Consider the following 213994-nt stretch of genomic DNA (forward strand, 5'->3'; position numbering starts at 1 on the left):
CCGGTAACATCTGGCTAGGGTATATGTTCGACTGGTACCCTAGACGGATGACACGACTGAAGACACGTCATTGCCGAATATCTTTCGCATGGTATGTACCTATTAGTCTTCCCTGTAAATCTTCTAGCACGTAGTAGGCGCTTCCTAGCCTTCTGCGAACCCTTGCTTTCACAAAAGAAGGACCAAATTTAGCGTTGTATCCTGTTTGGAAACAGCTTTGCTTAAAATTTCTTCGGAATACTTCTTGCCCTTCCGTATAAGCAACAACTCGAGACCGAAGATTGTACTTCTTTTCATTCTCGGAGTGTTTTTCCATCATCTTCTTACATGCTTTCTCCCGTACAATATCAAACGAGTCTGACCGATTGAACTTCAAAGATCGATCATCCAATAGGTTGAGCTTCCTCAACAAAGAGTACGTAGAAGCAGAGGTAACCATGTGTTGCCCGAAAACCATATAGTAAGGAGAAGTTCCTAGGCTTGAATGTACGGACGATCTCAACGCACAACTAATCTTGTTTAAGTATTCGTCCCAGTCTTTTTGATCGGGTCTCACATAGGCTCTAATTGCAGCAATAACTGATCGGTTCACGCGCTCGGAGGCATTTGCCTGTGGCGAATGTACAGCAGTAAATGTATGAGTAATGCCATACTGCTGCATTAACTTTTGAAAAGCGTGTGAACGGAATTGAGATCCATTATCTGACACTATCGTTTCGGGAGTGCCATACGACATAAATAATTCTCCTTCAAGATATTTTATGACAACACCGGAATCTATCTTCTTTACTGGTTTAAGAAAGACATATTTGGAGAAATGGTCAAGGACGATAAAAACTCCAATGTTCCCACTTCTAGACCTTGGATAAGGACCAAGAAAGTCTATAAATAAGCGTTGGAAAAACCTTTGACTCTCAGGCGCTTTTCCTAACGGTGGTCGCAAAACGTAATTAGGTGCTTTTGTGGTTTTGCACACCTCACACGCATTTATATAGGCCTTAACGTCTGCTACAAGTCCAGGCCAGAAATAATAACGTCTAACTCTCTCAATGGTCTTGTGTATCCCACCATGAGCAGACAACGAATTATCATGAGCACGAGACAGTATTTCAGAGACCAATTCCTTAGGTACCCATAGCTTCCAGGCATATTCGTCGTGCACCTGCTCTCCTGTCAAATGCTCAGCCTTCCGATAAATGTAACCGCTATCGGTCCTAAGATCAGGAAAATTCTTCTGATTTGCGCTCACTTTCTGCACTAACTCGGTGTATTCCGCTGATTTAAAGTGGTCAGAATTTAGATCCACGAGAAGTCCCTCCCGCAAGTCAATTGCAGCTACCGCGTCTTCGTTCACCCGAGACAAGGAGTCGGGAACTATGTTCATCGAACCTTTGCGATGCTCAATCGCGAAATCATACCTTTGCAAGGCCAAAGCCCATCGAGCTAGGCGCGAATTAAGGTCATGGTTAGACATCAACCATTTTAGTGACGCATGATCAGTTATGATCTTGAACCTATGTCCTTCCACGTACGCCCTAAAACTTTTAAGAGCCACGATCGCGGCGAGACATTCTTGCTCTGTGACTGTATAATTTTGTTGCGCCTTATTTAACTTTTTTGAAATGAAGGCAATAGGACGCTCATCTCCTTCTTCCGAAACTTGGACTAATACAGCTCCAACTCCTGTCTTGCTCGCGTCGCAATGTATTGCGAACGGTTTCGAAAAATCAGGACTGCATAAAACAGGAGCCTCGCTAAGACATTGCTTTAGCTTCTCAAAAGATTCTACTGCTGCTTCAGTCAAACTGAATCTTCTTTTCGTGGTCATTAGATCAGTTAAAGGAGCAGCAAGAGACGCAAAATTAGGAACGAACTTGCGATACCAGCCACATAAACCCATGAAACTTCGCAGACTGCGCAACGTTTTAGGCAAACGAAAATTCCTAATTGCGGCTACTTTTTCTGGATCGGTACGGATTCCTCCATCTCCGATTATGTGACCTAGGTAACGCACTCTCAACATGCAGAAGTGACTTTTGCCAATATTGATCGTCAAACCTGCACGTCTTATCTGTAGCGCAACCTCTCTTAGCACTTCGAGGTGCCTCTCAAAACTTGATGAAACCACCAGCAGATCATCTAGGTAAATAAAAACCTCGTTCCTAAGATGAGCTGGCACCACTTTGTCCATCAAACGAGACATTGTACTTGTGGCATTGCATAGCCCGAACGGCATAACTTTAAACTGATAGAGGGGTCTACCAGGAACGGTGAACGCCGTCTTGTCACGCGAAGCTTTTTCCAAAGGCACTTGCCAATAAGCGTCCTTTAGATCAAGGCTAGTTATGTACTCGGCCTTCGGCAACCTACTCAAAATGCCACTAATTTGAGGCAGAGGATATGCATCCTTTTCGGTGAAGCTATTCACCTTACGACTGTCTAGACAAATTCTAACCTTTCCGGGTTTCGTTACCATAACGATTGGAGATGACCAAGAACTGTCAGACTCTTCTATCACTCCTAGTTGTAGCATCCTGTCAATCTCGGAATACATTGCCTTTTCTACGGCTGGTGAAACAGGAAAATGGCGTTGTTTTATTGGCTTTGCCATACCTACATCAATAGAGTGCGATATAAGGTTGGTCTTACCAAGACCATCTTGACTAAATGACGGAAAACAATTGATCACATTTGTTAGCCTCGCCTTATCCATCTCGGATAACTTATGTTGGTCAACTTTAACTTTGAAATCAACTTCAGTTGAATCTAGCTCAGATATGATAAGTCTTTTGGGAAGTAAATCGTAAAGCTTCCAAAAATCTATCCCTAAATATAGGTCTTGTTTAAGCGACGGTACGATGTAAATTTTTAAAACCTTCTTCTGGTCGCCGTATTCTACCTCTGTTTGAATATGTCCTCGTATCTGCTGTGATCGGCCGTCAGCCGTTGTAGCACTACTATTAATGGCCTTATAGTTTCCTGTAGCTTCTACTTCACGGGCTAAGTTACCTCCTACACAACTTGCCGATGCGCCAGAGTCTAACAGACCGTAAACCGTACGATTAAACAATCGAATTGGCAAAAACGGACGAGGATCTTTTGGTCCTTCAGGTAGCGACTTTATATAATTGACTCCAATTCTACAGCTCTTGACATTTTGCCAGAATGCTTTAATTCGCCTAGAATTTCGAGCCTTTCGTTTCCCAATATTTTGTAAATAAGTCTCTTCATGTTTAATTACCTTCAGGGTTTGGATTTTGCTATGTAGCAAAGGACTAGCAGGTAGTTGTTGTTCGTCAGGGATTGGAGGTTGTGCAACATTTGCTGCATCTCTTACTCTTCGGTCATTGTGGATTGGCTCCGGGAGGCAATCGAAGTCTTCTGTTTGAATTGCGACTTCGACGTGCCGGCTTTGGAGTTTTTTGAACACTTATTACAACTTGGCTTGTAAGTGTTTGCAGCTCCACAACCGTAACAGAATATTCTTCTCTCCGATACGCAATCCTGATATCGGTGTCCTTCCTTGCGGCAATTCCAGCATAATAAGGAGAACGCCTCGACATCAGCCTCATTTTCAGGTTCTGATTCTAACTGCGTATCATACTCCTGGCTAAATTCAGCCACTTCCCGTTTAAACGGAGTGCTTCGCACGTAGCCGCTAACCCGCTTAACATCGGCCAAGAAGGTTTCGCGCCTGCGACAAATCTGTCTGAGATCTGAAACCGTCTTAATATCAATGTTTAAGATCTCATGTCTTATCTCTGGACGCAAATTGTTTCTGAGAACTCGAATTAATTTACTCGTAGTCCAAGGATGCTCCAGCTGATCGACTAAACCTGATATTGTATCATAAAAACTATCAAAAGATTCGTTTTGCTTTTGTTTAGAATTCCTGATTAATTCTTCGATATCGCAATCGTCTCTGCTATCGCGAAACTGGAGACGCAAAGCTGTACAGAAAGAATTCCACTGAATATCGCCGTGCGCTTTATGATAACGCCAATAAAACTCATTGGCTTTTCCTTCAAAAAGTACGCTGGCGTGTTTGCAAAGCAGATCGACATTATTGTCTAACGTCTCTCGTGTTAGAGTATTTACTCTATAAATAAAATTATCAACATATACTCCTTTTCCAGAAAATTTTATCTTCCAACCGTTGAGGATATGTACAACCTTATCTGGTCGGTTTACCAAATCGGACGTAGTGCTTCTCTGTGAAGCGGGAGAGCCCGGAGCCGAGAGGACTTGCCTTGAATTGCTACCGGTTTCATTTCTTGTTTCGACCCTATCTCCATTGCTAAGCGATCGATGTGAAAAATGTTCCCTCTGAGAATTGTCATTACCACTACTGGTGCTTGCTAACGCCCTGGTTATAGTATCGGTTATGGAATTCTGAATTAAATCAGTCATCTTCTCCGAAAGCGTAGCTAATAACCTTTGTTCCATAGCTAGTAATATCATAGCATTATCTGTTAAACTATTCGAATTGCTGGCCCCAATGTTATTAGCTTGCGTACTTTGTCCCGAGGTCGAAGCTATATTACCTGAGACTTGCTGACCAACTGTATCTACGGGCTGTCGTTTTCTCGACCCACTTCGAGTTTGTCTCTCAGTTACTTCTTTAGGCTTCGGGATCTCTGGTCTACTAGCTACTTTACACACAGGACATTGTGCGCTCTTCTTCCAATAAGCTTCTATACACCGCTTATGAAACTCGTGTTGACAACTGGTTATCAAAACCTCAGCAGGATTTATATCTGCTGTACATAACGGACAAACAACCTTTGGGTTTGAGTCTGCCCCTCTTTCAGGAGATCGGTCTAACCCCATCATTCCCACAAGATATAAAAATCTGGTTTGAGTGCGAAAAAAAATAAAAATATTCACGTTCCGACAACGGTTAACTAACTATAATCGAAATTGTTCTTTTAAAAATTGATGCTTTGTTTTGTAATTAAAGACAGAAAATGTTTCGATAATTCAACCCAAAAATTCGAAAAGTAAAATATGATAAAGTAATCAAAAATATGTATATGTATTTACCGAACTCAATACTAGATGTCGCACGTATCGCAAGGTATCGTTTTCTTAATGATAATTAATATTCTCAGAAATTGAAAGATTGGAAAGTAATAGGCTTTTGTTAAGGATTGACCTATTAAAGAGGGAAGATATATAGTTTAGGATTTCGAATTCGGACAGCGATTGGTTCAAAAACAGAAACGCATGTATTCCAGAATACCATCAAAAAAAAATATAGAACTTCTAGAAAAATAAAAAATAAAGGAAAATTTGCATTAACTCTCTCTGGCTATGGCACGACTCGGAAGAAATTGCCAGTATTTTCCGTAGCGTTGAGTTTTAGCGTAGACTTAGTTCAATGACTTAGTGCTATAATCTGGGACAGAAGATGAGCCTTCGATGACCACCTCAGTTTTCCTCATTTTAAATAGACACCTTGTAATCTCACCTACATCTTAGGAAGAATCTTTAGCTTCTTTGTAAGACTGGACAGTTGGGAATACTGATATTCACCTCAAATGTTTTCCAAGAATTATTCAGATAAAAGATAAAAGAAAGAAAGAAAGACTTCGTTTATCTGGGATTCCTAATAAAAAATCATTTTTTTTTTTCTAGGCACTACCCGATTTAAGTCTGGACAGCTAGGAATACTAATATTCACTTAACTGTAATCCGAGAATTTTTGATAACTGAAGTTAAAGAAAATAAATTTATTTATTCGCGAGTCTTAATAAAAAATTATTTTTCTACTAAGGCTCCACACGTTTGGGCGCCACTTTTCTTATTAATAATAATGAATTATAACTGTAGTGTGTAACGTAGTGCGCCACTGTCCTCAGTACCAGAAGGAACTCCTTGCGTTAGGCAGGCTTTCGAGGATCTGAGCTGCGGGGCACGCTTTAGATTCCGGCTCTAGCTCTTCGGCTTTGGGGGTGGTGGTCTTGCTCACCCAGATCTCGGACACGGACTACACATTACTATTAATAAAGACAAGAATTGAGCGTGCTTGCGACAAAAAAATAGGAGCTAGTACTAAACCGGAAGAAAAATAAATAAATAAATTCTAGAAAATAAAAGTTAGAAGAAAGGACGAAAGATAGAGGAAAAGACAGAGAGAACACTATCATTTGCGAAGACACGGATGTTGTTGTGCTCGCTTGAGGCCCACCCAACCTATGATCATCTTCCGCAGGAGCATGGCTCCGATGATCCCTTGAAACCTTACGACCGTGGAGTCATCAGTAGAGTCGGTAAAGGAAATGTTTAGTTGATCATAATTCCGTTAAACATTAAATTTAATAAACATAAAGTAATTAAGACTAACATCTTATTTAGATAGTTTGATTATAAGCTTAGATAGTTGTAAGAATATTTATGTATCGCATGATTTAAAAATATATAGTAAAAATAAATGAGGGATTTAGATATAAATGTTAATTGTGATAAGGATTAAATTTAGTAAGAAATAGTTTCGATAATCTAATTTATTTCATGGGTAGACAATTTCTCGTTTAACTTCATTGTGAAATTTCTTTTAATTAAATTCAATTAAACTTCAATTTTAATTCACGACAAATTATAAAAAAAATATTCAATTTATTACAGCGATAGCCAAATTTCAGTTGTTGCGGCATTTAATTCGTTTTCAACTTCTTTTATCATTGCCATTTAATAAATATCTCTTGAGTTTTGGTTAGCGCTTAAAACAAGGTTATATCAACTCACGCATCTTATCCATCGGCGAAAGATCGATCTCCCTCGAAGGTGTGCTGAAAATTATATGGCTTTGGCAGGCCACTTTGGGGTTTTAAGGCATTAGTTTAAACAAAAGAGTCAAAAGGCATTCTTCTACACAATTCATTTAACTTCGCAACAGGAGAAATTTTCGTAGATTTTTACTAACTTAACTTAAATTATAAAAATAAATGTATTCTAATTTTTCAGGGTTTTCATCAACCATTCATGGCTTCTATTGCCAGAATCAAATTCACAAAAAAAAACATTTCATATGAGTGTCGAAAATTGTGGCGAAAATTACAAGAAATCTTAATCCAGCAGAACTGGGTTAAAACCCATTTAATGGTTTGGCTTTAATGTACAAGACAATTTAAAGTCGGACATAGGATGCTCGGATCTACACTTAGGTTCACTTTCAGAATCTTTTCAGGTTAATCCCACATGGGTGCTGGGGTCAACAGGGGTCAACTAGGGGTCAAAATTTGGGGTCACTTTTGGCCCTGCCAATTTGCATTATATGTTTCATGAAACGCCCAAAACTGGCCACTGTAGGTTATTGCGCATGCGCGCTGTTGGCCAATTAAACACTTGAGGTTATTTTCCGATCATTTTCCTACTGCTTCTGCTGCTGCTCCCTAGTAGTCCATCCTGCCCCTCCCAGGGTGCTCCTCGGGACAAGACGCAAACTCTGCTCGCTGGGCTAGATCCGCTTGTTGAGTCCCGATGAAATAAATGGGTTTTCCAGTCGGGCCTAGGGCACTGGCTGTCAGTCCGCCGCCTGGTTGCCTCCGTGGACACTCTTTCCGTGACCTGGACAACAAAAGGTTATGCATCTGTATGCAAATGGAAACGGCTTTACTCACTTGAGTTTGGTTAAGCTTTCGCCGAACAAATTTTTCCGCTACCAGATTTTCACAATCCGCGTGGACACTGGCACTATGTGATTTATATATATATTTTATCGGCCACTGCAACGATTTGCACTCTACCGGATCTCAAAAGGAATAGACTTTAGCACGGAAACGGATGGAGTTGCTTAGCACTTTTTCTCTGCCACAGCATAAAAATTTCCTAATCCGACTAAAGCTTTCCAGATCTTCCCTGGCGCATCCATGAGCTATCTGGTATTTGTGTCCAAAACTCTGTTCTGGCAGAAATGCAGCTAGCTAATTAAAATGCAAGTGCATTAAAGCTCAGCTTAAACAACGTAAAGCTTTTACTAAAATGCATCGACGTTATTCCCGTTGCGTAAAGCCAGGCTCAGAGTATCACATAATTTAGTGCATACTTCTAGGCAGAAAATGTTTATATCTTTTAAGGTTGATCTAAAATTTATTTAGCGGCTCTTCAGTCGCCACTACAGAATCTCCATATTCAGACCAACAGAAAATGGAGAACTGGGAAATGCAAAACGTAGAAAGTAGCAAAAATCATAATTCTTCACCCAGTTCCTCGGCCCCATTTCCGTGGAAAATCCACGACGGGGCCTCGGCTGCCACATGACTAGAAACAAAGTTTGCGGCTGACTTTAAATTTAAAGCGCCCACCCCGGGAAAGCGAATGGAAACTGTGGGAAAAGGGGGCGGAGTCGGCACCGCCCCCTGGCCCGAAATGGCTGTCATATGCTAATTTCCATATGGTCAACCCTTTTGGAAGGCAACGACCCAACGAAAATTTTAATAATTTTCACCGAAGTTTTCGCCGGGCTTCAACTTTCCCAGTGCGTTTTCCTCGCCCCACCACCCGTCCATCCCACCCCCTTTTTCCGCTGCCTTTTGCAGGCTAATTGTATGCTAAACGGTTCAGGGCGATGGTGAGGGGGGAAGGAGGGGAGGGGAGTCGCCGTGGAAGTGGCGCTGAGAATCGGGGGCTTTCTGGGGATTTGGGGGCGCGGCTGGATGGTTTTAGCCAAAGTTTTTGTGGCACTTTTCGCAACTCGGCCAGACGAAAAACCCATCCACCGAGGGACACATGAGACATTATTGCTCGGCGGCGGTGGGGAAGGGGAAATGGAGAATGGTGGGGAGTGGTGGGGAAAAGGGGATTGGGGCGCACAACTTTGATGGCCCGAACTGCCCCTATCAACATGATAGGCGGGTAATGACTTTAATTGTTGTAGTCAACTTAGCAGTGCTCATATCCCAAATATATAATATACAAGGCAAATTTAAATGGCTTAAACAGTATTCAAGTTGGGTTCTGATGGAGTTCCAAAGTTGCAGAAGTACAAACAACAGCATAGAAAGTGCTAAACTCAATTACGAAGACGTTTGGAAATGCTGAAATATGAAATATGTGTACATTAAATCATAACCGCAGCATTGAATAAAATATAAATCACTTATGTTTGCCACTGCAAACTAAAAAAGCGTTTTAAAAGTACAGCAAAAAGGGTTGAGTAAAAGGAAGCGCTGCACATTCGTGCCTGCAATTTCGAATGCACCACCAAACGACAAGGATATTTTTCACTTTACTTTGCCCGCTGCCAACGAAATGCAGGAGCAAGGCGAAGAGGACGAAAAGGACGAAAAGGAAAGCCACGTCTCTCACATGACAGCACTGGGCGGAAATTATATATGGAATTCAGGGCCATGGCCGAAGCCACTTGTTGGCCCCGGCCCAGGACTCCTGCCCTCGTCCTGCCATCGTCCTGCCATCCTGCCGTCTGAGTCCTGGATTTCCGCCTGCGTTGTTGCCAATGTTAATCGAAGTTGTGTGCAGGCGAAAAAATGTGTTCGGTTCGTGGCGTTATCTCACGTATTGGGGCAGACATAAAAACAAATTACATGTAACTGGGATGGGGAAGCGCTGCTTAAGCGGCTTTTATTTGCAAAAATTGTAAATGGCATTTGTCTCTGTCTCTCTGTCTCTGTCTCTCTCTTCCTCCCTGTCTCTCTCCATCGCGCTGTCGCAGCGACTCTGCGTTGAGCCATTTCCGGTGTTATGCATTCCGCTTCCGGCCGGGCGAGCCAAAGTGCAGAAAAAGTTTATCAATATTGAAAAGTTTTCGCTTGTATTTACGGCTGTCTGCCCCAATGGTTTTCGTGGCATATATGGCTGGAGACATGCCCCCGCAGCCGAATAGTAGTCATAACAATAAACCCGGTTCATAAATAAGTTATTAGTCAGTGTTCAGAGTCTCTTGAATGCGGGATGGGTCTATAAAAAACGCTTATAGACTAGGAAACTGCTTTGAACTCCATATGATTGGTCTGCAGATATGATTTAAAGGCTGACAAATCTGTTGTCTACTTGACTTAATGTTGATCCAATTTAAATGGGGCTATTAGGCTGTCATCTCAACTACTTGTATTTAAAATGTGCGCCCTAAACAGCCGGTAAAACCCAATTAAATATTAATCTGTAATTAAGTAAGTTTTCAATAATTTGCCGTTTCGCTTGTGTCACCAGCTTAAAATTCGCTTCATCATTTATTCATTATCTATGGGTCGTCCTGCCGATGAACTTTCCTCCACAATATATTCATTTATCTGAAGGGTTGTCTGTGTCTCTTGTTCCGCTCTTGTTTTGATGGAAACTTTAAACCCGACCCAAAACAAGAAGTTTCCCCGCCAAGAACAGATTTGTAACTCAACTCTTGGAGCCCGGATGAAAGCACCTTCCACTCGCCCAACATCCGCCACTTTGGTAAATGGGAATTCGTTTTATTTGATTTGATGGTCACATTGCGTGACAGTAATTACAAAATAAATGCAAACATCTGCAGCAGATCACAGGGAAAGTCACGGAAGAAAGTGTTTCTCTTTTCCTAAGGGATGAGTGCTGCATATGTGGCCCAGCTTTGGGAGTGGAAGTGGGAGTGGGTGGTTTGGTTTCGTGTTGAGGGTGGTTGGTTTGTGCCCCATTGTTATTGTTGGTAATTTGAGTGGCGATGCACACACTAGCACTTTCTTTTGATGGATTGGCCTGCCCAGATGCAGTTGGATAAACAGCGGAGGAAATGTATTCGATTACATGTGTAAGTTGCGCTTAAGTTTTTTTTCCATTCCATTTTCCCACTGTGTGACAAATTTTCGACAACAGCTGAGACCAATTGCCGGGGTGGCCGGGCTACCCTTGTAGTTTTCCACCTTTTCAACTTGCTCGCTCTATCAATCAACGGGAAGAGGAGCAATCATAAAACTGCCATTAAGCTAAAGACAAGCTCTATCATAAATCTCAATCGGTAATCTTTGGGTAAACACTCCAAAACTTGCATCATGCAACCCCAACCCCTGACCCCCAACCCATAACCCCTCACCCCAACCTGTCTTGGGCGAGTGTCCTCCCCCGATGCGTCGGATATTTGTGGTATTAACATATTGTTTACTCTCCTTTTTTATCTATGAGTGCAGCAGTAGCTGCCAGTGTGCCGGCCCTTATTGATTTTGCAATTTATCACACGAACTTTTTGTTCTTCGGCGGAAACGGAAATGGCGTAAAAAAGTGGTCACGGCTAATGGCATCATAACCGTACATCAAATATTAATGGTTAGAAAACCCTCCCTTTTTATTTCCATACTATAAATGTATATTTTTTTATTACAACCTTTAGACATTTTTGTATTTCACTAACTGAAGCTTTGCTAATCTGGAAGCGCTGAAAACGTGTTAATCGCAGCCAAGTTCACTTCAACTTATGCTGATTGTCGAGCAATAAAAATGGGAGGTAAATTGAATATAAAAAGTGAATGAAATATGAATACCTTGGCTCGTTTATTTTAAGCATTTGTATGTACACTTAATGAATAAAGCTACGCAAAGGCGGACGAGGTGAGTAAAGCCAATCGGTATCCTTTCGGCAAGGGCCACTCATTGAAGTGTTTTTCGAGGCGCCCAATAAAGGACTCTCCAGCAAGCCAAGCCGGCTCCCCAGCCCTGAATGGCACTCCAAAGCCCCAAGAAAAACCAACACGAACAACAACACTGCGAGATTCAAAGTTTGCACTCGAAGTGCGTGTGAGGGAAATCGTGCGAGTGTTTGAGTGAGTGAAGTGCATGTATTGGACATTTTGATTAGCTTTGTGACTGAACTGGACGTCTGCCGGAAATGGAAATACAACAAAAGGGGAGCCCCATCCCATCCCAGCCCTGACCTGACCTGAACTGGCGAGTAGGTATATTAGTATTAGTACCCGAAAATCATTACTTGCCAAATGAATAATCTGAAATTATTACCCTATACAATATGCTCTGATTTAGGTGGAAAATTGCACGAGCTAATAGGAATCACAAGCTTCATAACTGGAAAATCCATCACCCAAAATAAATTCAACTTAGTTTCAGGTAGGTAGTGGAAGTAGGCCGGAAGCGGACCGGAAATGGTTACGCCTCATCCATCGCAGCTACGGCTGTTCGAGAGCCTACATACCAAAATCGAAATCACACTGTTCGACTCATGAAGGGTCCTCGACAGCAGGTGGATGGATTAGGAGGGGATGGCGGTGTTCGGGGGCTGATACGACAGGTGCCAGGTGCCCATGCAACTCATGGCTCCTTCGTCCGCCCAGCCAGCCAACCAGCCTGCCAGCCAGCTGATTCTGACTCCGGCTCAAGTTTGGCATGAAACAACAATAAATATCGCACCACACACTGAGACCCACCTCCCTCCACACACACACACACCTAACCCTACACCCACACCCACACTCACAGCCACATGAATACCACACACACACACGACGCAAATTGCTTAGCATACTTTACGGCTTCAATTGGCAATTGGCAGCCTTTGAATTTTGTTTTTCCCCCACCCACCCCATCGCACCCCGCACCTTTTCCTTTTCCGCTCACATGCCGCAGGCAGGGGGCTTTTGACACGAGCTGGTTGACGGCTTAAGGGGGGGCGGAGTATTGGCGGTTGGGGGCTGGGGCTGGAGCCCTAAGAACGCCGCCTGCCTGTCAGCTGACAAGTTGGCAACTTCTGTTGTTGTTGTCGGTTCTGTGGAATTCCCCGTTTTTTTCTTTGCTCGGCGCACTCAGAAAAATTGCAAGCAACAAATTTGGTATCAAAAGTGGCAAACGAACGCCGAGCAAATGGTTTCAGTGCTAACAGTAACTAGTTAAGCTGCGAACATCGAACATGGAATAGAAGGAATCACAAGGACTTTAAAGCGGGCATAAGAAGATAGAAGTCTTGAAATTGAAATTCAATTCCTTGAAATAGAGGTGCAAGTTATAGACGCCATTATAAGTTATTTTCATATCTTAGCACATAGTATAGGAACTTCCCTGTCAAAAAATGGTGAGTAGCGTTTCTATTGAATTTTCTTAACTTTGCACAATAATTCCAGTCACTAGCCCATTGTGCGACTGAATGCAGCGCCGAGAAATATTTTGGTAGTGGAGTTGGCTGGTCCGCTCCGTTTTCCTTCGACCTTTTCAATCGACTTTCAACAGCTTATGACACCCTGCCTTATTATGACCGTCATGGCTGTCAAAATGGGAACCCTTTCCCCAGACACTGTCTAATATCTTCATTAAGCCGCAGCGCTTGGCTTGTACCTTCCGCTCCGCTCCATTCTCTTCCGTGGCGATCCGCCTTTCCCAGCTCGCAGTTTCTATTTGTTTTTCCCGAAACCTCTCACCCCGAGCTCACCTCGCACCTGAGCTCTTTTCTGACAGGCCAGACAGTTCAGGTGTAAAATAGTTTGCCACGTCAGGCGGCTGCGTTTTTGGCCGTCTATCTCTTTCTCCTCTTAGCCGCTTATTGATTTTCCACCTTCACCTTCACAGATGTCAGGACAATCACTCTGACGTCTTGACTTCAAACTTGGACCTCAAACACCCGCAAACGGTCAGATACATTGGAAAACAAAGGGCATGCCTCTTTTCAGTTTTTCCCGCTTTTCCAGTGTCTCGTCCCACGCGAGTTTTGCGCCAAGTCATTGATTTTTGAGATAAGGTGGGTGGATGCGTCATTGGATTTGAAATCCTTTCTCATTTTACAAATCATTTTGCCTAATTGCTTTGGCCTTCTTAGTAATCCCCGATGGCCAGAAGTGACCTATCATTGAACAGCCAAGGTCGGTCGTCTGCATATCGATTTATGGTATTTATATGATATGATCCTAAAGATATGGTATAGAAGCATAGGTTTCTGCCGATTTCGTGGAAAGAGCCAACTGTATGCGTAGTTTTCCTCAATCCTTGTGTTATATTTATACCAATAAGCACTAAAGCACATGAGTTTAATATTCAGCTTATCTCATTTCAAGTAAACTTCTTCCTCAAAAAAGGCAATCGCTTAAGAAGCGACAGATTATTCCCAATTGGCCAAGTCGGGGAGACAAAAGTTAAGTGCTCATTTTCCAATGCGCCGCTATCAGAGGAGTTTGATAACTTTGCAGACATTAAATCGTTCACGGTTTGCAAAGCGTGAAAAGTAAAAGCAAACAGCTGAATGGAAAAACTTGTGATAAGAACTCTTGGCTCATGCTCGACATCAATCTGTTTTCCCCTTCTGCATTAAGTCAACAATTTGATATGCATTTTGTTTTGTTGCCGCAAACACATTGCTCTGCTGTCTCAGTGTCTTAGTGGGTTTTTCGAATTTTCAAAGTTGCGTTAAGCCCCGGTGGTGCTGCAACTTCTGACAGCCGGTGATTGAATGTTTGGCAACGACATCGGGGATTAACTCGGCAGTTATCCTTATCAGCAGTCCGCTGCCACTGGGGCCATCCAGACGCTCGTTGGCCAGACTTGGCCCTAATTGAAGTGGCAACTTACTTTTAAACTAATTCCCCGGGAAACACGCTTCGGCCATATGTTTATTCCGAAAGTGTGCCCATGCAGATGGAAGGTAGTAAGTGTTTATGTTATTGATTAATGTCTAAATCCAATTTCTTGTGCATAATCTCTAAACGCAATTTATGCACATTACTTAGGGCTTTTAGTTAGATTGACTAGGGAGGGAAAGTAGAGTTTAAACTTGACATTTTGGTGGCACATAAAATGTAGTAAGCACAAGCAAATTTACCTGCATTTGAAATAGCAAAATAAATCCAATGTAAATTTCCTTTTTAAGTTTTTCCTTGAGCTCTTGTGCATTTTTGTGATACATTTACCTTTGAATAAACGTAGCTATTGACTTTCCCGATTAAGTGAAATATAAATGAACAACTGGCTTCCATGCGAATAAAGAAATTGAAAATCCAATCGAACAATATTTAATGATACGAATGCACATTTGCCTATAGGGCTTTATATCTAAATGTGATTAAAAAATGTCATAATCACAAGCCGACTTAATTTCATAAAGGTTATTGAAGTCTTTCATTGACGATTTATATTTATTTTTTACTCTCAATTGTAACCATTTAAACACTTTGTTTGGATCATTGCCATTTTTTTAAATGCAATCCCAAAAAACTATGCATCATAGATTTAAACGTATAGCTTTTAATAAAATGGTATTTCCCTATGTTTTTTAATGATATCACTTTTTATTACGCATCTTTTCTTCGAGTTATGAATATTGTAAAGGTAGAAATGCTTCATTATTACGTTGGTTGATAAAAGCTGAATGCATTTCGCGGTGACATGTTGCTTTACTTTGTTAAAACTTGCAAAAAAGTTACATTCGCTTCCGTTCAGGATAATTAATTTTTTCGATAGCCCATTGCAATTTTTTCCATAATAACTCTTTTGCGGACCGAAAACTTTTGTAGTTGTTTACATGACCCCCGCCCGACCCCCCGCGGAGTTGTGCTGTTAGGTTCCACAGCCCGGTATTTACCTTATGTAAATGGAAATGTAAATGGAAATGTAAATGTAAATGCTTATCAACAGGCAGTCGCGCTCTTATACGCCGCTTCGTGCCGAAATAACGGGAGCCGAAGAGAGCGCAAGCTCGCTCTTAAGCCACCGAACTCTCTGCCACAGTTCAAGTTAATACAAAGTAACGTTGAGTTTGTTTTGTTTGTGTGGGCGGGCTGGGCGGCGAAAGGTGAAGCAGGTCCAGAAATGTAATCAATAATTTTAAATATTTAATGCGCCGCTGGGAGAGTTTTTTCAGCGAACTTGTGAAAATGCTTATGCTGTTTTCTAAAACTATCTCGCCTAATGTTACCTTATGCTGTATTACATTTTTCCTCTGAAACTATTTACCTTTTACTTGTATTTACAGGCCAGAATTATGGACTCACCTGTGCCAGCAACAACTCGTCTCCCCCCACCCACTCACATTCTGCTGCCACAACAAATGCGATCCACATGCGAGCGAGTTTGCGCCAACGACGAAAGAGAGTGGCGCTCTCTTCCCCTACTCTTAGTCGCGCTCTTTGCGGCGGCAGGAAACGTCGCGCAAGGAAATCGCAAATGTTTCCTCTTTCGTGTGCGTGTGTGTGTGGAGTCCTCTGTGCAGGTGTGTGTGTGTGTGTGCGTGCGTGTGGATAACATTGTGGCACTCGTTGGGGCAGCTCCAGTTGACGGGCCAGTAGTCGTTGCGAAACTTTTGCTGGAGCAACGCGTCGGACAAGTGGCGGCGTTACACCAATCGTCATCGGCTATCGTTCATCGCCTATCGGTAATCGGCAATCGGCAGTCGATTGTAGACTATCGTTATCGGCTATCGCGTGTGTCGACCTTGGCGGTGATTAGTGCTAACGGTAACCCACCATGTGCAACGTCATCATGCGAGCATTGGATCATCCGCAGGACTCGGACTCCAAAGGCCTCCGAATGTCCAGGTGAGCCCCAATGCTTTCCCACCCACTTTTGCCACGCGGCTGAGCCGCTGGCCACCCCGAAAGTTAACCTCGTTTGGCTTAAATGCAGTTAGCCAGAGTTAACTAAAGTTAACTTAAGTTAAACGACGTCCACTGTCGATTTAATGTGAAAATGAAAGTTATGTTTCGTTTTTCGGCGTTTAGCTCATCTTAACGGGATGATTAACGGTAATTCGTGTGGCCGGAATGAATCCAATAAAAAGTTTAAGAAGTAATTGAAACTAATTAAAACTATGTGCAGCGAAATATGCACCTAATATTTGCTAACAGCTTTATGAGGCCATTAAAGAGCAGCCAAAATTCGAGGGGCAAAAGTTGGCGGCCAATCAAATTCGAGAGCTCCAACTTATAATTAAATTATTATTTGCTCCTCTTCCACTTGCATAACTCAAACCACTAATTGCTCGTGTTCTTAACCGAAAAAGAATTTCAAATGGAGAGCTCATACATTAAGTCTTTAGCATATTGCCATTTTGGCCATGTGGCCAGCAAACTTGTTACATGCCAAAAGGCCATAATTATTGTGATTGTTAAAACGGACTAATGGACGGATTATAGCTACTCAGCTACAAAGGTTGACCCTGAAGTTATGATAATCAACAGCCTGATTAGGTGACAGATACAAAGCCCATAGTGCGGGCAACAAAAGGTATGCAAACCGTTTTAGCGCCTGGCATTAAGATAGCAGTGCAGATAGGCGATCGTGGGAACGACCTTTGACCCCTGGCAGTGCATTCGCTTTTAATTAAACGAGAGAGCAGTGCGGACAAAAGTGACTTTTGAAATGGTCAGGCAGATAAAAGTGCAATAACTATAAAGCGGGGGTGGCGCAACGCCATCGGTAGTCGAATTTCGAATGTCGAATGGTTACTGGGGGTCGTGGACTGGGCGAACCCAAACACGCACAAATTTGTTAAGCGGGTCACGTAGACCGGGAAATCCCATGCCATCCCAGACCACCCCCTACCCCCTTGGGTGTTGTCATCAACACGAAAATAAAAATAGAAAATTAAACTTGAATCGCGCCAAATGGCTACAAATGCTCTTGCTCGGCGCTGTGAAAATCGATTTCAATAAACTTTAATTCGTTTTCGTTTCGTTTTCCCGCTGAAGTCATCGGAAGTGGAAACCTTGAAAATGACGCAACAAATTAAATGTCAATAATTTAAAACAATTGCCAACTCGAAATACCAAGTAAGAGCAACCTTAAAAACCAGAGCGCACAGAGCGAGATAGCGTTTTGTTTATGGCTTTTAAATCTAATTAAATTCCCATAAAGACCGCGAACGATATAAAAAAAAACAGAGCAGGCACGTAAAGTAAATAAATAAAAAATTTATTTGAAACTTCAAACGGGTTCTACGACTGCCAAGCCCTGCAAATAATTGGAAAAAGGAAAACTAGGGGGCGGTGAATGCAAAACGGCGATCGGCAACAAAGGGTTAATGTGGTGCAGTAAGTGCGTGTGGCAGTCCGCGAGGGCAAACTCAGAAGGGGTTGATGTAAATTGCATTAATGACCTGCATTCGGAGTCTGACAGGCGATTCATAATTAAGCCCAATGATTCGCCGAACAGAAGGTGGGAACTCAACCAGCGACTTGTGTCGCATTGAAGCACGCAAAACGCAAATACAACGCATTCCCTGCCTTAAACCTGTTCAATTTTATTCACGAACCACTCACTCATCATTTGGCGAATTATTCACCATTTGACAGCGAATTCGCCATCTTCAGACCTCTAGTTATTATCTACCCATAGTTAACTTTCGGCTATGCATATCCACTTTGTTAGAAGCTGTCTATCCAAATGAACAAATCATGAAACAACATACATACATGATTTAACTATGATCTTATATCTTAGGAACATCTCTTAAGTCGCATTCATAAGATTATTTGAGAAAGCAAAACTTCTGGTATTAAGTAAGCGCTATTCTTTGCGAATTGCCGACCACAGAAACGGGTATCTTATAGTCGAATTCCAGCTAGTTATCTGAGCTTGAATCGAAATTGTATTTAAATGCCGTCCAAAAGTTTATTACCTACCAAATAATACCTGTCTTGAACTACCCGTTATACGCTCCATATAGAAAGAACAAATTGAGTCTAAAGCTACGCAATCTGCACTAGAGATCTTAATAGTATCTACCTGCAAGTATATAACTACATGTAACGTTTCGAGGAAATTAGCCACGCGATAAGATCAGTACTACGCGACTTATGAGGGGGACTCATATCAGCCAAATAATGACTCGTCTTAATCAGGCGGCGTCAATCAGACCGCTAAATGGCTTGAGATCATTATTCACACGCTCAGAACAAGAAAAGCAAAACTGGTGTCATTCAACCTCGGGGTCGCTGGTTTGGCGAACATCACTTGCGCAAAAGCTTTGATAAGAGCGGTGCGTCGGGTCAGTGGGTGGTTGGGTGGTGAGAGGCACTGGGAGGAGTGCCCCATATTCGTGAAAAGCTCAGAACGCGACGATGGCAAGCTCACTGCTCACCGCTGACTGCTCACTGCATATATATAACAAGTAAATTGCGCTAAATTTCTCTCAGTCTCAGTCCGCGAGCGGGGCACTTGCGAAGATGTCAGCGATCAGCATACGCGCCATGCGAATGGAGGACTTCGACGAGGTCGAGGCCTTTCTCGCGGAGCACTTCTTCAAGCAGGAGCCACTGATGCTGATCCCCCAGGAGGATGCCAAGCAGCGCGAGGTGATTCCCGCCGAGGCCGAGCTGCACCGCTCGCTCATTCCCCAGGATCTCTCCCTGGTGGCCGTCGACGGGGAGCGCATTGTGGGCGTCGTGCTGGCCGGCGAACTGCTGCCCGAGGATCTGGAGCGGGAGTACCAGGAGGCTGAGCACAAGGAGGTGGCGTGCCTGCTGGACAAGATACACAAGTTTCTGGCCCGGATCGAGCGGCAGGCCAACATCTTCGAGCACTACGGCGTGGAGCGGGCCCTCTATCTCTACATGCTCGGCGTGGACACCTCCGTGCGGCGCCAGCGAGTGGGCACCCGCCTGGTGGAGGCCACCATTGAGCTGGGTCGCCAGCGGGGATACCCCGTTGTGACGTCGACCTGCACCAACATGAACTCGCGGCGCCTCATGACCGCCCTGCACATGGAGTGCGTGCTCTCCAAGGATTACGCGGACTACAAGGACGAGCACGGCGAGATCGTCCTGCGGGCATCCGAGCCCCACACCTCCGCCAGTGTCGTGGCCATACGACTGTAGGAGTGGGAAAGTTACCAAAGAACATAGAACCACATCTAAGTTATAACCTCATGTGGCAAAAGGCATATGTAGATAGGTAATAGATCATAAAGGGAGGGGGAACTGGTAAGAAACTGAACCAAATTTGCTAGATAAGAAAGCTCTGTTTATCTCTAGAAATTGTAAACAACATCATATTGCTATCAGTTCCAGTTTCGGGGGTAATCAAACCATAATCATAAGTATTTGTTATTTGTTGTGTTGTTCTAGGGTGTTAAAAATAAATAAGTAAGCTTGCAATTAACCAAGTATTTCCCATCGTAACTATGCCACATAAATCACTTTGCAAAATCTGTCCGATTTGTCAGTGCGATTTAAAGTGTGGGATAAGAAACCCTGCGATTTGCTTTGGCCCAACATGAGCAGTTGAAGTCGTAAACAACGAGGACAGCCACTTCTGCCCCGTCGAGTGGCACATCCCACGAACTTTGCCCCCCCATTAGCTCGGCCTTGCTGCGGACCCACTCCCTGTCCCACTCCCACTGCCACTTCATCGTATTTCATCTTCTGCGTCCATTAAAGGGACGCAGCACTGTTGTCGGCACTGCGGTTGCCCTGCTCTCATTTTTCTGCGTTCGCACTAAAAACTAATTGTTGTTTTATTGTGTTTGTAATCCAATCCACTGGCGAAAACCTACATCTATATCTATGTATATATGAGATACACATGGGCGAGGGATTACTTCCCATCTTCGTCTTATCTGCGATTATACACATCAAACATATGATGATATAACATGTGCGTTGTTTTGCTTTCGATTGGCTGTGAAGGCTGAGCAGAACTATGGAGCACATTCGGCTACCTTGAGCAGAAAGCTTTCTTTTCGCGCTAATCGAGAAGCTTTCCTGATATTCGGTTCTAAAAAAAATCATACAAGCTGTGACAATTCTGCCAGATACTTTATATTGGCCACCGAGTTCTCTCGTTGAAGGTAGTTACCAACTCGAAGGATTAGCATTCGGTACATAAAATTTGTCGAAAACATAAAAATTCATTTTTGAGTAAGCTTGTGGGGCTGGAACTGCAACAGAATATTTTGGAATGTAAATGGAGTCGGCGAGGGACGAAGGACGAGGGACCCCATTGGAATGGGTCCTTTGGGTGGCCAGACAAAGTCCTGTCTGGTTGAAAATTCAGCAAACAGACCAAAAACCAACGTAATTTACATGTCTGCAGGATAAGTTCGACATGAAGCGAGCGGGTGGGGAAAATCTGAGGAAAGTCAGAGGGATTTTTAGAACCGCTTGCACTGCAACGTCTGTTTGCCATGTTTCGCCAGACTAGTAACAGTTGTTGCTGCTGACCCCTGACCCCCAATCGAAAAATCTCCGAAAGCAGATAAAAGCGCATAGTCTCAAATGTGCTTAATCAACATGGAAGGTTATAATGTAGAGCAATCGATTCACAGCAACCAACATCTCAGCAACCCTTTAGGCAGATTCTCGCAGGCTCAAGTTTTAATTAAAAATGGTTGAAAAAATGTTTGCAACAAAGTCGCCAGCATAATGCAGCAAAATTGGCTTAAAAGAAAGCCGCTGGCATGGAAAAATATCCACATCCCCACAGTGGAGGGCACTGAAGCCATTTTTGCCATTTTAGTCATGTTAGCCATGAAGCCGGCATATTTGCAAACCGCCACAGTTTTAGGTGCACTGAAATTTCTCCAAATATTTGCGCAAGTGAATTTTTGATTTATGCCAGCAAAGCGTGACCTAAAAATTTTTTCATACTCTGCCAAACTAATTAAAAGTGAAAAGTTGACATTTTCTAGTTGAATTTTTGATTTATGGCGCGAACTTTCCAACCGCAGCGAAAAATTTAATGAAAATTCAATCAAAGTTTGCGGCACTCTCCGTGAGCTCTGATTATTTTGCGGCACGGCAAACTTGCAACATATGGCTGTCCAGTTTCCCACTTGCCCAGTTTCCCAGCTGCCCTGGATGACCCGACCTCGGTCGGTTTTGTTACTGTTTAAGTGACCCTAATGAAGATTAATTTAGAACAAGTGCTACACTCTCTGCGTTTTGCGTGTGAGCGTTTGTGCAGCCGATCGTCTATTAAATGACTAAAAAAAGCAGAAAAATGAAATCTCGCTCATATGACACATCAAACAAGATATTCTATGCATCAACCTGATATACATAGATACTATATATGTTTTTACCAACAAAAGATTCTTAAATTGGTGGCTATCTCATCCTTTTAATCAGAGTCTCTTGATTTTATCTGGAGAAAATTAATTGATTAAGCAATTTCCATAGGCAACTCCGTGGGGAGCACATATGTTATTTATTTATTCGAGGGGCCTATCCCAATTCATGCTTTCTTAATTAATGAAAAATATACTCAGCAAACGGTTATGCCCGTGCTTAATTTAAATATTCTGAAATACTTTAGTGAGCAGCGGATGCTGATTTCGATTTCGATATTGAATAGACTTGGCTGCCTACACAATGTGTAACAAGTTTAACGAATTCCAACTAAGTAGTTTCAATTCGGCTCGTTTATCTGATTTTCTTGAAGTGGTCAGTCTGCTTCCACGTAATGTTTACCGAAACTATGAATATTTATTTAGAAATTGGGCCTTCTGGGGGGTCAAACATTTTCATTAAAAAGTAAAAACGAATTACATGAATATTCAATGTTGATATTTATAAATTTAGATATGGGCAGCTGCTCGAAAAAAATGTTTGTGCCTCGTTGCATTTTTCAAATAGAATAGAAATAAGGGGAAAAGTAAGAGAAGAAAAATGGTAATCTTTAAAACAAGGTACGCTGAAATTAAACACCCACATACATTTTAGACTAAACTATTAGGAACCAAACATGTTGAGCTGCTTGTAAGCTTTAAAATCGATTTTCAAATTTAAGAAAAAGCAAGAGAGAAGCGAAAGGGAAACCGCAGTAAAAAATATTAATAAACCGATGTGATTTATGTGTCTGCTGCAGTGCGGTTCGACTCGACCACTTGAAAAACGACTCAACCAACCCATGGCCAATACGACTCACGGTCTAACCACGATAGTCCACTATCTGTAGCGGTTTTTGTGTTATCCTGGGCCGTTCATCTATGTCCATGTGGGTCCTAGGTCCTGGCCACGATTATCGCTCCTGCGATCGGCGCCTGCGCAACAGGTATGGCCAACAGAAAGTGGCAAGACGACTGGATCTGCAACTTTGTGGCATCCTTTGTAGTATCGATCTTGGGCAGCGGGCGTGTGCATGACAAATGCCCTCTGATTTATTGACGTACTCAGTGAGTACCACTGCCTGTGTGTCGGCCTTGGTCACGTTCTTTGTCGTCGTCGTCGGGCGACTTCAAAGGGCCGCACCGCCACCTGCTGGTTAATAATAGAGGTACCATATTGTGCGCTTGGCAGTGGAGGGGGGTGATGGGTGTTGTGGCATCCACCGTAGCGTTGGAAAAACGAGAATAAACGATATAAATAGCCGGGGGCACTTCAATGACTATCGCTTTCTTCACTGGCCCGCTTTAAAGTTAAATAGTTAAGGCTAATTCGTTGCAGACACATTGCAATTTGCGTGGATTACCAAAAAATCCTTGATTGAAAGCAGACTTTAAAAAACTTGAATTGCCCACATTGATTATTCCCACATTTTTTGCAACTTTGCAATTTTAGTACCCAATCATTGTGCATTAAGCATTTTTAAGTATTTTGTACTATTTTTTGTGTGAATATTGTGTCTTTATTTGTGCCCCAACTTATTTGTCGTATCTTCTATCTTAAGTTGTTACACTTAACACTCAATCAAGCGCTTATCGATCACACAAATCATATTGGAATGTTCGAAGTGAAATTGCCACACAGAAATCAAAGAAAGAGGAACACGAAAGCGAGCAACGAAATTTTTGAAACGATAAATTATGAAATATAGAGAACTGGGATGAAAAATTAAGTTGGCGTGAATGCAAGTCATTTGTTATATTTAGTAGATGGCATTAGAGATTCCAGTGAGTGGTTCACGACTGTTTAGTGGCTAGTCGCTGACCTCAAACTTTTCGCGTGTTTCGTCACTACGTGGGTTGCACTCACACTGCTTTCTTATTTTTACAGAAGCTACTGCTAAATAAATAGCTATGTTTGTTAAAATAATTACTTTGGAGCGGATTAGTGTGTTTTAATGTTGTTTAAAATTTTGATGGGCGATTTAAGAATAATTTTTAGAACTTGATGGAAACCGAAGGAAAGCGTAGCTTTAATATTTTCAAATATTTTTTCAAATGCGCTCACATTAGCTGAGGTAATATTCGCAGCTCTTCGAAATGCTAATCATTCTGCAAATTAACATCCCGCCTACGGGAGCACACAGTTCTTCGCTCCGCCATAATATATGAAAACTTTCTAACCTCAGACAGACACACCCGCATGTGCAGAAATGGAGGCACAAACACAGTCACACACACAGACACCCGATTACCGCGCCGAAAACGAGGAAACAAAATGGAAAGGACTCTGCTCCTCGCTCCTCGCTCCGTATCCTGGCCATATCCTTTTTCCCTTGCTTTGTGCACGAAATGGCAGAAACGGGATTTTCAAACATATCGCATATACAAAATGCAAACATGTCTGGCAAACACAAATCCCATAAATGTTTTGTGCCCCCCCACCCCCCTGGAAGGGGAGTTAGAGGGTGTACTACGGTAGTGATAAAAACTTGCAAAAAAATATTTTCATATGTGAAAATGTGTAAAGTATAAAAGTTGTGCTCTACCGTTTGTGGCTGCTGCTGCTGCTGGCTTTCAGGGCTGATTCTTTGGCGTTGTTTTGCCTCCTATTTTCCAGTTTGGTTTTTTGCTTAGTGTGTTTTGCCACAGTCCTGGCCGCTTTTTTGCACTCCTCTGTTTGCACTATGTGAGCATCAGGTGCTGTGGCAAAAGAAATTACAACAAATCCATTTGTAAAATTGCAAACCGAGACCGAGGCACCTCCTCCGCTTATCCCGTTGGCTTTGATGGCCTTTTCGGGTTTCCTTTTCGGCCAGCGGATGGCAATGACTACTGCTTTTCCTGCAGGATGAATGCTGTTCTGGGAGTGCTGGCGGCTAAAAAACTCGCTGCTAAATATAATTTTATTACGGCTCTGCCATTATACGAAAGTATTACTATTAATTGCACAAACTACTGGCCAGAGTGTTATATAAATTTAGTTGTTACAGTCAGTCAAAGATTTTGAGAATATTTTCGGTTAAGTCCAGCTACTGACAGCAGAAGATTTATTTCGATCTTGCCCCTGCCCTTCAGCCCCAAAGTAACCAATTAGAGGAGCAGGTACTCCGCTCCACAACTTCCCGGCCAGCTTGCCCCTGTCATTATGGACTCAAAAATCAAGACGGGAGCTACTCACTCGCCGCCTGTCATTTGCCTGTGCCAACATTCATCTTACTAAAGTTTGCACAGGCTCCTCCAAATCGCACTGCCCACAAAGCTTTTCTGCCGGAGCATTCCCCAGACTCAATCCCAGTGCCGGGACATTCGTCAATTTGTTGGCAAAAACCAGCCAAAGTAAAAGCAGAGGTAGCAGCCTCGCATCATCAGTGCAGCGACTCGAAGAGGTGATACTCTTTACTCAGCTCAACAGTTTGTAGTTCAAGTTCCAACAACTATGAGCTCCTCTTTATTTTTGTATTCATAAAATCTGCTTACATTCACTTAAATCCACTGAAGTCAAGAAATGAAGTTCGAATTTTGATATGCATGTTGCTCAGCATACCATTAGAGGGTAACAACTTTTTCGTACATTCCGAATCTAATATACTGCGAGTACCTAGTAAAAAGGAGGGGAAAAAATTGAAATGAACATTTTTCGAGCTACTCTGGATGCAGCGGCAGCTTGGATATAAATTTTCAGCAGCGCCCCAGCCTTGCAGTCCAGGTCCCGAGTACGGAGTCCGAAGTCCGTAGTCCAGAGTCCACCCCATCTCGGGTTGCTGCACCCCATTTTGCTCCTGGTCAGCAAACTACACACGTCAAATTTCAAACAAGTTCGCCTGCCGCAGGACATGCAACAAACGGCCAACTTGCAGACACAGGTAGATGTAGCCGGAAAAAATGCTGCCAACAAAATGTAGGAGCCATGTTGCCAGACTCCGGCGGAATTTGTGCCGTAGAGGGGAGCTGCAGCTGGAGCTGGAGCCGGAGCAGAAGGAGAGCTGGAGAGCTGATGAGGAGCAGCTCCTGCAGGTACAACACCTGGCATCTTTTTTCCCCCGCTTCCCGCCCCCCATCGCCTTCTATCTTATTTCACGGCAACAATGGAAGCGGGCAAACTGGAAACTGCCGAGGCCGGGGCAAAGGAATTCCAGAGCTCAGGTTTATGCATAGCTCCGGCACAAGCAGCCCGAAATGCGAAATGCTTGTGATTTAAGTTTAAAGAGCCGTAGGAGAGGTTTAAGGTCAACAGAGTTTATTGCTTAAAACTGGCAGAGTTGGAACTGGTAGACTAGGTAGGGTTCGCCCATGGCAGATGAATATAATTAAGGGTTCGGTCGGTCTGTCGGTCTGAACGACTTGGAAAAAGCTTAAAAAGCCAGCTGGGCCTGCTAATTAAACGAAAACATTATTACCGTTTGAGAATTTAATCTTGCAGACAAAATATTTGGAGTCAAGTATTAATTATGCCCTATTACTAATCCCAGCGATCATAAGATAGATGTGGTCTCTGGGTCGCCTAACTGCCACATTTTCGCCGCTCCAATTGAAACTCAACTTTGCAGCGAATAATTTCAAGTTGTCTACCCCGGAGTTTGGCCATTGAGAAAGTTTTCCGGGTGAAACAATAACTGCAGCTGCTCATCACGCCCAACTTCTGCCCCAGAATCCAGACCCCAAATCCCAGACTCTAGAACCCAGACTCCAGACTCCAGAACCCAGACTCCATACCCCAATCTCCGCCCATCACCGGTGCCACCTGTCGTTGGAGGCAGGCAGCTGCTCCTGGTTTTTGGCAGATCCTGGCTCACGCCGGGTTGGGGAATTGCAAATAAATATTTCAACTGCAGTTGCAGATTATTTTAGTGCTACGGCAACTGAACTGGGCAAGTCGTAACAATGCAGAATGGCAGCAACTAAGGCAAACAGCCAGCCATGGCCATGGAGCAGCTCCTCCTGGGGGCCAGCAACTTGGCTTAGATTTCTCCGGGGACCTATGATAAAGTGCTCCCCATAATGAAGACAAAATGCTGTGCTGCACAGTGGAGTCAACTTTATGGGGTGTTTTTCTTTTTTTTGGGCAAGGTGCCCGCTATTTATTCAGCCTCGCACAATTTCAATTTGTATCTGCTCGCGTCCGTTCGATTACTTTCGGTTGAGATTGTAGTTCCTCAGATAGATGCCAGCCAGCACCTCCTGGATGCGGCGACGTCGCTTGTCCTGCATCAGTATGGAGACCAGGTGCTTGGGACTCAATCCCCTGTTGTTCTGGCGATCCAAGGCATCAATCTCATCCTCGCTGATCACGTCCTCGTCGCGATCGTCGTCAGCCTGGGTGATCGGTCCGTCGGGCAGGGGCACCTCCGCATTGCCATCCTCTGCAGCGTTGACCACCTCGGAATCGTCCTCGAACAGACTGCCATCGGCCAGGTCGTCCAGGTTGAGGCCGTGCAGCAGATCGGAAATGGTGGGCACGAAGGCGCTGCGCCGCGAGCTGGTGGAGTTGGAGCTGTTGGAACTGGACGATGGCAGGTAGATGCCCTGCATGTTGTTGGGATTGATGATCAGGTAGGTGGGTCCTCCGCCCACGGTGTTCCAGTCCATGCCGGGAAATGGCGGCGGAGGACGGCTCTGCGGTGGTGGTGGTGGCGGGTAGTAGGGGTAGTAGGGATAGTTGGGGTTGTGGTGGTGGTGTCTATCCGAGTCCTGATTCGAGCTGGGCTGCTGCACTATGATGATGGGCTGCTGCGAGTTGCGGTGGCTCTCCTGCTCGCCGCGCTTAATGTTCCACAGCAGGCGGGGCACGATCTTGGAGAAGGCTGTCCAGAAACGAGTATCGCATTAGAATCTTCTGGGTTATGGTGAACAAGATGACTTACCATTCTCCTTTCTGTTCTTGCCACTGGCGGTCTGCTGGGCGGCACAAAAGGCCACAAGGGCTGCGAGGAGAATCAAGACGCTAAGGGTTCTCATGGTATGTCAATCAATAGCCTCTGGAGGTGACTGTGCTCTTCCTCTGAGCATCTATTGCTATTTATACAAAAGAATTACATCTGCTGAAAGTTCACTGCTAATTTCACCGCCTAACTAGGTGACTGCTAACTGGGCACACTCGCAATTTATTCATATCAGCTCGTAAATCAGCCTTTGGCCCAACGCACTGCTGCCCCACGTTTATTACACTCGTAAAGTGAGTCTCTTGAATGGATTCATGATCGATTTAGCACTAAGTAGTCTTCTAGAGTTTACTTCAGATGTGTGTACTTTGCGTCCCCCTGGGCGCTAATGTGTTTAGTTTATAGTCGTCGTCGACGTAGATATTTATGATCTGTGTACAAAGGCCGGCAGATTGCCGATCGCATCTTGGCGAACCGAATTAGAGGACATTAGCCCCAGCATTAGATTCATTGAACTTGGGAATGGGTTAGAAAGCCGCTGGTCACGTTTCCAAGAAAATAAATAGGTGAGTAATATTGAGCTATAGGTATATACAACAAATTTGAAGTTACTCCATGCGGATCCCATTTGATTCGCCATAATAAATCCATTTCCTGTTTTCGGACTGCGCAAACAAGGCCAATGTTAAAAGAGCAAATACTATCTGAACGAATATCCGTTACCAGAGGCGGTGAAAGTAAAAGTTGAGACCATTTCATCCTGTGCAATCAAAGGCCAAAGACAACAATAAGTCCTGTGTAGCCCGTGTAGCACACGAGGTAAATATTATTTAGGAAATCAAAACACGTAGCCAGCACAAAGTACAAATCGCACTCAATCAAAATCACCTCAAGACCGCACACAGTTCCAAAGCTTCCCAGATGGAATCCCGCCTCTCAGACGGAGCCGTTCGAGAAGCAGTCGTAAGTAAAAATAAATAAGAGGCCACAGGACTCGAGGACTTCAGAAGTAGAGGGGCATCGGCAAACAGCAACAGGAGCCAAAACAGAAGAGGACCCAAAACCCAGCACAGAAAACTGTCATGTACGAGGATTTAGCAGATTTAAATTCTATTAGGCCCGGCCAAAATGCAGGGGGGAGGGGCGAGGGGTGAAAGTGGGAAAATAACTGAAGAAAAACTGTGCGCAATCATTCTGCTCTCCACAGAACCCATGGAAATCGCTCTGAGAAACTGACATTTAATATTGACCACAGGCGAGAGATTCTCTTGGTCCTGCCGTCTGGTGTTCGGCTTTTCTATGAAATGAATAGAAATTTATTTAGAGCTTTCAATACGGGCTAATAGAGAGCCAACAAAATGAAGAGCCTGGGCAGCCTTAAATTAAATTACTTCTCTGTCAATGATCCTGCAGCCTGCAGTCTTATCGGACAAGGTCTACAGTATTAATTGCACAACATTTATTGAGTATCTAGGCCATGTACATATGTACTTAGATTTTGTTATGACAAATGGAAATGTAATATGTTTTAAATTTTAAATTCTAGTTACCATTACCTAATCAGTAATCAGTAGAAAAGAGGTCGGCATCCTTATTATATACTTGAACAAGATTTACATCACTTTAAACTCATCAGCTCATGATGGCCGAGCATTACGCAGCCCCTATTAAAAATGATTTGGGCCAAAAGCAGCGTCATTAAATGGACGTTGTGAGATAATTCCGGCCATCAAAGCCTGAAACCCAGCGGTGTCCAAGTGAGTGGGTGGGTGGTGGTTATCCTTGAGGTCCTCGCAGCTCCGGCCACTTAGCCTACATTTGGAACGGCCTGTGTGCAAACATTTATCGATTGCCGTGACAATCCAATTCGTTATGCTGAAATCTACGGGCTCCCACAGGCGGTCCACCACCAGTTTTAGAGCCACTGGAGGAGGAGGGCTTTGTGGGGGGAGAGAGCTCTGTGTGTTGGGGCAAATACCAGCTACAAACGGCAGAGGGACTGCACCTGGCTAAGCAGCATCCACCTCACTGGCACAAATTTGCATCTGCTGTAGCATTTTTAGGCAAATTGACAGTTAAGACGGAACTGGACCATCCCCAGTTCAGCAAAGCTTTCTGCCGCAGAAGGACGAGTGTTTTTGTGGTGACTTTGCAGAGGCGGAGAGCGAGGAACTCTCTGCTGCGTTTTGAGCTTAATTAAAGTTGTTGTGGTCTTGGCCAGCATCCAGTCGTGTTAATCTCCCACATGCTCCAATGGCTGTAGATTGGGATAAGCGAAGGATTCCCTGAAATTGCCAGGCAATCTGTTGAGTCCTTCGCCAGCACACGAGTCCTTTCATCGACAGGCAGTAATACTAACGCAAATCGAACGCATTTAATGGGAGTATTCTAGACCATCGAACTAAAACTTAAAGTTATTTAGGAAGTGAAAGCGTGTCTGCCTATTTGTGCAGATTGTCACTTATTTTGATGGACGACATGGGGTTAGTTCTAAAAAATGTTACGTATCCAGTTTGGCAAAACATCCAGGATGTCACATCCTCCCACCGTCGAAATGGCTTATCACAATCCAATTGCGAATCCCTGTTAGCTGCAAATACATTTGGGCCTCAGCTGAAGCTGAGCTGGCATTTGCACTACATGCCGCAGCTGCGACTGCTGATCCCAGATCGAAAAAGGCATTTCCCTCCATTTCCTGCGCGCTTCCTCTGTGTGTTTGTCTGTGTGTGTGTGTGTTGGTGTATTTGTGTGTGTGTGTGCACACAGAGCGCTTCTGTCGCACTGCCAATTCACTTCCGGCGCTGGACAGCCTTGCTTAGCTGCGCGCCACACACTGCGAGAAAATGTGTGCGAGCTGTGGGACAGGGGATAGGGGGAGATCATCCGAGCTGAGGGCGGAAAATGAGCTACTGATTTTCCCAGTGTGCCGAGTGGAGCCACTCAGCAGCGCACAGTTTTCGGCAGCACGCTTTTCCGCTTTGCCAACGCTGCAAGAACGGAGCTGGGCCACGCCCCCTACCGAAAAACCACCCACCACCCACTCGACCTTCCTTGGAGACGGTGGCTCGGCTCACTCAAGTTCAATAAGGATTTCCGTTTCAATTCGTGCGCAGCGCCTGCTTTCTGCTTTCTGCTGCTGTCCATTTTCATTTATCGAATTTTTTACTTTGACGACCTTTAGGCCCCAGGCCCCAACTTTTTATACTTTTTACACTTTTAGCGCCATCTTAAGGCCACCAACAACAAAAAACCAAAAACCACCCACCCCACCCCGCTGGCATTATTTATTTATTTTTACTTTGTGCTGATTTCATGCGTTTGCCCAGCGACTTTCTGGCGTGGCTCTTTGTGCTTGATTTGCTTTCCAATTTTCAATGTGTCACTTTATGAACACGACCATTAATCAAAAACAAAAAAAAAAACCGAAAGGCTGAGGCGGTGGCGTTGGCTTTGGCTTTGGTGTTGGCCAAGAAGGAAAAGTGAGCCAAGAAATTATTGCTTAAATAAGCGTGTTTTACCCCGGTAATGGACAGGACCTGTGAAATGAAGCGACCACAGAAAGGGTCTGAGTTGGCATTTTCCCGCTGCTCTTATTGATTTTGCTTTCATGCGTCATTTGCGCGGACTCTGCTTTGCATGCCACGCCCCCATTGCCCCAATGCTCCAATGCCCCAACGCCCCTTTGGAGGCGATGCAAAAGATTTTCGCGAGCTCATAATTTATTGTCCTCAGCCAGATCCGCAGCACGTTAAATAACTACAAATCAAGTTATGGCGCGCTTAAGTCCGAAGTCAAAAAGAAGAAGTGATCAGGAGAAAGGAAAAATGTGTCTTTTTGATTCATTATTAATATGAAAACCTCTTATCAGGTATTATCATATATTTTCAGAAATTACTAAATGTAAACTTTGTCACGACCCAGTTAAGAAGGCTGTTTGCTTGATTATTACCTACAAGCTTCAGTATTGCCTGAATACTAACTGGGAATTTTTGTGAAAGTACTACACCTGCTCAGATTAGTAGTATCTACTCAGTTTGTTCATACAAGCCACTAATCGCTGCAAACGATCGCGAGGTGAAGAACCTTTTCATGAGTGTGCCTTAAATTTGAGATTCTGATATGGTTTATTGCTTTCAATAGAAGAACTTTAGAACCTTAGAACTTTAGACCTATAGTTGTTTTATGCATTACCACCATTACACTTTAAATTTCATATACAGACAGTAGAACTATTTATTTCATTTCTTCATCGAACTTTAGAACTATAGAAGTTTCGTGCATTACCACCATTACATTTTAAAATTCATATACAGAAAGTAGAATTGTAGCATTGCACTTTAAAATTCATATACAGGAAGTAAAACTATTTATTTTCATAGATGCATCACCATTCTGATTCTTAGTTTGCTACTTTGATACATCTTTATTCCAAATGAATTACTCAGAAATTAAAATATATACACATTATTGAACCAACTACATGTCAGTTCTTTAAGACCCAATTCAAAATCCAGATAGGCAAGTGCTATAACATTTAAATCAAACCCATCCAAGATGCTGTGAGCTGGGAAAAACTCAGCCAGCGAGACGAAGACATTGCAATTTCAGCATTTTATTTCAAGTGTCAAGTGTCAACACGAAAATGATTAGATAGGCGTTGCCAACCAATAGGATTTATTCCCTCCACCCGCCCCCTCGGCCGTCAAGGGGGCGTGCCCCAAAAAAAGGAAATAAGAAATCCCATTACTCGGTCGGACATTCAGACATGGAGGAAAATGAGGAAAAACAGAAAGACAATCGAGGTAGTGTCAACGCCAGCTGCGACCGGCAAGTAACCCACCTCTCACCTCCAGTCTCCAATCTCCAGTCGAGTTTATGGTGCAGCTTTGATTTCAAAATATTATGATGACTCTTTAAGTTGCAAGCGCGTGGAAGGGCATTCGTGTTGATATTGAAATCATTTCTGGCTGCAGTCAGCTCCCCACTCCATCCACACCCCCTTTTCCACGTCTTCATCATTCTTATTTATGCATTTTTATTTCAAATTCGCCTGGCTCCACTCGCTTCCCTAACTAGACTGGCAACCCGGCTCCACCCACTCCGACGTCGGGTTTCCAGGGATTCGGTGTGGGGATGTGGACAGGTGTTTCTTGTAAAGTTGTGTCTCCTCCACCTCCACCTCCGTCTCTGCCGCGGGATGCGTGTGTCTGAGTGGGCGGAATGGCAGAGTTCCGAGTCCCGAGTCTCTGAGTCCCACCTTCTGTGGGCCATTTCGCAAGCTCCTCGAAGTCTTCCGGCGAATCTCTTTCATTTCTGATGGCTCGGGGCAAAGGTTGTTGCCTTTATGACTTCTTCTCGGCTGCGAGGCAATTTGGCATTTGTCTGGGGCCTTCGCATGGTTTATGTTTCTGCCATTGAGTGAAAATTTTAGTGTAAGTAAAAGTAAAGATTCGTGTTTAGTCGTTTCTAGGTAATTCCCTAATTTGTAATGGGCAAAGATAAAACGGTTTTATTTCATTTGTTTATAGGAATTTTAGTCTATTGCAATGTGTTCTCTGATTTCAAAAAACTTTACCGGGGCAGACAACAACTTTCTGTAGAATGAATAAATGTCTACTAGCTAAATAAGAAACGTATAAATTGCAAGCCTTCGTCGCGTGATTTTTCCCTTTTTCCCTCCTTGACCAGCTGCATTTCCGGTTTTCGTTCTTTTTGCGCTGTAGCTCAACTTTCGGGAAGGTTAAGGTCGCCAGACATTGAAATTAAATACGGGGAAATTGCGCTGCAATTATGCGGTGTCGGAGACATTGAAAAATTATGGCTCTGGGAATTTCTCGTTTTGCTAAGCGAAAGTTTCGCCGCCACCGCCCTCCGATGATTTATGTTTATGACTCCGTAAATGGAAAAGCCCTGTGGATATGGCTATAATAGCACTATTCGGCCAACTGAAGGCTTTTGTTTGTCAGAACACTAAGTGTTGGGCGGATCTAAAAGGAATTTTACTAGTGCGATTTAATTTGCGACCAAGAAGTTGCATTGTTATGCAGCAATTTGCTATTAAAGATTTTATCATGTTTTCTGTATGCTGAGAAATGTTAAGTTGTGAATTCATTAAATCCAAGCAGACGCGTATAATGCATTCTGCAATCTGTTGCGGACAAAAGATGGCCAGACTTCCATTCATATGGTTTTCTATGCCGAGGCTCCACCGTACCGCCGATTTCCCCAAAAACTCCCCCAGAGTTGCAAATTGCAAGTACCTAGTTGCTCGTATTATTTTCGCACTCCGCCGAGCTGCGAAAATTTCCAAACGCCGCCAAGTGAGTCACTAAAAAGTTGAGTTTTATTTGCCTTTCCAGGCGCAACGCGTAAATTATTACACTTTCCCTCCGTTCCCAGCCCCTCAGCAGTGCATTTGGGTTTTTTTCCCCCCCATTTTCCTTGCATTTGGCCCGTGGATGTTGCTGTGTCTCCACCATTTAATTGCCACATGCAACACATGTTGCCGACGTCGCCGACGGCGGCAACGCCAAAAACCGGCGAAAAAGGAAAGCTTGGAAAAATTAATAGACACAAACCATTTAAACCATTTTTTAATTTGCCCTTTGTGGGCGTCGGGCAACGGCATCCGCAACAATAACATTATGAAGGCCCAAAAAACGGGGGAGTGGTGTGGTGGTGTGGACAATTTTTTAACTTTCTGCGGTCCTAAAATTGCATGGCAATTGTGGGTAATGTTATGGATATTTTATGTGGGAAATAAGTAGATCCAGACGATTTGGGAGGGTGAATGGGGGCGGGAGGAGTGGGAAAACGCTGGATGATTGCAGTGAGGCAAAAATAGAAGAAAAACCATGAAATGAATATATGTATACCCACGCAAATATCACGCTGAAAAGGAAAATGTAGGGGAAAATGTACTACTTTAAAGTAAAATATCTGCTGAACTCTTTGTAACTTAGAGGAAATATTTCCCATTAATGATAATAGTTAATATTGCTTAGCAATGTTTAAACTGCAAGAGACTTCTAATACAAAACAGCAGTGAATATGATTATTATGACTATTAGCCTTACGTCAAAACTAACATCGCTTTGCTAGTAGAGCTGGTAGAGATGGATGGCACTAGCAAAAGTTATAATAGACGGAAATGAATCACGATGCGCAGTAGCTCTCGTCCAACATCTGACCCCTTGGCAGGTCACCAGCGGCAGGTCAGCAGCAATTTGGAGCACTCAAAACGAGGCGCCTCGCAAGCAAGTTGTTCGCCTTCGCTTTCGTCACATGCAAATTGGCATTCGCTGTGGCAAGCAGCTACCGGGCGCAAAAAACAGAAATTTCCAGACCGCGGGCCAGACCATTTGCAACTCCAACTGGAGTCCACATCTCCGACCAGCTGCCACGCTTGCCCCACTGCCACTGGGTGGGGGAAAGCGGGAGTTGTGGAGAGCTGCGGAGCTGTGGAGCTGCAAAGTTGGCGTTAAAAGGCCGCCCTGTGGCCATAAAAACTATGCACGACCACGACTGCGACTGCGACTGCGACTAGGAGCAGTGCACTACTGCAGCTCCACTCGCTGTGTGCTCAAGTGGTATTGTTGGTACAAAAAGTGTATGCCTTTTATTTTTGGCGACTTTGGCGACGAAAACCAGAAAGCAGCGATACCAACAGCCAAACCAGCGAAGCAGCCAAACAGCCAAACAGCACAACAGCAGCTGAATTGCGGCACATTTGCAACTTTGCTGCCACTTCCACTGTCAAGTTGGCGTAAAATTTTTCATTTCGCATATGAAAGGAAGTGTGGGCGCCAGTTTTTCCATCCCATTCCATGCCGCCCTACCTCCCCACCTCCCGCCCTCATTGTCATCATCTGGCACAGAAACTCCCCCAACTTTTCATCTGCCGTTTTCATTTCACATTTTATTAATTGCTCGAGTGCATTTTTGCGTCGGCGAAATGCCTGTGAAAAATGTTATTTCTGTTTGATGGAGCCTTTTGATCTTTTCCCCTTGGGACTGTTTAAGAAAATTAAAACTGCCAGACCTAGAAGTTTGCCCACAGCGTTGCGTTGCTCCCCACTTAAGTGCAAATTCGGCAGTTTAGTTTGGGGACAAGGACAAGTAGTGGCTAAAACTAATTTTTGGTAGTTAAACCCATAAAATAGATTAAGTGAAGTTGCTGATAAGCAAAGGGTGTATAAAATATTGGAATGGGGAGTCAATAAAAGCAGTTTAAAGTCGTTGAATGTTAAACAAAAAGGGGTATCTCATACTTGAGACAACCTTCTTGTACTGAACTCCTTTGCAACTTTAAAGTTGAAGTTACTCGCGATGCGGGGCAAGAACCGAGGAGGCACAGACGCCTAAGAAACTCCTGCTCCTTCGGCGGCTGTGTACGCCACTTTTGCTCAGTTTTTCGCGCTGTTTGTGTTTTTTGTTTTTTTTATTTTGACACGTTTTGGCATCTCGCCGAGGGACGCGTATCCGCTGGGGGAGTTTGGGAGTTTGGGAGTAGGGAGCAGGGAGTAGGGAGTTTCGGTCCCTTGAGTGCGTCTGACGTTTTACATAAATTTGTGCTGGCTCAGCCCCGGGAAATCCTGCCGCCTCCTTTTGCTGTCATGTGACAAAAACGCGACAGTTTGCAAGGTCACGTCACATTAATTTGCTGACAATGATGTATTTAGGGAGGCCGGGGCCTCGCATGGCTGGCATACTTAAAGTGCCGCCGATTAAGCTGCGCAATTCCAGCCATTCTGCTCTAGAATTTACCTTAATTTCTATACCAGCCGCTGTCCATCTTCTCTTCCAGAGCCTGAACATAAAAAATGCGGAGGGCACCCGTCGTCACTTCGGAATGGCCAACGTGTGAGAAACGCGCGAGGAAAGAACAGAAGCAGAAAATACGAGGAATACGAATCAAAATGCCTGCAATAAAGTTACAAGAATTGAATTCAATTCATTCACGGAGCGCCAGGCTGAATCACATCCCAAACGAATGGTCGCCCACAATTGGAGCGCCAGAGGAGCTCGAGGAGAAGGAGCAGGGTCGACGGGTCGAGGGGCACGACTCGAGGCGCCCTGCAACAAATTATTTAAAAAGTTATTGCCGCATTAAGCGTCATGGTGTTAATAACAGTAAAACTTTATGTTGGCTGACACTGACTTTGATTTTATTGGCCAACCGATTTGGAATTGCAATGGGAACGGCAACGGGAACGGGCACAGCAGTCGGAACGCCGGAAACTCCAGCTGCCGCAGGATCCAGTGGATTGCCGACGGAACTGCAAATCGGTGAGTATAGTCAACACCTACAGGTTCTAACTAATTATACCAAATATGTGTTTTTATTCTTAAAACCCTTATTAAGAGCAAACTGGTGGATGAATATCTATAAATGAGGTCCTAGAAAATAGCAAATTTTACAGGGAAAAATGCACATGCAAAACTCATATTTGTAGTTCACCTGTTACTATCAATGAGAAATGTTTGCATTTCCCATGAAATACAATTTGCGCATTTCAACAAAAATAAGTCACATAAGTGTGTTGAAATATATTAAAGCGTATTTTCAGCACGTAACGAAGACAGCTACGAAAGTGAAAGAAATTCGTGACCAAATTTCACATGGCACATGCATGGGCAGCGCTGCATGGACATTTGAGCAGATCTCGATCCAAATGCATTGTATATTCAGGGAATTCCGAGTTGAGAGTTGTGCAGGATTCCAAGTGCAGCAGCAACGATACATCTGCATTTGCATTTAGCAATCAGCATGGAAATCAATCAACCGCAAAACGGAAAGGGTCATGATCCCGCAGCCAAAAGCTGCCGCCCCACGTTCTTGGCCAGCGCCGGCTGCTCAAGTATTTACCAATAACACAAAACCGTAACTAATAATTGTTGGGCCAAGGAAGTGGTCCGGCCAGAAACCGGAGACCAGAGACCGGAGACCAGGGACCCAGCACCCACCCACTTGCCCACAACCAATTACGGAAAATTTACGCAAAGCGCCATTGATCCGTAGACTCCCAGCCCGGCGACGTCATTAATAAACATGAGTTTGGTCATCAGCCGGAGAGGAGGGGCTTTGGTCAGGGATGAATGGGAGTGGGATGGAGCTGGAACTGAAGATGGAGATGGATGCCAAATCGAAGCTCCACGGCGGCTCTTTTGATAGATGACTGCATCTTCGGTCGCTCGGACACAACTGCTCCTCGGCGGCGGCTGTTGCTGCTTATTACCATTGCTGATTGGCCGAGTTGTGGACCCCACTATATACTATATATACAAGATACAAGATACACTGCTCACCTGTGCGTGTGTGGTCCCTTCCTCTGAGGAAGGGGCTTTGTTTTTTTCTTTTGCTGCTCGTCTGGCGAGCATAACAAATTATCTGGTTGCTGTGAGCCGTCAACTTGTTTTCAGCATTTGGAAGGCGGCAACAATATATATGGCCCAGCATTCAGATGGCAGCAGCACACACTCAAAAATATTCATACCTGAAATCAGTTAACTTTTTACTTAAATTTAGCTTGTAATTATGGCAAAATTGGATTTGGATTTTATGTTTGTCGTTTAAACTTGCAGTTCGCCCCGCTACCAATTTATCTATCTGTATCCGTATCTGCATCTGTATAAATGTATCCACAGATATGTCTGTTGTTGAATACACATACTTTGCGATACGTAAATACCGACAAGTGACTGCCATATTTCATTTGACCGTGGGCACGTTGAAACGTTTTTCGAATCGCTCGGCGGCGAGCGAATAAAAAATTACTCCGAACCACTTTGGTCCCCTTTGGTCGACCAACTTGGCAGAGCCGGCTTTACTCTGTATTTAAATTGATAATGCTAAGGCCCAGACCGTTTAAATGGTCGTATAAATCGTTTTGAAATGCGCGTTGAAAACTGGCCCATGGATCGGGATGCCCAAGCCCTCCATCCACCGATGGATGCCCATGGGTGTATCGCACATGATAAATGTGCGACAGTTAGCATTTTGGAGGTCAAGTGGTGTCTGCCCAGTTAAATGATATGCACACCGATTCGATTGGGAAATGTTTACAGTTCGGAATGTTCTACGAAGTGCAATACTATACTATACTACTGCAGTTTGAATTTAAAATGTAAAGTGTGTAGTTAACTTTTAGTGATTCAAGTTAAACATGATTTGGATCAAGTTGTAGCATTGACAAAAATCGAATTATATTTCTTTATGAGCTCAGCAATTTCATTTCATTTCTCCACAGCACTAATCCATGCTTTTAGTCATAAAATTTGGAATACAATTTCCAAACGATTTGCAAAATGTGAAGCGTGGCCCACTTTTACCTTCTACTACTTCGCTCGTAACAGCGAAGTGTCTTGCGTTTGAACAAGTTAATACCTCGTCCCAACTCCCTTCCCCGTCTCCTCTGGTGCGGAAAAACTCGGGCAGAAAACCTGATATGAATGGGTATTAGATGTTGTGTTGCCAGAAACAGTGGCCAGCACAATAAATTGAACGCGAAACTACGGCAATGCATGTAATTTGGCCCGAGCTCGGAGGCGATTCCACAGCACCATAAAATCACCATTTTAAGTGCCGGTAGCAGAGACTTTCGATGGTAATCAAAAGTAAATACGACACTTAACCACAGCTGCTGGCTGGAAATTAAAGTGCAGCTGTAGGAAAGGAGTGCGCAAAAAAAAAGATACTCGCGGCGCTTGGAAAAACTATATTAAATGATGATCGATCCGAATTTAATTAGCTCCAAATGAATTAATTTACAAATGGAAAAACAGGCACATATTCTGCACATAAAATCGGAAGGATATGTTATGTAACCATAGGAACAGTCAGATAATTAGTGAAAAATTGTGGAGAAGATATCACAGTTTCGTTGTTTTAAATCATAATGTGTTCATACTTTCTTTTTGAATTAAATAAAAGTAGAGCTCATATAGAAACTGACTGAAAATGAATTTGAAAATAGTAGAAAAGAATGCATAGCTTCGTTGTTTTTGGGCATAAAGTGTTTTGTATTGGATATACATCCTTTTTATTGGATATAAATATTTCCAAGGGTATAGAAGTTTCAAGCTTTCTTTCTTGTTTTGTTTAATTTGGCGAATAATAGCGTTGTCACTTGGTCTGCCATTTTTCACAGCTCATTCGGCAGCGAGTTGTGTGGTCAGCTACTTTTTAATTGCATCCATAAGATACTCCCGCGCGTCGTCCCCAATTGAAAGCCAATTAAAATACGTGCGTAATTTGTTTACACAGTTCTTGAATCCCCCTTTCAGCTTCAGCTTACTTTCAGCTTCAACAGGCCGTGGCCAAAAGTTCTGTTTGCCCACTTGGATTGGATGAGGGGGCGGTAAGAACTGGGGGGGCGGTGGTAGAAACCTGGTCATAAAGCACGCCCTGTTGCTTTTGTTGTTTATGAGCGCCAGCAGATACGCGTCATTAAGCGCGTTTCTGGCGCGTTTTGCTCGCTATTTCCTCGCTGTTTCGGCCGCCCAGAAAAACTTTTCCCACTGCCTTTGTGTGCATGTTACTCAAACATTCGCAATTCCAATTCCACTGGAGTGGCGGCAGCCGAATACCCTGCAATGCGATTGCAGAATGCCACTTTGCCAAAATCAACATTGCATATAGTTGAGTTACTCAAAACCAGTGAAGTGGTTAAGGCTCAACAGACAGGTTTGATCCCACGGAAAATGCTTTCATAACTCAGTTTGCAGCTAGATTTTCCATTTTCGCATTTTCCAACGGCTGCAGCTGAAAGTGTATCCCTTGTGTTTGTCAGCAATTTTCAGGGCTTAGTCCCGCACATATAGCACATATCAGGACCTTTGGCTCCTCCCCCAACCCCCCCGGAGGATCCTTTCGCCCTGCATTGAACTGTAAAATTGTGTAATTTTCAATTTCATAAAGTTTCGCGGTGTTTCCCTTTGTTTGTGTTGTTTTGCCCGCCCAGCCAAAGAGGGAACTTTGAATTATGATTATCGCACACACGCGTAACTGCAGCCGACAGAGGGAAGAAGCAGAAGCAGCGCGGAGCGGCCGGGCAGCGCACTCAAGTGCAGTTAATTAAATTTTGTGCAATTTATTCTGCTCAAAACTTTTCCAGCAGCAACAATTGGAGTTCCTCCGCCGCACAGTGACCACATACCTGTTCTTGATGGACCTAGGCAATATATTTTCAGGCTTTTTCACATTTAACCAATTGGTTATCTATAAATTTGCAACTAAAAAAAGTCTTTACTAAAGTGATTTTTGTGTAGATCTGAGTTTCTCAGAAGGATATTTATTATTTGTAATATTTTTACGTTTTTAGTTAATACAAATTCCATATTTTTGGTTACTAATTTTAATTTTTGTCGCTTATAGCTTGAGTGCCGAGACTTGGTTTCTCTTATCACAAAACCGATACCCCGTATCTAAGTTTTCTAAAACACTTACTCATAGAATAGTACTCAGTTGACTGATTTGATCAGTTGCCACCAAATTGAAAACTTTGAACAATAGTTTGCGGACTGCGGACCACTGTGCGTGGGGCTTTGTTTACTTTTCACTTTGCAGTTCTGCATTTCGCCGTCAAAGTTTCGCAAAATAGTTTCCTCCCAGGGAGATGTTTTCCCGGGTCTCGCCACCTTTGTTTATTCGGCCAAATATAACATGCTCAAAGCCACCAAGCATTTGCCAGGCCGTCGCCTTTGAGTTGGCATACTTTTTCCACTTCCCTGGCCATCATCCGTCCTCCGGAGACTCCAAAAAGACTCCAAAAAAAACTGGCGAGTTGTCCATTGTTATAATGGATATGCTGGAATCCAAATCGGTATCATCCATCAATTAGGCAAAGCACTTAGTGCCACAGTTTTCACTCGCTTTTGCTGCATTTCTCCAGTTGTGTACAAGTCTGTATGTTTTTCAATAATTGAAAATAATTCATTTATGTTAATATTGAGTGATGTTCAAAGTAGTGGAAGTTGAATGATTGCCGCATCTCCTGCCAAGTTTAGCCGTCTGTGCATAATTAAGCTATTGCGTTTTCACTAAATGAGTTTTCGGAACTGCAGAATGAAAGGGGTAAACAGCTAAACAGAAAAACGATGCTCTGGAAGCTTTGAACGCATAAATATTGTTTATGCAAGTAAACATTACGAGGGCAATGCGAGCGAAACGGATGAATATTTGTTGACTTCACTCGCTGCGATACTGAAATAATTTTGTTTATCCACAAGTGTGGCGCAAAATCGTTTTGCTATTTGTAAAACCCATCATGTTGCCGAATAATTGAGTTTTTCAGTCAAAAGTGCTGTGCATAAAGTTTATTTGCGTATCAATCATTCTAAGCAGTTGCTAATTTAGATTGCTTTTATTTGGAATGAAGAAAAAACTTAGACTTTTGCTAAATAATCAGAAAAATATTTAATCAGCTACCAAGTGTCGGTATATTATTCTAATTCTAATGGAATTTTTAACGCACAAGCAGTTGGGAAACTATCTGAACAGCCCTCGTTGTCTTGAGGTCTTCCATGGCCCTCGAGAAGAAACTACGAAAAGGGTCACTGCGAGCATGGGTATCCATATCCATATCCATATCTGCAGATGGCGCGTTTGACCGCCTCCAAAGCAGCTTCTCGGTGGGAGTGGATGAGTGGCAGTGGGAATGGAACTGGGAATGGGAATGGGTATGGGAATGGGCCTAACCCTTGTCTGGTGCGCCGGGGCGGTGCTCAGCTTTGACTTATGGTGCTTAAGCACTGACTGATTGCGTCTAATTATTCACAGAATGATAATATTCTCGATATTTTGTGGAAGCAGCAACAACTTGCAGCAACAACGAGCCGAGGGGATGATGATGTTGTCTGCGATGTCTCAACGACCTATTCATGACCCCATCGCGGTCCCTTGGGGGCCGGAGCCCCATCATTCTTGGAGCGGTGATGATAATTGCGCTTTTCATTCCCACTCACAGATTGATGGCGAGTGAAAATTGAGTTGCTGAAATGATAGGAGCGCACAGTATCGCTTCCAATTTCCCGAGCTTTGTCCGCGGCATTCGGCCAATTAATTTACGCATGGGGAAAGGTCTCTTGATTTGTTTTCCAATTACGAAATTCCACTGCATTGTCTTTCTTGATTGAATATCTCGTTCTTTAATTTCTCTTTGATTTCCCATCTCATCTTTTCGTTACCTCACTTGACCAGCTCTCGTTTCTCCTCCACAGGAACCTGCAAACAGGCCCTGGGCATGGAGTCTGGCGCCATCGCCGACTTTCAAATAACGGCCAGCTCGGCTCATGATATGGGAAATGTGGGTCCCCAGCATGCCAGGTAAGCTCCTCCATCTATCGAACAAACTCTCCATTCCGTACTTAAAACACTGGCCCCTATATCATGGCACACACGTGTCTCTGATGCTGACTGAAAATGATAAACATGCATTAAATTTGACTCATAATATGACGAATATGAGTGTGCCTGTGGGTTTGTAAAATACGTATATGTACATATATGTATGTACATACACATAAGACATTCTCTCGTTTCCTGCGTGTACATGAACATTATTATTATGAATTATTTAATGGCGTGTTTAAATGCCTTTATGTCGTTTGTGACACACACAAAACAAAAAAAAAACACAACAGAAACACCAAACACACAATGACATAAATTAAAATACAACAGCAGCAGCAAGAACAACAACAACTACAACAACAAGTCGAACAGAAACATGTGCAGAAAATTTACATCCACATCGAGAATAATGATACAACTTATGGCCACATTATATTTCGCTGACATTTATTTGCCCGCCATAAAGAGTGGGAAAGTGCGCTCCTGATTTATCTTTATCCGCTGATGCTTGACAGAGGTAAAAATATCCTGGTAATTATTTAGAAAGTCAAGGGCTGACCACGTACACAGCAGAGATCCCAGCCATCAAATTCATAATGCCGTGCTGTGCAATAAACTCTTCCAGCATCTCTGTAAACATTTTTACGAGCACTAAAATCATCTTCAGAATGAGAACACAAGACAAAGAACCACGGAATATTGACAAAGTCGAACTCAGCAAGGCAAACGAATCTCGAAAACAAAACAGGCCATTAACGATAACTTTTGGATAAATAATTGGGGAAAGAAGTGCCTTAAAGAGATCTTTTAGTTTTCGGTTTGTCTTTCCGTAAAAGAGTTCTATTTCTAATAGAAATCGGTTGTTGATTGCGTATAAATTTAATATTATACAGTTAAAGATCTGCTTTTAGTCTCAACTTTCTAGCGCTTAAAGTTTCAAAGTTTATACGGACGGACAAACGGACATGGATAGCAAGTATACAAATTCATATGTACATAAAAGTACTTATGAGACGCTTGGATGAAGCGCTTGGTTCTACATTTATTCAATAAATATAGTATTCATCATTATATCGCTTAGTTCCCGAGACTTTAAGGCTCATACGGACGGACAGGAGGTATGGGCATACGTACTTCGTAGCACTGAATCTACTTGTTACATACAATTAAACGAATCTAGTATACCCCATTGCGAATGGTCCTGATTAAGACAATACCATCTGTATTCCTACACTTTGAAGCAGGGCTGTCAGATCTTTTTGTAATAGTAGTATGAATAAAAATTTTAATAAAGCATAGCTGATACTCCGAATAGAATATGTATATGAAATCAAAAATGGGAACGGCAGAGGATGAGGATGCGGCATCTCCCCAACGACAGTTACAGACAGCGCAGCCATAAAATTTAAGCAAACGCTACAACTGATCCATGGGCAAACAAACAGTGTATGAGTGTATAAGTGTATGAGTGGAGTAACAGAAATATTGATTATAATGTCAATGTCGCCTGCGGGCACGGCTTATGGGTGGTGGGAGGGGTGTGGTGTGGAGGGGGAGCTGAGTGGGAAAAAGGAGACCTCGCATAAAAATAAAAGAAAAGCAATAAAATTATGCAAAGTCAACAGAAAAGCGGCCAGCGACAGGCAAACGACAGGCAGGCGACCACGGTGCCCTGGTACGTGTTGACTGCCCCAACCGCTCCCCCTTTATTTTCATTTTCCCAAACCCCAACCCCCGACCCCCAACCCATATTTCCCATATGCCCGCCCCTTACAACCCTGTGCACATATGTATATGGAGGTATGTACTTTGTACGGGCAATGGGGGCAGCAGCTCCGGTGCGCAAAACAAATGTTTGGTAGTAAAAATGTCACACATGGCGTTTTGCATGTGGCGCCCTCTGCTGGGAAGAAATTGCCGTGCGATTGGAGTAACTACACCGCGAGAAAAGCTTATCATTGGCCAATGCTTCAAAATAAATTACATACTCAAGTGCAATTAATATATGAATGGTCCTTACAAGTCTTGTAAGTTATAAACCAACAGAAATTTACAATTAATTTTGTAGTTTTGAGACCCCGTTTTTCGCGGTGCATAAGTGTGTGCGTGCCCGAGCCTAATGATGCCCACGACCGTCTTGGAGTTGGGTTTTTGGTTAACATGCGCCAAAGTCATATGAATTTTATTACAAATGGAAAAGGTGGCTCCACATGAGACACAAAACCAGCGAGAAAGGGTGATGGGTGATGGGGGAAGGGGGAAGGGAGGGACAGAAATGCAGGGAAATTCACTTTCCTGTATAAATGTGATAAATGAAAAACTTTGTTTTCCACATTCAAGCGGCCAAAGTTGGTCTTTAAGTTCCGTTTCGACAAGATTTATATCGTGCATTTCGGCCACTTGGGAGAACCACAGGAGTCGATGAAACTTATTACCTTGGTAGCCTACATTTGAGCTCCAATTCGAGAAACAAAGGCGAAACTAAGGCAAAACTAAGGCAGTGTGCAAATTATGCCATCGCCGTTCTTTATGAGCCTCTCGTGACCGAAAACTCTTTGCCTAATTTAGTTTTACTTTCCCTCGCCAGCGGTTGTGTATGTGTGTATGTGCCTATACTCGCCAATATCTGGCACTATTTTTTCACTTTCACGGCTGGGAAATGACAATGTGCGGCACTCGCCGTATTTGGGTATGCATGGAAAGGCCATGCGTGAATTTTGATGAATGTCTTTCCATGAAAATATGCGACGCCCCTCCACTGGACTCCTCCCCCCCATCCCCCTCACATTATCACGCATCAGCCACTTGCGTGCGTATGCACATGCATATGTATGTGTATGTGCTCGGCATAAATTTTGGACATATATTTTTGACAGGCGATTCGAAGTTCGAATTTCGAGGCACCATTTCCATCGCCTGAATGTGGGCTACACTTTAATACATTCTATCGCTTGAATATCCGTAGAACATGGAGAGCTCCTGCGCCGAGGTCGGCAGAGGATAATTGAAGCAATTGAAGGAAAGTGGACGGAGGGGGTTGGGGTGGGGAGGGTCAAGCCCCCAATTACAAGGAAAACGGGCCATTATAATACTTAAAAAATTAAAGCATTTAATGTTACCTATACACGTTGTATGTAATAACATTTAAAATGCTTAGGGAGAAGGAATTGAAATCGCCCCTTAAGAGTATCAATTTAAGTATCCTCATCAAATGCCACGGTTGCTTTGACATTATGTGCGGCGGTGGGGAAATTGAATAAAATGATATAAATAATTCAATAAGCAATTTATTTCTAATGAAATATGTAGGGCAGAGAAACTTTCTGCTACTCGAGGCAGTGATTGAGAACGATGCTCAACGATGTACAGAAATGCCAAACCGTTATCAAAACTCGAATTCGATGAGGCAAAAGGAGCAAGCACAGGCCTTAAATCATAAAAATTGACTCATTTGTAACATAAAAAGCACATTAACACATTAAGGGATTCCGGGCATCGGTGGGACTTGGGACTGCCAGTGGAATTGGGGGCTACGGGGGATGATGATTGGATCTGCCGACAGCCGAAGCAAAACAATGTGGCAAAACATTCCGGCATTCGATAAACTAATGGCGAGGAACGGAATACCATCGCAGCACATCACACTCGCCCAAAATGTTTGTTAATGTAATGTTCTTATTCTGTTAAAGAAATAAATACTTTAACTTCGGGATATTCCATTTTAGGACTTCCTTGTAACTGTCAATTTGTAGAATAGTTTGGCAATGGGCGATGTTAGGTGCCAACTAGCACTTCTAAGCCTTGAGTTTGTTCACTAAATTATTTAGTTCCTATTTATTTTGGTGTAGAAACTAGGCTGCTTTAAAATGCTATAGATTCCAGTGGTTTAATGGCAAAGAAAAGGAAGATCCAGATCTGAGTTATGGTATTTCGACTGTAACGAACGAAGGCTGCCACCCCAAATGGGATACACCTTTCAGCTCCCATCCTTTGTGCCGCTGCCACAAACGCCCCCCCCGAAACCACCGCCCTAATTGTCGCATTAGACGCTGCTGCTGGCCGTGTGCGAAAGTCAGTTATGTAGCTGGGTCGCAACAAATGGGTGTACCCACACACCCACACACCCCGCAAACACGCATACGCCCCGTGGGCCAGCCACCCACTTATCAAATTCACCTTCCATTGTTGCTCACTCGACGGCGGTCGTCCTGTCGCTCACTTAGGCGCTTTTGTGGGGTTTTGCCTGTCAGTGGCATTGATTTTCGCTTTCGGCTCTCGGCGCAGCTTGCTTTCAGGCCCCATTTCCACTGCCATTCCCATTGCCAGCCCCAATCCCAGTTCCCAATCCAATCCCCCAACGTTCAGCTCCTGCGTGGACTAGGCACTGATTGCGATGTGCTGGCAGCCGGCTGCCGGCTGCCAGAGTTGGCCACTGAAGCAATTGCTGTTAACGCGTTTTCCATTTTATTGCATTAATGTTTGATTTGGTTTTTCGCCTCATTCCATTGCCATTCCATGGGCAACACTGGCTGCTTAATGTCCGCCCGATTGAATTGATTGCTGGTGTGCGTGCATCTGGGCGGAGTACACTAGGCTGTGTGCTAGAGAAGACAGCGTGCCAGTCACGAGTCCAATTAACCGATTCTCCATTGTGGATTCTCGCCATTCAAAGTGTCCTTCCTATGGAATTTATCGGGAATTGACGCCGCTTTTTTTATAAAAACGTTTGCTTTTGACACGCACATTTAAAGTGAAACAGTATATAATAAGTGAAATAATCTTCATCAGAAATAGGTTTGGAAATCAGTTCACATTACTATTAGGAAAGTTACTATTTAGCGTCTAGTTGCATTTTATTTCTTATTTTGAGAGAACTACAATTGAATTGTTCTTACTTACCGCACCTTGGAGAACCACTCACATTTCTTACAATAGCAATTTTCCACACTTTTCCGGCTTTGTCCATTAAAGCCGCTTTCCAATAAAAATGTGTGCTCCGATGAACGAGCAAACGAAAGTTGGTCGGAACGGTTCCGCGTCTGCAGCTGTTTAAATAGGTATTTGTAAAGTAACCATTCGGTTGCGGCACCCGAGACTCAAACAATTCTGTTGACCAAACAAAAATAGACAAGAAGCTGTAGCTGTGTGGGAGAGCCACGCCCTCTGCCCCTTTTAACTGACTGCGACGGACCTGACTGCGACGGATCACTTAGTTTCGCTGCAGTGATGTTGCAGTACATATTGGTGGAGTGAAATCTTCTGCCAACACATCGCAGGTCGAAGAGCTAAGAGCGCCTAGGCAGGGTAAACAACCAAGTCCAGAGGACTGGAAGACTGGTATTGAGTTGTCCAACGGATCGCCCGGAAGACTGGGAGTCGTGCTTACGCAGTCTGCAGCTTCTGTTTGCCTTTCAATTACCGGGGGCAAATACTGCATGGCTATTTGGCCTGGCTATTTGCCTCTAACCAGCCTCCTTTGCTGGTTACGCATGCGCAGCACTCAATTTGCTGCCTCAGAGATCACAGGTTTCGCTGGTCGCCAATTAAGTTTGTACATGGAGGTGGACGAGGAACACATCTGCGGTGGAGTAACAATAATGTGATTAGATCTATATGTATGTACTTCTGAGGGAGAAGAAAGATGCTAAAGATCAGACAGATTATGTATCTAGTTAGTGATACAGAACATTACGATTTCATTGACACGACTTCAGAGAGGCAATTGAGTTCAGTAACATCGAGTTATTCGGAACTTCTAGCAGCAACTGGCAGTTCTAACACTTCAAGCGCACTTATTGATGCTTCTGCAGCACCGAGTTCGCTTTACAGGCAGAAGCACAAAGCATGCTTTTGAAGCAGTGCAGTTACGTGTGAGTAATTGAATTATCTATGGGCAAACTATGCCATCAGCAGAGAAGTGATTGTGCTGCGACAACAATTCGTTTGCGAAAATACCCTTAGTGCTGCACTATGTGCATAGACAATTAAACGCAGTCAGGCGCATTTTAGGCAAATGTCATAACCGCACAGGCGACAATGACCAAAGGATGGCACATTGTGGGCTGTGTAATGAGCCACTTTGGTAGTTGTTGGCCGGTTGCAGCCTCGAACAGAAGAAAGCTGAAGAAAGTGGGTGGCGGCTTTGTGGCAACAATTGCGAGCGACCGACAATAATGGCTTAGGAAAGCGGCAGGAAAACAAGGCAGAGCGGCAAGGGATTCGGCCAAAGCTGACTTGCAATGCTGGAAAACAGCTGCCAAAAAGCCGGCCAAGTAAATGGGCGGAAAATGGAAAATGACGTGCAGAGGACAACTCTTCTTCGCCGCCGAAGGAGGAAAATGCAATGGGAAAGGCAAAAGAAAATGCGAGAAAAAGCACACAATAACAAATGCAAGTCGGGAACGCTTTAGGAGTCGGCAGACAACACTTCAAAAGTGGTGAGGTGGTCGTGGAAAATGGTTGGGTGGGGGGAGGGGGGAGTTTTGCATTTTGTGTGCCATTGTGTCAAGTGGAAATTGCAGGGCGAAGGCTTAGGAAAAGCGGAGGAAAAAATGGCAAACACGCAGAGCGGCTACCACGGAAAAGATGACAATATAGCCTCAGGCTCCGAGGCAACAACAAGCAGCACAAAAGAAGATGTCGGCTTAAAGTTCAATGGAAAATATGAAAAGTAAAATGGCGACAGTGGCTTCCGTGGAAACGGGAAAAGCGGCCGGGAAAGCCAGGGGGCCCCAGCCGGGGGATGCTTGGATCGACGAGGAGTCGGCCATTAGCGTTTTATGGCCAAAAAGAAAATCGATACACATACAGCGACACACACAGCCACACACAGATACACAGGCAAACGACAATATGTTTGCTGCTCTTGTAGTTGGCCTCCATTACGTTTGCAATTTGTGACGTGCAAGGGTTGAGGACACCTTCCACACGCCCCCCCGCAGTCCCCTTTGTTTTCACTTCCATCATAAAAGCATAACACAAAAGCCATTATTCTCTGCAAGAGGGAGATGTACACCTACATACATACATGTATGCGATGCCTTCCATCCTTCTAATGTGGGTTACGGCTGTGGAGAGCGGAGGGAGCGGGGAGGTTGACCGAGAATATGGTGGAAAAGTACGACACTTCGGCCATAACATGCATTGAATCACTAAAAGGCTATGGTGTATGCAAGTACATTTAATTAACTAACTAAATATAAACAGAGCAAAATCCATCAAAAATGCTAAGCACAAAATCAGGCCAAGACACATTTTGAAATGTTTGCCTTCTCTTTTGCAGCTGCGGAATCCTTGGGAGCAGGACTTACCACAAGACTTAAGCTCTGCAAATGATTATCTTTCTGGCAGGTCAAGGATAAATTCCTTTTGCACTAAGATATCACAAAGACTTTACTTTTTATGTAGAAGGGTATAACCATAATTGTATTACCAGTAAGATTGGCTGTGCCACTTATGAAATTAATCCAAGTTCCCAGTTCTTAAAGAAAGCCATTTCATATTACTGAATGTTGAGCATAAATGGGGAAAGTATATTTTTATTAAGCAGTACTTATCTGCGTCAAACCATTCTGGGGTTTCATCTCCAGACTTTGCATCGAATTCATTTCTTTCGGCTGCTCGGGTTCATTTGCTTTCGTTGTTGTTCCGCCTAAGGACTTCTAATAAGTCTGAGATTTGTGGAATTTATGCAGGAGAGGACTTAAAGTTTGCGCCTAGAAGCGGGCTAGGGTTTCCAACGGAAGGCAGCTGGGGCACTCGAAAGTTCTCCTGGTATCCCCTTGGCAACATAACTTTTGCTTTGAGGACCAAACATAAGCTGCTTAAATTTTGTTTTTCCACCGGAAAAACCTATCCAACATATGCGCCCCATCAAAGCCCATTTAATAGTCGCCAACCAGGGAAGGGTTGCTCAACAGCATTTCGGGGTTGGGGAGTTCAGTGGCACCCACATATGTGTGTATGTATGTACATATCTGTATCTCTGCCGCATTGTGTCCTTCACTTCACCTGCAGAACTGAAATGAACCGGGCTTGTAAAATATTTGCGTTTTCAATATGCCTCAACAAGTGTGTGAGATGCTTACGGGGTGTCGGTTGTCGGTTGTCTCCCTATTTATTTTTCATTTAATTTCCAATTCCTTCGCTCGGCGCTTTTAATGGCACTTCATGCAATTAAAATGCCAAGTCAACAATTCTTTCAGCGAACAGCTCGTAAGCTACTAAAAATTATTTTTTACGATTGTCATAAAGACGACTCTTCCCCCTTTCTCTCTCCCCCAACTTTCTCCTTTCTCCACCAACCAAAACCCCAAAAAACCCTTGCCAAAACAATGACGCCTCGTCTAGCGACTGGCAGCGGAAACAAGCGAGCATCGTCGAGTTTTTAATTAAAATTTTTTCTCCTTTCTTCTCTGCTCAGTTGGTAAAATATTTTGGTAAGCTCGAAGTGTTGAGGCAGTCAAAGAACTGAGGGGCAATCCTTTAACAAATTAATTTTTAGCCTCAAATGAGCGCCGGCTGCCTTTAATAGCTTGTTTCCACCTACTTAAGTGGGGAAAGAGAAGCCTAGTCGATAGATTGACATTGAACCGAGCTAGAAAATGCTCAGGAAAATGCTCCAAGTTCGGTTGTAATGACTGCCTTTGAGATTGCTTAATGGAAATAGAATTCAAATGCATGCGGCTTTCAGTCATTCAAATTAAACGTATCCTAAATAGTTCCCAAGTTGTTTTGTTTGGTTTTTACAATCCCATATACAAGTATTATAACTAGGAATAATATGACCAGAAACACTGACCAGGCTCAGAATTTGCTACATCTAGTTATTAAAGAATTTCACTTGAAATTCCTACTGTTTTGCGGCTGAAACCCGTAGTTTGCACATATGTCTGCCTTACGACGAGCAGAAATCTGTTTTATTTTGAACTTACATTTGTGCAATATTTTCAGGAAACATAACTTTGTAGGTAAGGAGCTTAAATATTTTGCCGGGAGAATTAAAAAAATTGTTTATTTCATTTCCATTACTTGTTCTCAGAAAGAGGAATCGTTATTACTTAATTTGGTATTTGGTAAATACTTAAGTGAACATGGGAAATTCCATGCAGCATAACCAAGCAGTTCTGGATACCCAATTTGACCCACTTAACATATAGTATTTAACTCCCCGAGGATTAGGAATAACGAGCAGAACTCTTCCACAACCCGACTAGTTTCCACCGAGGCGGATCCAGTTACTCGTAATTGTATCTGTGTATCTTCATCTCCGGATGTGTTGCGAATACATGGCTCGGTTCAGTTTGCTGGTTGTTGCTGCTCGGCACATAAGCACATAAGGTGGTGGCAGGGTAGCAGACCCAGTTAGTGACCGTGTGTAAATGCAACTTCTGCCACTTAGTCGTTTGGCGGGGAAAAGGTGGGGAAAGAGTGAGGAAACAGTGGGGAAAAAGCCAGGTATGCCGGGGGGCACTAACGTCGTGTGCTGCAGTTATGCGATAGCCGCCGACCTTTTATGGCATTTTTTAGTGGCTCTTGCCTAAATAAAACTTGCTCCAGATGTTGCTGGTTTTGCCGCTCGGGTTCAGGGTTTCCCTCAACGGGCGCTTTTCCTCTGTTGACTTGACCATAACGCGCCGTGTATCCTGGGCTCCGCTTGCAAAGTATGCAACAATTTTCCGTAAAGCGAAACCACAGCACCGGCATTTTCAAGAAAAACCCATTTTCGCACGGCATTTTCCGGACTCGTTTCTCCGCTGCTCCGTTTCTCCGTTTCTCCGTCCGCTCGGGAATAGTTTTCGGGTATTAAATAATGTGACGCAATAAATGAGTGGAGCTGTCGGCCTCGTTAGTGTTCCTCCTCCGACGAAACGAAACTAATAGAAGGATCTCCTTACCCCAAATGCAATGTAAGCCGGCCGAAATAAACCGAAATATAGCTGGCATTTTCAGCTGCATAACAAGCAATAGATACACTGAGGGAAAGAGCCTTACCATACCCAAGTTCAATTCCCTCTTTGACCCACGCGCTTACTATTAATTATGAAAGAGCTTTACAGGCGAGCCTAAAGTTTAAAACTTTTTTTTATTCAGAAACTTTTTAAAATTCTACGAACTTTCCTAACTCTGCTCAATTTTTTTGCTGTTTTTGTTATACTTGTTTATTTTTGGCTGTGCAAACTTCAGTTCTGGGTCACGAATTTGAGCCTTGCATTATATTAGCGCGACTTTCAGCAGCTCAGAACTTCAAGACATCATTTGGCCAATTTATAAATGCGCATTGAGAAAATGTTGCCGTTTGGAATTTTCACTTCTCTTCTTTGCGGGCTCCACAGCTTTGTTGTCATGGAAATTATGCTAAAATGCAATCCCAGGTGACCCATATGTTAACGGCAATAAGCAACGCAAAGTATCGCGCAGAGTAAAAATCTGTTTATACAGCCTCATTACATACCCTACAACTTAAAAGCTCAAAATAAGTATTATTGTGTAATATATACAAAGAAATATTTAAGAAAGCGTTGGTCTGCTCGAGGAAAGAATGTGCCATAATTCCATAGCCATATCATGGTTTATAGAGTACTATTATTGTATGGTTACGTACTTTTGTGTGCGAAAGTAACTCAGTGGCAAAAGTCATGTTGGCCCGCCTTCACCTTATTGCACGGCACAGTTCCCAGGACACTCGCCGTTGGATTTATGACTACCAAATTGATATTAATGCTGGAAAACACGTCGTGCTCCGCTCCTTCTGCAAATATGTGGAGTTCCTGAAAACGGACGAGGGCGGGGTTACCTTGGGCTGGATTGGGAATGGTACCCTGTGCTTGTAGCTTGGCATCGCTGAATTTTTGGGGTTTTATTTTACGTAGCGGGGAGTTCCTCTCGGGGGTTTCGTTACGAATGCGCCCTATGGTGTCCTGACTTGGGGCGCCGTAAGCCGCGATTAACGTAAAATAGCGTATAAAGAGCGGCCAACAGTGGCTGCAAAAAATACGCCACACGAGCGACAAAAAAATGCAAGCTGAATATAATCCAGCTGTTTCGAGTGAACAGAATGTAGGTCATGAAAGGAATGAAGTATACAGTATATACATAGTACATACGTATGTGCTTGCAGTTTTGTGAATAAAAGTTTCTGCACTTACGGACATATACGTACATATCTCGAGCATCGCGAAGTTTCATTAGTGAAGACAGTTGTGTATAACCATTATATGATAAATATTTTTATCTCCAGCGAAATGGTTTTAATTAAATGATTACTATTGATTACTAGGCTCAGTGATTTTTATAATATTTCCATATCATTTCAGACTTAAAGTGGACAACAACGGAGGCGCCTGGTGTCCGAAGCACATGGTTTCTCGTGGCCTGACGGAGTACCTGCAAGTGGACCTGCTGGGTGTCCACCTGGTCAGCGCCATCCGAACCCAGGGCCGCTTTGGCAAAGGTCAGGGACAGGAGTACACCGAAGCCTATGTAATCGAGTACTGGAGGCCGGGCCTCAAGAAATGGATTCGATGGCGCAGCCTTCAAGGCAAAGAGGTGAGTTGAAAGCAGCAAAGCAAGCTAAGGTGTCTGGAAGGGGGAATATCTCACAGTTTAGTTTACCTCAAAATCACTTATTATTATTTGGCAAAGCATAACCATTAAACAAAGCGGATCTCTGCGAGAAGAGGTCTGTTGAGGATACTCTATGCTTTGCCCATTCACACATTAATCACGAGCAGGCCCCGGCTAGCAGATAACCATCTAAACCAACTGGGACTTGGGTTCGCAAGAAGATATTGGATCCTTGAGCGAATCAATTTACGTGCGAATTACTGGCAAGTGGAGGAGTAGAGAAAATTGCGTAGGTGTCGCGGCTTGGGAAGCGAACTCGAACTCGAACTCAAACTCGAACTGGAAACCGTTCCATCGATTTGCTGGCTGCCAGCGATGTGAAATCAATTTTAGCGCTTTTGTTTTTATTTCGCCTGCTCATGATAGTATTTTGGCGATCAGGTTGCCACCTACACACAACACCACACCACATGCCAACCACCCATTTGTAATGCCTGCCCCAATTGGGCCCCAACTCGCTCCTCCCGCTCCTCTCGTTCCAGGTGCTGCCCGGCAACATAAACACCTACAGCGAGGTGGAGAACGTGCTCCAGCCCAGCGTCTTCGCGTCCAAGGTGCGACTCTATCCCTACAGCCAGTACGACCGCACCGTCTGCCTGCGCGCCGAGATCGTCGGCTGTGCCTGGGAAGGTAGGTGCCCATTCGCTTGCCATGAGTTATGCCCCCATCCCCAATCCCCAATCTCACTCCCACTCCATTGGAACCTGGAGCTTGGAACTTGGAACCTGGGACCCCTGACCCCTATATCGCCCCATTCGATCTTGCTCGTGGCCTAAGGCCCGCGAAGAAAACGTATTTTTAGCGGCTATGTAATGAAAGTCGGACAGAAAATGAATTGTTACGAGTGCGAACTCTAAAAAGTACTTGTTAAGAAATTAAGTTTTGGTGATTTGAAACTACACTTTTTGAGCCTTCATTGTCTATAGGCAACTGAAAGTAAATGGCCCATATACATATTTATATTTCCATGTCTTAACAATAATATTAATAAGTAATAATATGTGTATCCATTGCAGAGGGAATTGTGTCGTACAGCATTCCCAAAGGCATGCAGAGGGGCATGGACATCGATTTGTCGGACAAAACCTACGATGGCTACGAGGAGGGCGATCATTTTGTGAACGGTTTGGGCCAACTCGTCGATGGTCAGAGGGGCAAGGATAACTTCCGGGCCGATATCAATGGCCTTGGCAAAGGTGCGACTGTCACAGCATTTTAAAGTGAAATTCTCTGAACAATTTGCAACTCTTTTGCAGGCTACGAATGGATTGGCTGGCGAAATGACACTTTGCTCGGGCGACCTGTGGAAATCATATTCGAGTTCGAGACAGTTCGGAATTTCAGCGCGGTTATCATACACACCAACAACATGTTTTCCAAAGATGTTCAGGTAAATAAATAGTTAAAGAAAAACCACCTAAGAGACAGTGGATCGTAAATGTTAGCCTTTCCCGTAAATCCTTTAACTTTATACGTTTAGTACCTAGATTCACTCACCGTTTAAATATTTATATGATAATCTTACTTGCCCGATTTCACTTTTTATTTTACCTTGTTAACTAGTGCCATTCGCCTAATCACCACATCTACAAATTTCCGCTGAAGTAAATCGTAAAAAGCAGAGAGCGCGGTGGGGTTGCCTGGAACCACAAATGGGGGTCCCTCGCCAGACAAACTGGCGGCGAGTTGAGCAAATAAGAGCTAAACATTTCCAGCCACTTCCACCCAAAGCAATAATCATAAAAAATCGAAAGAAAAAAACGCGTTTTTTTCTGTAAACAGAACGAAGACGCAATCGAACCTAAACAAACTAAAATTGATATGGGGAGCTCTTGGGGTCCGACTCGGGGTACTAATAAGTAGGGTATGGAAGGGGGATGCCGGCACTCGGTGCACCCATTATCAAGTCATTTCCTTACTCACTGCACTCTTTATCGAAAGTAAACAAGCGACGTGAGTGAGTGCGTACATATAAATAACAGTGCGCATATATCTTTATCTGAACACTGCTGATATGTAAACAAATAGCGATGCCACAAAAATGATTGTACACTGTTTGCTTTTTTCGAGCACTCCCACCTTGTTAAAGAACGCAGTAAACACTTTTTGTAAATTCTTCAAGTTTTAATAGGGATTTTAAGTTACTTAATAACTTTCAAAGAACACATTTTATAGCATCGTATATTGTTGTATTTATTCAATTTAGATAGCTAGTTAATCTAGGCAATATATTTCCTGGAGTGAGAGCTGCTCATTAGCAATGCTGAGGGCAAAGTCAAGCACACAGACATCAAAGGGAATGGGAAAAAAGTCCCAAATCTTGACCAGACCAGACCACTGACCACGATGTGCGGTTGCTTTGGCTTCGCCTTTGATCCAACAGGTGGCGTGTGTGTGTGGGGGCCACACGCGTGTCATAATTAAAACGCACTCAGTGTAATTTTGAGGCTTATCAATGCGTCATAAACGGCATTTCCACTATTTACGGCACGACCGCAAAGTGGCCAGCGTTGATCTGCTGAGAAGCTCTCTGCGTAATTTCATGACTAATGGGTCATTTGATAACGAAGCCTGCTCCAAACCAAATGATAATGGTAATGAAAAGTCGTAAAAATGAAAATCATAACAGACGACGACATAGTGGCTCTGTAACTTACGGGGCAACGAAAACCAGAATGGAGCGCCTAATGGCCTCTTGAGTGCCAACTTGCCTCCTTGCCTCCAGGTGAGTCTAAGAAACTCCATCTGCGCCCCGAGTGGCGGCATCAAATCCGAGATTTGTGGTAATTGAAATTTTATATGCCGTTTTAGAGCTGCTGCCAATTGGTTGTAAAGTCTCGGGTTTACTAGCCAACAAAGCCGAATAATTAGACGCATTTTTCGGAACCTTATACAGCTTTGAAAATAAATAGCAGATACGATTGTGATAGAAATATTCTACATAATCCCTGATGTTAACTTGATTACAAGTTTGGTTTTATTACTTTAAAGGTTAAGTTACTTTTTAAACTTTAGCTTGGAGAACAATGTAGTGGGTTATGCTTTACGATACTCATATTTCTTTATCAATTTTGGCCTTCGCTTTGAGTCATTGGATCTACAACTCATTAGCCATTCTTAGCTGCAAACTACAACTCACACCACACTATACATCCGGCTGTCCAAAAAGAGGCGACAATACCAGTCCAAACCATTTTAAAAGTTGAGGTGCTTTGTGTTTTGTTTGATCATATTACAAGTCGCTTTCACAACTGACCAAAACCGATTTTGTGGCTTCATCCAAAATTGGCGGCAGTGAGTAAAATTACACATACTAATTGCATACGAATCACAGTTCTAATCACACAATCGGAAAAAGGTGTGTGCACCAACACCTGTCCATCTATTCGCTAGCTACGAAGCTTGAATATTAATTCACATGATTATTTAGTTAGATAGAACTATGTATCTGAACTCTGTATAAATTAGCTGGCAGAGCCGCAAGCCAGAATTAATCGAATTCGTGCGGCTCCGAACGGTGTAACAATTCTTTGAATGTAAATAAGTGTAATATACCCCTCAAAAAGAGAGAAACAAGCTACCAATTTGGTTATGGTTTTTACTTCTTAATACTAAAGTCATTTCGTTTCCCTATTCCAGGTGTTTGTCCATGCCAAGGTGTTCTTCAGCATTGGCGGTCGCCACTTCTCTGGCGAGCCGGTGCAGTTTTCCTATATGCCCGACCTAGTTTTGGATCATGCACGCGACGTGACCATCAAGTTGCACCATCGCCTGGGGCGCTACCTGCAGTTGCATCTGTACTTTGCCGCCCGCTGGATGATGATTAGCGAGATAACATTTATATCCGGTAAGCAAAGCGATTCAAACAAAAGGGTATAGGGTAAACCATGACTAGATTATTAAGTAATATACTTTACTACAAACTATCATAAATGTATATATGTTTTAAGAAACATCCAGCATCACAGACAGTTGTACCAATTACAAATTTAATCTCAAAGGAGAGTGTGTGTGTGTGTGTTGATGGAATCCTGCATCCTTTGAGCACCGCTGAAAGTATACTCATAAGTACGCAGCTAAGCCCTCAAAATGGCAAAAACAGCTTGCTACGTGAGAGGGGCCAACACGGTGGCAAAGTCAAACATAAACTGCGGCAGCAACAAACACGGCTCTCAGCCATTGAAAATTCCCACTGACACTAAAAATCGTTGCGCATTTAATTAAAAACGAGCTCGCAGACCCGATCAAGAAGGGCTCGACGACTCTCGCTCAATGGTGCAAAATTTATTACCAACCCAACTGGGGGGGTTGGGGGTTAAGTTTACACACATACGATTACTCGACTCGTATATGGACCGATTTTTACTTGACTCACCCATGAGCGCCAGTAGCCGGCAGCTTTGTTGTTCCTTGCCGTGTGCAATTGCGCATAGAGTGATACAAAGCGGTGGAAGAGGGGATTGGGGCTTGGGATGTAAGTTGCTGCTGCTGCTGCAACTCGACTGCCATTGTGACGTTGCAGCGGAAACGGAAGTGCTCACACACACACACACGCAGGGGAATCCGACTGCATATGCTCCACTGGCAGCAGAACTAAGAGCCGAACCGAACTGAGCTGAACTGAAGCACTGGGATATTGTAAAAATTAAATGAGTTGCCTTCCTTTTGTGCATTTGAAATTTGCAACTCAATGAGCAAGCAGCCGAACCGGATTCCCAGAAGCTTTCATCGCACTCGTGAGCCGTGAGCCTCGGATTGCATTTTGTTTTAAAATGTTATACCTTCCGATGATGTGTGTACCATACGGCGAGTGAATATAATCTCAAATCGATGTTTTCGATGGTCCTAGCAAATCTAGAGCAAATTACAGGATGCGGAATGCACATACTTTTGAAGTCCAATTTTTTCTACGGTCAGCAGTCAATTTTAACCACTTTGTTTGGGGAATACATTTGTTTCTCTCGCCAAAGCTCATTTATATTTGTTCCTGCTAATTGAACACGCGATTGTGTCTTTAATTTTTTTATAGCCATATTTAACATGCGATAAAAAGTACATTAGTAGTTTCGCGATAAATTGAATTGTAGAGTATTCCCAGTGTGCCGTGTCGCACATGACAAACCCTTCTGTTTTTTTTTTTTGCCCATGGCTCTGGCTCTGGCTTAGTTCTCCTGAGAGATTTGTGTTTCGCTTTTACTTTTTTGCATTTGTTTTATCCCTTAATGCCCCCATGCTCGGCAGCGTAGTTAAGCTCTGCCGGAACACTTACCTAGATAAATCAATAACGTTGCAATATATTTTTGCAAATGGAGCACATGCTTTGTCTCTGCTCAACGTTCGTCTCGTCTTTTTCGCTTCATTTGCTCTTTGGGTGCATTTGGCTCAGTCATCCGTTGGCTCATTCATTCACTCACTCACTCACTCACCGAATCACTGAATGAATGCATTCAAAATCATTTCAATAACTCCGCTGCTCGGTCTTTAAGTCCTTGTGCAGCTTGTTCCGCTCGTCCTGCTTAATCCTTTCTAATTGAAAATCGCTTTGGGTGGCGATGTGTGTGTGGCACGGGATGAAGATGTCTCTGGATGGAAATGCTGTGGAAACTTGCTGCTCAATTCGGTTGATTCTTTTACCCATAAGCTGGCCTTGACAGCACTCGAAATGTGAATTCGATTTGTAATTTCCCTAATGACAGTCGAACTATCAGCTGAGAGTTGATTCTGCATATAGTTTATAGAAATTTAAAGTCATCTTAAAAGGCATTCCTCGCACATATGTCGCGGCAAAGTTGTCTTTAGTAATCCCGATACCCCCGTTCGCCAGACATTTTAGGCAAAACCCTTCCATCGACGCTATTTGCATATTAAAATCAAACCCCGAAAAGTATACAAAAAACTTTTGTTGCCAAAGAAAATAAAAGGCGGCGAAGGCAGGGAGAGAAACCGAAAACACAAGCGAAAAATCAATGTCAAGAGCTGTTCAAATTAGCATATCCCCCCGAGTTGTTAACTGCTTTTTTTTCGACTTTTTCTAAATTTATACAAATTTGTACGTTTTTGTTTTTAAATATCCAGCGAGCAGGGTTCAGCAATCGCTCCAGGCGGAAATGCATCTGAACGATATGGCAAAGGATATAGAAAAAACTAAAGTCAACAGACCGATGGGTAAACTTTTCTGGCCATTGGTCTAGTCGCCATTGTTGTCCCTCATCGTTATTGACGACTGTCTGGACTCTCGATGGATGGATATATTCCCAGTGTGTATGTTTGGTCTGCGTCGGGGCAAAAGTCAACATCGAGTCCGCGGAGGAGCAAACAATCGCTGACGTACGCTCCAACGCCTTTAAGTAAACCTACAGCTCATCGTAATGCCCCTTTCTCACTGCCGCCACTCGCGGATTTCCCTTTCCCACCCCACCCCACTTGTCATTCCTCATCGGGGCGCTGATATGACGCGAGGCACTCGGCCATTTTTCATCATAATAATCGCTCTTCGTCGCTCCGTCTCCCAGTTGCCACATTTCCCCTAATTGCTCACAGGACCCATTAGTGGAGGCAGTTTATTAAGGCGGACAGCATCCACGCCCCGTTCAGAGTAGGTGGACTCACTTTTTTCGAACCTCCTAAAAGGATAACAGACATGGCTCCAAAGATACAGTTTTCAATGCCCTTCAGGGAAAGCAATAAGCACTCGTTTCTAGCATATTTTTCACTCAATTAAAAAGAACTCATTTCTTAAAACTTACTCTCTATCTTTCAGTTCCCGTGGTCGGCAATTTCACGGACGAGCTGCTGAATGGCGAGAAACAGCCGGCCACTTCAGAGTATCCTTTGCAACGCGATGAAGTCGGACGAGCGATTAGCAGCGGAGGTGAACGAAGCCAGCACACGACTCAAGGTGGGTAGAGTATGTCATATTGAAAAGTACCTCCGATTTGTACCATCCGATGCCTTTTATCTAAGCTTAAAAGCAATGAAATCCTGCCCACCATCTTAAACAGCAAAGTTATAGAATTTTTTTAAAAGACGCGTTTCGTCACTACGCAGATATCATTCATCACTCGTTCTTCAAAGAACTCAAAACTGTTTTTGCAAGAAAATATCTTTATTTACCTAACCATAAAAACGAGTTGATTAGTTCAGTTGAAACTAACTAAAAGTTAATAAAAAATCCTTTACTTTTCGGCACTAGTTATCTCTCCGAAGCCCATTGACCACCTGGAACCGGAGACGAGCTTCGTCGGCGTCGTAATCACAGTGCTGGGCACAATAATAATGCTACTCGTGGCATTCATACTGCTGATGGTGGCACGCAACAAGCACGCGAGGGGCAGGGAGAACGCACTGGATGCCTTCCAGCACAACTTCAACCCGGACACACTCAACGGCAACGGTGTCCTGAAGGTAAGCGCCTAAGCGCCATCCTCGAGTTGCCATTAATGCATTCCGCCAAGCTCGCCGGGTTATGTAACATGCAAAGTGCATAACAACCCTGCTTCCCGCCGGCATCATCCGGGTGGAGCGGGGCCAGTTGGATCCTTGGACCATTGCGGATGCATGTCAGCAGCTCCGGGCTCCAACAGGACAGCACAGCACAGAACAGCATAGTACAGCACAGAACCCAAAAAATAGATCGGAGCGAGCACAAACGCCGGCCATATTCCAGAAATCATGATTAAAAACTGTAGTAACCGGACAGCGGAATGCAAAAAGCGCCCCGGGCAACACATGCGTTTTTTTTCACCATCTACTACATCGTTTTTTTCCCCTTTCCCCAGGTGGTCACAACAATGGATGACAATGAGTCGTCCATTGACAAGAACAGTCTGTACCATGAGCCCTTCAACGCGAACATGTACACCAGTGCGGCGAGTGCTTGCCCCATGAATGACCTGCAGCGTCAGCATGTATCACCCGACTATACAGGTGAGTCGGTCAAGGCACACTGCGAGAAAAGTGCGGTACTTGGTATAGAGAGTGCGGTGGGGTGGTTGCAGTAGGACTTTTAAAGTGTTTGCATAGAATGTGTTTGATTAACTCTTTTTCGAGGAGTTTCAACTTCATTCTCTGCATCCCACTGAAACTCAAACTTATAGTTTAAATTAAAATGAATTATAAATATTATTCAATTTTACTCATTGTTATTTTGTGATTATTTGGCACAGTAAAATGCAGTGCGTTAAACCATTAAAACCTGTGTGTTGAGTGTTAGGAGATCCTGCTGGCAGATGCACCTATGACAATGATGTGTGGGCACTGGCCCCCAGCCATGGAACTACTGGTCTTCCAGCTCCCAACTCACAGCTCCCAGCACTTGACGGCACGACACTCCCACTCCCACTCCTACTCTTACTCCTGATCCCAATCCCAATCCCTATTCCGTACCGACTGCCAATCCCACTGCCCTTCGGAGCGACTGGTACGCCGGGCTGTTGGTGTCGCTCTTGATGAGTTTGATGTTTTGCGTCCTGGCCGTGACAGGACATGCAGATGTTCCTGCGGCACGATAGCAAATGGCAAACTGGCGCGGGGCAGCTGGCCAGCGGGGGGCAGGACCGAGAACGCAATGCTTAATTTAGCGGACAACATGGATCCGAAAGTTTGGTGGTGCGGAGCTCACAGCGATGTGGCAAAGAAACTGGACGGGGATAAAAAACTGGTCGGCAGAGAACGAGAGCGTTGTTGGCACCGCAGGACATAATTTTGAATTGCTGAGCCAGGCGCTTTTTTTCGGCATATTTTGCAGGGTATGCGTGTGCAGGGTGAAAGGGAGGTATCTGAAGCCAAAACCATTAAAGTTGTTTATAAATCATGCAGTGTTCTATTCCAACTCCAACCTGTTAATAATTTCTAGTTATTATCAATTTGATTATCGCTTTTTATTTACTGAAATGAGTTACATTATTATACCACATTTGCTTGGCTGTGGATGTAATCATGGTGAGAAATACGCTTAATGTCAAAGAATTCCCATCTGTGCCCCGCTTATGCCGGCAAAGTGACTGGATTTGCCACCAAGGGTATTAGCAGTTCATTTGGCTAGTGGAATGTTTTGTGTGCCCCTTTTTTGTGTGCGACATGTGCACGGTTTTAATTGCCACACGGACATAAAACTGCAGTTAGAAGTTACGACCTGTGCTCCGTAAATTGTAATGAATTCCTATGCTCCTCTGTTGGCCCGCAGGTTGCACACATTTTTTGTGGCACGAGTATGGTACGAGTGTGCAGCTTATGTAAGATGCGCTTATCTGCTTCACATAAGATCGACAACAACAGCCGTGCAGTGCGGATTGTTTCAGGACATTCTCGTTGAGATTCCCTGCCAGGCCACCTAATCACCTCATCTCCTGCTCATCCAACTCCCAGTCCCAATCCCAAACCCACTCATCATAAACGTTTACAGCACGCCTTTCATGCGCTCCAGTCATTTGCCAAAAACTTTCCTGACGTTGCCTTTGGGTGCATTTTATAACTGGGCAGCAAATATTTGTCATGACTCCTCCGCTATCCGTCCTCCGTCCTCCTGCTCGCAATTCCTTCGTCTGGCTCTGCCTGGTGGTATATTAATTTAATTTAGTTGAAATTAATTTCAAAATAAAAAAACGAATGGCTGAGTTGCTGGCTCGACTCGGCACAGTCTCGCGCGATTCCAAATTGAGTGCTTCAAACTTCAGGCCGGCTGCAAAACTTCTTGAACGGGAACAGCTCAACTCGACTCGACTCGAGTCACTCAAATTAAACTATATTTTTGAAGTCAACTGGCAATTTGCACACGACCACGAGGACAGTGAAGCACAGACTTGGGGCAAAAAAAAAGGATTCCACGAACTTAATAACTTTGCATGCAAATAAGTATTGCAATAACACTGGGCAGAAAACGAGAGAAACGAAAGTCATTCGAAAGCAGGTCGTCCATATTCAAGTCAGACTGACTCTGACACGCAGTCCCAAATTTACCTTCTTTCTGCAATGAATTTCGTGAGTTCTTGTTTATGTTGGTTCCAAGCACAGAAAATAGTGGAGAAGAAGTAATAAGGGATTTAAAAGCACACAGTTTCAGTTTTGATGATTACCAACTCGTTTGCAGCTCAATAAATTTGTTTGATCGTTGAAGGCTTTAAAATCATGTTAAAACATACGCAAAAAAACGACTTGGCATTGTCCCTTTAGAAAAAAAAACTTATTTGAAAATCCACTTTTATGTTAAAAATACTTAAATCATTTTTCAAGTAGCTCTATCTCAAAATGCACAAACATTTTACAGCTTGAAGCATTAAAAATCCCATTTGTACCACAAACATTTAAAAAATCATAAGCATTCGTATTTCTGAAATGTCAATCCTAGTAGGGTATTTTGAATTTCTACGAGTAAGAGCCCACAACTTTAGTGCAACTTCAAAACTAGAGTCCTGATTGCTGGGCTACATAGACACTCATATACGCGCACACAATTGCAGATAACACTCACACACGTGCAGACATCCAGAGGACTTGCATGCGAAATTCGCTCGCTCGTCGAAAAGTTTTGTCATTAACGTTCGTTGAGTGCCTGCGACTGTCCTTGTGGCTCGACTGTGGCCCAATCTGTCTCCCGTCCTCTGGCTGTTATGTTATTATGTCCTTCTAGATTGTCTGGGCCACAACGAATGCGAAAGGACTCTGAGGCGAAAACAACAAGCCAAAATTAGGAGTTACCCATTAGTGCTGAATGAATTGCTAAGTAAATTCGGTTTTTTTCTAAAAAGGAATTCATGGATATTTGCTTAAATCTACTTATTAAGAATTTTTCAAGAATAATAAAATGATTATTATTGAGTTATTACCAAGCCTAATTTTCCAGCTACAATTGATACTTAACCCAGATTTGGAAAAGTCCTGAAACCGTTTCTTTTGTCAGTTATGATAAATTGATTTTGACCCAAAGAGCGCGCTTTTATTCCACAGTAAAATCATGGGCGTCAAGTTGCAATTAATTTCATTTAGTTTTTAGCCACACGCCGTTTTTCCTATCCCTAAGGTTCAACCTCTCATCTGCCCAAATGCTCCTCCTGCTCCTCCATTGTGCCATCCTTGCTCCCACTTTTCCTCTTTTTCCTTATGGCTAAATGGGAAAAGTTTGAAGTTGAAGGCAGAAAAGACTTGGACAGAACAAATGAAACCGACGGAAGCGAAGGAAGACGAAGATTTGTAAAAGCCGAGAAAGGAAACATCCACAAAATGCCAACTATTGCACTTTGTGCGAAAACTGTACTGAATCATATGCAGGGGCAACCAAATACTTTGTTTTTATGGCCAGCATGCAGCTGCTTGAACATTTCTCGTATTCCACAACGCATCATGAAGTGGTTAGCCAATGCACTGAAATATGCCGTAAAAATTCTTGTTAATTGTTCGGATATTTGGTGAATATTTTCAAACTGCTTTTGGACAGAAAATCGTCGAAACTCTTTGAAATTACCATTTTCGTTAACTATATTCCAATAGTTTACGGACGTGAACAGATTTCCAGGGATCTAATAGAACGATGGGCGGCACAGGCTGGCATTCATTGGATTTTTATCGCACCAAATTAGCACTAACCCGTCTCCGTCTAATTGCAGATGTGCCGGACATTGTGTGCCAGGACTACGCGGTGCCTCACATGCAGCAGCTGCTGCCCAAGCCCCCGCCATGCGGTTCGTCATGCGGAACGGGCATGGGCACGGGCACGGGTCCTGGAACAGTAACTGGATCGAGTCCTGAATTCGTTGTTGCCACAGGCAAAGTGACCGCCAGCGCACGCAACTCTCTTAATGCGGCCACCCTGCCGCTACCTTCGCCGCCCGTGCCACCGCCGCCGGAGAAATATTACGCAGCAACGCCAGTGTGCAACAAACCCATGCCCGTGCCACCGCCGGGCTCCCAGAGCAGCGGATCCCTCAGCTCGTCGACTACGGCTGCGACCACGCCCACCAGTGGTGGGGGCGTGGGCAAACCGCATCATTACAATTTGGATATGAGCGCAAATTTCGCCGACATTAACGAGGAGCGGGCCAATTGCCAAGTGCAGGAGTTTCCGCGTCAGTCGCTGGTCATCGTCGAGAAACTGGGCTCCGGCGTATTTGGTGAGCTGCATTTGTGCGAAACAAATGTGCTGAAGTAAGTACCGCACACAGCAACTCTAACTCGACACACAAACAACCATTCCACTTTGGGATGAGGGCTAATCCTTGGTAAACTGTGAGATTTCGGATCGACCAAAACTAGCTACTGTCAAGTGGGTAGTATATAGTCAGTATAGGCTCTTTAAGCACAAGCATTAATGCCAGTTAGACGCGTTTATAAAACCTTGAAGTCTGTAAAGCTCTAGAGCAGTTTATATAACTTAAAATGTCCAGAAATCTGTAGCGCTTGTTAACGGGTATCTGATAGTCGTGTCACTCCTACAGCGTTATCTCTTGCTTTTACTAAATTCAACCAAAAATTGCAAGATAAAGCAATTAAGCTGCAGATTTACTTGATTTTGCTCTAAGAAGTTTAAGTAACTTAAAATAGCCAAAAATCGGTATAGCTCTTTATGGGGTATCTGATAGTCGTGGCACTCCTACAGCGTAATCTCTTGCTTTTATTAAATCCAACAAAATTGTTAGATAAAGCAATTAAGCTGCAGATATACTTGATTTGGCCGAAACTTTGTTTTTGTGTGAGGTAATTTACTCAGCATCAGAAACGGAGTTTCTCTGGTTCCAGCTTGTAAATGGCGGGTTGACAGGCTTATGCATCCATCAAACATGCTACAACCGCAAAGCTTTGTATGTACACATGGATGTGCACATAACCTTCGCTCCCAGTTCTATTATTCTTCTGCAGACTCAACCCCCTGGCATCACTTGAAATATATGCCCAATATGACTATTGTAATCCCCCGGGACTCACCGTCTCCGTGTCCGTCTCCGTCTACGTTCCACGTCCATCGTCGGTTTTCATGCGCAAAAATCAATTAGAGTCAAGCTTCGAACAATATCCTGGTGGCAGGCCAATATTCTGCTGCTGGCACATTTTAATACGTTACGTTACGTAACAATTCGATTTGCCAGCTTGCTTTAATAGTTTTGCGGTTGGAAAGCCACAAAACGTATTACGTATACGTAATATTGCCCAGCCAGCAGGCAGAGTTGCCCAGCACTGCCACGTGGAGTGGGCTGCAAAGTCCCTGCAGTGGCTGCAAAACCATCACAGAAACCTCCGAGACTCAGACAGATGTATGCAAAATAATTAACACACACACATACAGAAACACACACTCACACAGCGAAAGCGAGCTGCACACATCCAGACAGCATTTAATATGGCATAGGGCATTTTGCGGGCGGCTGAAAGAGGCAACTTCGAGGGCGTACGCATTGCCGCACCCTGGGGCCCAACAGTCTGCTAAAATATTAATGGACAGTTGGAGAGACAGTTATCAGACAAAAGATAGATTTTATTGTCCTGGACCGCAGGTGAAAATTATAATAGACGTTGAAAATCAAAGCCACAGCATTGCGAATGGACGCACCGAAAATCGAACAATTTCTGTGGTATTTGCATAATTCGGCACCGATGCTGGAATTGAATTCAATGGGTAGAGACTACTGTAGAAGAGTACTGGTGTGCACTCTTCGATTAGATATTTTGTACAGGTTTAAAGAAGGAGCTGTTGCTTACATTTAGTGGCATTCGTTACTATTCCGGAACTCTGTTATATGTTTTCTGCAACCCATTTCCTAGAGATCTAACCGAATCTAATCCCCATTGCAGTGCTACCCTCGTGGCAGTGGCAACCCTGCGACCCGGCGCCAATGACCACCTGCGCAAGGAGTTCCGCAGCAAGGCGAAGCAGCTGGCCCAGCTGAGCGACCCCAATGTGGCCAGGTTGGTGGGTGCCTGCCTGCGGGATGAGCCCATCTGCATTGTGCAGGACTACTCGCACTGCCTGGGCGACTTGAACCAGTTCCTGCAGGAGCACGTGGCCGAGACCAGCGGACTGATGGCCAAGAAGAGTCTTAGGTAAGTAAGGACCGGACCAGACCGCACCGGACCCTTCGCAAAAAAGTGCTGGAAAGTGCTTGCGCTCTTCAACTAATGCGTTGTTTCTCCCCCTTTTTTTGCTGGGTGCGTTTTATCGTGCTTCCTGTACCGACGCCTTTTGCCGACGCGACACTTCCGGCCTCGTGTTCAATGATAACACCGATCCCAACCAACCAACCAACCATCCAACCAACCAACCAACCAACCAACCCATGGACCAACCACCGAATTGCGCCAACGGATGTGGAAACTTCGTTACTTGGCTCGCTCACCCCACCAACTTTGGCGACGTTGTCGCATTTGAAAACTTTTCAAATTCTCATTTGACGCTGGCATCTTCCGCATCCGCTCCGTACTCCCCCCCGTACTCTCCTCCCTCCACCCGCGTAATGCTCCACTCGGAATCGCAATCGGAATCGGAATCCTTACACGTCTGCGGCACAGCTTCGGGTGCTTAGTCTACATTGCCACACAAATTGCATCGGGCATGAAGCATTTGGAGCAAATGAATTTCGTTCATCGGGATCTGGCGACAAGGTAAGTGTCAAAGATAAGAATTTCCTTCGAAGTGTGGAGCAGGTGATTTCCCTGCCACCTTTCAGCACTCAGACCAAGCAGACGTGAATTTTTTCATTTAATCTTGAAGTTATTTTGTGTGTTTTGTGTTCATGGGCACAATGAAAAATACTTTAAAAAGTGTATTAAGAAGTACTGGATTATTTTGTCACTGGCAGACAATGTGTACTGCTCGTTGGGTTCCTAATATGATGCAAGATACGAATAATTACACTTAATTATAATGTATTGACTGGCAAAACACAAAACGAAGCTGGCTCGACTGCAAGTCCGCCGAGTATCAAATGTAATGCAATACTTGTTACCCAGCAGCCAAGCGTGTTTTGCAGACACCATTAACTTTTCGCCCCTGGGAGAAGTCAGGCTAAAAGCACAGGTTTTTAACTCGACATCCACGAATTCACATTGTATGATCTTTGGAGGTTCCCCCCCTCCCTTTGCATGACTCTCAAGTTGCTTTAATGGAATTGTTCGACTCTGCCTACACTCAAATGATTTATAGGTACACCGGGCAAAAGCAAGGTATATGTACGAGTAATATGTATTTATATAGACTGGTAATTCAATATATCGAGCAACCCACAAGCATTGTGTGCGCCTCCTCGCATAGAATGTAATCAATTAAAATTAATTTGCTAATGAAAATGTCAACGAGGAGCCGGCAACGAAGGACCGGCAGGCAATAGCCCCCCTGTCATGTATTTTTGCGAATATTTTTCTCCCCGGTTCGTTCTCGTTCGCTTTTTTGCTTTCATCGTAAATATTATGGAAAATGTTGTTATAGCAGCCAGGAGCAGCCAAGGAGCATTGCTCGTCCTCCGATTTCGCTTCAGTCATAACAAATCAATAGATATAGACTACCTGGCACCGCAGCTCACCTTTCCTCCTCACCGCTCCTCACTTTTCCCCTGGCCACTCGAGAAAATGCTCCTTTGAAATCCAATAAGAAAAGTGTTCTATTTCGGGGGCACGCAATTGTCAGACTTAGCCGCAAACCTGCCCTTTTGATGGCACAACAATAAAATTAGATATAAATGCTGGATAAGTAAAGCAATATGCCATTTGACAGCAATTGGCAATGGAAGCGGCCAACGTGACGGATGAGCGATGTCCTTTTATTTCGTTTTCCAGGAATGTCCTCTTCTTGCTATTGCAATCCATATTTTTCCGCACGGCCTCAAAACATCTTGTTGTTATAGCTCAAGTTTCAGTGTTATTAATACTATGCTCTTCTTATGATTCATATATTATAAATATTTTGTATTTGAATATGACTGTTTTGCCATTTGAAGAGCCAAATAACTGAAGGCCATCACAAAATGCATTTATTGGCCGCTGCTCTGTGCAGTTCTCACACAATTTGAAAGTTTTGCCCGAACATTTGGAAAATGTCGATGGTTGCAGCATCCTTGTGCAAACTGCAATGCAGCAAACTTGTGTCCCCGTGTGTATTGTCCTGTTCCGCTCCGTTCCGTCCCGCCACATCATCAGCTGAGTTTGCTGGCCCAGAGCTCACATCAGTTAAGTAAATAACATTTTTTGCACTCTTAGTCACGTTTCTAATCATTTTTATTTGGTAACTGTTTGGAAAATGTTTGCACAACGGTTGCAGCGGCGGGGCGAGCAGACTATCGGCAGGACTCTGGCTCAGTTTCCTTGCCACAAGCCACTCATACATACATATACACACATACATACATATACACACATACATACATATACACACATACATACATATACACACATACATACGTACTCGGCGCACACACTAACAATATTTGTTGAAATGAGCTTTGGCACTAATATCGTTTATTAGCTTGGCACTTTAGTGTTTAAATGCTGAAAAATTGTTCGAGATAGTCCTTGGGTGGCACTGCTGCAAGGACGGTGAAGGACTGCGGAGGATAATGGGAGTGGGTGGAAAGGGCTTTGCTCAGCTAACGTTGAGTTTAATTTGAAATTAGTTGAACGCTGGCCGTTTTTTGCTTTCTCTGCAGAAACTAGCACTTTCTGCCACCACACACACGTAGTGCCCCACTCTCCGCTGTCCTCTACTCATGTAATGGGTCGTGGGTCCTTTCGAAATGAGTTCAGATCGACTACAATCTTGCTGGCACATGGAAAATATTAAGGTCGCAAAAGCTCCATAGAAATAATGGAGTTTTGAAATGGTAAAATCGGGGAAATATCTTCAGAACCCCAAATAATTTATAATAACTTGGTATTTTGGAAATTTATATGTCCTGCATCGCAATATTCAAACAAACTGCAATGTCAAAGAAGGTGACACTAAAAACTCTCTTGTTACAAATATATTTTTTAGATAATTGAGAGACCACCCCTCATTTATTCTGTTAGTAAAACGATAGTTGATAAATGATTCCATGTAGCAAACACTGTTAAAATATAAATATTTCCAATATAACTGTCTTTTTCTGTGAATAAGGGATCAATGATCTATGTTCACTGCCATCTTTTTTTAACCAAGGTAACAAGACAACTTTAGGGTCTGCTTCGGCGGTCCATTTCAGCTCACTTGCCATTGGGAATTGTCCGGTTTTCGACACCTTTTTCGCACATAAATTTTAATAACACCTGCCGGGAGGAGACCCGAGTGGTCTGCCATGTAAATCGTACTCCCATGGCCCTGTACAGCGTACAGTGTGCGACATATATGCATGTTATTTTATGTGGTGGGTGTTTCCTATACAAAACAATTCCCGAACGTAGCGACACGACACTCCAACAGCTCCTGCTGCAATTGGCAAACAAGTCAAGGCTGAAAGCGGCGAATGAAACAAATACACACACACACACACACACACACACACACACACACAGGAGGTTGGGTCCTAGTAAAGTGAAGGGAGTGGAAGGGGGGTGGGGGTGCGGTACCCCATTGGGAAGCCCTATGTGGCGCTCATTTTGTGTCAACTACGCGACGTAAATGGAAAAAGGGGCAGGCAGGAGGAGGAGCAGGAGGAGGAGCAGGAGGAGCAGGAGGGGCACACGATGTCCCAAACTAGTTGATAATCTATGAAGCAGGAGCGGAGTGGCGCGCTGCAGTCAATAAACTATAAAATATGCAATGTTTGAAATATTTTGCATACAACTACGCTCGTATGCCACACCATGTACGTATACATATAAGAATGTTTGTGTGTGTGCTGTGCTGTTTTTTCAGCGAAAATATTTTATGCATGCAGGTGAATTGATTCAATGGGCTGCCAACTTGGGGCAATGCAACGCGATCCCAACCAAACGCCAGCACCCAAAGGAAATTAGCTTGACAGGAAATTCCACAATACCCAGCAAAAAGCAGCCAAGCCCCCAACAAGGCAGCCAAACCACCAAGCCACCCAAACCACCCAAACCACCCAAGCCCACCCACCCGAATGCCACTGCGACTGCACAATGCACATTTGGTTGAGCTTAAATGACGAATATGTTTGGCAAGCCGCCGCACAGTGGAACAAACATCCGAAGTCATCATAAAACATTTATCAATTTACAAAAAATGCTTCGAAATATATAATATAATAAAAATTCAAAATACATATATGGTTCATTTGAAAAATTTAAAAGTAAATTTAATGAAATCCCACAGCACAGGTTTCTTAATTATGCTTTAAATAATATCTGAATAGTATGTACATACATACACTCTTAATCTCTGAAAATATTTTACTACTAAATTGAACCCACTGTGCGACGTCTGGGCCCGGAATTTTCACATTAATCTCATGTTCACCCACCACCCACCGATGTGAACAGAGCAAAACCATAACAATATATGTATACATCTGAGATATACCTTTGCAGTTAAAGCTTCCATGTGTACAGTAATATCACATTATTCAATTTAACTATTATTAATACAATATGTTTAAACAGTTTTTATTGCAAAATATGAACTGAAATATACTGGAGGTGCGTTCGTCACTAGTGTCTAGCCTTGTTCAGAGACGTTTTTATTTGTTATTTCTTAGATTTTTACCCATATGTACATATTCCTTTGGCAAATCAAAGTATTTTTAGTAAAGGATGATATATTTTACTTTCTATATGTGTAACTCATAGAGAATTAAGTTAGTCTCATGGAATCAGCATAATGATTCAGAGCTTTCTGCTAGCAATGCACCCCTTTAATTTGAGAACGCATTTCCTTTGCCAACGCAGCGGCGCAGAAACTTAATTTTTCTTAAACCGCCTATCTCGTTGTTTCTGTTGACTTGTGTTCTCGCAATGGCAGTGCAAAGTTTACCATTCGCGAAAACTTTGGCCATTTTATTGCTGGTTATTTGCTGGTTCGCTGCGCCAGACGACGACTACGACAAAACCAATCATCCGCTCCCTCTGCCGCCGCCGCTTCTTTGGGATGTCAAAATTTTAATAAAGTCGGGGATGCCACATTGGCCGACTGCCATTTACTTGGCTCTGCATCCTCATCCTCATCCTTGGATCCTCATCCTTGGCTCCTCATCCTGATCCTGGGCGGTGTCATGCATTTTTGTTGCAAAAATACCGACCACCGCACCGACGTTTTTCATTTTATCGAGCGTCCTGTTTATGAACTCCGCGAACTAAGCGGGCACTTAAATTGTCTTTACGCCTTGGGGGCTCGTCCTCTGCTCCTTAAGACGTTGTCCTTTGACACAACCTCCTTCTGAGCCCCTTTTTTTTGTTGTTTGGGCCAGCCTGGTTGCGTTCTTAGCCAATGTTTTGGGTTTTCCCAGAATTACATCCTTTTGGGAGCGGAATTTTTGTTCAAATTTAGTTTATGCCGGTCTGGCTCGCTTATTCTTACTGATTGCACTTTTAGCCTCTGTTTCCTTTGGGAAATTAAAATGTACTTAACAAAGCATTAACCTCTGAAAAGGCGTTACCGAATTGGCCTTTGCTGTACAATATTTCAAGGGTTCAACAAATAAGCTGCCTAACAAACATATACTTAAATTATTATATATTTGAATAAATAATCGATTGATTATCTAAAGTTTAAAATCCGTTCTGGTTTTACCTGTTTTTCATTATGATCACTAATCGAGTCCGTTTGTATGTCCGTCCTTATGAACTGCGCAACTTCATTTAGTAATTTTAATCACTTCACTTTTAACAAACTTATTTGAATTACAAAAGCATCGAATAGAACCAGAGTATTAGTCGTTCTTTTTCCCATCGCCCGAGTCTCCTTCTTCAGGGTAACTCTGCTCAGTTTTCTCGACCCGTGTGGACTTGTACCAAATTACAGACAAGATCCCAAGGATGAGTCCCAGGATGATTCCAAGGACGGCAACGCCAGCTAGGAAGCCGATGAAGTGGACATCCAATAGTAGGTAGCCCAGAAAGTCGATGATCGGCTGGACCACGTGGACACAGACAATTTCAATGGGGTTGGGAATCATTCTAGTATTGATGATAGTGATAGTATTGTGATACGATATGTAATAGCTACTGGGAAAGTAAAGAACTTTCTGAGTCTTGACATGCTTTTCATGGGTATAGATTTCTGATCCACTTCAATAGGGCACATTTCAAAGAGCAGGCCCAGATCTAAAATTTCCAGTTAGCAGTATGGAGTATCAGCACTATTTGAGCAAACAGTTGAGCCTTTTCCACTACCATCTGCTCTTCGACTATGGAGCACTGATCAAGGCGGCCACTTGCATTGCCTTCGGCGCCGTCTGCGGCTGGATAATGAGCCTGATCACATTCGTGGTGTACAAGACGGCAGTTGGCCTGGGAGTCAAACCCAGGGCATGTGACAACGATGATAAGTACGATGATCTCGACCTGGACGTGCATACGGAGTATGGGTATGGGTGCGACCGAATGCTGTCCCAATGCCAGGAGCTCAGTGATTGGCTTGTGAGGACACAGTAACTTAGACAGGACATCGCCTGCGGGGACATTCGATTCGCCTTCTTTGTGCATGAGCCCCAATCAAAGTATCCCGACGCCACTTAGACCGTCTCGAGTGCGCAGAGTGAATTTTTCAGATACTGTTACAAACAGTGGCAGAGTGGCAGTATCGGATATTTTCTCTGCCGTTCTCGAAGTCATTAGCATAATGTTTCTCGACACTGTCAGGGCCTTAAATTGAATTCAGCATGCACCGCAGGCCGCCATTTATGCAAGCTTATTTCTATAGACGAAGGCCCGAGGTTCAAATATTTAATAAACCAAACCGTTTCTGACTGAAAAATTCCCTTTTTTCGTGTTGATTTTACTCAAACAGCTGGAAGCTGTTTTTCCCAATTTAATTTATCATTTTGCCTGTTGCTTTTCAAAGACCTTCTGTATGCTTGAAAGCTTAAAGGTCATTCACTTGTTTCATAAAAAATGTTGTATATAAATCAGAAATCCAAGCGCTAAACTTTTTTACTTACTTTGTTTTTAGTTATGACATAATAAATAAATCATTTTTGTATGTACCCACGAATTTAGTATGGTCATTGCTTAGTTTGTTTATCGTAAGCTTTATTTCTGCAAGACTGCCTACATAAATAATAAACAAGACCTGTGAAAAATGCATGTTTTATACTAAAATAGCAGAAATTCACACAATCACCAGTCACGCACGATTCCTACTGTCGTGTTTTTTAGTAAAAGGTGAACGTGGGACGGCGTTGCAAGCAGGTGAAATATTCAATTTTAGATACTTTTTGCCAGTAAATTGAATTTATTTTACAACCCCGCGTCAACCAGCAAAACGGCGACGAGCCACCCCTCACCGCAGACGATAAATAATAATCGATTTGACTTTGGTTGGAGTTTGCTCACAGTGGGGGGCCATGCTGTACACAGAAAGAAATTTTTAAAAACTCAAATAACATTTCGTATTAATTCATAGCAATAGATTCTGTTACTTTGGAGGTTCAGCTAAAATTCATTGATATTACTTTCATATTTAACTACAATATATTACAATGAATTCGGATCAGTATAAATTCTTCTTGTGGTATACAAATTAACAGAATATTCCCACATATAAAATTGTGTAACATGTAGTATTAGATTTAAACATTTATATAATAAATTTAATAATGATTTGTTATTGTGTAGAAATTGAGAAAGCTAGCGCCCTGTGGAAAGCCGAGCAGCTCTCAATTCTTTTTAGGCGCATCGATTTTTTCCCAGTCCTTCTGTTTGGCCTCGAAACTCGGGCTCTTAAATTTATGCGAATTTGAATTTGATATGGTTGTTTTCGCAACGTCAGCCATGCAAATGCCTTGATAAGACTGTGTGTGTGCGGGTGTGTGTGTGTGTGAGCCAGGCTTTGCCACTTTTTAGTGTAAAATTAATTTGCTATAATTCATCAATGGCGACGAGGAAGGCAAAGGATTATTTTGCATAAAAAAGCGGCAAACCGGCACTTGTCGATTTTGCAAAGTTTGCCTTCGTTCGCAGTTCGAAGCACTTCACTATGTGCGATGAATGGTTAAATGTGTGTAACTGACGCACGTTATGTAATTTATGGCTGGCCATTTATTTTATTGGGCTTAATGTGGGCGCAGTTGTTATGGCCGCTGCCATTTGAAAGGTGCAAAGGTCCTGGGTCATGGACCGCACTGAGCAGCGGATTGAGTAATTGGATTATCTGAAGAGGTCATTACACACTTTGGGAAATATAACTAGTTATATAAGGGACTAGTTATATAATACGGTTAAGTATTTACTAGATTATTTCCTTCTAATAATAATATTCTGTTACGAAACGGCAAAAGGTATGCATAAGTTGATCAAAATCCCTCGAAAGTTAAACTCTAGATTGATGATTATCTTGCTCGAAAGTAATAAGGCATAAAGCTAAAATTACCCCACTGAATAAGAATGGGATCAAGTAAAACAGCCGCTGAGCTGAACTCGCTGCTCATAAATTTGAGGTGGAAGTCCACCGAAGGAATGTCGGCTTAGTTGACATAGCTTTTTCGACCGGCGACAGATGGGGAATGATTTATATTTATTATTATTGGCGGTGAATTTTAAATCGAAGGTCCCGCAAATGTTGTGCAGAACTAACGAGTGAGCTGTCCTCTGTCCCCTGTCCGCTGTCCTTTGGCAGTCGAAAAGTGGAGTCCTGCCGTCATTGCCCCAAAAAGTGCGCTATACATTTTGTAAGCTGCTTTCGATGGCATTGGCGGCAGCTGCTTTTGTCATTATTAATAACTGTTAATTATTCACCATTATAGCTGTGCCTGCCGAGCACGTTCGCCGCCTTTGAAGGCAAACTTGTTTGCTCTGTCCCCCTCTATTTCTCTTTCTCCCTCTCGCTCTGCCACATCTTGCCTCCCTGTCTGCCCCAGTAATTCCCTTTTCATATTGTTTGGCATCGTACTTTATGTGTTCTTGCTCCTTAGTTAACGCCCGCCGATGTCTAGCTAGTCTTCGCTCTATTCCAACAACTAGCCGTCTCTGTCTCGCTCCTGGCCATATTTACATGTTATTAAAAACTTTTGCCCAGCTGCCCATTGCTGCTGCTGGTGGACAAAAAACAAGAGAACAAAAAATTAATTTTAAGAGGGCATGAAAACGAAAAGAAACTTTTCTATTTTGCGACTCGACTCAAGTTATTGAAAATTCATGAATAATTGACATTTATTGCAGTTGGCACAAATGATGGTCGATAACGGCCAAACTGGGGCTTATGGCGGCAGGCAGTGGGCGGTGGCCAGTGGGCGGAATTAGGGGCGGAATGGGGCGTGGCCGGCCGTCCATCAACTCTAGGTGGCCTGCACATTTATAGACATAAATATTAAAGTAGCTTACGTACTTAATTGTAAATTATGCATTCAATTAGTTATGCCAGACTGCCCTCAAATGATATTTCCAGTCGGGCTCAGTGTGAGATAGAGCGAGATTGCAAATTTTCTGGGAAAGAGACGCCTGCTGAAAGTTCAATTAAATTTCATATACGAGTATTCCCCATTGTGCTCCTCTGAGTTGGGCGAACTCCCAATAGTTACAGCTGCAGGAAAATACTTTGCTTATTGAAGCTTGGAAAATCGCATGTGTTCTTGCTATCTTGCCGCATTATTTTAATCTCTGCGATTATCATATTAACGACACTCTGACTACTGCTTATTAAAGCAATTTCAATTTAAAAACCACCCAATATATTCCTTAAAAAAGGATGTTAAGTAAATTTACATTATGAGTTAATCAGATTAAAAGTATTGGATATGCAGCAACCCTTTCTCAAGTTATAATTAATAATTAAGATAACTATCTCATTAATTATTAAAACTGCATTCAAACACTATACACTCTTCGCGTATATAGCCTAGATTTGCAAGAAGTGTATTCCAGAGCAGGGTTCATTCAAGATTTAATTGATTCGAAATAAGTCTCTTTTCATCCATCCCACGTGAAAATGAGCAACTGCAAATGATACGTGAATTTGGCCCGCAGCTTTTTGGCTTCATTGGATTTCCCGGCTGCTGTGCGAGTGCGAGTGCGTTTGCTCCATTTTAGATTATGAAAATATACACACCGAACACCGAACTCCTCGACCCGTGCGGCCCCATTCGTTAGCCTTAGATGACTTCACTTATTTTACCATGAAATAAGACCAGAGGGTGCTGTCAGCAACATACGCTTACCATTTCCGTTTTTGTTTTAGTTACAACTAGAGGCACACACACACTTACAGCACTACCAACCAACACCAACACATTTGTGTGTGTGAGCATGGGTGTGTGTGTGTGCTGAACCACACATGGTTGATGGTTTTGAGAGCCGGCGGTACGCATTTCCAGGCATTTGCATTCAAATGCATTTAATTAAATCAACTAGAACCAACAGGCAATGCAGGAACTGCAGCAGCTTCCCACCTCCTGCAATATGATGAGCTCCATAACATTTAAAACCAAATTTATTTGGTGTAAATTCTGCCAGGTTCGGTAGTTTTAATTGTGTTTAGTTTTCATTTCGCAGTGTGTAGTTGAGATGAGTCCGCAAAAACACGTCTATGAAACGAAATGAATGAAATATCCTTTTCGTGCAGTCGAATACCACAGCTAATAGTTTTTTTTTTTTTAATTGTTCATTGTTCTTCTTAATTGTGATTTTTTCGCTGACTTTTGGATTTTAAGTACGTAGGAGAAACGCTGACATTTTGTTACACAAACTGAAAAGAAGGAGTCTTCTATTTGGATTTAAGTTAGGAATCGGGCCCCACGTTGGGCGCCATATATAGGTAATGGTGTGTTCTACTTTTAAACATCTTCAGCAAAAGGGTTTAGCATTGAAATTGTAATTTTGCTGTAAGGAAGCTTTTACATATTTTTTGCTCAGAATGTATCTGTCAGTTTGGCATTGTTTGGCAGGTGCCCGAAAAATGCGAAGCCATTAAATAAAATATAAAACAAGAAGCGAGAGACTGTCAGCCTGTCTACTTGTCCTGGGGCCAATCCCAGTGTCAATTAGCCATTTGGCCGCTACAGCTTACCCGCATCAGGCTGTCAGAAAGTTAATATAAAAATCTCATTCGAATCATTTACTTTATTATAGCTAATTGAAGGCCAGGTCGGGTTGAAGGCAGCAGTCAAGTCGCCTTGCTCTTTAATCTGAACCAGTTGTGTCCCGTATTTGGAATGAAATAATTAGCTGAAAGTGTCCTTCATCCTTTTCTTTTAATTTTTAGAACATATAGTTTTTTAGTTTTGGTTTTGGTACTATAAGAACACATTTGCAGAGCATTTGTCATGATGGGCTTTCATTTCACAGTGGAACAAAGGAGAAAAAAATGTTAGTCCCCTTTTAGCCTGCCAAGGATAATTCCCCTGCCTGCCCCTTAATTACTTTCAATCAAGGACCTTTCCTTTATGCTCGCCCCCAACTGACGGTGACACTTGAAAAATGTTTGGTAAACAAAAAAGTTGCGAGCGAGAGAAAGGTAAACTAATATACATTTTGTGTAGCACACCGCAAGGCGTTATGAAAAATGGACACAGAACGCCATCCGAAGGAAGACATCCTCCACTCCGTCCACTACTTACCGTCTTTGGCTTTGTCTTTGCATAACCCTTTTGAAAAATGATTGGGTGAGCAGGTGACATAGCTGGCCAGTGCCATTTTGTAGCCATTTGGAGGCGGTACAGTCGCCACAAAAGCTGCGCGGGCAGAGTCATTTATCAAGCGACACACTTAGAGAGACGAGGCCATTTAAACTTAATAAACAGGCATCAGGCTGTAATTATATGACGGTAATGTTATAATGAGCGCCCAGACAATACATCACAAGCTCGTTGTTTGGCTTGATAATTGAAAATGTTTGTAATTTTCGCCTCAAATTCCTTCCCCGAATCCGCTTTCCCCCACCGGCCTGACCGACCTTACCGCGGTCTCAAACTTCGCACTTTTATCTTCTCGAAAAAGTTTCGTTGGCCTTTTTTATTTCTCTTTATGTTTTTGTAATTTTTTTTTGTTTTTTTTTTGTGGATTCTTTTGCTTCTGTGTGCGGCCAAAGTTTTGCGACAGTTTAGGGATTAGGAGGCCCCGAAAGTAGGCAAGAAAGGAGAACTTTCCAATCATGTCCAAATTTAAGTGCTGAAAAATTTTCTGGATTATGTGGCAGTTGATGAATTTGTTGCGCGAGGGAATTAGACGCTAATGTTTGTTCTTCTTTTTCGCTTTTTCGCCGGAAAGAGAGCAATGCACTAATAGATTTGTCTGGACCATTGACTCCACATCAACAGCTGCCTGTGCAGACTAAAGCCATTGAAATGGCAGATTATCTGGTTTAGGGACTTGTGGCAGACGAGTTTTCTTCATTTAAGTCTGGGAAAAGCATCACTTCTGTTTACCTTTTCTCGTTGGGCATACCTTCAGTTTATACATCATGAAAGAGCTGTATTTATGAGTATTTACAATGTTACATTCTTGATTGTTTTAAAAATAAAATCTTTCTAATGAATGGATTTTGGAATTTTTTTCCAGCACCTTTAAAATATGAAGTATTCCATGAAGTATAAACCACTTCCGCCTTTTTTTTCATTCTGAATGCGCTGCAAATTGTGCAAGAAGATTTTCCTGCAGCAGACGGCCAAAAAGTTTTCATGGTTTCTGGTGTGAATGCAACAGCTTGTATTTATACTCATAATTGAAATAATTGCAGAAAGCAGACATAATTATATTCTCGTGGTGATTATTCTTGTTATTCTTGTTTTTCGTTAAGATGGGCTGCATCGCAGTCATTGTCCCTGGTTTACTGTCTGATGTTGGCTGAGTCTGCGGCAAAACAATAGGGTTTTTAAGAGATAGAAAGTGTCGGATTTACACAGATTTTCCAGGGAGTCCAAAACAGCATGAATTTATGTGCATTTTCCCTTACACTTTAATTGAATAATGACCACAAGGTATTGCACTTTAGGCAGTAGCCATTCATCGTTGCCGTAGCGATTTCAAAGTGTATTATTATGTAGGGATTTGGGGAATTAAAGGTTCCACATTTTACTCTTCACGTGTAGCGTTGAAACTGCGTTTATAGGAAATTGCTTTGAGGATCTAAGGCGTTAAGCTTGGGTTATTTCCAAGCAATTACCTTAGGGGAGCCATCATTTGCGAATGCCGATTCCTTTAAGTTCTTAGGCCCTGCGTAAGCCGTCTTTGGGCGCTTTCGTTGCAGCAACTCCTAAGCCTTCCGCTCCCCAAATAATCAACCCTTTCGGCAGCTGGGCAAATATGTGTGCAGACCAGCGCTTGCAGCATATGCCCCAATCTGATTCAACTCCAGATTCCAGGCTCAGGCTCAGGTTCAGATTGAGATACTGGTTCTGGTGCGGATTCTGGTGCTGGTTCAGGTGGCGGCGGGGCCAGGAGGATAAAGTTCGGAAAGCGACCAAAAAGCGGATTAAAGCTCTTGGGGCACCGCAATGAGGAGTTTACCTCAAAGTCCGATGCGATGCGATGCGAGGGACGCCAACGCGAAGTGCCAACATTGACAAAGGAGTCCACGGGTTGTCAGGGGCGTGTGGATGGAGGGGGTGAAGGGGGGTCTCCTGGCGGGTTGAGCGCAAATTAAGCAATGGTATGATGGTATGAGGTGCCCCGTCTAAGATGATTGATTGGGCTTTTAGTTAAATTGCCCAAGCGGGCAGTAAGAGCTGCCCGTCTCCTCGAGAAAGTTTCGCCGCCTATCCAAAACTTCGCACACGTTTCAGGAGCAACAGCTTCTAGGCGAAGTTTCAGCACTGTATATACCAACTATAATTCATCGTTATTTACATGACAAATCTTGGAGACGTGACTAATATCGGGATAGTACTTAAGTTGCATAGAATATCATTCCAACGCGTGGGGTACTTCTTATTTTAAATGACTGATTATATTGTATAATTTCATTATATCTTTTTTAAGGAAAACCCGGATCAATGAGTTCTTGATGTTCTTTAACAACAGTTTATTTCACTTATTTGTTATTATTCTGTTCTGAACAAATTGTAAAACCCATTTCACTATTTCCTATTATTTCCTATAGTTTTTTCATTCACAATAGATTTCGTTTGCTTATATGTACATGCATAATTGCTATTTATTAATTGCATTCGAAGAAGTACGCTTGTTTGTTTTAGTTTTCCTGTTGTTATTTCATTTTTTCAATAATTACACTATATCTACGAATTTAATCAGCCCGGCCAAATTAACAGCATTTTTATATGGTAAGTATCCACGTGGCTTTCACGAGTGAAAGGACGTATTCCGCCTACCATTGTGATCCTGGGAGCTGAAAGGAGGGCACTTTTGACGGCCTGGGTGTGCGTTTCAAATTGAGCGGATTAAGTTTAATTACAATTTTTCGGCGTTGCTGCAGTGGGTAGCCATAACAGGACCTCGCAAAGGACTCGCTGCCCCTCCACATGCGTGTGTGTGAGTGCGTGTGTGTGAGTGCAGTGCAGTTGTATGGGTTGTGCCTTTGTCCCCTTTTCGCAGCGCGTAAATGAAAAGTAAACCTTTATGGCGCGCTGCGGGCGGCTTGCAAAATGTCTGACGAACCCAACGGACCCGTGCCCATTCCTCCGGAGAAGGAAGGAGAAGGCCGGCGCACCCAACCCCCGAATTACCGAAAAATTCAATGGAAGAATTCGTTGCGCACACGTGTTCGATGTGCAGTGCTCTGCATATCCTGCGTATCCAGCGAGTCCTGCGTATCCTGGCAGCTCCTTTGCGCCCCGGCGAAATGCTTGTAATTGGATTTAGTTGGCGTCGAGCTTGGACTTGCCCATTGTTGTCCTGCAGCGCAATATGCTTTCCTTCAGAAATTGATGCTGCCACAAATCTGCTTTTAGCTGCGCATCGCGTGGCTGCCTTCCGCCTTAATGGCAATCGTTGATATTCCGGGCTTATGACATGAAATATGCCCGCAAAAGCACTCCCGTAATGAGCGACTCACATATCGAGTTGAGTTTGGGGTGTCAGTGTGGTTTAATTAATTTCAATGTGATGCTGATGCTGAGCGTTATGGACTCAGACATTGCATTGAATAATCCCGCTGCGAGCGACTTGATATGAAATCAATACTTTTCACCGCAAATATGCATATTTTTTGTGAATCGGAAATTGGTTTCAAATCATAACCAAAAAAAAAACACTTGTATTATAGCTAGTATCAATAACAAAAACAGTAAAAGCTAAACAAAGTAAATTTAGTTTCAAATGCAACTTTGGAATTTCCATACTTATCAACATGATCCTTTAAACGTTTTTTGAATTATTTATAAATATAAATATAAGGAAAGTTGGCATTTTTCTCTTTATTATCCATTAACTGTTTGATAGAATTTGCGTTTTGGAATGGCTAGTTTCGATTTTCCCCATCCTGCAGCACCACAAAATGGCTTTTAATATCACTTTAATCACAATTGCGACTCCTCACACTCCCTGCGTCCAATCAAGTGTCATTTGCATAAAATCAACATTAAAAAGGCGGTAAACTCAACCTCCTATCAAACTCTTACCCTGTGCAAATTTTAATTAAAATCCAGACAGCAAAAATGACAAAAAACAAAATGCAACACAGCATGCACATTAATATCGCAGTAAAAGCGAAAGTCTTAATGCGGAAAATATGGCATTTCATTTGAATCCGACTGAATCTGGGGTTTCAAAAGAACATGCTGCATCTAATAATCATGCATATGTCATTTGGATACAACAACTCCATTCAGCGCCAAACACTTTGATACGTCTTCGACTGAATTATGCGTTTGGTGAGCTTAAACTACAATTTGCATCACTGCGAAGTGTGCCCGGCTACCTCCATTGCCGTATTGCTCGTATTGCCGTATTGCTTTCCCGAAGTCAATCAATAGTTCTGACATGGCAACTACTGCCGCCTGGCTGAGCATTATTTCCCACTCCGATGGCCCAGGAGTATTTCGGAATGTCCGGCGTTGTCATGGCAACGTTAGTAGCTCCACCCGGGGGCAGCTCAACCCGGAGCCATTCCCGCCATGCGAATGCGGATGCTACTGCATCTACTGCTGCTGCTGCTGGTGTATTTTCATTTTATTTGAACGCGTCGCCATGTCAGAGGTTAAATGCATGCGCAGCAGTCAGCGACCTTCCGCTGCGACCCCTTAATTTGACCTTTATTGGCAACAGCGGCAGCAGCATCAGCAGCAGCGGCACCACCTCCCAACGACCCCCCCTGCATTCCACATTCCACCTGATCAGGTTCGCAACCCCATGTGACATAGTTCCGCCCTCGTTTCGTTTTTGCATGCGTTGACATGTGAAATTGTTGGCCAAGTCCCCAGGTGCAGCTTGCTTTCGATTCCTGGAACTTGGCTCTTTTAGTCGCACGAGAGGGCTATTACCATCAATGTGTTGCTGCTGATGTTTTAATTAATTGTCGCATGTCGACTGCATACAAGTAGGTAAAATGCACGGAGAGTCCCATGGAAATTGATACAAGCTTTCCAATTAATCAATTCATATACTCGTACATATGTATCTCCCTTGGGAACAATTGATTTAAAATGAATTTATCTCGCTGTTAATCAGAAAGTTGCAGGGTGAACCTTTGCGAAACGCATTTTTTAATGAAAAAAACATCAGATTATTTGAAGTTATCATTTTGGCACCCACCTCACTGCGCTTCGTCACTACGCGAAACTACATGGTGCTGCCAACTCGATTAATGCTTCAAAAGCACTGTAAAACAGTTTCCGTTTAAAACTCTATACCCCTAACTTTTTGAAAACACTTACTTACTTTTTGTGGTATCAAATGTTATTGAAAGTAACTTTAATGGACCAGAAATATATTGCTTTTACAGAAGTAATCGGAACCATGTAATGAATGTGTACATTTGTACTGGTCTCGCTTTTCAACTCGAGAAGCCTCGACACGTGTCGACGTCACTGTCAGTGGCTGTCTAAGGCACAATGATGGAAATTCAAGCCAATCCATAAACAGCCCTGGCAAGCCTACTTAACTACTCACTCAGCCAGCGATCCGCAATCCCCAATCCACAATCCAGGGGTTCCCGCCCCTTCGCATGTTTGTTGAAAATTAAACCTTTCACTCAGCTCAACTCAGCTCACCTCATACTCATACTCATACTCGTTCGAACTGTTGAACTGTTGACACGTCCTGGAAATAGAAATCTATAATGCGCCGAAATCAGAAACAGTTGTCTATCCGAGGGTTGCAACTTGCCCTTTTCGACCCCATTCTCGTTCTCGTTCACGTTCTCGACATGTGGTTTGCTGTTTGGTCTAAACGCATTACATGTCAAGACAACGACGTCGCTCTTAGCACTTCAAGCTTACATTTTATTTGCAATATGACAGGACTTTATATCCTTTTTCAATATCGAGAGACAGGAAATTATGCTTGTCAGGCCGGTCTGCTGATGGGTTATAGCTCACTTTATGCTCCACTGCAGGAGATTAGTCCTGAAACGCAGGGCGCTTAGTCCTTCAGCCCACTTGGTCCTTGCATATTTGATTAGCCTTCCGCTTGATGGCGGTGTCAGTGGGGAAACTGCCACTGCCTTCCTTACCTAGTGGTCGTTAATTAGTTTCGATGTTGATTCCTCAGATTATGGGAAAAGGAGCACTTATTGAATTCAACGTGAAAGCCCACACTTTACTGTATACACGTACTTCAAAATCCTAGCAACTCTATCTCTCCCAAACAGATATAAGTAGGATTCGACCAATGTTCAAATAGACATAAATAAATTCCAGGAAATATGTCTAGTGAAAAAGACACGACTTCCTTTCACTTTTACTAATATATATACATATGTATATATATATACTTTTTTGACCAAATCTGCCAAGAGAACGCATTAATTTTTAATCCACCGGATGGTTGGGTAATTGCAAGCTACAGTCAACTCGTTTTCAAAATAAACTGGACATAGAGCACTCGGGGCGCTCTTTTGTCTAAGAAAATGCAAATATTTCGAGTCCTTGACATTATGCGAGTGTTTTTGGGGTGGTTTAGCTCTTTTGTGTAATATTTACCTTCTGGAATCTCGTGTTTATTTTTTAATTGCCCGTCTTCCATGTCCATGTTTCCTCCAGGAGCTGCATCATTGGCCCCGAACTGTGCGTCAAAGTCTGCTCCATCGGCACTGTGATAAATCGCTCGGCCTACGCGACCGACTACTGCCAACTGGAGGGCTTCACCGGCAGACAGAGCCAGCCCATGCCCATTCGATGGATGGCTTGGGAGAGCGTCTTACTGGTAAGATATAAGCATATACCCACTATATTATAGTAATATTAAGAATTACCCATTCAAAACTTGGGATTTGTTGGGTTGCAATGCTATCAAAGTTCTATAAAAGTTATAAATCACATTTCTTGTGTAGTAGAAGCTTTTAAACAGTTATTGTTAGGTATTATCATATCACCTTGTAAGTATATCTAAAAACTAATTAATAAGTGACGAAGATGGGCTAAGTGAACTCCAATTTAACTAATAAACCCGCGGACCGACAAAAAGTGGGTTGTTCAATCACAAATTTCAAAGCTCAATTGAACGAGTAGCTATAGTTATTAAGCCCTAGAAGTTTAGGCTGCAAAATGTCAATGTTAATACCTTATACATAAATTATTTCGCTGGGCTAATTCCTCTCCATAGCGAACAATCTATTATCAAATTCGTTTCTATATTTCCCTCTATACATTTGACTTTTGCAAATAAATTCATATTTTAATGGGGTACGTTGAAAATAACGCCCACGCGGAATCAGTAAAATAATGTAAAATGTAACGCCAATTAGGCGGCTGGTTAATTAACAAACGTGTGGAGTCCATTAACCCTTTGGGTACTCAACTTGTCCTATGTTTTTTTTGTGTACCGAAAAAACGTTTTTACGCAATTTTATAACAAGAGTACAGAATAGGAGAAAACATTCAGCAACGAGTAACGAAAAGTAACCAAAAGCCGAGTAAAATATTTTATAAATCCCCGAGCAAAAACCACACCAACTAAATTAATTAACTACACCAGAACCGGGAGCAGATTTTTGGGCAGACTACGAAAAGCAAACGAAACGAAATATACATGAATATGCACAAACATTGCCACATTGCCACACAATATGACAGATAAAAACAAAGAGCCTCTGGGAGGCAGGAAGACTAGATACAAGTACGAGTTTGCGGGAAAGGATGCTTTTAGAGGTTTCCACAGGGGTTTATCAGGACCAAAATAAACGAACGAATGAGTGGATAGCACTGCAGGAAAAATCAGAATTGATAAGTGGGCGGGATGCGAAACGCTGTTGCGTATAATGAAAGGCTGCAGAAGGTTTTAGATACATGAACAGCATTCTGTGCACAGGAGCAGAGTGTGTTTTTGAAGCTAAAGTGCAAGTAGGACAACCCAATACTTAGCGCTTCAAAAATAGATATTTTTCTCAACTTACTTATTATTACTTACTATTACTTATTTTTATATATTTTTTAACATTCTTTGTTCAAAACTTGATTTGCAGGGCAAGTTCACAACGAAATCGGATGTGTGGTCCTTCGCAGTGGCCCTGTGGGAGATATTGACCTTCGCCAGAGAACAGCCCTACGAGCATTTGTCGGACAAAAGTGTAATTGAAAACATTGGACTCATATACCGCGACTACAAAATGCATGTGAGTGGCTATACAAACATTTAAGAATGTGGTCGGTCAATGAGTTATGTTGCCTCGTATATTTCAGGAACTTTTGCCAATGCCTCCGAATTGTCCGCGCGAGATTTACGATCTGATGTGCGAGTGCTGGCAGCGGGACGAGTCGAGTCGACCCAGTTTCCGTGAGATACATTTGTATCTGCAGCGCAAGAATCTAGGTTTTAAGCCACAGACACATACACACATGTATTGAAGCACTCGGCATTCAGCATTCTAGGTGTAGAAACACGAATTGAGCATGATTTTAGCAGGTGTATTAATTCAATTATCAATTCTGACAGCTATCCGGGAATAACATACTTATTTTAAAAGATAAATGCATGTAGAGAACTTAGTAATAACAATAAGCTGATAGGCTTATAAACGAAAACCAAACCCCGAATTTAATACGTTACATTTCTTTCCACTGGTATGCAAAACCGGAAATGATCAAATTATGTATATCAGAGGTAACGACTGTTTGTACGGTAAAACACAGGAATCGCTAACAAATATTATACTTCTAAGGACACAATCAAGTGAATAGCTTATAAAAATCCTTCGAGTAATACACATTAAAAGAGTTTAAATGTAAATAATATTGGTAGTAAACTCCGTATGGTAATATTTGTGCATTCTATCCAATGGATAATTAAATGGAATCGAAAAATGAAATCATTGACATATGTGTGTACCTATCGCTCCTCCACCTGAACGCTATCTATCAAATCAATTATGCTTTACATATTTACTAGAGTAACATGAAATGAGTCTATATTTATAAAAACTAAGTAATGTCCACCTGCCGTTGCTGCCCCTTTTTCCTAAAATTAAAATTGCATTTTGACGATGTATCGCGATGGAAAAAAGTATTTAAAGCCTGCATATAATTTTGACAATAACTGTTTAAACAAAGAAATGTGAAAACAATTGTGCAAACTGCTTTGTATGTATTTCTGCAAATCTAAACTCTTTCGAGTTAAAAACCTAGGCTAATCGCAGACATTCGTTTTTAAATCTAGTCTACACAAAAGTCAATTAGACGCATATCAAAAAAGTATTCTGTTTAACCAAATTTTTACTGTGCCTTTTCCCTTCTATTTTTTGTGCTGTACAAAGTCTAAAATAATCATTTATAAATTTCATTTCATTTGTATTCTATCAAATGCTTGAAAAGGTTTCGCTGAAAAAAAGATATGCAGTTATATCAACTCGATCTAAGAAAATATGTTTTAAATATAAGCATAGCTGTAAGATCGTTTTAAATTTGCATGATAGACAACATTTACCATATTTTAATTAGGAGTTCAGTGGTTTTCATGTATTCCATATATTTCAAATGTTTCTGGTTAAATTTCCATTCCGAATCAAAGGAATTTTTTTGGTTTATTATATAATAAAAAAAGTAAAAATAATTATTTTAATTTAGCATAGCCATAAACTAACAGATACGTTTTCCTTGCTAAAGATCAGTGTAACTCAAATTATAAATAAGCAAAACGTAGAAACAAGAAAAGAAAATCGTTGAGCACAATCATGTTTAATAAAAGAACTCTAAAGATGAAACTCAGAATTGTACGCTTTTTGAAATGGAAAAAAATTGCATTAGATTATAAAATAAAATAAAATCCTTACGAACGGCATTTATATTTTCTGGCTTTTTTTAATAAGTTCGTTGTTGAGTTGAAGTTTTTTATTGATAATAGCACCGGGGCGCCATCTAGCGAATAAATGCTTTAAAAAACATAAAGAAAAAATAAACGATTTCTAAATCAACGACTATTTTTTGAAACATCAGTGGCGCCACTAGCGGACAAACATGAAACTAGCGAACATATCGATGCGCCAACAATCGATACCAACTCATCGGTACCGTACAGCAGCGATAGTCATAGACAATCTAGAAAACATGGTATCACTCAGCGGTGTGGTCACACTGTAAGACGCGTCGGACTTTTAGTTTTCAGCTACTTAATTTTTCTAAATTAAACGGTCGCCCTCGAATCAAAAAACCAAATCGTCAAATGAAAGCAAATCGAAAAAGCATCGGAAACACTCGGCCACGCAGCTGAAAGCGAAAAGCGCCCCCAATACTGCATTTCTCCAGCCACTTTTCCTCGTCGGGATGTGTGTGTGTGTGCGTGTGTGTGAGTGAAAGAAATTCCAACAATGCGCAGCACAATACCAATACACACACACGCTGCCTGAATCTCTTTATGCAGCAGTGTACGCAAAAAGGGCAGCTGGGAAACTGGGAAACTTGCGGCTAAAAAAAAAGTGCGTATAATTAGCAAGTGCAGCGACATAAACACTTCCCCTCCCTTCCCCCCGCAACTGGAGGGCCCTCCTTGCAGCCCGCAAAAACCATTCAACTGCAGCAAACACGCCCATATCTGCTGGCTGTGCGAGTGTGTTAGTGCCCGTGGTGTCTGTGTAGGTGGTGCAAAGTGTGTTTTATTTACTACGCTTTGATTTTGCAATGCTCCTATTATTATTGCTGGGTCTGGCTTATCCGCGCAGCGGATGTCGTCGCCTACAATTTTCGTTTCATTTTTTGTTATTATTTTTCTGTGTCGCTCGCCCCCGTCGCACGCACACATGCACACACATAGCAATCGCTCTCACGTACAGTAGCAGCTTCGGCTCCCACACACAGGCACACTGTTACAAAAAATGAGAAAAACAAGACTGCTTCAAAGTCTCTCTTTTTTCGTTACAGAGCGTAAAATTTGAAATGAAAAAAAATTTGATTCCATGAGAATTTTTGCCCGCTCTCCGATTGTTTTTGTTTGCCTTAATTTATTGGCAGCATTGTGTTTGTTGTGGCGGAAAATGAAAGTGTGTTAGTGCGGCCAGCAAACAGTCCAATGAAAAAGCTAACAATTAAAAACAAAAGCAGCAACCTGCGCGAACAGCCAACAAAAAGCCGAATAAGAATTGGCTAACAAACTCTCACAGCAATTTCGTTTGTTGTCGTTTCGAAAACCTTTGTTTTCGAGCGCCGTGTGCATCGCAATCAAAGCTCTGCAGATGCCACTACATCCGCGATTTCTATGAGCCGCCGATTTGGGCCAACCTTTCTTCAAATTGGCCCAAAACGCAATACAATGGCTAATCTGTCGGCCAATTGTTTTCGGCTAGAAAGCCAAACAATGTACACAATGGCAATTAAAAAAGTCGCCACTATTGTTGATTTTATCTGTATCTATGATCATAAGGATATTAAGTCTTATTATTTCGAAAATATATGGATATTTACCCACTAATCATATAAAATTAGAGGTTTATGATGTAGAGATGCGTACTGAGTACATTACTTACACTAGCTTCCTCTTGTTGCTTACCATGATCCTTTCTCAACCTTTTTAGTTAAGTATAAAGTCTAATCTCATCACATATCACACCAAGCGAGGCAAGGTTGGCATGCCGTTGTAGGCAGCATCCACAGCAAAAGCTACCCCTCATGGATCCGTATCACCATATCAGACATCATGTGAGTGCGCGCAGATTTCTTTATTGTACCTCAATTAAATTGACCTCTCTCTCCCACAGTATCCACCCACAAGCATAGCAGGCACAGGAGCGGTGGTGGGCAGCTCGACGACAATCAACAGGCCGGAACTGCACCAAAAATGCAACCGGGGTTCGCACTCCAGTGACACTAGTTCGGCGTACAGCGGCAGCGATACAATGGCCTCGAACTATGCCTCGTCGCTGGAGGCCGAGGAGATTGACCTCTCCGGGCTGGTGGAGTCCGTCGTGGACTCTGACGAGGAGGATCTGGCGGAAAGCATGGATGTGAGTGCACAAAACGTTGAATGTATACATTGTAACGATGTATTGGAAAGACATAATATCAAAATGAGAGGGCATAATCCTATAGCAAATCTGATCATTTATCTGACTTCTTTTCTAATTAATGTAGAGTCTAACCGTGCGCGATGCAGTACGTGACTGTCTGGAGAAGGATCCCGCGGAGCGCAGCGAGGAGGATGTGGAAGTGCTTCTTGAGTTCACGCAGGGCCTAAAAGCTTTCACCAACATTACGCTGGCAGTGCGACGAGCACTATGTTCCGTGATGGTATTCGCCGTGGTGGACAAGGCGGGCACCGTGGTCATGTCAGATGGTGAGGAACTGGACTCATGGTCGGTGCTCATAAACGGAGCGGTGGAGATCGAGCATGCGAACGGCAGCCGCGAAGAGTTGCAGATGGGAGACTCCTTCGGCATTCTTCCCACCATGGACAAGCTCTACCACCGAGGTGTTATGCGAACGAAGTGCGACGACTGTCAATTTGTGTGTATCACGCAAACGGACTACTACCGCATTCAGCATCAGGGCGAGGAGAATACCCGGCGTCATGAGGACGAGAACGGTTTCGTAGTCATGGTCACAGAACTCCGGTCCATTGGCGGTGCCGGCACTGACTCTGCTGGCAGTGGCGGATCGGCCACAGGAGCTGCGGCTTCGCTAAACATGAAGCGTGGCCACGTAGTTATCCGTGGTACTCCGGAGCGTCTGCTACAGCAACTGGTCGAAGAAAACTCAATGATCGACCCCACATACGTGGAGGACTTTTTGCTCACACACCGCATCTTTATTCAAAACCCACAAGAGGTGACCAGCAAGCTGCTGCACTGGTTTGACTTGGAGCAGGTGGATGCGCACAAGACGCAGGAACTGCGAGATCGCGTTACTCGTGTCGTGCTTCTCTGGGTGAACAACCACTTCACCGATTTCGAGGCGGACTATGAGATGATGGAGTTTCTAGAGGTCTTTGAGGCACTATTAGAGCGCAAAAAGTTGCTGAGCCAGCTGCGCCTGTTACACATAGCCTGTGCCGCTAAAGCGCGGATGCGCAGCTGTACCCTCACTCGATCTTCACGAGACGAGCCGCTCAACTTCCGCATCGTGGGCGGCTACGAGCTTCGGGGCGTCGCCATAGCCACCGGAAACGCAGCAGTGGGCATATACATTTCGCACGTCGAGTCGGGATCAAAGGCTCAGGATGTGGGCCTAAAGCGCGGCGATCAGATTCACGAAGTAAATGGACAGTCGCTGGACCATGTGACTAGCAAGCGAGCCCACGAGATTCTCACGGGCACCACCCATTTGAGCATCAGCGTTAAGAGCAACTTGCTTGGCTTCAAGGAGATTATGCAGGCACTTGAGCATGGCGGTGGAACCGCTGGATCCGGAAGCATTTCCGCGGGCAGCGGCAGTTTCAAGACCGTGCGAAGCCCACGCCGGATTTGCGCCAATGATATTGCTAAGTTGCACGGTCGCTCGGATAGCACCACCGACGAATTGTCCGGCGTCAGTGGCTCAAATCGGGCGCACATGGTCCGCCTCAGTTCCGTCGATATGCTACTTGACCAACCGGACTGCGCTCCTCCGCAAACGCCGCCAGTGAGTGGGAGCGGTAACATGGCCTCCAATTTTATGCAGCAGCTACTGCAAAGCGTTAATAACAGCTCGGCCAAAAAGTCCGGCGCCAATTCGGATCAGCAGGATACGAAGGGCGGTTTTATGACTCTGGCGCCAAAGCGACGGCTGCAGAAAGCGCTGGCAAAGATGAATTTACTCAAGCAAAATCACGGAAGCAGCCTTAACGACTCCTCGGACACGCTGCTCAACGATCCCAAATCAAAACTTTCTGCGGTCAGCTCGTGCAGCAGTTCCACTCACTCGTCTATCAACGGCTGCACGGTCAGTGGAAGTGGCCGGCTCTACCAGTCGCAATCGAATCCGGATTTAACCAGCCTCAACTATGATGGGGGCAGCGATGCGGGTGGAAACGGTGGAGGAAGATTGCAGGTGAACTACCTAAATGCCCACATTCACCGGCCATCAGCGGCCAGTACTTTGACGACAAACTCGACGCAATCGCACCTTTTGCCCGACTACCCGGACCACGTGCTTAAGGTGTACAAGGCAGACCAGACATGCAAATATGTGCTCATCTACAAGGAGACGACGGCCCACGAGGTCGTAATGCTGACACTGCAGGAGTTTGGAATTCACGACCCTAGCTCGAATTTCTCGCTATGCGAAGTGAGTGTAGGCGACGGGGGTATGGTAAAGCAGCGCCGGTTGCCCGACCAGCTGCAGAACCTGGCCGAACGAATAAGCTTTGCGGCGCGTTACTACCTCAAGTTGAACGATAGCACCGAACCGCTAGTGCCAGACGAACTGGCCTTGGAGCTGGTACGCGAGTCGAACGTGCACTTCCTGCACCTGAATGCATACGAACTGGCCATTCAGCTCACTCTACAGGACTTTGCCAACTTCCGTCAGATTGAGTCCACCGAATACGTGGACGAACTGTTCGAGTTACGCTCACGCTACGGCGTGCCTATGCTGAGCAAGTTTGCTGAGCTGGTCAATCGCGAAATGTTTTGGGTTGTGAGTGAGATTTGTGCCGAACACAACATTGTTCGCCGCATGAAGATAGTCAAACAGTTCATCAAGATAGCGCGCCACTGCAAGGAGTGCCGCAACTTTAACTCCATGTTTGCAATCGTCTCCGGGCTTGGTCACGGCGCTGTGTCGCGGCTGCGTCAAACGTGGGAGAAGCTGCCCTCCAAATACCAGAGGTTGTTCAACGACCTGCAGGACCTAATGGATCCCTCGCGCAACATGAGCAAGTATCGGCAACTAGTGTCCGCCGAACTGCTGGCTCAGCACCCCATCATCCCGTTCTATCCGATCGTCAAGAAGGATCTCACCTTTATTCACCTGGGCAATGATACGAGAGTGGACGGCCTAATCAACTTTGAAAAGCTGCGTATGCTGGCCAAGGAGGTACGCCTGCTCACGCACATGTGCAGTTCACCATACGATCTGCTGTCGATCCTTGAGCTCAAGGGACAGTCTCCCTCCAACGCTCTCTTCTCGCTCAATCAGATGTCTGCGTCCCAGAGCAACGCTGCCGCTGGCACCGTTATCGCTGCCAATGCCGGCCAGGCAACCATCAAGCGGCGCAAGAAGTCGACGGCGGCGCCCAATCCCAAGAAGATGTTTGAGGAGGCGCAGATGGTCCGTCGGGTGAAAGCATATCTCAACAGCCTCAAAATACTCAGTGACGAGGACCTCTTGCACAAATTTTCGCTGGAATGTGAGCCGGCGCACGGATCCACATACTCGGGCAGCATCTCGCACGGCAATACCTCACACCGAAGCGGTGGTGGGGGCAGCATCAGTGGCGGTGGCGGTGGAAGCTCCGGCGGAGGCGGCGGGGGCAGTTCCAGCCTCAATGCCGGCGACCAATTGAGCATCTATTCGCATACCAGTTCCAGCTCGGCACCGAACTCCTCACTCTCGCTGCGCAAGCGGCATCCAAGTTCACCTACCCTTTCGACTACCAGCTCCACGAGTTCCACCAGCGATCATCAAAGAAGGCAGATGCATAACAACGGCCCAAAATTCGGCACAGCCTCGCCGCAGGCAGTCAAGAAGATGCTATCGCTGTCAGAGTCCTCCAAGATTCGGCCGCACCAGCCATTTGTGCCGCGTCACGGATCCACAATGGCCGGGGTCATTCCCCCCCTACATCACATGCATGCGGCCCATGGTTTCAGCACACCGTCGCCTGGAGGAGTGGTCACCTCACCGGCAACCAATGCAGTGGCCAATGCCCAGTGTACGCCGAGTCCTAGTCCCTGCTCCCACCGACGGTTGGCTTCTGGAGGTAAAGGGATAATACTTTTATGGCTCATTTTATATCACTAACAAAATCTGTTTCATTGCAGGCAACATTATGCCCTCTCGCGCAATCCACGAGCGGTCGCACTCGGACACTCCCGCTCCGCCGCCGCCTCTACCCTCGGTCGATCTCTCCCTTGAGAGCAGTAGTGTAACTACGTTTCGCGATTTACCATTGCGCAAATCCGTGACTTCCGGTAAGTGCCGTGTCTTAAGATCGTAGTTGTAATTCGACTAAAAATATGTCATTAGCTGCTACTAAAACCCGATGCTAAGTATGCTCTGTAGTGCGTCTATTATTATTGGAAAGCATTAGAAAGAACATCATGATGAAATGCACAGTCTACATGAGCATACTTAACAATCGGATCCCGATAAATAATTTGTAGTCGCCAGTTATTTATACCTTGTTAGTTGCGCTTTAGACTCTGGTCCCTGCTTGCATTTGAAAAGTATAGTTTTTGGTGGTTGGGTTGGAATTGGTTGGTTGTCGGCTACACAAACGCAAACATATAACACGCAAACACAACACGCACACTTGCACCACGTGGTACCATGAAATGAATCCCGTATGGAGGTCACCATTTCACGGCCGCCATCTGAGACATATTCTTTACCCTCATTTCACACCCAACAGGTTCCATATCGTCCTGTGACAGCGGCTACGTGCATCAGCAGCAGCAGCATTACCATATGCAGTACCAGCAACAACAGAGCAGCTCGCAACACGAGCCATCCCCGCCGGTCTATACCGCAGCCGACTGCCGGTTGCTCCAGCAGATATCGAACAACGCGGTGACCCGCAACTTGAACAGTCCCTGTCAAAGCACAAACACACCACCCAGCACACCTACACCTCCACCGATCCAGCCCACAGCAACCATACAGCTTTCTGCACCGCCGACGGCAGCAGCATACATGCACGTACGCAGCCAGCATCAGCAGCTCCAGCAGCAACAACAGCAATCTTTGGCCATGCCACCACCGCCGCCACCACCCTACAATGTGCCCCCCCTGGGTAGCCTCTACAGCCACCACCAGGGCACTGATGGCAGCAGGCACCTGAACCACATGCATGGTAAGACGACCGCAAGAGAGATGGTGCGACCGTTTCCAGATCGCCGTCCAGCGACAAAACAAATGCAAAGCGGGAGTTGAGTCGGGTCGGGTCTTTCTGAAATAGGCGTTACCGGGTTGTTCGACTTGTTTTTCTTGCTTGATCTACGTTTTTGTAAGCCCACCATTTATCCCACCCTAATTATACCAATTTCTCCTTCACAGGTGGCCCGCCAAATTTTATGGATAGCACCAAGTGTACCATATGTCCCATGCCACCCATGAATCAATAATGAATCAAATTGTGCTGTTTTAACTGATATATGTTTATTAAATTAGTTGTAAGTATGTCGGTTTCATGTTATCTCTTCAGAATCATAAGCTCACCAGATAAGATCTATCTTTTACAATTTCTAAGAAAAAGTTATTTTAATTCTGAGTACGTATGATTCTGAAGCGTTTATAATGCTCATTTCGGGTCCCTAACAATTTGCATTTCCAATTTCAGCAGATAGAGTTGCCAAAATTTGTTAATGGTTGTGGTTCCAATTTCGCCAGCAATCAAAAACGACAAATCCAATCACCTTTACACCTTCACCGGAGCAGCAAAAACATAACTAGAATCCATTTGTATTGCGTATCTAGATTTAGTAACTGAGAATTTAATTTTAGTTAGGGCCTACCATTTATTATTTAATTTAGCTAAATTCTTTGTACACATTTTCTACCCATCATTCACCGCCAGCGTAGAAGTTGCCTTTTCTCTTAAAAGAAAACGTCTGCAGGCAGACCTCCACAGCAGACCCAACTAAAACTCTTTTGAAGACTTTTCGTCGGCATTTACAAGTGTAAGAACAGAACAAAATAATTTTAAAGCCCAGCACAACAACGAGACGATCAATTGATATAGAAACGCAAACGGAATGAACTCAAAGCTACCATTAATTCCATTAATGTATACTTCTTTAATACTTATGTACAAGCTAATTTTATTACAAACATACTCCTTTATACGCTATATATATTATGAAAAACCTTCGCTCCAATTCCAAATATTTAGTTATTAAGCCCAAAAGAGAGATAGACAAAACATTTTTTCGAATATATTTTTTGACCATTCGTTCCCAAGATTCAAAGGAAGAGTGGCAGACAAATGCAATATTTGTGTATAGAATTATACAACTCCTAGCAATACCTAGACTAGCCCACAAAAAAAGTAAATCATCAAAGTACAACTTCCTCGAAAGACAGAAATAAGTTATGAAAGACAAACCTGAGACATATAAAAACCATATATAATCATTTTTGATCGTATTTTTCTCACACGTAAGGAACTCCAATATAAATATAAATATTTGTGTGTGCATGAATGCCTGTTATATACATAGATATATACAATATATATATACAACCTACATATACAAGCTATATACAAGAAATCTCTATATATACACAAACCATGAGTGGAGGAGATCCGTTTCTCGCTTCATTTTCAAAGAGAAAATCAAATTATGTTTTGCTGAATTCAAGAAAACAAAAAGAAATCAAATCAAACGATATGGATATGCTAAATATGTATACATTGTGCTCTTTGTAATTTTAAGTTAGACTAAATACCAAATTTGCTTTTTAAGGCTTAAGTAAAAAATATTAGATCGAAGCCTAAATTGTACTTTGTATAAATAAAAAATCGCGTATTTTTCTTAATGATTTTCTGTATTTATATTTCTATATGTTGTGCAGCTTAATGCTTTGACTTTTTTTCAATGTCATGTTGAGCGTTGATTTTTGCAACTTGTCTGCAAAGGTGCACAAAAATAAATTTATTTAAAAATTAATATAACCTTTAAAAAGTGAATTTTTAATTGAATCTTTGATTATCCAAGATTCTGGGGTCGCCTTAAAACATAAATTATTGACATTATTGACAATTATATATGTATAAACTATGTTTCGGACCATCCAACCAAATTAACAAAAATAAAATCAATTTTTGTTTAGACCTTTTCTTTGGAAAATGACGCTGGGTCCTTCGAATCTATAATTTTGTATAGAAAAAACACTGGTATAAGATTTAAATGTGTTTATTGCTTTTTATCAATTCGTTAATTTTTTATTTCGAAATTTATTAAAATACACATGTATAAATAGTTCGGCTTTTAACCTAAGCCCAGTTTTCGTGGCTGTGGTTAGTTAACTGGCATTATTACTGGCTTGCCAAAACAACTACCTATTCGCTATTTTTATATATATGTATAAAGTGGCCATTGTAGGATTGTTCAGTTTTTATAACAAGTCTAGAGCTTAAAAACTAGTTGGTATTAAAATTTAACGATTAAAGGGCCAACAGCTGCCAGTAGAAGTATAAAATTGTTGAACGGAGTTGTACTGATTTTTAAAAACGAGAACTAAAGAAAATTTGTTCGACTTTAAGAATATTAGCCTAAACAAAGAAAAAATACTTCTTGCCAAGTTTCCCATTTTCTTTAGAACCTTAGATCAGCCTCGTGCGCTTTAAATAGGTAATCAGCAGATTGTATATGAACTTATATTGCGCCAGGGATGGTATAATACTGTCCCGCTGATGCCTTAGCTGCCCAATAACACGAGGTATATCTAGGTCCTGCGAACGTAAGAGGAGAATGTTTAATGAAATTGAAAGATTGAATCTTATTCTCCACTCACCTCGTTGTGGTCCAAGGTGTAAAGCAAAAGATCGGCAGTCAGTGTCACTCCGGAACGACCGCCTCCCTCCAGGCAGTGAAGAAGAACCGGTGGGTTTGTGTTGTGTCCCGGAGGAACTTCTTGCGTGGATGCCAGTCTCACGGAATTCAGCTCCTCGAGGAAATCGAGGAAGTGATTCACATCGCGTGGACAATTCTGCTCCGCCCAGTCAGCGTACTGCAGATACCAAACGGAACGGTATCGACGCGATGGTACGTGGTAAAGGCGCAGCTTAATGGTGGTGCATCGATCGGTGGTTTGTGAGAATTCCTGATACACTTGGAACTAGAAAAAAGAGAACGTTAAACAAGTGGGACTAATAGCTAATGCGGTTCACAAACCTGACCAAACTCGAGACGCTGATGACTGCTACGAGGAATATAACTCATATCCTCGGTTAGCTGGACCACCAAATACACATCAGCCTCCCACACACACTGCCAGAAGATGCGCATGGTCAGCGGCTCCTGTGGCGACTGGGCCACAATGTAAAACCGCTGCTTTGTGCCCACAGTGGCCTGTAAATTACGTTTCAACAATAAAGTTAGTACAAATTTGTGCTTCAGCGCGAGTGACCAATAAACGTACAGATATGGAGGAAGCATTTACGTAACCATGCCGGTTATCCATCGATGGGGTCAGTCGCACTCTATTGTCGTCATAGGGTAAAAAGTTTGGGTCGTGGTTCTTTGGCTCGTTCTCTTCCAGCAGGGCGCACTCGTATAGGGCATGCTCCCGTCGCTTCGGTATGCGTTCAAACTCCATGAATAGCTGCGAGTCACTTAGCTTTTGATCTAGTATTTGGCACTGGAATTTCACAAGCGCGTTAGTCAAAACGGATTCCAAACCAAATCTATATTTTAAGCTTTAAATCTTCTAACTACTACCTACCAGTTTGTCCTTGGAATATCGCCCGGAAATGGGCTGCGGTTTGTTGACGCCCGTAGACCAACGATTTGGCAGGTTGAGATCGTCTTGAGCTAGCTTCAGCTTTGCCGCCAGCTTGGAGTGCTGACCTGCCGTTGTGGCCTTTTCCCTGCCCAGCGTGGCGGATTTCTGTTTGTCGGGTGTTTTGCTGCGTGACAAAAAGTTCCAGCGCTTCTTGCGTTTTAAGTCTTTGCTGGCCGCCGATGAGGACGTGGTGTCCAGCGTTGAGTTGAACATGGAGGAGGTGGAAGCAGATGTGTTGGCAGAAAGGTTCATGGCACTGAACTGCTGTTGCAGTGTGTCTCCGGCCGGCGTGATCATGTCGACCGTCGTCGACTTGTTTAGGCTGGCTGTAGAGCGATGTTGTCGTGGCGGTGGTGAAGCTCCCATATCAGGCGCTGCACTGGCCGCTCTGTTGGTCCGTTTCGGAGCCTGCGGTTCCAGGAACAGCAGCTCCGTGCTTGCTGCTCTGTCTGCGCCGTACTTCTTCATGTTCCCATCGTCGGGTGGGGAATTCACCGTTACAGTAACCACGTTATTGGCATTTCGAGCAGCTGGAACAGGAACAACGCCGGGGGCGGACTGTATGGAGGAAGCTCTTTGACGCATAGCCTCAGTATTGGCGGCGCCACTGCTGCCACCGGAGGCTCTTTGTGGCAGCGGTACGTTCTCGTATATTGGCTCGATGGACCCGTTCACCATGCTCCGCTGTAGAGGCGCTGGCGTCGCCGATTTATGGGACGAAGCAACCACCGGCGGTGGAAGCGGGCTGCTGGCTGGCGGGGGTACAGAACTACGATAGCCACTCGGCGGCAGGGTGGGTGAACTGGAAGATCGTATCGAATAGTATTTTTATATTGTTTGTTTTACGATTTCATTTCACTTACCTTTGCGATACCACGGAGCCAGCAGCTGCAGCTGCTGCCTGACTCATCGCTGACTGACGCAGCTGGGACATAATGGACGGCTGCTCCTCAATCATGTTGAGGTTCTCGAAGGTGCCGTGCGGGGGCAGGTAGGGCTGTGAGTGCCCCATGTGGCTCACGTACTGGTACTGGTGCAGCATGGTGGCTCCGGAGGATGTGGGAATGTTGCCGGCATGTCCGCCAGCGGGCAGAGCAACGTACTGACCGCCATTGAAGAGGCTGCGGTTAGAGACTAGATCCGGCGAGGAGCCGCTTACGTAGTTGCGAAAACCCTGAAGGGAACGGGGAGTGGCCACGGCCAGATCGGGCGTGGAGGAGGAACTCAGCCGATTGACATACGGCGGCGGGGCCTTGTGACGCATCATTTGCATGCGTTGCGAGAGCTCCAGGTACGCCTGGGCTGCGCTCATGGGCTGTGGATGTGACTGCGGTTGATGTTGCGCCTGGTACAGATTGATGTGGTGGTGAAGGGCAGCGGCGGGCTGGGCCACGTCCGGATAACGATGCGCAGTCATATGACCATACAGCAAGTTCTCGTTGTGCATGCCTGGATTGTGGACATCCGGCTGGGAGCCCGCATAGTAGGCATTGCCGGGCGCGGCCATTGCCAGTGCCACGTTGTGGAATTCCGCCGACGGTGTGCGGTACTTTAGTTGGACCGCCGTCTCATAGTCTGGTGCCGGGCGGTATGTGGGCAGCATGGCTTTGAGGCGCTCCCGCTCCTCATTGTTATTGTTGTTGTTGCTGCTCCCGTGGTGCAGCATGCCACTGCTACTGTGCAGGTTGTTGTTGCTCAGATCTAGACAGGAGGTGCTTTGTCCCAGCATCTGGTTCGCGCTGGCAGCTAGCGAAATGTTTGAGGAAATCATTTGCTGCTGCTGAATGTGTTGTTGCTGCTGGATATGTTGCTGCTGCTGCTGTTGCAGTTGCAGTTGCTCGGCGGCCGCCGCTTCATTATAGTCGTAGTCCACATAACCCACGCTATCACCGCCCAACGGACCACTCTCCGCATCCGCACCACTTCCCAGGCTGGACGGCGTGGCGGTGTCAATGTAGCGCTTGAAAAACTTGTGCTGGCTGATGGTGAGCTTCCAGAAGTAACGTGCCGTGTCCGCCTCGCCGAATATGAAGCTCCCCACGATGCTTCCGCCGCCGTCCAGCTTGTTCTGCTCGATCTTGATCGTTCGCTTGTCGATGGTCACCGTGTGGAAGTCCTTCCATGGAAAATACTGCCGCCCGTTGTCCGCATTCACCACCATCCCGTTGATGGCCAGGCCCAGCAGCAAATCGTTGCCGAGCGTGTCCTTGGCGGCGAAGCGTTCCTCCCCATACCCCTCCAGCTGCTGGCAGCACTGTATGTACATCTCCTCCGCCTGGCTCTGACTCAGATGTGCAATGCCCGCCTGCTGCTGCAGGACCTCCACGATCAGTCCCTCCAGCATGCTGTCATCGTTGGCCAGGCCCTGCATGTTGCGCGGCAGGACTAGTGACTTCTTTAGGTAGTCCTTGCTCTGCTTGTCGCCCTGGTAGCTGTCGTACTCCGCCTGGCGGCAGTAGAGTGCGAGCAGTATGGCCGTGCGGATGTCACAGGCGATGCGGCCCTCGTAGATGTCGCTCTTCAGCTGCAGGAAGTAGTAGAAGCGCGTGGCTTCGTCGCTCAAGTGGCGCACACCTGTGGTCACATAGTGACGCACACGCAGGTAGATCTTTGGCCCCGCCGCATACTTCTCCAGCTGCCGGCTAAGCGAGCGCTCCAGGTCGATCCATTTGAACTCGTCCTCCTTGTCCTTGCCCTTGACCATGTAGCGCAGGCCAAAGAACTCCGGCTGCTGGATCAGCAGGCGCTGGCAAACGTTGTCCAGGCACTCCTGCCCCTTGCTCTCCGAGCTGATCGTGCAGTCCACCGTGCTGGAGGTGTCTGCAATAGAGGTAACAGTGAAAACGTGCTCCAAACATCGGCCCAAGCCGCTCCAAGCACTTTGAATTCGCCCCACAACAACAACTTGGCCCTGCCCGTCGCACGCGCAAATATGCAAATAAAGTTTATAATCTCTTTCGAGACCTTATACGTTTAATGGACGGAAATTGTTGCGGCGCCGTTCAAATAGCTTCTTTCATCTGTCGTGTTTCCTAACTATTTAAACGTAGGCCTAATGTCTAATAAGTTTCTGATGGTTAGAGAAATTTTGAAGGTTTTAATTGAGTCAAGGTCTTCAGTTTAACAAGGTGTATAATAGCTACAAAAACTGTTTGTAGTTCTACACAAAAACGAGAGTAAGAAGTTACTGTCAAGTTTTCAAAATATAGTTAACTCTAAGTTGGGAATTTTAAAAGGTAGTCTGTTAGTTTCCGATTTTAACGGTCGCTGTTACGTGTCCTGGGCGCCTCTGTTAACTGGGCGACTGTTAGCTGGCATCTGTTGCTGGGCAACAGCAAAGCAACAAGTTTGAGGCATTTTTGTGGTCTGTGCCTTGGAAGGCGAATTCCAGCTAAACTGGAAGTGGGCGCCATGTAACGAACTTTTGTGCACATTCCCAATTAAATAATCCCAATTGCAATAGCAGACGGCAGCTGTTAAGTTGTGGCTTTGTCAACGATTGCTTGTTGTTTCTATTGTCTCGTCTCGACTGTTGCTATTGCTGTTGTCGTTGTTGTAGTTGTAGTGGTGGGCGTAGCGCCTCTAGGAATGTGGGGCTTACTCACCCAGCAGGTGATGCACTGATATAACAAACAAACTCTTGGACGTAACATTGTACTGGCGACACTTTTTCAAGAACTTTAATGGCATTTTTCGACTATCTTGCTCCACCGGGGCTCCGCTGGGCTCACAAAACTGGCTAAAACGGCAGCACCATCGACACCACTGCTTTTTTTGTGGGAGTAAATTGCTCAATTGGAATTAGCCGATTTGAATTAGCTGCTTAGACACGCGAGCCACAGCACTACTCGTATTAATTAAATTTATCTAAAGAAAGTAATTAGGCAGTTCTCGACAATAAATAAAGGAATTCACAAGAAATAAAACGAAGAGCCCGAAGTGCTGATATCGATACGCAGGTGCTGACTGAGTACCTTGGTGTCTTGCATCGAATGGATCGATAGGCGGCATCGACTATCGGTATGGCTTTGTACAGCGAAATCCAAGAAAATAGTTTTAGTTCCCCAAAACACTTAAATTCGTGCTTAAAAAAATGACGTTTGTTAATATAATTATGGTATAAATATAATTATATTAGTCCTTTAATAAACAAATGTTTCTTTAAATTACAAGAAAACCAATGATAAATTTAATATTGGTATGCAATGCAAAGGAATAACGGTTTCTGGCGATTAGTAAAAAAATCGAGCTTAACAGAGCAATGGCCCGCATAGGTGGCGTGTTGGCAGAGCCCTGTTATCCGCTCCAAGTCCAGTGCTGGAAAACGCGCGCCACTTGGAAATCCACACCGCGATTCAGCGACGGTCCCTCTGGAATTCAGTAATTTAGTACTGCTGCTGCCGTGGTAGTCGTGACTTCCCCTTTGCACTTTCCGCCCTCCGTCAGCGTTTTATCGAATAAAGCGAATTAAAATTAAGATCGTGGCTTCGCCCCGCTGCGTAACTGAATAAAGCGAATTTAAATCAAGGGCTTTGACGTCTACCAAGCGGCTGAGAGGGGCTGCAACAGGAAGCGCACCAGAGACGGGGCACAAATCCACATCCACCGATCGCCTATCTATCTACAGAGGATCAGGAGCAGCGCAGTCGGAGATTGCGATCGGTGAGTCTCGAGAAGGAGCACTTGTGTGCGACAGCCGAATTACAAGGCCACGCACAGTCGAAATCTAATAAGCAAAACCCGATTATCAAAATCTAAAACCAGCACATAATTAATTGCTGCTTAGATATTTTGAGCGCTGCATTGGCGGTCAAGGTTGCAGCGACGAGGACAGATGATGGAGCAACCGCACGCTCTCTCGCTCGCTCACACACACGCGCACACACACACGCATGTGCGCCTGCGAGCGAGTTTAAAGTTCAGTACCTGTTGCTGCGCTCGCTCTGTCTCCCTCTCGCGCAGCCTCGCCGCCGCCCGTGCGATAGTGCGCTCTCGCTCACTCGGGCCGCGCAGCGTGTAATTTAATTTAATTCACTTCAGTTATTAATTTGCGCTACTTGCACGCTGCTGAATCGCAGTCTACCACGTCTCAAGCCGAGTCGTAGGCCGAATTGCATAACCAAAAACGCGACTCGGGTCGCCAATCGCCCATCACAAGTCAGTTTTCTGCTCGTCGCTCATCGCTGAGAACAGCTGTCGACTGTCTGCTTCCCGTACAGTGAGCACTCGATAGGAGCGACGCAGCTGTGTTCTTGATTCATTTCAAAACTCGAAAACTTAACATTTTAAAAAGATATATAATGTAAATATTTTCCAATTGGAGGCGGCGTTGCCTTTAGTTTCCAAGTTATTAAAAACAACTTGTAAAAAGGTCACCCGATTTATTGTTTTGTGTTGATTATACACACACAGTTACATGTCGAGCTCAACGAAATCATAGTATCCAAATTTACTACAACGTCGCTCTCTGAGAAACAAAATTGAAAGTGGCCAACTTCGGAAAGCCGAAGTGGGCATACTCTTGCTGCACTGTCTAACTGAACTCTGTAAAGGGGTTCCATTTTGATAAAACTAAGAACGTAGTTAAAAAGACTGCTAGTCTAGGTATGTACATATAGACAACTTAATAGAAAAAAAGCAACAAAATTCTAACATAAAGATAATTCCAACTCAAGTCAGATTAATATCACTGAAATTCAAGGGCAAAGACCACTTAAATACACAAAGTATTATGGGGTTGCCTACGCACCTATTAACACTAGACCCTTAGATCTTCCACACAAAGAACCATTAAAAGTGTAGGGTCAGGATTGGGGTTACATTTAATTCATCATCGGTCAATCCTCCCTGCAAAATCTTCACCTCTTAGCTGCAGTGTACGGAGCTACATTTCATCCTTTCCAGGCCAACACACTTGGATTATGATAAGAAAAGCTAATTGAGCGAGGAGTAAATGTGCCTAGTCATGCTTACTTTAAAATCTAACGTCGATCCGGACGAATAATTCGCGTATGTCATCGTGTTTGGGGAATTTTCAAATCACATATGCCAAACGAGATTCTCAGCGTTATCGCGGAAATTACACTTGTGTTTGCGATACTACAGGGGCGTTTGTTATGACTAGACCGAAAACTTTGTTTGACTAGATAGACTTGGTTAAGCGCAATAGCCAAGATCATTTATGTCACTCACCGTATCTAGATAAACTACTTAGTTCTAGCCTGGAGTAACAGTCACTCAGCTAAAGTTCGTTTTGGAGTGTACTTTCACTTGAAACTTGAACTATTTCCTCCCGTCTGGATGGGTTTCGTAATGGATTCTTGTTTTTGTTTTTCGTGATCGTAGACATGCATACATATGTGGTTCCTAACAAATTCCAAAATGCCTCAGCTCAAAGTGGTGGGTTCAAACATGGCGGTGTCGTCATTCCAACCCAACAGCGCACATGGGTGACCTATAAAGAGACACCAATTTTATGTTCCCCTCCACTTGTTGTCCACTTGGTGCTGGTCGCAATCGGGAGCGTCGAACACCTAGCTTCCTCGAAATCGGACGAGAATGACGATACTGCCGTCGATTTGCATATGCCTCGCATGTGTTTAATATTTATTTTCTGCCTTTTGCTGACCACAGCAACAAGAACTATTACGCGACGCTATACAAAGTACACGCACGTAGCGGCGCATTAGCAACATTAAAGCATTAAGTCAAATCCGAATTCAAGGTGACAATTCAGCGAAACCCTTAAGACCCCCGAAAACAAAAGATAACACCTGGGCTCAGCTCAAACTTCCAGCTGTTTAGCTTGAGATTTCCAGTAAAAGTGCTTTCGGCACTAGTTAAAACTCGAACCAGTCGGGCGAACCCATTAAACTCCAAGTGTGCATTTAGAACTCAAAACCAAACTTAAGTAAACCTCTTCAAATTGCATTTCCTATTCTTCTTTATATATTGGGTTAATGCCTGGTATCCATACCACATCCCATATGAATGAAAATGTGTATGTACTTCATAAACTCATTAAATACCCATGAAAGTAAATGTCTTTCATAAAGAGTTTTTATTGCATTGCAACATGTGCGATTATTTTTAGTCAACACAATATGTTTGTAATGGTTTATAACCAAAAATCTATCTCTAGTTCCACATTGACAAGTACTCATGACATGTATTTCGCAAATCTAAACTGGCTTCCCACTGCAAATAGGCGTTTGCTCAGTGCAATTGGCGATTTCCTAGGAACAGCAGCTAGCAAAAGTGTTAATCGATTGATTGGAAACCAAATTTCGTTATTTTGCGCACCACAAAGAGAGTTTTGGCTTGGGAACAGCGCATTTCGAGCGCTTTTACTCGCTTTCATCATATCTCGCGATCGGCGGCGGCGTTCGATAAGCGCGTGCATAAAACCTGTTGCTCCCGGCGGTCAGTGAGCAGTGCTCCCTAACGCGAAACACACGTTGCGTCGCCACAGCGGCCACAGCGGATTCAATCGAATTCATAGCTTTAATTGCAATAGTGCAGCACTGCAAGTGATAGATAGACAGACAGTGAAACGAGTACGCCTCAAGGTACGATCGATTAAAACCAGATGCGCGTTTTCAATGTCAGCCGCTGGCGCTGGCGGAACATCCAGCTAGAGCGGTACCTTGCACCGTTAAGACAAGTGCGGAAGCGGACGGACTACCGTTAGACGCACAGCACCGATGCTCCGCCGCCAGCGCTGGCATACGTGGAATACATTAGAGTGCGTGTCCAAAGTGCGCGACATGCAAATGGAGCTAAACCAATGTTATGCAAAGCGAAAACTAAAGCGCCGTGAATTCTGTGCCCTTTTTGCAGTCATACACTTACCACCATGGCCAGCGAGCAAACGATTGATGGAGCAGCCGCAATCCCCAGCGGCGCCGGCGACGAACCCTTCCTAGGCCTGCTGGACGTGGCCCTACTGGCGGTGCTCATCGGCGGAGCAGCCTTCTACTTCCTGCGCAGCCGCAAGAAGGAGGAGGAGCCAACCAGGAGCTATTCCATACAGTAAGTATAGTTTACAGATAAATCTCAGCCATCTAAACGCTTTCGAAGCCCAAAATTATAGCAATTTTTCAATTCCATTAGTCAGTTTCTTGAAAAACCATTCAAAGAACTTGCTTATCATGCACACATTTCAATATTTGAAACTGCTGAAATAGAATGCACGCCAGATCCAGGCATGCATCAAAATGATTCGGTTCATTCCGTCACAGTTTCATATGTTTGGTCGATTTGTTCGAATCGATCAACCATTATTCGACGCGGTATGATTCATACAACGCAAACATGCAAACAATGTAGGAATATGTGATTCGTATGATTCATTCGTTGATCTGGGTGTTTACCTGCACGTTAAGATAAGATTCAAATTTGACGGAGATTTTAACGCATATCTTTACGTCCTCCAGGCCCACCACAGTGTGCACCACCAGTGCGTCGGACAACTCGTTCATCAAGAAGCTGAAGGCATCCGGACGCAGTCTGGTCGTTTTCTATGGCTCGCAGACGGGAACCGGCGAGGAGTTCGCTGGCCGTCTGGCCAAGGAGGGCATTCGTTACCGGCTGAAGGGCATGGTTGCCGATCCCGAGGAGTGCGACATGGAGGAGCTGCTGCAGCTGAAGGACATCGACAACTCCTTGGCGGTCTTCTGCCTGGCCACCTACGGCGAAGGAGATCCCACGGACAACGCCATGGAGTTCTACGAGTGGATCACCAGCGGCGATGTCGATTTGACCGGGCTAAATTATGCGGTGAGTACAAGCGCTATCGGGCACAAAGCTTCGTTATCTGCACGCATACTGATTACACGAGTCCCGTTGGCCAAACACGGAGTCCGTTTCGCTTATCAAAACACTGTGCTACCGATAAGTTATATTTTTTCCATCCATAATCGCAATTTTGGCTATCTCCGTTTGTGAGCGCTTTGAGTTGTTTGTTGTGTTTTGATACAGCTGATGTAAGCGGAACGAAAACATTTGAAATGGCATTGGGAGATCCTAATTAGCAGATAGACTTTAACCTGATAGTGTAGTTTTCCCGGAAGAGTTTTATTCTAAATAATTAGTCTTATTATTCGAAATCCCTATCCAGCCAGCACTTTATCGTAGGTACTTTGATTGAAATCTGTTTGTTTCTTGACCTGACACCTTAAATTATATCAGCTTTATAAACCACGTTGTATATTGCTTGTTCTAATATTTCCGACAAACCAACTGGCAGAAAACTTATCAACGTTATCAGCTGCCTAATTTGAATCACCCGCCAAACTGACAGCTCAGAACTGCGTCACTTAGGTTCGCGTGCCGTAGCAGTCGGCTTTTGCGTGGCAGCGGTCGCATGGAATTTTTAGTTGCTTCGTGAAAAACAATGTGCTCAATGTCGATCCCTGTTCTTGCGCAATTTGTTTACACTTGCCGTGGTAGCTCTGCGGATCAATCCGGCAAATGTTGTCCGGAAAATGCAGAGTACGATCGCCACATCTGCGCACCTGCTCGTCAGGTTCCGCCACCAAAAGCTGTCCAAATTGCTGGGCATTTTGAATAGTTTACGTAATAGAACAGCTGTCGTGAAAAGAAAGTTAGAATGGGAGGTAATAATCACTTATAGTAAAAACCATAAAACTGATAAGTGATAACCCTTTCAATCCCATAATGAGTCGCATTAAAATAGACAGTGTAATCGTTCATTCATTAAAGCAGTAACATGATATAATCATACATCAAGTATTTTAAGTAGTTAGTTAAGTCAAATGCATTAAATTCTGTTGTAACTAAAGCCACCCTTGTCTGATTGCAGGTCTTTGGCTTGGGCAACAAGACCTACGAGCACTACAACAAGGTGGCCATCTATGTGGACAAGCGGCTGGAGGAGCTGGGCGCCAACCGGGTCTTTGAACTCGGACTGGGCGACGATGATGCCAAGTAAGTGGACGAGTGCAGCGAAAACTGTCAGCCCTACTCAAGCGTTACTTTCCCCACAGCATCGAGGATGACTTCATCACGTGGAAGGACCGCTTCTGGCCCGCCGTGTGCGACCACTTCGGCATTGAGGGCGGCGGCGAGGAAGTGCTCATCCGTCAGTACCGTCTGCTGGAGCAGCCAGAGGTGCAGCCTGACCGCATATACACGGGAGAGATCGCCCGCCTGCACTCGATTCAGAACCAGCGACCGCCCTTCGACGCCAAGAACCCCTTCCTGGCCCCCATCAAGGTCAACCGCGAGCTGCACAAGGGCGGCGGTCGCTCCTGCATGCACATAGAGCTGAGCATCGATGGATCCAAGATGCGCTACGACGCTGGAGACCATGTGGCCATGTTCCCTGTTAACGACAAGAGTCTGGTGGAGAAACTTGGCGAGCTGTGCAAAGCCGATCTGGATACTGTGTTCTCGCTGATCAACACCGATACGGACAGCAGCAAGAAGCATCCATTCCCTTGCCCCACCACGTACCGCACGGCTCTGACCCACTATTTGGAAATTACGGCTATACCCCGCACGCACATCCTCAAGGAGCTCGCCGAGTATTGTACTGACGAGAAGGAGAAGGAGTTGCTGCGCAGCATGGCCTCCATCAGTCCCGAAGGTAAGAATTTATTCTTCAGAAGTATTATTGCTGGACCAGTAAAACATGTCTTCCATCATTTGAATTATCTCCCAAGAACATATTCTAATGTACGTTGTATTGCAGGAAAGGAGAAATACCAGAGCTGGATTCAAGACGCGTGTCGCAACATTGTCCACATTCTGGAAGACATCAAATCCTGTCGCCCACCCATCGATCACGTTTGCGAACTGCTGCCCCGCTTGCAGCCCCGTTACTACTCCATCTCGTCGTCTTCTAAGCTGCACCCCACTGATGTCCACGTGACAGCCGTTCTCGTGGAGTACAAGACTCCGACAGGACGCGTCAACAAGGGCGTGGCTACCACATATCTGAAGAACAAGCAACCCCAAGGCGGTGAGGAGGTAAAGGTGCCGGTATTCATCCGCAAGTCGCAGTTCCGTTTGCCTTCGAAGCCGGAGACGCCTATCATTATGGTGGGTCCTGGCACGGGGTTGGCTCCCTTCCGCGGATTCATTCAGGAGCGACAGTTCCTGCGCGATGACGGCAAGACTGTGGGCGAGTCGATTCTCTACTTCGGCTGCCGCAAGCGCAGCGAGGACTACATCTACGAATCCGAGTTGGAGGAGTGGGTTAAGAAGGGCACTCTCAACCTGAAGGCCGCCTTTTCTCGTGACCAGGGCAAGAAGGTCTATGTGCAGCACCTGCTCGAACAGGACGCAGATCTTATATGGAACGTGATTGGCGAGAACAAGGGACACTTCTACATATGCGGGTAAGTTGCTGAAAGATCAACATGTACACAAGATTCTTACCATCCGTTCTTCCCATTTCAGTGATGCGAAGAACATGGCCGTGGACGTTAGGAACATTTTAGTGAAAATTTTGTCCACTAAGGGTAACATGAGCGAGGCTGACGCCGTGCAGTATATCAAGAAGATGGAGGCTCAGAAGCGCTACTCGGCCGATGTGTGGAGCTAATCTAATCCAAAAGCCAACCGATAAGCGTAAAGTTTTCTAGTTCACTAAGATATGTATGTAAGAGTAATTTTTGGTTTGGGAACTCCATGCTGCAGTTCAACAAACGAATGAGTAACGATTAAGTGTATGTCTAGTGTAATTGACTCTAGCTTGACCCTGGACTGTTTGATGGGACAAACTGAGATGGAATCTAAGTAATGAAATGAGCGGAGTAACAAGTTATCGATTAAGTAGCTGTGTACGAGTGCAGATTAGTTAAAGTCCTTTATACAAGCAATTTAATTTGTATTCTCTTGGTGATTTCAATACAAAAACGAAACATGATGTGCAATTAAACAGTGACATTGCAATTGTATTTTTATAAATAAAGAAAAGTACGGTTGACTTCTTTAATGCTTTGTGTTTGATGCTATGATTTCTTTAAAATTTGTGAGGATAATGTAGGGTGTTATATGATATATATTATATTTTTCAGTTTAAGAGAGGTTTTGAGATTTTGTTTGTATGTACAAAACTATATGAAGTGTTGCATATGTTTTGGCTGAAAATTGTTACTGATATTGTTACAATTGTCCGATACCATTTTCCTGAAATCTGATTAAAACACAAACATAATTGCGATAGGCCAACATGTTCGTTTGAATTTATTGCATCGAAGTCAGGTTTAGTACTTTAATCAATTTAAAGGCCCACCATTTGCACTTTACATTCCTAGGCAAGAAGCTAATATAGCTATATTAAGGATGTGCGCCTTGGAAGAGCCTCCACTTGTATCACAAAGGTAAAAGAGCCCCAACCTCCATAATACTCATGCCACTCTTCAGTAGTCCTCGAAGACGCCAAGGGAGTCCGCTCGCTGTAGAGCCCACTTTTGGTGGTCGTTGAGGAACTTTTGCGAGAAGATGGCATCCATTTTGCGCTGCTTGAAGGCCTCGTCCTGCATGTTCTCAATGCTGTTGTCCTGGGCCAACTCCTTGGGCATGGTGATCATGGGCAGGAAGGCGAACATGCCGAAGAGCCCGTAGGTTTCGCGGCTGCGCAGCTCGTACTGCAGATCCTCGTAGCTGGGAATGTCCTCGAAGCGGGCGTACTCCAGGGCGTCCTTGAAGGCCGCATAGTACACCTTGATGAGCTCCTCCCGGCGCTCCTGCAGCAGCTGCAGCTTGATGCTGGTGTTCAGGAAGAAGTTCAGGTCGCATGCCGGACTGCCATAGAAGCTCACCTGGAAGTCCACGAATATGGCGCGCGTGGGAACGTCCGGCTGCGAAGCGTTATCGTAGCCGTACATGAAGTTGTTGGTCCACATGTCGCCGTGGTTGAGCACCACGTAGCGATCCCCCTTCCTCGGCCTGGCCGCATCCGCGCACACGTTCCTAAAGTTGTCCATGAGCCGCTGCAGGTGCTTGGTAATCTTCTCGTAGCCGCTCCAGCTCGCCGAGCTCTTGATGAGGCCCTTGAGGAAGCCGCCGAACATTTGCTCAAAGGTGTCGCTCTTCATGAGGATGTCCTCGCTGAGCATGCCACGTGTGTACTGCTTCAAAATGGCGGGATCCTGTGGAATTGCAAAGGAAAGGAAGTGAGCACGCAGTTCGAGTGTCCTCCAGAGTCATCACTCTTACCTTCTTGGCCAGCACCATGGAGGTGGCGTGGAACTTTCCCAGCTGCTGGAGGATGAGGGAGGCGTGGTTCCAGTCTAGGCCTGCTTCCCGCGATGCCACACTGAATCCCTCCACCTTGAGGTCGCTGAACACGATCGTCTGCACCGGAGCCTTCACGGAGTGATAGTATCTGTTGTGAGATTGAGATGCTAATGAACACTGTGTACTTTCACTCAAAACATGAAGCCACCATGTCGCCACGGCTGAGGATGTCCAAACGCGGCAAGACATCGGTGTAGGTCTGCTTCTCCTTGATGAACACACAGACGTCCTCCAGGAACTGGGTGGCTTCGGTGATCGGAATGGTCTTCACAATCAGCGAAAGCTGTTCCGTTGCCGGCGATTCCGCACCGTCGGCCCACCGTGCGAACGTGACTGCGACGCGATAGATGGCCGAGCAGTAGTTGTCGCCCGGATTGCTGCCCCACGCAAAGTTGATCTCCTTCAGGGTCACCTTCGACTCCCGCAGACCCTCCTCCAGGGTCTCTGTGAAGAACTTCTCGTTGAGGTACTCGGGCACCGAGATCTTCTGCTCGTTCTTGATGACCACCATTGCGAACTATTGAATCTCCAACTAAAGGGGGCAACTTTCGATCGAAACCTTTTCGCTCGCCTTGCGTAGCCAACTGATTCTGCTGCCGCGTGGAACGCAGCGTTTTTTATTTGCCCGCAATAGTGTTAGTTTTTTGGGAAATGTTTATACGACATTTCAGAGCTTTTCATATGGCTGTGGTGTCATCGTAAAAAAAAACAAGAGAGAACGCTATAGTCGAGTTCCCCGACTATCTGATACCCGTTACTCAGCTAGTGGAAGTGTGAAGAAGAGTCTTCATCACTGACAGTTTTTGACGGTTTGTGGGCATTAGAGTGGGCGTGGCAAAAAGTTTTTTAGCAAATCGATAAAAATTTACAAGACTAATACAAAAATGAAAACATATTAAAAAAATTTTTTTTAAGTGTGGGCGTGGCAGTTTTGGGCGGTTTGTGGGCGTTAGAGGGGGCGTGGCAACATGAATCGACAAACTTGCGCTGCGTCTATATCTCTGGAGTCTGTATGCTTATTCTCAACTTTCTAGCTTTAATAGTTTCTGAGATCTCGACTTTCATACGGACGGACAGACGGACGGACAGACGGACATGGTCAGATCGACTCGGCTATTGATCCTGATCAAGAATATATATACTTTATATGGTCGGAATCGCTTCCTTCTGCCTGTTACATACTTTTCAACGAATCTAGTATACCCTTTTACTCTACGAGTAACGGGTATAACAAGAAAGTCCGCTATAGTCGAGTTCCCCGACTATCTGATACCCGTTACTCAGCTAGTAAAAGTGCGAAAGAGTCTTCAGCACTGACAGTTTTTGGCGGTTTATGGGCGCTAGAGTGGGCGTGGCAAAAAGTTTTTAGGCAAATCGATAAAAATTTACAAGACTAATACAAAAATGAAAAAATATCAAAACATTTTTCAAAAGTGTGGGCGTGGCAGCTTTGGGCGGTTTGTGAGCGTTAGAGTGGGCGTGGCAAAAAGTTTTTTGGCAAATCGTTAGAAATTTACAAGACTAAAACAAAAATGAAAAAAATCAAAACATTTTTCAAAAGTGTGGGCGTGGCAGTTTTGGGCGGTTTGTGGGCGTTAGAGTGGGCGTGGCAACATGAATCGACAAACTTGCGCTGCGTCTATGTCTCTGGAGTCTGTATGCTTAGTCTTAACTTTCTACCTTTTGTAGTTCCTGAGATCTCGACGTTCATACGGACGGACAGACGGACGGACATGGCCAGATCGACTCGGCTATTGATCCTATTGATCAAGAATATATATACTTTATATGGTCGGAAGTGCTTCCTTCTGCCTGTTACATACATTTCAACGAATCTAGTATACCCTTTTACTCTACGAGTAACGGATATAATAATTGGGCAGTAAAAAGTACAGTGCGTTGATTTCGATTGGAATTTCGTGTTGAAGTGTATTTCTATTTTGCGGGTAAAATTAGTTAATAAAAAGTGGTTTTTGCTAATATTTTAGTATTGGGTCTATCTTTAGTTTCACTTTAGATCATTTCTTATATATATCTTAAAAGCTTTTTATTAGCTATTTTAAGAAATGGGACGACGATTTATTTGAGTTGATTTCCAATGAAAATATTTTATAATCTACTTGGGGAACTCAACTGCGACCCACTGTCCAAGCGTAGTAGACTGCTCGCCTTGAGCTTTCTTAGAGCCAAAAGTCCCAGCCCAGTATCACTGCTGGAGTTGCTGCGCAGCATGGCCTCCATCAGTCCCGAAGGTAAGACTTTATTCTTAAGAAGTATTATTGCTGGACCAGTAAAACATGTCTTGCATTTAACTTTAAATGATCTTCCAAGAACATATGCTAATGTACGTTGTATTGCAGGAAAGGAGAAATACCAGAGCTGGATTCAAGACGCGTGTCGCAACGCTGTCCACATTCTGGAAGACATCAAATCCTGTCGCCCACCCATCGATCACGTTTGCGAACTGCTGCCCCGCTTGCAGCCCCGTTACTACTCCATCTCGTCGTCTTCTAAGCTGCACCCCACTGATGTCCACTGGGTAACATGAGCGAGGCTGACGCCGTGCAGTATATCAAGAAGATGGAGGCTCAGAAGAGCTAAAGTCCTTTATACAAGCAATTTAATTTGTATTCTCTTGGTGATTTCAATACAAAAACGAAACATGATGTGCAATTAAACAGTGACATTGCAATTGTATTTTTATAAATAAAGAAAAGTACGGTTGACTTCTTTAATGCTTTGTGTTTGATGTTATGATTTCTTTAAAATTAGTGATGAAAATGTAGGGTGTTATATGATGATGTAGGATGTTATATGATACATATATATTTTTCAGTTTAAGAGAGATTTTGTGATTTTGGGTATGTAAAAAGTGTAAGAAGTGTTGCATATGTTTTGGCTGAAAAATAAGTAAAGTTTTCTCACACTCATGTCGCATTTATTGAAGAATGTTAACTTCAAGTCCCCATTCAAAAGAGTGGTAAAAGTTAAAGTAAAGTAAGGAGTAGCACACATTCGGTATTCTGCCACATTGTTTGTTATTTACTATATATTTTTTAGCACGGTTTTTAAAACTTTAAACCTGAATATTATGTATTTACAAACGAAAGTAAAATCAGCAAATACATTTTTGTAAAAATCCTTATATTGGTAGTTATATTAAAATGGTACCTATATGAAAGTAGTGTAATAGTACTTCAATCTAGAACTCCAGCCCGTTCAAAGTGCGGTAGCGTGTAGCGCAGGGTATCCGCCAGTCGGCGGGACTGGAACATCTGACGCACCTTCTGCTTGGCGAAATCGGCGTCCTTGAAGCTCTCCAGATTGTTGTCCGCCGTCTGGGCCTTGTCCTGGCTAACAGTGGGGAAAATGCCGTAGTTGGCAAAGAATCCGTACGACTCGCGACGGTGGACCTCCTCCAGGATTTGCTCGTAGCTGGGCACCGGGACGCCCATGTCCAGATCCAGCAGCGTTTTGGCCAGCCGCGCATGGTAGGTGCGCAGCAGCTGGGTTCGCCGATGCCGCAGTACGTCCAACGTCAGGCTGGTGTAGAAGAAATAGTTGAGGTCGATGCCCGGACTGCCCCACACGCTCAACTGGAAGTCGATGAGGATGAGGTCCTGCGGCCGCTGGGCGGCGTCATACTTGAACAACATATTGTTGACCCACAGGTCGCCGTGGTTGAGTACCTTGACCTCCCTCTCCTGCGGCGCCTGGCTGCGTTCCAAGTTGGCCCGCTGGTTCTGCATGTACTTGCCGATCTTCGCGGCGATGCCCTCGTAGCCAGGCCACGTGCTCACCAGGTGGTGCAACTCCTTGCCATTGCCCGAGAAGAACTGCATTAGCAGTCCGTCGTCCTTGGCTAAGCCCCGCGGCGACAGCATTCCGTCGCCATATGCATCGAACAAGTGGGGATCCTGGCCATGTCGAGGTGATTGGATAAGACGTCACCATATGTCTCCGTTTGTAAAAAATACTTACCAGCACCGCCAAGGCCATCGAAGTGGCATGAAACTCCGCCAAGCGCTCCATGACCAGCTGACAGTGCTCCTCGTTCAGGCCCAACTCGCGGGAAGCCATCACGAAGCCCTTCTCGGCCAGATCTTCGAACACAAGGGAGTTCTCCGGCTGTTTTAGGCAGTGGTAAAGTCTATGGAAGTCATAAGGATATAGGTCGAATGATAGTAAGTTAAGTATAATTAGTTAAGTATAAATAGTGCAACAGTGCGTATGCGTAATTTTAAGCTGACTGAAGATTTTTTGAGACTCACTTGGGGCCGAATCTCCGTTTGCACTGCATCAACAGCTCCAGCCGGGGAAGCACTTCGTAGTAGGTGATCTTCTCCTTAAGGTACACCTGCAGGTCGTCAATGAACTCCACCGAGTCCAGGTGGGGAATGCTCTTCACAATGAACGCCATGTGCTGCTCCGGATGGTCGGTTCGCTTGAACGATACCTTCACTCGGTAGATCTGGCTGCAGTAGTTCTCGCCCGTGCTGCTGCCCATCCGGATGTGAATGGAGAGCAGCTGCACCCTGGCCGTCCGCAGGGCTGTCTCCAGCACCTCCTCGAAGAAGGCGACGTCCAGGTGGCTGGGTGGAGCAACCACGTCCACGTCGAACACAATGCTACACATCTTGCGATCGTTTGAAAAGTGGCTATCGGGCGTTGCTCAATTTATATACGTGTCAGTGGAGCTCGCTATGATCTTACCCAGCGGAATCCGGCGGCGCAATTAATTATAGTTATGTGTATCCAGTTATGTGTCGTATTATACTTTCAGTTAAGTTATATATAGACTTTAATAGGCGACAACGAGATGTCTAATTTTTCGATACTTGTAAAACACGCAACGCGGAGACGTCGACCTTTTTAGGCGCATTTAACTAGTAGTTTGACTTCCTCTTTCAGCCTTTGCCGGCAATATTCAGTTTGAATCTTTTTCGAATTCTGCTGGATGGATTTCACTTGCAACGATTGACAGCCTATTATCTAATCAAGATCTGATTCGAATTTGCATTATTACAACGAGTTTCTGATAAGGGAACGCTCTCAGTCAAGTGTCAATCCGAGGTTAATTATTCGCGAACGCTTCCTAAATATATTATTTTTGTACGTAATTATTTATATCATATTTGTTTGGCATGATTGAATCCAATATTCAGCTTACAATTAATATGACCCACGTGAAACAGCGCAGAGTTTCGATCATATAAATCAGGTGGCTGTTAGCCTCCTAGATTTAAAATACACCTTTTCTAAACCCTACTATTTAAATTTAGGGTGTTATACTCGTAAAATGAATATGCCTTATCCATATGTTGTTTATACGTTATGGCTTTAATAAAAGAGTCAGACAAGAGATAACACTATTAAACTTTTTTATAAGTTTACCTAATGATAGAGCCCTAACATAATGTTCCCAGGCTGTAGAAACTGACTGAGAATGTTTAGCGGAAACTACCAGGAAATCATCAAATTCTGAATGCACGTGAATGCTTAGGGTGCTATTATCTAATACGTAAGTTGTTATTCAAGATGATTGCACTCTTTAGAGGGAATTTGTAATATATAATATAATCATTAAATTCGAGCTGTCTGTGCTTTAACTCCATTATTTTAATGGTACTTTCGCAACTCAAAATCATACGTCATATACGTCCTTAGGTTGAACGGGACGATGTGATCTTATCTTAATGTTTACTACTTCTAAAACATCAGAGGTGAGTATACACTTATCGAATGAGTGGTTTATGAAATCGACAAAATTGGTTTTTTGTTATGCAAGCCCCTGATTTTACAATTGTCTGATACCATTTTCCTGAAATCTGATTAAAACACAAACATAATTGCGATAGCCCAACATTTTCGTTTGAATTTATTGCATCGAAGTCAGGTTTAGTACTTTAATCAATTTAAAGGCCCACCATTTGCACTTTACATTCTCAGGCAAGAAGCTAATATAGCTATATTAAGGATGTGCGCCTTGGAAGAGCCTCCACTTGTATCACAAAGGTAAAAGAGCCCCAACCTCCATAATACTCATGCCACTCTTCAGTAGTCCTCGAAGACGCCAAGGGAGTCCGCTCGCTGCAGAGCCCACTTTTGGTGGTCGTTCAGGAACTTTTGCGAGAAAATGGCATCCATTTTGCGCTGCTTGAAGGCCTCGTCCTGCATGTTCTCGATGCTGTTGTCCTGGGCCAACTCCTTGGGCATGGTGATCATGGGCAGGAAGGCGAACATGCCGAAGAGCCCGTAGGTTTCGCGGCTGCGCAGCTCGTACTGCAGATCCTCGTAGGTGGGAATGTCCTCGAAGCGGGCGTACTCCAGGGCGTCCTTGAAGGCCGCATAGTACACCTTGATGAGCTCCTCGCGGCGCTCCTGCAGCAGCTGCAGCTTAATGCTGGTGTTCAGGAAGAAGTTCAGGTCGCATGCCGGACTGCCATAGAAGCTCAGCTGGAAGTCCACGAAGATGGCGCGCGTGGGAACGTCCGGCTGCGAAGCGTTATCGTAGCCGTACATGAAGTTGTTGGTCCACATGTCGCCGTGGTTGAGCACCACGTAGCGATCCCCCTTCCTCGGCCTGGCCGCATCCGCGCACACGTTCCTGAAGTTGTCCATGAGCCGCTGCAGGTGCTTGCTAATCTTCTCGTAGCCGCTCCAGCTCGCCGAGCTCTTGATGAGGCCCTTGAGGAAGCCGCCGAACATTTGCTCAAAGGTGTCGCTCTTCATCAGGATGTCCTCGCTGAGCATGCCACGTGTGTACTGCTTCACAATGGCGGGATCCTGTGAAATTGGAAAGGAAGTGAGCCCGCAGTTCAAGGATCGTGCAGAGTCGTCACTGTTACCTTCTTGGCCAGCACCATGGAGGTGGCGTGGAACTTTCCCAGCTGCTGGAGGATGAGGGAGGCGTGGTTCCAGTCTAGGCCTGCTTCCCGCGATGCCACACTGAATCCCTCCACCTTGAGGTCGCTGAACACGATCGTCTGCACCGGAGCCTTCACGGAGTGATAGTATCTGTTGTGAGATGGAGATGCTAATAAGCACTGTGTACTTTTACCCAAAACTTTCTGCCACCTACTTTGCGCCGAAAGTGTCGCCACGGCTGAGGATGTCCAACCGCGGCAAGACATCGGTGTAGGTCTGCTTCTCCTTGATGAACACACAGACGTCCTCCAGGAACTGGGTGGCTTCGGTGATCGGAATGGTCTTCACAATCAGCGAAAGCTGTTCCGTTGCCGGCGATTCCGCACCATCGGCCCACCGTGCGAACGTGACTGCGACGCGATAGATGGCCGAGCAGTAGTTGTCGCCCGGATTGCTGCCCCACGCAAAGTTGATCTCCTTCAGGGTCACCTTCGACTCCCGCAGACCCTCCTCCAGGGTCTCTGTGAAGAACTTCTCGTTGAGGTACTCGGGCACCGAGATCTTCTGCTCGTTCTTGATGACCACCATTGCGAACTATTGAATCTCCAACTAAAGGGGGCAACTTTCGATCGAAACCTTTTCGCTCGCCTTGCGTAGCCAACTGATTCTACTGCCGCGTAGAACGAAGCGTTTTATATTTGCCCGCAATAGTGTTAGTTTTTTGGGAAATGTTTATACGACATTTCAGAGCTTTTCATATGGCTGTGGTGTCATCGTAAAAAAAAACTAATTGGGCAGTAAAAAGTACAGTGGGTTGAATTCCATTTGAATTTCGTGTTGAAGTGTATTTTTATTTTACAGGTAAAATGCGTTCAAGAAATATGAATTTGGTTTATATTATAGTATTGGGACTCTCTTTAGTTTCAGTTTAAATAATTTCTTATATATATCTTAAAACCATTTTTGTTAGCTATGTTAAGAATCGACTTATATGAACGGATTTCCCATGAATAAATTGTATTTTCTACTTGGGGAACTCAACTGCGACCCACTGTGCAAGCGCAGTAGACTGCTCGCCTTGAGCTTTCTTAGAGCCAAAAGTCCCAGCCCAGTATCACTGCTCTACGCGTTTTGCATAGTCATCCGCATACAACGAAATACACATGCTTGTGGGTTGATGGAACCTTAATTAATTTTCAGCTCTTGTGCTACGCTCTGTTTTGATAGAAGCAACCTGTTGAGCGCCGTCATTCGACCACGTCATAGGTGCTCTATTCGGAGATTGAGATTCGCTGCTCGATAGTTTAGTTCAACAACAGGCGGTGCTTCGCGGCTGGAACACCGCCCGTCAGTGGGTCAACAGACCTGGTATTTGCTCTCGGTGTTATCAACTGTGCTGGAGGTATCCGCATTGGAATATACGAGAATACGAGAATTATAGAAACGTGTGGCCAATGAATATACATGTGTTCATTTAGTTTTGCTCAATCGGTTTTATTTTTTTCTTACGATGACAGTGGGGTTTACCGTCAACGGGCTCAGGGAAGGATTTGGACAGCGCGGTTGACTTGTTACTTAGCTTACCACTTTGTTACTTAGTTCTAGTAATATTTTCCCATGAAAAACTTTAATCAACTATAACAGGAATTATATGATTGAATCACCTTTTTTTTTTAATTTTACTGTCTACATTTAATAAATCAAATTTAATTAACCTTTGGTATTATAAAAAACAAACTTAAATTTAAACAATTTAACAATAGATACCTTTAATGAATAATTACATTTCGTAGCTCTCATTGAAAATGTCAGTTAAATTTCAGCTCTATATGAAAATATGATATATGATAGTTGGTGTCTGGAAATCGATGCTAATCCGCTACTGACCATAGCTAATGAGAATTGCCTCAGCGGTAGAAACCAAGCCCATCACCTTATCACGCACACGCTAACAATAGATTAAATCATTTCCTAGGAGCTTTTTTGTTATCACGCTCAGTAATTTCGGTGTGTCAAATAATACTTCAAAACACTGCCAAAAATATTGTACAAATCTGAACTAAATAATAATATTTTAAATAAATTTATAATGCCTCATATATTTATCTCAATTTTCTTTGCTTTACTTTATTAGTTAGCTTGATAGAAGATAAAACTGCCGAGCTCTTAGTTCTACAAATGAAAAGTTTGAAGACGGCTTGCAACTATCCTCTACAATCATTTTTTAACAAACTAATATTATAATCTTTCACATGATTCACTTGCCAATAACATGCTTCTGAGCAAACGTAATGCGGTGCCAGTTTTGAAAGTTGGCCCTCTGCTGCTGCGCCCTTTCGGCCTTAAGTTGCATGATGTAGTTCTCCATCAGCTGACTGGGCGTGGTTTGTCGGAAGTTCAGGGTGAGCGTGGTCGTGGACACGCTTACGCCCAGATCCATCTGCCGTCGAGCCTTCCACCGCCGACGCAGTCCATCCAGTCCAAAGGCCGGCACCTCGATGCACAGGAAGTAGGCCAATTCCATGCCGCTTATCAAGGAGCAGCCGAGAAACAGACCGGCTATGCCGCCGAAGCTTACTAGAAGAATAACAATGATTACTTATTAATTAACTATTTTTTCCGTATGTTAATATGTCGGGCATATTTATTTTAAAACTTGTTAAGACCTAAGCATGTGACTATACACAGGTGAGGATGCTCTATAACATAGAAGCTGTTTGCTTTTGTACTCACCCATTAAGTCCACCCAGCCGAAGACGAGGCTGGTGCGATAGACCATGATGGTCTCGAAGCGGTAGTGCACATCCAGGTCCACGTAGGAGTTGTTTTCGTACACCTCCGGCGGCAGGAAGGCGGGCCGCACATCGTTGATGTAGTTGAGGGAGTAGCAGTTGCGGAAGCACCTGCAGGTCATGCCCTTGAAGTGGTTGCGCACGAACGCCTTCTCGCCGGGATTGTGGGAGTACATGAGCAGGTCTGCGGGTGAGGGATTTCGTTTATAGAGCGTCTTCCTTTGGGATGATAGGCTACCACTAACCATTGTGCTCGGCGAGGCATAGCAAATCCTGCGCCCGACACGACCGATACTGACCTGGCCAAGGGATGCCAATGAATCGGTAATTTGGAAACGTGTTTGATATCGTGCTCACCCGGCGGAAACAGCAGGTCCATTGTGCAGTTACAGTAGCGCACCAGGTACTCCTGTTGGCACTCGGACTGGCAGTTCTCAATCATGTACACGTATCCTTGCAGCGACTTGAAGTCCTTGCTGTTGTGTTCGTCCTTGGGTGGCATCCAAAGTGCAGGATAAGTACAAACCCAGTTGGGTATTAAACAGATAGCCACTCACATCGAAAACGCACTCCCGCTGGTCGGAGCGCACTCCCCGGGTGTCGTTGTCATAGAAGTAGATGACGGGCTCGATCTCCAGGGTCGTCTCCGTGTTCGCGGGCACGAAGAACGGATTGTTGTGCCACACGAAGGGCTCGGTTACCATGACATCGATGCCCTTCATGGCACCCGTCTCCCGGCGCCCCGGCCAGTGCTTCGTGGGCTGGATGAGGACGCGCACGGAGAGGGCGCTCATGGGACCCGCCGACCCCGTGCGCCAGGGCCACATGGAATCGAGCAACTGCATCCGTCTGCCCTCCTCCGTCTCCAGCGAGTTGAACGCCCAGCACAGGCCGTTCTTGCTGCGCCGCTTCGAGAAGATCTCGCAGCAGTTGTAGGCGTGGTGGCGCCACAGGCAGTCCGTGAGCAGCTCGTTGCAGCGCCAGGTCATGAAGTCCACCACCTGGCTGAAGTTGACGTAGCTGAGCAGCTCCGTCGGCTGGTTGCGCAATCGCTCGAACGACTGAAAGTGCCCAAAGTACGCGTCGTCGTAGCCGCCCACAATCAGCTCGAAGAGCTCCATCTGGGCGGAGTCGCTGCCGTTGGCCAGGAACCTGGACTTCGCCTCGCCCAGGCGCTGCCAGTTGAGGCGATTCCGGTTGCAGATCGTTATGACCGGAAAGGGTATGCGGTAGACCGGAAACCGAGTGCTATCCACCACAGTCTGGAAGTGGGCGGCATTGTAGCGGGCCGAGAGGATCAGGCACACGTACACCGCGCCCAGGAAGGCACTCACAAAGGTGCACAGCCAGACGAAGCGCTCCCACCGACTGGCCCTGGCACAGAGCAGCCTGTCCAGGCCGTGGATGGTGGTCCGCTTGCCAAAGCGCAACGCCAGCTGCCAGGCGGACTGGGCCAGCTGTTGGGCCAGGCGACTGGATCTCGATGGCTGCTGCTCCTGCTGCTGTTGCTGTTGCTGCTGCTGCTGTTGCTGCTGCAGCTTTGGCGGAGGAAAGTAGACCAGTGTCATGTCGGCACAGGACTCACTGAGTTTGGTTGAGCGGAATGCCAGGCTTTTATACCATGCCAGTGTGCCGTGAAGGGAATGCGTGCTGAAATGCAGTGGTAATTAGATGCCGTTTAGCGCGTTGACAACTACTCACCAAATGCGGTTGACATGCCGGCCGCTTATTAGCCCAATAACTGACTGGCCCAAAGGCTGTCACCCAAAGGTCGGGTCAATCGATTGCCTACTCCCATGAGATCTAACCTGATTCGCAGGCAATGGTCATGGTTAGGGCTAATAAGCATCGAAATAAATTCAATTGAATGCAATCAAACGCAATTGATTTGCAAACAGCGATAAAAACTCGAGCTCAATGGAGTAGAATGCAGGTGCGACCTTTGAATACCCTGAGATACTCTATCGAGCAATTCAAACTGATTTATTAAAGCTTTTCTATGAGTAAAGCTACTTTAGAATCCTTATTTGACTGTCGCTCATAGATTAGGTAGATCTTTTGAATTGAAAAACTAATTGGCATCCAAATCAGCAAAGGATTGGATTGCTTTGTGCGACAAAGAGACTAAAGTATTCCATACACTACAGTAATCCAAACTTTTGGACCTCGCTTATAAAAGCCATGATGCAGCTTAAAGGACTCATATCAAAATGTTTGTTCGCTCAACTGGAAAGGAATCGCGAGCTGTGGCGGCGAGGATACGGCGACAGGTCCCAAATCCTTTGCCCTCAGTCAATTTGAAATCAGACAACCAAAATGCTTGGACTTCACTGCTTGATAGCTACATCTCCAGATCGCATATCCACGGATTGTATATGCTCTTCTTACCCTCGATGCGACGCCGTATGCGGTGAGCTGGGCAACTCAACTCATGGAGTTCGAAAAAAACCATATTTCTTTGATAGAGTCTTGTGGGCACTGGCCTTGATCTGCGCCTGCACCGTGCTGTTCCACGTGAGCTATTTGCTGGGGGAGCGATACCACAGCAAGCAGTTCCAGACGATCGTGGCCAACGCACATGCTCCAATCGACCACATCGCCTTTCCCGTGGTCATCATCTGCAACAAGAACCGTCTGAACTGGTCTCGACTGCCCGAGATCAAGTCCCTGTACAACATCACGCCGGTGCAAGAGGAGCTCTTCGATCGCATCCTCACCGCCTACGATGGTTTCAGCTTTCACAACTTCAACGTATTCGATCCGCTCGTGGGGGAGTCCTTGGATGAACTCAATCACCTGAACTTCACGCAAATCGTGATTCATATGTCGTGGCGATGTGACGAGATCCTCAGAGATTGCTACTGGCAGAAGGCACCAAGAGACTGCTGCAAGCTCTTTCGACCCCGTCGCCTGCCCCTCGGCTATTGCCTGGCCTTCAACGAGCTGGAGAAGCGACGTGGCATGGAGACGGGCCTCAACTCGGGGCTACTACTGAGGCTCCTGCAGCGGGAGGCGCATCATGCTCCGGGCAATCCAGGCCTAAAGGGCTTCTGGGTGGGTTAAAGAGGTAATAAGAGGTGCTCTATAGAACTGCGTTTGTTTTCCAGCTAACTGTGATAGAGTCTTCGGTGTGGTTCGGTTTTCCCATCGAGGTGGTGCCCCACATCCGCACCAATGTGGCCGTTACAGCGGTGTACCACTACTACGACGAGAGCACCTTGAGCGCGCCCTCCAGCTGGCGGCACTGCGTCATGGACTACGAGGAGGAGAGCGAGCACTTCTTCACGCTGGAGGGCCAGAAGTATATGCTGGAGAACTGCCAGGCGGAGTGCCAGCAGCGTTACCTGCTGCGCTACTGCAACTGCTCCGTGGACCTCTTCTATCCGCCATCCGACTACCCCGCCTGCCGGCTGAAGGATCTGCCCTGCCTGGCGTCCCACAACCATTTGCTCCAGAACTTTGAGCAGCCCGGAGAGCAGCCCTATGTGCACCGGGAGATGCCCGGCCTGGTCTGCGAGTGCCTGTACAACTGCAAGTCCCTCTCCCTGCTGACCGACATGCGCAAGAGTGTCCTGCAGCCGTGGCTGCGGTCCAACTTCAGCGCCATCGAGAGCATGTGGCTCAACGTGTTCTTCAAGAAGCCGTCCATGCTGGTCTACAAGACCAACCTTATCTACACCTGGGTGGACTTGATTGGTATGCTATTCTAAGGTGTCTATCTGTGTATATTTCCCATCTATCTATTTCAGTTTCATTCGGAGGCATTTGTCAGCTTTGCTTGGGTTGTTCGATCATCAGTCTCATCGAGTTCGTGTTCTTTGCGCTGTACAAAGTACCACAATTTTATTGGAGGCGTTTGCAATGAATACGAATGCAATGAATAAAGTTTAATTTATTTGTTTGTTGTTTTTTAGGACGAGTCCAAGAACACTAATATATACCACCAATAATATTTTCTAATGTTTATTAATGTTGTTTTAAAATTCAAAATAGCGTGGCTTCTTCTGGGATTTTACTTACATTTGACATTACACGTGTGTATTAAATGTCAGCAAAGACTCAAACCTCTTTTAATTGTACCACAATTGGGAAGATAACATAGAACATAGAACAGCATCGACGACTGAATAACTTTTCCAGAGTAATTTCGAAGTTATTTATTTTACTTACATCTTGGTTACTTAAACATGATTCTCAAAATTTACCCATAATTTACTTATATTTTACTATTATTCTACATTACACGTTAATGTCGTTCACAATGATTACAATTCATAGAATTTCATAGCAATTCGAATTCGAAACGATGTTTTGAAAGTATTTTCGAAGTGCCTTATTTTACTTATATCATAAGTTAAATGCACATTTCTTTGGCGAATACATATTATGTAGAATTTCTCTAAGTTTGCTATAAAGTAATTTTTAGCTGCCAGAAGGTAGATGGCTCCGTGGTGTCATTGCATCTGAGAATAACCATTATCAGAGAATTATTTATTTGTATACCATTTGATAAGTTTAAACATTACAATTAGCAGCTGAAAGATGCAGTATAACAACAATATGTAACCTCTTTCTATCTGGAGCAATAGCATTTGGGTCGAACCATCATTTGCATCACTTTGTAGGAGTAACTCTCAGTGCGCCAAGAGTGCCAGACGATCCCCTTCCACTGAAAGTACTGGGCATCATCTCCGTTCACATAGACGCCGAAAAGATTACTGAAATAATGAAATGCTTAACATCTGCAATAACCGTATGAAATCATTACCTGTAAGTGCAGTTTATATGCCACCAAGGACCAAAATACTCCTCGGCACAGTTTTTGTGCCACGCATCATTGTCCCTATCGAAGGTGGAAAAGTTCTGGTTCCTGTTGGGCATCATGGAATCCCCTGCATCGCCGGTGAATCCACCCAGTTTGGTCATTGCATAGAACTTGTTTTCGCTCTCGACAAAGAACTCATCGTAATGCGCATATCGGGTGTGTCCTTCAAAGTCCTGCAGGTGTATGTATAACTCATGGGGCCGCGACTTGGTGATGGCGTGCAGTTTGTCCAAGCCAATGAAAAAATCTCCATCGAGCTGCCCGAAGCCATTCTTGTACTCCGCCCAGCTGCGAAAGAAGTTCAACTGGTTGCTGGTGCGACGGGCCATCACAGTCCATCCGGAACCGGCAATCTTGGCATCGCAGGACACCTGAAAGGGTTCCAGGCCCAACACTTGCACGGTGTAAATTCCGTGAGCAGATGGATTGGTGGGACAGTGGGAGCGATATTTTCCCAACAAGCCGGTGGTATTTAAATCTAAATCTAATTTAGGCTCTTGGATGTTTTCTGTATTGGGACTGGTTTCGTTTTCTTCGAGCAGGGCCAGTACCATTTTGTACAAAAATTCTAGTGCTGGCTTGTTTCTGCAAAATGGCAGCTTGTTTGCATATACTTAACTTTTGGAAGTGGAACTACAAATTTACCTGATTGCTTCTCTCTGTATAGCGGTAGCATTTTGAAAACTCTGTAGAAAGATTTAACTGTTAAGGTTAAAGAAGCTCAAAGGTAACTGATTTACCTCAATATCCATGGCCTCTGTTGAATAAAAAACGAGACTCACAAGCGCCGCATATATCCACACTGATCGCATTGTAGCGCGTTAGTAACTGAATAAACGTTACTATTACTGCATATTTTAATTAATAGCTGCGTCTCCTAATCACACAACTAATTGTGACAGTTATCATAGATATTACTAATTGTGTCACATGGCCACAGTTAAGTGTGGCTAAACAAATAAATATTAAGATATGCTGACAAATTCTCTAATCACTTCGGCGTTGAACTATTCTGCATGCTATTCTTATGATATATTGATATATGAATGTTTATTTAAAAGCTGACCTTAACTTTTAATTTGCTCATTAACCTAACACTAAATGACAGTTTCATTGATGGATTTCATTGCCGTCTTTTAATCATCGCGCTGATAATCACACTTTGATTGAGGAAAGTCCGGGAATAAATGCCAATTTGCAAATATCCAATAATTTTTAAAGCCCAGCCATAAGACTTGCAGACATTCGCATGGCACTAAAGTGGCTGAGCAGACTTCCAAATATATCTGTTTGTGGTGGGATGGGGTGGTGTGGTGTGGGGTGGGGTCTTCCATCCTAGTGAGTTTTTAACGGCTTATTGAATGCCGGCGGGCGGTGTCTTAACTGCTGCAATGTCGCGTTCGCCGCTTAACAAGCGTCCTCCGGATGCGAATGTGAACCGGGATGGGGATGGGGATGGAGATGTGGGCATGCCCGATGCTCCGTGCAGCTGGGGGCGATTGTGGCTCCGCCTGGCGAATTGTGGCGGGATCGGGATTGGAAGATTGGAAGGGGTCTTGTCGAAATTACGCTCATAAACGTGACTTGACATAATAATCTGGCTGGAGCGCTCTGACTTCGTTCACTTGCTTTGTCTTTGCCTCTTGCCACTTGCCTTCTGACTCCCGGCCCTTTGCAGCAGTGGCCATCTTTGCCTCGGATTTCTTTACCTTGCCCCCACTTTCAAGGTGGCGTTGGATTTTCATTTTTTTTTTCTTTGCGGTCTCCTTTTAATTTTTTGCGGTCAGATTTTATGTTTTTATGCTTTGGGGTCAGGGCACCAGCGCCCCACCGACCGGCGAATATGGCAAAAATTTCATTAGTTTTGCAAACAAGCAACCAAACAAACCCAGAAACAAATATTTGTGCCTGCATTTTTTAACAGTTTAGCGCCAGTGGTTGTTCTTATTGTAGGCGCCGCAGCAGCAGCTTTTTTATCTTGAACTGGAGAACTGGAGAAAAAGGAGCCGCAGCTGGCTGGGGTTATGTGCAGGTGAAGGCGCTTTCATCCGGGGATATCAAACTGAACAAACAGCGAGGGTATCAGAGAAATGCCATTTCTTGGATTCCTTTTAAAATAAACATTTTATGAACTTTGTTCTTGCCCTTGCAGATAGCCAGTTGTAATGGGTCCGAAAATGTCAAAAGGAGGCAGCTGACTACACCACTTCTATTAAATCAATCATAAAAACCCTTAAACTAGAAGTAATGTTTCGCTAAGAAAAATGTTTGTTACATTCAAAATAAGCTTTGATTCGTGGTAGCACTTGTTATGGTTCCTCAATTACACTGATACAGGAGTGCGCTTCGTCACTACGTGCATTGCCATTTGTTTGCAGTACTTTATTTCTATTATCTCTAGTAAAAATCATAGTCATAAAGGGAATCTGTGAAGCGCATTAAAATTAGTAAGTTTTTGAAGGTGGTAAATTATTGATGAAGAAAGCGCTCATTTAAGGAAACCAATCTCTTACGTACATCAATGGAAATGTCAACCTTTCTTGCTTGAATAAGATTTCTGTGACTGTTTCTGTTTTCTAACTACTTGCAATAGCTTTCAATGGTAACTTATGGACCAGCTGGCTTTAAACTGACAGCCTGGCTGACAAATGGGTGGAGGAAAAATGTATGTCCCTATTTACTCTATGGGGTCGAGTATGCACCAGGACTACGACTGTGCCGGGCGGCGTCCAACCAGGAATGGACTCGCCTCACCCCTTATCACCTGGCCCCATAAATTATGGCGAAGAGGTTACTTTGTAATCAGCAAATTAACTTTATCGCCGAAAGCGCTGTGTCCATATAGTGCACGTGTGTGCGTGGGGCGCCACTTCTCCTGTTTGAAGGGTTACTCAGTTCGGATTTTGAGTGGACATGCCCTGACCTCTGTCCATGGAGAGTAATGAGTGATGTTTTGAGTGCATTTTTTATACTTGCCTTTTTTTATGGGCAGCAATCAAAAATTAAATCAGGAAGGCGTTCTTTTTTCTCTCCCGATAATCAAAATTTTAATATTTGCACTGTGTGTGGAGACGCCTAACTCACGAGCTCCCCTTCGCTGGCGAATGTGGCGCTGTGTCACGGTTTTCGTGGTCCTGGCTGCCAGGTCCTGAAAGCTGGCGAGTTATAGGATCCGTGCTCTTGGTGGGGTAACCGCCGAGCGCTGTAAATTATCTAATTTTCAATGTCGGTCGGGAGGCCGCCTCCATTTGGGGGTACTGATTGGATTTCAGTATTGTTCCTAATCTCCGCCTCACGCGGTATGCGCACGAGTTAATCGAATCTGCCTTTTATGTTAACGCATTTCCATATCGGCACAGCGATGCCACCCAATTTGGTTGTTTGCATTCGATTTGTGCCTCGCCAGGGTGTTTCGTTATCTCTCTTATTATACTAATTTCTGGCCATATTGCAAACAGTTTTCAGGCCAAAGGTAATTTTGCTTTAATTTGCAGCCACAAGCTAAGCACTGTTTGGCATCGTAAACCCAAGAGAATGCCCCCAACCTTGTCTTCCAAGAAGTGGACAATTTACGTGAGCCAAGGATAAGTTGATAAGCAAAAGGTAAGAAAATGAAAATCGAATGTCTGTCAATGTGTCGCAGCAATAGATTTACATTAAGTTCTGGGCCCACAGACCCACTTAAGCACATGTGGCCTTAGACACCTGCCAGACCCAAATCCAGCTGCGACTGGCGATGTGAGGAGCGTTTAATAAGGCACGGATTATCGCCCGGCATTATTTCAATCACATACCAAGTGTCGAGTATTTAGCAGACAAGGAGCACGCGCTCGCCTCCACTGCCCGCTCCAGCCGACCATCCTTCCAGGAGCATCCTGCCACGACCCAAACATCCCTGTCAGGCCGAGGCGTCAGTTGACTTTGGACGGGGAACTGGGAGCTGGGAGCAGGCTTCCTAAAAAGCCAATAAAAATACTTTGTTTGACAAATAAAAGCCACAGTGAGAGGGGCTTTGGCGATAAAGCGCTTCAAGATATCGGCGCAGCGCCGAGGTTCGTTCACCAGGCCTGCCTCTTCCTCCGCCTGGCAGGTCGCACATGTGTGGATGTGCGGATGTGGGGAAGTGTGGATGTGCCGGGGAGTTGGGATCTGCAGTTTGTGCAGGCAGGGTCCTCGCATCGTTTGGCTTTAAGAGCCAGTTAAAGTGCCCCGTGACCGTTGGGTGTCCGTGTCCGTGTCTCTGTCTGCGTCTGTCTCTGCTTAGGCGGTACATCCGGTGGACTGGAAGTCGCCGGACAGCAGGAACGTATGCCGCATTCGGGGTATCTTGAAAATGAGCTGCCATATTGTCGAGTAGGGTTCAGCACACCTGCAGCACAAGGAGAATAGCAATACTGGTGATACCCCGTAGAATTGTTATTCTCTTCTCAAGTGAACCAAGTCTTTCCTTGCATTCCATTTCAAGTTTGTGCAGGGTATTGCCTACGCCGTAGTTTATTTCCCTTGGCTTTTGGGAACCAAGACTGGCGACCCAAGCAGATCTTGTTGTTGATGCTGTCGACAACTGTCCTTCCTTTTTCTTCGCCCTCTGTTTGACAATAATCAACGCTGACGACGTTGCCGTTTCACATGTTTGCCAACATGGAGCGGCCATCACGGATATGTTTATGCCTGGGCGTTGAGTTGAGCTGAGTTTGTGCTGCCGCGTATTGGTTCAGTATTGGTTCATGTTATTTTTGCCGCACATATTTGCTCTTAGACAGATGACCCCGCGGCACTGCTCCTTCGATTCCCTCGAATCCTTCGGCACTCGACATCCAACATCCAGCATCCGGCGGCTCTTCAAGGGAATTTTAAAGTTGTGCGGCGAGACATTATCATCAGCAGGCTGCGTGACTTTGGTCGCTGCTGTCGGCTTCTTTTATTTTTGGCGCTGCTTAAAACTAATTAAAATTGTGGCGCGTTATTTTGGGGCCCACAGAAAATATGCAAACGAGCAGAAGGCAAGCAAGTGTCGGGCATAAAAAATAATACAATTTCCTGGGACGACAGCCTTTTGGGCGGCAATTAAAACGGCTGCAACTTGAGCTGCTCTCGAGCACGCTCCGAAATATTGAAATGTTGGCCACGCATCCACTGTTGTTTGCTCATATCCTGCAATCAGTGCACACAAGCGCAGCCTAGTCAATCGCACACATTCACACACTCGCACACATACACTCGCACACACACACATGGGTACACTCAGTGAAGTCCTGATTACAGCTGCCATATTAATCAACTGACCAAAACATACAAATCGCCGATAGCCCATCGTTTATGAATCGCCACAGCACTGCGTTCGAAAATTGTTCAGCTCAACGTTTGGCTATGTTTGTTAATTGCAGATCCTCGTCCTTGCAGGACTACTGCGTTTGCCAACAGAAATCGCCGCTTGACTGCTGCAAATTTCAATAAATGATTGCTTACTTTCGCATGCTGAATTATTTGTGTCACTTTAGTCGCAAAATTTCAATTTCTTGTTGGGCTCTATGGTTTCATGAGCAATATAATACTACACTCTGTTTTTTACACTACAGTTGAGTTTTCTGCAAAATATATATGCAAGTTTTTATTACATTGAAAGCAATGTGTGATTTCTGAAAAAATAAATCATATGTAAAATAACTTTTATTACTAGATATTAATTTTCTATCGAAAAATGCGACATGTTTAATACATTATTGCTATTGACTATAAAATATATAAAATAAATGAAATAATATTAATTTTATTGTATTCTTTTTAAAAGTGACAAATTCCAAGATCAAAGGAAGCGTTTTTACAAACAATGCTGCCTCTTATCTCGACAAAGAGCGATACGAGTATATGTAAATACAGCTTTCCTGGCCAGCGCTCTTGAAAAATGAAACCTGTAATTCATCGAGGCGCCACTGTGGTCCGTCCTGCGACTTTTGCGGCGATGCAGTGAAGCGGTCAAAGCCGCCACTGGGATTCTGGATCCTGGAGGGGATGGGCACGGATGGGTTCGATGGAGTTGGATGGTGGAATGCCGATGGGAAAGGGGATGGGGATGGGGATGTTTGTGCCGTTGGAGCTGCGGAAGTGCTGCGTTGCCATTGAACCGTTAACGACTGGCATTCTTTTCGAGTCTCTTTGGCGGTGGAAACGGGGGGTGTGGCGGGGGGTGGAGAGATTAATTTTCGTTTGGCGCGCTTGTTAATAAATTAATAAATTAAATTGCATATTTCGCTTTATACTTTATGACGCTTTGGCCGCACTCTCTCTTGTTTTCGTAGGTTTGCCATCTACATGTATGTATGTATGTGCCGAAAATGTACAATTTTTAATATAAATAATTTCGCCTGATTTTCTCTTTGACACACACGGCGTGCCAACCAGGGGGGGATACCCCTCTCAATGTCATTATCTTTGGCGCTAGCTGCATAAACAAATTTAAAGCATTTCCAATAAATTTTGCATTCGGTTGCGCGATTAATAACAAGGGTTTTCCCCTGTTTATGTGTGACAGGCATTAAACTTTATTAATCAATTTTATGGAATTTTTACTGAGTCGCTAATGGATTTATAAACGAGTGCTCCATCAATCCTTTATGCTTAATTGCAATTTAATTATTTTTAATTAATCAATACAAAGTGAATGATTTCAGTGCAGCGATTAGGTGTATATGCAATACAAGTAAAAATAGAAATATATGTATTAAATTAGGTAATCACTTTAAAAGCTGTAAAAGTATGAAACAAGGAAACCAAGGAGAACGCTATAGTCTGATACCTGTTACTCAGCTAGTGGTGCGGGGTGTGCGGGGTTCGGGATAAACGCTAAAGTCGAGTGCCCCGACTATCTGATACCGGTTACTCAGCTAGTGGTGCGGGGTGTGGGGTAAACGCTATAGTCGAGTTCCCCGACTATCTGATACCCGTTACACAGCTAGTGGTGCGCGGTGCGGGGTACATAGAAACAACGAAACTAGTTTACCCTTTTACTCTACGAGTAACGGAAATAAAATGTAAATATGCTCCATCGATTTTTTTTAAATTAATTAACATCTTTATTTAATATTATTCAGGAACAGGTCAATTAAAGCCTTTAACCTAAATGTTGTCTTAAGTAAATAATCTCTTAATTATAAAATATAATTTGTTTTCATCTTAATATATAGGAATAGGTCAAATTTCGAGTAGTGAGGTTTCAGGTAAATAATATATTCATACTATCATCTTAGAAGCAGCCCAAAATGTCTTCTTTTGAGCCTGCGAATTGGGATAGCCCCCTGTAATCTCCGGGCGAGACGATTACGGTGGGCAGTTAGTCGGTCGTTGTATCTGCTTGAGAAGAACGAGATTTGGTCTTCAACAAGGCTCAGGTTTAAATCATTGTGAAGCGTTTGGCCGCTAACGAACCAGTCACAGCCAGTGATTTGTCTTAATGTTTTGTTCTGGACGGTTTGGAATCGTTTTCGGTGGGACGCAGCCGCCACTCCCCAAATTTGGATGCCGTATCTCCAAGTAGGTGCGATAATTTGCTGATAAATCTGACGCTTGCATCTTAAAGGTAGTTTGCTTTTCTTATTTAGCATCCAGAATAGTTGGTTACGCTTTAGGTTGCACATTTTGACGACTCTGGCAATATGATCTCGGAAGGTTAGGCGTTTGTCCAGTGTGAGGCCTAGGTATTTCGCCTTAGTTGCTTGCTCTATGTCCACATTATTAATGTGTACCGCAGGAGTTGTTTTACGGCGTAACGTAAAGCAAACGTTTACGCATTTGCTTTCGTTAATTTTGATGTTGTTCGCCATGGCCCATTTCTCGAATTCGTTGAGATAAGTTTGCAGCATTTGTGACGACTCGGTCTCACTGTTCGAGGAGCTGAGAAAGCAGACGTCGTCAGCGAAGCTGGCCAGCAGCATTTTGCTGTTGTCATAGGTCATTTCATAATAGCTTGGCTTGGGGATGTCTGCTGTATAGATGGAGTAAAGTATCGGTCCTAAGACGCTTCCTTGAGGTAAAGTCGAATTCCCCGACTATCTGATACCTGTTACTCAGCTAGTGGTGCGGGGTGCGGAGTGCGGGTAACGAGTAACGGGTATAAAAAGTAAATATGCTCCATCGATAAAATACAAATTAAATTATGTTTTATCAACACCAAGTTAAACAAAGGGCCCAAACAAATGAAATTGTTGCCAAACAAATCATGCAGCATACTTTTAGGGTGGTGGTCATTTTGGCTGGGAAGAAATTTAGAACCGAAATCTGTAACCGAAATTAACCGGTTCACTACGTGTAACTGAAACGGAACGGAAATAAACAAATCGGTTAAACCCGTACGGGTTTAAACCCATTTGAATACATTTTTTACATTACACTTACATATTTCAATTCTGACAACGTTGTAATTTCTATACGAAAAACTGGTACTTGCCGATTCAAGTACCTATTCGAAAATTCAGAAACGTAATAAATTATTTAGTATGTACGTGAGGTACACCTTCCCAAAAGATAACAATTTTTTGCGACAAATTTACGCCTCTTTTTTAACGGAGGTATAGACTCGAATTGATTAGGATCACAACCGAATTCCGTCCGCCTTTCAGACTTCGTATACTTTGAATAGGTTCAACCAATTAGATGCTATGCAGAGATTACAATATTACTGCTGTAAAAATGTGCTTCTATTGATTAAACGGTGTTGCATTCATTGACGGCGTTAATGAATCAATCTAATTTCTTGTGATAGATTAGAATATTGCCGGAATAAGCCGGGCAAAATGGCTGATGTTGGCATTTGTCGCTAATGTTTCATTGTAAGTCATGGAATCATGGAAATGTTCAGCTTAAATCACATATTATTATTTTGATAAATGAGCTTTGTGTCAAAATTAAGTTAACAAAATAAATTAGTATACGTCGTTTGAACTTTGTAGATTTTTCTGTCTTGTCGTAGACTTGTAGATAACCCCCCTACTTAAATGCCGAAAAGAAAATACGTATTTAAATCGCTGATAAGCTAACCAAGCAAAAAGAGCCGAGCTGCAAGAATTCTACAAGCACAGGCACAGGCACACAGTCGTCGGAAGAAACCCCGCAAGTGGGGAAGTGTGGGTAATATTTGGTTTGGCGGCGATGAGAGAGCACTAAATGCGAATAAGGCATTCGGCATACGGAATATATGTACATAAAATCGAAACCGCGTGAAACGAGATTTTAGTTGAATTTGAGACAGCGGCAAACGCGCAACCACCCGTCCTGAAGCATCGATAAATCGGATTCGGAATCGGAATCGCAAAACTCGTCGGGTTAGAATACAATTAGCAGCTTTACCTTGAAATGATCGTATCTAAGCACCAGAGACAAGAACTTTGTAAGGCGCCGCAGTTTAGGTGCAGCATATGAGTCTCGCCGTGAAAGTGAAACAAACGCGCGGAAAGATCAGCTATACAGCATTGCCCCAAAATAGAAATTCCCAGGAGCGATGGTGCGAAATCTATGGACTGCCCTCCTCCTGCTGGGCAGTGCCACCTGCGGTTCGAGTGTGCCGGTCAACGCAAATGACCCTGAACAGAGTTGTCCGTACCTCGGCGAGTGCAATTCCACAATCAATGAGCAGCACATCGACACCCTGATGTCCTACGTGGACAGCGAAAAGAATCCCTGCGAGGACTTCTACGGCTACGCCTGCGGGAAGTGGAGTGCGAAGCACGGAAGCCACACCACAGCCACCATGATCAGCGAATCGCAGATCAATCGCCAGTACGAGGACCTGTTCCTCCAGCTGCTGAGGAATCCCAGTGCCCCGGAGTACGGATACCCCATGTACGCCAAGGTGCTGGCCCATTACCAGTCATGCATCGTCCTGGAAAAACCCGACCTGCGGCGGTACATCGAGCTACTGGACCGCGATCTGCTCGCCTCCTTGAACTCCACGCACTGGATGCACCTGCTGGCGGCTCTGGGGCGGTACGGCTACCACGGCCACTTCGTCCAAGTGGAGGTGCGTTGGTACAACGCCACCCATCACATGATCTTCCTGCAGCCGCACAACCACCACCTCAACCTGAGTCTCACGGAGGACATCTATGATGCGCTGAGTCAGGATGGCTCCTCCTGGCCGCCGCTCCACCAGCTGCAGGAGCAGTTCAAAAGTCTGGAGCAGAACTTGGTACGTCTGGCGAAGCCGCTTTCGACGGATGACACATTCCGGAATTACAGTCTAGAGCAGATTCGGACGGAGGTGCCGGCACTGCAGTGGGACGAGGCGTTGAGGACGCAGCTGGGCAGAACGGTGGCTGGGGATCACATCTTCCAGGTGGACGACTTGGACGCCATCCAGGGGCTGGTGCAGTACCTCAATACGGCGGACACACTCCTGCTCAATCGATACAGCCTCGCAAGGTTCCTCAGCCACCTGCTGGAGCTGCCGCACAATCCGCTGGCCACGTGGCGGACCGGCCAGCGGTCCCGGGGAAGGAGCTGCATTCGCCACATGCGCCGCTCCGTTTACCTGCCGATGAACTACGTGTACGAGAGAAGTTTCTACGCCCGGCGGCGACACGCGGACGAGGTGGTCATCCACAGCGTCTTCCAGCAGCTGCAGAGCCAGCTGGAGCAGCGGGTGCAGCACAACGTCTTCAATCTGAGCCAGGAACTGGTGCACTCGCTGCAGGCCAAGGTGCACCAGATGCGCATCAACGTGGGCAACCTGCCGCCCAACGTTTCGGAGCAGTTCTACTGGGACAGCGACCGGCGGTGGAGCGTGGGTCGCGACTTCTACGAGAACCACCTGAACAGCCTGCTGTACTACTACACGCTCGTCGCCGATCTGGAAAGCAGCACGGACCAGGAGGAGCGCGACATCTGGTACAGCTTCAACATGCACACGCCCGAGTTTCCGGACAACATCGATGCCACGCCGTACTTCTACTGCCTGGGCAACATCATCTTCGTGCCGTACTCCTACGTGAAGCGCCCCTTCTTCGACGCCAACTTCTGGCCAGCGCTGCTCTACGGCGATCTGGCCAACACCCTGGGCCACGAGATCATGCACGCCTTGGACACGGACCTGGTGGACTACGATGCGCGGGGTAATCTGCGTAACTTCAGCGAGCAGTTGGGCGAAGTGGAGCTCTACAACGGAGCGGTTGGCTGCCTGAACAGCAGCGCCGTAATGCTGAACGAGCGCACCTCCGATGTCAGCGGATCCCGGCTGGCCCTGCAGACCTACGGCGGCGACTGGCTCACCCGGTCGGGCAACGGGCGGCTCTACTTCCTCCAGTTCGCCCACTTCTTCTGCGGCGACGAGGGCGACCAGTACCACGACTCCGGCAGCCAGCGGCTCAACTACGCCCTCGGCCAGGTGCCGCAGTTCGCCGAGGTGTTCCAGTGCCACGTTGGCTCTGGCATGACCAGCGCGGACCAGTGTCCCTACTGGTGACGGGGGAAACGCAGAGACGGTGACTCCCGGTGACTGCAAGTCGGTGTATAGCTTTAATTAGGAACCCAAGTATTGTGAATAAACTTCTATGCTTAGCAATTGCGTATGCGGTTCGCATCTGTCGGGCGGATTTTCCGACACGGACTGAGTTAATTTTCAATTACGTGTGCCACGTGATAGACAAGACATCGGTGAGCAGTAGATGCCCTTCCAGGATGTTCGCTGTCAGGCGGGGAGAGAAAAAGTGGGGTACTCACGCCTACACAGTGAAAATAGAGCTTTCCAAAATGGGGCGCTTCACTGAAAATATTTAACAGTGTGTGAGGCAAAACCTTTGCACTCTGTGTGCACCCTGAACTTTTGCTCCTTTCCTCTGTGGAAGAGCTCACGGGTGATTTTGCTTGCTTGTACACGGTGCGTATGTGGCGTGCTCTTATTTATTTGCTAATTAACACCCAACCTGCGCAGAAACCTAAACTGAATCCGACTTCGATTCCGATTGCCGGGGCAAAGTCGCTAGCCGCAAATTGTTGCACTGTGCAACTTGTTGAAGGTCGTCGCGCAAATCGCTCATACGCCGCGTGGGTCCAGAGGCTAGAAGGCTAGAAGGCTAGAAGGCGCGAGGCAAGCGGTCGGGTTCGCCTGGCAACCGCATTAATGGGCCATTAACAACCTGCCGGGATGATAGCGCGTGAGCCGCGTGTCAAACAGCGGTTTTGCCCCAACAACGTGGCTCCGATGGCTTCCGATGGATGAATGGCCGACCGTCTGTTTGGCTTTGGCACACAAATGGACTAGAAACGGGGGCTTGAATTGAATCTGCGATAAAGAACGAATGCCTCGGAACGCAAACTACTCATGGGAAATACTCATGCTGCCTCCAGACATCTAAATCAATATGCTGCGCTTCCAATTTGGTATGTTTCAGATTATTCTTATCGTCTTTTTCCCAGTCAGCGAAATGGATAGGATAAACACATCTTAAGCAGTCTGAATTCCACAGTCGCTCATCCAACTCTGTTGCATTATGCTGACAGTGGGAGCTACTGCGATATAGCCCCACAGACCTCCAGTCCGTCTATCCATCAAGCGGCTTATCAGTGCTTCATTCATTCATGTAATTCAAAGCGACTGTGCATTATATTTGGGCTGCCTTATAATTAGTTTTAAAATAAACCGCTTGGCCAGCGGAACGCGGAAAGCCGAGTGACGCAATCGGAGCTGCGAATTGCGCATGGTGTGGTGTGGTGTGAGTCGCCGGCAGCTGGCGGAAGCCAGCAACAAACTCGCCTCCGCCTCTGATCGCCACGGCGTTGCTCCGCTCGGCTGAGGTCCGTTCCTTGACCCCCGGATTCCGGCGGTCTCGGCGGTCTCGGTCGGCACTCGGGGTTTCCATGTCACGTGCTCTAGCTCGGCGGAGCAGCAAGTATGTGGGTCTGTGCTGAATTGATTGATTCGCCAGCGAAGTTGGCGCACTGGAAGACAGACAGACTGATAGACTGACAGACTGGCAGACTGAAAGACTGACACACTGACAGACTGATAGGGCTGATGAAATTACAAGTCGCGCAGCGTCATTCGGAACGATTGTGGGCATGTTATGCGAGTAAACGGATTTTGCGGCAATGAAATAATTACCAACAATACAGAACTGCTAGTGCCTAATTAACCCCCGTTCAGATTTTCGAAAATTGCACACCCCGCGCAAATCGAGTGCCCCAAATCTGAAACCAAATATTCGCGTTCCGGTGTCGCCGACAGAAGCGGTGGCTACTTAGCAAGTGGAACCACTGCGTCCGTCCACGTCCATCCCTGTTGGCATTGGAACGCCAGCCACATGAGTTTATCATAAAGCATCCACTGAATTTTAGCTGCTGCTGCTGCTGCCGCTGGTGACCACAATGTTTGTAAATGTTTTTCGGCGGGAAATGGAATTTCGGGGATGGCTTTGTTTGTCATTTGGGGTATTTGCCAGCTGACCAACTACTGTCTATTTGAATGAGTTTGTTGTGCCCCTTTTGGCATAAATATCCATATATTCAGACACCAAGCAAGGTACAGCTGATGGAATGCAGGCCACAGGGCAATCCATTTGTGATAGATGGGTCGGTAGGCCCTTGAGCTGTTAGCATCGGAATAGTAACGAAACAGCATGCTGTCGTATTTTCTTGTCTTTACTTACCAAACTCGACTATGAGTTATGGGCATTCTAATCAGTTTTCTTCTGTCCATCTTCATATAGCCCATTTGGGGCCCTAAAGTTGGGATTGTATGTCTACGGTTTAAAATGCACTGAGCTTTGATGCTGAGTGCAGCAGCTGATTCTTGGTTCGCGGTGATTGGCTCGATTATCAGCTGTGGAATTCCGTAAAACCCGCAGAAACCGATCTAAATGTATTTTATTTGGCGCAAATAACCACGCTATTCCGTGCTCTCCAGTTTACAAAAATAATTTGTAATTTGTTTAAGAACTTGTCTGTCTTATGTGTGCTGTGTAGTATACTTGTATTATATAAAGTATAACGCAATCCTATATGGAAATCTCTAACTAAGTAAGTGTTATTTATGTTTTACCTTATATATATTTCCAAGCCTATTCCATAAAGCATAAAGCAGGGTTATGTGTACGCATGTATACCCTTCCTTTTTAAGCACGTTCAGCTTTAGAGTCATTACCTTTTGCTAGAGCTAATAAAAACTTAGAATTAAAGCAAAAATCGTTAATTTGCTGCAGTTTGGAGATATATCCCCTCAAGGAACTCCTTCTCAAGTTGTGTACCTCATCAGCTCTATTCTGCCACCTGAGCCCCCACAAATCTGAGCTCCTGATTTCATTTTACTGCTCCGTCGGTGTGAAAGTCACTTTGTGGCAAACTGCAAGCAAAGTTGTGCTTATCCCTGGGGTCCTGCATTCGGTTCGTTTTTCCCTCCGAATTTTAGCAATAGTCAGATGAAGAATTTTCAGTGTGTGATTTTTATTGTGGCTGCAATTCGCCTGGGTCTTGTTAACATTCGCATTTTCCGGGGAAATTCGTTTCGCCTGCAGTATGATGATGATGCTGGGAGTTGATTTCGCCGAGTTGCTGCACTAATAATTGGAATTTAAATTTTAAGGACTTTCCGTCAGCTGTCGTTCGAGTGAATCTCCTCGGTCATTCCTTTCCAAGTCAGCAATCTATTGCACAGCCCTAATATTCCCTACCTGTTTTTCGTTGTTTCAGGTCACCTGGATGTATTTATAGCGGAAAGGTTCGCGAAAATAATTAAATAACGGTTAGCGCGAGGAAAATCCATCGATCCGACAGCTGTGGCTGTTAATCTTACCTGATCGCTGGTTAGGTGGATTAAGGAAAATCTGAGGTATTGGGTGGGCAATAAAGTTTGCACCCCGTTCATATTTTACCTGATCATTGTATATAAGCCATTAGCAAAATGCCAGAAAGCCACAGTTACAAACTGAAACGTCTAACGTCAACAACCAGACAGCGAACTAATCCAAAAATGGTCCTGACCAATTCCACGCCAAACAGCTCGTCCCAGCACAACCACCAGATGGTGGTGGACACCGCGGCCATGAACAGTGAGGATCTCAGCGAGCTGCTGCAGCTGAACGCCGAGATCGAGGAACGTCGTCGCTCCTGCCGCTTTGGAGATGCCAGCACCGCCTGTGGCCTGCTCCGTGCTACGATGACCAGGGAGGAGCTCTTCGAGATCTCCTCGCTGGACGACGACCGCTTCCTGACCGCCCTGGAGCACCAAAACTCGTTTGCAAGTCCGCGCCGTGTGCAGGTTACCGACCTGGACCTGTCCAGCATCGAGAATCTGATGAAGTACTTCGACGAAGAGGTACCTGTAACGCCCACAAAGACACTGGGCACCACCAAGGCAACCACAACCACGGGCATGGTGGCCAGCACCATCGCCAAGTTGTCCCTCCAGACGGAACCGGTCACGCCGCCCAAGCCAAAGGTTGGCAGTGGCCACCCGAAGATCAGCGAACTCAAGCAGAAGTACGAACAGCTGCCGGAGATGGAGACGCCACGCTCTGCCTACCAGGGATCCAGAAAGGCATCCGCCTCGCTGCCCATGAAGGTCAAGGAGATGGCCCAGCTGTTCAACTCGAAGATCAGCCAGGTAATGCGACGCACTGAGGAACCGCAGTATGTGCAGCTGCAAAATGAGCTGTCGCCGGAGGTCAAGGCCCAGAGCCGCCTGGTCTCGCCCTTAGAATCCCCAGTCCAGGGACCCTGCCTGGTGGCCGAGGAGGTTTTCCGCGAGCTGAGCGTGAAGGACAAGGCGCTGCTGTTCAACAAGTTCATCGGCGACATGGCAGCCAAGCATCCCAAGTTTAACGCCCATGCCGCGGATCTCAAGGAGAAGGTGAACAAGCAGGTGGCCCGCGGCGAGGTGGTGGCTGAACGGCAAGCCAGTGTCAAGCATCTCGCCCAGGAGCTGGAGGCGAAGTGTATCCTGGAGCCGGTATCGCCACCGCGACCAGGCGGTGTCTCTCCCCCCAAGACAACTGAGAGCAAAACAGAGACAAGCACCTCCGAGCTCCATGTGAGCACACTGACTGTGATCCTCAAGCCGAGTCCGGAGCGCAGAGCTCCACTGGCCCGACCCCGTCGTTGCCTGGACCGCCAGAGTGATGAGCATGCCCGAGAGCCATCCCAGAAGCGAAACCTCGACGCGATTCGCACCGTCATGCCAACGGAGGCCTATGCGCCGCCCAAGAAGATCCGACGCACCCGGCAGGAGCGCTCCGGTGCGGATAACCAAATGTTTTTTCAGAACGAACAACTCGAGACGCTGTTCTACAGCTGGCTCAGCACGGAGAATGGTGTCCAGTTCGACATTACGAGTGTGTCTAACGGTCAGCAGACCATTGAGATAGCCACCGAGGAGGGTGAGCTTCTGGAGCAGCCACTGCTCGAGCCGAGCACCGCTGCGCTGGAGGATGTGAGCCAGAAGTCCGCGGTCGAGCGGCTTCTGGAGGAGGCCATAGCCAAACTGGAGCGCGATAACGAGTCCAGGAAGGTGGCACAAGTCGAGGAAAAGAAGGAGGTAGAGGAGTCGGTCGTCCAAGTCACTCCGAGACGCATCAAGCGCCAGGCACCGCCAGTGCCGGCTCCACGACCCAGTCTAAGCCAGGTCACCTCCAGTGCATCCAGCTGCAAGCAGTCCGAGGCTGAGGAAAGCGAATCCGGGTTGTCTACTCTGCCCAAGGTAAGTGATATCTTTAACAAGTGGATGCAAGAATGTGAACTCATTGTGCTTAACTTTCTGTCACAGATAACCAGCGACGAATCCCAGCCGGACACGCCAAAGGATGACTTGCAGTCAGGTGAATTTGACTTCGCCAAGCCCCAGCGTCCGCCACGCAAGAAGAAGATGCGCCGCACTCTCACCTGGAAGAAGGAGAACTCCATTGTGGAGGCAACTGCCATAACGTCCACGGACTCCGATTCCGATTACAAGCCGCCGCTTTCGGGGGCAGGCAAAAAGAAGAACCCACTTGCACTTCCACTGCCCGAGCAAAGCTTCATTGAGCTGGACAAGTCACTGATGCGCCACTTGAACTCGCCCCGGAAGATCAAGTCGGCGTACACCCTCACCGTGATGTCCTCGCCCTCGCCGAATGCCGACAGCGATCAGTCTCCCAGTCAGACACCAAGGCAATCCCTGGTGCAGGCCATGCGGGACAGTTTCGTGGACCAGGGCTTTGAGACGTGCTCGAACGATCCCATGGACAACAGTCCGATACGCCGATCCTCGGTGGGAGGCACGAACTCGAAGCCCTCCGGCTTTTCAACGCCCGTTAAGGGACGCCACGCGGCCAGTCCGGCGCAACAGCAGCTCTTCAGTCCGATTCTAATCCAGGAGCGACCTCGCCGCAGTTCCCTGGCCATGCAAGTGATCCGGGAGGATCATCCGCTCGACCTGGACGCCACCTCCAGCTCACCCTCAACACCGTGCAGCGAGCGGGAGTTCTTCGCCAATGCCCCGACAGTCGAGATCGACAACTCCCAGGATGAGAGTCCGACCAGCAAGGCGCACTCAATGTTCTGGATCACCTCCGGCGACTTCACTGTCTCGCTGGAGATCTTCAAGAACAGCCCGGAACGGCTGCGTCTGCTCTACGAGATCTTCACGCAGAAGAGCTGGGAGACTCGTGACCTGGCCTTTGGCATCGACGGTCACAAGTTCAGTCGCGAATCCGAATCCGTCCGCCAGTCGCTGCCCGAGCGTCCGCCCAGCGTGAAGGGCTGCTCCCACTACTGGTTCGCCAGCGGAGATCTCGCCGTGCCCTTCAGCGGCAAACTGATGTCCGGCGAGAAGATCGAGCGGCTGTTCGCCTTCCTCAACGGCGAGCAGTCGGAGCTGCGCTTCGGCGTGGACCACATCGAGTTCAGCAGCGTGCCCGAGTTCTGGCCCACCACCCAGAAGTATTCGATCGAGAGCAGCTACAGCATGCTGGTGGGTCTACAGGCGGGTGCCAGCAACGGGCTGGAGGGACGCAGCAAGTACTCCTGGCCCAATAGCAGCCTCAGTGCCAACCAGGCGATCAAGACCAGCGACCTGGATCAGACAGAGTTCGAGTCCGACAGCTTCGGCAACAACAGTGGCCGGCTGTCCTTCTCGCCGGACCTCTTCTCCCTGGACTACGAGGCAGTGCCACTGGACGAGCTATTCGCCAAGGCTCCGCCGTCTGGCGCCGCACCGGCCATGTCCGTGCCACAAATGATGCAGACGCTCAAGCAGCAGCAGTCCAAACTTCGCAGTGTGGAGCAGCGCATTCGCGGCTACGCCAAACCCGCCAATCTGGCCGACTCCTCGCTGGAGCACTGCCGCAATACGCCGCAGTATGTCCACAAGCTGCGCTCCGTCATCCGGGCCATCGACAACATTGGACGCGACGATGGCTTCCGCGGCTGCTCGATGGAGCAGCTCGAGAGCTTCATGTACTTCCTCAGCGAGTATGCGGATGTGTGCCTGGCCAACTGCAGCGAGCACATGGACAAGATTCTGGACACACTGATGGACCGGAGGGCCGTGGAGGTCTGATTTTAAGATTCAAGATATTTTAAGATTCAATAACCAATTAGTTCCTAGACATTAACATATAATGTTACAAAGACTTTAGATAATAAACTTTAAAGCGAAAGTTAAAGCCATTCAGTAGTTTTCTTTGGGAGAGTGGGGTTGTATAGTCCAACCAATCTGGAGTCCTGGAAGGCACAGCTCCTTGGTATCCTGCACACACGTAGGAGTCTGGCAAGCATCACGTTTCCGGCAGACACTCGGTGCTCCTTCTTCTTGCTCTGATCAAGCAAATGCTCCTGTTGCATCAACTTCAGACATTTCTAGCCAAGGATAACATGTTTGTGCAATTCCAGTGGCCAAGGGAATCGGTTAGGACCAAAAGGAGGAACTGAGTCCGGCTCAATAACAGTTTCATGTGCACAAGTGCTGCGCAAACACGGTATCAAATGAAACTGCTAACTATTAATGCCTAAAATGGTAGCTTGTTTTCCATAAGATTAAATTACTATTGACATCTTTTACAAAATAAACCTGAGAATAATAGTTATATTATGCGGTAGTCATTTGTACAGTGCAACGAAGTAAGAACCACTGCAACAAATATCAATCTTAAATTGTTAAATTATTAGATCCCTGAAATAAAAACCTCCTTCGATTTAAGAAGCAATCCCAAATACATAGATATTTTATTTGTTTCTTTCGCAGTGCCTGTTTGTTCCACTCGGGGAGCAAGTTAATAAATATACATTATCACTCTTATCGCTAAGAAACACAAACTAAGGCCTATGATATATGTAGGTATTTAAATATATATATATATATACTTCTGTATGAGTAGTTTAGAACTTACATATTTGGATTTGGCTTTATGGCAACTCGATTATTTCTCAAATGTAAACCCTCCTTAACTGATCAGCTAACTAAATTATGTATCAACAGTTGACGCTTCCATCGTGAATATTCGTAATTCATACTTGCTTATTTACTTATGTAGGTTAATGGTTTTTGATTAATGCATTTTAGGTGCCTGTTTTGTTCAGAGTATTTAAGCCTTACTTTTTTCTGTTAAATATCTAGTTTTTGAATGGTTTGATGCCTACTCTCGTACAAATGAACATCCATTTCTAGTGCCTATAACGAGTACATAATTTACAATTGCATTCGGGCTTTATTCATGCATATACGCGTTTATTTACAGTTTGCTTGCAGGTGAGTGCTCGCTTTTTAACAATTTGGCATCATTTGAAGGGTATATTTGTTCACTTGTTTATGTAAATTAATTGATTTTATATCTAACTAACCAGGGATTTATGTGTTTTGGTTTGCTTTGTCGCTGCTGCAATGCTTTTTGCTACATTCCTCGTATACCCTTACCGATAGATGTGAACTGATTAGTAGTTGTGAACCAACCGAATGTGTAGAAAATATTTAAGAGTGCTTCCGAACGAGTTGCAAACTAAAATGTGCGAGGTTCATTAATTTGGTAGCTTTGTTTGCCTAAAAACATGCTGTGGTTTTCGGCACCAAACGTAATCAAATATTAATGGGCTGCAGTGGGAGTTTTGGGGGCAAACCAAAGCGTGACTTCGTTAACGTTTGTAAATTGCAATTCGCTTAATTAATTACACTGTTGCTATGGCTAATCGTATGCATCGACTTCGTACACCTTTCATTTCGACTGTTTTGTAATGGCACTTTATTAATATGAAATCGCACATAATTCTCAACCACATGAGTGCCTCGCCAGCAGCGCGAGCAGCGCAAGGATCCCGCGGATGAGGGGCCAACTGGAGGCCACTAGGATGCCATGGCTCCCACTGCTCTTGCCCTTGGACCAGTCGAATCCCTTGGGACTGCTGCCCGTCAGCTTCTGCTTCGACTTGTCAATCTCGTTCAGATTCGATAGGTATTTACTGCTCGCTGCAACAGATAGACAAAATGTGCAACGTTTTCATTCAACACCAAACATCAACATCCTCTGCATTTCGGCACTACTCACATTTGCCGGACGCAATCACCGAATTTGTGGGTCCTTCGCCCACAATGCCAATGCCATTCAGGGGCGTGTTCATGTAGCCGTCCAGCGCGATTTCCGCCGCGGTTGTTGTTGTCCGCCGCAGCGTTGTGGTTGTGGGCGGCGGTTGTGTTGTCGGCGGACTGGACACTACACCGAGAAAAATAAGGGGTGCATAACCGTTAGAAATGGTTCAACAAAAAGGAGCTGTCGCATTAGCATAAAGGAAAGTAACTTTACATGTTCTTTAAAAAGTAACAAAATAAAAAGGCACTTATTAAAAATTTAGAAAAGTGTAAACTAAATTAGCATTATTTGCATTATTTGAGCACATTTCTGCCAGTGTAGTAATTAAAATAAAGGGTAAATGCGTAGTGTCTGGGCCAAAACAGATCCAGGATAAAAGTGGACTGCTCAATCGGAAACAATCCATAAACAACTTAAATTAACTGTGAGTTATAAGCCAGTTGTGCCTCCCCATCAGTGCCAAAGTCCTGCTCGATTTCTAAACAGATATTTTCGGTTTCCCAGCCGAATTGTCTTCACTTATCAGCCATCGTAAATTCAGTGGCATCCCTTTTGCCATCGCCGCTACTCTCCTTCCCCGATTCTTTTCAATTTCTTGGCCATTCCCCGGGGGATTCCCCACTCTCGACTCTGTTTCTCGGCTGACTGCCCTGCGCTGGCATTATTGAAGACAATTTGTAGAGGAAATTTATTGGGCTTGACACTTGGCCTTGTGCCTGGGCTGGGAATCACTGGGAAACTATACTCCAACTGCCGTGCCCGGTTGACGGCGCCTTTCTGCGACTACTGTATCGCCTCCTGACCACTCAATAAAATTGTCACAGGTTCATTGTTCTCATTGTCGCAGCTGCCCCTTCTATTATCGATGCGGCCATTGTTACCTTTAATTGGTAGAACGACACCCACTTTCCGATGGGCTGCAGCAGCCCATTGCCATTGTTGTGGCAGCAGAATGAAAACCGTGTATATATAAATTAAGTTGTCTTTTCACATTCGCCATTCTTGGTGGCGGTGGGCTTTCGTGGACCTCACCACCAACGAGCGGGCATTTTATTTTGTTTTATGAACTTTTGTAATCGGAATCGCTGCTGCCGAGCTGGGCTTTAATGGCCCAAACAGTGACTGGGGAGTAATTTAGCAAATTGACACAATATTGACACTTTATTGACCCTGCAGTGGCTCTAATTGCCGGTCGCGAGGATTGCGCATACGCCCCGATAACAGGAGCAAGAATAAAACGAGAAAAATTAAACATCATTACCTTATTAAATATATAAAAGTATTATAACTATTTATTTCCTTTTGTGAAGCCCCAAAAATCCAACAAAATGAAACTTCCACAACTGTCCCAGTTTCGAGTTTAAAGCCCCCCAAAAACTGGCGCCCATTTTCATTTACAGTGGGGCGTAGATATGCGTTTAGCTGCGACTGTGGCGCAATATCAAAGGGTATAAATAACACATATAGCCTAGTCACTTACTGTAGAGCTTTATGTTGCCGTCCATGTCGCCGCGAGGATTTTTGGCGACGCACTTGTAGTTGCCGTAGTCGCTGCTCTGGACGTTGGTAATCGTGAGCCGCATGGTCGCCTTGTACGAGGGATGGCCGGGAATGGTTTCGGTTCTGAAAGTGGAGAGGCGGAGGCATCAGCGTGAGGGAAGTTCAATGACAGCCATTGTGCTCGTTGTGGGTCAGTCCCACAACAGCCATTGCCCACAGCCCACAATCGGGTATCAAGGCCAAGGTGAAACTGATAAGCGCGCACTTATGTCTAATCAAAACGCGACCTAGCCGCCAGCGTACAGTGGCTTCAGGTGCTGAAGATCCAATCTAAAGTCAAATGATATTTTATCCTATGGCTTTCTATCTAGCTACTAAGAATGCGCCACCAAGTGCTATGAAGTACATCGAACTTTGACCTTTTGAAAACCATTTTAGTTACTTCACAGAAAAACAAGGCGAGCACAGCTTTGCTCTACATAAGAAAGGTCAAGTACTGGGTGTGTACATGTAGCTAGGAGCCACTGCTCCTCCCACGATGATGACTGACAGGCGATGGCCTGCTCTAGTCCGCAGTCGCCGCGATCCGGGTGAATCGCAGTTGCCGGCCAGTTGCAATTTGTCACAGTCGAAACCATCATGCTGAAGCTCAGCCTGGTGGCCTGGCTCATATTTTCGCTGGCCTGGCGCACCACGCCCACCGCCTGTCGCCAGACCAACGCCCCCCGGAGCGTGCAGGAAATGCTGGCCGAGCAGCTGCAGAGCTACATGGACACGAAGGCGCATCCCTGCGAGAACTTCTACCAGTACACCTGCGGCAACTGGCAGATCCAGCAGCAGGAGCAGCAGGAGCAGCACTCCCCGCGCGACCGGGATTGGACCAGGGATCGGCAGCGATACCAGGGTCAGCTGCTGCCCACCGATACCCTGGGCCTGATCGACCAATCCGTGAACCGCAAGCTGGAGCTGCTGCTGCGGCGCAGGAATGAGAGCTCCTCCGAGTCGGACTCCACACTTCTGGAGCAGATGCGACTCTACTACCGCTCGTGCAAACGCCTGAAGCCGTACAACCTGAAGAAGTACCTGCAGCTCCTGCCGCCCAGCAACTCCACCCAGTGGCCATCGGTGGGTCGCGGCTGGCGTCCGGAGCAGTTCGACTGGATAACCACCTTGGGGCGACTGCGTCTGCACGGACTGAACGGAGTGCTGCTGCGGGAGGAGGTCCTGCCGCGATGGGATGACGCGCGCAACTACAGCATCTATGTGAACAAGCCGAGTCGCCAGGAGACGCAGCCCACGGGTGAAGGAGCCATGATCGAGCTGCTCCTGGACATCGGCCAGACCAAGCGCACGGCCAACGCCTTGGCTCGTCAGGTGGACGACTTCGAGCGCAAGCTGCACCGCCTGCAGGAGCTGGAGGACGACGAAGGACCGCGGGAAATGCAGCTGGGCTACCTGGACTCGTACCTGCCTCAGCTACGTTGGCTGTCCTTTATGCGCCAGGTGCGCAGCGACTCCGAGCTGGATCTGCGCTCCACATTAATCATCGAGAATATCCCATACCTCCGGGCCCTCAGCGACCTGGTGGAATCGGAGAGCCCGGACACCGTCTGCAACTACATCATGCTCAAGTGGTTGGCCTTCCTGAAGCAACAGGGTCCTGCGGACATCTCGCGGGGTGAGTGCGTGGCCGCCCTCCGGAGGTCCATGCCACTGGCCAGTAGCTGGCTGGTGGGCCAGCAGTTCTCCGACCCGGCATCCGATACCCACGTACGCTCCCTGTTCCAGCGCTTGAAGGCGCGTTTTGGCCAGATCTTGGCTGAGAACCGGATGAGACTATCGCCACCTCTGGTGCACATCCTGCAGCAGAAGCTGCGCGCAGCACGCCTGCAGATGGGCTTCTTTCAGCCGGAGGATGTGGAGGACGTGGAGCAGTACCACGTGCGCGTCGACCTGAGCGGCCACTCCTTCTACGGCAACCAGCTGGTCCTGCTGCGCCAGCGCGTAGAGGCGAACCACGATCTGCTCTCCGTGAACGCGACAAGCTACGCCAATTCCACGGGCAGCAACTTGAGCTACCTGTCGGAGAGCTGGGAGGCCAGCAACTCGTCGCCCCTGTATGTGAGACCCCGGAATCTGGTCCTGGTGCCTCACGGTCTGCTCCAGCTGCCCATCTGGCATCGAAACATCAGCGCCCTGCAGCAGCACGCCGTTATGGGATTCGTGCTGGCCCACGAACTGGCGCACGGCTTCGACATGTCGGGCATGGACTACGATGGCCTGGGAAACATCATGGGACCCGTGGAGGAGATCGGCGCCAGTCGACAGTTTCGTCAGGGGCTGCAGTGTCTGCAGCAGCAGATGGCCACCGGCTCCAAGTGGATCGACGAGAAGCTGGCCGACTTTGTGGCCTTGCGGCTGGCGTATGAGACGTTCTTCGGGGTGCGGGACAAGCGGGAGCCGCGGGATCCGCTGATGCCGCAGTTCAGCCAGCGGCAGCTATTCTTCATCACCTTTGCCCAGTTCTTCTGCGGCCGGACACCAGTGCTCAGTCCGCGTTCCCAGTCGGAGGCACATCTGAAGCACGCCGCGGATGAGTTGCGTGTGATGCAGACGCTGGCCAACTTTGAGGAGTTCGCACGGGAGTTCGGGTGCGACAAGAAGGCCAAGATGCAGGCCAGCCAGCGGTGCCGCCTATGGTAGTGGTTCTCCCTCCATCTCAGGACATCGCAGGATCCAGTTATGAATAAATAGAATCTCAGCCAAGCAAGTGTGTTTTATGTGGCCGATGAGGTAGTGAACTTCAGATCCATTTAATTTATTGTTTGTTTCAGTTTTATACATTATTCGATTTTATTCAGCTTTATTATTCATGTCCAACGGGTATAAAAACATCCGATTCTCTGTTAATTGTGATAGTGTAGAACCACTTGAATCGGTTGGAACTTGAAACTAGTTACCACAGTTGGCACTTTTCGGACTGGTTACTCCTTGCTGGACAGCCATAGGCCTGGTGGAACGGAGCGAACCCATTGAGCATTTGCTGCAGACGCATCTGGTCGTTGTCGTGGTCAACGAAGTTCGTGGGATCGCCGTCTCCGCAGAAGAACTGCGCCAGATTGAGGAAGAAGATTTGTGGCGGCGGAATGGTGGTAAAGTCGGTTTGACTCCTTCGCAAGTTGTTCTGAAAGTAGGTGGAATAGACCAGATCCAGTCCGGCAATGTCTGCAATGCGCTCGTCCACATACTGGGTTTTGTTCTGGTTCAGGCACTGCACTCCCGCCTCGAACCGCGGTGAACTGGATATCTGCGGGTCAATTTCGTGTACGTTCCCGTAGCTGTCGAACTGCAGACCCATGGTGTCGACGGAGTGCATCAACTCGTGGGCAAGGACGAATCCCAGCAGGCTGTACTTGAATATGTCGTGGCTATCCGCCGCAAAGAATGGCTCCTGCAGAAGTCCGTGTGGCACCACGATGACGTTGTATCGCATCAGATAGTAGGGACTGGAGCTCATGGCCGAGCTGGGTTCCGCCAGGTAAAAGAACTCCCCGGGACTCGGAGCACGTTGGTCGAGATGTAACAGCTGCTTTCTGGTGCGGAACTCCAGCAGGTTAAGATGCTCCCGTGCGTAGTCAAAATCAGCGAGCGGAAACACAAGATCCTCATAGTGCCGACTGACAAAGCTACGATGGTCAAGTCCTCTTGGCATGTTCCCAATGTTGAGCACGACATGCTGTGCCTTTGTGGCCACCATACTGCTCTGCTCCCTGGTCAGCCCAAGGCGATTCTCACCGATTTGCAATAGAAAGTGCCGGCGCAACTGGTCAAAGATCTGCGTCACCTCCTGGGTGTACTGCTGCAGTGTCGCCGCGTCCAGGAAGCGCTCCTCGTAGAGCAGGTCCGATGCCAGGGTCATGGTGCGGCGCACATCCTTGACGCAATCGATGGGCTCACTGCTGTCCATGCTGTCATCCAGGAGATAGAGCACGAATCGGGTCATGATGTAGTAGGCCACCACCTCGGCGTCTGTGGAGTCCATCAGCCGCTTGAGGCCTTTGAAGTACTTTACATTTTGGGCCTGCACCAAGAGTTGATTTGAGACACTGTGGCCAACTATGGACTCGATGAAATCCTGCCATGCGTAGCCAGTTAGGTGCTCCCACTGGCGCAGAGTCCAAGTCTCGCTATTATCATCGTCGTCCACTTCGGTGAGGACCCGTATGGCGGACTCCAGCCTTCTGATCTTCCGCGCAAGGGGTATTGAGCTTTTTTTCGGCACACCCATGGCATTGAGAGTGGCGAGGGTATTGAGAAAGCTGTCCAGGTGCTGCGCGTTCCCTTCCAGACTGGGCATACTGATGTCCAGTCGGAAGTGGTCCCTATTCTTAACGCTTGGTAGGGCCAACACGTTCACCAGCACATTGGTAAACCCGTAGCGGTATAGGTGGCCCAGGGCCTGCATCCAATTGAAGTGATCCTTGGGCCAGGGCTCGCCGCGGGGTGCGAAGTGGGGCCAGGTGATTGCCTCGGCGGGAGAAGTTAGCCTAAGGTAGTGCTCCATCTTGCGTGTGCTCTGTGGCGCGTCACGGCAGGTTTGGTAGAAGCGCAGTGCCTTGGCCTCCACACTGGACTCGTTGAAGCCAGGTGACCGGGAGCGCTGCTGCAGTTCGTCCATTAGCTGGACTAGGTTTCCGTTCACCTTGTGGTCCAGCATCTGGGTGATCTCCGTGAAGGGATCGTCGATGTGGCGCGCCGCGTATCTGCCGCAGGCATGTTGGTAGTAGTTGTCGCACGCACTGGAATCCTCCTCCACGTAGCTGAGGATGTTGCTCATCAGCCGTGAGTTGGGATGTGACTCGGCATTCTGGGCTGTGGTAGCAGCGCAAATGGGAAAAATCAGCAGGCTGGCAATCCAGAACATTGTAGACAGCAAACTGAGCCGAGATCGCAGATTGCTGGGAGCGACTGGTCGCGAAACGTCGCCATATCAGCGGAATATACTGTGCCCACAGCTGACAGTTCACCCAAGAGATAACCCAGAACATCCTCAATCGATTGGTGAATAAACAATGGCACGATGACTTCAACTTACTTGTACTTCGATGACTCAGTGATCATTTGATCGTTTTCCCGCGTCCAATAGTTAAGTGATGTCGGATTCGCCTCGATGAAGCACTCCAGCGTGATGTTGAATCCAATGGGAATGCCCACCAGCTGATGCGGTATCCAGACCATTGGCGAAACTGGAGGGAAGAGTAAATGTCATTGTAGTAAAACCTAGCCAAGTAAGGATATCGATGGACTTACAGTCCACGCTGACTTTGATCCGCTTGGACACGCTGGGCGGCACTCCATTCGAGGCGATGCACAGATAGGCGCCCATGTGCAGTCGCGAAATGCGCTCCAGCTCCAGGGAGTCCGTCTCCAAGTCGTGCACTGCAAGGATTTCACGGTTTAGTGGCATCTCAAAGGCTGGCCAAAGGCTTGGACTCACCCTCGAGCGTCTTGTTGACAACGATTTTATTGCCGTCATCGCGTTTCCACTTGATGGTCGGCTCCGGACTACCTTTCGCCTTGCAGCGCAGCGTAACGTTATCGCCCTCGCGCACGATGATGTCACTGGAGGTCAGGGCGTCGTCTATATTGGGCGGCACTGTTGGAGAACCAGAGGGAGAGTGAGAGGGCACATTAGGGGAGTATTTCAGCCAAAACTACATGGAAACGTGCAAAGCTCGATTTAAATGCAAAGGACAGAAGTGAAAAGTTCCACTTTCATGGAAATGTCGCTGCCAAGAAAGCGGAAACCGATGGAAAACACTGCGACGACTACAGTGACTTGGGAATACCCTCTCCACGGGAAGCACTTGTAATGCGAGTAGCTAGTTGGTTGAAGATACCCAGACATGTCGGACTTGCCCAAAGGTAGTGGGAAAGCGGAAAAAAAGGAACATTTCACGCATTGTTGACTCCAATGCGCTCACTCCCCAGTGAGTGAGTTCTTGTTCTACTCACAGTCAGTGCGTAACTTTAAGCCTAATTAGCTTTGCATCCAGATTCAGACTCGAAGTCCGTTGCTCCTGGCGAAATAAGGAGTCATTCGGCTAATTCAAAAATCGATGCGGCAACCTTCATCAAGTTGTCATCGGTTTCACTTCCCATGCCATTCACTTTGTTTGAGGGATTTTTTCAATAGCTCGAGGAACTCTTTTGTATTTGGTCGAAAATCCCTGAAAATCTTTAATGAAAAATCTATGCAAATCACAACGGAGCGTGGAAAGGGTCGTGGAATGGACAGCCCTCTGGCAATGCACATTGATTAGCATTGACAGTGATTGAAACTTCAAATTCTGCATTTCTGGAGCTGCCTAATACATAAATTTTCCGATTTTCCAACATTTGATCGCTGGCAGTAATCCGTCGGGTAGTTTTCATGGGGGTCAAGGCCAGGTCTTCCATGGGAGGTCACGTATTTGCAGCGACCTGTCGCCATTCATTCTGAATTCGACAGCTAATCAATGGCAGTCCGGTCAGCAAATGTCTGGTTTTCGGCACACGTTTTTAATTGATGGAACTGGCGGCCATGGGGCAATATATATATGTTGTCCGCGTATCATTGTAGCGTCGGGATTAACATTAATAGCCGGCTTAACTTGTCGTCATAGAAAGTTGCCTTTCATAAGGAAATACCCCATGTTTCAACTTTTCTCATCCGAGAACTATGGTAACCGTAGGGGAAAAAAGCGTAATTAAAAGAACAAACTTTTGAAAAGTTTCGCCCTTTTACCTTTCTTTTCTCATGCCCAATAATGACCAAAAACTTTTTGCCCCAGCTTTATATCATGCTATTAATAAACGCTTGATGTGCTAATCGCCGGACAAACCAGGACAGAACCCGGACACAACCAGGATGAAAAAAGTGGCCCAACTTGGTGACCCGGCAGATGTTGCTCCCTTGCTTGTGACATATTAGTTTCTTATTGATATTTTTCACAGCTGCCGACGTTGCGGAAACTTTGGACCCTAAACCAAGAAACTTTTTCCTCGAGATACAAACATACATATGTACATGTAAGTGCATGTGAAATTTAATTAGTAGTGCAGTAGTGTTCTATTTTTTGCTTATTACATAATGCGCAAATTGGTGTTTTTGGCTTAGCACTTTTGATGACCATCACACGCTGTAAAATCTTTGTAAACTTTTTAATCGATGTGTTTGCCTGGAAAGTTTTTATTTATGTGCTTTTGCTGGCCATAATGACATTAGATAGGAATAATAAATTTTATTTTGACGTTTTTTATCTAGAATTAGCTTTATTTATTGATCGTTTCTAATCATTGGAATGTTATATCTTTGGGCTTTGCTATGCAGTCGCAACTTCAATTAGACAAAGGAAATGTCCATTAGAAACTGTTGCCTACTTTTTGGCGCACAATTTAGCGGCTATTCCCATTATTTGTTGCCTTAGCACATTGTGATATTGCTTCTGCCCCGCGCCGATGTCAACAAAATAATTGAATTTAATAAATGGCCTCATTATGTGAACATAAATGAGAATATATGTATGCGGCAGCCGCGCTGAATACACCCAGTGTCCACATCCACATCCACATCCTAGTCCTCGTCCTCATTCTCGTCCAGCTCGTAATTGTTGGTGTTTGTTATTTCGCTACGGTTACAAGCTGCATTTGCTGCTACTTTCGCAATGTGCGGTAATTTGGCGGGAGGAGCAGGGGAGCAGCTATGGGGGTCCTGCTCCTGGTACTGGTCCTGCTCCTGCTCCTGCTCCTCCGTGCCCAGTTTGCGTCAGGCGGCACAGCATCAGAGGATGGACAACAGCAGGCTGCCATCGGCATCACCATCGCCATCGCCATCGCCGGCGCATTTAAATGCATTCTGTGTGCATGGGCCATAAATTCGGACGCATTTAATGTTTGTTTTTGCATGCTCAAGCCACAAATTTCTGCGTAGCCTCCGTGATGTCTGTGGATTTTATTCCGCGCATTGCATTCGAGTCAGCAAATTAAATTCACAAATGTTGCACTACCCAAAAATGAATTTATTTATTTACTCATTTGCCCGACAACGTTTTCAGGTTTGTTTTCCCATCTACGCAGCACAAATGCAACATTTTAATTTCGTTTTATGTTTGTCGCTAAATGTAATTAAGAGCATGTTATGTTTTTATTGCGTTTTTCTTTCGCAATTATACCTGTTACTACAGGCAGTATGCTGCTTTTTTTGATAAGTACGTGAAATGGCAAAGAAAAAGGTTTTCCAAACCAATATAATAGGGTAAAGTTTTGTTAGAAATAAGTTGCCAAAGTAACAGAACAAAAGTCAAAAGAACAGTTTACAGAGTAGCAGGTATCTGGTAGTCGAGTTGCTGAAACCTAAACGTTCCTCTTGTTTAGTTCTGTTAAATCGACGTGCGCTGCGTGGTGTTTCCGATTTTCATTTAGACCAGTGCGCACCATTTAGTTTCGGAGCAATTAATTCGATTTGTTATGTAAATGAAAACTGTTTGATTTCATTTGAATGATGCAATATGCGCTCTTTTATGGACCCATTTTTGGCCAATTGACGACACAATATTGGCGCCATCTTAGTGAGCTACAGGAAGTACAGCTTATGAAGCCAAAGGCCTACAACCTGTCTATTAAGCCTGTCTATGGCCTGAAAAGCTCTGAACAGACAATTGTTTCCGCCATTCTTGCGGCTTAATGCCTTATGCCTTTTAAAAAGTCGTTAAGCAGGCGACGGCGCTGTAAAATGCTCATATAACACGCAGCACGCGTCTTGGCCATTTGATGCGGCGTGACCAGAGCGACTGTAACTGTTAACAATTTTTTCCGGTTAACCCTTTTTGGCCAACGTTGTCGTTGGCGCAATTTTTTGTGTCTTTTTCGCCGCACTCACACACTCACGCACGTTATCGTCCACACAGATACAGCACACACACATATGTATGCACATATTCTTGCCACATGCTGATGTGGCAAAAGTTCTGGGCCGGCAAAAATGCAAGGCAAATTTACCAGCAGCAAAAAATGAAAAAGTAAAACACAAAAAATGCAACTATGACAGCTCTGGTCGCTCTGCACAGAGCCAACAAAACGAGCCGCAAATGTGGAAGGCTTGACCAAAAAAAAATGCTTGAAATATGCCGCAGCCATTTTTATACCTGCAAAAGTTTTAAGGGCGTACGCCGCATGAACCCCAATATGCGATTTAAATTGGCCTGGGAAATTAGGCTTAACAAAGTTTCATTACTTTGCACATGCAAAAAACAGAGAATGGGATCAACTGAAATCTGGCTTATACTTGGATGTTGCACTTTTAATTTGTCAACGAGATTTAACCGAATTGAATTGGGATTACCGTCTCATGTGTTTTTTGAAAAATGGCCCTACGAACTTACTGAACTTTGTTGCGTTTAGGTAAGTGGCTTATTCTATAGAGTACTATTTGTGTAAAAATAATATTAAATAGTACTAAACTGAATAATATACATATATTTGTTTAAGGTCGCCTAGTGGTCTACCATTTAAACAATTTCAAGGTGAGTCCTTACATTTAAAATTAAAAATTTAAAGTAGGCCAAGCTTGTACAGAAAGCTACCTCTCTTACGTTAAACGAAAAAATACAAGGAGAAATCAGAAGCATTCATTAAGTTTCAGTAATGGGTGTTTCCAGTCACGACAGAGAGACTTCTCCTTCAGAAAGGACCTAAGCCCAAAACCCACTATGTGCAGCATATGTGTCCTTGCATTTCCATGCGATGTCTGTGTCTGTTTCTCTTCCTGTGTCTGTGACTGCGTCTGTGTCTGCGTGTGTCCCTCGTGTCGGTATGTGTTGCCACTGTGGCACTCTGGGCTCAAACTGTTGCACGGACTGCCTGCTGATTCTCCCCGTCCATTTCACTTCATCGTCCGTTGCCATTTGTTTGCGCACATATTTTTCAAGTTTTGCCACAAAAACTGATTTATGCGAATGGACCGAAGCACGCCCATTCGACCCTGCAGGAGGCAATAAAGGCTTCTGTGGAATAGGATGTGGACGTGGACGTGGACATGGACATGGACTGTGCCCCAGTGCCGTTCGGTAGCCGGATGATGTTGATTTGTCAACTTGAAAGGCGGAACTTGTTCGAAAATTCCAGCACTTCCTTGTAGTTTGTCCGTTCCTTTCAAAGATCTTAATCATTTTATTGGTTCTAAATATTGGTTGCTATGTAATTATTTATTATCTTCTCACGCTCTAGCCGAGTTATGGATCCAAACACCAGTTCTCAAAGGTAGCGTAGGATCGGAGAGACTGGTAAACTAATATCCTTCGACAGATTTGGCAAATGAAATGCAAAATGCAAAGGACGAAGCGGTGCAATGCCAGTCAAGACTTACCCACTACTTTGACAAATCCATACTGGGTCTTGGCCGTAACCGTATTGATTTGGCACATGTATCGGCCCCTGTCCTCCTCCTGGACATTGTTGATATGCAGGAACCAGGTGCGGTGCTTGTCGTGCTTATCGTGGGTGACACTAATCCTCGGATTACGCGTTATCACGTGGTTGTGAACTGTAAGAATGGCCGACTGCTCGAAGTGCATCCACGCAACCTGGAAAACAAAAAAAAAAACCTTAATTATTCAAGCCGCTGATATGGACCAAGTTATGATCGATGTCCACCAACTGCGGCATCTTTGCCGAACACATGTACATACATATGAGTGGGTCATTTGACGACAAGCTGTCAACGGTTTTATTGGCCAAACTTTGGGCCATCATCATCAATTTCAATGAAGGATTAACGACCGCATTCGGCTCTAAACTTCTTCCACATGTCACAGCCGATGCGGAGACCATCGTGTAACCTCCAGCAAGGGATGCCAGGCTGGGCATCCCACTCACCCACACGCTTATGCAACATCAATAGTTTGCTTTTCCCGTCCAACAGATGGCGGGGCAGGGGCTGAGAACAACAAGCAATTTATGCAAATATAAGCACCCAACGCATTGGCTGAGACATGCGGAGCGCGAGCGCGGGTAACAAAGAAGGTCGATGCCATTTCAATGATAAATTCCAAAGAAGTGTCAGGGAATCCATGGTAATGGTGGGCGCCGCTCGCCCAGTGGCGTCGGCGAAGGGGGATTGAATGAAATATCCCGAAACGCTGCACTATCAACATCAAGCGAGGGGCGCCACAGGAGGAGAAGCATCCAAGAAGGATTGTGACTGGCAAACGTGGACTGATATCGGTTAATTTTTCAACGTCTGCCAGGGAAAACGTGCAGCCCCATAGACGCGATGAGCGGGAATCGGAGACAAGACGACGTGGCGAGGAAGTCGCCATCAAATTTGCTTATTTTACATTTCGGCGCCGTTGACTTTGGCATATTAAAAGTCAGGACTGCAAATGCTAGTTTTGCGATGCTGTTGCTCAAAGTAGAATCGAATGGAAGAATTAATGTGGCCACGTTTATCAGCCAGGCGGTAAGATAGTGGACTTAAAATCAATAGAAATGAATTGGTGAGTGGATTAAAGTTATTAGAAAGTTTGCTTTAAGTTGCAGCCAGCAAATTCTGCTTGAGTTTGCAAGAATATTTTAAACTTATTATTATAAGCTTATGCTTAACGCCATTTCAACAAATTTAATTAGACGCCATGTTAGGCCATCAAAAGTTCCCCACCATCCTCCTAGAGGAAGGCGCAGCCATAGTGCGACTCTTGACCAAATTATTTTACGATTTTCGAGTAAAAGTCAAGGCAATGTAGACTTTTGGGCGGTGCGGTTTGTGTAACAGTGCGACTTTTAAAAGTCTTCTCCTCAAGCCGAGCACCAGCTGCCATTAAAATTTCACGCATATTTTAGTCCATTTATGGCCACCAAATGGCATGAGCCGTGCCCAGAAGATTACTATTAGTGGCACCAGCACTTATGCTGGTCCCAATTTGAAAGTTTTGCTAATTTGAGTTACACGGTCATTGCCATATGTATGCAAAATAGTATTCGTAAGATTGGGTGGGCTGGCATCACTTGAATATGCAACGGACAGACGGACTTACGGACAGACGTACGGACAGACTTACGGACAGACGTAGGGACAGACTTACGGACGGACAAAAGAGAGGACAAACGGATATCGCGTAAACTAAAATCTCTACATCTATCCTTTGTAAAAGGTGAGAGTTTGGAAAAGCTATATTTGGTTTACTAAGCAAGCCCATCGTAAGTGAATACACCCCGCCACTGTGCCACCACATATTTCACTTAAAGCAGAGCAGCTGAATGTCCACGAGCTCCATTAAAGCAGTTTTTTATTTGGGAAGAGCTGCAAGCTCTCTTGTGTTTATCTTCATTTTCATGGAGCAGAAGCTTTCACTTGTCTCAGACACATGCTGATGGCTCGATTCGATAGAAGCCGACAAACAAAATGACCAATTCGCAATTTGCGTAATGGCACAACTCTTGCCAGCCCCTCAAAAATGCTTTGCCGCTAGCCGACGACGCCTGCCATAGAAAATACTAAATGAAGTCATAAAATTTAAAGTAAAAACTAAAAAAGAAAACAAGTAGAAAAACTTGTAGCCGGAGCAAAAATAAACAAACTTTATTATGCCTGAAAATGTTTATGTTCTGTGGGGGCGGCGGAGTGGGAGGAGTTGAAAGTGGGGCCAAGCAACAACATAAACAAAGTAAACTTATGCTCATGTTACTGGCATTGTTGTTAGTTCGGCTCTGTGTGTGCGAGTTTTTCGACTGTTTGTGTAGGCGTTTAAAATTGAAATGCAAACAAGGACAATACGTAGTGCTGTGGGAAATGGGAAAACGGGAAAATGGGGAAATGTGTATGGGTATGGGTATGGGTAGCTAAAGGGCTTCAGCTAATAAAAACCTACTTGCTCGACATTAACAATTTGGGGGTAAACGTGTGAAAAAAGCGCTTATGAACTACGCGAGTTAATTTGCACGCAGCTCAAATATTTGGCAGCACAAGAAGTACTGAAAGTTTTTCAAACACAAAGGATAACGAAGTGGGTATGCCCTATCTAAATTGCTATAAAATCTATAAGCCTTATTTTTTCAGAGTGTAGACTTGTCTGGGCCAAAACGGAAATATTTCATAAATATATTATATATACAAAAACCGTGATTTTAAGCCAATATTGAATAACTAAAAAGTATAATAAATGTATTTTCTTTGTTGTACATCTGAATTATTCCGAAAACCACTTGCACAATAGATATTTGTTCAGTACATCGATAAACAATTTTTCATTGGAACATTAAACTGCGTGTTTGCTGTTAATACGTGGTCTTTTTTGAGTGGCCAGTTTGGTGGAAAAGTGGTTATACCCGCTGAGGGCTTTAAAATCAATTCCCCGGCAACCTGACTGTTTGTGCTAAAGCCAATGTGGCGTTGCGATGGGCGAGATGGGCGAAATGGGTGAGATGGGTGGCCCACCCACTCGCTAGGCAACTATTTTGCATGCAAAGTCACGTTTTATTGCAGCTACAAGCGGTCCTCGCTGGTTAACTTTTGAGCTTACCTGAGGCCAATGAGGATAGCACCTGGAGATGAATGGCTGGGCGGGCGGAGGTGGGCGTAGTTTGTGCGGTAATGGGTGGTTGTGGGGGGTTGTGGGGGGTTGTGGGTGGTTTTGGGTGGCAGTGGGTGTTTGTGGGTGGTGGGGGCGAGGGTCGCACATGCCGAACTTAAGAGACATAAAAATTATTACAAGCCGAGTGTCGAGGCGAAAGTCGAGAATAAAATTTATGCACGTTTCGGTCGCACGCACATTATGGAAATTCAATTGGATGCAAATTTAAATTGTCGGCTGAGCCACAAGTCACAGCAATGCGATGCGTTGCGATGCGATGCGGTGCGGTGCGGTGGATTCTTCTAGGAACGCCGAGTGGCGCCCAAAAGTGTGCACCACACAATGAATATTGATCAGCTGGATGGAGCAGTGTCCAGTTCGCAATAGTGCCACACCCAAAAAAACCACTCAAATCGATTGGCAGTGGAACATTTATTTCAGCGCAAACCAAAAGTCTCTGCGAAAGTTGACTTCGTTTTGTTAACCTTATGGACTTTATGCATTTCGGTTTGAAAAGCCAAATGCTACATATTTTATTTAAGTTTTCATAAAGTACAAATCTTCAAAATTGTTGATTATCTGGTCTTACCTTATAGGTTCCGAGGTTCTTGACAGAGCAAGCTAATTTTACGTTTCGCCCCGCGGGCACAGTGATATTCTCTATCACATCCGTGAACTCGGGATCTTCGCTGATGACTGCAAATGAAATGAAAAAGGTAAAATAGATTAAGCCACATAATAGATTTTCAAGAAATATAAAAGCTATATTCTTATTCGTTCTATATTTTTATTGAGAAGAAGTATCTTAATTATAGTCAGATATTTTTGACGATTTTTTGGTTGCAATGAAAACAGATTGAACTTGACATTGTGCTGTAACATTTTCCGAATATCGAGTTGCGCACTTGGTTTTTGGTCGCATAAAAGCTATTGTGTGACCACCACAAAACAGCTGCATAACAGAGCAACCCCCTTGTGTCCAATTTGGCACGGCTATCCCCTCATGTCATCGCTTCTCTGACGGCTAACTGCGCCACGGAAACTTCTGCTGCACCGGCAACTCATTTAAGTTCTAATCACCTGCAACGACGACAATTAATTAGCTGGCTTTGGCCAACGACAGCGGCAGCAGCAGTCATTAGTCTGAAGGCCCATCGGTACCACAGGGGAGCCAGGGAACTGCAGCTTCAGCTTCAGATGGATCAGGAGCAGGAGCAGCGCAGCAGCTGAATCCTTGGAGCACTGGCAGCATCAGATAAACAAGGACAAGCGCTGGAGAAGCAACACCAGGAGCAGCAACACTAACGGCAACATCTGCATAATGCGGCAAAAGGAAGTTCCTGTCCGCTCAACCTGAAGATGTGGAAAGGTGTTCCTGGACGATACTTAAGCGAAATCAGATGCGGCAGACGGATATTAAAAGCAGCCGACAACCGCAGGAACTGGGAAAATGTAATTATCTTGTGAAACTTGTCCTTTCGAACTCTGTCACTTGCAGACCAGGCAGCCGCTGTCTTCAATAAAAGGCATTCTCATATGGAACTATGTGGTAAAATGTATGGAACTATATGGTAAAATGTATGAAGCTATATGGTAAACTGTATGGAACTTTATAGTAAAATGTATGGAACCATATAGTAAAATGTATGAAACCGCCAGCATTTAAGACGCACAGATGGGTGTATTATAATGTTAAAGGACTAAGGCTCATCTTAGCTCGTTGCACTTGTCCCGGATCATGTTGAAGGTGACCGTGCCGACGCTTTGGGCGGCGTTGTGGAGCAGCTCAAAGATGTGCCTATTGCGCTGGCCCTGCTCCACGGTCCGCTCGTGCAAGCGACGCAGTGCGTCCGAGTAGGCGGTGTACTTGGCCTCGCAATCCGTGTCCAGCTTGAAGGCCTGGTACAGCTGCTGCAGATCGTAGAGTTGGCGGGCGGTCTCGTCGTAGAGGAGACTGGGTGACTGTGGTAGCAGTTGATCCCAGTGCTCGTGCACCAGGTCTATGAATTCAAAGTTGCTGAAGAGAAAGATGACGAACAGGTCCAGTCCCTTGGTCCGCAGCTGCGTGAGTAGGTGTTCGGTGATGTGCTCGCTGCTCGACGTGTCCCGCATATCCTCGTAATCCGTGCGCAAATGGGTCTCCAGGTACGCGTACACAAGCTGCCGTTTCTCGAAGAAGTCCGCTGTGGCAAGCATGGCGTCCAGCTGCTGCAGCATCTTGTCCAGCTTGGCAGTGCTGCCGGCCAGATCCGCATGGTCGCCGTCGATGATGTCCTGCAGCAGGGAGCGCAGGATGTGCAGGTAGTTGTCGATGATTTCGGCGCCCGACAACTTGACTCGCTCGTACAGCTGCGCCCCAAACTCATTGAGATCCAAGCCGGTGGCGTTGACCTCCTTCTTGGTCAGGTTGAGCTGCTCCAATGCGGCGCCGACTGTCTGTTCGTTGATCAGACGACTCCCTTGATGATGTGGAGCCGGGCGGTCGAGCTGCTGGCAGAGGCGGTACATGCGCATCATGCGTATCTCTTGTGTGCTGGTCTCCTCAGCCGCCCGCAGCGTGGATCTCAGTCGGTTGAGGAAGACCAGGTTCCGCAGCACGATGGTGTACTCCATGTCGGTGTCCAGGTGGGGTCGCACATCCAGCAGCTGCTTGATGAGCGTCACCTTCGCTTGGATCTTCGGCGTGGCACGCGCTGCACTCAGCTGTTCTGTATAGTTGGCATTCCTGGGAATGCGCCCCAGACGATCCAGGTAATCGTTGAGACTCGGCTCAGTCCGCTGTTGCAGCAGGTCGCCTAATTCGCGCAGCAGCTCCAGCTGGAAGTCCTTCACAGCAATATCCAGCTGGGGAGCCACATGCTCCGCCTGCATGAGCGGCAGAAGGCACATGCACACAAGTGGCAGCCACATCGAGATCATCGTCTTAGAGGCAACTGGCGCCAACTGACTGATGGAAGGAACTGCGTTGTTGTCGCCTAGTCGCCCACCAGTTGGCTGATTAGACGAAGGGGCTTAGATTGGGGTCAGTCAGTGATGCGGTTAATCCGTCTGATATTCCAAGCCGACTACTGACGATTAACCAGTGCTCAAGCGAACTGTGCTCAGTTCGACTGCCTTATCGCTACTAAGCTTGCACTGAGAGAAATAGTGTGCAAACCAAGTTTCTGCTTATAATCATACGCAAGTTACGTATTTAAAGAATATAAAAGAAGAAGTGGCGCGCTGATTACAATTCCTCTGGCGAAAAAACCCGCCAATTTAACGCATAACTTTTTATTTGATAGTAATGCCATTCACCAGTTATACAGAATAGTACTCGCTGGTACTAATGCCTTTTCGCCGAACAATGCTATTGAATGAATGAATCGATACGCTGGAACCTGGTGGCCGTGCAGGAGTGCCACTCCGGTTGCCACTGCAAATGGCCAGGACATTGGAACCCCCACAATGTATCAAATAGTCGGTGGTGCTTTCCAATTTGTCTATGTGGGCAATTGTTGACCGAACTCAAACTGAGCGCGTGTGCGGGATACGTATCACAAGTTAGCTTAAAGTTGCAGACGGCTGCCATTTGGCCATTTGACGACAGAACTTCGGCGGAATCCCAAATGCGATGTGGCACGAATCCACGTGGATTCGAAGCCAGTGATGCTCGTCATTCTTCACTCTTTGGCGCAGCTTGATTGAAGTTCATCAAATCGATTGAGGTCGTGGCGCACTTTCCTTTTATTGACTTTCGAGGAAAACATTTAACTTCGATTTCTTTTGACAATTTTATGCATTAGCCTTGCATATTCAATCAAAGGGTATCTGCCACCGCATGGTGGCCAACACCTTTTAAGACGAGTTCCAAAACGCAACAATGACCGTGGAAACGGTTTGGCAAAGAGCGTAAAAGAGGGAAAAAATGGCTGAGAAAAAAAAAAAGAAAGGCGCACCGATAAAGTTTTTAGAAAAAATGAAAGAAATGAAAGAAAAAAGAAAGGATACCGAAAACCTGAAAAGAAATTTTCCAACAATTGCACAATTGGCATGGGCAACGCATTCGCTTCAATGGCGAACGACCAAGACACTTTGATTCAAACTGCGGCCAAGGACAAAGGATTTCAGCAGGACGAGCGCCGAGGAGTCATGAGCAAGGAAAGGCTATCCTCCATATTTCTGGCACTTAAGTGACAAAATCTATTCACAGGCAAGTCATCTGGTTAGGGTATCTACTAGCCCATGGAGCTTTGCCCCGGTCACTCATGGTCATTTTATTCTTATACTTTTCCGCCAGTGATGCCTTTGACTAAAACTTTGCCACTTTTTCCATCATAGCCGGCAGTTTCTCTTCTTTTTTTTTTTTGTGTGTTTTTTTCGGTAACAAAGCCGAAACAAAACTTTCCATCGCTTTGGCAGACGGGTGGAAATTCTCGCTGGCCAGGGGCGTGAAAAGCGCTAAAAGCGTTTTAATGATTTTAAAGGAGTTAAACTTTTGTTTTTTTCAAAACATTTCTTCTGCGTTTCCTTCTTTGTCCGAACAATTTCCACATCTTTTTGAACAATTGTTCTGGTTGTACTGTGCTTTGATTTTATCGCTCAACCCGCGCCAGTTACATTCTAAGTCGTCTTCTTTTATTTAAATAAATACACGGTACTCCTGGGGTCAAAGGGTATGGATATACTTAAGTCTAATAAAATAGAAAACCAAATAGAGAGAGTGATTACTGTACAGATTTCTAAGCTTGGGTTTAAGGTCTCAAAGAAACCTCTTTTTACTACAGACGTGATCAAGGCTCCAAGATTATACAGGATTTAAAGGAAATGTATCTTTAGATTTTACGATTTTACATCTACATTTTCTCAGTGCATTTATCTGTTCTTCTATTCTGCCTCATTGTTTACTCAACTTGACAGATAAAGTAAAGGCTTGTGGGGCCAATAGAAAGCATCGCACTTACATATATTTATCAAGTGTGCATTTTTCATCTCAGAATTAAAGTTTAAGCTTTAAAGTACAAGCTCAGTATGGAAAAAAGAAGGCATTCTAGCGATAGAGGCACTCTATCAACTTCACTGGGTTCGAACACACGGAGGGTAATAGTGTTAATACATTTAGAGACATGTCGACCAGGTAAAAGGAGCAAGTATCTTAGTATCTGACATGACTGCTGCATCTCGGTTAGAGGCTGCATTGTTCCGCAAACTGAGGACTCCTCTAGCCTGCGTTTTCCAGTCCAAGTGCAGTATAGTCCGAGAAAAGCGGGGAAAAGCTATAAGGAGATGGAGTCTTGGGGCACGGGGAGAGTTCAATCAAGCAAATGTAATTCTGCCCCGGCTGCCAATTGCAGCCGGGAGCACAAACAACAACGATTGAATGGGGAGCACTGACAGTTTGACTGGGTGAATGAGTGACATAGGTATGTGTTCTTAAAGCCGATTCTGTTGTGTTTGTCGTCACACATGATGTTTTAGGTTGGAGTGCGCTTGCAGCCAAGAAAAAGGTAAATTTGAAAAGTGGACTATATAAACAGGGTACGAATAACTGCCAAGCCAAACAGACAAAAGTTGCAACAGACGGATACACAAGGATAGTCACAATATTTGTTTATGAACAACCCTTAACTATGATCAATGTCGCAGGCTCATACTGTGCAGGCAATAAAAGGGTATACTGCATTCGTTGCATTGAAGAGTAGAGAGCCTATATATGTGCATGCACACTATAGGTAAGCAAAGTCAGGAACTGCTCATGCAGAAATGCGCATAACTGCCTTGCAGACAGAGATTCACCTTCACACAAATGCGAAAGTTTAAGTAGCCCCCAGCCATTCTGGGGCGCCGAAGAATGAGCCCCTGCCATCGGACTCCATCAGGCACTAAGTACTGCTCTATTAACCAAGAATCAACAACAACAGCAGCAGACGGTCCTAACTGCCATTCTACGATTCGACAGCAGGGAAAGCAGGGAGTCCTCTGGAAACAGGACGTTTGCAAACAGGCTGCCTCGCAGGACCTTCTCTTAATCATGCACTTTGTGCCGCACTCCATAGCCACACAGAATTGATTGGCCTGTGTGTGTACTCGATAATAATTATAGGGCCTAAGTAGGTTTAGAACAGCTAATGGCCAATGTCTCTGCCTGTTTGCTTAGTTCTGCACATGTGCTAAACATTTTTGATGGCCAAATCATCCAACCATTTGAGTACATTTTGGTTTATTTACTTATGGCTCTTTGCACCACACTGACAATTGATTGGTTTTCGCTTCCTACGACTTTCTTAAGCATTTTGTTGTTAACTTCTAAATCGATTGAACTGTATAAATGGGTTGTTCTGGTGAGTAAACCCCCAAGGATTACCCGTTCCTAGGGATCTTCCTAACATTCACGCCTCTCTAATTGCCAATTTCCGAGAAACACAAATAATAATTCGCTGAATGTTGCAATGAGCAGGTTACAAAGTTTGGCAAAGGAAGCCGCGCGTTGCAAATTGGTTTTGTAGCGAGAAGAGCAGATGCAACACCTCCTAACGAGTCACTTTCCCATTCGCCACGTGCCACCTAAAAACCCCTTTGCAAATGACTGCATGCCGAAGTTCAAAAGAAAGATTGTCTTAAATCACAAGCACCCTCAGGATTATACAACATTTAATGACTGCCACGTGGCGGAGTATTTTTATGAACCAGAAGCATTGCCAGGATCTTGTGCTTGTTTTTCAGAAGTTTTATTTTTAATTAATAGAACAGACGCAGACACTTCCATTTGGCCGTGTAAGCAATTTTGTCGATAAACAGAAGATTTATGCAACTTTATGGCACAAATAATCGAACAGAAAGCCAATCAACGAACACAAATGCATTTTACTTGCAATATTCGAACCGGAAAGTTGACGCATTTTTAAAATATATTGAATGTGCCTTGTAAAGAATTTATTATTCTCTCGCTTTAAAACCTGTGAAAGCTTTAATTCATTATAAGTAAAAAGCAAATGTTAAATGAGTTCGAAGAGCAATCAATATGTGTTTTTATTGGGCTCGTTTAGTACATGTCTGTGAGTGTTGCAAAGAAAAAACCAACATCTGGGATAAACAAGTACAACTCTGGCAAGAAATACAAGCCAAAATGGCAATGGAATCAAATCAAATAAAGTGAAATAGAAGTTCAAATAAAATGTGATTATATACTTGGTGCCTTTTTGGCATTCTCGTTCTTTTGCAATGACTTTCCCCGTATTTACCAGAATTTCTTTCCATGCTTAGTTGAACGTGCTCAGATAAATAGCACAAACGTAAACATTCGATAAAATCTCGGAACACAGAACGAGATGCAGCTGCAGCTGCCTAACACAATGGATGAAGTGAAAATTGGAAAATTCATTTTCACCAGCCCGCAGACGGAAGAGCAAAAGATCCAGACTGAAGCGCCCGGGGGCAGCAACGCATATGAACAGGAAAAAATAGCGATAACTCAAATTGAATGCCAATAAAGTAACATATGCGCTCCCCAGGCATCCGCGCAGCTCCGCCGGAAAAGTCAAACAGAGCCAGATCTGGACAGTTCAGTGCGTCAGCGCACTAACAAGGCGCCTTCGCGAAGGACACTCTCCTGGCCACCAGGCCACCCCCATCCACCACTCTCTCTGCTCTCCTCACCTCTCCCGGCCACTCCGGCCACCCGGAAACGAAGCGAATCGAACTGCCAACAGCAAAACTAACTAGCTTCTTTTATTCCGTTGATGCCGCCGCGGCCCCCAAAGTAATGCCAATCTGACATAATACCTTATATGTTCTATATGTGGGCCACTTGGCGAGCAGGTGAAGTTGGCCACAAAGGAGGTGGCCAGGTGGGTTGGGGGAACATTCAAGTGGGTTTTGTTGACATCTATTGACACCATGCATACTCCTATCTAAAACAGCAAAAGCCTTCAAAGTAGAGATACCCGCAAAGGCAGGATATTAATATATATGTACATGGGTTAAACTCCCTATGCCCAAGATTCATTTGGATCTTCAGGAAGATCTCTTAACATTTTTATTTTATTTTTACTTTCAGATAATTTAGTATATTGACAAAACAAAAGACATTCCCTTGGCACGTCATATATAACCCATTGCTGCTTTGCCGGCAACATAGAACATTGCAGCTTGCAACCAAACTGCACACACATGCGAATGCACGAGCGTGTGAATGTGCGGCAGGTGCATGCCACTAAATGATACTGAGTGCACATTGCCACAATTCTTCGAGTGCGGCACTTGCGGCTCCTGGGTGGCATAATTTACATAGCTCGGGCACTTGAGGCAACCATTGTATATAGTACATAGTATACACGTACATACCCACGTACATTGCGGCGCACAAAGAGCAGGGAAAGCGAAATGCTGATGCAGTGGGGCGCCGTGTGATTAGCGCGATTTAGCGTGCGGACTTGAAGATGCCCGGCTACGCGGCGTATACGTAATGCCTAATTAGCGTTAGAGCTAAAAACTTTTTATTGCAATGGCTAACCGCGGGCAATGCAAGCAAACAAGCAAACAAACAAGCCAACAAACAGACAGACACACAGACAGTCAAACCGGCAAAGCAAACAGACACAAGGCCAACTCAATGGGCCAACTTTAAGCAACAAATTTGGTTCGGCCCTCGGCTGTGCCCACCACTGCATCCATATCCATGGTGCACGCACCCAGGGAAAGGGGGCAAGCAGCGGATAGAGATGGATGATGGACGACAACTGTTCGGGGCATGCAAAGCGCGATAATTGACCCGCGAGCGAGTGAGAGGGATCTCTCTTTCAGGGCGTGAGCTCCTGTGTATGTAAGCCATGCAACTGTGCAACAACTTTCGCTTTGATAAAGGACCTTGGCGTCGAGTCAAGTCGAGTCCTTTAAGCGGCAGCCGGGCGTGCTCCCAGTTACATGGCGCACAAAACCCACAAAAGTAGCACAGAGTGCGCGGCATACGAACCCGCATTCGCATTCGCATCCGCAATCGCATCCGCATTCGAATCCGCATCCGCAAGCCGCCCTCTATTCTCGACTTTAAGCCCTACTTATGGAAAATTTAAAAATAAATTTAAACCTAACTTCTTAATTAGTCGAATTACGCTGGGGTTTTAAGTGCTGTAAGAACTTAATTATTAATACTATAAATTTTTCATATTCCTAACATATCGCTCCATTATAAAACTAAACAAGGAGCTATTTTTGATAAATTTAAGTCGAAATTTATTTATGAAGAATGACAAATACATAATCATTCAAGTTTCCTTCTTAGTATTACAAACATCTTGTTACAAACTGGGCCAGTCTATCGTGCGATAAATACCAAAGCACTTTAAAAATTTTTTTCTTTATTGTATGAAGCCATTTTATTAGGCGTAAAAAACAACATTTAAATGTTAACACACCATTTAAGCACAAATTTACAGCAAACGATTGTAAAAGTCAGGCGGCGGCAAATGGAAAGCAAAAGGGGAAAGCCGGAAAACTGCGGCGTGCCAAGCGCCCGGAGTGTGGTTTTTCCGCCTGATGGCTGGCCACTGCGGCAGCTGAGGCGGGCGGGCGGTTGGGGCGGAAAAGGTGGTAAAAAAAATTCAAGGAAATCGTCGGGAAAAAACTTGTTCGAAATTTATTGACGAAAACAAAGTCAAGTGCTGAGCAGAGCAGCCAGGACCCCAAAAGGACTAGCAGACACCCAGCCGGCTCTGATTGCATAGATCCGTGGGTCCATGTGGGAACTAGCCCATCTCCATGTGTTTACGAGCTGAGATAAGCCCAAGCCACCACGCCGCCTGGCCCTGGCCCAAGCAAGAAATTAAGTATGCCACACGTTGCCCACTGAAATGTCGCCGAGAGGAATCCTAGCATCCCAGCATCCGAGCATCCCAGCATCCCAGGATCCGAGCATCCAGCCATACAACCGCAGAAGCAGAGCCAACTATAAATCTATCATGTTTACGCCGGGCTTGACGAGCGTGAGGAAACCCCACTCCGATTTCCAGTACACTTGAGCACAATTTGTTTATGCAAGTCGAGTGAGGCTGCTAGCGGCAAAACGTTTCTTGAATTATGGCTTTGTTTATCCCAAGTTGCAAAAGGCGAAAGCACAAATGCTGCTGCTGCTGCTGCCCCAGAAGGGTTCAAAGTTTTCGCCATTGCAGACAAAACAAAGTCGAGCAGAAAACTCCACAAACGCACTGCATCGGGGGATGACTCAGTCGTTATCTGGCCCAATGGAGGCGTGATATGTTATGGCACCATAACAATGGATTTTATTTTCCCCGCTTATTGATATCGTGAGTTGCTCTGATTTTATTGTGGCAGAGTCTTAACCCAAACGAAAGGAACACCGCTTTGCCCTTCGCACATTGATAGCATTTAGAACAGGCGGTCCCAAAAATAATGAAACTGCCTTATCATCTGCCGTTTGTTTTGTGGAATTCTACTTTGGTTTTATTAGTACTCGTCATGTGTTTTCTCAACCGCATCAAGTTGGTTTTAACCGAAATATAAGCTCAATATTTATCGGTGGACAAATCAAAAATGTATCTGAGAAAAAAACAAACAAATATATGATGGTCCGAATTTCTTACCAATTCTTGGGGAACATTTGTAAATATTATTCCACTGAAAATTGAAATTGCCCCGCAAAATACAGCACTTATTAGAAGTGGCACGTCTGTTGGCAATTTTTCATCGAGTGTAGACTAACAGGTACCTCTGATGAACTGATGAATTTTATGAAATCTCTGGTTCAGATGAAAAATTCATATATACACTCCTTGGGGGAACCACAAGAAGTTTACCTGTCCGAAGTAAGAAAAGAAGCAAATAATTTGAAACAGTGTAAAGCGCCAGAAATAATTTTGATGAACTTGCAGGCACAACATTGCTAAAGCGTTCCTCTCCTAACGAACAGTTTGCCAATTACCCAGGATGGCCTGCCTGCCCCCTTTGGAGTCCACTCCCCAGCTTTGGTTAATTAACAGGTCTTTTGGCCACACTGCTACTGGCACCAGCGCCGACCTTTCTCAACCAGGCTAGGCTGAAAGATGGGTGTTTGCGTTTGCTTTGCTCACTTGATGGCCGCGAAGCGAAATGTTTTCTCGGAAAACGCTCCCGAAAACGGCTGCCATGCACAGGAGTGGCCTTGTCAAGGCCTTCGCGACCACAACCGCCGACTTTAATTAAATTAACAACACGAATTGTCAAACGCAGCCAGAGCATCCAGCAGCCAACATCCAGCAGCAGGCAACAGCAGCTAGCAACGAAATGCGAAGTTTGGGGAAACAAACCTTATTAAAAACGTGTCAGAAACATTTTCATAAATATTTCAGGTGCAACTTTTTTCCGACGTGGCTTGTCAAAGTGCCAAAACCAAAGTGTCAAACTGTTTACGTAGAGGCTACGGAATCAATAAGGTGCTGAAGCTTGTTTCGTGGACTCGAGTGCGTCCAAAGTCCTGCCAGAGTGAGCAACAAGTGAAACTCAGTAAAACAAACTTTCCAATTTGCAATATCAATTATACATAAAAAAAATGAAAACATCACTTTTTACTGGACTTGGTTAGTTTATGTTTAAAATGTGCAGCTTAAGTGATTCAACTGAAGCATCTTCTACATATAAATTAAAGACGTCTTATAATTCAAGTGGCGATACAAACACATCACACTCGTAACGTAATCCGCATTGACCTAGAAGATGGGAAAAACAATAAAACCACATTGAAAGCCCTCAGAGTTAAGTGTCGTGTATCATTATGTAATGTCACATTTAAACAAAGGGCCTGCGAAAGTGAATGTACATGAGTCATTTGATGACGTGTGAAAAAAGACAGCTCTGGGGGATGATCCAAATCAATGTCAGTGGCAAGGAAAGGAAACATAAGAAATTACTCAAAGTCAAGAGGTTGTTGAAACTATGTTTAGCAGCCTACTTCTCGAAACATTTCCGGGCTACTATAGGTGCGTGTTGGGGTAAGCGACATAGAACCCATTATAACGCCAGATGACAGATAAAGCACAAGCCACACTAAGCCATTTCCATAAGCAGGCGATCATTTGTCAGCTGGACGGACATTGCCGACACATAGCAGATTCAAAGGATACATCCTACACCATCAAACACCTCATAATCCCGGGCAAATTGGGGCTGCATCTACGGCTCTACAATACTCTTTGTTGGGGTAAAAAATATATTTAAAAAGCACTGCATTTGTGGACAATTCAGCAAACTATTTGAAACAATCAAATCACAATGGAAAATGCATTAATCTAACTCAAATATGTATTAAATATTCTTGCTGATGAGGGGCGCTATGTGGCTATCATATTTCTTACGAATTTTAAGAAGAACTCGTTAAAGAGTTTCGAATGGCCAAATTAGGCTTAGGAAATTATTGTTTAAAGCTACTCATAGGTTGAAAAATATCCTTCAAGTGCTCCCCTCCCTTGCTCCACCGCAGAGCAATATAAACAGAATGATTTTTACATGGCCTCATAATGGGTGATGCTGGTAGCACGTGGTCTGTGGTCATTCCGGACGCTTATCCGCCTTGATTAGCAATTAGCACGCGTTCTTGTCTTCTGTGGGCCGCCGAGCGTTGAATTATTGGACGAAGGTCAGCCGATCCGGGCCCAACCTCCGATGTCTGGTGCCCAGTGGGCCAACGACCCAATGGGCCAAAGGGGCAGCATCCCGCATGGGCGTTATGCGGAGATTAATGATGTTGCCTGTACGCCGTAGTGGTCGAGTAATGATTTTCGCCGTTGGCACTCACATAAATCAAGCTGATTATCAGGTAGCGATAGTTGGTTCCGCAGATTGGAATATGGCATTTAGTTTTTCGCATAAAAAGAATTACCAATTTGTAAAATGTTAGGTGTCCCCAAAATAAAAAGACGTTTGGTAATCCTTAGAACAATAATAAACACTTACTGCTGCTGCCATCCCTTTGGCTAACTTCATTAGCCCGACACTTCCCGCATCGCAGTACTTAATCGTCCCAGCTCCGAACCGAAATGATTTAAGTTGATTTGCTCGCTGGAAGCTAAATCAGAATCACACCAGGAAACTTTCTGCTTTCAAGCTAATAAATGGCGTACAAAAGTTTTGGGTTCGCTCGTTTGTCATTTTCCTGGTTAACTACTGAACATGAGTGGGGGGGATGGGGAAGAGGTCACCGTATAATTGTCAATTTCATTTGTGTGGCGCCCAACGCGGGGCGAAGAAGTTCAAGTAGGCGTCGTTGAACAAATAAAGGCAGACAGCAATAAAATTTATTTAAGTGCCCTCATAATTGTTAACAACAATAACAACAAATATAATAAAATCCAAACAAAAGGCAGCTGCAAGTGAAATGAGCAATTATTAAGCCATGAAAATTGTAAGCCAACAACAACACGCGTCATAATAAAGTTATTATTCCAATGAAAATCCGTCCGGCGGGTGATTCTGGGGTATTTAAAGTGGGAAAAGGAGAATGCTCCGTAAAATACTGAGCAATGAAAATATTAATAACGTTAATGAAAATTACATTTGCAGGCCGCAAACTCGAGGAGCAGGTTGTGCAGAGTTTTTCGACTATTTAACATTATTTTACATTACTTCACATTTACATCACTTCTTTTATGAGCTTTTTGAATCAAACTAGTCGGTTTGTGTTGAATATATTTTTCATTGTCAAATTAAATGTTTTGCAATCTCAAAAATAAAAATATATACACTAGAAGTTAAATATATTTATAAGTATATGTAAAAATATTAACCCTTATTATTACAAGTAAATGGACAGAATACCTGATTAAAATGCAATTCCAATTGTTTGTATCAATTAAAATCACAATCATTATTTTCAAGTAATTTAATAATGCTGAGTTCACCATTAATTTACTTGACCAGATAAATTACAAAAGGAAAAGAAATTGATAATTGTGAATATTTACTTAATGTATTTGATTTATACAAATAAATATTATTTCTGCCCCCTACATTAATAACCCAAAAAAAGTGCAATCGGAAACCTTTTAACCATGTAGTGTGCAATAAAACAAAGTATAATTTAAAACAGTTATTTAAAAGGTGTATAATTTTTCTTATATAATAAGTTAAGTTAAGTTGTCCAGATAATTTATACGACATTGAACATTAGTTTTACTTACCATTATTTAGGGTTGAGCCACCGACGCTACCGGCGTTGCCTTCACTTCCAGTATCTGTACTTAGTGCCACAGTCGAGGCAATCAGGCATCCAAGGCCCACATACAGAAACGAGGAAATAGCTTCGAGGTGGTATGCCATTATTTTGCTGGGTTTGATGCCACTTTTTTACCGATGTTTAGCTTCTCAATTAAGAAATTTTAATTACTTGTAGCGTACAAATATTTTGTGGCATTACTGTATATTACTGTATATTCAGGTTCATGTTTCGTTTGCTTTCGGAATCGCTCAACGTTTAATTGCGATTGGCTTTTATTCGCGCTTCCCCTGAAATATAAGGAAACATGAGAGGAAATTATTGGTTGTCATTATAAATTAAAATATAGGTCATTAATTTCAAAACAGTGAAATTATACACGACTGCCTGCCTTTAGGCTTGAGTGTACATTCAATATGTCATTTCTGAAGAGTCTAGGGTTCCACAAGTAAGTTGAGTTGCACGACTATCAGATACCCGGTACACAGCATATTGATTATTTATTATTGATTATATTGATTAAAGAGATAAGCCCTAAAATAGAGTGGTTTAATCTAAGCTTTTAAATTCCATGACTTTCAGGGATCTTGTCGTTTATACGGATATACGGACAGAGAAGCGGACAGATCGTTTTTTATGATTAAGAAATGGTATGAAGTCTTTTAACTAGATCCGCATCTCGCTTTCATTGTTTTGCAGGTGGTAAATTGGATTTAATAAGCCAGGATCAGCATCAGGAAGATATCAGAGCAAAGGCCAGCACTAAACTCCGTCCGACCTCAAATCCGTTCAGATGCCAAGGACAACGTTATCGTCATCATCAGAATTATCAGCTTCCTTTCCGTGGTTGTTTTGCTGCATGCATGCATAGATGAATTTTTTCCTTGTTTTTAATTCCTGCTCGTGTCATAAGCGAAAAGCAATTTGCTCTGTCAGCTGTTGTTTTACACTCCGGCTACGGCAGTCAAGTAAACCCATGGAGGTCCTTCCAGTCTCGTCAATTTCTTCATTCTATTGCAATATGAATGCATTTCAATTAGAATGCCTCCTTGGGGACAGCTGTTGTGGATTTTCCATTAAGTAAGGGTTATTGAAACCGAATTGCAAAACTTAATTGATTTCTAAGCCGACGACTCAACTTTCATTTTGGGTGTGATATATAAACTAAGAATTTGAACGTTGCGCAGAGAACTATGTAGTAAACAACTTACAACTTAAGAGTGGCATACAAATATGCTAAATGGTAGCCTAGTTCTAGGGAATTAATGTAAACTTCTTGGCGGTCGGCTGCTTATTCCCATTTTCTAATATGGTAGTTTCACATGATCGATTTAACATACCAAAAATCTAAGCTAAGGTATTAAATTAAGTTGTTAAACACCAACCGATGGGCAAAGATATGTGATTTTGTATATGAATGGCGGATATATGTGAAGTTTATTTGATATACCACAACGATTGTACGATCCATAGAACTAACCGCGAAATGTAAATGGACCGTGAATACATAATGCATTTAAATCATTGTAAACAGCGATGTTTGTGCCCCGCAGACAGAAAGGATATTTCCCACATCTTCGAAGTGATGTAGCCGCGTGATGAAAAGGAACCAGCGGTGAATGTTCGCAGTTCTGACTTCTGCTCTGTCTTTCCGTCTCCTAGGGAGCATTTACTCGCTTTTGCATAATAAATCAATTTACATTTCCATTCACACGCAATAATGAATAACGAATAATAGCAACAAGCCCGTGGCGCAGGAATCTCCTTGCGTATTCTTTGAGTATAAGTATGTACATTTATTTGGAGGCAGTAGCATGAGAAACCTCTTCTTGTTGCACTAAAATCACACCGAACGGTATCAATCAATCAACAGCAATTAATTATTTAATTATACTTATTAGTTCTTTTCTGGCGATTTTAACAATTTAAGAATGGTTTTTTATACAGGCCAGGGAATTTTACCAAAGTGTTTGTTTATCTAAAAGATTCAATCTTCAGAGCTATTCAAAAGGTTGTGATTATTTAGTAAAACTATTTACTGAAGTAAACGAAAAACTTAAATAAAAAACATGAACACAATACACTAACCAGACGCAGGATCGTAAATTTATACTACCTCTTTAAATGATTTCACTCCACGGTATATTAATCTTTTCGATCGGACAATCATGGCAGATTTCTGCACGTTTGTTTACATATATAGTAGCCGGCTTTCGCACTTCGGTGCACATTGCCACCACGCAGACGGCCGTCAGGAGGATATATAAATATCTGAGTCAGACTGTGCGCGGTAGTTGGAAACGCACAATTTAAATCGGAAATAAAGACAGAGGGTGTTTTAATTTAAACAAGTAGATATCGGTCCCTACAAGGATGCCATTTGGCATGTAGAACAATAATCTGCAACGCATTTGATGCCTTGTAACGAGTGTCATAAATGAAACATGAAGAATATTAAGTTTGATGTCAGAATTGCATGCAATTCGGATTATTTTGAACGCCGCCTAATGAAACATTCAAGGTGCAATCAATTGCCTACACAATTGCTCAAGCAGAGGTAAACCAAGAGGTAAGCGGAAGGATCCATTGTGGAAGGTGCAGCTCCATAAGCAGGGCATCCTGTAAACTCTATTATGCCTTCAATGTTGCCCATCTGCATCTTCGTTACACATCCGATGTCGCCCTGCTTCCAGAAACTAATAACTCACCGTGGCAATGTCTGGCTGCTGGATGGGGCGTCAGATGTCGGCAGGAATCAGCAAATCAATTTATAAATAGAGCAGCGAGACAACATAACAACGGATTTTCATGTTTCCCTCTGCCGTTCTCCGTTTTTGCAACATAACTAAATTAGGGGACCACGCGGCAGACACACAGACGCCGTCACAAAGCCAGCAGCTCCTCCGGTGGGCAGCGGAGGTGCATAAATGGCATGGATGGGGGCAATAGAGGGATAAAGCACTCACAGCAGTTGATTTACTACAACAACTATTTGCCACTAATGCCAATCGAAAATACTATTTTTAACTATGTATTTGGCCAACGCAAACAAGACCACGTACGCGCGTCCAAGGAATCCGAGGAATCCGATTCTGGTTCTAATACCGTTTCCGATTCGAGTTCGGATTCAAAAGCGATTGCGATTGCGATTGCGACTGCAGATACGGATGCGGATGCGGTACCGTTGACTGACGACAACCGAACGAAACGACAGCCGAGTTCACACTGGCACCAGCATCCCGTCGTGCGATTCACTTCGGCTGCGGCATGTTAAAAAGATAAACAAATGTTGCGGTTGGCCGTGATTTATGTTAGCTTACATATGTTTATGGCCCTGCCTACAGAGCCAACAGCACTTTCCGCTGCTAACAGCCCCCAAAACAGCGAACTACCCAACGATTTCTTTTAATGTACTATCTGTTCCACCAGCTAATGCGACGGGTTAAATTTTATGTTTATCATGTGAGAGATAAAGTGTGAGAAAAGTTAAAGGTCGCAGAATTTCTAGCACTGGTATGTGCACATGTGCGCCTGAGTAAAGAAACATATTATTCCTTTCTGAACTTAATAGAGCAGGGCGTATCACTTGCGCAAGCATTTTTCACTTAGGCCGTAATCTCCCTCATCTGTCTTACAGTGAAAACATGTTTTTCATCTTCGCTAATCATTAAGCATTTGTTAGTTGGTATTTTGAGCGGGCATAATGGAACAATGTTTTAGCACTTCAACACATTTCAAGCTGAGGACTCTATGCATTTGTAAGTTTTATGACCATAAATGTCAGAGTTCAAAAAGCAAGATTTCTTTAGCTTGCTGTTAAGTTCGCTATCTTAAGATATGAATGCTGTAACACAAACTTCATTTAAGAGAAATTTGCAAATAACATGGTCTTTCTTTGCTCCACATCCTACATTTCCCTTTATAACCACTTACAAAGCTCCAACAATTTGGTCCTGCAAGCCATAACATTTCCCACTGTACACCCCAAGCAAAGCTTCTGCATGTTGGTCCTTCAAGCCTTAACATATCCCGTTATTACCCCTAATAAAGCTCCCGCTAGTAGAAAGCGCTCACTGCTCAAAGGCATTAACTTTGAGCGTCCGTTGGAGCTTTAAGTGGTGACGAAAGCTCCTGTCACAAGACGCTTTCCTCTCCTGTTGACTTTTGGCAACTTGACAGCGCAAAAAGCGAAAGCCACAACACTCAGTCGGAACAGCTGACTCTCAAAGGTGGCCGCACCATCGCCACCCACCACCCTACATATCTGCTGCAGGGCCAAACAGAAACTCCGTCACTAGGCTTACGGACCATTTCACTCCCCAGAAAGCGTGGGGGCGTCACCGTCACCCACTGACGTCGACGCACTCGGCGCATGCAAAACAGTTACGCGCTGTGCCACGGAGTGTGTGGAGTTGCGTTGAAAGGGGCTCCGGAGTGCAAACGGTAATCGAAAAGCCCCCGGGAAGGGGCCATCACAGCGGAGCCTTGACCCGAGCGCCACGCGTGAAATGTGGCGCCTTGCTGGCGAAAAAATGATGTGAAATGCCAAGTGCAGCCACATCGAAGCCAACAAGGATCTTGTAGCAGCGGCAGGAGCAGCCCCTTCTTCATGGGTTCATGCCTTGGCAGCTGTGCCCCAGCTGCCGCCGCACCCGCCCCATCCGCCTGCACCTCAACGTCCGACTCCACCACCCACTCGACGTCCTCGACGTCGTCTTCCCTGACAACTCCACCCACGTCCTGGGTGGCCAACAGCTGGCTCTGGTGAGTGGGGCCAATTAGTTGAAGCTCAACTCCGTTGACTTTCGTTCGCGCGCAAATCCGCTGACCAATCAATACTGGCTAAGCTCGGGGTGGAATCGGCTAGTTGGGGGTCAACAGCCTAAAACTATGCAACGCCCGCTGGTTGCCACAAAACAATGTGCCACACGCGGGCTTCTCGCCCAAGTGGGTGGTTACTGCAACTAGATCTGTAAACAGTAAACACCAGTTATATATGAATTCCGTCAATAAGTAATAGCAGCTATTTTGTAAATAAAAAATCATTTTATAAAAATTAAATTAAAATAATAAATTTTATAATAATTATTATCTTCCAGGCGAAAGAACAGATCCGCAGGACGACAGGACCCAGAGGCAGAGCTTCTATCGAGGACCACCAGGCAGCGCTGCCAGCGAAACGGATTCATCTACCGCATCCTGCGGCTCAAGAGGAGCCAGCAGTGCCCCAGCTTTCTGGACAAGTACTGGGAGCAGCAACCCAGCTACGCCAAGCTGCCGACCACGTATGTTGCCTCTCGTAAGGTGTTGCTTAGAAATGAAACCTACTAAATACTTGCAGCGCCATGTCGGACATTCAGATGCAGAACCTCGACGCCGGCAAGTTGCTCAACGCCCAGACGACGTCCAGCAGGGAGACGGAGATGGGACTCGGAGCGTACCAGCGCATGACCAACTCGCGGGCCAGCTCCTCCTTGGACCTGGAGTGGGAGCACGAGTACTCGCAGCTGCGGCAGTATCAGTTCCAGTGCCAGCAGGTGCCCAAGGAGCTGCCGCCAACGCCGCCAAAGCCACGCTATGCATCCCTGGACCAGCTGGCGGCAGCCAATGCGATGGCCACCAGCCAAGGACGACACATGGCGCGCCAGGCCAGGTTGAGTAGCCAACGCCACGGCGGTTCGCTCACGCGGCACTCGTGCTGCTCGTCCACGCAAAACTCCTGGTCCCACATCTCCACGCCGGAGTCGCTCGAATGGGACGTGGACGAGGAGCGGGAGCAGCAGCGTCAGCTCCGCCTGGAGGATGACAATCTGGATGATAGAACGCTCAAGCTGCTGCATCAGATCGAACAATTGAAGCACCATGTGCTGCAGGAGACTGGCGATGGACTCAGCTTGGAAGCTGCTGCGGTCGACGAGCTCACCGAGGGCCTTCAGTTCCGAGCAACGCACTTCGCCGGCGACTCCCAGCTGGAGGCCCATGTAAGTTGATTGGAGTCACTTTAAAACCTATCATGCACATAGTTTTAGGGTAAGAGGTGTACATAGCAGATGTGAGGAGCAGTTATAGTATCCTGTAAGGAGCAGGTCGTTGAAAGATACATATATAGAAACCCGTTTCCGTTTTAATCATAATTTTACTATCTGACTTTTTCGAGTTTCGCTATCTTAAAGACTTTATCTGTAAGCCAATGTCTATACTTATGCACTCATAAAAAACGATGCTTTTTAATTAGGGCTAAACCATAGTTCGTTAAAAAACATTTTGAAATGCTTTGCTAATTGAGGGATCAAACATTAAAATCTGAGGTAAACATTTTGACTTGCTTTTTCTTAAATTTTTTTTAAATTTTCTGCCTATTATTTGTGTACCGCTTGCCTTATAACAAACTGTCAAACTAAGTCTTTACTAATATATATTTGATTAGATGAACTAAAGAATTTCGCAACATCCTTAGTTTCATTACATATTATTACATAAGCATATAAATGGAAAATAAGTTATGAAATTTAAGTGCCTAGTCTAAGTCCGATCCGAGTTCAAAAATTAAAGTACTCAAATAAAGATAGAATTTAATATCCTGAACTCAAAATGTGTCCTATAAAATAACAGTATATCAAGCAAATAGTTTGCATTATTAGCCACACAGAAAACTCAATTGTCTATTCTATACCTATTTATGTGTGTGTGTAAGTTAGGGCTTGAAAACTATTTAAATTGCAGAGATTTATACTGAAATATCAAGGTGTAGTGAAAAATGCTATATATTTCTTTCTCCTTGCTCCAAAATTGTGCTTTTTGGATTAAATCCGATTCAAAAATGTAAATGCATTCGTTAAAGTAAGAGCTTTTTAGAGCAATACATTAGTGACTTCGTTACATTTTGAAAGCTGATCAAAAGAATCGCAGCTATCTTGAAAATTAAATTACTTTAGGTACATACTTCAATCTTTATAGACCAGATTGGTAAATAATACAAAAACCACTTTATCTTTTTATCAGAGAACTATCCGCTGCATTCTGTTAAGTTTTTGTTGTTCTTGTAAAACGAATAGAAAATATTTTGTAAAGTCTGCGCCGAGATTTGATCGAGTTTGCTAATTAAATAAGTACCTAAGTTTTATTTTGAAACTCGAATGTTACTCTCCATAGACTACAAACACTAGTATGTAAGTACGTTCACTATTTTCGCTGCACAGTAAATGTCATTTATTTGTGTCTTAAACTAAGAGGATTAAAGAAGGATTTGTAGAAAATATTAAGATTTGTATTAGTTGAGAGTTTCATCTCGGGTAGTAACTTTTTAGTTCGGACTAACAACAGTCCGTTGGTAAATGGCAGTTATTTGGTTTGGCCCTCTAGCCGAGCTTTCCCTTTAGCTTCTCCCAGAACGACGGTGCTGCAGTGGCTTCCACCTCCACCTGTTGGAAGATTACAATCATTACCATCTCTGATATCCCAATCTCCTCTTGATCACTTACCGGCGTTGCTTGCTGCAGGGGTTGACTCCTGCTGCTGGTGCTGCTGTGACCGGGCTTTTGGTCAAAGTGGAGGTCCTCCTCAACCTGAACCTGCTGCTGACCGAGATCCTCTGCCTGCTGGTTCCAGTCCGTGTCCTCGACTTGCGTTTGCTGTCCAAGGTCCTCCAGCCTTTCGTTCCATCCCTGCTCCTCCACTTGCTGCTGCTGGCCCAGATCCACTTCCTGTTGCAATGGCTCGTCCCCAGAAGCCCGGTTCCACTTTCCTAAGCTCGCACTTGCACTGGCCGAGGATCCGGTGGGTCCGCCGCTAGCCGAGGCGGAGGCAGTGCCCACTGGCACGTTGAAGGTGTAGTCCTGGCGACGGTACTCGTACCCACCAGACGGGCCACCACGGGAATAGGGAATTGGAGGCGTTGGTGTGGACACAATGGCTGCAGAACTTGGTGGCCTGGGACGGGCGGTATCGCCCTCCAGTCCCGGCTCGTCACCCTCGACAAAGGATTCATCGTAAGTGTGGGGCGGCTGGTCACCGCGATCCTTGGAGAATATTGGCTTGTACACAGCAGTGGCATTGGTGCTTCCTGGGTCCACCACATATCCGCCATTGGAGCCGCTGTCCGCGGGAAGGTCGATGAGTCCCTGGCTGAGCAGGTAAAGTGTGCGGCGCCAGGCGACCAGCTCTTGGCCGAACTTGCCATAGCGACTCTGGAGACGACTCAGTGTCCACTGGTGACGCTTCTCCCACTTCGCCGCCTCGGCAGCGGCCAATAGCTGGCGGTGATTGATGTACGCCAGCTGGCGAAGCTCACCCTCGCGGAATTGCTGCAGATCGCTCTGGGACATGCCGTAGTACCGGGCCAACTGGTTGATGCGGGCGAGCTCCTGCTTCTGCCAATCCGAAAGCTGCTGCACCGAGATTTCGTACCTCTGCGCGAATTCCGCCAGCAATTTGGAGTCCTGGATCTGCCAGGTCTTCAGCTCCGTCTGCGTCATGTTCTGATTGCCGATGAACTCGTACAGGCGGTCACGTTCTCGCTGCTGCCAGGTGGTCAGATGGTTGAGGCGGCGCTGCTCCAGGAACTGCCCCAAGTGGCTGATGAATATGCGTTGGGCGGGCGCCAACTGCCCGAGGCCCACCTGATAGGACTGGGCCAGTTGCGTCTGGAAGCTCGTGTCCTGCGAGATGAATTCGAGTAGCTCCTGCTCGGTGATCACCACACCTTTGGCCACTTCGCGCAGACGCTGTCGCTCCTGGTCCTGCCAGTTGTTAGCCTGCCGCCCATTGTCTGCAATCAAGCCCATGTCCGAGAATCGACGCAGCTGGCTCAGAATGAACTGCCGCAGCTCCTCGTCGGTGATCTTGTACTGTGAGGCTAGGATGTGGACGTCACGGAATAGTCGGTTCTCCAGAGCCTGCCTACTGATGCCCGGATGGTTGACGATCTCCAGATAGATCCGTTGCGATTCAATGCTCTGCCAGGCGACACCTGATCCACGATCGATTCTGCGCTGCTCCAGCAGTCGGTTAAGCTCGTCCTTGTACCAGACCTTCAACTCTTCCACGGTGACGTGGTACTGCGCGACTGCATCCTGCAAGTGCTTCTGGTCGTTGTTGAGCCGGAGCTCCAGCTCATCGATGGTCCAACGCTGCTGCTTGCGCTGCTGCTGGTTGATCAGGTTGTCGATGTGCAGCCGTTCCTTGGCTTGCCACTCGGAAGTGACCAGGCCCTCGTTCTTGGCGCTCTGGTCCAGCCACAAGTGGATGTCTTCGATGGTCACATGGTACTGGCGTGCGATCTGCTCGAAGATCGGCTTGTTGCGGATCAGGTAGCTCTCGAATTCCTGCCGGGTGAAGGGTCGCTGACGGGTCACGCTTCGCAGACGCGTCACCAAATCGCTCTTCCAGGAATCGTTCTGGTCGCCAACCCATATGTTGCTAATATCCTCGTACCTCACGTTGTTCTCTGGTCGTTCAATCACTCCGATGAGCGAGAGGCGGGCGGCTTCTTTTTGAACCTGAAATGTAAAATATAGTTGTAAAATGAATTTAAGCATATAATCATTGGATTTGAATTGGTGCCGAATTAGAAAGTCGTCTGGCCTTACCCATTTCTCCACCTGCTCCACAGTGACATGGTAGTCGGTGGCGATGCCATCCATGCGCTGCTTGTCGCGCTTAAGGAATTCCACGAAGTCCTGGTAGCTGGCACCATTGCGCTGTTGCTCCAGCCAGTCGTTGAATCCGTTGCTGATCTTCTGCTGCCACTGGGTCTGCTGCTCGATCTGGACGAGGCCAGAGCTCTGCAGACGACGCAGCTCCTCCCGGAGCCAGTGGTCGACATGGTCGATGTCCACGTGATGCGTTTGCGAAAGGCTCTGGAGGCGGGCGTGATCCTGGGTCAGCTCTCGCTCCACCTGCTCGTATGGCATCTCTTGCTGCTTCTTCAAGAGCATCTCTATCAGGCGCTGCTGCTCCTCCACCTGCCACTTGCTCAGGTGCTCGACCTTAGCCTGACCTGTGGTGCGCAAATTGATCAGCTGCTGGCGTAGCCACTCCTCGATCTCCACAACGTTGACGGAATACTGGTTGGCCAGTTTCTGCAGACGGTCTCGCTCCTGATTCAGCTCCATCTCGAACTCCACGAAGGTCAGATGGTTCTGCTGCTTGACCAAGTTCTGCAGTCGCTCCAACTCGGACACCTGCCAGGCGCTAAGGCTCTTTAGGGTCTCCTCGGTGCTGCCGCGCAGTCGCTTCAGTTCCGCAATCATCCACTCCTCGATCTGCTCCACGTTTATGCGGTACTGATCGGCAAGGTGCTTCAGATGGGCACGGTCTGCCAGCAGTTTCTCCTCGTACTCGGCCGTAGACAGACTGTTCTTGTACTCCGAAATCAGGCTCTTGATGTAGTCCCGCTCCACCCTCTGCCACGTTTGCAGTTGCTCGATCTCGAACTGGCCGTTCTTGCGCAGATCCTCGATCACCTGCTTCACATAGTTGTCGACTTCCTCGATGTGGACGTGGTGCTGTTCGGCGAGGTTCATCAGGAAACGTCGATCGTTGTGGACCTGCAATTGCAAAGTAATTCATTTCAATGCTGTTTGTCGAGTAATATATGATAAAGACTAACCTTGGCTTGGAACTGCTCCAAGGTGATGTTGGAGTGCTGCTGGAGCAGCGACAGGATTCGCTGCTGCTCGGTGCGCTGCCAAGCGGTGAGCTGCTCGATGTTGAGCTTGCCCTGCTGCTTCAGTCGCTCGATTTCGCTCTGGAGCCACGTCTCGATCTCCTCCACCGAGGTGTGGTACTGGAAGGCCATGGTCTGCATGTGCTCGCGATCCTTCTCCAGCTCGGCCCGCAGTTCCTCGGCGCTCCACTGTTTGTTCTGCTTGATGAGGGCCTCCAGGCGTTCGCGCTCGGCCAGCTGCCAGGAGGTCAGATTATCGATTTGAAGTTGACCCTCGTCACGCATGCGCGCCAGCTCCTGCTTCATCCAGCTCTCGATCTCCTCCACCTGTACGCTGTACTGGCGGGCCAGGCGCTCGAGGAGCTCCCCATCCTGCCGGGGACGAGCCCCCCGGTGCTCTGTGGGCTTGTACTGCTGCTGGGGCCGGGTCTTCAGATGCAGTCGCTCCACCTCCTGCCAGTTGGTCAGTTTTTCGCTGGGCTTCAGCAGACCCATTCCGATGAAGCGCTGCTCCTCCTTCTGGACAAACTGCTCGATCTCCTCGATCTGCACGTTGTGCTGCATGGCCAGGCTCTGCAGTTGCTCACGATCCTTCAGCAGCCACTTGTGGAACTCCTCGACGGTGAAGTCGCGATCCTGCACCATGTTGGTGAGATTGCCGCGCCACTCCAGCTGCCAGTTCTTTAGCTTCTGCATCTCAATCAGGCCCTGGTCCTGCAGCTTCTGGATCTGCTGCCTTATCCACTGCTCGATCTCCTCGACGCGCACCTGGTGCTGTTGGGCCAGGCTGTAGAGGTGGGTCTGATCCTTGCTGATCTTGGACTCGATCTCCTCGATGGACAGGTTGTTCTTATTGATCAGATCGAGCAGGCGTTGTCGCTCGATCTTCTGCCAGTTGTTCAGCTGGGACTCCATTCTCAGCTGTCCCTCGTGCTGCAGTCGATCGCCCTCGGACTTTATCCACTGCTCAATCTCGGACACCTTGACATTATAGGTCTTGGAGAGGTCCTGGAGGCGTGCCCGGTCGTTCAGCATCTTGCGCTCGAACTCGTCCAGCGAGTACTTGTTCTGTTGCACCAGCAAAGAGATCTGGGCGCGCTCCTGCTCTTGCCACTCCTTAAGGGTTTCCGCCTTGACCAGACCCTCGCTTTGCAGGCGCAGCAGCTCCTTCTTCAGCCAGTCCTGGATGTCATCGACACTGATCTTGTACTTGTCGGCCAGCTTGAAGAAATGCTCCTGGTCGTTCTTGATCCTCACCTCCAGCTGCTCCACCGTCAGCGAGTTCTGCTGCACGATGGCCTGAAGACGCTCCCGTTCCTTCTGCTGCCACAGGATCAGCTCCTGCTCCACTCCCTTAAGCAAGCCCTCCGACTGGAACTTCTTCAGCTCGCTCTTGATCCACTGCTCGATCTCCTCCACCTTTACCTTGTACAGGCGCGCCATCTCCTCCAGGTGGCTGCGGTCGTTGATGATGTAGTTCTGGAACTCCTCAATGGTCAGCTGGTTCTGAGTCGCGATGTCGCGCAGGTTGCTGCTCACGCTAATCTGCCAGTCCTTGATGTGGTCCTCCAGCTGCTGCTGTCCGCGCACCTGAAGGCGCTGCAGTTCCTCCCTCTGCCACTTCTCCAACTCCTCAACGGACACCTGATACTTGGTAGCCAGATTCTGCAGGTAGTTACGGTCCACGTTAATGCGCTGCTGCACTTCCTCCACGGAGCCGCGGTGCTGCTGCAGAATGTTCTCGAGGCGGGAGCGCTCCGAGCTCTGCCATGCGGTGATCTTGGAAACCTGCTCGTTCTGCTCCTTAATCAGGTCACCGATACGGGACACCTCGCCGCGAAGCCACTGCGTTTGGCTTTGCATGTCACCCTGGTACTTGATCGAAAGGTTCTTCAGGCGCTGTTGGTCCGTTTTGATGGAGTTCTGGAGGGCGGCGATAGTGGCGTTGTGCTGACGAATCAGCTCCTCCAGACGCTGTTGCTCCTTGGTGTTGTCCTCGGTCAGGGAGCTCGACGACTGGTAGTCGTAGGTGGTTTGCGGCACCGACGGCAACTGCGGCGCCAGAGACTCGTTGACCTGGTTGAAGTGGACGTACAGACGCTGCAACTCCTCGCGCTGGAACTGCTGCAATTGGTTCTGGCTGATACCATGCTGATGTGCCGCCTCAGCCAGCTTACGTGCGTTCTCGTTCTGCCACCGCTCGATGTCCTGGGCGGTGAATCCGTTCTGGTGTACCAGCCAGTCCAGGCGACCACGCTCCTGCCTCTGCCAGCTACCTAAGTCTTGGGTACGCGACTGATACTGACCCAACAGTGCTTGGTAGCGGGCCAGTTCGCGGCGGTGGAACTCCTTGAGCACGGGAAGACTAACCTGGTAGCGCTGCACCACGCCCAGCAGACGCTCCTCCTGCTGCTGCTGCCAGTCGTCCAGTCGCTGCGGCGTGGTCAGGTACCAGAAGAGCCTCTCGCGCTCCTCGCGCTTCCACTGCTCGTCCCGCGGGATCGTGGACTGGCCAAAGGGCTGCTGCTGATCGAGCACCAGCTTGCCGTCCTGCCAGCGCTGATGTGACTCCGATCCGCCCACGGAGCTGGTTCCGTCCGAATTCGTGGTGAACGTTTTGTTAAATCGGCGTATCACTACGGTGGAGCCTGCTCCACCCGGCGACACTGGCACCATCTGGTTCAGGGCACTGTTCCTCAGCTGGTCATCCAAACTGACCACCGAGTTGTAGCCAACCACACTCGGCTCCCTGTTCTCCCTCACCCAGTCATGGATGGTCTTCTTTCGCGTGATGGTGGTGGTGGTGCTGCTAAGTGGCAGCGACGTCTGCTGTTGGCCATGGAAACCGGAGTTCAGTTGCGCAGAGCTTCCGTATCCCGACAGCTTGGTGGCCTCGGTGCAGTTGCGGTGCACCACATAGGTCTTGCCATCGATGACCTTCACCTCAGCGGGATAGGCGTAGTTCTTCACCTCGTCGAAGCCGCTCAAGTCCACGGGCTGATAGGGACCCAGGCCCACTGTCTGCTGCAGACCGGCGCTCTCCACTCCGGAGTATCGCTCGAGCAGCTCGGCGGCCTTTGCCTCGAAGAAATTGGGCTGCGCAATGGTGTGATAGGTGGTTATGCCTTGGCGCATATCCGCCACCAGCTGCTGGCTGATCTCAGAGGTCAAGTGGTCCAGCTGCGAGGTGCTCTTTCCACTAAGGCCTAAAACAGAAGCTGAAGAACCAGGATCGGTTAGAGGTTTTTTGCAAAGATAAGGGGGTCAAAACCAACAAAAGTTGATTAGGCAGTGGAAATATTTACAACCCTTTTTTAAAGTTAAACAGAAATAAGACGAATATCATAAGAAAGTTGAGGGAACTTCTTGCTTGCAGATCTAGATGGCGTTAGTTGATATTCTACATAGGATTCAAAGACTGAAAATGACGGCTTATGAAATGCAGTTTTCCAAACAAAAAACCATAATCACATCTCCTTAAATCTGCATTTAGGCTTCCAGAGTTTTTTCCCATTCACCTTATATAACCTTCTGTTTTACTAGCTGTCTAATATACTCTTGAATTCATATAAACTTACCACTCCAGGGCGATGTGTAGCCAAAGTTGGTGGATCCCTGCGAAAGGACGTTGAACTTCTGCTTCAGTTGGTTGGCCAGCTCCCGCACCTCATTGAAGTGGGCGGAGGCAAATGAATTGAGTTGGGGCACGGTCTGTCCACCTCCATAGCCCGACGACGAGCTGGATCTGAAACTGGAGCGCTGATAGGTCTCGTAGCCCTGGCAGATGGCCACCGCCAGAAGCAGGGTGAGCCCTCCCAGAGCCCTCATCCTGTGATGCGCTGCAAATGAGCAGAAAAAAAAACCATGTCATTCACCAATACCATGTACTCCGAAAGAACTAGAGCTCCGGGGTTCTCAGGGGATTCGGGTCACTTTTTTAAGCCCAAGTAGTCGTATTTTCGGCGTTGATAAGGGGAGGATGTCGAATCTAGTTCAGACCGTAAGTCAAGACTATCGCATCGGCTCCGGACTTGTGGGTCGAAAAGGTTAATCGGGCGATAATGCGCGCACTGCCCGGTATCAGCCCATGAAAAAATCACTCTTATTTCAAGCTCACTGACCACTTTGGGGCTTATTTTTCTGTTTTTTTATTTTTTTTGACAACAATTAGACTAATGTATGTGGCCCCGAATTCCCTTTTCATCCGGTTTAGGTTGATAAGTGCCATGGACTTGGCGACGTGTAACATTCGGTTTCAGGGCCCCTTTAGAAGATGTCACCCCAAATGGGTCACACATGCATTTTCCCAATTTAGTATTGCTTATTTCTGGAACACATTTCTTGGGCCCCTGCAGGCTGTCGCTATTTATTTTTAAATGTTTTCCCAACTTCTGTCTATTTTCATCTAACGCATGGATGGTAATCAGACAAATTATGCTGCTGCAATGACTTACAGTTCTAATCACTTTCCGAGAGGAATCTCGTTTAACACTTTAAGTACGTTTCACAATTATCTATTGATTGAATGCAGGACACTTTGTGGGGTGAACCCTATCACTGGCACTACCGAAATCTTTCCGAGTCGTGGGGAAACCGCTGCGCCTTGTGGCGCTGTCGAACAGCAACTGACAGCTGAGTTCCCAGCACGAAGCTTTTATGGAAAGATCGCTTGGCGCGAGAGGCTGCGATATGCGGAGCAGCGTTATCAGCAGGAGAGAGAGCATGTGAGTCGGACTATCACTTGGACGACATAATCTGTGGGTATGGATCCACCGGCCACATAGTTAATATCAGAAGAATCGATTACTACGTCATCGCTCGAGGCGAGAAGAATTAATGAATGAATCTCGCCATGACCTCATACACATGATTCACAAGCCGGTCGGTCATCTGCTCTCCGAGCACTTTTATTTTGCTTGCATCCGATCGCATTAGATCGAAATAGCCAGCAAATGCGTGATCTCATGAGGTGCTCTTTACATGACTCGAGGGGAGAACACGGATTTCGGTACTCCAAGTGACTGAATCACTTAGGTAGCTGTTAGGTGGAAATATGCAAATCTAGTGACCTTAGGCTCTATTTCAGTCCAATTCGGCAACACGAATGTGAGCCAGATATCCGTTTTGTCTGCTGATTAGATAGATTCTGTTTATTGGACTGCTGGGAAATTTGACCACAATGACTTGATCGATTTGGTGGGGTTCCCCATCTGAAGAACAAGAATGGTTTCAGAGAATGAGAGGTTGGAGTACAACGATGCCCCACAGACCCTCACTTCATAGTTTTGAGAAAAGAAGAGGGCATTTTATAAAGAGCTCTCCTCATGACATATACAAAACAACATTAAATATATCAAATATGCTACTGTCGATTTTGCATTATTCGCCCAGTTCAAATTTATTTCGTTTTAGTTGGTGGGATAGATAGGTCGCATCAGTTGCCACAACAGTTTTTAAGGTAAACAAACAAATAAATTAAAAAAAATCACGTATTGCGTCTGGTGAACGACATTTATGTGTATAAAACGTTTTCATAGACAAATCAATTTGCTTTAAATAATCGTTAAGTACACATTTTTCTTAACTTTGATTTTAAACTATACACATACAATTTGTAATAACTCTGAAATTTTACATTAAATTAAATTACAATGCTAAAACATACCTTGCAAGTGTTAAAAGATCAAATTAAGAATACTTTAAAGTAAAAAATGTTTCAATAACTTCGAGATATGTAGATGATTTTATATTTCCCAGGCAATTCCGAATACTATGTTAACATTTTAATACCGTTGCCTATAATTAAGTTTAAAAAAAAAAAAGGTTTTCAGACATAATTTTTATAACGTCGCTAAGTGGATAACCATTTTTATGTAAGCTTTCAACAGTATCCTTTTTAAATTTGAATTTCAAATAATATCCTCTATGGTTTCATTTCCACCGTTCCACTGTGGAACATGCGGATTCCGGGGGGATGTTTATCAGAAACGGTCACACTTAGAAAAGAAGAAGAAGCAAGTACGTGGTGCTAGAAGTCGGTACGCAGCAACTGCAATATTGCAGATAAACAATTTTGGGCACACGTCTTCCAGCAATTGGACGCAACGTAACATGTACCTGGCGTGTCAAGTATTCAAAATTCGCGTGAAACACAAAAGAGCATAAAGCACTGGCCATGGGCACGGAAGCAGAGCAACCGAGTCCACCTTCTCCGCCTGCTCAGCAGCAAGAACAGGCGAATCCGCCACTCTGGAATGCACAAAATCCGAAACCTGCCCGTCTCTACCGCCTGGTATTGTTCTTCATCGCTGGAAGCCTGGCGGCCTGGACGTTACATGCCTTGAGCTCCTCGAATCTGGTCTGGAAACTGCGACAGCTGCATCATCTGCCCACCGCCCACTACCTGCAGACGCGGGACGAGTTCGCAGTGTATTCCGTGGAGGAGCTGAATGCCTTCAAGGAGTTCTACGACAAGAGCATCAGCGACAGTGTCGCCGCCAGCTACACGAACGAGGAGCAGACGAGCATCAATGAGGCGCTGGTGTCACTTCGAATGGCCCAGGACATGTACCTGACGGGAAAGGATGACAAGGCCTCGCGACTCTTCGAACACGCCCTCGCGCTAGCGCCCCGACACCCTGAAGTGCTGCTGCGCTACGGCGAGTTTCTGGAGCACAGCCAGCGCAACATTGTACTGGCGGATCAGTACTACTTTCAGGCTCTGACCATCAGCCCGAGCAACTCCGAGGCACTAGCCAACCGACAGCGCACTGCAGACGTGGTACAGACTCTGGACGAACGCCGCTTGGAATCGTTGGACTCGAAACGAGACGCCCTCTCCGCCATCCACGAGTCCAACGGAGCTCTGCGGCGGGCAAAGAAGGAAGCCTACTTCCAGCACATCTACCACTCAGTAGGCATTGAGGGCAACACCATGACGCTGGCCCAGACGCGGTCTATCCTAGAGACCCGCATGGCCGTAGACGGCAAATCCATTGACGAGCACAACGAGATCTTGGGCATGGATCTGGCTATGAAGTACATAAACGCTAGCCTGGTGCAAAAGTAAGTTGCCAATTTTACTGTTTACGCAGTCTGAAGCATTCCTAGTAAAACCATATGAATTGTCCACAGAATCGATATCACTATTAAGGACATCCTCGAGCTGCATCGGAGAGTTCTGGGACATGTGGACCCAATTGAAGGTGGCGAGTTTCGGCGAAACCAGGTGTATGTGGGCGGTCACGTGCCGCCTGGTCCGGGCGATCTCGCGCTGTTGATGCAGCGCTTCGAACGATGGCTGAACTCGGAGCATAGTAGTTCTCTACATCCCGTCAAGTGAGTGTTAAACAGCTGCCCAGCTTCTTAATCTTATAGTTTCTTGTCTCCTTTCAGCTATGCAGCCCTTGCTCATTACAAGTTGGTCCACATTCACCCATTCATCGACGGAAACGGACGCACGTCACGTCTGCTAATGAACACCCTGTTGATGCGAGCAGGTTACCCACCAGTGATAATTCCAAAGCAGCAACGTAATAAGTACTACCACTTCCTCAAGCTAGCCAACGAGGGCGACATACGCCCCTTTGTGCGGTTCATTGCTGACTGCACTGAGAAGACGCTAGACCTTTATCTATGGGCCACCAGCGACCTGCCACAACAGATTCCTATGCTCATCCAGACAGAAAGCGAGGCGGGAGAGCGTTTGGCTCATATGCAGTCTCCCAACGTGGCCCAAAGGTCATCAATTTTAGAATTCTACGAATCTGGGTCTGGAGCTCTGCCGTGACCCATCTAGATGCATCGATATTAGCCAATTCTTTAATTTATTATTTATATGTTTCTTCTTTATTCTGTAAATTATTGTAAATGCCTATCTATCTAAATAACGATGTAATACTGTGATCATATTTAAGCTAAAAGACAACCAAAAATTGTACATAATGCACAATCCAACTAACGTGTTCTAGTATTTAGTACGATTTGTATAAAATTACTTATACTATAAAACAACCACGTCTATGCATATTTCTTCCTGCTAATATTAGACTAGAAGGTTAAAGGTTTGATTATATATAGGTTACTCGATATGGGGTCTACTTTTTATCTTAACGAAATGTTTGTTATCAGTATATATTTAAAATAACTACTCCTACAAATTGGAAATCTTAAGCATGACGCCGCTGCCAGACATCGTATGTATTTGTACTGCAGGTGTACACTTATTTGTGATAAGACAATTCTGGCTATCAATTATATTATCAGCGTACCTATTGCCAATTTAATTATATTATTAAATGGTTCGTCGTCATCGACGGTAAGCCTTCAAGATCAGCGCGTGGCACATAGCTAAGCATTTAAACTGCGACCACCTTTGGACCGGTGACATCAAGTGATAACTCCTTATAACATGCAAAAATACTCTTTAATAAAAGTCAACGCGATTAAAGGTTAGTTTAAGCACCGAGTATATTTCTTGGCAAAACCGTAATAGGCAGAGCGTGTAGGTAGAGTGTGTGTGTAACAAATATCATACTGTGATTTATCAGAATAACTTTGCAAACTTAATATTAATAATGCACTTGTCCGAATGTGAATGTTTTTGTGACTCTACAATTTGGCGCGTTTAAGGTAATCCTTATAAGTAACGTCACGCCACCAATGGGGACGCTCGTAGACGCCTGGAGTGGAAACAATAGTGCGCTGCAGATGCTGATAGACCTGCAGAAAGGAAAGATTCCTTAGTAAGAGTTGCAGTTGCTTTTAGTAGATCACTTACGTTTCCATCGCTCATGCCCAGTGGAGAGTTAAGAATAAAGTCTGTGGGAGCAATGGCATCCACCAGAGCAATAGCTTCGTTCTTCAGCAGGGGAAGCAGAGCCAAGATACCTTGCTCATACAGCTCCAGTTGGTTTGAGCTCTCCCGGAAGTAGCCCCCGCGGTAGAAGGCAGCGGAGTACTTTGTGACCAGGTGGGCGCCATAGAAGGAGAGCACCTGCTGCAGCACCTTCTTCTCAGCAGAGTCAGGCAGGCCAATAACAAACTTATAGAACACGTAGTAGATGGTACGCTAAAAGAAAGAAAGTCCATCTCCATTAATTGACTATCCAGTTTGGGGGCTTTGGGGGTTGGCAACTCACCTCGCCGTATATAACAGAGAGCTTCTGGGCGGCAAAGACCTGAATATTGTTGCGCGTCTCAAACGCATCCTTTCCTTCGCGCTGCAGTTCCTCAACTCGTTTCACCGTCGTGTCCAGTTGCCAGACGGTAAGCCAGTTGAGGGCATTAAGTAGATCTATAGCGCAAAAGAAAACATGTTTCTCTTTGTTTAATTGGGATAAATACGAAATACTCACTGTGCGGATCCAAAACTTCGGCAGGAGTTCGCTCCTGGCCCTTGCTTTGCAGAATTGAGTCCATATCCTTCAGGAAAGACACTGTCTTCAATGGAGATACTGCCACGAAGTCGGCATTGTTGCGTCGCAGACTGATCAACCAATTGGACGCTTGCTGGATGAGTGTGTTGTTCTCGCCCTCATAGGTGCAGTTAGCATCGTTGTCGTTGCGAAGCTCGCCCAAGCCTGACGACTTAAGGTAGCCATGACCGCCACAGGCCTCGCGGCACTCCTGGATGCCATCCCTGGCTGCCCAAGTGGCCACTGGCTTGAGTGCCGAAGAGATCGCATGGATCTCCATGCCCGCCTGCGACGTGTCCTCGCCAGTGAAGCCCTTCATGGTCAAATCCACGTTCTCTTTGCCAATCCAGAGTGTAGCAACCCGCAAGGCGATTGTGGTGGCCAAGTGTGGAATAAGTCGGTATTGCTGTGACTGATACTCGATCACAGGCCACTCCGCCGGGCTGTTCGTAGGGCCAAACTGGCGTCTGCTGGCCGCATAGCGAGTGGCAATTGTCACAGCCTTGCTCAGCGCCACGTAGGTGATAGCAGTGATATTAACGCGGCCCACGGAGAGAGCGCCCAAGGAGGCGCCAAGGCGCTTACGCTCGTCCTTAATTTGACTGGTGTAGTTGCCCTGCGCATCGATGTCACCAGTCTTGGACAGCAGATTCGCCTTAGGGATGCGATACTGGTTGAACATCACAAATCTGCAATGTGAAACAAATCGAAATTATTGCTGTTGTTGTTGATAAGTTTTATCAACTGATAGGAGAAAGTACTTGCCCGTTATCAATGCCATTGAGGCCGATCTTCTCGCCCATATCGCCAACGGTTACGCCGGGGAAAGGCAGCAAGGTACGCTCGTCGCGAATGGGAACAAGGAATGCCTGTAGGCCCTGGTGCTTGTCATCGGGCACGTACAGCTGGGCGTAGACGATGGCGTGGGTGCAGGTCTTGCCAAGATTGCCGACCCAACATTTGGCCGCCTCGAAGTCTGGCGTGTTGATGATAAACTCCTGCCTTTTTAAGTCGTAGGTGGCTCGGGTGCGCATGCCGAGCGCGTTGGTGCCGTGAGAAATCTCAGTGAGAGCGTAGGCTCCCAGAATACGGTTGTCCGCGATCTTGGCCACGTACTTGCCCAGGCGGCCAGATCCGTTGGAGACCAGGGTGCTGGGGAACATGCCAGTGGACAGGCCGAACTTGACCGAAGTGCTAAAGTCGTAGCTGAAGATGGCCTGCCCGAAAGCAAGCAGAAGATGCGGAGTTCCCAGATACTGAAAGAAAGACAGGACATTTAAGCAGCCGCTCATTCAGGAGAACGTGAAGCATCCTACCTCGTTGACGCCGTAGAACTGTTGCTCCCACAGAAGGTGCTGCCGCTTGTTAGCCAATTCTCGGGTGCGTTCCAAGTCGGAGCCTGACTCCCGCTGGTAGTCGGGGTGCTTCTCCATCCATTGCCACACCTTGTGCTAAAGACGGAGCGGCATGTAAATGAATTACTCAATTGTGCAGATAAGAAGTGCTCGGCTATTAGACAGCTGGCGATTAAAAGCTATCGAAGCAGTCTGCACTTCGACCCCGCTGACCATGTAAAAAACTGGATATGGCAAACGAACCTTTAGCCGGATGTGATCCTCGCCCTCGAGCAACACGTTCATGCGCTTGTAGCAGAAGCTAGCCCGCTCGCGGTACTCGTCCAAAGGTCCGCCACGGAAGTCGGGAAAGATCCGTTTGTCATCGTAGATGTTGGCTACAGCCTTCTCCTCACGGCGGCCGCTGTAATAGTCGCCCAGTGCGGTTAGTAGTGAGTTCAGACCGTTTTGGTCACCATCGGCGCCTTCTCCGCTCGCCATTGCCCAGGGAACTGGCTACTGGCTACTGGCTCTTGGTGGAATGGTGGGATTGTGGACGTTGTGGTCGTGAGTAGGGGCGGTGGGGCAGGGGTACTTACTTTGTGCTCAATGCAACCATGTTGGAGTACGATTCTAGCGACTGGTCTGGCTGCTTCGAATGCTAGGCGCGAAATGCTTGAAAGTCCAGCCACTCGTAACTATTATTGGTAAAATAGCCAATGTCCAATCGCCAGCGGCGATAAGGAGCATTCCGCTTATCCGCACTTCATGGCCAAGTCGCCTTTTAGTGGTTTGCATCCGCCGCGGATAAGATACGGGCGTCTAAGTGAACGGAGGATTAGGGCGTTCTGTGCCGGTGAAGCTACCTGCGGATTTCGGATTTTTTGTTGCCAAAAACATTACTTCATTTTCCTATCAGTCAACAACAAGCGCGATAAACATAAACAGTTTTAACCCAGTTTTTCACCATGGAAGATAACATGGATTGACGTGACTTGAGCCATGAGGGACAACCATGTTATATAACTACAACAAATAATATTTTTTTTTGATATAGCTTGCTTTTTGTTCCAGTTTAATAAAATTTAATGTTACAATGAAATTAAACGTTTTTCCAAAATATTTTAACATGCGGCGTTGCCAGACTAGTTTTAATGAATCCAGGGCTGGTAAACTTGGTCTAGGCAATGGCGCGAAATTTGAATAACTTTTCAAAAGGCGGAAAACCGAATGGATTTAGAAAACATGTAATTTATAGCAATAATGTTATCAAAGTCCATTTCCCCCACAGCCTACAGTTTCCAAACATCCAATAAAATGAAAATACATATGTACATGAATTGATCTAATAGCGTTTATTTGATTACGTTCTTAATTCAACTTACACACTTAGTTAACATGCACTCGTTTTTCCTTCGTTATTGGCTTGTCAGTTTATTCTTACGATACACGTCAGATTAATCATAAAACTAAATTGTAAACATCCGCACAGTAATTACTATTTAATGGAGAAATTAATAACCAAAAAGAAACACTAAAGTTGCTTTATTTGATTTAAAAACCCTTTGGAGTTTGATTGATATTAGCAATTAAAAATGTACAAATTGCAAGATAATTAGGGTGCAATTATCAAATCGAATGTTCAGAATACAATTTTACATACATTATTATAATCTGACGTCTAACTATAACCTACATGTGTTGCATTACTTTTTCCTCTGCTAATTTCAAGTTCGAATCCTACATTTCACTCTTTTGTATAAGTTCTGGCTAAAATCCTTGCAATGCGCCATTTCGGCAATTGTTTAATTAAACTAATTAGGTAACACGTAGTTATTGATTACAAATTTCAATTTTCCTATTTTCGTTTCAGTGGCTGCAATCGCGAACAGTTCCTTAATTGTTGCTAAAAATGTTCCATTAGAAAAAGCTATAAAAATTACGTCGCTTTTACATATATGCATTAAAAATTTCATTAATATAGCTGTTTAAAAAAGTAGAATTGACGATTCAAAATAAGACGTTGCGTGATATTTTGGTGTTGCTCATCTAATTCGCTGATATTTCTAATTTTCTTAAGATTATCAATAATATGAATGATTGAATATATTGAATGAATATAATAAATTTATAGGAAATAAATGGCCTATTTGAGCTAAATACAATTCAAAATCAAACTAACATTTTGCTAAACAACTAAAGAGAACTAAAACACAAGATATTACCACTTTTGGTCTTAAAAGAATACGTCCGGCGTTTCAAAAAGATTCAGGCTCTTCTCCATCAGGGTGCCCGTGAGAATGTCCTCCCCCATCGCCGCTATGGGCTCCTCCAATGCCGGGGATCTCCATTCGGCGCCATTCGTACCGCCCTCCCCGGCTTTTTCATATCATCGACTCTGCACCGAGCTGGCCGCCGACGAGTTCGATGAGAACGCCGACTGAAGGCTGGTCATGGAGCCCTTGTAGTTGGCCGAGCTGAGCACCTCGTAGAAGACATTTAACTGGGCACCCGATGGACTGAACCAGTGCATAAGATAGCTGTCGTTGTGATGCATCACGTGCGACCCCTGGACGCTCTCCTTGTGCCGGCAAATCAGTGTGGGCTCCTCCCGGAAGTAATTGACGCCCTCGATGAAGTCTTGCAGATCAAAGTACGAGACGGCGGAGTCTGTGGGAGGAAGACATTTAGTTTGTGTTAGTTAATCAGAAGTAATACTGTCGAGCAAAGTATAGATTGTTTATAAGGTTCAAAGTACAAAAAGCTTTATTATATAGGGTTGGTCTTGTTTGAGTTTTACTACATTATCACTCCACATATAAAAAGCAGTCCCTATCATTCAACCGGAACCAGAATACGTGCTTTTTTTCGTTATCAATATAATTGAGCCCCAGCAACAGATACCTTTTCAATTTGTACAAAAATATGCTTACGTACGGCTGAATATTTCTATGAATATATATTAAATTGTAATGCAAAATGCTATTAATTTGTTTTAAAATTTCTTGTGCTTACTGGAAGGGTACATAAGTTTCTACTTTCCGTATTGTTTGCTCATTATTGTTCATTGTGTTTTTGGGGTAGCGTTAAGTAAACAAAAACACCTTCTAATGAGGCAAGAACATCGTGATATTCGCACCTTTAAAGGGCAACAACACTTGTATAGTAACCAAAACCAGTTTTCAGCACAAAAGAAAGACAAAAACCAGTATGAAAGCCATTTGTTAGTGGATTACAAACTCACCATTCTTGTCCGGAAGCTCCTGGGTGACCCGGTAGAGCGTAAAGTGCAGATCGTTGCGCATTACATCAAAGTCCCAGGTGAGCACACTCTTGGGATCCTCGTTCCGGATGAGCAGCTCGTGCGTGAATCCGGCCTTCAGATCCACACTCTTGTACAGATTGCGATGGTCGTGCTGGTGGTTGGCGGAAAGGCGCTTGCCTGGAACCAGAGCCTGTGCCGCGGCAGTGGTGGGCAGCTCGGCGGTCACTTCGTCGTCGTGATCCTCCAGTGAGTTCATCTTGTAAAGCGTCTTGGGCACCAGTCCGCCCTCGTGTATCATGGTCTTTTGGGAAGAGGACAATACGTTAGAGCACTTTCTGGAGGCAAGGGCCCGTGGCTGTTGGCTTGGACTGGTCACATGGATGACAGCCGCCGGGGTGAACAGAGATTAAGTGACGTGGACATGGACGCTGGGGCACAATGGAGGAAATATTGTAGCAGGAATGTCATGGCTAAGCTGCGCACATGGGCTTGACACAGTTTGCAACAGAACCGCACAACGAACAAAGTGTGAGAAACAAAAACGAGGAAGTAAGACAAAGGCGGACGAATACAGTACAATTTGTCGTTGTGGATGGTGACAAACGAAATCGAGAGCAGGAGCAAAAGAACAAGAGAGTAGGATGCTTACACAATCGCATTTGGTTAAATAACAATGGCTAAAGTATTTCTGACTGACTTGCTCCACATGCGAGACTAGCTGGTTCTCTGTCTGAGCAGCCCCAGCGAGCCGGAATCAAGGCCGGAACCAGAGGGAAAGATAGGTTACGCACAGATACAATTATAACAGAAGTAATAGTAAGTACGTAGCTACAGATGCAGCAGTAATGGGCTCCCAACCGAAGACGCGCCACCGCTACCGGAAGTCGTGGCTGCCACCAGCTTGCTTACCTTGCAGGGTCCCCCCAGGAAGTCGGGCACAATCTCCTCGTCGAGGTACTGGGCCAGGCCGTCCTTCATGTGTGCGCAGTCGGGGCCGTAGAATAGGAACTTGGATCGGGTGTGCTCATCTGAAGGATTTCAAAGCGTTTGTAAAGAGGGATTTTTTACGGAGTCAAGTTTAGACTCACCGATAAAAGCGCTAACGATTGTCCATGCAATGGGAAACACTCTGGGCGCCCGCACCACTAGGACACGGCCCATGGTCTCTGGGTAGTTGCGCTCCACAGTCTCGATGATGTTGAGCAGGGCTTTGATGCCGGGACGCCAGAGGTGCCGCATGGAAAGACCCTCCAGGTCTACGAGCAGGGACCAGTTGAGAACAGGCTTCTCCAGGCGTTCGGCGGATTCATTGATCTTCTGAATGCCTTCCTCGCAGATGTGCAAAGCCTATTGCCAAATAACATATCGTTTGAATGGAAATCTCGGCGAAAAGTTATGCAGGCTTGCTTACCAATCGCAGTAGGCCGTCCATGCCCAGCGACTTCAGCAGGCCCTTGACGTCCATGTGTCCCAGGCGCAGTATGTAGACGGGTCGACCGTCCTTGTCGAGGTGGTGCCAGCCGCCCGGAAAGTGTTCCACCACCACGGCCGGCTTGGAGTACTCCTGCAACAGTGCGTCTATGCGGTGTTCCCGACGCCAGCGAAGCGAGTCGCACAACATGGCGTAGGCCTGGCTCACATGCCAGTCCCTGGCTGCCAAGAAACGCAGGATGGTCTGATAACTGGGCACACGCTCCAAGTCATCGACACCATCCAGCATTTTTCGCAGCTCCAGCAGCTTGGACTCCTGCATGGGGGACAGCTGGCCCAGGCTGCGTGCGATGAAGTCGCCATCCAGCAAGATGCTGTGCTGCTGATCCAGAGCCTGGTCGAGAATCGGCGATTTGGGTGCATCACTGGGCGATGTCCAACGCTCCACGTGCGTGACGCCTTCCTCGCGCAGCTGCCCGATAAAGAACTCAATGATTTCCTTGCCCTTCAGCGTCGTCTGGGTGTACTGCTTCATGCCCATCTTTTCCATCGAGTGCTCGAAGCCAAAGAAGTTCTTAATGTCCAGCGTGGCCGACTGGTCGAAGCAGGTCCACTCGGAGTTGTCTGGGTGGGCGTAGTAGCGACACCGCTCGAAGATCTCGATGCGGGACGAGAAGCTCTCGTTGACCGCCTCGATGCTCAGCGTGCGGTTGGCCATGTCCAGGAAGTTGTGCTGCAGGAAGTACACATGGTCTACGCCAATCAGCTTCTTGAAGATGTACGGCGCGTCCACCGCCAACTTGCAGCGCCGGCTCGTGTTCCGCTTGGCCCCGTTCTCCAGGGACTCGTCCTTAATGACCTCACAGTCCAGCACGATGGGCATCTGCGGGCATGTGGGAAACCGCCGCTCGTAGGCCTGCAAAAGCAACAAGGATAACTAGTCAGAAACATGCCAAATATATATATTTAAGGACTCTTCTAGTTAAGTATAAAGTATCTTAAATGTTGGCTGGTTAGTGATTTCAAACTGCTAGCAACAGTTTTGGTAAGTGTATGTATTTCCTATATTCCGGTTCCCTGCCAAGCGACCTTGAACGCTGGCCAATTTATAACTTGGCCCTGCAGCCATTTGCATGCATCCCACATCCCATCCCACCCCGTTTTTGCTCATCCTCCGCCAGAGATGGCAGCCAACGTCTCAGAAGCCTTTAACAATTTCGAAGGTCTATTTTTGGCCCATGGTGCTTGGGGTTTCGACGAAAAAGGTCTAATTATTAGGGCGGTTACGAAGTGTTGTTTCCTATATTTCGATTTACATATTCATATATATTTATAAATACTAAACTGCTAATTAGGAACATATAAATCGGGAATACTTGTAATCTTAACGAAAACCCAAGCCCTAAAACAACTGTTTGATTAAGGCCATGTGTATGTGTAATTATGAAGTTCATTCGCAGACGCTAAAACTCATTTACTTAAATATAAATACGCACAAGCACACTATTTAAGCAGGTGAGAGCAGTACCTCAAAAAGTTGTTTACAAAATAGGATGCTAGAAACTCGTGCTTTCTTCAATAAATAATAAATGCAAATTGCTAAATAAATTCAAGACAAATAAGACAACAAATTTCACTTTCAATTTCAATTTACTGTAGGGTATAGGACCCAAATCATTGATCGGTTAAAACTAGAAATTGGTGGCTGTTTCTGAAATTTGCGCAGTTGAAAAGCAATCAATTTAGAAAATAGCAATTCTAGCAATACAACCTAATCGCTGAAAAAGTTCTGTCTGATTGGACAAATCAATATAATTAAAATATATATATTCAAATACGCCCACATGCTGTTTTGCATTTAATATTTCACTTTTTCATGCAAATGTTGGTTTTACTAATTCTTCGGTCAGTGGAAGAATATTTTGTAATGTATTTGCTTGGCTTGCAGTTGCCTTTATTTCTTTATAATTTTATTGGAGGGATCAACTTCATGCCTTGTTAAGAAGCAATAAGCAATGAAAATTCAAAATAGATGTTCCATATCGATAATTGTGCAATCCAGGGGAAAGGTGTGAGTCCAAGTACTACAGTATTGGAGCACTGATCATAAATGTATCCATAATTCTATATGGGAGTCCTTGATGCTATGGCAAAGGTCGTAAATCGGAGTGTGGATAAGCAGGTGGATATTCACACGTTGAATAATTCAGTGTGCGGTGGGAGCCATCCAACACGTGGCGACTCCTCGCTGACATGGACATGTCTTCCAATATCCATATTTTCCCCACAACAAGCCAACAAATTGTGGTCTTTAATTATTCAGATAGGCTGTCTTAATTGTCCTGGAGGTCGGTAATAGTGTAAAATGCTAAGCTTTGCCTGCATCTTTGGGGACATGCGAGCGGACAGGTGTCCTTCCGTGTGGCTCATAAATGTGACTTAAGTTTTCAAGTTCTTATAGATTTCCCCCTGTCGGTGACGTAGAATAAATGTTTGACCTTTGACATTTAAGTCTTTTAAGTTTTTGTCACGAAAAGCAGTTTCTTATATTTGTCTGCAGGAGGAAACATAATAAGCACTCAAAGTATCGAATATCCATAATAGGCTTTCCATTTTAAGTGATTTGTGTTTGGCCTACATTTAGTCATAAGCTTTAAATATGTTGAATAACTAGAAGAAAGTCAAAATATGACAGTAAACAATAATCACTACAATAAACTTTAGTTTTTAAATTCAAATGAATGTGTTTTAGGTGACTTCCGTCGCTTGAATAAAGTTTTAAAGCAATTTTTAGTTAGAATAGCAAAAAGTTTATTTTGTTATCAGTCAGCGAAAAACAAAGTTTTAAAAGGAAACAAAAAAAAGGGAGAAATAGTTTCAATAAGAACTACAGTCATTTTTTATCTTATAAATTTATAACCGCAATTTTAAAGCTCAATTAACGATATTTGTTAAACCATTCAAAAATGCGCATCATGTAAATTGGCATTATTAGAAAAAGACAAATTGAGGCTAAAACGCAAAGCTAGACGCAAACAATCAGTAGATTAATAAAAATAAATGGGAAATTCACAAACAAGCCGTTATAACCGATCCGCCCCCCTCTCTCCCACAAGCCATTCACACCCACATAGACACACACATGCATGCAGTGTGTATTATTCAATTGGATAAAGAATCGTCTATCTCTCTCTTCGGGCGCAACTGCGTGAGAGCGCGGTGGGCGGGGGTGATAGGGAGGGGGGCGGAATTGCTGTCCAAGGTTAATTTTATTTATCTGCAGCTTGGATTCAAATCCAAATAAATGAAGCAACTGGCCGAACGGAAACGATCCACGACGAACCCTTGCGAGTCGCAGTGAATTAGTGGCTTTGCCATCGCATAATGCACAATTTAAATTGATAGGTACGTGTAAACAGGCAGTGGGACACGCCTATAAGGCCGCCCACTCCACACGAATTGGAGACGGGAAAATGCAATGTACACACCTTCATCACCAGCTCAAAAGGATATTTGTAGACGCGAACGGGGGACTGGAATTTCTGCACCATCTTGTTGCTTTTCTATCGTCCGTTCTGGGTTTTTTATATTTAGAATTTGTGTTGCACTGATTGTAGAGTTCGCACTGTTTTAAAAATCAATTTTCACTCTGCGCTTTTCCGTTGCAGTCGCGGGGGCGGAGGCGGGGGAGAGGCAACCAAACTTAGGCAAACAATACCGAGTTGGGTTTGTTTTTTTGATTGTGACAGTTCACGCCACTGCTATTTATTTCACTGAATTGTGTCTGGTATCCGTTGGCTCCTAGCGTAGGAGTTCTAGAGAACCGCCTGGCCGTGGAAAACAGAGAAAGCCTTTCTCCCAGTTTGATTAACAGACGCCAATGGTGTGACCGCTTTCGGTTAGGTGGTATTTGCCCGGAAAAAATACCCGATGAATACCAAAGTTGATTGTAATTACACTGCACTTGCGTTATGCTGCTTACGCACAGCAGCTTAAAAGTGTTGATGCGAAATGTTCACACCGGACGAAGTTTATGTAAAAATAGCAAATTGACCAAGGCAAATAAAAGAAACCGCAAGAGAAAGAAAAAGCTAACTAACTTGCTTAGAAAATAGCGGACTGTATCTTTAATACATAGGTATTTAATCAAATTTGCAAGCGACATCCCTCGCATTTCATGCACTTTTAAAGGCGACACCTGTGGTAATTTTCATAAAGTTTAGTTGCTGCACTGCTGTTGTTTTTGAATTTATTAAATATGAGTACTAAATAATATCGCTAAAATACCTTTTAGCGATAGGCCACCGTCATATGAGTGGCAACACTGGCTGCATTGCCTCTGCGGAGCGGATAAAACAAATCAAAAATCAATAGCCGGGGGATCGAGTATCCACTGCAGGATGAGCATCGACGACGTAATCTACGTGATCTGCCTGCTGGCATGCATCGGAGCTGGCAGCTATGTGAAGAAGATCGCGGACGAGGGCCAGCGCAAACTGGTGTCCACTGCGCTGGGCGTTGTTGTGGTTGTGATTGTCTCGGGGCTCCACAGCCTGCACTGCTTTGTTTCCCTGGCACTGGGCACGGCCGCCGTGCTCCTGGTGCACCCGAGGTGAGTTGGGTTTCCGGAGCCACTGGAAACAGCCAATAACCATACTGCTCCTTCTTCCAGCAAGGGTCACCTGGTCACCTTCGCGGTCATGTTCGGCTACCTGGTGTTCTTCCGCATGTTCGACTTCTACCTAGGCATTCCCGGCCACACCAACATGATACAAATGATACTTACACTGAAGGTGGGTTGCATAACCATCTAATCAATGCCATTACTTGACTCGTCATCCTTGTACCGGCAGGTTTCGGGTATTGCCTTCGAAAAGACGGCCGCCTGGAAGCGCCTGCAGGCGCGCGACGAGCAGAAGAAGAACGACCAACGGGATGTGAACCAGGAGAGTCAAATCGAGATCACCGACTATGATGTGGAACTGCAGACCCTGAGTGCAGCTGAGATCCTGCACTACAGCTTTAACTACATCGGAGTTCTTACAGGTGAATATCGCGCCAGGTTCAAGTACATAATTTCCTATCCATAAGCAATTAAAAAGTCTAGTCGCAACGCAATTAGATATCAAAGTCCAATTCAATTGCTGATTGTAAAACGTTACTTACACATGCACATAATCGATTATAATATGTGTACTATACTATCTACTTGTAAATCTGCATTTTAAGCGGAACCACTCATGCTCATGAATTGCAGGTCCCTATTATCGGTATCGCACATACAGGGACTACTTTGAGATGCCCTTCAAGACCCACGCTCCAAGTGTTGAAGCCACCCTGGAGAAGCTCAAATACGCTGTCTTCTATTGTGCATTATACCTGGCAACGAACTACGTGTGGCCATTGGATGTGAGTGCTTAAGCACAACGCCAAACATAACTAAATTGACTACATTTCAGTATGCGTTGAGTGATGAGTTCTTCAACGATCGCTCTTTTGTGTACCGCTTGTTGTATGTGTGGCCCACGTTCTTCACATTCCGAGCTCGCATCTACACCGGACTGACCCTCAGCGAATGTGTCTGCACAATGGCCGGCTTCGGAGCCTATCCGGATGAGTCGGATCCCAACAATGGCCAGGGGCCGCGAAAGCGCTATCAGCACCTAAAGCGGGATGCCGAGAAGCACACCTACAACTTTACAACGATCGTGAACACCAGGGTTCTGGAGGTGGAGAGATGCTGGACCTTCCGCGAGGGCATGAAGCACTGGAATGTCTGCGTCCAGTATTGGTTGGCCGTCAATGTGTACAAACTCTTCCCCAGTAAGAAATACAGGTGCGTTTTAATGTAAGGTTATTCTATGAAACTAATAGTTCGATTACTCCACGTCGAAGTGTAAATGTTAACTATTTCATAGAATCGTAGTTTTTGTTGTTTTATTGCTTGCTTCTGGTATTACTCTTGTCGTTGTTGTTCTTTCCCTTTGCTACTGATCGCAGGGTTGGCAGGTATTCCTAGTAGTTAGCTAAACTATAAGCTTTGCTTATGTTCCCCTTACTAATTTGCATTTGTGATATTCCTAGGACTGGCGCCACTTTGCTGTGCTCTGCCTACTGGCACGGATTCCGGCCGGGACACTACTTCTGCATCATGGGCGCTCCCTTCTACGTTTCCCTGGAGGACATGTGGGATAAGCTGGTGCGCAGAACTGCCACCGGCACTAGCCGCCGGGTAATCGATGTCATCTTCTGGATCTTCAAGTGGTTCGCCTTCAGCTACTTGGGCGAGGCCTTCCTGCTCTCCTCCTTTGGCAAAATCTGGCGGTTCTATGGCTCGGTCTATCACATTGGATACATCAGTTGGGCGGTGATGACTGCGTTGGGATTTTACCTCACCAGTCAGAAGAAAGCGGCCGAACGTAGAAAGAATCGCGCTGCAGAGAAAGCAGCCGGCGGAGATGGAATCACCGCCTCAGTTGATAAGGAGAAGGCGCAGTAGAGTGGGCAGTTTGATGGCAGCAGCACTAACACTCCTAATTGGTAGTTTCAATTCAAACACAACTTCCTTTTAGTTTTCCAATTGATATTCTGTGGAAGGAAGTTAAAGAGCGCTTCCTGAAAAGTGAAATGATGATCAAACGAATTTTCTTCAGAAAAATATTGTCCTCTACGTAAGTCTCCATTTAAATTATGTACAAAGTGGTCTTGTTACGCCTTCTACCCGCTTCCATCCAAACTTCTTCTGGGGAAGGTGATGATATTAATATGAGCAAAATCTAGATTTAGATGCTAAACAGTTGCTAAAGAAAGATAATTATAGTTATATATTTTAACCAAAGCCAATGAAAATGGAGTCAAAAGTTATATAATTATTAAATCCCAATATGATCATTCAATTCCTAATTATAAGAATTTTAATTATATAAAAGGAAATACACTAAAGATTGCTTTTGTACATTTACTTTTTTTATTCGTGGTAGCAGAGTTTTCAATGTGTACAGAGAAATTCGAGATTTACACAAAATAATTTTTGCAAAATTAGAATACCTAAAATTCGAGTGAAAATTTGAATTTACCAATGTGTGTTGTGTATAAAATATTGGTGTGCTGGAGTCCCCAAGTGATTTAAAAAGCCAATTAGGGTATAATGTTTTTTAAATGCCTATTACGATTGAAACTAACTATTTGCATTAAACCTAATTGATGTTTTTAAATCTACTGGGGTCTCGAAGCACGTCCACAATCATTTAGGGAGCCTTTTGTTTGTGTTTTTGTATGGTTTATATATTCGATACCAGCTCGAACTTGATCTAAATTCAATGCGTTTCGATTTCAGTTGTGTTGTCTTGAGCTAACAAATCAGTGTCTTCAGATGTGGGTAGCATGGCAAGAGGTTTCCTGTTGCTGATGCGAATATGGATGCGGATGCTGATGCTGATGCTGATGTGGCTTGAATCGGTGGATATCACGCCGAGGATGGCTCATCGGTGACCAGGGACAGGCGGCGCTTGACATCCTGCGTTGTGTTGTAGGCGCCGCAGTGGACGCACTTGAGCCCGATGAAATGGAATTTGGTTTTTGAAGTCTGTAATGTAAAGTTGGTATGGTTATACGAGCCATTCATATAAGCACTTAAGTATGTATAGACGTACTTTGTGACAATCGTTGCAGAATATGTGCACCCGCTGATTCTCGTACTTCAGGGGCACCGGCATGCGCTCCGCCTGGTCGTCCAGGTACTCCCACAGCGCCGTCATGTCGATCAGCGAGGTCTGGCAGGTGGGACAGGTGTAGTGGCCGGAGGCCAGCAGCTGGTCAAAGCACATCTTGTGGAGCAGGTGGCCGCAGTCGGGAATGTGGCAGGGTATGCGCGAGGTGTGGATGTCGCCCAGGCACACGGGACAGTGGGATCGCGAGATGTTCTCCACGCACTGCAGCGGAATAGACAAGCAATGGGTTGTCAATTAATAGGGAGTTACCAATCAGTCATCGCCAGGCAATCTTTGGTTCACTTTGGTGCCTGATACGAGTCTCCATATGCTGCTGCCAATTAACGAAACTATTCCCTCAACACATTTGACATTCATATCCACTCAACTGGATCGCAGATCGCAGATTGCTGATCACAGATCTCAGATCGTTATGTATAGCAATTAGGCAACCGGTTTCGGTAATGAATTGACAAAAAATTAATGTGCCAGCCAGCTGGCTGTTTCTTTGATTTGCTTTCGAATCGCGGAGGTCACCATTCCCACTACACAGGCCAAAATGGAGTGCCTGAAACCAAGTTCCAACTCACCCGGTGGCCATCGATCTTCAGCTGGATCGGCAGGCACATGTTGCACACCTCGCAGTGGAAGAAGTTCTCGGCGCCGCCAATGCGACAAATCCCACATCCGTGACAGTGGTACTGCTGCTTGTCCGCATCGTCGAAGAGGTTGCATATCAGACAGGTGTACTGTAATCACAACAAAATGATATTACTAGGACTAAACAGTTTCACCTAGATAGTTAACTTACCTTGCCAAATCGCACTCCGCAATCACCACTGCTCCCGCACCGTTTGCCGTGTGTTGCACTCGGAGCATATTAGCTCGGTGAGCGTTTTGCGATCGAAGTGGTGCGGTCTCGTTCTCGTCGTGGCAGAATCGGCATTGTAAGAACTTGTTGCAGCAGGGGGTCTAAATGAGATATAGAAAGATATGCGATTAAATCAGCATCGAACATATTGGTTTGAAAAAAATTCCACTTTCCACAAAAACCTCCAAGTTTGCTGCCCGCCGCCTTCCGATGAACTACTCCCCCGGCCAAGGACTAGGTAACCCATTTGAAGCGGCAATTAGCACGACTCCTCACTCCCAAATCGAGTTGCTAATTGGGAATCTGCCTGGAAACCGCCGACTTTAAAAACAAATGGTGTTTAAACTTGAGTAGCGACGCCTCGCTGCCAGAGGCAATAACTTAGCATTATCATAAACATTGCACTTGAAACTGGATCGATTTTGAATCAAATCAGCGGGTGAATCCGCTTTACGACTGTAAAGATGCCAGAGATACTCGTGTTGGCTAATTAGGCGGCTGCTAATTGGTTCACCTGTCGATATTGCTGATATTGCTCGATCTATAAACATTTGGCTATGGTGAAAGATGCTGTATGAGACCGAAAGATACCGCATCCGATCGACCAGGTTTGGAATTCCTAGCTGGCCAGGCAGTTTGAGTTAAAATGGGCTATTGTATGCCCTTTACTATCTTGTGTAATGTAGTTTACCCTCGAGTTCGGCTTAGTTACAGCCAACAGTCAGCTA

The 213994-nt window shown here is 45.3% G+C and overlaps 26 protein-coding genes and 2 pseudogenes across 34 annotated transcripts; 13 read left to right on the forward strand and 15 right to left on the reverse strand.

Moving 5' to 3' along the window:
* The first annotated feature begins 19052 nt into the window (after positions 1-19052).
* Positions 19053-20010, forward strand: LOC122626183 (arylalkylamine N-acetyltransferase-like 2). Its single transcript, XM_043806342.1, has one exon. It carries the CDS (start codon positions 19077-19079, stop codon positions 19725-19727), a length of 651 nt encoding a protein of 216 aa, XP_043662277.1. The 5' UTR covers positions 19053-19076; the 3' UTR covers positions 19728-20010.
* Positions 20011-27082: 7072 nt separating this feature from the next.
* Positions 27083-27910, reverse strand: LOC122626182. Its single transcript, XM_043806341.1, has 2 exons — positions 27817-27910; positions 27083-27756 (listed from the first exon to the last, which is right to left on the reverse strand). Exons 1-2 carry the CDS (start codon positions 27908-27910, stop codon positions 27083-27085), a joined length of 768 nt encoding a protein of 255 aa, XP_043662276.1.
* An 8842-nt stretch (positions 27911-36752) lies between these two features.
* LOC122619172 (discoidin domain-containing receptor 2) lies at positions 36753-89180 on the forward strand. The gene is made up of 16 exons (XM_043795930.1): positions 36753-37122; positions 43054-43159; positions 54502-54733; positions 55294-55441; positions 55828-56007; positions 56068-56201; positions 58451-58658; positions 61572-61709; positions 62004-62215; positions 62590-62737; positions 66412-66949; positions 68591-68839; positions 69305-69397; positions 86974-87136; positions 88395-88544; positions 88612-89180. The coding sequence occupies exons 1-16, from the start codon at positions 36753-36755 to the stop codon at positions 88774-88776; spliced, it is 3234 nt and encodes a 1077-aa protein (XP_043651865.1). The 3' UTR covers positions 88777-89180.
* Positions 73285-74907, reverse strand: LOC122619191. 3 transcript variants are annotated; one of them, XM_043795970.1, is made up of 3 exons: positions 74457-74907; positions 74323-74372; positions 73285-74268 (listed from the first exon to the last, which is right to left on the reverse strand). In XM_043795970.1, the coding sequence occupies exon 1, from the start codon at positions 74839-74841 to the stop codon at positions 74596-74598; it is 246 nt and encodes an 81-aa protein (XP_043651905.1). In that variant the 5' UTR covers positions 74842-74907; the 3' UTR covers positions 73285-74268; positions 74323-74372; positions 74457-74595. The 3 variants fall into 3 exon arrangements, with proteins under 3 accessions (XP_043651905.1, XP_043651889.1, XP_043651896.1); XM_043795954.1 differs by having other exon boundaries at positions 73285-74372; XM_043795961.1 differs by having other exon boundaries at positions 73285-74386.
* Positions 74960-75641, forward strand: LOC122619181. Its single transcript, XM_043795942.1, has one exon. It carries the CDS (start codon positions 75011-75013, stop codon positions 75317-75319), a length of 309 nt encoding a protein of 102 aa, XP_043651877.1. The 5' UTR covers positions 74960-75010; the 3' UTR covers positions 75320-75641.
* A 1301-nt stretch (positions 89181-90481) lies between the features above and the next one.
* LOC122620434 (rap guanine nucleotide exchange factor 2) lies at positions 90482-98974 on the forward strand. 5 transcript variants are annotated; one of them, XM_043797913.1, is made up of 8 exons: positions 90482-90839; positions 91932-92055; positions 92115-92360; positions 92488-96253; positions 96315-96464; positions 96905-97345; positions 97549-97664; positions 97835-98974. In XM_043797913.1, exons 2-7 carry the CDS (start codon positions 92026-92028, stop codon positions 97614-97616), a joined length of 4701 nt encoding a protein of 1566 aa, XP_043653848.1. In that variant the 5' UTR covers positions 90482-90839; positions 91932-92025; the 3' UTR covers positions 97617-97664; positions 97835-98974. The 5 variants fall into 5 exon arrangements, with proteins under 5 accessions (XP_043653848.1, XP_043653839.1, XP_043653857.1 ...); XM_043797904.1 differs by having other exon boundaries at positions 97832-98972; XM_043797922.1 differs by lacking the exon at positions 96905-97345 and having other exon boundaries at positions 97832-98971.
* Positions 98975-99391: 417 nt separating this feature from the next.
* LOC122626168 (tyrosine-protein phosphatase non-receptor type 21) lies at positions 99392-104950 on the reverse strand. Its single transcript, XM_043806323.1, has 7 exons — positions 104604-104950; positions 101862-103818; positions 100939-101800; positions 100636-100854; positions 100389-100565; positions 100009-100332; positions 99392-99946 (listed from the first exon to the last, which is right to left on the reverse strand). Exons 1-7 carry the CDS (start codon positions 104686-104688, stop codon positions 99818-99820), a joined length of 3753 nt encoding a protein of 1250 aa, XP_043662258.1. The 5' UTR covers positions 104689-104950; the 3' UTR covers positions 99392-99817.
* A 3887-nt stretch (positions 104951-108837) lies between these two features.
* LOC122626170 (NADPH--cytochrome P450 reductase) lies at positions 108838-112960 on the forward strand. The gene is made up of 6 exons (XM_043806324.1): positions 108838-109029; positions 109434-109776; positions 110822-110946; positions 111006-111607; positions 111713-112361; positions 112423-112960. Exons 1-6 carry the CDS (start codon positions 108854-108856, stop codon positions 112565-112567), a joined length of 2040 nt encoding a protein of 679 aa, XP_043662259.1. The 5' UTR covers positions 108838-108853; the 3' UTR covers positions 112568-112960.
* Positions 112961-113309: 349 nt separating this feature from the next.
* On the reverse strand, positions 113310-114851 carry LOC122626171 (annotated as a pseudogene).
* A 1634-nt stretch (positions 114852-116485) lies between these two features.
* Positions 116486-116815, forward strand: LOC122611900 (NADPH--cytochrome P450 reductase-like). Its single transcript, XM_043785309.1, has 2 exons — positions 116486-116519; positions 116628-116815. Exons 1-2 carry the CDS (start codon positions 116498-116500, stop codon positions 116813-116815), a joined length of 210 nt encoding a protein of 69 aa, XP_043641244.1. The 5' UTR covers positions 116486-116497.
* Positions 116816-117336: 521 nt separating this feature from the next.
* Positions 117337-119121, reverse strand: LOC122626213. 2 transcript variants are annotated; one of them, XM_043806385.1, is made up of 4 exons: positions 118981-119121; positions 118539-118925; positions 118249-118417; positions 117337-118184 (listed from the first exon to the last, which is right to left on the reverse strand). In XM_043806385.1, exons 2-4 carry the CDS (start codon positions 118901-118903, stop codon positions 117465-117467), a joined length of 1254 nt encoding a protein of 417 aa, XP_043662320.1. In that variant the 5' UTR covers positions 118904-118925; positions 118981-119121; the 3' UTR covers positions 117337-117464. The 2 variants fall into 2 exon arrangements, with proteins under 2 accessions (XP_043662320.1, XP_043662321.1); XM_043806386.1 differs by having other exon boundaries at positions 118539-118981.
* A 995-nt stretch (positions 119122-120116) lies between these two features.
* Positions 120117-121800, reverse strand: LOC122624984. Its single transcript, XM_043804794.1, has 3 exons — positions 121349-121800; positions 121116-121284; positions 120117-121053 (listed from the first exon to the last, which is right to left on the reverse strand). Exons 1-3 carry the CDS (start codon positions 121720-121722, stop codon positions 120322-120324), a joined length of 1275 nt encoding a protein of 424 aa, XP_043660729.1. The 5' UTR covers positions 121723-121800; the 3' UTR covers positions 120117-120321.
* Positions 121801-123391: 1591 nt separating this feature from the next.
* On the reverse strand, positions 123392-125666 carry LOC122626430 (pickpocket protein 19-like). Its single transcript, XM_043806690.1, has 6 exons — positions 125628-125666; positions 124484-125576; positions 124284-124416; positions 124172-124225; positions 123868-124110; positions 123392-123711 (listed from the first exon to the last, which is right to left on the reverse strand). Exons 2-6 carry the CDS (start codon positions 125492-125494, stop codon positions 123392-123394), a joined length of 1761 nt encoding a protein of 586 aa, XP_043662625.1. The 5' UTR covers positions 125495-125576; positions 125628-125666.
* Positions 125667-126136: 470 nt separating this feature from the next.
* On the forward strand, positions 126137-127791 carry LOC122611907 (pickpocket protein 19-like). Its single transcript, XM_043785319.1, has 4 exons — positions 126137-126336; positions 126392-126980; positions 127034-127622; positions 127676-127791. The coding sequence occupies exons 1-4, from the start codon at positions 126137-126139 to the stop codon at positions 127789-127791; spliced, it is 1494 nt and encodes a 497-aa protein (XP_043641254.1).
* A 708-nt stretch (positions 127792-128499) lies between these two features.
* Positions 128500-129563, reverse strand: LOC122611911 (techylectin-5B-like). The gene is made up of 4 exons (XM_043785326.1): positions 129492-129563; positions 129397-129437; positions 128695-129336; positions 128500-128644 (listed from the first exon to the last, which is right to left on the reverse strand). The coding sequence occupies exons 1-4, from the start codon at positions 129561-129563 to the stop codon at positions 128500-128502; spliced, it is 900 nt and encodes a 299-aa protein (XP_043641261.1).
* An 8109-nt stretch (positions 129564-137672) lies between these two features.
* On the forward strand, positions 137673-140261 carry LOC122625086 (endothelin-converting enzyme 2-like). The gene has a single exon (XM_043804970.1). The coding sequence runs from the start codon at positions 138245-138247 to the stop codon at positions 140201-140203; it is 1959 nt and encodes a 652-aa protein (XP_043660905.1). The 5' UTR covers positions 137673-138244; the 3' UTR covers positions 140204-140261.
* A 2344-nt stretch (positions 140262-142605) lies between these two features.
* LOC122619069 lies at positions 142606-147374 on the forward strand. Its single transcript, XM_043795772.1, has 3 exons — positions 142606-142755; positions 143425-145429; positions 145496-147374. The coding sequence occupies exons 2-3, from the start codon at positions 143636-143638 to the stop codon at positions 147266-147268; spliced, it is 3567 nt and encodes a 1188-aa protein (XP_043651707.1). The 5' UTR covers positions 142606-142755; positions 143425-143635; the 3' UTR covers positions 147269-147374.
* A 1556-nt stretch (positions 147375-148930) lies between these two features.
* Positions 148931-178678, reverse strand: LOC122626033 (neurotrimin-like). Its single transcript, XM_043806137.1, has 9 exons — positions 178540-178678; positions 164985-165091; positions 161194-161410; positions 156286-156444; positions 156099-156227; positions 155884-156034; positions 150769-150911; positions 149247-149411; positions 148931-149167 (listed from the first exon to the last, which is right to left on the reverse strand). Exons 1-9 carry the CDS (start codon positions 178676-178678, stop codon positions 148971-148973), a joined length of 1407 nt encoding a protein of 468 aa, XP_043662072.1. The 3' UTR covers positions 148931-148970.
* On the forward strand, positions 150918-153517 carry LOC122626031 (membrane metallo-endopeptidase-like 1). The gene has a single exon (XM_043806135.1). It carries the CDS (start codon positions 151428-151430, stop codon positions 153489-153491), a length of 2064 nt encoding a protein of 687 aa, XP_043662070.1. The 5' UTR covers positions 150918-151427; the 3' UTR covers positions 153492-153517.
* Positions 153583-155736, reverse strand: LOC122626032 (neprilysin-4-like). Its single transcript, XM_043806136.1, has one exon. The coding sequence runs from the start codon at positions 155710-155712 to the stop codon at positions 153745-153747; it is 1968 nt and encodes a 655-aa protein (XP_043662071.1). The 5' UTR covers positions 155713-155736; the 3' UTR covers positions 153583-153744.
* Positions 165207-167460, reverse strand: LOC122626035. The gene has a single exon (XM_043806138.1). The coding sequence runs from the start codon at positions 167312-167314 to the stop codon at positions 166103-166105; it is 1212 nt and encodes a 403-aa protein (XP_043662073.1). The 5' UTR covers positions 167315-167460; the 3' UTR covers positions 165207-166102.
* Positions 178679-183183: 4505 nt separating the features above from the next.
* LOC122626790 lies at positions 183184-184564 on the forward strand. The gene is made up of 3 exons (XM_043807167.1): positions 183184-183338; positions 183674-183859; positions 183916-184564. Exons 1-3 carry the CDS (start codon positions 183184-183186, stop codon positions 184562-184564), a joined length of 990 nt encoding a protein of 329 aa, XP_043663102.1.
* A 1195-nt stretch (positions 184565-185759) lies between these two features.
* Positions 185760-193844, reverse strand: LOC122626020 (tiggrin-like). The gene is made up of 6 exons (XM_043806120.1): positions 193695-193844; positions 192819-193079; positions 189184-192458; positions 188162-189121; positions 186056-188071; positions 185760-185995 (listed from the first exon to the last, which is right to left on the reverse strand). The coding sequence occupies exons 2-6, from the start codon at positions 193066-193068 to the stop codon at positions 185933-185935; spliced, it is 6564 nt and encodes a 2187-aa protein (XP_043662055.1). The 5' UTR covers positions 193069-193079; positions 193695-193844; the 3' UTR covers positions 185760-185932.
* Positions 193845-195253: 1409 nt separating this feature from the next.
* Positions 195254-197250, forward strand: LOC122625079 (protein adenylyltransferase Fic-like). The gene is made up of 3 exons (XM_043804956.1): positions 195254-196305; positions 196375-196578; positions 196636-197250. Exons 1-3 carry the CDS (start codon positions 195416-195418, stop codon positions 197027-197029), a joined length of 1488 nt encoding a protein of 495 aa, XP_043660891.1. The 5' UTR covers positions 195254-195415; the 3' UTR covers positions 197030-197250.
* A 434-nt stretch (positions 197251-197684) lies between these two features.
* LOC122619116 (peroxisomal acyl-coenzyme A oxidase 3-like) lies at positions 197685-200955 on the reverse strand. 2 transcript variants are annotated; one of them, XM_043795853.1, is made up of 8 exons: positions 200590-200955; positions 200255-200414; positions 199973-200107; positions 199422-199912; positions 198597-199345; positions 198381-198535; positions 198020-198310; positions 197685-197961 (listed from the first exon to the last, which is right to left on the reverse strand). In XM_043795853.1, exons 1-8 carry the CDS (start codon positions 200607-200609, stop codon positions 197851-197853), a joined length of 2112 nt encoding a protein of 703 aa, XP_043651788.1. In that variant the 5' UTR covers positions 200610-200955; the 3' UTR covers positions 197685-197850. The 2 variants fall into 2 exon arrangements, with proteins under 2 accessions (XP_043651788.1, XP_043651779.1); XM_043795844.1 differs by lacking the exon at positions 200590-200955 and having other exon boundaries at positions 200255-200524.
* A 1068-nt stretch (positions 200956-202023) lies between these two features.
* LOC122614275 (protein real-time) lies at positions 202024-208556 on the reverse strand. The gene is made up of 6 exons (XM_043788817.1): positions 208175-208556; positions 204667-205602; positions 204344-204602; positions 204165-204283; positions 203235-203556; positions 202024-202660 (listed from the first exon to the last, which is right to left on the reverse strand). The coding sequence occupies exons 1-6, from the start codon at positions 208235-208237 to the stop codon at positions 202380-202382; spliced, it is 1980 nt and encodes a 659-aa protein (XP_043644752.1). The 5' UTR covers positions 208238-208556; the 3' UTR covers positions 202024-202379.
* Positions 208557-208995: 439 nt separating this feature from the next.
* Positions 208996-211556, forward strand: LOC122618072 (lysophospholipid acyltransferase 7-like). The gene is made up of 6 exons (XM_043794207.1): positions 208996-209298; positions 209359-209479; positions 209540-209732; positions 209944-210095; positions 210146-210522; positions 210771-211556. The coding sequence occupies exons 1-6, from the start codon at positions 209087-209089 to the stop codon at positions 211183-211185; spliced, it is 1470 nt and encodes a 489-aa protein (XP_043650142.1). The 5' UTR covers positions 208996-209086; the 3' UTR covers positions 211186-211556.
* A 135-nt stretch (positions 211557-211691) lies between these two features.
* Positions 211692-213994, reverse strand: part of LOC122611913 — a 6555-nt pseudogene continuing 4252 nt past the window's right edge.

The sequence above is a fragment of the Drosophila teissieri genome, chromosome 2L, assembly GCF_016746235.2.
Source record: "Drosophila teissieri strain GT53w chromosome 2L, Prin_Dtei_1.1, whole genome shotgun sequence".
NCBI classification, from domain to species: Eukaryota; Metazoa; Arthropoda; class Insecta; order Diptera; family Drosophilidae; genus Drosophila; species Drosophila teissieri.

Bases quoted from the DNA above. Each gene is read 5' to 3' on its own strand.
- LOC122626183 (XM_043806342.1), top strand. From the start codon at position 19,077: ATGTCAGCGATCAGCATACGCGCCATGCGAATGGAGGACTTCGACGAG.
- LOC122626182 (XM_043806341.1), bottom strand. From the start codon at position 27,910: ATGAGAACCCTTAGCGTCTTGATTCTCCTCGCAGCCCTTGTGGCCTTT. The intron at 27,757-27,816 runs GTAAGTCATCTT...GTTTCTGGACAG, and splicing joins CAAGAACAGAAAGGAGAATG to CCTTCTCCAAGATCGTGCCC.
- LOC122619172 (XM_043795930.1), top strand. From the start codon at position 36,753: ATGCCTGCAATAAAGTTACAAGAATTGAATTCAATTCATTCACGGAGC. The intron at 56,008-56,067 runs GTGCGACTGTCA...ACTCTTTTGCAG, and splicing joins TATCAATGGCCTTGGCAAAG to GCTACGAATGGATTGGCTGG. The intron at 88,545-88,611 runs GTGAGTGGCTAT...CGTATATTTCAG, and splicing joins ACCGCGACTACAAAATGCAT to GAACTTTTGCCAATGCCTCC.
- LOC122619191 (XM_043795970.1), bottom strand. From the start codon at position 74,841: ATGATTCCCAACCCCATTGAAATTGTCTGTGTCCACGTGGTCCAGCCG.
- LOC122619181 (XM_043795942.1), top strand. From the start codon at position 75,011: ATGGAGTATCAGCACTATTTGAGCAAACAGTTGAGCCTTTTCCACTAC.
- LOC122620434 (XM_043797884.1), top strand. From the start codon at position 92,026: ATGGATCCGTATCACCATATCAGACATCAT. The intron at 96,254-96,314 runs GTAAAGGGATAA...GTTTCATTGCAG, and splicing joins CCGACGGTTGGCTTCTGGAG to GCAACATTATGCCCTCTCGC. The intron at 96,465-96,904 runs GTAAGTGCCGTG...CACACCCAACAG, and splicing joins GCGCAAATCCGTGACTTCCG to GTTCCATATCGTCCTGTGAC.
- LOC122626168 (XM_043806323.1), bottom strand. From the start codon at position 104,688: ATGCCATTAAAGTTCTTGAAAAAGTGTCGCCAGTACAATGTTACGTCC. The intron at 101,801-101,861 runs GTAAGTGAAATG...ACGATCTTCCAG, and splicing joins GGCTCCGTGGTATCGCAAAG to TTCACCCACCCTGCCGCCGA. The intron at 99,947-100,008 runs GTGAGTGGAGAA...TTACGTTCGCAG, and splicing joins ACACCTTGGACCACAACGAG to GACCTAGATATACCTCGTGT.
- LOC122626170 (XM_043806324.1), top strand. From the start codon at position 108,854: ATGGCCAGCGAGCAAACGATTGATGGAGCAGCCGCAATCCCCAGCGGC. The intron at 109,777-110,821 runs GTGAGTACAAGC...GTCTGATTGCAG, and splicing joins TGACCGGGCTAAATTATGCG to GTCTTTGGCTTGGGCAACAA. The intron at 111,608-111,712 runs GTAAGAATTTAT...GTTGTATTGCAG, and splicing joins GGCCTCCATCAGTCCCGAAG to GAAAGGAGAAATACCAGAGC.
- LOC122611900 (XM_043785309.1), top strand. From the start codon at position 116,498: ATGGCCTCCATCAGTCCCGAAG. The intron at 116,520-116,627 runs GTAAGACTTTAT...GTTGTATTGCAG, and splicing joins GGCCTCCATCAGTCCCGAAG to GAAAGGAGAAATACCAGAGC.
- LOC122626213 (XM_043806385.1), bottom strand. From the start codon at position 118,903: ATGTGTAGCATTGTGTTCGACGTGGACGTGGTTGCTCCACCCAGCCAC. The intron at 118,418-118,538 runs GTGAGTCTCAAA...TGACTTCCATAG, and splicing joins AAACGGAGATTCGGCCCCAA to ACTTTACCACTGCCTAAAAC. The intron at 118,185-118,248 runs GTAAGTATTTTT...CGACATGGCCAG, and splicing joins CGATGGCCTTGGCGGTGCTG to GATCCCCACTTGTTCGATGC.
- LOC122624984 (XM_043804794.1), bottom strand. From the start codon at position 121,722: ATGGTGGTCATCAAGAACGAGCAGAAGATCTCGGTGCCCGAGTACCTC. The intron at 121,285-121,348 runs GTAGGTGGCAGA...ATCTCACAACAG, and splicing joins GGCGACACTTTCGGCGCAAA to ATACTATCACTCCGTGAAGG. The intron at 121,054-121,115 runs GTAACAGTGACG...CCAATTTCACAG, and splicing joins CCATGGTGCTGGCCAAGAAG to GATCCCGCCATTGTGAAGCA.
- LOC122626430 (XM_043806690.1), bottom strand. From the start codon at position 125,494: ATGACACTGGTCTACTTTCCTCCGCCAAAGCTGCAGCAGCAACAGCAG. The intron at 124,226-124,283 runs GTGAGCACGATA...TCCCTTGGCCAG, and splicing joins GGACCTGCTGTTTCCGCCGG to GTCAGTATCGGTCGTGTCGG. The intron at 123,712-123,867 runs GTGAGTACAAAA...TTATTCTTCTAG, and splicing joins CGGCTGGGTGGACTTAATGG to TAAGCTTCGGCGGCATAGCC.
- LOC122611907 (XM_043785319.1), top strand. From the start codon at position 126,137: ATGTTTGTTCGCTCAACTGGAAAGGAATCGCGAGCTGTGGCGGCGAGG. The intron at 126,337-126,391 runs GTGAGCTGGGCA...TTTCTTTGATAG, and splicing joins TCGATGCGACGCCGTATGCG to AGTCTTGTGGGCACTGGCCT. The intron at 127,623-127,675 runs GTATGCTATTCT...TATCTATTTCAG, and splicing joins CACCTGGGTGGACTTGATTG to TTTCATTCGGAGGCATTTGT.
- LOC122611911 (XM_043785326.1), bottom strand. From the start codon at position 129,563: ATGCGATCAGTGTGGATATATGCGGCGCTTGTGAGTCTCGTTTTTTAT. The intron at 129,438-129,491 runs GTAAATCAGTTA...ATCTTTCTACAG, and splicing joins CAGAGGCCATGGATATTGAG to AGTTTTCAAAATGCTACCGC. The intron at 128,645-128,694 runs GTAATGATTTCA...TCATTATTTCAG, and splicing joins CATATAAACTGCACTTACAG to TAATCTTTTCGGCGTCTATG.
- LOC122625086 (XM_043804970.1), top strand. From the start codon at position 138,245: ATGGTGCGAAATCTATGGACTGCCCTCCTCCTGCTGGGCAGTGCCACC.
- LOC122619069 (XM_043795772.1), top strand. From the start codon at position 143,636: ATGCCAGAAAGCCACAGTTACAAACTGAAACGTCTAACGTCAACAACC. The intron at 145,430-145,495 runs GTAAGTGATATC...TTTCTGTCACAG, and splicing joins GGTTGTCTACTCTGCCCAAG to ATAACCAGCGACGAATCCCA.
- LOC122626031 (XM_043806135.1), top strand. From the start codon at position 151,428: ATGCTGAAGCTCAGCCTGGTGGCCTGGCTCATATTTTCGCTGGCCTGG.
- LOC122626032 (XM_043806136.1), bottom strand. From the start codon at position 155,712: ATGTTCTGGATTGCCAGCCTGCTGATTTTTCCCATTTGCGCTGCTACC.
- LOC122626035 (XM_043806138.1), bottom strand. From the start codon at position 167,314: ATGATCTCGATGTGGCTGCCACTTGTGTGCATGTGCCTTCTGCCGCTC.
- LOC122626033 (XM_043806137.1), bottom strand. From the start codon at position 178,678: ATGGCATACCACCTCGAAGCTATTTCCTCGTTTCTGTATGTGGGCCTT. The intron at 165,092-178,539 runs GTAAGTAAAACT...TTTCATTTGCAG, and splicing joins TGGCTCAACCCTAAATAATG to TCATCAGCGAAGATCCCGAG. The intron at 156,445-161,193 runs GTAAGTCTTGAC...GTTCTCCAACAG, and splicing joins TGGATTTGTCAAAGTAGTGG to TGCCGCCCAATATAGACGAC.
- LOC122626790 (XM_043807167.1), top strand. From the start codon at position 183,184: ATGGGTTCATGCCTTGGCAGCTGTGCCCCAGCTGCCGCCGCACCCGCC. The intron at 183,339-183,673 runs GTGAGTGGGGCC...ATTATCTTCCAG, and splicing joins GTGGCCAACAGCTGGCTCTG to GCGAAAGAACAGATCCGCAG. The intron at 183,860-183,915 runs GTATGTTGCCTC...AAATACTTGCAG, and splicing joins TACGCCAAGCTGCCGACCAC to CGCCATGTCGGACATTCAGA.
- LOC122626020 (XM_043806120.1), bottom strand. From the start codon at position 193,068: ATGAGGGCTCTGGGAGGGCTCACCCTGCTTCTGGCGGTGGCCATCTGC. The intron at 189,122-189,183 runs GTTAGTCTTTAT...TTGCAATTGCAG, and splicing joins TGGAGCAGTTCCAAGCCAAG to GTCCACAACGATCGACGTTT. The intron at 188,072-188,161 runs GTAAGGCCAGAC...TTTACATTTCAG, and splicing joins TGGAGCAGGTGGAGAAATGG to GTTCAAAAAGAAGCCGCCCG.
- LOC122625079 (XM_043804956.1), top strand. From the start codon at position 195,416: ATGGGCACGGAAGCAGAGCAACCGAGTCCACCTTCTCCGCCTGCTCAG. The intron at 196,306-196,374 runs GTAAGTTGCCAA...AATTGTCCACAG, and splicing joins AACGCTAGCCTGGTGCAAAA to AATCGATATCACTATTAAGG. The intron at 196,579-196,635 runs GTGAGTGTTAAA...GTCTCCTTTCAG, and splicing joins AGTTCTCTACATCCCGTCAA to CTATGCAGCCCTTGCTCATT.
- LOC122619116 (XM_043795844.1), bottom strand. From the start codon at position 200,491: ATGGCGAGCGGAGAAGGCGCCGATGGTGACCAAAACGGTCTGAACTCA. The intron at 199,913-199,972 runs GTAGGATGCTTC...TCTTTCTTTCAG, and splicing joins AGTTCTACGGCGTCAACGAG to TATCTGGGAACTCCGCATCT. The intron at 199,346-199,421 runs GCAAGTACTTTC...TTCACATTGCAG, and splicing joins CTCAATGGCATTGATAACGG to ATTTGTGATGTTCAACCAGT.
- LOC122614275 (XM_043788817.1), bottom strand. From the start codon at position 208,237: ATGGTGCAGAAATTCCAGTCCCCCGTTCGCGTCTACAAATATCCTTTT. The intron at 204,284-204,343 runs GTGAGTCTAAAC...GAAATCCTTCAG, and splicing joins AATCGTTAGCGCTTTTATCG to ATGAGCACACCCGATCCAAG. The intron at 203,557-204,164 runs GTAAGCAAGCTG...TCTTCCCAAAAG, and splicing joins TCCTGGGGGGACCCTGCAAG to ACCATGATACACGAGGGCGG.
- LOC122618072 (XM_043794207.1), top strand. From the start codon at position 209,087: ATGAGCATCGACGACGTAATCTACGTGATCTGCCTGCTGGCATGCATC. The intron at 210,096-210,145 runs GTGAGTGCTTAA...ACTACATTTCAG, and splicing joins ACTACGTGTGGCCATTGGAT to TATGCGTTGAGTGATGAGTT. The intron at 210,523-210,770 runs GTGCGTTTTAAT...TGATATTCCTAG, and splicing joins TTCCCCAGTAAGAAATACAG to GACTGGCGCCACTTTGCTGT.